We start from the raw sequence: 288,358 nt of genomic DNA, 5'->3' as shown, positions 1-288,358 counted from the left end.
ATTCATTTTTCTATAATTCTGGAAAGGAACATCATGTTTTATTTCAAGTCAGTAACCTCGTTCAGCTTCTGGAATGCCACTGTCTTCGAGGGGAAGACCAGGAGCACTGGTCAGATGAGAAATGTCCTAAGCTTTGTTTGTTTAACAATGCCTCTTGCTCTGGAAGTTTTCATGTTTTTAAATTGTACTGATTGTCACTGTAGCCCCACACACAACTATACTTTGCAATTAAGCACTGCTATTTGGCTTCTGCCTCAGACATTTGGGATCCTATGATTCCCACTGGACAAGAGGGTCCATTATATTCAGTCCCACTGAAAAACCATTTGTACACATCTGCTCTGAGTTTTTGTTGCTTTTTTTTAAAATATGAACTGGCAAAATATTTTCATTCTTTTAAGGTTATCCCTTGATATATTATGAGATCTACTTCTAATTGTAGGTCTAGAGGCAAAGGTGGTGTTAAGGATAGATCAGGAGGAGAAAGAGCAACTAAGTCCTGTGAGGTAATTGCTGGCTTTCCAAGCAAAGGAAAGATAAGTCTCAGAATGGGGAGAAGGCACTGCTTCTGAAAGCAAAGGACCCTCAGTTTTAGGGGTTCAAGTTTCTTAGATTCATTTGAGTACTCTCAAATGTCCCCATTTCTAGTCCAGTTCCAAGGGTCCCATTCCTTACCAGCCAGCACCCTAACTTTTATGTAAGAAACCTCATGAAGCAGTGAATGTTATTTACATTGCAATCCGACAGCTCACAGGAACAAATTTTGGGTCTGATTCTCAAATGCATCTGTCCTGAGGTTAGAGGCTACAGTAGCTAGAGATTCTTCCTGAGCCATCAGTAAAGATCTGTGGCTGAGAGTTTACAATACTGAGCATTTTATGTTTTCTCTGTAACTCCCAGGTGAAATCAGAAGCAGCCAACAAACCTAGAATCTTTTCAATAATCACTTCTTCTCAGCAGATAATTGGTCTACTGAAGTCTTTCTTATGAGACAATTTATCCCAGGCCACTGTAAGCCATAGATACTGAGTATTTCATTTTCCTCTGTCATTTGAAGTTATTTCATGATCAAGCACAACCTGGCCAATAAAAAATCCCAGATTCCACCTTTGAGGACTTGTGTTGTAGATCGCTATCCGTACTGGGTATTGTTATATTTGGACGAATCAGAAAACAAAAATCGTTTTAAATTTGTCAAAAGGAAAATTATTTAGAAAAGAAAGTTGGCCATAAGGTGTTTGAGGGGCTGGAAGAGCAGAAAAAAGGGGTTATTAAAAGTCAGGATGCTACTATTGCTTCTAAACCATAATCTTCACAGCAAAAGAAACAATCATCAAAATGACAAGAAACCCCTCTATATGAACATATTTGCCAATGATACATCTGATAAGGAATTAACCTCCAGAATAAATGGGGAACTCATGCAATTTAACAAAAGGAAGATAAACAATCCAATTTAAAAAAAAAAAAATGGGCAAAGGACTTAAATAGACACTACTCCAAAGTGGATGTACAGAAAGCCAAGAGACATTTAAAAAATGCTCAGTCACTAATCATCTGAGAGATACAAATTAAAACGACAATGAGATGTCACCTCACACCTGTCGAATGGATGTCATCAACAAATCAACAAATGTTGGTGAGGTTGTGGAGACAAGGGAACCTTAGTATACTGCTGGTGGGAGTGCAGACTGGAAAACAGTATGGGGAGTTTCCTCAAGAAATTAAAAATAGAACTCCAATTTGACCCAGTCATCCCACTTCTAAGAATATATCCTAAGAAACTTGAAACACTTATCAGAAATAAAATATGGTTGGGGGGGTAGGGAAGGCCAGGGGGGAGGTCAATGGGGAAAAAAAGGAGACATATATACTACTATTTGTAATACTTTAAACAATAAAATAATTTTTTTTTAAAGAATATATGCACCCCTATGTTCATAGCAGCACAATTTACAATAGTTAAGACTTGGAAACAGCCTAACTGCCCATCAGCAGATGACTGAATCAAAGAACTATGGTACATTTACACAATGAAATATCACGCAGCTGTAAAAAAGAAAGAACTCTTACCATTTGTAATGGCATGGATGCACCTGGAGAGAATCATGCTGAGCTAAGCCAGTCAGAGAAAGATAAATACCACATGATCTCACTCATATATGGAACCTAATGAACCAAATAAACTGATGATCAAAAATAGACTCAGAGTCATAGAAGCATGAACAGACTGTTGAACCTCAGAGGGAAGGCAGGGGAGGGTGGATGGGAAGAGAGCAACCAATAAACTTACATGCATATATGCAAAACCCGTGGACACATACAATGGGGTGGTGAGGGCCTGGGGATGGGGGAAGGGGAGGATGGGAGCCAGCTGGAAAAAGTTAATGAGGGAAAAAGAAGGACCTATGTAATACTTTCAACAATAAATATCTTAAAAATTGCAATATCCAACGCTAAATAAATCCTGGTCAAAGGCACTGTTTCTTCCGCTCCCATTCTATATGTCAAGCTTGTTCTAAAATTCCTCTACTTCAATCACAAACATGTATTAAGTGCTATTGTCTACCTGGCACAGGCTTAGATGCTTAAACTACATCACTAAACAAAACTGAGAAAGCTTCCTGAACTCTGCCCGTGTGGAAGTCATATACTAACAGAGAGACAACAAAATGCATAATAAAGAAATTACATGGTATATTAGCAGGTTACAAGTATTGGAGAAGGGAGAAAATATAAAGGAAGGAAGGAGAGGAGGAGTATTAAATTTTAAAGTTTATAACTTTAACTAGGGTGGGTCAAAGAAGTTTTAAAAGAAAGTTTAAAATATTTTAATCCAATGAAAACTAATCAAACTTTTGAAGATGCAGTTAAAGCAGTGCTTAGAGAAAAAGTTGATAACATTGGACATATGCACTAAGAAAAAAAGATATCAAATCAGTAACCTAATTTTCCACTTTAGGAAACTAGAAAATTTTAATTCTAAAGCAACATTAGAAAAGAAGCAATAAAAATATAAACAGAAACCAGTGAAATTCAAAACAGGAAAATGACAGAGAAAAATCAATAAAACCAAAAACATGTTCTTTAGGGGGAAAAAATCAATAAAAATTATAAACCTGTGGACAGAATAACCAAGAAAAAAAAAAGAGAGAGAAGACACATATTGCCAATATCAGAAATTAAAGAGGGATCATCATTACTGAGTCCATGGACATTAAAGGGATAATATACACTTGAAATATATACAATTACATTTGTCAATTATTCCTCAATAAAGGTTTGTTATTTTGGAAGCCACAAGATTTTAATTTTTTCTTTCTTTTAACTGCTACACTAACTAGATGTATGATAGTCCTGCATAATAAAACTATTTATACTCTGAATACAAAATAAATGTAAAATAAGTGGAAAAATTAGTTATCCAGGGATTCATTTTGCCTTCCCACCTTCAGCTTCTGTTTCATTTCTCTGCCTTTTGAAAACCCTTTTCTTCCTTGCTTTCCAATCAACTTTTGGCTCTGATTTTACCCACTGTACTTCTATCGGTTGTTCCTTAGCTGGTGTAACAAAACATCTGCAGAGGGTTCATATGGAAGAATCATCTTTGGTTCTTTCTCCCTCAGTTTCTACGCCTCTGTAACTTGCTGTTTCTCTCTGTATTTTGCAGCTGTGATGGGTCTTGTGCTCACCGATGGCTGTTTGGTACTGCTAGTGAGGATTTTCAAATAAAGCTGGTTCTCCAAAACTTCCCTGGAAAATCTTTATGAGATTTAAGACAAAATGAAATCCTATTTCTACAAGAGTAGCATCTTCTCCTATGATCTGAAAGCTCTGAAATGATATCTTATTATCCAAAACAGTGAAGTAAACACGTGGCTCGAGAATGATTGGCTTTGGGGCTGACAGTGCGGTGAGTGGACTGCAGATCTGACTTCAGAGATCTTTTATGGTGGTAATTCATCAAAGGCAGGGTCAAAAGACAAAGGGGCTGAGAACCTTTCAGTTTCCAGTCATCAGACCATCAGTGAGGGTCTGAATGTTTTGAACTAGAAACTTAACAGATGGTCTAGGAGGTGAATGTGAAAGCCAGGTATGGAGATCTGGTTTCTTCTGAGCTTCAAAACAGAAACATTTAACGTAGTTTCACATTTCACAGACCTCATTAATCACAAACAACTTATCTTTACAGTCCATTTTAGTGTCTGCTTTAGGCTGAGGTATCCACATTCTTAGGTCTTGCATTAAACGTCTTGTTCTGAAATGTATTCCCTGGGGGAGGGGGGGGGGAGGAAGGGAGATGAGAATCCATTCCTTCTTTTTGCACTTGCCCTTGCAAATGGGACCTGGGATGAGGTCTCTGTCTTCTTCCCCAAGTCCAGCAGCTTAGCTGTGGCCTGCCATCTTCTTTGTTCCTTTCCAGCTTCTTCCTTTGAACCCCCAAGGCTCCAGTCGTTTTCTCTTGGTGGCCACCATCTTGCCTCACTGTCTTTGCTGTTAATTCATTTTATTAAAGGATGGTAAAGGAATGCTATGAATAACCCTAGGCCCACAAATTTGATAACTTAGCTGAGGTGGGCCAATTCCCTGAAGACACAAATGACCACAATTACCTTCTGGCTGATCTTTGAGGAAAATATGAAGACTCTGAAGAAATACAGAGCCCTAACCAGTTTGGCTCAGTGGACAGAGTGTTGGCCTTCGGACTGAAGGGTCCCAGGTTCGATTCCCAGTCTAGGGCATGTACCTTGGTTTCGGGAACATCCCCAGCAGGGGGTGTGCAGGAGGCGGCTGATCGATGTTTCTCTCTCATCGATGTTTCTAACTCTCTATTTCTCTCCCTTTCTCGTTGTAAAAAATCATAAAATATATTTTAAAAAGAAAAGAAATATAGAACAAAGCTGATGAAAGTAGTTTGACTTTTCTTTTGTTAAAAAAAAAAAAGGAGTTGAAAATCCTTGGTGTGTGCTTGATAACATTGCAGACATCTAGCCTGCTCTTCAGCAAAGCCAAAACCCAATTATTAGACTGAATAACTGGCCATGTGCTGCCTCCCTCCTCTTCGCATGCCCCACCTCTCACCCCTGACCTCCATATCCTGGTTCTTCTCTCTCCCCCTCTGCTGCCACCCACAGTCCTGGCACAGAGAGCACCATCCAGATGGACTGTCTTCCCCATACCACACACCCAGGTTATCTGGATGCCATACAATGAACAGAATTTTTCATTTTCTTTCCAAGAGGTGGCCTGTGATACAGACAGAGTCTGTATTGTCTGGCTCAGCTCTGGAAATTATCAAATTATCTATAAAGAAGAATGAAACAGACATGAGGGTGAGGAAATCCAATGGGTTTGAAGAAATCACCCTGAAGCTGACCTTGGCAGTCAGTTTTTACTGAGATAAAAAGCATGTACAAAAATCTATGTCTTTATACGGAACCACCTTCTGTTTAGAAACCCAACTTCTGAGGGGGTGAGGTCAGGGAACAGCTGGGGAGTTATTTCTCCTTTGTAGTACGCGAAGAACTTTTATCCCAGAAACGGGTAGGAGGATAATCTTCCTCTTTAAAAGCCATTAAACATATCCGTGGAAAAAGCAGAAACTTGGACTGAATGAGACAATGCAATAGAATTTCCTATGTTTTGACCTGTTAAAAAACTGATTCAGAACATAGGCAATAATAGATCACTTCATTTCCATTTGACTTTTTGAAAGACTCCACTACTATATTTGGGAACCGGAAATGAGCTTTAGAAAAAAATTAGAAATTACCAAGAAATCAATCACAAATGGAAAACAAATAATTCTAAGAAATTTAAGCAAGTATGAACATCAGAATAATTCAATTCCTTCATATTTGTCAAATTTCACAATACAATGAACAAAATTGTTTATCCTTATTCTCCCTTCAAAAATTAACCCACAAGCCTACAGACAACAAACCCACAAAATACTAAAAACAATTCTTGGTATGAAACTTATAAGGATTTTTATTTTCCTGGAGCTGGCAGCAGATTGCATTAGATAGCCATTTCTAATCTCCAGGAGGGTTGTAATTTTATGCTGTAGGTGGCCCTTTACAGGTACAATAAGTACGTACAAAGATCAAATGTGGCTTTTCTGTTGTAGCCAGTCTCCATTCTTTGTGTAATTTAAATTTTCAAACATGTTTGTAAAACACAAAGAAGAGGATGACAAATTTCACAGTGGATTAGTGATCTTGCAAATACTAGTTTAAAGACTCTGTGTTGTATCTGTCTAGTAGGGTGATTTATTTTGGAAATATTATCTCAACCTTTTAATATATATAAGGAGTTCCTGCCAAGGGCTTAGCCATGCCAGCCATTTTCTTTGTGTGTGTTGAAAGCAACTGGTACTCCTGATAGCAACTGGAATTCCTGTTCCAGCACCAGATCTGCCTCTTGCTTCAACAGTGCTTGGACAGAACAGACCCAGGGATGCCCCTTTTTCCAGCCTCCGGCCACTCTCCTGTGTCTTATCCAGTCATGGGGCAGTTGATCAGTAGGGACAGGTGCTTGTGGATCCTAGGCTGTGGCTATAGCAGGTTGCCCTAATATCTCCAGTTCTGGGAGCCCATTCTGGTCCATCAGCTTCCTGTTCGTGGTAGAGGACAGTTGCTTCACCTACGGGCCATTTTAGCTATTTTATTCCAGGAGCCTTTCATAGGGACCCTGATTGACGTACATTCCTTCAACCTTCACCATCATTTTTTAAGCATCTAACTTTCTGTCGCAAACCACTTTTCACATCAAGTTTCCAACGTGTTCCTCATCCTTCCATCTGGCTCTTGGCTGACTCGCCAGCTGAGAGTGATAGTGTGTTTAACTGGATCCCAGCCCCAATGCCCCTCCCTCTGCCCCCAGTTTATTAGATTCCCTGGTCTTTAATCAACTTCAGGCAGAGACAGAAAATCACAATCAGTCGTTTTAGTGCTAGTCTCTCCAACTGCTCTGATTATATTACTGCAATAAAATGATAAACTAGCATTTCAGTAATTATAAATTAATTTTAATTTTGAAATACTATGCCAAAACCTGTATTTCATTTTAAAAGTATTCGGTATTCTGAGTATATTTAAGACTGAAATGGAACTAAAAATATATTTTAAATTAAAAAAAAATAAGTAAAAATGTAAATGAATGCATATATAAATATTAATCACATACTAATTCTGATTTAACTATTGGAGGATTAAATGAATACAAAAAGTACTATTATAAAATAGTAAGATGAGCACTAATATAAGAAAGACAATACATATTGAGAATTTTTAAATAAAACATCACTTCAGATATATTGTTAAATACAGCCTTAGAAGACAAAGCATTCATGAATGAACATGTAGTTATTTTGTACCAAATACTTTTAGCTTCAGTTAAAAATTATAAACTGTACTTATACATAGAATGTTGAGGTGATAATGTTATATCAATTCAAACATTTTCCTCTAACTCATTCAGCTTCAAATAACCCTTTCTCTTGACTTACTTTTATTTATTTTTTTACACTGTACTAGGATAGAATGAACCACCTCAGTAGCTTCTGAGGCCAATACATTTCTGTCACCACAATTACTTTAGTTATTTTATTATTTTTATTTTTTAAAGATATTTTATTGATCTGAGAGGGGGGGGGGGGAGGGAGAAGGAGAGAAACATCGACATGAGAGCTAAACATCTATCAGCTGCCTCCTGCTGACCCCCCCACCGGGGGTGAAGCCTGAAAGCCTGGCATGTGCCCCTGATCAGGAATCAACCGGCAACCCTTTGGTACACAAGACAATGCCCAACCAAGCCACACCAACCACGGCTTGACTTACAATTTTAAAGAAATCTTTTGAAGACTTTTACTTGGGAGTGGGGAAAGAGATTCGAGACTGAAATCTTTACAATGAGAGTGAGATCTTGTTTAAAGAAAACATTTCTGATTTGTCCTCTGCCTTAGTTTCCTTGGGTAGAGATGGAGATTCCGATTTACGACTACCAGTATCGATTTGGATACTGTCATATTTCCTCTGTTTAAAAATTCTTCTCACTAAAATAAAATTTGTTTTTTCAACAGAAGCTGTCCAGCACCCTAACGTGGCTACTTAAACTCATACAGGCTGGGATATGTCAAAAACTACAAACTGCATATCATTTAAAAAAAAATTAACAATATATGTTATTGAACCAAATAGGCATACTATGATTTCAATATGCATTCAATATAAAAAGTTATTAAGATTCCTTTTTTAAAATCAAAGTGTTGGGAATCCATACTTATACTCACAGTACATCTCAGCTCTCACTTGCCACGTGTTTGCCTTTGCATACACACTTAATAATAACCCCATCATTTAACGGAATCAAAACATGTAAATTACTGAGTGCCCTGGTCAGCCCTGCCTCTGTCTCTTGGTTCCACAATGTCTGGACGGAACAGACTCTGTCTCTTGCTTCCACAATGTTTGGACGGAACAGACTCTTCTCCACCTTCAGAACCACCTCCAAGACCGGCCAACACACCGGTTTCTTTTCTACCTTAACTCCTTAACTCTTAACTTCATTTTATTTATTGCCAAACCACCAAGAGCTCCCAAATTCATCAGAATTATCCCCCTGGGGTGGAGGCTGTGGTCAACCGCCTGCCCCCACCCACCCCCTCCTGCCTCTGCGGGCGCCCACACCTACCTCTCTCTGGGTGATGTGGCTCTGGAGGGTGTGGGCCGCTTCTTCCTGGAGATGGGGGAGAAGAGGCTTGAGGGCTGAGTGTCTTTTTAAGTTGCAAACCCACCTTGGTGGCCGCCCTCTCCCCCAGGACGCGCTGAGGCCCCCCAGGATGAGCGGGCAGCACTCAGGGCGCCAGGGAGGCCGCCCTGGCCTTGGGGAGGAGCCTGACCCGGGCCCTTGTGGACCCGCAAGCCTGGTTCTGACACCGCAGACCCTCAGCTCTGACTTCCTGCAGAGCCACTTCCGGTGAGGAGGTGAAACTCATCAGGAAGATGGGCCACACCTGGCCCCCCCTCCGCAGGCCTCAGCCCCCAGGCTGGGCGGGGCCAGAAGCTCCTGGAAAGGCTCCCCTTTAGCAGGACTAGGAGCCTGTGGAGCCCGGAGGCCTTTGAGGGGCCCCTCTGCATCCCCAGTGTCTGCTTTTTGCCTGAGCCTCTCCCGGAAACCACTCTCATTCCTTTAACCACCTGCAGTCCTCTCCCAGGCACTGGACCAAATAGAAACAACAAAGCTTTTTGCAGAAAAAGAAGTAAATTACAAAGATTGCAGATTTTTTTTAAAATAGCAACATATGCCCACAAAAATGCAGCTTTTCACAAACATGTCACATAGGACTTTATTCCCCCCACCCATTCCCCATCCACTTTTTTTTTTCCAGCTCTGTCACCCTTTATCTCTCTCAGAGTGCACATTCATTTTTTTTAATATATATTATTGATTTTTTTTTACAGAGAGGAAGAGAGAGGGATAGAGAGTTAGAAACATCGATGAGAGTCATCAATCAGCTGCCTCTTGCACACCCCCTACTAGGGATGTGCCTGCAACCAAGGTGCATGCCCTTGACAGGAATTGAACCTGGGACCCTTCAGTCTGCAGGCTGAGGCTCTATCCACTGAGCCAAACCAGGTTTGGCCACATTCACTTTTTTTTTTTTTAATATCTTTTATTGATTTTTTACAGAGAGGAGGAAAGAGGGATAGAGAGCTAGAAATGTCGATGAGAGAGAAACATCGACCAGCTGCCTCTTGCACACCCCCTACTGGGGATGTGCCTGCAACCAAGGTACATGCCCTTGAAGAGAATCGAACCTGGGACCTTTCCGTCCACAGGCCAACGCTCTATCCACTGAGCCAAACCGGTTTTGGCCACATTCACTTCTTATTACAAAAGTAAAATCCTTTTAAGAAAGGCTCTTACCAGTACATGATCTACCTGGTTTGGCTCAGTAGATAGAGCATATGCCCAGGGACTGAAGGGTCCCGGGTTCGATTCCAGTCAAGGGCATGTACCCTGTTTGCAGGTTCCCTGCCCCTCATCAGAGTGGGTGCAAGAAGCAACCAATCAATGTGTGTCTCTCACACTGAGGTTTCTCTGTGTCTCTCCCTCTCTCTTCCACTCTTTCTAAAACTCAATGGGAAACATAACCTCGGGTGAGGATTAACAAACAAAGGCCCTTACACGATGGTTTCTCATCATTCCAAGCACTTTTGTGCTCACACAGGTTTCTTTGTTTGCTTTTTCTCTGTCCCCGGGGAGGAGGTGCCTTGGCTTCTCACCAGCTTCTATTTCTTTCCCTTCCTGCCTCCTGGGAACCTCATTCATTAGTTCTCCGGGCCCTTCCCAGTTTTCCTTCATCTTCTCCGGGCCCTTCCCAGTTTTCCTTCATCTCTAAGTTCTTTCTATTTCAAAAAAAAAAAAATGTGAGTTCTCCTTATGTTTTAAAAATTGCGCCTGACTCTGTTGTTTCCTGTCCATTTCCTTTTTCTCTTACAGAAGCAGGACAGTCTGGGGTCCTGAGTACCGTAGGCAGCCTGCTGCCCATCTCCCTGGGTTTGCAGCCAGGCCTTACCACCCATTAGTGGTGGGAACTCCAGCAAGTCACTTAATTTCCGAGGATAAAATGCTGATGATCATGGTGTTGTTATTAGCCTATTGTGAGTACTTGATTTCCAGAAACATTAACCATATTTCCCTTTCTTTTCTTCTGTGTGGCCTCTTTTCCTTACCAAGTGCAAAGGTCTGAAATTTAAAGTCACAAGAGAGACATGCAAAAATGCAACTTTATTTTTTGCAAGTGAATTTAACTTGTTCATGAGCCGAATTTCTACCCCATACTAGATAACACTGAAATTAGCCCTTGCGGGAAAAGAAGGAGAAGCTGGTTTTAAAAGCTGCCTTTGATGCATTAAAGCTCAATTTTAGGCTCCTCCACTCATGTGTCTAATTACATCTAAGGGAACAGAAGGAAGCTTAAGGCAGCTCTATTGATAGTCTTCTGGGTGAAGAAGAGTGTGCAGCAGGTTTAGCCTTACAACAGAGACAGAAATCTTTTTCTTTTTCTTTTTTTAATATTTTATTGTTTTTTTTACAGAGAGGAAGGGAGAGGGATAGAAAGCTAGAAACATTGATGAGAGAGAAAAATCAATCAGCTGCCTCCTGCACACCCCCCACAGGGGATGTGCCCGCAACCAAGGTACATGCCCTTGACCAGAATCAAACCTGGGACCCTTGAGTCTGCAGGCCAACACTCCATCCACTGAGCCAAACCGGTTCTGGCAAGAGACAGAAATCTTTATCCCACAGCTCAATTTCAATTTCATTCACAAAGGCAATGAGGTGTTGCTTTTGTGATGAGATGTTGAGATGTGTATTTTTAAAATATATATATATATTTTTATTGATTTCAGAGAGGAAGGAAGAGGGAGAGATAGAAACATCAGTGATGAGAGAATCATTGATTGGCTGCCTCCTGCACATGCGCCACTGGGGATAGAGCCCACAACCCAGGCATGTGCCCTGACCAGGAATCGAACCCTGACCTCCTGGTTCATAGGTCAACGTGCAACCACTGAGCCATGCCGGCTGGGTGAGATTTTTTTTTTTACCACAGCATTATATCTAAGAAAATAATTTCCTTATGCCACTGCTGTGTGTATCTGTCTAAAGGATGAAGGAGAATTGTGAACCGTATTTCACTTATGCTGAATTTTTTGGCTCAGTGACTATTCTGTAATATTCTCTGTTACATGTTATTTTAACACTCATCTAGGAAAAAAAATGTTTACTAAAACCCAAAACTTAGAATTGTAAGATAAATATACATTAGGGCATCGCTGTAGCTGCTAAATTGATCTAGCAGCAGAAATATAATCTTGGAGAGTTCATATTTAACTACTCCGTCTTCCCTTATAATGGAGTGAAGAAGGATTAAAGATTTCATTTAATTGAGACACACGCTCCTTTTTCTGATATATGCAGTCTTGTCTCTCTTGGAATCTTGGAGCAAAGCCTGCAACAGCCAGAATTGTAAATCAGAGAAACCATCCTGATTAGATGAGACTTTTACAAAATCCACCAAGTCTAAATTATTGGGTCGGCAGCTAAGTAATTGCGGGTTTCACACATATATGGCTTCAGTTGAATTTTTAGGTTTGCAGACGTAGTACAAATGTAAAACACATTTTGTTATTTGATAGTTGGCTATTCAGCTGTTAATCAGTAAAAAAAGTTTTTTGATCTGTTTTGTAGTTTTCGTTTGGCGTTCGTTGAAAAATGGAAAATCAAAAGGAACATTTTCGTCATATTTTGCTTTTTTATTTCCTCAAAGGGAAAAACGCATTGCAAGCTCATAAAAAGTTATGTGCTGTTTATGGTGACGAAGCCTTAAAAGAACGGCAGTGTCAAAATTGGTTTGCCAAATTTTGTTCTGGTGATTTTTCACTCAAAGATGAAAAACGCTCTGGTCGTCCAGTTGAAGTTGATGACGCCCTAATCAAAGCAATAATCAATTCGGACTGTCACAGTACAACACGTGAGATTGCAGAGAAGCTTCATGTATCACATACATGCATTGAAAATCACTTAAAACAACTTGGCTATGTTCAAAATCTCGATACATGGGTTCCTCACGAACTGAAAGAATCACAGTTAACGCAACGCATTAGCAGCTGTGATTTGCTAAAGAAACGTAATGAAAATGATCCATTTTTAAAATAACTGATAACTGGCGATGAAAAATGGGTTGTTTACAACAATATCAAGCGGAAAAGATCGTGGAGCAGGCCAGGTGAACCAACTCAAACAACATCAAAAGCTGATATTCATCAAAAGAAGGTTTTGTTATCAGTTTGGTGGGATTACAAAGGAATTTTCTACTTTGAACTCTTACCACCCAACCGAACGATCAATTCTGATGTCTACATTGAACAACTAACGAAATTAAACAATGCAGTTGAAGAAAAGCGGCCCAAATTGACAAATCGAAAAGGTGTTGTATTCCATCATGACAATGCAAGGCCACACACATCTTTGGTCACTCGGCAAAAATTAATGGAGCTTGTTTGGGATGTTTTGCCACATCCACCATATAGTCCTGACCTTGCACCATCTGATTACTTTTTGTTTCGATCTTTACAAAACTCCTTGAATGGTAAAAATTTCAATAATGATGATGATGTCAAATCGTACCTGATTCAGTTTTTTGCTAATAAAAACCAGAAGTTTTTTGAACGTGGGATTATGATGCTGCCTGAAAGATGGCAAAAGGTCATTGATAAAAATGGGCAATACATTACAGAATAAAGTTATTTAGTTCCATGAAAAAATTATCTTTGATTTTCTTTAAAAAATCCGCAATTACTTAGTTGCCGACCCAATAGATGGGAGTTCTAGCATAAAGAGCGGGCAGTAACTAAGCAGGTTGTAGGGTGGAAGATGATTTATGCTCTAAGGGAAAATGTGTTTTGGGGGTTTCTTCCCTCCTAAAGTCAATCAAAACTTTGCTCTCTCCCTTTTCACTTCTTCCTATCACTTTCTATAGAAAGCGGCATTCACAATACCTATTACATAATTAATTATCTGCATGGCCAACTTCCCTGAACAAAATGACGGTAGCAGGTGCTCGGCCAGAGCGCAGCTTGTGCAAGAGTGAAGGCATCTGGTCCCCTGGGCCACGGTGACAGAGCGCGGATGCAGGACGGGTGCATGCCGTGACACGGAGGCAGAATGATGGCCAGCCACTAACCCACAGATGACAGACACCATCATTTTAGAGTTGAGTTGTGATTATTGCATTTTCCTGTAGGCATTATAAAATAAATAAACTTGAAGCAACCCTGCATAAGTTTGAAGTAATCAAATAAATTGGACAGACATATGGGAAACAAGTGAACAATTCATGTGCTAAAAAAAACCAAACCCATAAATTGCTTCTTTTATGATTGGAGAAAATATGTGCACGGCATTAAATATTTCTGCTTATTTCTTTGATGAATATTCTAATGAACTGGATTTAGCCATATCTTAAAATGACACAAATCCTACAACCATACGTTAAGCAAGCCCATTTATTTATTTATAGAAATGCTAAACTACTTTCCATTACAAATAGAGATTAGTAAGCCTCTCCCGGCAGGCATGACTAACACATGATGAAAAGCATAGCCTACATTTTTTTTTATAAGTACTACATACATCCCAAAAATACAAAAATCTTAAGTATATAGCTCAAATAATTTTTAACAGAAGGAAACACCCCCATCCAACTACCACACAGATCAAGATATGAAATACTACCCGCATCCCAGTAACTACCACTTCGATCACCATCGATTAGTTTCCACTGGTTTTGAACTTTAAATAAGTAGAGGCAATCGATGTACTCTTATTTGTCTGACCTCTTTCATTCAATAGTTTGTGAGATTTAACCATGATATCACAGAAGTTTTCCTTGGAAATATATGCAAATGTACTTACCTATCCCATTGATGGGCGTTTGAGTTGCTTGGGGCTATTACATTCAATGCTTCTCTGAAACTCTGTTTTAATTTCTTACCTCTTTTAAATTAATAAAGTATTGCTTTCTTTGTTTAATTGTTATTCACTTTGTAATGATATATGTTGATATTGTTTGCGTTTATCTTCATTATCACAAAAGGCATCTGTTGCTTATTAGAGTCTATCTTAAATTTGTACTTTCCACTTTTCATAACTCCATTTTCCTCATTCCCAAAATGATGTAGTTTTTATATATATATAAATATATATATATTCTACATTTATTTGAAAGCACCTAAACCATTTTAATTGTTTTAAAATGTCAATATTGGTATAGATTTACTCTTGCAGTTATTTGTTCCCTTTTTTTTCATCCCTTCCTGCATTGCCATGATTCCAGCTGGGATCATTTTCCTTCTGATGAAGGACTTTCTTTGATATTTCTTTTAGTATGTGTCTGTTGATGACACATTCCCTCAAGGTTATTTGTTGTGGTTTATTTTACCATCATTTTTAAAAAATGTACTTATAGTCAGCAATCATTTTTTAGGACTTTTAAATTAATATATCTGCTGTTGTCAAACTTTAATAATTTCGGCTGAGAAGACTTCTTTAAGTCTTCTATTCCTTTGATAGTGTGTCCTTGTTTTCTTGGGATTAGATGCTATTAAGAATTTCTTTTTTCTTAAAGCAGCTGTATTCTGATGTGCCTATGTGTGCTTTTCTTTGATTTTTCTTCCATCTGGGATTTGTAAATTTTACTCTGCCTTGATATTTGTAAGCAGGTTTAGAATATTCTTAACCATTATCTCTTTAACTTTGGTCATTTCTCATTCTTTTTTCTTTTATGGGGCTCTGATATGTTAGATCTTTTTACCACATCTCATTTGTCCTTAATTTTTCCAGGATGCTTCAATATGAATATTTTCTAAAAACTATTCTCTAGTTCACTAATCAGTTCTCCTGCTGTGTTTAATCAGTTATTAAATCCCTACATTTTAAATTTCAGTTATTATCAAGTACTAAAATTTTTTGTTTTTCATATTTTCCAACTCTCTACCTATAGTTTCAAGATTTCTCCCATCTTTATGAATGTATTCATTACCATTATTTTAAAGACTAGAGACTCTCTGGTAATTCAAATACCTGGATCATTTAAGTGTCCATTTCTACCATCCTTTATCTCTTAGCTTCCATTCACTTGGTCCTGTTTTATGACATGCCTATTAATTTTGTTTTTTTTTTTTAATATATTTTATTGATTTTGTACAGAGAAGAAGGGAGAGAGATAGAGAGTTAGAAACATCGATGAGAGAGAGTCATCGATCAGCTGCCTCCTGCACACTCCCTACTGGGGATGTGCCTGCAACCAAGGCACATGCCCCCGACCGGAATCGAACCCGGGACCCTTCAGTCCCCAAGCCGACGCTCTATCCATTGAGCCAAACCGGTCTCGGCAATTTTGGATGGTGACATTTTATATAAAAATAATAAATGGAATCATCTGTTACTTATAGTTTCCTTAGGGGCGGGGGGGGGGGACATTTACACATGAAATAATTTCAAACAAGTGCTAAAATGCAGTACAAATTAATACTGTAAATAAATGCAAACACAAAAGCACTGAGTAATAATATCTTTAGTGATTACAAGTGTGATCTCATGTGGCCCTCAGAGCAAGGTACATTTTCAACACTATTATTGATGAGGAAATTCACTGACAGAGTCTACAAGTAGGGAGACCTGGGCTCAAACACAGGTCTTCTCAAACATTCACCCTATCTCCCAATATGTAATGATACTTACCAATGATGAGCATTAGCTGTGATAGGAGGCATAATGCAAAGAATAAAATGAAAGTGGGCAGTGTCCTCATGGAGCTAATGAAGCATAAGGGAGGAAGAAAATAAATCAAAGTATCATAATCCACAGTGACAAAAATCTATGATGGGAACAGTATGGGCCATGTGAAAAATCAGATCTGAAAGATGGGTAGATGGTCAGGAAAGGTTTTTGAGAGAAAGAAACCTCTAAGATGGATGAAATAAAACCTGCTTGAGGAGCTTAAAGATCTTCACAGCTGGGAAACAGAACTTGGGGGCCTGGTGACCATGGAAGAGGCTGGACATTTCTAAGTGTGTATGTTACCCTATGCTACAGACTTGAAAGAATACTACCAATTATTATGTATTTAAAAGATTTATAGGAATGCTAAGTTTATTAAATTATATCAAAGAATGATAGTGTTTAAAGCAGATTTACTTAATTTCTAATTATTATTGATAATAAATATTGAGAATCGGAACCATAAGTGAAATTGAAGCATGTAACACATTTCTAGAACACTGTCCTGATCAGTAAACAGGGAGTTAACCAAGCAAGTATCAGAGCTCAAATTCCAGGAAGCAAAAGTGAAGATGGAAAAATGAACAGATGAGTACACTTGGACCACACAGGAAGGCAGATGTGGAAACAAGGATGGCTCTCAGACTCTCTGCCTCTTTATAGTGAATCAGCACAATCCCCCAAAACGCGTGGGTAAATCCCCTTGAGGGACTGCTTAGGATTCAATGAGGAATCTGGCCTCTTTCAGTCAAGGGCTTGCCCTTGGCATGTAGGTCCCACCTCTAAGCCACAAAATGTACAAAAGCTTTTTTTTTTTTTTTTTTTGGGGGGGGGGGGTGTCATTTTCAGCCATGTCCCCAGCCCAAAGAACTCTTATGAGAAAAGTGTGTTCGTGAGAACAGAAATGGTCCCTTCACTGGTCAGCTATGTGAATGCATAATGCTGGACTAGGTGGGCTACTTTAACCTGAATCTCATCAAGGTTGAAAACTTGGAGGGAGCAAGCAGTGCCTTATGGAAGGAAGTTACTCCATTGTGAAGGCAGAGAAAAAGAGAGCATCAGCCAGGCCCATGTTATAAATTCTGTCCATTTGCTGTACATTATAGTCTATTGCCCCTCTCCATCACTGAGTAGTGCTCACTGTGATGCTCCAGGTACCTTCCAGGAACTCTGCACCCAGCCTTTTCTATTGTCATCCTCCCAGCTTCCCAGCATGGATGTAAATGTCACTATCCATTTCATTTAATTCCCTGACTTTAAATGTTACTTCTGCAATTTACTACAAACTAATGTATTTCTTTAAAATATCCTATCTAATAAAAGAGTAATATGCAAATTAACCATCACTCCACTCCACAAGCCACGCTCACCAGTCACATCCACCAGTCAATCCAAGTGAGAATGCAAATAAACCCAACCAAGATGGCTATAGCCACAGAGAGCAGGAGGGAGGCATTTCCAGCAAAGGAGGAAGCCAAGCTTTTCGCCTGCCCTTGCTGGCCTAAGCCTTCACTCAAGGCTACAAAGTTTCAATTATAGAAGGTAAGCAAATCCAAACAGAAATGGCTTCTGCCATGGAGCGAGCAGAAGGCTTGGCTCCACTCCAGGCTACAAAGTTTCAATTGTAGAAAGTAAATATATCCCAGATACCAGGGCCTCCACTTGGGTCACGGAGGGGCTGTGGCAGGCCTGCAAACCACCACAGGCCCCTTGCTCTGGCTGCCCCATGTCCCAAGAGAACCCCACCCTGATCCAGGACACCCTCAGAGCAAACCAGCTGGCCCCCACCCATGCACCAGGCCTCTATCCTATCTAATAAAAGAGTAATATGCAGATTGACCATCACTCCAACACACAATATGGCTGCCCCCATGTGTTCAAAGATCCTGCCCCTTTTTGGACACAAGATGGCCAGCAGGAGAAGGCAATTAGGCCAGGCCTGCAAGGGAGGGTAGTTGTGGGTGATCAGGCAAGTAGGGGAGGGCAGTTGGGAGGCACCAGGCCTGCAAGGAAGGGCAGTTGAGAGGGACCAGGCCTGCAAGGGAGGGCAGTTGAAGGCAATCAACCCTGCAGGGGAGGGTAGTTAGGGGTGACCAGGCTGGCAGGGGAGCAGTTAGACATTAATCAGGTTGGCATGGAAGTGGTTAGGGGGTGATCAGGCTGGCAGGCAGAAGTGGTTAGGGGCAATCAGGAAGGCAGGCAGGCGAGCAGTTGGGAGCCAGCAGTCCTGGACTGTGAGATGGATGTCTGACTGCTCGTTTAGGCCCCATCATGGTGGGATCGGACCTAATCTGGCAGTTGGACATCCCTCGAGGAGTCCCAGATTGGAGAGGGTGGCAGGCTGGGCTGAGGGACAACCTCCCCTCCCCCATGCCTGAATTTCATGCACTGGGCCTCTAGTATCCATATATTTGATTTTTTACAGAGAAAAAGGGAGGGAGATAGAGTTAGAAACATCAATGAGAGAGAAACATCAATCAGCTGCCTCTTGCACACCCCCCAATGGGTATATGTCCTTGACTGGAATCAAACCTAGGGCCCTTTAGTCCACAGACCGATGCTCTATCCACTGAGACAAAATGGTTAGGGCCAAAGTAATGTATTTCTTAGGTTTAGAGAGTATAAAATATTTGAAGAAATAAAATTTTGGATCTATAATTTCAGATTTTAATAAAGCGAGATAATAAATATTTTCCAAAAATTTGATTCAGCTTCACTCTCTGACAATAAATCTCTCTCATAAAAGAAACCAGGGGAGTTGTAAAAGGGATAGTAACTGCCCTAGGCAATGCAACCGCCAAGATAGTAAAGGTTTGGACCACTATTTAATTCCCTCTATTGGCTTTCATCTTGAGGAGGTTGTAGCTGAGCAAATCACCATTCAAAGCACTTAATTCCAAAATGGGTGAGTTGACTTCTCTATAACAGCCAGTTGACTGACTGAATTGTTCCATTTTCAAACTTTGTTACCGACAACAAAACAAAAAGGCAACCGACTGAATGGGAGATGATATTTGCAAAGAACAGCTTTGTCAAGGGATTAATATCCAAAATATATAAAGAACTCAAAAAACTCAATGGCAAACAAACAAATAATCTAATTAAAAAGTGGGCAGAGGACTTGAATAGACACTTCTCCCAAGAAGAAATACAACCAACCAACAGATATATGAAAAGGTGTTCAACCTCACCAGCTAGTAGGGAAATGCAAATAAAAAAGTACAATGAGCCTTGGCCGGTTGCTCAGTGGTTATAGCATCAGCCTGTGGATCAGAGGGTTGTGGGTTCGATCCTGTCCCTGGTTGGGGCAAGTGCAGAAGACAACTAATTGATGTGTCTCTCTTACATCAAGGTCTCTCTCTCTCTCTCTCTCTCTCTCTCTCTCTCTCTCTCTCTCTCTCTCTCTCTCTTCCCCCTTCTCCTCCCTCCCACTCTGAAACTCAATGGAAAAAATATACTCAGGTGAGGATTTGCCAAAACCACTAACAGTGAGATGCCACCTCACACCTGTTAAATTGACTATTATAAAAAAGACAAGTAATAAAAAGGTTGGAGAGATTGTAGAGAAAAGGAAACCCTTATTCACTGCTGGTGGGAATGTAAACTGATACAGCCACTATGGAAACAGCCCGGCCGTTCCTAAAAAAATTAAGAATAGAGTTGCGATATGACCCAGTAAACTTTAAAACACCTATTTGCAAAAATACTATAGGTACCCCTATGTTTATTGCAGCATTATTCACCTTGGCCAAGATGTAAAGAAGATGTGGTACATATATACAAAGGAATACTACTCAGTTATAACAAAAAACCAATATTGCTATTTATTAAAACATGGATGGACCTTGAGAATATTGTGCTAAGCGAAATAAGTCAGAAAAAAGCTAAGAACTATATGATTTCATTTATATGTGGGATATAAAACTGAAACTCATGGACACAGACAACAGTATGGTGGTTGCCAAAGGATGTAGGAAGTGGGGGAGCAAAGAGGATCAAACATATGGCGATGGAAGAAGGTTTGATATTGGGCAGTGGGCACACAATGCAATATACAGATCATGTATCATAGAAACGTACACTTGAAACCCATATGATCCTATTGACCAGTGTGGAGGTACTGAATGCACATCCATGGCAGATTACTACCCCCCAACTTAGGCTGTGCACTGACAGGTAACTGCTTTAGATATTCCAAGAGCATGAACATGACTAGTTCCTTAGGTCTCTCTCATCAGATTACTGAAGTGTAGATCAGCAGGAAGTTAGACAGATTAACTCAGAACCTTGGCTTTCTTTGCATCGCCCTCTAGGAGCAGGGCCTCAGAGAATCAGCCCCAAAATGCAGATACTCTGACTGCTGCTTTAGCTGTAAGTAATAAACAGGCCTTCATTCCTGACCCAGAAATCTCATGTCTTCTGGCAGCATCCATGAAACTGTGTCAGGCAAACTTGTTAGCTTGTAAGTAGGGTAAATGTCTCAGGCCCTTCTTGACAACTCCTTCCACTAGAAATTTTCATTGTTTAATATGCTCATTTTGCTTTCTTTGCATGACCTTTGTCCATACAGCTAAAAATCCATCTTCCAAAAAGAAAAAAAATGTTTGGCATATCTCTGCTTGCTTTAATTCTTGTTTTGCCCATAAATGTAAAAGCAGCTTTCTGTATTTATTTACCAAGAAAAAAAATATCCATTTTGTTACTGATATAAAAAAAAATTGTCATGCTGCTAACAATTTTATATTTTTGAGGTCTAGTAAAAGCTGTTGATGTCATTACTTCCCCTTGCTAAAGTTACCAAGGTTCCTGTTCACACAAGGCATTGGCAGGCATTCTGATTAGAAGAGGGTCTGGTGACACATGGCATGCTCCAAGCAGTTTGGAATGTTCCAGAATGTCGTTCCGCCTCCCCTTTGTTCCGGTGAACACCGTTTTGCTAGAGTGCAGGTGTGTCCCTGAGGTGCTAGTCCTTGAAGGGGCCCAGCAATGTGCCAGAGGCCAGCAGAAGCACTTTTCCAAATTTCCCAGAGGAAAAATTGAGTGGAATGGTAAGACGTTTGTAGAGCCAGATGAAAGCAATGCATTAATGCATGGATTTGTACCCTTCCTTGTTCTCTGTTCTCTTAGACACCCACAAATTTGTCTTTTGCAACAAACAACCCACTGGAGCAGAAGAGTCAAAAGAGAATAAATACATGTTTTTAGAGGATCAAATGAGTTTTCCACTGGCTGACATTGATGATATCCTTGTTCTCCACGGCTCTTCAAACTCAGCTCTTCAACACTGATTCTCTCAGAATCTCCCAAAGTGAAGCCTTTCTCTGTGGTCTTAATAAGAATGGAAAGATTCAAGCTGCTACCTGAGAGAGCGGAAGAGGGATGGTGCCTTCTCTATACCACTGGCAAGTGAGGCAAAAAGCATGGTGATTTGTGTTGTTCCTAATTATTGGTTTATAACAGAGAAACCATGTCACTCTGCTTCATTGAATTTTTTTTAATATATATTTTTATTGATTTCAGAGAGGAAGGGAGAGGGAGAGAAAGAAACTTCAATGATGAGAGAGAATCATTAATCGGCTGCCTCTCTCACATCCCCTACTGGGGATTGAGCTGGCAACCAGGGCTTGTGCCCTGACTGGGAATTGAACCATGACCTCTTGGTTCATAGGTCAATGCTCACCCACTGAACCATGCTGATCAGGCTGAAAGATTTTTTAATAAGTTCATCTATTTGTTCATTTCCAGCAATGGTGATCCTATTTTCCTAAAAGAAATTAGATCAAAGCAACCAGAAAACCTAGAATTCGAGAGATTCTAGAAAATGGTTTTTTGTTTCATTTCAAGTAAGAATTATGCATCTGTAATATTCAGAAAAGTCTCAGAGAAAAACAGCTAGTTTAATTTGCCACAGATTAGATTTCTTCGATGGTATAAGAAATCTTGTTTCTATAAATATCTTTTGATGCTTCAAGGTACCACAAAATGAAAAAGAACTTCATAAGACACAATTAATAAAGACAATCTATAGTGCTATCTCTCTGAATGTACTCCTTTTATATGAAGTCAAGAGTACTGTATATGCAGTACATAGACACATACTGATCTTACACACAAGAACCCTTCACAAGCTTTATGTGGTTTGGACCAGGCTGCCAGCAAGCCTACTCAGTGCTGGGAGACAGCCATATTATATGTTACTCAAGGATGCTACCTAGCAAATGACTGTAAAATTGTGTTAAGATGTCTACGCAAAATGCTCCCACTGGCCTCTGGCACAGACCTCGTTCCCCGCAAGGACAATCAGCCCAGGGACTTGCACTCTAGCAAAGGTTTAGTCCGCTGCATCAAAGGAGAAGCAAAAAAAAGACATTCTGAAACATGCCAGACTTCTTGGAACATGCTGTGGATTAACAGACCCTAAGACCCTCTTTTATGTTAGGTCATTCTCATCCTGTTTGCTAATGCCTTTTGTGAACAGAAACCTCCTATCAAATCAAAGTGAGATCCAGGATGATCCTTTCGGATCCTTTCCAATCTCATGATTTGCATAGGTGTGCTCTTTGAGAGCGGACTGGAACAGGGTGTTTCTGGGAGGTGGGGGGGATGGAAAGGGATGGCAATGAGGTCTTCTCAGATCTCTTTAAGGTCCAGAGACATGGACAACTGCTCATGGTTGGTTTTGTTCTTTATAAGCACCCCTTAGTACCAGTTATTTGAGTTTTTCATTTATTTACTTATATAGCTAATACATATTTACTGTAGAATGACTAGAACATAGAGAAAAGTAAAAATATCTGGCAACATGCCCAAATATTTGATTATCTTACCTGCATAGACAGTCACTGTTATGTGTTGATATAGTAAGAGTATTTTGCCCTGGAAGCTGTTGTTCATTGGTTAGTGTGTCAGCCGTTGAACAAAGGGTTAGATTCCTGGTCATGGGCATGTACCTGATTGTAGGTTTAATCCCCAGCCCTGGTCAGGGAGGTGGGGGGGGGGGGGGGCGCGAGGGTGGTGCAGGAGGCATCCAATCAATGTGTCTCTCTCATATTGATGTTTCTCTCTCTATTTCTGCACCCCGTTTCCCTCTCTTCCTCCCTCTCTAAAAATCAATGGAAAAATATCCTCAGGTAAGGATTAACAACTACAAAGAGTCCGTTTGGGGGCGCTATAACAGAATATTGTAGACTGGGTGGCATATAAACAACAGAGATTTATTTCCCACAGTTCTGGGAGCGGACATTTGAGATCAGGATGGCCACAGAGTTGGGCTCCACTGAGGGCCCTCAGTGAGAGAACCAGGTTCCTCCCGTTGGTTAAGTGGATAAACATCCCCCTGTGGTTTTTACAAGTTCCAAGATTTCCTTTGTCCAGAGATTTGGTAAAAACAAGCAAACAAACAGAAGCCCACCTGACATGGGTGACTGGAATTTAAGAATCTGCTTTCTGCCTCAACCAAATTCCATCCTGTTAGCTATGGACAGACAGGCACGGTATGTACCAAGTGATGTATCTGCCACTGTGTCCCACAGCAAGTGTGGTTCAGAGCAGATGGTGGTGCCAGACACAAGAGATGAGCAGGTTAAACCAAGCTGTCCTGGCTTTTGAGTTACAACCAACCCAGTAAAGCTTATCTTCCCATTCTTGCTCTAGGCCAGGTATAAAGGCCTGATTCTGAATTATCTGCTTTGTGAGCACCATTCTTGTTCCCCTTTTGACACACCCTCATTTCTACTCCTTGATCCTTCAGGAGACTTTTTTTTTTTCCCTTCAGTTTGAATAACTTAACCAGGATTTTCTCTCTAGCACACTAAGGCAGGAAATCAATTTCAGTTAGGATAAGCTGAACTACAGTCAGCGCCACCCTACACAGCTAGTCTGGCTCTGCATTTTCCATCAAAGCACCTCCGACAATGGATTTGCCTGTTTAAGATCTGCTTCCTAGCCAGGCAGCCCAGCTTTCAGGATCATTGACCTCTGACCAAAGACAGGCACCCTTTCCCCCTCTGCTTCTGTCTCTTCGGTGTCCGCTGCAGTCCCCAGAATAACTTCCCTGGTCAAGGTGACTTTTCTGGACTCATCCTTTCAAATCAGTAGCAGCAAAGGCAATACCTTGCCCTGCCCCATCTCACTAGAAGCGCTTCCTTGGAGCAATTCCCGTTTCATTGGCAAAGTTACTACACCAGGAACGCAACAGACACTGCCAGGACGTCGGGGGCCGGGACTGAGCCATCTGTCACTCAGGTGCCAGAGTCACTGCAGGGGCAGCATGCTGTCCTCTCCTTCTAGCATTTGGAACCCGATGGGCACACTCTATGTGTGGGTAGCATTCTACTAAAAATGCATTCCAACCTAAAAATTCTACCTGTAGAACACGGTCTTGACTTCAGAAAATGTGGGATCTGTTTTTGTTGATGTTTCTAATAATGCACGCATCACCAATATGTATATCTACTACAACACTTGGTCTTATTGGGGCAGGCTTGTACATCCCTACTCTAAAACCAAGCATCAAAGCTGGTGGATACTCGGAGAGTAAACACAGAACTCCAAAATGCAGACCATTTACATGAATACTGAACCAGACTCAGATATCAGCTCTGTCGCTTGTTAGTTCGTGAACGTTGGGCACGTTTCAGATTTTGTTCCCACCTCTATAAAATGGGCATAATAACCATAGCTAACAAGTCCGACTGAGTCTCAAACACTATGCTAAGTGTTGCACACCCATCATGTCATCTAGTGCTCACAGCAAGCCTGCGCACTGGACAGCTAAGGTGCCCATTTGACAAAGAAGGATGTGAGACTCAAAGAGGTCAAGGGTCCACAGACAGTTTCTGTGAAGATTAAATGAGGGGAAGTGCTTCGCACAATGTTTAGCAACAGCAAGGGCTGTTTTTGTTGTCATCATTATTGATCCCTTTGTCAAAAACAGTTCAATACCCTCGTCCGATCGTATACTCCTTTCTTGGAACACACCCTGGGGTCTTATCATCTCTTTCCTTTCTCGCCCACACCCATCACTCTACACGTGTCCTTTGTGAAATTTCCCTTAAGTCGCTGGAAGATGATCAATGTCTATGAAACAGGAAATATAATTTGGATTCTTCAGCTTCACAATCTTAAAATAAAAAAGCAGCTTCTCTCTTAACAGAACATGCTTCAACAGCTGATGGGTTTTATATTTCTTGATTTATGATCACCAGCCTTCACTTAGGCAAAGTTGGCAGTCCCCTTGCGTCTCATTATTTATTTTTCTGATTATCCGAATTGTACAGAAATCAAACATTACAGAAGTAACTAACTGCTGAGGGGGGCATCCTCCCCACCGAAACTCTGCCTTCCACAGATGACCACTACTAGCAGGAGACAGCATGTCATCTTTCTCCATCTTCTCCAGATACGCTAGGATTGCTGTTATTTATTTGTGTGCAAACACATAGGCATCGATGCACTTCATTCTTTTTATTTTCCTTGTACTTTGTTCTTTTTCATGACTGTTTAGTATTCCATTGTGGAAATATGTCTAATAATGCATGCAATTCTCATGAATTACCTCTTAAGAAGTGAAGCTTCTTTGAAGCCCACACACAAACACACGCACACTCAATCACAGATGAAATATCCCTCATAAGCCTGTTACTGCTGCTAGGAAACTCTGTCATTATTTCTTTGTTGTTGAAATGCCTTATTTATGGACAAGTTCTGTGCAAATGGAGGAGGCCTGAGGCAATAACGCAGTAACTGACTAATTCTTAGAGCTGGGCCTGGATAAACCGGGTAAACAAGAACAGGAAAGGAAAATGCAGCGGGCAGAGGAGAAAGCTTTGTCACTAGAGGGGTTGTTTGAGTGGTTCCTTCCACCCACACTAAGTTTTTCTCCCACATCATCATCTCTAAAACACCAGTGGGCACTTTCTGCACTCATCTTTGTGCACCACTCAGAAGTAGATGTACCCCCATGCTGCTTTGAGGATATTTTTTTTCAATGTCACAGTGAGCAGGTGATCTTGGTGGATATGTGCTGTCTTTTATGAATGAAAAAATGTAACCTCTACACCTAAAACACAGTCTCAGTGTCCATAGTTCTGAAAGAAGCTATAGAAGGTGTAAAAGAGCACTGTTTTCTCTGGAAATGAACAACTTTGCTTACCCCAAAAACTTTGAAAACATTTATTCGTAGAGACAGCATTATTCAAGGTAGCCAAGACATGGAAACAACCTAAGTGCCCTTCAACTGATGATTGGATAAAGATGTGGTACATTTCTATAATGGAATACTACTCAGCCATAAAAAATTAAATATTGCCACTTGTGACAACATGCATGAACCTTGAAAGATTTCACTCATCTGTGGGATATAAAACAAAAAGCAACAAAGGAACAAAAACAAAATAAAACCATACTCATAGACACAGACAATAATATGGTGGTTACCAGAGAGGAAGGGGAGTGGGAAGAGGATGAAGAGGGTGGAGGGAGTCAAATATATGGTTACAGAAGGAGACTAGACTTTGGATGGTGAGCACATAAGGGAATATACAGATGATATATCATAAAATTATATATCTGAAACTCATATATTGTTATTAACCAATGTTACCCCAATAAATTTAATTTTATATATAAATAATCAAAGCCAGCTCTATATTCTACACGCCTTGTCTCGGTAAGATGGGTTAATGATGGAAATGTCTCTTGCAGAAGGTAAAGGTCAGACCAAAGTCAGAGTGCTCCAAATTTCCAGACTTAAGAATCACATAAGATGCTTTTAAAACCAGATGTCTCGATCCCCAGGATTGAATTAGAGCCCAGGAATCTGCATTTAACGGGTCGCTCTGGAGATAATGATGTAGAGAAGTTGTGGACCATACCTTGAGAATCATTAAAGGGTCTGTGCTCAAGAGAATAGAATACTACTACCCTTCATTAAAAATTTAGTGTTAATTTCTGATTCTGGCCATGATGAGTAACTAAAATGAAACTTACCCTCCCCGTGTAAACACCAGAAAAAAAAAATGACCAAATATGTTAAACAACTTCTTTTCCATATAATGGACAGTGCAGAACAGACAATGCAGGACCATATTACCTGAGAAAAAAGAAACAAGCAAGGTGAGCTCTAAGATCATTGCCATAGCTTTTGGCCTGGAGGCATTTTCTCGATTACAGTGCAAGGAGGGGCACCCCACACAAAATAACTGTCTCAATGCTAACAGAAGAAGAGACTGCAATGAGTGAGTCTGCAGAGCTGGATACCAGACAGAAAGGCATCATCAGCCATCATGCTCCCCAAACCAGCTGAGTACTGTATTCCCTTTGAGACTGTTGTGTGTGCCCTTGATGGAATCGAACTGGGGACCCTTTAGTCTACAGGCCAACGTTCTATCCACTGAGCCAAATCAGCCAGGTCAGTGGTTGGCAAACTCATTAGTCAACAGAGCCAAATATCAACAGTACAACAACTGAAATTTCTTTTGAGAGCCAATTTTTTTAAACTTAAACTTCTTTTAACACCACTTCTTCAAAATAGACTTGGTATTTTGTGGAAGAGCCACATGTGGCTCACGAGCCGCAGTTTGCCAACCACAGAGCTAGGGCATAGCCCCTGATTTTAATAGTAGCATATGCGCTGAAGCCGGTTTGGCTCAGTGGCAGAGCGTCAGTCTGTGGACTGAAAGGTCCCAGGTTCGATTCCAGTCAAGGGCATGTACCTTGGTTGCGGGCACATCCCTGGTGGGGGGTGTGCAAGAGGCAGCTGGTCGATGTTTCTCTCTCATCGACGTTTCTAGCTCTCTATCTCTCTCCCTTTCTCTCTGTAAAATATCAATAAAATATATATTTTTAAAAATAGTAGCATATGCATAGCTGAGACCCAAAATATGCATCATGCTGCAACAGATGAGTACCTAAGTGAATGTCTGAGGATGTAAAGTATTAACCCTAAATTGTGTCCAACAAGGGCTTCATTATAAGCACTGTGCAGTACTTGGGATGCTTTTAGCTCCCAGTTTTGCAACACACCATTCATGACATTGTATCTTGGTTTCAGTGGCTCCTAGAAACCAAGAGATTTGTTCTCCTAAACTCAAACTGTAAGATGTTAGAAGTTGCAAAGAAACTTCTATGTTTAAAATTAGTCCTATTATGCTCCCAATCTCAAATTGTGTGAGATAATCATTTAGATTAATTTTTGTTCCCTGTTTCAATGTACCCAATGAGAGTTTCTTTATGATGACAATAACAAAACAAAAACAAAAAATACACACACACACACACAAAAAAAATAGAAAACTTTCACATCTTATAGGTATTCATATATCTCAGTTTTTTCAGAGTCAGTGAAAAGATTGTAGAGGAAATGGAGGATGTGTGCTACAATTTCAAAAGGGTAAAATGACAAAAATAACTAGTGATATCCATTACTCTATCAGACTAAAGGGTCCCCGGTTCAATCCGGTCAAGGACACAAGCCCGGGTTGCAGGCTCAGTCCCCAGTAGGGGGCATGCAGGAGGCAGCCAATCAATGATTCCCTCCATCATTGACTGAAAAGATAGCAAAGATTTTTAAAAAACAAAAAATGTAGCTAGTTTAGTAGCACAGTGGTTAGTAAATATTAATATTTAAGTATGTGCTTACTGACACTTTTTATTCAGCTTGTTCATAAACATAGTTGACCGTGGTGTGTCTTTTACTGAGCAAAATGCAAGCTAGCCAAGGTCATGGTGGGGTTATCTTGGTGGGCAATAAAGCATTCGCTTGTGATCTGCATGAGCTGGCGTGCTTTCCACCTTGGCAAAATTAAAATGCGACAGCTTTTCCAGACTCTGTCTAAGATCAGGTTTCCAAGGTGAGAAAGCCGTTGTAAACTAGGACTTCCCAGCAGGGTCTAGCGGTTTATCCACAACGTGATGCAGGAGGCATAGGTAGGACTGGCAACCTGTCCACCTGGGAAGGACTGGAACAGGACACCTGCCCACCTCGCGGGGGGCAGGGGCACTCTTCCATACGGTCTTGGCAACCTCCAGTGACAACCGGGCACAGAATGACCTCCGAGCCCGTTTGGAAGCGGCTGCATTGCCCTCTGGCTGAGGGTAGCCACAGGGAGGCTAAAATGAAGGTCAAAGGGAAACTTAATCTTGCGAACTTGGCTTAGGACAGGGCTCCAACTTAGGTCTTGGATGCAGGAACGCTGAGAATAAAACAGAAATATAGCATAGGCCTGGGGATTCAGGCAGTGGGGAGGGAGACGGGCAGTCATCTGAAGGTGGGGAAATTATAAAGGCGGGCCAAGGCCGAGCTCAGGGTCAGCCTTGCTCTGGGGCAGCGTTTATTCTGCACCAAACTAAATTTTGATTTTATTTAGTAAGTAATAAAGGGAATTACGGTATAAATTTAAAAAGCATATAGAGTTTAAATTCTGGGTCTGTTGGCTATTCACTGAAACTCTGTCTCCTCTTTTCCCTGGACACCCAGTTTGGTTGCATTTCCCAGCTTTATCTTAAAGTTATATTACGCATGACTGAGTTCTAGCTAACAGAATGACAACAGAAGTGATGGTGAGGTGATTTTAACAGAACAAAGATACTTACCAGTTTCTCAGAGGGCAACTAGGTATTTGCTGCATGGCCACGTGGTCTATTTTAGGGCATGCGCTATGTACATATTTGAAAAATAAAGATAAAACCACTTTCACAGGTCTCCTGAATTCTGTTTTTATTTAAGCACAGAATATGTGCTGCTAAGAGATCAACCAAAGGACTTGTATGCATGCATATAAGCCTAACAATGGACACAGAAATAGGGGGGTGAGGGCATGAGTGTGTGTGTGTGTGTGGGGGGGGGGGGTTGGAGGAGATGGGGGGATGACACATATATAATACCTTAATCAATAAAAAAATTTTTTAAAAGAATATGTGCTGCTAGACCTCCCACCATTAATTATGAGAAGAGAATTTTTTTAAAAATCTGTGAATCACTGACAGTCAGAAGAAAACAAAAGGGACTTTTTAAAAATCCATTTCTAACTATCCAAATTTATGAGTCAATAAATAAAGAGACATTAAAAAATAAGTTTACCTTAATTATGAAATAGCATCTGCTCCATCTCACAAAAAGGTGTTAATGTCAAGATACATTTGATAAACGTTTCTATATACAGAGATGGTACATCAGAGTAGAAGGTAAAAGAATAAATCTAAATTATTGGCACCAACAACTATTTTCATTGAAAATTCTCCTATATCATGTTCTTATCCCCATCAGGAAATTCCCAGTGATATTTTCTGGCTCCTGGACAGGTTGTGGCGATATCTTGTTAGCATTCCTTGTGAAATAAGCTCTCCTCAGTTCCAACACATAAATATCTCCCTCTCCAGCTTGTTCCTCTTGTATCGCGTTGGTTTTCCCTGAGATCTAGAGCAAACATCTCACAGCTCTTCCACAGGAGAGTACTGCAGCCTTCCAGACTGGCTATGGGCACCCAGGGGCACCACGGGCATCTTGAGGGCGAAGGGGAAGTTGTCCTAAGCAAGCTTTGAAGGTCACTCTCAGCTGCTTTATCTTCTTAAATAAACAGCAGAAAAGGTAAAGTATAACTTTTAAAACGGACTTTATTTTTTAGAGCAGTTTAAAGTTTATTGTAAAACGAATAGGAAGGCACAGATATTTCCCATGTTTCCTCTGTGACCCCCACACAGACTCAGCCTCCCTTATTTTCAGCACTAAAGGCCCAGTGCACGAATTCGTGCTCCAGTGGGGGCCTGCCAGATTGGGTCAAAATTGGGTCTCTGACATCCCTTGAAGGGTCCTGGATTGTGAGAGGGCACAGGCCAGGCCGAAGGACCCCACCAGTGCACTACTGGGGCCAGGAAGGGATGCGGGAGATTGGCCAGCCGGGGAGGGACCATGAGAGGGCTCCAGGGTGTGTCCGACCTGTCTCACTCAGTCCCAATTGGCTGGACCCCAGCAGCAAGCTAACCTACCAGTCAGAGCATCTCGCCCCTAGTGGTCAGTGCATGCAATAGCAATTGGTCGACTGGTCGACTATCTGCCACATGGTGGTCAGTGTAGCTAAGCAGCCTTATCTTATCATTAGCATATTGCGCTTTGATTGGTTGAATGGCCGACCAAATGACTGGACACAGCATATTAGGCTTTTATTATACAGGATTTCCCCATCAGAGTAGTGCATTTGTTACAGCTGATGAGCCTACCTTGATGCATCATAATACCCAAAATCCGCAGTTTACATTAGGGTTCCCTCTTAGTGTTGTACATTCTAGGGTTTGGACAAATGTGTAATGATATGCATCTATCATTATATCATATACTAGTGACCTGGTGCACAAATTCATGCACATTAAAAGGGGATTAATTAGAGGAAGTAATTTATTATTGTTATTTTCCCCTTTCTCTATAATAGAAGTGTCAGAGATGAAAGAAAATTAGTAACAAGTATATGAAAACCTTCCTCCTGTCAGAGTCTGGGGTTAACCATGGGACCCAGAGTCAAATCCCCGCCCACCCGGATGCACCTCAAAATCATGTAAGACCCAGACACAGCCGCCCTCCCCTCCATTGGGCTAGATCTAGACCTGGCCACTCCCACCCTTGTCAAGCCCTGCCAGGCAGGAGGCATAGCCCAGGTCCCCTGGCCTGGCCCCAGGACAGGGGGCATGGCCTGAGGTCCCCCAGCCCAGAGCGGGGCAGGGAGCATGCATTGAGGTCCTCCGTTAAGCCCTGCCAGGTGCAGGCCACAGCCTGAGATCCCCTGTCAAGCATTGCTGGATGGGGGCACAGCCTGACTTCCCCCAGCCCAGGACTGGGGACACACCTCGAGGTTCTCCATCAAGCCCGGTGGGTGGGGGGGCACAGCCTGAGGTGCCCTGTCAAGCCCTGCTGGTGGGGGGTGTGGTCTGAGTGCCGGGATGGGGTCTCAGCCTGAAGTCCCTTGTCAAGCCCCACCTGGTGGGGGGCACGGCCTGAGGTCCCCCGGCCTAGCGCTGGGGTGGAGGGAGCAGCCTGAGGTCCCCTAGCCCAGCACCAGGACAGGAAGCTCACCTTGAGATGCCCTGTCAAACCTGCGGGAGAGGTGGGGGGGGGCCTGGCCTGAGATCACCTGTCAAGCCTCAAGGGGACGGGGGAGGGCATAGCCTCAGGTCCCTGCTGATTGCTCATAAGGTTCCTTATGGGAACTTGGCCTTGGCAGTGGGTGCAGCCATCTTTGTGCCAGCATGATGGTCAATTTGCATATTCCCTCTTTATTAGATAGGGTATAGCATTTTCACTGCCCCAAAATCCTCCATGCCTCCGGTTCATTTCTCCCTCCCCTCAATCCTTGGCAACCACCTGATCTTTTTCCCATCTCCTGGTCTGCCAACCATACTACAAAAAAAAAGTTGATGAAGAGTACCTTTAAAGTCTTGTTTGATTTTAGCTTCTGTTAAAATCAGACTGATCAACCAAATTTACCAGTTGCATTTTTTTCCACTGACAGTGTTTTTCCATATTATTGCCTCCTAATTTATTTTCCATCGTCAAAAAGCACTTAAAGTACTAATGACCCACTCCACAACAAGTTCATAGATGAAAGCCCTTGGTTGGCTACTAATGGGCCAGGTTTATAACCTGATTTTTATTTATTTTTTTTATTTAAACACTATCTCCAAATTCAAGAGCTTCAGAAAGACTCCTTTTTATTAGAATACTTTGGAAAGTCTGGAGTGAGGGATGCTATTTTTGTGAGAGAAGCAGGGTGAGGGTAGAAGAGGTTTAAGACAAGCTTTTCCATTGATGGGACTGATCTATTATGAAATTGAAACATAAGACAAATTGCCCTCTTTTCCACTTGTGCTATTAATGTCATTTTTTTTCCACTTAGAGTGTCTTAGGATTCTTGGGAAAACTTCTCAGGTAGGAACTGTGCCGAGCACACAGAGAAAGCAGCGAGGTGATGAGAACACGGAGTAACAGTCCGTATAAACCAAGCCTGGAGGAAGGAACACTATTTTTACACCTTTCAATCAGGCTATATTATTTTCTATTTTCAACACAATCCCGTTTAACCATTTTGTGGCGCTCCCTCAAGTAGACAAGGTTGCATCCTCTCACTATAGTCACAGCATAAGTAGAAATGGAGGGTGAGTAGGTCCAGAAGACGGAGTTTGGAGTCACGAGCACTGGATTTTGCAGTCCATCTCTGCCAAGTTCCAGCTAAAGACCTTAGACAGTTTCATACCCTCTTCGAGCCTTTGTTTTCTCATCTGTTAAATGGGCATGGGAATGCCCCCTTCGTTTGGCTGTCATGAGTCTGGCATGAGATATAACCTTCCTCACACAGTCAGGTACATACTAAGCCTCATTAGAAAGCAATTGTTGCTCTGCAATTTGTATTTTTTAAAAATATATTTTATTGATTTTTTTTTACAGAGAGGAAGGGAAAGGGATAGAGAGTTAGAAATATTGATCAGCTGCTTCCTACATATCCTCCACTGGGGATGTGCCCACAACCAAGGTACATGCCCTTGACCGGAATCGAACCTGGGACCCCTCGGTCCACGGGCCAATCCTCTATCCACTGAGCCAAACCAGTCAGGGCTGCAATTTGCATTTTTTAAATCACTCTGACAATCAATAAAATTTATTGCTATGACTCATAAAATCCATTCACTCGGCTTAAGCCAATTTATTCTCGCTTAAATCTGTGCCATCCTAGACTGAATACTCACCATGATATCTACTTAATTATGTAAATTAGCAAAAGTTACTTAATTCATAAGGCTAGTCAGGTCCACTTCTTAGTGGAATTTTCTGAAATAAATAGCTATTTTGGATTAGATGACGGCTCTGAAGAAGATATCCTTTAGATATCACATTTCTCTAGTAATGGGACACCAAAACCATTAAATTCTGTTACTTAAGCTACCCTCTGTTCACTGAGACATTTATTCCCAAAGGGAGGAATGAACCCAAAGGGATATGATGGGAGCAGGTTCCAGACTAAAGTATGGTTCTGTGGATAATTAACCTCTCTCATCCTTCATTCATTTTATCAGGTTTTTGTTCGTTTGTTTTTAGCACCTGCTACTTATCAAAGGGGTAGTTCTAGGAGCTGGGAATAGACCAGAAATGAAACAAAGTCATTTCCTTAAACACATTGGGAACAGGCTATCAACAAATAAGAACATAAACATATATATAGGTCATATTCTAAGACGTACCATTGTCAAAGCATGCAAGGCGGACTGCCAGCTTGGGAATGGGGTGGGGGAGTCAGAGAAAGACTTTCTGAAAAGATGATAATTGAACAGAGATCAGAAGCAGCGTAACATTCAGGTATCGAGGGATAGAATGTCTGGGTAGTATCCTCAGACTAAGCAGAGACATTATATTTGGTGGCTTAATGACCGTGACTCAGCTTTAACTGAAAATCATCCAGGAGTAAACGAATATTCTAAATGTCTAGAATTCATGACCTCAAAAAGTATTTCCAACGTTACCATTCAGTGACAGAACCAAAGCACCTAGAAAGGAATCTTAGGATGTGTATAATTTTCCAGAACTTCGTGGTAAAACCAGTGCACTGGAGAGAGAAAAGAATCAGCTGTTTCATTATGGAGTGAAGAAAGGTGATTCCAAACTGGGAAACAGGAGAATCCTTTACTATGGTGTGTGGATAGATGATAAACTAAGTGGGAACAAGACATGTGGTGCCGTGCTGAGATGGCATTGATCCACTAGAGAAAAATCTTTTGGCCAAACAAAAGGCAAGAATCATAGAACTTCAAAACTTTAGGCAAGAGCCACACTCATTCAAAAAAAAAAAAAAAAAAAAAAAAAAAGTGGAGCTAACACATATTCAATAAAAAAAAGTGACAACTACACAAACATCAGCATCTTCTAAAAAGAAAATACTGTAGTACAAAAATGCCCTTTCAAAATGCCCAAAAGCATGATTTATTCATTTCCTATGTATTGGTCACACAGATGATAGACATTCAATTCTCAATGCTGTAAGACACTATGTGACATGAAACATTACGTTTAAGGTACAGTAGAAGGAACTATTTAGCCTTAATCACGAGGCAGTTCTGTGATGGTGAGACTTGTTTGAATCAGAAAAACCCTGGCTAAATATTCTCTGCCATTATTTGGCTTTAGACATCCTGTCAGTTGGGTCGCTGGAGGCCGTGGCTGGCCTGAAAACCACCTCAGGCCCCTTGCTCAGGCCACCCCAAACCCCAAGGGAACCGCCACCCTGCTCCAGAACACCCTTCAGAGCAAACCAGCTGGCCTCCACTCATGCACCAGGCCTCTATCCTATCTAATAAAAGACGGGTATGCAGATTGAACATCATTCCAACACACAAGATGGCTGCCCCAATGTGGTCAAAGATCCTGCCCCCATATGGACACAAGATGGCCGCCACAAGATGGTCAGCAGGGGAGGGCAGTGTAGAGGGACCAGGCCTGCAAGGGAGGGCAGTTGAGGGCAATCAAGTCTACAGGAGAGGACAGTTAGGGGTGACCAGGCCGGCAAAGGAGGGAAGTTGGGGGCAAACAGGCAGGCAGGAGAGCAGTTAGGCATCAATCAGGCTGGCAGGGAAGTGGTTAGGGGGTGATCAGACTGGCAGGGGGTGATCGGGCCTAAATGGGCAGTTGGACATCCTGCGAGGGGTCCCAGATTGGAGAGGGTGCAGGTTGGGCTGAGGGACCTCCCTCCTCATGCACGAATTTTGTGCTCCAGGCCTCTAGTTTATACATAACAAGTCACATGTTACATTTTGAAATTAGAACCCACAATGAGCCAGGCCCTGTGCTAGGTGATGAACAAAGAATTAAAAAAAACAAAATCCTTATTTTAGGTTGATTATGCTGCTTAAACAGTTTAATAGATTCTAGCTTATTAGAACATTTTAAATCCAAGTTTAGAAAACCTAATTTTAAAAGACTAGGCCATAGCCATATTACAGGCAAGAATACAACAAGGATATCAAATTGAAGATTCTGAAGGGAAAAATCAATAGAGTAAGGACCCTAGCTAACACTTGGTAAAAATGTCAGACTATTACCAATTTCAGACTATCAAATTTCACAGCCATATTCAACGATGAAGAAAAGTGATCACTATGGTAATCTTTGATCAAATGAAATCCCCTACTGACCTAAACACTGTATTTGAAATTATAGGGCCCTAAAAATTGTCCTAGCAAAGCCCTGAATTAGATGGGGAAATGGCATAAGCATGGGGCATAGCACATTTAATCAGCTATTGACAACTCGAAGGACTTGAAAGAACTAAATAAATTAGTATTCTTAAAATACTACCATTTCCCATCAAACTTAGAGAATCTGAGCTTCTGAAACCAACAGGATGGGACATGTTTGAGTGATCAATTACATAACACCTCAGATCATTAAAATTAAGATATCATTGCACCTGAGAATTAATTTACCATTAAGACATGTCTGGCCAATCTATATCCAAATGACTTTTCTAAATTCATCGAAGAGCTTGGTATTGTAAAACTCTTTAAATGAAATCTAGTGTGGGTAAGTCCTACTGGATCAGCATAATTAAATGTGCAACTTGAGAAAACATACTTCTAAAACTAGCATTGTTTTTTTTTTTTTTCCGGCAAAGGAGAAAAAGAGGATTTTAAAAATATAAACACTTACTCATACCACATTAAGTTTTAATGTATTCAATCCATTAACTTGAATGATATTTTTTAATTTCAAAAAATGCTCACCCACAGGAGAAGATTTGACTTTGGGTGGTGGTCCTATATACAGATTTTGTAAATTAGTAATCCACACATGTTACCTCTATAAGTTAATGTTGACTAATGTCACCCCAATAAAATTGAAAATAATTTTAAAAAATGCTCACCCATATTTAAAGAGACTTAAAAACCCAGGAGGATTAGGATCTTGCTAGATTAGTGGGGCTGAGGGTTTTATCTAGACCAGTGGCCGGCAAACTCATTAGTCAACAGAGCCAAATATCAACAGTACAAGGATTGAAATTTCTTTTGAGAGCCAAATTTTTAAACTTAAAACTTCTAATGCCACTTCTTCAAAACAGACTCGCCCAGGCCAGGGTATTTTGTGGAAGAGCCACACTCAAGGGGCCAAAGAGCCGCATGTGTCTCGCGAGCCGCAGTTTGCCTACCACAGATCTAGAGCATCTCATTTAACCCTCACAATAACCCTAAAAGACTTAACCATCTGAGTCCTGTCAGATGGATTATTCAGCAAAAATATGCTTGACTTCAATAGGGTGATGACTAACGAGGGTGACAGGGCGTGTGAGACTGCAGATGGCTTCTTGTATCCAGCGGAGGAGCACACCCTAGCTCATGATGTGGCTCTGATTTTTACAGTTCACCACGTGGCATGTGGCAGCAGTGAATCACTTTGCTGGCTTCCTCGGGAAATATATCATTTAAGGCACTAATGTTCAAAACATTACATTTGGACCAGAGAAAATCCATTACTGTGAACAACAGAATGGAAGCTCGCTAGAGGCAGGAATTAAATGTCTAGGCCAGTATCTGGTACATATAGAACAGGTACACAATAAACTGTTTAGTAAGTGGATAAATGGCAACGTGAAGTCAAATGTATTGTCTGAATTTTACGTCTTATATTCTACGGACACATGTTTGGGCCAAGCATCCCTCCTTTTCATTAGATCCTCAGAAGGGTCTAGGGCAGTGTTTTTCAACCTTTTTTGGGCAAAGGCACACTTGTTTCATGAAAAAAATCACGAGGCACACCACCATTAGAAAATGTTAAAAAAATTTAACTCTGTGCCTATATTGACTATATATAAAGTAATTCTTCTTGAATAGGAATCAAATAAACACAAAGAAAGTATTTTATAATTACTTTATTATGAAATATTAAGTAAACAAAATAGTGAAAAATTATAAAATTCTTGTCTTGTCTGCACCTACGGCACACCAGGCAACATCTCACGGCACACTAGTGTGCCGCGGAACAGCGGTTGAAAAACGCTGGTCTAGGGGATGGGTGAGGGTGCAGGGCTGGAGGAAATGATGGATTCAGAGACTGGGCAGCAGGTGGGACCTCAAAACACTCATATCTTTTATATTGTCAGTATGTTTACACCTCACCATGCACCAGCCCTGAAAGCCCAGCTTCTAATCAAGAAACTGGAGTGTCTCTCTTTTAAAGGAATTGTAGTAATTGTATTAAAACAGAGGGGAGCTTGATGCAATTTTAGCCAGCTATCATAGAGGGCCCTCCAGCTCTGCTAATATAGGAAGCCCCGCCCTCCTGGGCTTTTCTATCAAGCTCAGGCCACAAGGAGCCCCTCAGCAGCAATCCATCTGTTGTGAATTTCCAGGAGAGTAGATTTAATGTGTAGCAACCACACTTTCTAGACTATTGCTTCATAGACAATTGCATTATTATTGTAATTGAAAGTATGTACTCTTTCTAAGTCAGTGTTTCCCAAAGTGTGGTACCCGTACCTCCAGGAGTTCGGGAAGAGTTTGGTGGGGGTACACGTTGCACCGGAGTTTGGTGGGGATATGCACTGCACCGTGCTTAGCTGCGCCTAATTCTACGTTCTCATGAGTACGAGGGGTACTCAGCGTTACGAAAATTATAGAAGGGGTACACACATGTCAAAAGTTTGGAAAACACTGTTCTAAGCAATGAAGGAATTTATGCCTCGAGTCCATAGATATAAAAAGTCTCACATTGACAGAAAATTGAAGTCAAATGCAATTATATATTTAAAAACGGATTTGTGGTGAGCATAAATTCTAAACCCAAAATCTGAGTCACAAAGCATATAAAAATAACAACTTTGATTTGTGAGTTTATTATGCTAAGAAGCCATAGGAAACTCTAAAAAATGAAACCACATACCTTGCATCCTCAGTCTTTATTTATGTGTGATATGGTTGGCAGGTTGAGAGGAGAAATTAATGGTTGGTATATATCTTCAAATTATCTCCGTGTGCCTGAATTTGGTAAAAAATATTCTATAAAAGCTAAGAAAAGAGGAAATAACAGGAAGTCAGGAAACCGAGACTTCCCTAAGTTTGAACTGAAAAAAGCCAGAGCAGCCCATCCAGTGCGGTTCTGGGGTTCAAGCTGGTTGACAGGTTTCAACCTAGGAACCAAGAGGTCACAGTTCGATTCCCAATCAGGGTGCATGCCCAGATTGCGGGCTTGATCCATAGTGTTGGGGTGTGCAAGAGGTAGCCAATCAATGATTCTCTCTCTTCATTAATATTTCTCTCTATATATCCTTCTCCTTTCCTCTCTGAAGTCAATAAAAATATTTTTAGAAAAGAAAAAAGCCAGAGCAATGGACGGAACAGGACAGAGGTCTGGGACGTGGGGATAGTGTCACCAGATGAGCAAGAATTTCTCTGCATGCTCTGGCTCCAAGTTCAGTTCCTCCCTCGTGACTTGGCCTGATCCCCACTGTCTCCTGGTTGATTCCCATCCCTCCTTCTTCACCTTCCCCAACTCTGTTCTTGAGGAAATCCTTCCAGCCTAGGGAAGCCTCTATACACAGTGCAAGCTTGTTACATGCTGTTTGACTAAACAAATTTGATACCATTTTAATCCTATTATCCCAGCCTGGGCTAATTTATTACAAAGCTTGTATTATTCCCACAGTGTGAGAGGAGTGTCATCCGTGAACTTGGAGCTGTGTGAAAGGAAACCAGGTAACACTATCATGTCTCTGTGAGTGCCTCATTATCTCAGGAGACGAACGTTTTCTGATTATTCTCTGCCTTTCTCCAGCTTGAATCTGGGTTTCACATTGATGGATTCTTTTATAGTTGACCTTCAAGCTGGTTGACAGGTTTCAACAGCGATGTTGAACAGTGAAAAATAAATCGCTCTTCCTACCCACACTGTGCTGTAGGTGGGTCCTGCCCCTCACTTTCATAGCTCTATCACGTATTATCATCTCCTAATATAAATAAAGAACTAAAAGTCGATTAATATTATGTTGCCCTATGAATTATATTAGAAAAAAAAAGGTAGCTTAGTCAACGTTGTTGGAAAAACAGAGCAAAACACAAAAAATAATAGCTTTTCTAAAATAATAAGGATTAAAACAGATGCTTCTGACTCTATATTTTCTATTTATGGACCCAGATGGATATGGACCAATGCTGATCAATAGAGGCTTTCCTATGGCAATAGCTTTTGTCATTTTTAAGAAAGCATGGATATAAAAATCTAGTTGTCTCACTTAAAAAATAATATCCAGGTTCTACCAATTTCATATGTCCTGGATATATGCTAAACAGCATGTATATCTAAATACCATGTATAAATTTTACACATATGACTTTAAGGTATTTATTATTTTAGAAAATTTACAGAAGTGTGAGTGCTTAAAACAATTTTAAACTATATGAAAGCTACCAAATTGTCACTTAAATATCTGAACTGAAGGACCTGGTCTCTGAGAATAGGAAGAAGCTTAGAGTAATTCCATTGCACATTGCGTTGTGTGAATAGTCATGAATGTAAGTCCTTCCCTATCATCAGAGTATCCTGTTGATAAAGGTATTTGCATATGAGATAAAATACTCCAAACTACATTTATATATCTATGAAAATGGGCAATTACATCACATTAAAATAATGAATTAAAATGTTCAACAAAAACATATGCCTCTGTGTATTTTGCTACAAGGAAGCAGAGAGCTAAGGAAAGTACTTGATTTGAAAATTCATCCAAATTAGTCTATATATAAAAAAAGGAGTATGAGAGTCTTGAATGTCATAAAAGAAATTTAAAATTAACTAGAGCTATTTAAAATGTTAACTAGCCGAAACCGGTTTGGCTCAGTGGATAGAGCATTGGCCTGCGGACTGAGGGGTCCCAGGTTTGATTCCGGTCAAGGGCATGTACATTGGTTGTGGGCAGGTCCAAGGAGGCAGCTGGACGATGTATCTCTCTCATCAATGTTTCTGGCTAGAATTCTATCCCTCTCCCTTCCTCTCTGTAAAAAATCAATAAAATATATATTTTTTAAAAATGTTAACTAGGTTCTGTAAAAAAAAAAAAAAAAAAAGTCAATCCATTGTATCTTTTGACTAGGCAATGCCAGAGAATATACACATGAAAGCACTTTGAAAAATGTGTATCTGTGTCTAAACAGAACTTTTCTGATTGTAAAAATGTTTAGATCTTGAAGCAGGTCAACAAGATGAAAACAGTGAAATTTCCCTCCATATATGCCCTTTAGACCCGAATGAGGAGCTGCCTAGATCCCTTCCTGAGCAGAGGATATTGTTCTGCACAACTCTGAGGTTCCTTTTCATTTTGCCATTGTATGGCATTTTCTAATGCTACAAGATTAACATCGGCATTCTGCAAGCTTTCTTGACTTTTGGCTTTTATTTCTATTTTCTTTAGCAAGGCGGAATTCAATCTAGGTAGCAAATGATAACATTAGGGCTTTAGTACTTCGAGATTTTTCTCCCATTTCTTTGCTGTCCATTGTATGATATGCAGCGATGCCTTGCAGACGGAAGCTGTGGGCCTTACCTGGCATTCCTGGAACAAATGAATCTTGCAGGCTGTCTTGGTTATTCCCTTGGCTATTGCCCACATCTCAAATCATGCTTCGTCGGAGCATAACATCACAGTGGACACATGACCCTTTTAAATTCAGTCTGACTGTGATGGACAGCCATGTAACCCAAATGTTCATGGGTCCCCTGATCGCGACATGGTGAAGCCCAACCATGGTGCCCTCCACGGGGACGTGGTCTGAGGATGTGGTCTCACTAGATCAACCAGCACAAGGCAATTTTCACACATTAACCATCATTGCAATTTGGCTGAGGAAAACTTAGATAATAATGACCTATGTGACTGTATGTTTGGCCTATTCTCTTAGACCACAACGATCATATATTTATTGCCCACATTAGAACCCTGGGAGAGGAAAACGGAAGATAGGAGTGTCATTGGTAATAACCCTGGGACCACAGAAATATAGATAGGAAGTATCCCTCCAAAAAAGCTGGGAGTATGGCTGCCTTATTTTGAACCCAAGTCCCGGTGTAATACCAGACAAGAAAGGCTACTCCTAATGGAGGCACGATGTTAGAGAAGTTTATCATTCCTAGTTATTTATTAAAAAGGAAAAGTGCTAAGCAGGAAGATAGACAGAGAAAAAGTGCACCCACCATTGTTCTTAAGTTCTTTGACATCTTCTCTATTTTTGAGAAAATACTATAACATACAGTATTCTTAAATTTTAATAATTCATTCCTTTTCTACAGTCAAGGCATTTACTTTCACTTTAAGGGTTTTGATTTGGGCATGTCAAACTCCAGCATCTTGCCTACCAAACCACCTCAAACATAGTAGCAAAAACAGCAGCAGTCATTTCTTATGCCTCCCAGTTCTGGGAGGTGAGTGGGCATAGCTTAGCAGTCTTACTCTGTGGCACTTCCCTGAAGTTGCAGCTATGCTGTCAGCCATAGTGTCATCTCAGAGGCTCCCCTTCTCACATGAGTGGAGGTCATTGCTGGCTGTCAGCGAGGCTTGTCAGCCGGAACCACCTCTGCAAGGCCTCTGCGTGTGGCCAGGGCTTCCTCGGGGTATGAGGTCTGGGTTTGAAGAGAAAAAGCATCCCAAGAAGAAAAGCCAGGAGGAAGCTGTCTCTCCTTTTACGGCCTAACGGTGGAGGTCACACAGGGTCACATCTCCACTAGATGATGACAGGCGCGCAGATTCACCCAGGTTCCAGGGGGAGGGACACAGACCACCTCTATTTCCTGATGGGGGGTGACTAGGTCACATTGTAAGGAGAACTGAGAGATGTTTTCATGGCCGAAGGATAGCCAAGAGAGGCAAGGGGGAAAAAAATGTTTGAAAAGGCAAACATTTCTGAAATAGACTGAATAAGTTGCCTATTTTTCTTGAATCAAATTTGTAACTTGTAACTTTCTCATTCTTTCCAAATGAATTATTTGAGATAAAATTAAGTATTAATTTAAGCATTATAGATTTTTTAAAAAATATTCGCAATGCAACATTAGCTCAAATTGGTATCCAGTGAATGATATATAGGGGATTTTTTATGATATAGATTTCTTGACTTACATTTTATTTGCAATATAATGTGCTTATATGTGTGTGTATACCTAGAACAGGGTGCAGCAATGAAATGTCCTCTCAGGATTAGGAATGGAGGCTGCATTTATTGTTGAAAAGAAGGTTTATGTTAGAAATAAAAGCTGAAACTATGTTAAATATAAAAGCATGTTACTCAAAACATCACCTCAAATCAGTAGAAAATTAATTTGGCTGTGTTACAGTATTGGGGTAAAAACTGGTTTTAAAAAATCTGGTTACAGATTGTTAGTTTAATTCTAGAAAACACCTTTTCCCCCAGTGCAAAATTGTTGTTCTGTGACTATATGGAAAAATATTAGAAGGGAGAGTCTTTTTGTCTCTTCTCAATAGAGAACCTCATTCTGTGTTTTGAAAATTGCCCGTCATATGAATTTTTGTTTCCTACTGAATGTAGAAATTAAGAAGGCAACAGCATTGCCAGATATAACAAGTAACCGCACTATAGGGTGCCCAGCTGAATTTAAATTTCACATAAACTGTGACTAAATTTTTAGTATATCCCCTATAACTACATCCCCCAAATTTTGCAATTATCAAAACTCCTGTATTTTTATTCTGCAAGTCTAGAAGAAGCAAGGTACCTTATTTCCCAACCTCCTATGTAGCTAGAATGTGACACAGAATGGCCTTGTGACCTAAGATTGACCAATTAGATGAACTGGCCCAGACCTTGAATCAGAAAAATCAGGAACGGTGGAGAATCAATTTAGTTAGTGGTGGTAGCAGCAGCAGCAACATCAAGTTTCCATGGCAACACTGATTGTGTCTCAGTGGTGCCCAGCAGTGAAAGCTCTGGCATCCTACGTCCAGTAGGAATGTCTCCACTGGACTGATTCTGGGTGTGGTTTTACTGCTCAGCCTCTCTCCTTCCTGCCCCATTCCAAAGAATTCTTTAAAATTCTTGAAGATACTTTGGACTGCACAGCATTCTTTCAAGAGATTTCTTTTCTGTTGAAACCATTCATAATCACTTTTTTCAATATATATAAAAGCCAATTTAAGATCAGAAGAGAATAATTTGGGGAGGGAGAAAAAAAGAATATAAGCATTCAGATAAAATAAACATTCAAGCATCTTCTTAGGACAGCAGGATCTTTACTCCTAAGACAGAGGTGGGGGGCCGTTTTCTGCCAAGGGCCATTTGGATATTTATAACATAATTTGAGAGCCGTACAAAATTATCAGCTTAAAAATCAGCCTGCTATATTTGGTCAAACGCTTAATTAACTCACCCTTAATGCCTTGGCAGAGCCAGACCAAATGATTTCGTGGGCCTTGTATGGACCTCGGGTGGCCGTTCCCCACCCCTGCTCCAAGAGCAGAACATGGACTCTGATCCCCCTGGGGGGTCACAGTCCAGCTCTAGTACTTAACTACCTAAGCGACTGTGAGCAAGTTATTTAAGTTTTCTGTTGATCAGAAAAGTTTGGGTCCACATCTGTACAGTGAGCAGAAGAATGGAGTCTACCTCACAGAACTGTGTTGAATTTCCAATGAGTGAATATGTAGAACAGAGGCTGGCACATAGAAAGCAGTGTCTACATGTTTAAAAAACAATCACCATTCACAACTCTGAGTTGTAGAATTGAGGCAAAAACAGTCAGTTGTGATTACCAGGCTGATTCTCTCCTCCAGGTGCCAGGGAGGGACTTCAGGAAACTGCCACGTGTCCTAAACCAGTCTGTGACTGATGCATGTTAGAATAAGCGAAAGATTCTAAATAATAGTACTCAGACTTCTATCATTGCATTATCAAGCAAGAGACCTCAGAGGGGCCCTATTTGAAAGTGAAATAAGTGAGATTAGGGAGGAAGTGTGAAAACCTACATATTGTAAAACATCATCCCCGCAGCTTGTTATGGTCTTATAGAGTTACTTTATTAATGGAGCACGCAGAACAGGTATATGTGGTATGATCAGACAGCTAAAATACCATTAGCAGATTACAAAGGGGGTTTGATTGATTTATTGGCATTACAGGTGTTGGTGTGACAGCATAGAGAGTCTGGAATTTTCAGTACAATCAGTGATAAGAAGCAAGAGAGGGAATTTTGTCATCTCTTGATGAAAAGAGAGGGAATGGTGAAGTTGAAGCCAAGGGCAGGACAGGAGCATGGATCCAGTGTCAGGAGGCTGAGTGGGAATCAGGTAGAAGGGCCAGAGGGAGGAGGATGAGATCTACCAAAGGGGAGAGGGAAGAATCTTACAAACATGTTTAATACATGTCTTGATCCCTGCTGTTGTGCCAATACCTATTACTGTGACTAGCATATACAGTGAGTGCTTTAAAGATATTTGTTTAACCAGATACACCATGATCCATTCATGGAAATGTGTGTGTGTCCACTGGGAGTGAAAGTATCACTGGAATTGGACTCAAAATGTCTGGCACTGGAGTTTCAAGACATGAGTTTTGGAGCGAGGCAGATCTCAGTTTGTGACGGATTAATCCATCCTCCTTTGTAACTTTTAAAATAGGGATAAAAAAAAATATAACATGTAAGCATTAGGATTATTTGCATAAAGAATTTATCATGACACCTAGCACTTAGCAAATGCTAAAAAAATATTATGACTTTTAAAAATGTATAATAGACGCTTGCCCATCTGGTGAAATAACTTCATAATCAACAGGTATTTATTGCGTTCTACCCCCCCCCCCCCCCCCGGCTCATCTCGAGGTTAGGGTCCCTGAGGAGGTCAGTCTCCCAGCTGCTTCACTGTCTAGCAAGCCCACAGATCTTCCAGTCTGGAAATGTTTAAATATTCCTAGGACTACTGTCTTATTTCTCGTCCACATAATTCATTGAGAGTCTTTAGTTAGGAAAAAAAAAGGGGGGGGGGGCGGAATACTTCTAACAACATCTCATTGATGGGGACTTGCAGATTTAATAGATTTCAATAATTTTAATATAATTTTAATATAATGCATGAGTTCATCTCGTCTCAGTTAAGGGCTATAATTTTGTTTCTATTCCTGATAAGTCAGACGTTCAATACATCGAGTCATAGCATATTAAGACAGTACCTCTGATATGCTAGGTTTTGGGTTTGTGAAGAGTGCTATTTAGGTAGTTTGCTAGCGTCTGGGTGATTTTGCACTTTCATTGCTAAGTTGTTTTGTGCGTCAAAAGCAAGAAACCAGTGTGTTTTCTGAATTTAATATTACAGCGTCAAAGTGATTTTTTTTTTCTTTTCAATTGTTTGGAATTACTCTGTTACTCTTTATGAAACTTTGTAGTAAATGATTAAGTTACTGGATATGTGAAAAAACAGAATGAATTCCCCAGGACTAAAATGGTATTGCATTGTATAAAGCACAATTTTCTGAGACAGTTGGAACTGAAAAGTCTTAAATAAGTAAAGGGTGACACAGTGTGGTTATAGAAGCTAATTTCATACAAAGTTTGATCCAAAGATTTTTTTTATATTTAAAATAGGATTAGTTTTCAGCTATTAAAATATTTTCTCTATATTAACATAAAATTTTTCTTAAATGTTCCCCTAAAATAGACACATGTGGTAATTAATATTATTCATAATAGGCTAAAAGTCACACTACTGATAAGTAGCTGAGCAGTTTAAAATTTACTTTTATCTGATTTCGGTTCCCATGCTTTACACAATCTATAATCTAAGCTTAGGTCTCCATAACTAAAAGGCACCTCTTCCTCAATAACTAATGATCCTGGCTTCACATGTCTTCACATGTCAATAGGATCAATTACATTGCACATATATTTTTTTTTTGAGAGATCCCATTAATGTCTCAAACAAAACTTCTCAGTGTTAATGTTTTTCACGGCACTATTGTCAAATAAAAGACATAGATGTCAAGATCCTCATTTTCCAAACAAGAAAAATGAAACTCAAAATACTTCTGTGCTAATGTTTATATGGCACTTAGGCGACAGAAAGAGGAGCAGACCTCAGCTCTGGCTTCAGGTCAGGACCTCCGGGTGATTAGGAGAACTTGTGGGGTTAGAGGTCAGGAGAGCAGGGCTGTGAGCTAAGCTCTGTCATGTGATTAATGTTGCATAATGCCAAGCAAGTCACTTAAATCCATGAGCTTTTGTTCCTTTTTTTATGAATGAAAAATCATATCCACCTTACTTATCTTCGGAGACTGTTGCATCAAGCAAAATGAAATAAAGTACTTAAGAGAGCTTTTTATAGACTGTGAAATCTCTAAATGTTACTTCGTTTTTATTTTCTTATTACCAGCACAATATAAAAATGCTTTGGTAATAGAGTAAAACTTAGTGATTTTTTCTAAATCCAATAAACACTGTAATTGTCACCTAAGCTAATGTGTCTACTTTAATTATACATTCAAAATTAGGATTGTTATGCCAATCTGAAAACTGTATAACCATCCAATACTTATTGCTATCTTCTCATTTAGAGATGTAATATTTTGGCCTAGAGAAGACTCTGCATTATGCAAAATACATGAATTTTAAATTCATTAAAACAGAATCTATAGTTATAGGAGGTGCTCTAAACGTAATTTTATAGTAATTCTAATATTGGATAAACCTTCAAAAAATCCAAATGCAATACGCAAACAAGATAGCTCACTTCTCACAGGACCTACCAATATGATAAGTCTAGCTTGCCTTTTAAAACTGGGTAGAAGTCTATCTCCTTGAAAAGCAGGTGACAACATTAATTTCACAAAAGCTTCTTAAAAGTATTGCCAGGAGTATATTTCCTCTACGTTTTTCATACTCTCTCCAAATTCCATAGCACACAGTATTTGGCTTTATTCTTATCATTAGTTAATAATCAAAAAATGGGTTCAAGAAAGTTCTGAATATAAAACGATTTACCTGCAACTTTTTTTATGACACCATTGCCACAAAACTCTCATAATTGCTTTATACTAAAAAGGCTTCCCACAAAAAATTATGAGAAACTCTGGGAGTTTAAATCCCTGTCACTAAATTTTGTTTCAGCATTTGAACCCATATGGGTGTGGCCAACACTGCGAATGTGTGGTGAGGGTCCAGAAGACAATCTGATTTGATGAATTTGGGGCCCAATCGTATCTTGGTACAATAGGCAGCAGAGTTTACACAGAGTTAAGTTTGGATTCCGTTCAGCAAAGAATCACGGAAGCACTGGTCCCTGTAACTCAGAAGTGGGGGGACAGATAAACAAATAAATCACTGGGCAGTGGAGGTGGGGAGAGAGATAAACGAATCATTGGGCAGTGGGACAGTGCTATCAGGGAGATGTGCACAGGGAACAAAGATGCAGGGAAGAACCACGGAGGAGAAAAGGTTTATGTTTGCCTTATGATGAAGGGAAGGATGACGGAGTGAGGGCAGGTAGCACCCAGAATAGCTGGAATTTAAAGAAGTTCCAGGCTCAGGGACAACCTGGTGAAAGCTGTTTGAGAAAGTGTTAGAAACTGGGTGACGATTTGTTCAGTAGGTCATTCACTTCTAAGTTTTCATTAACCTGTGAACATTCCTCATTAATTTGTTTTATTTCTTGGAATTGTTTTGCAGCAAAGAGCAAAATGGACAACAGAATGGTTGAGTGCCTTTTTAGAAAGGATGTTACATTATTGCAATCTAATTGTACAATATTATATGTGTGTGTGTGTAAGTGCAAGCTATGTCCTGAAGCCACCTCATTGGAGAAATAAACTATACAAGGTTTCCCCCAAAAAGCGTTACATACTTTAACAGCTGATAGCTCAACTTTGAAAATGAAATGCATTTTAATAAACACTGCCTTTGTAATTATTCAAAGTGTGTGTATACTTTTGGGGGTACATTCTCTATTTGCTTTCTTTTGGGGGGACATCCCCTATTTGCCTTCTTTTTTTGGGAACAACCTCTTTTTGCTTAAAAAACAAACACTGAAGACAAGTGGATGTAGAACAATTTTTTGAAGAATGCTCCCATCTAGTGGTCAAACTAAGAAATTTACTTACATGTATACATTAATATATCTTAAAAATTTTGAGTTAATGTTTTATATGCTGAATATTTTCCTATTCACTAACAGTTAATAATTTATTATTTTCCTTAAGTTATATGGGATACAACAATTAAATCTGTCAAAAAAAAAAAAAAGCAACAGGCCCAATCAGTGTGGTTCAGTGGTTGAGCATCAACCTATGAACCAGGAGGTCACAGTTTGATTCCCGGGCAGGGCACATATTCAGGTTTTCCCAGGTAGGGAAAGTGCAGGAGGCAGCCAATCAAAGACTATCTGTCATCGTTGATGTTTCTATCTCTTTCTCTCCCTCTCCCTTCCTCTCTGAGAGCTCTGAGAGAAGGCGAATAGAGTAAGCATCATGGTTGGTGCAGATTACTGCCTGGAGAAAGTGTCAGGACGCAGTGGGAGGCAAGGGCTTCTCCTAACCCTTTGGGTTCCAGATCCTTCGCTGCCCTGAACTGCATGGAAGCCAGGGGCAGCCAGCACCCTCCAGGCCAGCGGCGGTGGGGCACAGTCCTAGCATAGTCTTCAGTGTGGAGGGGCTCACCCCCAGAAAATCACCCTGGGCAGCTGCTGCAAATTGGCAACAGTCACTCTCATTTGGACCTGCTGCCTGGTGGTGTTGGCGTCCTGGGCTCTGCCAGCAACCGGCACACTCCGGTGTCTCTTAGAAGAAAATACTGCCTGCCCTCCCAGGCATTCCTGGCCAGACAGCCCAGTAACCTGGAACTCTGCCCTCCCTTAGTGGGAATGTTGCCCTGAGGGTATTTCTGGCCTCATCCTTTGAAGAGCCTGGGGGGCCCTGGGGCATAATTCCAGGTCCTGGAGACCTCTAACCTCCAGCTCCTGCATCCACACTTCTCACTCCCTAAGCCCCTAAAGTCACCCTGAGGCAGCAGCTCGCCAAGAGGACTTGCAGCCTAAGGCACTTGTTGGCAAACCATGGCTCCTGAGCCACATGTGGCTCTTCGGCTCCTTGTGTATGGCTCTTCCACAAAATACCCCATGTGGGCACACACATACAGCGCAATTGAAACTTCATGGCCCATGTGCAGAAGTCAGTTTTCAGCTCTCAAAAGAAATGTCAATCGTACTGTTGATATTTGGCTCTGTTGACTAATGAGTTTGCCCACCACTGGCCTAAGGGATCTCTCCCTTTTCCAAACACCTGGCCCCCAGGTGCCTCTTATTAGATGACGCCCCACCCACCAGCCTGCCTCCAGCTCCGCCTTCTGGGCCAATGTGCACGTTTGCGTTGTTTAGAGCTCAGAGGAGGGCGGAGGCCTGTGTCCCCGAATCCTGTACCACTGATTGCACTCCTGGGCCAGTGACCCTGGAACAAAGCTACCCATGCAAGCTCAATATGCAGGTCCTCAGCCGGCTTTGGTCAGCCAGGGCCTCCCAGACCTGTGGGGCTGGAGACCCACCCCAGCCCAGCTGCCTGCACGTTCTCCAAGTGGGAGGCACCCCATGCTTCCCTTCCTCCCTTCCCAGTCCCTGAAATCACACTCAGGAGTACCTACCTACCTGTCAACTGGCCACAGTCACACTGTCGTGCGGTGTCCTGGCTTCTCCGGGCACCACATTTCTCACGGTGACACCAGAAGACACCACCGTCACCCTTTGCACCCCTCCCCAGCTCGTGGCCCCCAAGAACTCTCCAGTGCCCAACCGCGTCCGGGTTCCGGATGCCCTGCCACCCTGGGCCCTCGGGGGCATGCAGAACTCACCCCTGCCTGCGCCCTGGGCCCGCCCCGGCCTCCCGCATCCTGCGGAGTCTCCAGTCCAAAGGCAGCCCAGCCGGAAAAACACCTGCGGCGGCAGCTACAACCTGGCCGACCCTCAGTTCCCAGGCGGCCGTGTTCCTGCCGGTCCTTGGCCTCTCCTGCAGCCAGGGCTCCTGGTGTCTGTCTTCCTTAGGCGCTACCTGTTGGCCCGCCCGGCCTTATCCAGAGGGCGTTTGCGCATGTGTACTGTTTAGGGCCTGGAAGCAGGTAAATAGGTGCCTTGTATCTCATTTCCTGCTCGCGTGCCCTGACTGCCCCGACCTAAGCTGGGTTCTGTCCGTGGCCTTGACGTGAGCGGCTGGCACATGCGCAGTTCCCAAGTGCAGGTCCCCTTGCACCAGCTGCACTGGGCGGGCGGGGCCCTCCAGGCCTGTGAGGCTGGGGTCTGCCCCCAACCTCCTGCATCGTCTGCCCTGCGGAGGGAGGTTCATTCCCCGAGCCCGCTCAGAGGCAGAAGCTGCAAATGAAGGACCGTCAGAAGCATTCGGACTTGCTGCCGTGGGTTCTGAGGGTCTCTCTCTAGAATCCTCCCCTCCAGCCTGCCTGGTCCTGCCCTCTCGCATCCATGAGCTCTGCTTCAGGGGAACACGCGCCTCTGTGCAGGTGAGGGTTTGGGATGAGGCAAGTGCCTCGTGTTCCCAAGACCCTGCTTCTGTGACCTGGCCTCTGGGGACTGGTGTCCTGTCCCAGGTTCCTGGTCACCCTGCACTAGGCTTTCCTGCCCTTGTGTGGTTCCCACTTCTTCACCAGGCCCGTGGGAGCCAGGCCCCTCCGGGCGGTGGAGCTGGGCCAGGCCCCAAAGACCTGCCTGGAGTCCAGTGTGGAGGGCCTACCCTGCAAATCAGGAGGCAGCAGCAGCAGCAGCAGCAAGTTGCTACAACAGGCCCCATCTGAACTTACTGCCTTACGGCCTCCAGAACCCTCCACGACCCCAGGCTCCTCCTTGTCTCCAGTTGCATTTGCCACTGTCCCAGCAAGCGAGGCTTTGAGTCCTGGGAAACCTGGCTTCAGATGCTGTGTACATACAGCCGCAGACATTGGCAGATGCCTGCTTTCCCCCAGGAGCCCATGATAGCGACAAAAGAAGAAAACCACTGGGTTTATGCATTTGCTGTGTCCTCGTGCTTAAAATTATACCATGATAACAAGTTAAGGCTAGAATCCTCTTTTTTTTTTTTTTTTTTTTTTTTTTTCTGCTCAAAGCATGTCATGAATTTAATACATTCTTTCAAACTCTTCTAATGAACTCACAAAGAATCATCTCCCTCTCTGCTCAGGGCACGCTGGTCTCTTCCCCGTTCCTGGAACACGCTTGGTGCTCCACCTCTGAGTGTTCGCGTTTGCGGTTCCTCCTCCTGCCAGGTGTGCAGTTCCCTGGAGCATCTGCAGGCCCTGCCCCTCCTGCCTCTTCACATCTTCACTCTGAGGTCAGCCTCTCATAATGAACTTCCCCAGGACCTCATTTAAAATGATACACCCCAACACTTCCCAGCTCCTCCAGTCCCATCTTTAATTTCCTCCTCAGCGCTTACCACTAACCGTCTAGAAACTTACTTGTCTTATCGTTGGTCCCCTCCACTAGAATGCCAGGTCCCTGAAGAGAGGCGCCTGGGTCGGGTTTGTCTGCTGCTGTAGCCCCAGATCTTGCCACGTGCCTCATGAACAGCTATAAGCACTCCTTTGTCCTGAGCATAAATCAACCCGTGAAAGAATTGAGCTGTCAAGTGTTCCCTCCTTCCTTATTTTTGTTTTTAGTCTTTCCTCGTGGGTGGAAATGTGAATGAAAGGTGAGGGAAAAACCAAACAAATGAATAGCCAGCTGAAAGAAAGAGAAGTCAGAGGAAGAAGGAGGAGGAAGGCCTTATTCTTGCAATACAGGCTGTCCCTAGGACCAGTCTTGCATATTCAGCCCTTGCCATGCACCTGGATTTCCCTCTGGTGCTTCCTGTAGGACACACAGTCCAGGATAATATCAGCAAAGTAAAAGGTTTAACTAGAAGCGGTTACATTTTTTTCTACTTGCTGAATAAATATATACCATTTGCTCAGCAATGTATTCGCAAGAAAAATAGCTGTGATTTAAAATGATAGGTTTCACATTTGAATTTAGGATGAACAACTTTTCGGTTTGAAAGCCATGAACTGAGATCTTTCATAGCCACACTGCAGTATCTCGTTAAAAGTAATAACACTCAGTTACCTCATTCTAACTTGCAAACAAATGTATTTATTTCGTAAATGTATAAATGCAGATATAAATAAAAAATAGTGTTGTCTTGTGGCATGAATCCAGTCAGTGAATAACATTCTCACACAATGCAAAGTCTTATGTATTGAGATTGACATGTTAAATATTCTAAAGAGAAACCACATTATAAAAATAGGACACATAACATAGTTGGCGAGGAATGTCTGAAAATATAGTCTATGTCCCTACATTTGCATCAGGAAATTCATACTGATAGAAAATGTAGCCGAATATAGTTTTACATAATCAATATCATCTGTTAACCTAACAAACTTATAACGGTATTATTCTTATTCAACTTTATATAAATAACTGCTTGAGTATCAATCGGCCTCTTATAATTAGTACTAATGTTTGTGCTGTGCTATTGATCCAGTTGTCATGGAATTTCAAACTGCCTCAGCGTCAGAAATTGCTGGCCCTTTCCAGTACACACACTATGTTGGGGGTTTGCTGAGGAACTCCTTGTTGAAGAATTTTCTTGCCTCAACGTTACTGAGGGAAACAGAGCAACGAGATGGATTCTGTCTTCTGTATTCAATGCTTTCAAGGATGGCACTCTTGATCACCTGCAAATAGAGGCAAAAGAGGTATCATTAGTGCTGCTCTGAACTCATTTAAACATGATTGCTCAAAACACAAACCCAATTAATCTTCTTACTATAGTAAATAAAAGAAAGATGCAAATTGACCACACCTTTACAACGCCCACCAGCCAACCAGGAGTATGCAAATTAACCCCACAAAGATGGCGGGTTAATTTGCATACATGGGAATTCAGTGGCCAGGGGCAGGGCACTTGCATTATCACCACGGTGATTATGCAGGTGTTTTGTACCACCCCAGCCGCTCCAGGTTTCTGGGCAGTGTGAGAAGGCAGAAAGGTGGCTCCAGGCTGGGTAAGAAAGGCCCATTCTGCACGAATCTTCATGCATCGGGCGTCTAGTATGTATATATTTAAATTCAACATCTCACCGTTACACTTTTGTTAAGCTCATATTCAAACATTCTTCCCTCCCGTACCAGACAAAAATCTATCCTGGGAATGTTCCAGATTTTGTGCTGATAAAATTGGGAATAAAATAGTCATAACATAGTAAATTTATTTTCTTTTTTTTAAAATATATTTTTATTGATTTTGTACAGGGAGGAAGGGAGAGAGATAGAGAGTTAGAAACATCGATGAGAGAGAGTCATCGATCAGCTGCCTCTTGCACACCCCCTACTGGGGATATGCCTGCAACTGAGGTACATGCCCTTGACCGGAATCGAACCCGGGACCCTTCAGTCCCCAAGCCAAAGCTCTATCCATTGAGCCAAACTGGTCTCGGTGGTAAATTTATTTTCATTCTGTCCTCCATTGGGAAGGCAATAAGAGGGAAGAAACAGCAATTACTAAGTCTAGAATTTACAGTTAGTGGACAAATGGAAATGAAGAGCCACAGGGAAGTAACAGACTCCCCCAAGTCTAACGAAGAGAAAAGGCATTGCTGGTGAATTTCCCTGCTTCCTCAACTAAATAGATTCAGTTATAAAACATGGATGTCCTTTATCTAGAAAACACTGGGCTTCGAGTTTTTATTGAGGATGGCTATGTTTTATTCAGAATATTCTCTACATATACTCAAATGAATGGTGATTGCAACCTCTAAGAACTGCTATTACACTTATCACATGCTTCTCTGGTATGAGGTTAACCTGGTTAGGAACGTCTGGAAAATTTGGGATTTGGCTGAAGAAGTTGCTGTAGAGTAGGGGTGTCGAACTCAATCAGAGAAGGGGCCAAAATCTAAAATCCAGCCTAAATCGCGGGCCGAATGGTTTACTGAACAGTCATAAACTGACAATGTCATAAACTGACAGCGGAGTGCAGTGATGACAGCGCGGTGCGGGCCACATTGCAAGGCCTGGCGGGCTGGATTTGGCCCGCGGGCCTTGTGTTTGACACATGTGCTGTAGAGCAATGGGAACGGGCTTCGGGAGAGAGGTGTGGATTGCAGTCTTGGCTCTGCTGCCTTTTTAGAACCCTGACACCATCAGGAAGGCCCATTCCCCAGGATGGGACTACAGGATTTCATCTTAATGAGCCCTAAGAGAGAAGTCTCAGGACACAGAGACAAGTCACAGGGATAGCCAGCCTACACTCCCCTTTCATCTCTACCCCAGGATCTCTAAGCAACATTAACGTATTATCCACACGTTCTTAAGCCCTCTGCCCTGGGGAGGAGTATGTGGCAAGTCTGTGCAGTGTAGGAAGCCATGGCCCCCTCCCACCCAGAGCTGGTGTGGCCCACTTGTCCTTGGAGAGGTGTGCATAGAGGGGTTTCTCCATTCCCACAGCCGATCTCTCTGGGAAAGCCAGGTTCAATGCCTGGAGAAGAGAGAGGTGTGGCCTGGATGTAGCTGAGTATATTTTTACATAATCAAGATCATTGGTTAACCTGACAAACTTATAAGGGTATTATTTTCATGCAGCTTAATAATAAGGGTATTATTCTCATGAAAGTAATATTCTGCAACTTCATGTCGGGCCCGATGGGCAGGCTCCCCTGTTCTCTAATAGCAACTTGAAACAATAAGCAGTTGTGTTGTGGAAAGGAGCCTATCACAGGAATATGCACCTTTATTTGCTTTGTGATTTTTAAGTTTATATAGGGAGGGTGGACAAAAGCAGGTGTGCAGTTGTGAGTGTGTGAAAGTTTATTCTTGTTTTATTTATTAATTATTGTATTGTTTCCATATGAACAGCTGTAAAGCTACTGCCCTCCCTGTCTGGATAATTGTCTTCTGGGAAAACTGGGCTCAACTGTTATGGAGTCTTTTAAAGAAGATATTTGCTGACCCCATTTACGCAAGAGTAAGGGAAACACAGTTTGTTCTATTGCAACAGAAGAGGCTTCCGGCCTATGAGGGAGACCTGAGCATCGGCCTACAGGAGCAACACATTTTGGCTACGTGAGATCAAGGGGAACTAGCGGAAATTCTTGAGTCTGTTTCCTCTTCTTTAAAACGAGAATAGTCATACGAATCTTGGCTTTTGTAGGGATTGATGATCATTTGTAAAAAGTACTTTGCACAGTGCCTGGAACATAGGCAACATTCCATAACTAGTGTCTATTTGTTATTATTTTCAAGCTGAACTATAGATGTGAAGCTATAATATTTACTAGAAGCAAAATCACCAGGTATAGCCAATAGTAGGCTTATTATTTGGTAAAAGTCGGCAAATCAATTCCGAGATCAAATGTGTCCTACCACATCTTCTGTTAACACCTTTTTAAAAAATTGATTTCAGAGAGAGAGAGAAAAGGAGAAAGAGGTAGAGAGAGGTAGAGAGAAACATCCATTTGTTGTTTCACTTACGTATGAATTCATTGGTTGATTCTCTTTTTCTAAAATATATTTTTATTAATTTCAGAGGGGAAAGGAAAGGGAGAGGTAGAAACATTAATGAGAGAGTCATTGATCAGCTGCCACCTATACGCCCCCTAATGGGGTGGAGCCCACAACCTCGGCATGTGCCTTGACTGGGAATCAAACCAGGACCACCTGGTTCATAAGTCGATGCTCCATCACTGAGCCACACGGGCTGGGCTGGGCCACTGATTGATCCTTATATGTGCTCTCACTGGGGACCCCAAGGATTGAACTCACAACCTTGGCATATTGGGACGACATTCTAATCAAAAGAGTTACCTAGCCCTTGCTACAACTTCTTTTAATAATCTCCCTGCCTGTGCTTCTGGTCAAGATGGCAGAGTAGGTAAACATTGTACATGCCTTCTCCCAGGACCACATCAGAATTACAACGAATTTATGGAACAATCAACCTGGAGAACCATCTGAAGACTAGCTGAAGAGAACTCCTAGAACTAAGGACATAAAGAAGAAGCCACATAGACACCGAAAATACTATTTATACTGCAATTTAAAAATTTTTTTAAAAGGAAAAAAATATCTCCCTTCCTTTCTGGAGATCAAATCACCAAGTTTTCTCCTTCAACACAGCAGCACAAGACGCATCAACCCTTATTACAGAGAAGTACCAAGTAAAATAAAAATCAGCTATTTCCTTTCCAAACACCTGAAAAGTTTTAACCTATAAAAGACCAAAGGGGAGATTTATCCTGATAAAAACTGTTGATTCCTTTAGAATGAATTCATGAGCACAAAAAGTTAGCAGTATCAATATCAATAGTCAGTGTATTTTCCATAATTGGACCTTGGCAGGGGTTTCTAGGAAAAAGGACATTTTTTATAAATTATAATTACCGTATTTTTCGGACCATAAGACGCACCAAACCATAAGACGCACCAGTTTTTAGAGAAGGGAAATGAAGAAAAAAAGATTCTGAAACAAATAGTGTCCTAAAATATTTTATGTGCATTAAAACCCAACATCACAGTCATAAACACATGTAACCAACCCTGTAAAGTAAACAGCAGCATTTAGAACCATTTTAGAGCCGGGCAAGCACACAGAGACCACACAGAGCCGGGCAAGTAAAAAAACTTTTTTTTTACAGTATATGTGTAGGCTATATTTGGACCATAAGACGCAGGGACTTTTTCCCCCCACTTCTGGCGGGAAAAAAGTGCGTCTTATGGTCCGAAAAATACGGTAATATTTACGCAATTCTAAAAGACCCAAATCATACGCAATGAGAATGTGCAAGTTGAACCACTAGGTGGCACATTAATACTATGAAACCATTAACCAGATTTTTTTTCAGATTACTGCAAAAAACACCAATATGCTATGATTTATAATTCTGTGTGATATAAACCAAAGAGGCTAAACCCAGTACTATATCAGATGCTAAATTGAAAACTTCTAGCATGATACATGGTACAACTTGACGCCCCCCAAAAAGCAATATGTCATTTTTGAATCGTGTTGGGAGCCATCAGAGTTGAGACAAGCAACTCTGTCTTAAGGAAATAGAATTAAGTTCCTTCTAGCAGAAGTTATGCGGTGCCCTGAGGGTTTGGCCAGAAGCTATTAACCTGCCGCTTAGCATCTCTGCAACTTCCCCTTCCTGATCCTCCCGCATAGCTAGCCCAGCCTTGGAATGTTACACCTTGGAATGTTACACCACCCTGGCAGTTAGCCAATCCTGTGTTGCCAGATACCTTACCACCTTGTCACTCAGTGCCTAAACCAATTATACACTGCCAAAGACCCCTCTGCATAGGCAACCCTGCCCCCCTTTGTTTCTGCTGTATATATACAGCCATTTCAAAAAATAAAGTTCGAGGCTTGATCAGAACCTTGTCTTGCCTCCGTTCTTCCGCGTTCCTTGTTTGTTTCATTCTCTTAGGTGGTTCCTGCGTGCCCCCGTTGTTGCCCCGCGGGTCGGGGCAGAATCGTCCTGATTTTTCATAATTAGAAGTAGTGTTTATATCTAATTTCCTCTTTCATTCACCCCTGAAATCCATTGAGATTCCAAATCCTCTCTGCCAGGTACCCTAGCATTTACCCTCACATCCCCATTGCCCGCCTCTATATATGACACGTATCATTTCTCACTTGTGTCATTCACTAGCCTCCTGGCTGTTGTTCCAGAACATTTAAATCTTTGGCAGTAAGGGCAGAGAACCAGAAAAGAAAACATGTAAAAAGAACAAGTTTTAGTTCCAAAAGGAACAGATGTAGAACAGCAAGTTTGGAAATAATCCACAAGCAAATGTTAAATTCCAACAGAAATTAAAAGTGAGCTCAAAGAGGAAGTTACAGTATTTAATTGGAGAAAGAAATAAAAATTACAAAGATAGAAAAATACAAGAAAGCATACTGGTCTAAATTACTGAGAATTTTCTGGTTAATCTCTGCCTTCCCAAGGAATGAATACCGGTGTTGGGGAAGCAGCGACCTTTTAGTCTTATCATTTTTGACGCCCACATTTAGAATGTGGAAGGGAAACAATAAATATTTGTAAAATTAATGAGTTCACAGAAGGTTATCATTAAATGTTGAATTAAGCAGGATAAGGATTAACTCATGGGGACAGTGAGTCTTGGGTTGAATCGAAGGACAGATAAGATTTTATCAGTTGAGTGGAAAGATTGGGCATTCTCCATAGAAGGATAACTTATAAAAAGGCTGAAGATGGAAGGTCATGGCATATCTAGGAAACATCTGGAATAGCTGAAGCACTCAAAACTTGTGTTTTTGTTGTTTTGTATTGTGTGCTGTGACATCCCTCTTTCCTAAAACAGTGCCTGTCACAGTAGGTACTCAATAAATGTGTTGAATTAATGAAGAAATATGATGGAAAGAGATTACAGGAAACATTAAAGGTAGATAGATGAATTTGGGCCTAATATGTTAGGCCATGATACTTAAAAGCTTCTAAATTATTTTTGAAAAGATGAAAACTTTAACTTGTACCTAGGCACTCAATATGATGAAGAATACCAAATTAAGAAGTACCCATATGTCTGGGTATGAGCTTTTCCTCATTTTAATTAGCATCTAATGTTTAACACCTTATAGAATTGTTTGAAAACAAAACTTAAAAGCTCATCATTATCATCATTGACATATGCTGAATAAACTAACACACAATGGGCTCATAGAGTGTACCTATCAAATTGATACATTGAATGAGGGGGACTGCATAGCAGTACATTTTCTTGTGATGGCTGAATCAACGAAGTCCTACAGATCCCAGAGGTCATATTTCCTCCAGATGAAAGTTGGTGCATGAGCAGAGCCAGTGGCCGCACTCCCTGGACAGACACACACTCTGTACAGATTCTCCATGGTCAGGAGCTCTGCCTCCAGGCTGTATCCTGGCCCTTGCTATCCCCTCCGCCTAACACATTAAATTCTTCACCAGTTTCAATTACATTTAAAAAATCATTCACAAAAATGTTACTGCGAATTTTAGGTGCCAGGCATTGTGCTCAGTATCTCTGGAAGATACAAGGTAAAGAAGGCAAGTCATTGTTTTCCATCTATAGTTTAAGAGCAGAAGGCACTATGAACAGTGATAACAATTACTGTCATTATCCCATTAGCTGATTCTGTTTATTGAATGTCCTTAGATGCCCTTAAATGATATTGTTTTAGTTAATCCTCACCCTAATCTGTAAGGCAGGTAGCGTGGTTTCCCCGGGAAGGTGGAATTTGGAAAGATTAACCTACATGCCCAAGATCACGCAGCCCAAGAGGCAGCCAGCAAACATCTGAACACTCAGTTTGGTCTGACTCCAGAGTTTCCGAATTTCCCTCATACCACACGTCTCTTAGTCTAAGTCACCAAATTTCAGGTTGCGTGAAATACTACTGGGGTGAAAGCACTTGGGCAACAGTCAGGAGAAAGGAATCTGGGAAGGTTGAGTAAGCCAGAAACCTGACGCCAAGGACGGACCCAGGCTGCTGTCACAGAGTGAGCACTGGCAGAGCAGAGGCTTTCCGAAGAGTAACTGGAATTCAGGAATCCAGCTTCCCCATCGTGGGCCAGCCAGGATCTCTGGGGAAAATGCAGCCACTGAAGCGTACAGCTGTCAGAGACGGGGTAGCCTCTCCAGAGTGAAAATTTATGCCCGCATGTGAATTGAAGATGAGAATGTGCCTTGGCCTCAAACTTGAAAAGTGTCTTCCTAAGGAGCTGGCAGTCAAGTCTTTTCATGAGAAGAGTTTATATGCAGTGTCCAATTTCAAGCAGCTCTGACAGTCCACAGTCAGCACATGTAACCTGCTCTTATCAAATGGTGTGGGAATGCATTATTTGGCTAATGTGAGCCTGATGGAGTCTCCAGCAACCTACCGAGGCAGTTTCGTTGTTCTTTATCATCACTTATCAAGAAGCTTTGGTTTTGATAAAATATGTTTTCTCGGTAAAAAGTGGGTACAAGGAAGAGTTATCAAGGGAGGGATAAAATGTCAGTGAAAACTGGAAGTCTTAGCTGGGTGTGAGGTGCACTCAGGTACATGTACACACAGACACACAATCAGGAATTACTTGAACACAAGTTTCAGTGGTCATATAATTTAAGAGGAAGCCTATATCCATTCATTCAAACAACATCTATTTACTGCCCCAGTTGCTATTGCTTAGGAAGACCTGTCTATATTCTCTTTTTTTTTTTAAAATATTTTTTTTATTGATTTCAGAGAGGAAGGGAGAGAAGGAGAGAGACAGAAACATCAATGATGAGAGAATCATTGATCGCTGTCTCCTTTATGTTGCAGGATTAAGCCTGCAACCCAGGCATGTGCCCTGACTGGGAATCAAACCATGATCTCCTGGCCATGGGCATGGCTCAGTGGTTGAGCATTGACCTATGAACCAGGAGGTTGATTCTGGTCAAGGACACATGCCTGGGTTGTGAGCTCAATCCCCAGTAGGGGGTGTGCAAGAGGCAGCTGATCAATGATTCTCTCTCATTATTGATGTTGATCTATCTCTCTCAACCTCTCCCTTTCTCTTTGAAGTCAATAAAAAATATTTTTTTAAAAAACACACACACACACACACACACACAAAAAGAAAAAACCATGACCTCCTTGTTCTTAGATCAAAGCTCAACCACTGAGCCAAGATGGCTGGGCCAGTTTATATTCTTAATTCTGGGCTTGGCAAAGATCTTGAGGTATATCCATCGTGGTACAGAATTCAGACACACATAGGTAAGGTTCCCATTTAATGAATGAGCAGCTTCTGTTTGTCAGGCACTGTTCACACATCACTTGGTTAAAGAGTTGCCACTGCCGTTATGATAGATGCTGCTACACACCTGATTTAGAGATGAGTCAACTGTGGCCCAAAAAGTTTAAGTACCTTATTCAAAGTCACCCAAGTAGCCTGTCTGAGATATAAACGTGATATAAAGCTGGTGACCTTGCGTCTACATGCTATGTGGGGACAGCTCTTGGAAACAATGAAATAGTATAAAATGTAGGCTCTGCCCATGTGGAGGCATTGGTTTTCTTACTTGTGAATTTTATAGGTTCTTCTGGAGATTAATAATTCATGAAAAACAAAATGGTAAAATTTGGGTGGTATCCTTCATAAGCCTTGTTTTTATTTTTAATTAATTAAAAAGAAGTACTGCTATGGTCATATGATATGAAATATTTGACATTGTCAGTAATTGGAGGAGATACTTACATCGATGTTGTTCAGGGTATTAAAGTACATCAGATCATGCAGCCTCTTGAATGCTTGATTTGGATATTGAAAGTTGAAAGTTGAAAATGGTGATTCAGGGTCATCAAAAATATCAAAATCAGCTATTTCTTTCTCTTCCTTAGTTTCTCTTGGAACACCTAAATATGAAAAAAAAAAAAAGAAAAAAGAAAAAAAAAAGTCTCAAGTGGGATATTTGGAAAACTACAAGATATCTTTAAAACCCAGGAATAAAACATACAAAGAGTCATAAGCGTAACATGGGGAGCCCCCATTGAGGTCATATAATCTGTATATACATCATAGTGTTCCCATCATATTGCCTGAGTGAGGACTTCTGTGTTTTGATGGGCAACTTCCAATTGCCAGGGTTTGCACCTCTGTACCCAAGGGCCTTCAACCCCCCTGCAACGGTGGAAGTCTGATCAGCTCAGCAGCACAAGGCCGGGAACACGATAAATCACTCCTCGCAGGCAGCAGGCAGCCAAACACTCCAAGGACTCAGGCTTTAAACACCCGAGTTCCCTTGCCTCATACTGTGTAAGGGGAAAGATGATTCTGCAGCATAAGTTTATCCCATTTCCTAGCATTTTCCAGCAGGATAAATTCTCTTCCTCTCAGCTGACTCACACATCTTTTGCTGTCAGTTCCTTATCAAAGTTCCCTAGTTCACCCAAATGAACTATATGCACTTGAACCCTTTGCTCAGAATCAGCTTTTGGGGGAACCCAAAACCAAACATTATCTAATTTTCTTCATGCCCTAATCAGCCTTGAGAATTAACAGCGATAGAAAATTCTCTAGGTTTCAAGTTCAAGAACTAAGTGTGAGTCATAAAAACACCCATCCATATCCATCCTTGCTCTGTCTTCCTCTGCCATCTAGAAAAAAGATCACTTTCTTCTCCATAGTTCCCTGTTAAGTCCCCCATGACTATTTTTGTGTGTCTTTCCTTTTACATCTACATATTCTGCTCCTAAAACAGTCTGATGTTTAGGCCTTCAGGATCCTGCCTGTCAACCTCCAGCTCTCCTTTGGTTGATCAATATTTTCCAGATACTAAAGGGCTTATGGGCTCCTCTGGATGTGGTACAAGAGGATGACTTGCTTTGAACTTGATTCTTTTTCTATGAAATATAACCTGGCAACATGAAATTACCAGCCATGTTGTGCTGCTCAATTACATTCATCTTGTGGTCAGCTCAAATTCCCAGAACCTCTGCATGGTTTGTTCTGAAATAAGGGCTCCCTTAAATGGTGATATTCAAAGTATTTAACAAACCCTATGATAAGGGCCCCAAACAATCAGAGCAAACATAACCAGAGTAAAGCCCCAGAGTTTTTGGCTGAGCTGATTGAGCCAGTTATTAACCCTTCACTTCTTGGATTGTGAAGAACCTAGGGGATCATGGAGTGAGAAAGATGGGGAGCACTTGAGGGTCCCAGGATGGCAGTTATTCATCAAGGGAAGGGAAGCATTCAACGTTGTAATGGCCGGTACAGCAAGAGCCAGAGTGAACCAGCTTAATATAAGGCTTGCTCCTTTACCAGGTCTTCCCTTTGCAGAATACAGCCTATTCCCCACGTACCTGGAGCCTTGTACTTCCTGAAGTTGATGTTGGCCAGGACAAAGTGGATGACAGTTGGGCAATCCTTGTCCATATCAGAGTTCTTGGGTTTAAAGACATAGCACTCCTTCAGCCCTTCTCGATCAAACACGTTAGGGTCGATCTTGGGAAAGGGGAGCTTGTTCATTTTAGCCCACTTTTCTGCAAGCAGAAGTTCCTATGGAAGAGAGGGAAAGAGGCATTTGGGAATTTCCGGTCTTCATTTGTTCAGTTGGTCTGGCCATCATTCAATATTCACTAGGTGTGTACCATGTACTAGCACTGTGCTTCTCGCTAAGACAGACCATGACCCTCCTCTCAGGAAGCTCAATCTCAAAAACCTTAAAAGTCTTCTGTGAACAAACTCAGTCCTATTATGTTAATTCTTGGTTCAAGGCTAGCTCCATAGGAGGCATTGGAAATTTTATTAATGAACTGAACTGAATGAAATTATATAGATGTAATTGCTACAAGAGAAAAAAAATAGTATGGATTCTGGGCATTTTTAAGCCCTGTGAATGTTTGTTTTTTTAAAATATATTTTTATTGATTTTTCACAGAGAGGAAGGGAGAGGGATAGAGAGCTAGAAACATCTATGAGAGAGAAACATCGACCAGCTGCCTCCTGCACAGCCCCCACTGGGGATGTGCCCACAACCAATGTACATGCCCTTGACCAGAATTGAACCTGGGACCCTTCAGTCCGTAGTCTGACACTCTATCCACTGAGCCAAACCAGTTTCGGCCCTGTGAATGTTTTTTTTTTTAACTCTCAGGAGTCAATGAACCTGTTACTGAATTTTTAGCTATATCAATACACAAAACTACTAATAATTAATATATGTTATGTATGCAAAAAATATTTTACCTATGTCATTTCCACACCACAAATGATCATAACTTTTGCATATACAAAAATATTTGAGTTACTCTGCTTGATTTTTTTGATAGTTGTTTGTATTTTTTTTTGCGGGGGGGGGGGGGTGTTTTGTTTATGACATGTTATCAGTACATGTGCAGTGGCCAAGCGTGGACGGTACGAAGGTACCAGGAGCCGGGAGGGTTGTGCAATTGTTTTCACATGTTAGGCTCCCTTCCTGGGGAGAGGATTGGACCTCCCCACCAGAATGAGAAGACACCTGGGTCAGAGCCACAGCAGCTGATCTGCAGCTGCAGACACAGAATGTGACCAAGAAATACGTATTAGTTGTCGGCCACCGAGTTTTCAGTTTCTTTCTGCAACGAAGCTGACTAAGGCTGTGAGTAAGCACACACGTGATATTACATTTAAACGGGAGGATATAAATCAACCCAGAGACATGCGGCGAACAAGGTTATTTCTATTTATATCAGCTTACGGGGGAGTGGGACAAGTCAGAAACGGGCGCTGGGGCCAGATTATCTGAGTTAAAGTCTGAGTTATGGGACCTTGGACACATTTCTGAATGTTTCCACACTCAGTACCATCAAATATAACATAAGGATGGTTATAATAATACACAATCTCATAAGATTGCTATTAGAATTATTTGAGGGCTGAAGTATGCAGCGACACTCCGCTAATGGTACAATGGAGAGCATAAGTGACAACAAGCAAACAAACACGGACCAGGCTATCCACTCTCCCAGAAATCGTGGGCTCCCAAACCCTCGGCAGGTATATCTCACCTGTTCCTATCTCTCTGCATCTCATGTTATAGCCTATAAAATAGAGTTAATGCTATTATCTTTCTCAGGATTGCTGTGAGGACTAAATAAGCTAATGTGTTTTCAAAACCCCAGTGCTTTCTATTTTTTAAAAAAGTACTTTGTTGTTTTTTTTAAAAAAATATATGTTTATTGGTTTCAGAGAGGAAGGGAGACAAAGCGAGAGATAGAAACATCAATGATGAAAAAGAATCATTGATCAGCTGCCTCCTGCATGCCCCCTACTGGGGATGGAGCCTGCAACCTGCGCATGTGCCCTTGACCAGAATCGAACCTGGGACGCCCTCTCCACTGAGCCAAATCACCTGAGGCAGAAAAGAAATACTTTAAAATAGCACCTTAAACTTAGAGAAAAAATATCCTTTTCATTCGATTTTCACTGTTCTTGATGGTTGTGGAAAGTCATGAATTTGAAAACTCTCCCTCAAAACCACTTAAAAAGAAATAAACATATGGGAGAACAAAAGATTTAATATTAAGTCTTATATTCAAGCATTAAAGTCCATTAAAGCATTTGTTTCATAAACTACTAAACTAAATACAGAGTGAGCAAAAGTAGGTTTCCAGTTGTTTATACAGAAAAATAATACAATCATTAAACAATAACACAAGAATAAACTGTGTTTCACATATTCACAACTGGAAACCTACTTCTGCCCACCCCTATTTGATTGTAGTTCACTGAAAATCCCATGCATATTAGCACGTTCTTGCTTGAAATTTGAGAAAACTTTTATCACTGACTCCTTTTCCCCATTCAGTTGAATTACTCAGCTGGTTGCTTCTTATCTAGCACTGGTATTCCTTCAAGACGTGTCAACATCAAAAGAAAAGCAAAAGTTCACAGTGTGAATCAATTGCGTGAGACTAAAGAGCAAAAAGAGCGGTCCAGTGTTTACAAACATGACTCAAGGGGATGACCAAGGATGTGTGGAGAAAGAGGAAAAAGGAATTGAATGAGGTAAAAGACCAGGCTATTTTTAGACAGAGATTTTATGCTGGAATTCGGAAGTGATGGAAACTTTCCCTTTCCTTATATGATCCTGATGTGGAAACGATTAAAACCAGTGACCTCAAAGATTACAGGATGGAAAAACCGTCTCCTCTAAGACGTCTCATTTCTCTGTTTGTAAAGACAGAAACATGACACAGACTATGAGTAGAGCAGAAGAGTTTGAAAAGAGTGTTTGAAAAGAAAGCATTGAGCGAAGACATTGTGGCTCCACACATCAGAGCAATATGCCAGACTGTTCTAGGAAAGCTATCCATCTTGGTTGTTACTCGACACCTCAGGTGCTTCAGGTTTCCAGAGATTAATTCATGGTAAATTTACCCAGTACTAACTAAAATGATTTTCTGTGGAGAGAACAATTTGATAGTATCCTTCAAAGCAATACTCTGTAAAATGTTTGTGCTCATTTTTGAGAATAAAACATCTTGAAAGACAGAAGACAATCTAAATAACAGAAATATAGTTAAACTATAGTATGAATGGTACATTTTTATTTTATCTATTTATAAATAAGAAATATATTTATATCTATCTATAATGATAAATTAGCGTTTCTTTATAAGAAATGAGTATTTTCTCTATACAAACCTAGGATATGCACTTTCTAAGATGTTTCTCATTGTTTTAAAGCAATTTTTAGATTATGGAAAGTTATGAAGTGTACATATGTAAATACATTTACAGAATCTTTAAAAATTATTGAAGCAACTAACGTAAGATACAAGAGATAGAAACTATAATTTAGAAGTCATTATTCTAAGGTGGTTTTTTTTTTTTGCCATTCTCATTTCTAATAAAAGCATGTTGGTATTAGGATCCAAGAGCTTTGTAAAGCAACATGCATGAAAATAATTTTCTATGTCTAATCGTGTGTTGAATTTACATAACATTTTGCAGTTCTTGTTAGTTCTTCTTCACTAAGAGGTTACAGGCAGGGGAAGGGTGGGTGGTTAGGAAGAAATCAACCTAAGAACTTTTATGCATATATGCATACCCATAGGGTGGTGAAGGCCTAGGGTGGGGAGGGGGGGAGGGAAGTTAGAACACTTAGAAGAGGTCAATGGGGGGGGGGGGGAAGGGGACATATGTAATACTTTCAACAATAATGATTAAAAATAAATAAAGCACATATATAAAATGAATGTTGAATATTTGTATTCATCACAAGATATATGTTTCTCAAGGACCAATATAGGTTTAGTGGGCTGAGTGACAGTCTTCTAAAAAATAAGTAAAATTAGCCCTAGCCAACTTGGCTCAGTAGATAAGAGCTTCAGCCTTTGGACTGAAGGGTCCCAGGTTCGATTCCAGCCAGATGCTTGATCCTCATCTCTCATTATTGATGTATCTCTCTCTCTCTCTCCTCCCTTCCTCTCTGAAATAAATATATTTTTTTAAAAATGAAATTAGAAAAAAAAAATTGCCTTAACCTTATTTGGAAAAGGGATTTTTGTAAGTGTAATTCAGTTAAGGGTCTGAAGATGAGATCATCATGGATTATCTGGGCGGGCCATAAATCCAATGACAAATGTCCTTCTACCACGTAAAAGTGTTGATAAGAAGAAGAGAAGGAAGAGACTGAGATTGGAATTGTTCGGCCACCAGCCAGGGAGAGCCTGGCGCTACTAGAAGCTGGGAAAGGTCAGGCGGAATTATCCTGTACAACCTTGGGAGGGAGTGTGGCCCTGAGGACTCCTTGATTCCATTTCTGGCCTCCAGAACTGTGAGAGAGTGCATTTCTGTTGTTTGAAGCCACCATGATGGAGGTGAGTTGTTATGGTGACCCCAGAAAATCAATACCAGAGGTAAATCTGGAAAAGCTACAATTATTAACATGGGGTTCTCTTTATCAGCCACAGTGGGTTGATGCCCACAAAGCTAAGTCTGGTTTGGCCATGATGGTGTGAATCAATCTAAAAATCCTAAGTAGATCATATGTGGAGGTGCTAAGACAATGATCAGGCCCTAATGTCAATAAATAAATCAAGTTAATATGGAAAAACACTGATTCTTTCCCCATTATTTGTGGGTTTAAATGGAATTTTTACCCTGGGTGAAATATCGGGAGATAAAGTTCATTTAGATACATTACTTCTTTCATTTTGTAAAGACTAGTTCAAATTTCCTTCCTCCTCTCTTCACCTTCCCCTTCTCTCACTGCCTCTTTCTTTTCTCCCTCCTTCTTTCCTTTTATTTTTAAGAGAATGAACTCATTGTTCTGGATTCTGGTCACTAAGCATTTAAAAGAGCACTGGAAAACTGAGCTAGATAAAAGGCAATATAATGTACGATAACATAATTTACAGCACAATAACTCTAATCTATTACTCTCCATAACATTTAGTAAGGTGAAAGGGAAAAACATCTAGTTGTAAGCTCTGAATTCTTCTATCTTCTTTACTTGTTTCTCAAAAGATCCAAAGGTGTTTTTTCCTAATTTTACAATCTGATTATTTTGTAAATGAAGACCCTGGCTTACATTCCTGGTCAACATTAAAGAATAATCCTATTAGAATAATTCCTGAATGGACCCTAATGGTAAGCTAAATTTGCATGGCATATACCTAAGTTATTAAATGTTCGACAACAAAAAAATGACAAAATGAAACATAGAGCTGCTCTTAAAAAATCAAATAATAAGAGTATTACTGAGATTCACAAGGCTCTTTATATCTGATCTATTTATTAGGGTGTGTCTATTAATCTAAAAATAAATGGTATCACAGACATTGATGTGATCAACTTTCAAGGCTAGTTATAATACAGATATAATAAATAAAATGGTTGCCTTTATCAAAAGTCCAGATATCATCATTCTCTATCTCCCTGACAAGATCTGAAAATTATACTTATGAATTGCTAATAATAGTAGCTGTGAAATAAAGTTAATGGTTCTAATATTTTGCCTAGCATTTATGGTTCGCTTTTTAAAAATGTATGTTTATTGATTTCAGAGAGGAAGGGAGAGGGAGAAACATCAATGATGACAGAGTGATTAGATGCCTCCTTGTATGCTTCCCACTGGGTATCAAGCCTGCAACCTGGGCATGTACCCTGACTGGGAATTGAACTATGACCTCCTGGTTCATAGGCTGATGTTCACTCAACCACTAAGCCACACTAGCCGAGCTATGGTTTGCTTTTTTTTTCTTTTTTTTAATTACAAATGACATTCATATTTCAGTCTCAAAAATATAAAATTATTCATGATTTAGTCACCTTAATAAAATCATACTGCATATATCCAGTTATTACATTGGCATTTCTCCTCTCCTTCCAAAAGACTTTATGTATATTTCTCATCAATTTCTAAACCTTATTAATCATATCTAAAAAGTAAAGCAGTGTTAAATAAATTTTTGCATATTCACAATAGAAGCATTATGCTGTGTTTATAATGTTTAAAATTTTTTTTACTGGTATAGGGAAAAAATTCCTGATATAATTTTAAGTAGAAAGAAGAAGTGCGCAAAGCTATGTGATCCTGGTGCTCACACACATGCATAAGAGGGACTAAAAGAAAATACCAAAATGTAAGCAGCTGTTGTTTACAAATAGCAGAAGCACTTGAGATACATTCTAAATTTCCAAAATTTTTACAATGAGCACATATCCTTCCGAATTAGAAATAATAAATCAAAGTACAGTTACAAACTAACAAACTACAGTGGTTCTTTTTAGATATACAAAACGATATTCTAAAACTTGTTTCCAATTTTCCCAACACCATTTATTGAATAGACTATCTTTACCTTATTGTATGTTCTTGCCTCCTTTGTCAAATATTAATTGACCATAAAGACGAGGGTATAATTCTGGGCTCTCTATTGTATTGTGAACATAGATTATGTATTATGGAATTGTATACCTGAAACCTGTTTAATTTTATTAGCCAATGCTACCCAATATATTCAATAAAATAATAAAATAAAAATAGAACTTCCTGATGAAACCGGTTTGGCTCAGTGGATAGAGCGTCGGCCTGCGGACTGAAGGGTCCCAGGTTCGATTCTGATCAAGGGCATGTACCTTGGTTGCGGGCACATCCCCAGTGGGGGGTGTGCAGGAGGCAGCTGATCGATGACTCTCTCTCATGACTCTCTCTCATCGATGTTTCTAACTCTCTCTCTCCCTTCCTCTCTGTACAAAATCAATAAAAAATATTAAATAAATAAATAAATAAATAAAACTTCCAACAGCAGCTCTTAGAAGTGGCAGATCTCTGATTTACATATAAAATGATGGCACAGACATTTTTATACTCCCGAAGGTGATATGACTAAAAGTTATTTACCACTGAAACCACTTTGGCTTAGTGGATAGAGCGTCAGCCTTCAGACTGACGGGTCCCGGGTTCGATTCCAGTCGGGGGCATGTACTTTGGTTTCGGGCACATCACCAGTGGGGAGTGTGCAGGAGGCAGCTAATCAATGTCTCTCTCTAATTGATGTTTCTAATTCTCTATCCCTCTACTTTCCTCTCTATAAAAAAAAATCAATAAAATATATTTAAAACCAAACCTAACAAAACAAACAAAAAATTATTTACCCCAGAACTAGCTTCTAAGCTGTCACCTCAGAATCATCTACTGAAATTCACCTCCCCACTGCTGCTCAAGACAGCCTGCTCTTGGTTTTCACAGTCACCCACTTTGGCACTGTGCCTCACTGGCCTGTGCTTGGATTACAGAGAAGCCTCCTTAATCTTAATCTTTTGTCCTCCACTCTCCACTCTCAGATTAATCATCCTAAAATTCCAATCTCATGAAGTCATTTTCCTGCTAGAAACCTTTCACCGAGTCTCTCTTTTCTATCATCTAATTTTAAATTCTCCCCTAACACCCTTCCAATGGGAGCTTTATATCTATCACTTCTAATTAGATCATGCCCAGGTGTCTCCGATGTGCTTATTGCCATCTTTGTACCACCTCTGTGATGTTTCCAACCTGTCCCATTTATTTCCCTGCTCATCTACTCAGATGCACACCAATGTATCCTTATACAAATCTCCTATCAAAGGACGTCATGCATATTTCTCATCCATTTCTAATCCTTATTAATTAAATCTAAAAAATAAACCACTGTTAAATACTTACATAAACCCAAATTACTATTTTACAGTAAGTTTCTTGGTTTCCTTCAAAATGTCTGTTAGGTATAAATTTCTCCCAACACCCCCAAAGCTAAAATGTTATGGAGATCAAGAACCGTGTTTTAGCCGAAACCGGTTTGGGCTCAGTGGATAGAGCGTTGATCTGTGGACTGAAAGGTCCCGGGTTCGATTTCCGTCAAGGGCATGTATATTGGTTGAGGGCACATCATCGGTGGGGGGTGTGCAGGAGGCAGCTAGTCGATGATTCTCTCTCATCGATGTTTCTAGCTCTCTATCCCTCTCCCTTCCTCTTTGTAAAAAAATCAATAAAATATATATATATTTTTTAAAAAAAGTTCTTGTAAGCAGAAGAGGGTTTGAGTACTCTTAATGTAGACAATAGGCTAATGAGATAAGAAATTGGAATAAAAAAATCAAGATATTTACAAGGCATGCAAAGAATGTGGTAGATAATAGAATGCTACATAAATTGTTCTTACCTTGAAAGGAGGACTAGAGTCACTTGGCCTTGCAGAAAAGTCAAAGGAGATGATGAGATCGACTCCCCTCTGAGGCCTCAGGATCAAGGGGTAAGGCAGGTTAAATGTGAGGCCACTGTCCACTATATGAATCTTTTTACTTTTGACATCCAGAGGCTCATATATTTGCTCAAATTCATCAGGATCTTTTAAGAAGAAAAAAGGAAGAATGAATTAAACAATCATTTATCATTACTTAGGATATAAAAATAATTTATTATATAAAGACTAGTAGCCCTGCGCATGAATCCACGTGCCAATAGCTCTTTGCGGGGCTTGGCCACTCTGCACACTCGGCCCAGAGGCCCATCCACAGCCGGGCATGGAATACTTGCCTCATTGCTGCAGTGACGAAGCAAGCATTCCACCTGGCCACTCATGCTGCCCACTCTCAACGGCCGCCCCCCTGGGACTGGGCGATTTGGGCAGGGCTGAGAGGACTGGGCACCGTCATCTTGTGGCTATGGGTGTTGCCATCTTTGTGATGGAGTGATGGTTAGTTTGCATATTATCCTTTTATTAGATGGGATATAAAATAGAATCCCATATGGCAAGGCTTTGAAGACAAACAGAGCTGAGCATGACTCCAACTTCAGCAACTGATAAATTAATGATTGTCTTTAGCTCTTAGTTTCTTAATCTGTAACATCCAGGTAAAATAATCTGTCCAATTAAGTTGCTGAGGGATTAAGTAAGATAATGCATGGAAAGTACATTTATCAGGCCTTGGCTTTAATTCTAAGCTGTGCAGCATGAGATATTAATAAGATATTAGCATTACATGGGTCTTTACTGGTTTAAATACATTACCTCATACATTATCTTATTTAAATCTTATTATAGATGTGTGAGGTAGAGGAAATCTATAAATAGAAGATAGAATAAATTAATCTCTCAAGTGATACAACTGGGGAGTGGCAGAGTCTGAATGGGTATCACACTGCACCTCTCCAGGTGATTGGAGTTCAAGAGAACAATCCTCTTTTAAATCCAAGATTACATTTGAGAGAAAAATTGTTACTAGTATGTGGACCAATTCCCAACTCTGGCATGTAACTAAACACCATGTTTCCAACCTCTAGATAAATTGACAGAAAGGCATGTTTCAAAGCATATAGTTTTGCAAAATATCACCAGATAGTCTATACACAAAGTAAGAATTCCATGATCAAGTAGGTTTGAGAAATATAAGATTCCATGGCTGAAAGTAATGGGCAATTATATTGTGCATTCCCTGTTCTCCTTACTGTGCCTTGGACTTAGAGCACTTTTTAAAAAATGAAGATGCTACTTAACCCTCATATAGGTACCGCTAGTTTTTTCTATTCTGTAAGTGAACTTGGAGTAAAACGTGGAGATGGTTGCATTCTCACTAACCTGCAGTTCCGTCAGGATCAGGTTGTTGGGTTTTAGTTTTACTATCCTCTCATTGTTTACTGAGGCTAATGCTAAGTTACTGCTCAAGATTGTCCAGCCAATATATAGCCCAGCCGGATTCCAATATAGGCCAGTCTGCTTTTAAAGTGTTATACCCGAGGCCCTTTTAGGTAGAACTTCTCAGGCTCATTAGAGTATCCCATTGCACTGTGAAGAAGGGGATGAAGTTGCTGGTTTTTTCAAAATTTATTTGAACTTGATCCCCATTTATATATATAACATCTGCTAAAATGTCATGGAGAGTTTAAAAATGCCACTATGGGAGCATATCCTCCCATAATTCAAAACATACATGGTTTCCCAACCTGTAAATGAGTTCATCTGTGTCTTGGATAGGTATGGAAACGGAAACACGCTATGTTTTATAATTATGACTATTTCCTTAAAGTGGGTCAGCCGTGAACATTTCCGAAGGTCATTTTATAAATATATCACACAGATTCCATTTAGGATGCGCAAATATTTGGAAGTTTGTGTTTTGAACTCTGGCCTGAATGATCTCGTGTCTCAATTTCTTATTCCAGATGGTGTGTGTCACAGTCAACAGGGTAAACACAAAATTAAACAGAGAAGTCATGTAACTAATGGACAGCTCCTCCAAAATTAGCTTCCATCCATATACAACTGTTCTGAAGTAAACAAATGAGGGGGGTTTATCGTCTTGTTATTTTTCTTGTTTTCAAAAGATTGTCTGCAAGGTGTAGAAATTGGGACAGAAAGAAGGCACTAATTTTTCTCATTATAGGTTGAAAGATGGTTTTAATTATTCTAAGATGCTCATATTTTAATCGGTTCAAAAAATATCATAAGGTAAATGAAAATGGAAGATTTTCCCAACATAATATATAGATTAGATAAAAATCTTAATTCTCTTTTTGCATAATGAGGAGGGTAAAAAAAAAAAAGTATGGTATTTTATGCCGAAACCGGTTTGGCTCAGTGAATAGAGCGTCGGCTTGCGGACTGAAAGGTCCCAGGTTCAATTCCGGTCAAGGGCATGTACATTGGTTGTGTGCACATCCCCGGTGGGGAGTGTGCAGGAGGCAGCTGGTCGATGATTCTCTCTCATCGATGTTTCTGGCTCTCTATCCCTCTCCCTTTCTCTCTGTAAAAAATCAATAAAATAAAATAAAAAAGGATGGTATTTTAACTGTATAATACATAGGAGTTTTAATAAAACTTTTATGAACCGAGATAATTATAGTTTATGTTAAATTCTTCAACTTTTCATCCCATACACATGGTAATCTTAAAATATGGAAGTAACTGGAGAGAGATAAACAGGGAACATCTTAGTAAGGGCATTGCCTGAAAAATCACTTTTGAATTCAACAAATTCAGTCTAAAATGCAGTCATTTTTAGCAATATTAGACTATAAATAAATTTGAATAAACTTGACACTGACTGATCTGGATTTCCGATTAAAATCAATTTGTTATGTACATTATTTTTCAAATAGATAAATACAAAGTGAGTGAAATAGAATTCTAACAGGAGACATTCTAAGGAATTAAATGTAAAGTTCTTTCCCAAGATCATGAATTTAAAACAACTTTAGATGAAAACAATTCAAAATATCTCAACAAACTTGAAATTCACACTTAACTGAGAATGCTATATTTCATCTAGCAACCCTCGGTTTGTATTGAAGGTATATATAACCAGATATAACCTATTGTCTTAGACTTTGATGCCATAAACATAACACAAGGGATAGTAAGTTCCACTCTCTTGTTTAAATCACACTTTTGAATCTACAGTAAAGAAAAAATTGTAAAACTCCCAGGAAGTTGTTACAATGTGGAGTGCAGAAGTGCAGAAGGCAAGCGTGCTGTGCAAACCACAGAGGAGCCACGCTGGGTGACGCGATCTGAGCAATAACGTAAAACAGATGTAATAAAGCACACACAGAGGAAACGTCCATTTTTACATCAGCAAGACAATGACTAATAAAACTCAGGGCCAAGGGGAAGGCAGTGGAGCAGAAGGGAAAGGCTCTGAGGTATGTCAAGAGGCCTGTCTCCACTCTAGCTCTGCTGAGTCATTTTAGGCAAAGATGAGCTCTAACTTCTGTAATCTTCCTTTACTGTGGAGTAAAAATTACCCAAGAACCTTTTTAGCGAGTCTAAATACCCTACAAAGCTAAATTTGTTTGAAAGCCCTCATCATTCATCCTTAAAGCCTACGTTTCTAAAGAAGACACATTTAACTGATATTATAATGGAAATGAATATAATCAAGTGTCACAACTTAAAAAAATAATGTCATGGACTGTAAGGTCAGGTTTTTTTTTTTTGGGGGGGGGGGTGAGAGGTTGGATGAATTTATCACAAATCAACTTTCATTCTATTGTACAGGAAAACGTTTGGATTGAAGGTATATAACCAGACATAACCTATTATCTGCGACTTTGATGCCATAAACAACACGAGGTGCAGTAAGTTCTACTCCCTTTGTTTAAATAACAGAGGTAACTTTTCTTTTTGTAATTTCCATCGTGGTCAAGCAACACCACAGGACCAGCACTACCAAAACAACAAAACCCAAAGCCTTGTTCTAATTCCATTGTATAGGTATGATGCTTAAACAAAGTTTTTGGAAAAAATTCCATTGATATTTTTATAGCATCCAGTCAATGTCCTTAGAAATGATGGAGAAATGACATCTGGGCTGTTAAAGGAAAAATGATGGTGTGATGAAGTAGAAAAATGTAAGATGACAGGATCATTACAAGAAAGATTATTAGTATTGATTAGTCACCAAGGTAAATTTAACTTTTAATCTAAAACACGGATGCACAGAAAAAAAAAAAAAAATTATTCTTGGGATTTGGCCAAGAGTGAGTGGGTTCTTGCCAGCTGGCCTTAAGGAAGTTAACTAATGTTTCTGAGAAAGAGGGCCAGATACAATAGCCAGACAGGCACTGCAGACTGGCAAACTTCACTCCACGCCACCCACGGCATCTCCTGTCTGACTGTCCGGCCTGGAGAGTCAGGCTCAGGACCACGGTTACCAGACTCCCTTACAGCTCCAGTCTGAATCTGCTGAGACTGGTCGCTGGCCAAGGAGAAACACCCACGTGAGATTTGAGGAAGTGAGGCAGAGGTTATATTTCTGCTATTTCTATTGCCAGGCACAGTTGTGGGGGCGTTTGTTTTAACTTTTCATTCCAAACACATGGTAAGCCTAAAACTTGGAAATATCCAGAGCAAGATAAACAGGGTCTCTCTTAGTAAGGGCATTGCTTGAAAAGGCACTTTTCAATTCACTAAGTTCAGTCTAAAATGCAATTGTGTGGTTTTTTTTTTTTTTTTGGAACAACGTAAGCATTCTTATTAAATGTATTGGGATGACATTGATTAATAAAATTATAGAGATTTCAAGTGTACAGTTCTATGAGACATCATCTGCATAGTGCATTGTTTACCACAAAAGTCAAATCTTCTCCCATCATTTTTAGCAATGTTGGTCTGTAAACAATACATTTGAATAATACATTGACCAAACAGCGGTTATTCTGACGTGTTTTTGAAATCATTTTTGGAAGCTTCGTCTGGACCTTGTTCTTCCAAGTCTTTATAAACATCTAACTTTGTAAACATCTAATTTCCTGCTTTAAACCCCTTTCAGTTAAACAAGGGAGTGGGCTTCCTGTTTTCTGTGAGTGAAACTTGACCAGTAGAGAGAGGATCTAGGTCCGTCTCAATATTGCAATGAAAATGTTTTATGCTGACATGACTATGCTACTTCCTGTCCAATGTATTTTTCTGAAAATAAAAACACAACAACAGTTATTTGAAGCCCTATACATACTAAAATGCATGCTTTTGTAACTGAGTCTAATCGGGTTAGTAATAAGGAAGCAAGATCTCCTGGATTAGCTTCCCCGGGTTACGTTTTCTGTGCTTACCGGTGACAGCTGCATCCAATTCATCTTCCTCCCAGGACTCCTGTGTGTCAAAGTCTCTGAAAGGAGACAGTGGGTAGGATGTATTGAGATTCAAGCCCAACATGAAGTTGTGCACCTTCCCAGCACGTCCCTCTCTGGTATTGAATAGTGTTGAGTCACTCATCAAGGCCATTATCATACGCTGGACCCAACTTGCTTGATAATCGTTTTGATATTCCTCTTCAGCATCTTCAGCTTCAGTACCTTAAAAAAAAAAAAAAAGAAAAGAAAGCATCATTATACAGATTCCAAAATTCATTTTTTAAAAATCTTCGACGGACAATTGAATGTCAGAATTAACAGCTCTATGGCTTTTGATTGAATGATTATGTGCATAAATTAATACACTAAATATTTCAGTTAACTATTTTTGTCCTTAAATTGATCTTACTTTACCCTTTACCTATAGTTAGTCTAAGATTGCATTGTTGACAGTGTCACGTGGTCTAATCTTAGATTTCCAGGCAAACTTTGCTTCTTTCTCCCCTTCCCCATCCTTTTCTTTTCTTTTTTCTTTCTTTTTTTTTTTTTTTTGCCTTATTTACACAAACACAAATAAACACACAATACACACACACAGGGAAAATCCACAGTACCTTATCATCTTTATTTCCTAAGTTTCCTTCTCTCTCCTGTTTAATAAACTTCCAGAAATCATGTAAACTGAACACAGACAACGGAAGGATTCAACACATATTTCTCGCTCAATAAACACCCTTATAAACTGTCATTTCATCGCTACGTATAGAGTTTGGCTTTTAAAAATCTGTAATTTAAACACTAAAATGGTTTAAAATTCATCAATCTTCCCAAAGAAGCGGCTTTTAATCTTCCTTAAAACCTATGCACACATCACTACTACTGGAAAGCTCTGCTGTGTAGTTACTTAGAGCGTTGGCTCCATAGTCAAACTGCCTGGATTCCAACCCCTTCACCCCTGTTTCCTAGTTAGTTAACCCCTCTCAGCCAACTCAACAGAAAACTCTGTAGGGTTGTTGTGAGGATTAGCTGAGTTAGTGCATTCATGTAAATTCCTTAGGAAAGTGTCTGGCTTGTATTCAATTTTTAATAAACACTATTTACTAGTAGAAACAGTGGTAGTAGCAGCAGAAGCAACAGAATAACTATCAATGTCAATATTATTTATTCACTACCCAAATCTGAGAACACTGCATGGTACAGTGTGATGCCAGCCTGCCTAAATCCCTTCTGCTCAGATTTCTGGAACTCTGTATATAAACATACATAAAACCCTCTCTCTCTCTCTCTCTCTCTCTCTCTCTCTCTCTCTCTCTCTGTGTGTGTGTGTGTGTGTGTGTGTTTTGAGAGAAAAGAGAATCTATGCTCAAACTTCATAATTTCCAATAAATGTTAACTAAACACACATGAACCGCAATACACACTGGTTTTTATTTTCACAAAGACTAGCTTAACTGAACCAGGTAAATGAAGTGATCCTTCAGGAACCAATCCAGATGGCTACACATTCACTAAAAAACAAACATATTCTTTTCTACTCCTGCATTTTTCTAATGCCAAGTATAACAAATAAAATATTTTGCTAGAACAAATCAGGCTTCAGAATGAGTGATTTGTATCCCTAGGTACACAGGATATGAATAAGATATTCAATCATTTCCCAAAGATCTGGAACTGCTTCATCAGCAGCAGCAGCATCATCAGCACCATCATCGCTATTATATTTATGAGATATACTCCACTTCTATAACTCTCCTTTCCTTGTGATATATGTGGGAATGGTATAATTTGTGACACAAACCCAGCAGTCAACAGAGAAATGATATCCATTGCTTACAAGCTATTTCTATTTGCTGCCTTTTACAACGTTAAGCCCTATTTATACGTTTTCTAATTTGATGATTTCAACATTTCTATAAGAGCAAGTAAAAGTGATGCCAGCATAGGTTTGAAGAAACTAATGTGGAAAAATGCCTAAAGACCTTAATCAAAATCGTATGGATAAAAATGAAGGAAGTTCAAGAGAATGAAAGGATAGCCACACTAGGAGAATATATTTTCAAAAGATACATCGATAAAAGACTGTTATCCAAAATATACTTAAGACAAACATCCCATTATAAAAATGGACAAAAGACCTCTGTAGAAGAATATACAGTTGGCAACTAAGCATATGAGAAGATGCTCCTCATCATATGTCATCAGCGAAATGCAAACTAAAACAACAATGAGATAACACTACCTACTTATTGGAAGTGCCCAAAATCCAAAATACTATCAGTACCAAATGCTGTAACGATGTTGAGCAATAGAAACATTCATTCATTGCTGGTGGGAATGCAAAATGGTACAGTCACTAAAGATAGTAGTATGAAAGTTTCTTACAAAACTAAATTATACTTCTATCTTATGATCTAGCAATTATGCTTCTTGGTTTTTACCCAAAGGAGTTGAAAACTTACATCCACACAAAAATTTGAATGTGGATATTTATAGCATCTTTATTCGTAACTGCCCAAACTTGGAAGTTACCAAAATATTCTTCAGTAGATGAGTGAGTAAACTGCAGTACATCCAGACAGTGAACTATTATTCAGCACTCAAAAGAAATGAGCCATCAAACCATGAGAAGACATGAAGGAAACTTAACTGCATGCTACTAAGTGAGAGAAGCCAATATGGAAAAGCTACATAGCATATGATCCCATATATATAGCATTCTGGGAAAGACAAAACTCTGAGGACAGTGAAAAAAATCAGTGGTTGCCAGGAGTTGGGAATGGGGACAGAGGGATGAATAAACAGAGCATAGAGGACTTTCAGGGAGGTGAAACTACTTGGTATTATGATATAATGGTGGATACATTTATTTTATATTTGTGAAAGTGTATAGAATATATAGAATATCCAGAGTGAAGCCTAAAGTTTGGACTTTGGGTAGAGATGATGTATCAGTGTAGGTTCATCATTTATAATACTGTACCACTCTGGTATAGAATGTTGATAGTGGGAGAGGCAGTAGGGGAAGGAGGGAGATGCAGGGGATATATGGGCACTCTGTTCTTTTTACTCAATTCTGCTATCACTTAAAACTACTCTAAAAATAAAGTCTATTTAGAATGAAATAAATGAATATTAAGATATAATACAAAATCATCAAAAACATCCTGAATAAATATCATTCTCCAATCTAGGCTGATACTAAACCATATTCAGTTGGTTCTTAAACTTCTCAGCCTTAAGATAAGCATCCAGTACTTCAGAGACGATCAAATGTACTGATCGATGTTTTACTTAATAAGTGACAAATCATTATTAGATCTACTTGATAGTCCCTAAATCATGACATGATTAATTCTAGACATGCTAGGCATATACTCACTCTCCCCAGTGTACTGGCTAGCTCCCTTCATTAAAAGGAAATTAAAAATTAAAAAAAAAAAAGACGTGAACAACCAAAATAATTTAAATGACCAATATGAAGGAGCAGAATTTAGACTCAGTTCTTTCCAGAGCAGGGTTCTTTCAAGTGGGGTTCTTGCCTAAGGAGCTGAGCTGCCATAAATACTTAGGCAAATTATTGGCTACATAGGTCAGGAGGACAGTAGGCAAGCAGGGTCTGAAGCCCAGATTGTACGCCACTGGCCATCTTGTGCCTGGTCAAGAGCTTTGTCTGCCCAAGGAAGGTCCGTTCCCTTTTTACATTTTCACAAGAAGCTGCACACTAAGCAAGCTACGGGCCTGGGTAGCTGCATTGCCCAGAGAAGGCACCTCTGATGTGCACAGACTCATCTTGTGAGAAAGTAACAGCCCATTTATGAAAGAGAACTTTAATTTTAGTATTAACTCAGCAAGGATAGAACGTGCTCTTTTGTTATCTATAGCATGGCAGGTGGAATTCCTTATGTTTTGGACAAGAAAGCACTTAATGCCTTTTAAAATGCATATTCAGTCCTAACCTGTTTGGCTCAGAGGATAGAGCGTCAGCCTGCGGACTCAAGGGTCCCAGGTTCGATTCCGGAAAAGGGCATGTACCTTGGTTGCAGGCACATATCCAGTAGGATGTGCAGGAGGCAGCTGATCAATGTTTTTCTCTCATCAATGTTTCTAACTCTCTATCCCTCTCTTTCTCTCTCTGAAAATAAAATATATTAAAAATAAAATAAAATCTGTATTCAGACTCTAATAGGACATGTTCACCCAGCTGTTATCAAAGCTTTTCAATTTTTGTTTTGATGTTTGTTATGTTTTGTTTTTGTACAAATAGTTGTATCAAACACTTTGTCAAAACATAAAAACACTCCATTTTCACACATTTGCAACAAATATGCTGGTCCTTGCCTTCTCCCTGCCCTCACTCCATCACTGACTTTCCTGATCCACATCAAGCTAAAAGCTGTCTTGTTGAAATGTAGACCACAAAGTAATAGATGTAACAAAGAGTTCTCCATAGTTCTACCCAACTTGCCCCCTTCCTACGACATGAAATGTTAGCAATGGGATAAAGGCACAGGATGAAGTGAGAATATAATTTTTCACATGTTATTTAATAATATATTTTTCAAAGACAAAATTTAGATTAAAACAAAACAAAACAAAACAAACAGCTAAAGGTGCTCCCCAACCACTATTTCCATGCTGAAAGCCCAGTTCAATAATCAGATCCAAAACAGAACTTAGTATTTCTAACACCTCAGTTTGTTCTCCATTTGTTCAACTGATAATATTTTTGAGGTATTAAAAAAGCAAGAAGGGATGTTTCTGTGTTGCATATTTTATTGCACATACAGCATCAATTCTCTCTCTGAACTGAAAGCTGTGAGGCTACCACTCAGTGCCTTCAGCAGAGACTGCCGTGAGCACCTGGAGTGACAGGTCAGAGGCAACATCCTTTCCCAATGGACTTCTGCCAGAGAAGGTCCCAGCACTCTTACCTTTGGGTCCTTGTGATTCATCATCACTATCCGAGCTATCATTGCTCACAATGTGCTTTGCTGTAATATTTTCTGTGGAAAGAAAGAAAAACAATTACAGAATTTCAGGTGCCAAGACTCACAATTAAATTTACTATATGGGGGCCTGGCTAGTGTGGGTCAGTGGTTGAGCCTTGACCTATGTACCAGGAGATTACAGTTCAATTCCCAGTCAGGGCACATGCCCAGGTTGCAGGCTAGATCTCCAGCAGGCTCCAGGAGGCAGCCGATCGATAATTCTCTCTCATCATTGATGTTTCTATCTCTCTCTCCCTCTCCCTTCCTCTCTGAAATCATTTAAAATTTATAAATTTACCATATGGAAGTAACTTCAGCAAACCCACAGAGTGAGACCTGCTAGATTACTAGTACAAATTTAAATCAATAATTGGCATGAATTTAGATCAATTTTTCATTGGAAAACAAAATTTCCCAGGAGAGGAAAAGTTAATTTAAAATTTATTCATTCATGACTTAAAGGGAAGAATTTTTGTTTATCTTAATTCTGACAGAAAGAATAGCTTGATTAAAGGAAGCATATCATTATATAAAAGTTGTTCTTCCCCCCAATCAAATATGTTTAAGTAATGTTTGTAAAGAAGGTAAATGCAGAGTGAACCCTATAGAGGGGGCTCCAGAGCTGTTTCATCAAAATAAATGAAAGTGCCTAATATAAGGTATCTTTCACTTTCAATAACACTGAACATTTTCTGTTGAAATGTGCCTTTTGTACTGAGAATTTGCCCTTCCTCAGAACACAGTAAGAGAGTAGTTTTAAAAACTAAAATAGAAACTACAAATCCTTAAAACAATGACACAAGTAAAAGCTATACCAATAACTAGTCTTTTTTCAAATAAAAAGTACCTAAATTATAGGTACACAGACCATTGTTTTTAATCATCATTCATAGAAAAATCAAAACTTCTTTGGACACATATAAAAACCACTTTCTATATAGTAACTTATTTTTTTTCTTCCATTAGTCAATCAACTTTTTTTTTTTAAAAGAAACTGGCTCCAAATTCATAATTTTTTAGTAATAAAATCATTTGGGGGCTTTACACTCAGAGAAATATAGATATAACACATTATTCTGCATATGTTTACTATAAATGAATATCATGTATTTAAATGATCAAGATTATATACTGAAGGGATAATAAATGCTTGAAGCAATAGATTGACTTTTGAATTTTTAGATTTCTTTCATTTTACTGGTATATTATACATATGAAATTCATTAAAGGAAAATATTCACTGGCTAACATAATTATTCATTTCATGACTATTATAGAAAAGTACTAGTAATTTTGTTTTAGAGAAGAGGAGGGATATAAGAAATGGTCCATTCCAGTGTTATATGCATTAGGTGTCTTTTAGGCAGGACAACATTTTCTTTCCTTTAAACATTTTTGGGGTCATATTCAATACAATCATTTAAGAAGATGGTTCACCAAAATATTGCCTTCTTCCTAAGGAAATTTTTATGATATAAATAATTACATATTCTAAATGTATCTATTTCATTTTAACTTATCTGATTGTGGTCCAATTCACCTTTAAGTCTTCTTTTAGAAGAAAGAGGGGACGTGGGGAGGGAGAAAAAACAAACACCCCTTTAAGAGGTAAACTTTGGTTGGCCTGCAGATAAAAGAACCACCAGGAGTCTACCGATTCCCCTGTCACCTCTCTGGTCTCATTTCTGGAAACCCTTCTGTAATCTGAGGTAACGGGCATCCTGCTGGCCAGGGTTCTCAAGTTCACCATATTCCCCCTAAGTCTGACACACAGAACAAGCAAATAAACTGCCAGACCGCTGGCCTCAAAGGGGACGCCTCACACCAAAGAATAGTCTCAGAATGATTGAGTGTAAACAGTCTCCTTTTCCTTGGCCTCCAGCCATTGGTGCAACCACCTTCAGATGTGTTATTTCAGTCCTATTCTCTTCCGGCCTTTTGCGGGGAAGAATAACAAGCCTTCGGTTTATCTGGATTATTCAACAGATAAAGTAGACAGAGAAGCAAGTCCCATAATCTGTGGTACTTTCATTCTCTTCTCTTCCCCCACCCCCTGAAATCTTCACATAATTCAGAGAAGAGTTAGTCATTTCCACAAAATTAGAGTTGATAATAAGTGGGATATAAGGATCATTTGCATAAATGAAGTCAGGATATTTCTGCAGTATACACTCTGCCTTGTTACCCTTTGAGAATGTGGCTCTGCAGTTAAGTAATGGACATATAATTCCTAGGAAAAATTTGGGCTGACTCAACCAAATTACCGGTAACTTTAGAAATTACAATTTTTATGCTGATTTAATTTTCTCTATGTATACATGTTAATGCAATTTATCAATATTGCCTTCTTCCTAAGGAAATTTTTATGATATAAATAATTACATATTCTAAATGTATCTATTTCATTTTAACTTATCTGAGCATAGTTATCATTTAAGCACATTTTGGCAATACCTAATTCTTCCTCCATTGTGGAACCTTTATTGTGTGAGCTGGAAACTCCCAAGACTCTGTTGAACAATATAGAAAAGGCACTGCCCCAGACACCTAAAATAAAGCAAAAACAGAGACTATCTTAGAATGCACTGAAGTTTAAAACTGTCAGACAAACCAGTGGTAGATTTTGATCACTTACCCATTAAGAAATGCAAGGGGTTTTCTTCATATTTCTTTACAACTTTCCCCATAAAAAATTTGCTTCCAAATAAGTCAGGAGTCATGAAAGTACCATATTTTGCCATGCCGATCTCATATGGAGTAAACTCAACCCAATCTGAAAGCATTAAAAAAATTCAATCCATTCATAGAAAATATTACAGAAATGTGCACAGTTACAGATCACTTCAACAGTGATTATTCTCATTCATTTATTTAAAATATTTTTTTTTAAATTAAGCAAGTGCTTATTATGTATATGGCATTGTCTAGAAGTTGGATGGGGATGGAACTAATCCTATATAAGAAAAGGCTATATGAAAATCAACCAAATGTGGAATGACTGGTTGCTATTACATGCACTGACCACCAGGGGGCAGATGCTCAATGAAGGAGCTGCTCCCTGATGGACAGTGCGCTCCCACAGGGGGAGTGTCGCTCAGCCAGAAGGCCTGAGCGGGCTCATGGGCTCAAGGCTGGTGAGCACAGTGGCAGAAGCCTCTCTCGCCTCCGCAGCAGTCAGACATCCCCTGAGGGCTCCAGGACTGTGAGAGGGCCCAGGCTGGGCTGAGGGAGTCTTTCCCCTCCCCAACTCATCCCCCCCACACACACTCCCAGTGCATGGGTTTCATGCACTGGGCCTCTAGTCCTCTAGTGAATGAAAAAGATGAGAACACAAAAGGGTCCCTTCTAATTTGCACAAGTCGAGTAATCGTTTGCATTTAAAAACTCAGACATCTTTTATAAGTCCATATGAATTCTAAAGACTGGAAAACTGAAAACTGCTAACTCGGATTTGAAATCCATGAAGGAGATAGAAGAAATTAAACTCTTCTGGTAATGCAAGCAGATTATGAAAATGGATGAAAGTGTTTCTAACATTTGCTTTTCTTCATCCTTTAATTTTGCTTATTAACCATTATACTAACTGACCCAATTACAATGCCAAGTTTTCTTTTTTCTTCTTTTTTTTTCTTTTTTTTAAAATATATATTTTTATTGATCTCAGAGAGGAATAGAGAAAGAGAAGGAGAGAGAAGCATTAGTGATAAGAGAGAATCATTGATTCTCTGCATGCTGTCTCCTGCATGCCCCCTACTGGGAATGGAGCCCGAAACCCAGGCATGTGCCCTTGACCGGAATCGAACCTGGGACCTTTCAGTCCACAGGCCAATGTTCTATCCACTGAGCCAAACCAGTTAGGGCTCAATGGCAAGTTTTATGCTGAATGTTTCAAGAAACACAAGGTGAGGGTCAACAGGGTATACTTTCTAAGGGCCAAGGCTCTGGAGCCAGAGCCCTGGATTCAAATCCCATTCTGCTGCTTACTAACTGTGCAACCTTGTGCAGATTATTTGTGTTCTCCGTGTTTCAGTTCCCTAATCTGTAAAATGTGAATAAAAGCAGCAGAAAGTTTGCAGAATTACTGTGAGGATCTAATGAGTTAAGAAATGCGAAGAGCCCAGAAGGCATAGCGCATTTTAATCACGAAATAGATGGTAGCCAAATTCTGTATGTCTATGGCTATAATATGAGTAATCACTTTCTGAATCCTAATGTATAAAAAAGAGTTCCAGGTTTCTGACTTCCACTTCTTGCACTTGCCACTCTCTCAGTCTTCCCCCTCTTGAGAAATAGTACTGCCTTTCATATAGTCACTCTTCGTACTTTAAAATTATCTTTAATTGTTCTCTTTCCCTTATATCTCACATACAAAATATCAAGTTCTGTAGTCTCTATCATCGGATATGGTTAGGAACTGGCCACTTATCCATTTGTCCACCACAACCATTCTGTCCAACCCCCATATTCTCTCCCCTGGGTCTCCACAACAGCCTCCTAAAATGTCTCTTCTCTCTTCCCTTACTACTTTGTTGATACCCTGTAGCCAGAAAGAATGCTTTACAATGTAAGTCATAGCACACCGGTGCCAGCTGAAAGCTTTCCAGTGACCTCCCTTTACACTGAAAATAAACACATGGCTAGCAAGGCTTCATGATGGTCCGGCTCATGCTCCCTGTCTGACCACACGCCCTAACCAATCACCTGTCACGTTTGGTCTTGCTTCTACACGTCCATCACACAAGCCTTTTTAATGTTCCCCATAGAGACCAAGTTCATTCCCACCTCGGTGCCTTCATGCTTGCTATTCCCTTCTGCAATTATAAGGCTGCTTCTTAGTAACCTTTAGTTCAAGGTCTTTGTTACCATCCTCCTTTAAGTCCCACCACCATCCACCCCTGAATTACCAATAACCCTCTGCCCTCCTTATTTTTCTTCAATTTTTTTTCCTTTCTGACATTATAACATGTCTATATATGCTTACTCAACAATCCCAAATTCAAACAACTCCAAAATGCACACTTTTTTTTGCTAAAGGTTACTAAAGGTTACTAAAACCTGGCCTGAGTTCATTCTATTTAAAAAAAAAAAAAAAAAAAAAAAGCCTTAAAATGATGTGAGGCAGAATTTTTATTTATCCAACTCAATTTAAATATTGATACATTCTCCTGGAGAAATCACTTTATTTAATTATAAGACCCTAATGAGAATAATATGCAATATACACTTTAAGTATTTTTTAAACTTTAAAATCTAAAATATTCTGAATTCCAAAATATCCATCCCCAAAGTATTGGAAACAGAATTGTGAATGATGTATATTTATTCTACTTTTGTGAATGAGATAATGAAATCACAGTTGTGATGACAACAGACTTATAGTTCAAGCAAGGCTAAGGGCACGTATACCCTTTACCAGACCGTGATATATTTCAGTGATTTACAAGGAGTCAGCGAAACATGACCAGCGATTAATCAGGGGCTGCTAGGAAAATTGCTGTATCACCCTATCTCTGAATTTCACATCCCTATCTTGGGTGCTGACGCATAATAATTTCTCTAGCGATCTGTTCTATGTTAATGCTGTGGCTTGTGCCCATGATAATTATAGACATTCTCAAGAGGGAAGATTTTTTTTAAAAATATATTTTATTGATTTTGTACAGAGAGGAAGGGAGAGAGATAGAGAGTTAGAAACATCGATGAGAGAGAGTCGTCGATCAGCTGCCTCTTGCACAACCCCTACTGGGGATATGCCCAGAACCAAGGTACATGCCCTTGACCGGAATCGAACCCGGGACGCTTCAGTCCCCAAGCCGATGCCATTGAGCCATTTGCTGTCTAAACCTTTCTTAAGAAGTTGTCATGGGGGCATTTGACTATTAATAATTCCTTTGCTGTAAACCCATACATTTCAAACGTGAACCTGTCTGAGGCACCTCCTTCCACTTGTTTCCAGTTTCCTGGAGCGCTGGGGTAAGCCGTCAGCACATCTCAGCACATCCCACTATCGTTGCCTGGAAAAGAATTCATCACTTCCCCTCCCTGTCTAGCTCACTACGGTATCACAGCCTGGGAGGGGGGGCAGGTGGGTGGAATTCTTTTAACTGAAAGCACTCACATCTAATCATCAGCACACCTCATCTGTCACCCTCAGGCTTTCATTTTATCTTCTCCCCTCTCTCCTTATCAGTATCTCCCTAGCTTTAGAACCTCATTACAAAAACACAGGGATAGCATGGCTCCTACTTTCTACCTTTGCCAATCAACCCACGTGAATCACCAAAATACGTTTTTCAAAAACACTGCATAAAGAGTTATATTGCTCTTCATCATAACTGAATAAAAACATGTCTGCCTGGAATCCAGATTTTTCTACTGTTTCGCACTAATGGTTTCCCCAAATGTACCACCTACGCTTCACCAGCTCATACCACGGCTAGTGTTTTTTTTTTTTTTTTTTTTTTCTCTCTTTTTTTTTTCTCTCATACTTTCGGCTTCCCTTCTGAGCTCCTGCTGTTTTACTCAAAGATGACTTTTCACCTCCTTATGATAAATCCTTCCATGAGGTCATTTCTATGACTATACTCAATATCTTCGATAACTTACACTTACGTCAGCTCTACAACTTTAACGGATAATAATATTCTATGTGTATAGCTCATTAATTTTCTTATGGGGTTGTAACTTTCTGAGGAAGAGTACCACAGTTCTACTCTTTAGTGTCTGTGAAAGAACTTAATCTGATGTCGATCCATAAGTTGTGCTTAGTAAATGCAATTTACTGACCAATAGATATTTGAAAATGAAAGTTGTAAATCCCATAGGCAGTGTAGTGAAGTGGAGGAGTCAAAAATGTTTAATAGTTTAAACAACTAATGTTTATTTGTTTAAGATCTTCAAAAAAGGAGAAAATGTTTAAAACTATTCTAAGAGGGAAGAAAAACATCATCTGATATTGTTGAAGTGAAGTTGGTAACACTTCTGTAAGCTAATGAGCTTCTTTGATTTTTAAAAATATGTTGCAAATATTTCCCCTTTTCCCCTTTGAATATCCATTTTTCATCTAAGAGAATTTCAAAGGCATACATGACTCCACCTTTTTTTTTTTTTCCTCAATAACTCAACTGCTTAAACCTTCATGACGTGCATCTTTGAATGTCTTATCTGGGTTCAAGATCCAAGTAAATAATGTTTGATGGCTTTTGTCCAACTCTGTTGGAAGAAACAGCTTGAGCCCCCTTATCACAGAAGCTTAACAATGAAGGTTAATGGTGTATCTCTTATCTCAGTAACAACATGGAAGCTAGGCAGATGGCCCAAATCACACATATCTAGGTTGTAAGACTACTAATGAAACATAAAACAGGCCTTTTCTTACTCTGGGTAAAAAATCCCAAATATTCACTTGCTGAAATATAATTAAATATTTAATTATTTTAGTCAGACTTTCGATTGAGAATGGCTGTTGATTAAAAGTTCAGAATAAAAAGCATGTGAAATCATATCAATCATAATAAGTGATAACCTAATATATTTTTACTAGAGGCTCAGTGTACAAACTTTGTGCATGGGTAGGGTCCCTAGAGGCTGCCATAAACTACTTGAAATTCTTGCCTGAGAATAATCAGTTGAGGACAAAAAAAGTGAGAATTTATAAAACTGCAAAAGGATTGTGGATATAAATTTGTTAAATACATGCCATTCACAGTGATTTTTTGAAAGCTCGTTATGAGTGACTGATGTCACTAAGATACTTTTCCTAAAAATACAAGAAACCTCAGCAGCCACAGCCAGAAATGCTATCACACTGCAGAGCAGAATGAGCAGAGGCCCCCAGAACTATGTCACAGATTTTTAGAGCACAGGACAAGAGGTGAAGCTACCGAAGAAACAGGTGTTTACACATCTGAGACTTAAGGAAGTGAGGCATTTTGTTCAGCAGCTGCCAAAAGTTTAGATTCATACATTGCAGGTGCTGAGTTATAAAAATTAATAGACATGTATCATATAACCTAATTTAATAACAATTTCAGCAGCAAGCAAGAGAATATGCATTGCCTGAAAGCACTAGGCATACTATCTTGTTGAACAGCTTTTAAAATGAGTAATTTAAAATTGAATGATTGATTATATTTATGATTTACTTTTTATCATTTATTTTTTAGTTCACTAATATCAATGAAGATATATTAGTAACTAGTTTTCTGGAATATTCTGTACAACCAGAAAATCACCTAGCTTTCGATTTTCAAATGTTTTTATGTTACAGAAGATATATTAAAATAAGCAATTGAAATGGCTTCCTCTAAAGAAAGTCATTGGAAGCCATAGTTCAAAGGTTCCAGGAAATGTTCTGAAAGAGTAAGCGACATACCTGCAAACATCAGTTCTGAAACATCGGGCTTGACATGCAGACAGGTGAAAAGAGGTAAAGGACACTGGGCCGTATTGACTTTCTCCTTCAAACTACTCAAGGTCATGTTCATTCTCTGTCCACAGAAGAAAAAAAGAAATGGTTTAAATATACAAACAGAAACAGGTAGAAAACAATTTAAAATAGTACTTCCAGGCTAGTGTAGTGCAGTGGTTGAATGTTGACCTATGAACCTGGAGGTCATGGTTTGATCCTCAGTCATGGCATGTGCCTGGGGTTATGGGGTCCATCCTGAATAGGGAGTGTGCAGGAGGCAGCCGATCAATGATTCTTTCTCATCATTGATGTTTCTCTCTCTTTCCCTCTCCCTTCTGCTCTGAAATAAATAAAAACGTATTTTAAAAAATAGTATTCCCAATCAAGACACTTAAATTTTTTATAATAGAAATAATTCTTATTACTCATAGAAATCTCTGGGCCATGAATAAACAAACAAACAAAAGGTAATCTCTACGAAAGTAATTCCCTTCATTCTAAAAACAATCAAATCTCAAGGGACTATGCCTACTTTTGAAGTGGAGAAAGATTTAGCAGCTGTGGAGCCCAGAAACAAATTAGCCCCAGATTCCCTGGCACGGATTCTGTCTCCTCTGCTTTATCTTCTAATGAAATATCACACTGTGGTCATCTGTTAAATCAGTTTGTTCCGCATAATTCATTCTGTTTTCTGACTCTGTCCAGACAACCTCCATTTTTCCTCTACCGCTAAAATATTTCTTGCATTCTTCTCCTCGGCTAAAAAGCTTGCCATTTTGAGGCAGGGCCAGTTAAGAGTTAAAAGGTATACTTTTCTTTCCAAAGAAAAATAATACAAAATACTCCCCTACATCAAAACCGATATACAAAGTGAATCAGTGAGCTCTAGTTTGAAATGTAGAGGAGTTATATCTGGCAGGAACTATGTGCTCTCGGTACACAGTGTTGATATAAGGTAAGTTGGATCTAGTGACTTTTACAAATTATGTCATATTTTAGTTTTACTTAAAACATTATGATAAACATAGTCTGTTGCACTCGAAGGACTGTAGACTGAGCTACGGCTTACGTTGTGAATCAGTGTCTCTCCTATTAACATCCCAAAGATATCGGCGAAGGTGACGGGCTGCCCAGACCTTTTCTTCTTCCACAAAGACTCAACATATCTTTTAACTTTTTGTGGTGTGAGGAGTAAAAGGGGGTTGTGGCTAACGTTTTTCATTAGCTCTTCATTAATCTCTTCCGGCCCTTTCTCCGGGAAATCTGGGTGAGAATATAAGGTTGACATGTACCTGTGAAGAAAACAAAAGATAATTCATAAAGCGGAAGGGCATTACATGATCTCCAAAGAAAGCAGCCATTCTCCGGCATACGAAAAACAAAGGGCGGTAGAGTGGGTTAACTTAATTAGCTGTATTTGATCACATTGACCCATTTAAGGGAAGAATGAATAAATCAGAAAGAAGCTGGTCTTTGATGGAAGCCAAGTAGAGGTCTTAGGAAACACTGGATTTCCCATGCATAGTCCAGAGGGGAGGATTCCCTACTGGCCTACTGGCCACTGTCTGGTCTTTAGGAATGGGCATCCCCAGCAGACTACCAGAGACTGATGACACAACACACTGGAGTCATGAAAATTAATTGACTTTGTCTGGATATAATAAATACTACTAGTCAACCAATTTGGTGATTTGACTTTCAATGATGCTGTACGATTACTGTGAATGTCTAAGGCTGACAAATGTGGTTTTTAATCATCCACTGGCCAACTAGGCAGAATCCCAAGACTCGCCAGTGGTAGGTCCCAGAATTTCTGAGGATACAAATCTGATGATTTGCTTTCTTGTGAAGATTCTTGGCCACCAGCCAGAGGAACTCCTGAAATATTCATCAGTTTAATGGGTTGGGCCTCACTCTCTATAGATACAGAGCTGATCTCATTTCTCTCCATATCCAACAGCCTCTTACGATGCTACATATGAATAGCTGTACTGAGTTGAGGAAGAGAACACAGGATTACTGTCCTGATTCTCTTAATTCACTCATGTTGGTTCTCCTGGTTGGCTAATAAATATTTAATGAATAACAAGTATCACCCAAAAACAATTTCAGAAATAATTATCCTAAAGGCAGTAGCAGCGATAAGGGGAGCTTTTGTTCTACATAAAATTCTCTTTTGTGATCGCAGAAAACTTATTGGGAGGTCCAGGTCTTCTCCAGACACTTCCGTATTACTTCATTCTCCTGCCAAGTCATGGTCCTGGATCAGCCAATATAAACTTACACAACACAGAACGTAATTTGTTTTATTAAATCTTTCCGAATTCCTTCCTTTGAACTTTTTACCTCTTCACCCGTAATTTTCAAGAGAGAATGGTTACCATGAGTCATCTGGACCACCTCTTCCACCTCTTCTTCCGTCCAAGGAAGTGTCTTTTCTCTCCAGGGTTAACAGCTTTTGTGCTTTCTATCTCATCCTGTCCTGTCTTCACCTGAATCTTTTTCTATTCATGATCCATCTATCTATCTTTTTAAATATATTTTTATTGACTTCAGAGAGGAAGGAAGAGGGAGAGAGATAGAAACATCAATGATAAGAGAGGGTCATTGATTAGCTGCCTCCTGCATGTCCCCTACTGAGGATCGGGCCCACAATCCGGGAATGTGCCCTTGACCAGAATCAAACCCAGGACCCTTCGGTTTACAGGCTAAAGAGTAATAAAAACTTCAAAAGGCAACTATAGTTGGAAATTAGGTGGTCTCTGCATGAAAATCGATTAGTAAGGATTTAAGGAGTGAATAGCTTTTCAGGAAATAGAATAAATAAGACAAGGCTAACAATGAGGAAATTAGACATTGATAGAGTAGAAGTTTATATATTCATATACAACTACTAGAGGCCCGACCTTGAAGCCACCCCAGCTTCACCCGGAAGGTCATCCGGAAGGTCGTTCAGCTGTCTGGTCTAATTAGCATATCATGCTTTTATTATCATAGATGTGGCCTGTAATGTTTAAATGATCGACCTGTAGTTTTTGAAGTTCTCTTCATGACATTTTGTAGGACTTGTTTTCAGAACTCTGACAGGAGAATATAAGAGGTTACCCCAAATCTACAACCAAAGCAATTGCTGAAGCTCCAATTAAGCCCACACTTTTATAGTCTCAAATCAGCACTCAAGGCCTAGTCTTTCCTTATAAAAGGAGTTTAAGAAAGTAAGCTTCTTGCAATGTTTTAGTCAGTGATGGATCTCAGGGATCTAACAGATAGTGAACACGGAGAATGAATCCCCCAAGAGGAGTAACAAAATGCCTGAATAGGTGAATCAATCTAAGGGTCCAAGTTTTCCCATCACACACTCATTAAACAGGCAGGTGCCTGCTCTTTCCTTCAAGGAAAAGAATGATGGCCTCCATCCTTCTTTCAAAAAAGAGAAATTATTTTAAGGGAACATACCAAGAAAGTGGCAACCACTTTGGGTCTAGGTTTTTGCTTTTAAGCTAAAGAATCTGGTTCAAAATGTTTAAGAAACTATAGATTCTTCAAATGTGAACCTCTATGTAGACTAAACAGCTGTCAGGAGAAGGCTATGGTTTAGTTGAAAGATTCCTGGAATAGGGAATCAAAGCCTGGATTTATATTCTGGCTCTGTGAGTAATCCTGGACAAATCCTTTGGTTTCTGAGTCAAATCTTCTTCTTCTTCTTTTTATTTATTTATTTTTTTAAAATATATTTTATTGATTTTTTACAGAGAGAAAGGGAGAGGAACAGAGAGTCAGAAACATTGATGAGAGAGAAATATTGATCTGCCTCCTGCACACCTCCTACTGGGGATGTGCCCGCAACCAAGGTACATGCCCTTGACCAGAGTTGAACCTGGGAACCTTCAGTCCACAGGCCAAAGCTCTATCCACTGAGCCAAACCAGTCAGGGCTGAGTCAAATTTTCTTGAAAAAAAAATGATAGAAAGCTAATATCCATGTCACAGACTGAGAAGGCACTGACATTTTAAAATGCTAGACATATATAACACAGTATTATGACAGATAGGCTTTCCTATGGGTGAGTGACTAAACAGCCTTATAAGTCAAAGTCAGACATTTGTAATAAAGTGACACCTTTATTTGAGACGTCTAAGCAAGGACTAATGTTTGATGTTCAATGTGCTTATGTGAGGTAGGCAAACCAAAATGTGTATACTCTCTTCTTTGAAAATGTTCCTATATTTAGAAAAGGTAAATCTACAGTGTACAAATGTTGTATATATACATAAATGTGTCTTCATTCTCTATCCAAGTTTAACTGAGCTCAAATATATTTAAAGGATTGATTTCATAATTAAATACAAATCAGTGAAATTTTTTTAATTTCTGCAGTCTAAAGTTGTTTTCCTTCTTCTGTATATAAAGGTTTCATTCTATTTGCCCTAAAGAAGAATATGAATACCTAGTGAATCATGTAGACTTAGACATAATCACTGAAAGATTGCAATTCAGCAAGTTATAGAAAAATTGAATGAATTATGGGTGGAGTATGTTATGCCACTTCTGTGCTATTTATATTAATTACTACAATTAATACATTTTAAAATTTTGTTTCACTACATTTTATGCTACACACAGGCTTAAAGGGAATGGATTTATGACAAGAGTCCATCATGAGGCATGAACTTAAAAACATATTTAAGGCATATATTATTGCATCAAGCTAGAACATTTTAATAATTCAAAGTTAATGTCTACTTATCTAAAACTCACTTTTCTCTCTAATGTTTCAGGTAGATAAATGCTAAACATTTAGGATGATAAAACGAAGATTTAAAATGTATACTAACCACGTGGAGCCAGAAAGACCAGCAATGTAGGTAGCGCAATCTAAAATTCCAGATTCATACAGTGCCTTCATCACCCCGGAGAATCCCACCATGGCTCGGAAACCGCCCCCTGAGCCCAGGATGGCCACCACAGGCACCTGGAATGACAAAACACAGGTCATTTGCCAAGTACTTTACAAAATTTATTTTGGTTTAATTTCCATTTTTATGTTATATGTTCCATGTTTGGCAATAAAGAATTAAGATCACTTACACCATGACAATGCCTAATGTTTAAAAATAAAATAATATTTCATATAAGAGAATCAAGAATTAATGTATATTAGAAAGCAGGTATTATCAGAATGACCAACCAGTTCATTTGATAACGATGACAATCCTCGGCCCTTGGCAGTTTTTGGTTTGCTTTTGAGTGCAGGTTTTTCATTTGACCCCCTCATAAATCCCATATGGTGAGCAAAAAAGGATTTGCTCCTTTTACAGATAGAAATTCTGAAAGGATATTACTTGTCTATTATCTACTAGCTGGTAATCTGTAATGAGGTACCTGGCCTTCCTGGCTGGGAATTCTTATTGCTCCTTTATGCTGACTCATTTCAAAATATATGCTATTATTCAAGCCCAAAAAACAGAATTTAATCAATTTAACAAGACCTACAAAATGTATTGCTTTATTCTTGAATTCATTCAATAAGTCTGAGTAAGTGGTCTCTATGTTTTATGGGAGGAATAGGAGAATGTAGTTTATTTGAGATAGAAATATAAAATTATGACAATAAGAATAGGGATAGATGATACTCATAACCTCTTACTCTCACACAGGAACTGTTCTTCGCGCTTTACAGAAATTGACTCATTTATCTTTAAAAAAAAACCCCTATGATGTTTCCATATTATAGATGAGGAATCTAAGGCACTTGGAACTAAGACCCTGAATACTTGTTCAGGGTCAGCAACCAATTAAGTAGCAGAGTCAGGAGTCAAACCCCAGGCTCCTGCATCCAGGCGTTTGCCAGTGTGCATAGCACACAGGCTAGGAATGTGTGAGGTCTAGAAGGTATGGTCAGTTGCAATCAGAGGAATTAGAGTGGAGGAGAAGCTTCACAGACAAAGGGGAAACCTGAGCTTAACTTTTTAAATATATATATTTTATTGATTTTTTACAGAGAGGAAGAGAGAGGGATAGAGAACTAGAAACGTGAGAGAGAAACATAGATCAGCCACCTCCCATACACCTCCTACTGGGAATGTGCCCGAAAGCAAGGTACATGCGCTTGACAGAAATCGAACCTGGGACCTTTCAGTCCACAGGCCGACGCTCTAACCACTGAGAAAACCAGTTAGGATCTGAGCTTAACTTTTAATGCAATTACTCAACAGGGAGGGAGGTGGACAGGGAAGGAGAATGTTCTGGAAAGAAAAGCAACATGAACCAATGGAGGAGGGTTTTCGCCATAAAAATGGAGAAGCACAGGCTGCCGGTAACATGACTAAAGCACAGGAGTGTTTGAAGAGGAAGAGAATGTCATTTCTAGTTTGTGGTCCCAAACCACTACTGCTTAAGATAGCAGGTTATTTTTCTCTGCCCTAAGGCTCCAGTGCTCAAAGTGTGCACAGCTTTCAGGGGGGCCCGCAAAGTCAAACTGTCTTTATATATAAACACTAAGGTGTTATTTGCCTTTTTTCATTCTCATCATTCTCTCATGAGTGTGTGATGGAGCTTTCCAGAGACCACAGGGTGTGCTATGATGTGAATTCAAGAGCCCGGCAGTCTTCTGTTAAGTCAAACAATGCAGATACTTGTAAAAATTGCTCTTCTTGCCTTATTTTTGCTTTGGAGAATATTGTTATTTTCACAAAGTATGTTATTTATAGTAGCATGAAATTGACTTATTTAAAACGCATATTTTAATAAATGTTCTCAGTTGTAGTTTTTAATGCAGTAGATATTCATAGATTTAACCCATATAAACCCAATCTCTTAGAAGTGGTTGATTTTTTAAGTGTATCAAGAATATCTGAGACCAAAAAGTTTAACAACCACTGCCCTAGGGCATCAGGGACATGGTGAGTGCAGTCCAACATCTGGGGAAATCGGAGCCTGCTGAGGACAAGGCAGAGGGGAGACAGGAAGGAAATTGGAAAGAGGGAGCAGACTGGATGGAAATACCTACTGGACAGGCAGAGGCTGATGCAAAGGTAGGCTCACATTGCTGGGGAGAAAAGTGCATTTTCTTTGACACTGTTTTCCAATAATAACAATTATCAAGGAAAAATTATAGATGAAAGACAGCCATTAATGGAGCAAAAGATATCAGATCACGAAGCAACCCAAAGCTTTCAAAGAGACGAACACACAAGTTCCATGGTTGAAAGAGCAGAACTCGAACCGAGAGAGGATGCTGTGGCTCGAGTATCTAATTTGAGTGATATCAAAACAGTCATATTGCTATTAGATTTTATTGTCTACATTAGTAACAAAAATCTAATTTTCAAAAGAAACATACAAATCACTAAGTGCCTGTGCATAGATAAGCTCAAGTACTTTTAACAGTTCTATTTTATCTCTAATAATCCCATTTTTTAAAATCTTCTTCTGGATGTGAATGGAATATAATGATCCCTTCTCCCCTCTACCCAGAAAGCGAAGCTTATAAACAGGTACATAGAATCAAAGGTACATTCACAAAAAGAGCCTTTAATATTTGGCGACCAGATTCAGTGTTAGGGACAAAAGAGGAAGGGGTGTAGTTAGGCTGTTGGGGTTTCTAGCTTTGCTCATAGCAGATGTTGCTGTCAGTACCCGGAGAAGGTACCAGGACACAAAAACCAGAATCAAAGGGAAATACTGCTGCTCTTAACCTCAGAAATGCAGAACACTCAGCACCAGTACGATGTGTTCCAAGCGCTTAGACCCTGACCATTGGGTGTGTATTCGCCAATGTGACAAATACAAGTATTTATAGAATCATTGTTTTAGAAGTAGAAGGACTAAAAAGATGACAAAACTCTTATTATGCAGAAGGAACTTGTAGAGGTGAGGTCTCATTGGAGAAAGGACAATGAATGGGCAGGATACCGAGTACCAACATCCTAATGTAGGCTCCTACTGAAAACAGTGGCCTCCAATGGGAAGACCCTCACCATCAAATTAGATGTGAATTATAGACCTAGTAACATTCTAAATTCTGTAACTCATACAGAATATAAAACTATGAAATTATAAATTTTATTATCTATATTTAAAAAAAAAAAGGGGGGGGGGGGAAATTAGCCTTACCAGGTATCTAGAAAATACTGTGTGTGGGACCCTTGCATGCTCTTTTACTCAATTTATTAAATTTAACCCTCACAGCCCTCAAAAGGAGACCTTATTATTTCCCCATTTTTCAGATGAGGAGGTCTTCAGTGCAGACAGCTAATAAGTGGCAGCCCCAGGATGCGAAGTGACACCATAATTCATGTTTTCATTTTCTCATTGCTCAGAAAAAAAAAAAAAAAATGAGTATTCTTTATTTACTAAAGAATAACGAGCAGTCTTTGTTTCGCTAAATTATGTTTCAGGTTCATCTATCACTTCTGGTGATCAGTACAACTTTATGCAATAAAACACAGCTATATTTATTTATTTATTTATTTTAATATATTTTATTGATTTTGTACAGAGAGGAAGGGAGAGAGATATAGTTAGAAACATTGATGAGAGAGAGTCATCAATCAGCTGCCTCTTGCACACCCCCTACTGGGGATATGCCCGCAACCAAGGTACATGCCCTTGACTGGAATCGAACCTGGGACCTTTCAGTCCCCAAGCCGACACTCTATCCATTGAGCCAAACCGGTTTTGGCAACACAGCTATATTTAAATGTTCCAATAATCATGGTCATTCTGATATAACTTTCAAAAAAAAAGGTAACTGGGAAGTTATAAGCTGCAGCTGTTAGTCTTGGCTCTGTATCTAAAAGAATCAACCAAGTAAAATGTTGTTGAGAGTTTTTAGGTTATATTTAGACCTAATAGCACAAGTATTTGTGCATAAATATTGCTCATACTTCTCTCACGTGACTACAAGAAATAAATGTTCATTTACTAAAAACCTTCTGGATTTGACTAAATTATTTTTATGCATGAGCTGACAGATATTATTAATTTCTGTCATTGCAAAAGAAAATTCTAAAGCGCTCAAAGAATTTTTTTTTAATTTCATAAATTTTTAAGGTCTGACAGTTATAGAAAGACTTTTGCCTCCTTGGCTCCTGTATTAGGATTCTCCAGAGAAAAAGAACTTGAAGAGAAAAAAAGAGAAAAGAGAGAGAGAGAGAGAGAGAGAGAGAGAGAGAGAGAGAGAGAGAGAGAGAGAGAGAGGAGGAGGAACTGGTTCATGTGATTATGCAGATTGACAAGTTCAAAGCTGCAGTATGGGCTAGTGGGTCCAGACCAGGATTATCAACAATGGAGAGATCAACCAAATCCATATAAGCCTAACCAGTGGTCATGGACAAGGGTGTGCGGCATGCGTGGGGAGGGGTTTGGGATGGGAATAGGGGGATTAGGACAATTATGTGATACTATAACCAATAAAGAAATTTAAAAAATAAAATAAAATAAACACGAATTAAAAAAACAAAAAACAAACAAACAATGGAGTTCTAGTTCAAACGCCAGCAGGCAGAGACACTGGTGTCAATAAAGTCCAAAGGCAGGCTCTAGGAATTCCCTCTTATTTGGGAGTTGGCCATTTTGTTCTATTTAGGCCTTCAGCTAGTTGGATTCACACCCACATTATAGACAGCAATCTGCTTACAGAAACATGACTTATGGCTGAGTAATATCCCACAAGTAGATGCACCACATCTATCTTGATCCATTTATCTATCAGTGGACACCTAGGCTGCTCCCATATCTTGGCCATTGTAAATAATGCTTCAACGAGTGTGCATTTTTTTCCAATTACGGTTTTCATTTTCTTCAGGAAAATGCCCATAGTCAAATTTCTTGGTTGTATGTGAGTTCTGTTTTGAATTTGGTGTGTGTGTGTGGGGGGGGGGGGGGGGACCACCATAGTACTATTTTCCATAGGTGGCTAAACCAGTTTATACTTCCACAGCAGCATGCTCCTCTAGACCGTCAGCAGTACAGAACAGAGAGCAAGGATCTTGGCAGGGAGCGAGGGCAGTGGGAGCTGAAGGCACCCTTGGCCAGGGAGTAACATAAAAATGGGGAAATGTTACTTGTGTTATGGGAATGGGTGTTGCTGAGTGTATCTAAAACGACTCTTTCTGCCAAGAGAAAAAAGTCTGGACTAAAACCAAACAACAAATGTCTTAATTTTAGGAATTGCTTCCAAAAACATGAATTATATATTTTTAAAGAATATCCCAGAATAAAGTATCAATATAATTACCTCATTTTTCTCACTGTAAAAAAAAAAAAAAAAAAAAAAACCACAAAAAAAACCCCCACAAAAAACACACAAAACACACAAAAAAAACAATTGTATGGATATTAGGCCAAATTTTATTTTCCCACGAAGACTCCTTTCCACAAAACAAGGAGTGCCGAGGGGTGCAAGAGCAACTTTTGAGAAGGACAACCTAAGAACAGGCCAACTCACATACATTTCTAACTAAACAGGTCAAACTGGACTCTTTACACCCAAACCTTCTCCTCCACCTGTATCTCCTCCTAAATCCTGATTCTAGGGTTCCTCAGTTTTGAGCCCCTGATACCTGTCTTTCTAACTAATTCATCCCATGCATGCAATGCCGTGCCGCTGCCTAAATGTGTACCCTGATAGGTGCTGGGAATATAAAGGCAAATGACAGACCCTGTCCTGGTCCTCATGCGATTTACATTCTAATGGAGAGAACAATCAGGAAATTAATAATGTGTACAAGTGATTTTTAAATAAATCAGGCTTGATCCTCAGTCTCTCTCTCTCTCTCTCTCTCTCTCTCTCTCAGTTAAGGAAGCAAATTCCACTAAAGCGGCTGCTCCAACTGCGGAGGAGCCACCCTGTCTCACTGCTTCACTAATAAACTCGCTCTCACTTTAAGGGACCCCAAAAGGAGAATTGCTGCCGAAGGGTTTGCTATAGGGAAAAAAAAAAAAAAAAAAAAATACTTCCCAGAAAGGCAGGAACTTCTGAGTAATATGCAGAGAAGGAAGTGTTCTCAAGGACTAAGTAACCTGAGACCATAATCAACCACAAGTGCCACCAGGGATCTGTATGGTGACAGCAAGACTGGATGGAAGAGAAGTCCAGTCCTTTTTTTAAAAAAATAGAAACTTCAGTGGAGGTTTCACTTCTCCTCCCAGCTTCCTTTTAGCAAAAATTCTCCATGAGTAACATTTTATCTCTGAGTCTGCTCCCATCACAGCCCTTCCAGCCCCAGCAGATTCCGTTCCCACCCCACCCCCACCCCCACCTGCAAACACATTCCAAGACCAGGGGTGGGACCCAGTGCCCATCTGGCTCCCTTACTCAGAATCCATGTCTCATTTCCAATGGTATTCACAAGATAATTTACAATTTAATTTACAATAATCTTGAATCCATCTGTGCGTGCATATATGGGAACATCTGTGTATATATATTTGCTTATGATTTTTATACAAATATTATTTTCTAAAAATCTATGTATATAAAAAGCTAGAGACCAAAACACTATAATGACCAGAATGCCTGGTCACTATGATGCCCACTGCAGCCAGTGAACCAGCCTGATCAGGGGGTAGGGCCAGCCAGCCAACCTTCTGTGGCCCTTCCCCCTAGCCGGCCCTGCCCCCAATGGGTCTCCACCACCCCAATTGGCCTGTAGCCCCTCCCCTGGCCGGCCCCACCCCTGATTGCCCCCCTACACCAATAGGGTATGGGGCCGGCCTGCCAACCTCCTGCAGCCCCTCCTCCCACCTGGCCCCACCCCAATCAGGGGCAGGTTTGGCCAGCAAACTGCCCCTGGCCCCTCTCTCCAGCCAGCTCTGCCCCTGATCAGCCCCCCACCCCATTTGGGGGTGGGGCTGGCTAGCCCCCCACCCACAGCCCCTCTCCACTGCTGGCTCTGCCCGCAATCAGCACCCCCAAACCCAATCGGGGGCAGGGCCTGCTGGCCAATGGCCTGTGGCCCCTCCCCACAGCTGGCCCAGCCCTGATCCAGGTCCCAATTGGGGCAGCCCTGCAGCCAACCTCATGCCAACTCCTCTCCCTGACAGGCCCGGCCCCAATCCATCTCCACTTGGGCAGGCAGGCCAGACTCCATCCATGCATGAATTTGTGCACTAGGTGTCTAGTAAATTAATAATCTTGAATCTCTCTCTGTGTGTACATGTATGGGAATATATGTATATATATTTACTTATGCTTTTTATGCAAATATTATATTTCTAAAGATAAATTATATTCATTTAAAATATTCAATTAACAGAAAGTTCAAAGAAATAAACAAAAAAATAGCTTATATACTACTAAGAAGGAATTTCATCATACCATTTGATGAAATTACAGGAATTTGTTTTTTATTTTTTATGGAGGTATAATTAATATATAACATTAGATTAGTTTCGGTTGTACAACATGATTCACTATTTGTATATATTGTGAACTGATCACCACAATAAGTCTAGTTAACATCCATCTCAAGGTAGTTAAAAACATTTTTCTTGTGATAAGGATTTTTAAGATCTAATCTCTGAGCAACTTTCAAATATGCAACAGAATACTATTAAATATAGTAGCATTTTTAATAGATTTCAGATAGAAAGATAAAACAATGAGTGAATGGATGTTTGGATAAATGAATGATAGATGGATGGATGGATGGATGGATGGATATAAAGATGAAGGGGTAGTAAATGAATAAATAGCCAAAAACTGGATTATTACTTTACTGGAATTTAAGGAAAGAAAAATAAGATAAAGTACAATTAAAGGATTGTATTTTCAGTATTTGTTCACAAAATATTGTAATTTTAAGATCTCTATAATTAGTATTATGAAAAACATTAAAATGTATAGACCATTATTTTGGATGTTATCTTTTAACTTTCTATGAAACACTAAGAATTTAGAACATTTCCTTTCATGTTCCCTATTCACATCTATCTATTTTTTTAATTGTATTATCATTAATAAGATTTGTAACATCTTCTTGTTCAGTAATGAAATTCCACAGTTGTTTAATGGTAATCTACATTAAAATTAATTCCATGATCTTTTTATACTTGAGACTAAACTTTCCCTACTAATGAAATGATCATCTTGTTCGCGTATAAGTATGCATATGCCTCTTTTAAAAGCAATATCTGATAAATATTTCCAAATATGGGCAGCATTTGTGATGACCTTCCTTAATGAGTTTCCATTTATGAAACACTTACCTTACCTTATCTCAAAAAGCTGCACACATTTTCCAAAATTTTTTCATATTTGGGAAAAATTGGAAAATACAAACAAAATTATTATTAAATTGCAGTAACATTTGAAAAATTCACAACTCACATCACGTGTAGAACACAAGCTTTCACTATTCTCCAGGCCCAGGAGTTTCTTCATGTTTTCCTTTACGTTTTCTTTCCGCTGGTATCTGAAAGCTTTCTCCTGATCACACAAAGCCATGCTAAATCGGAGGTCCGGGGATGAACTGTATGTAAAACAGAGAGTCATGAGCGTAGGTCCCCAGCCTTCTTACACATCATCCGGTCCCTCAGAGGTTCCCAGTAGCTACACTCAGAGAGGCTCACTGCTTCCCTCAAGCCATTTTCTATGAGGGGACCTGAAGCAGAGTATAAAATGATGACTATCTCCAAGCATGTTTCAAGGCAGGTTTTCAGAAAACAATAAGTATAAGATGTTTTATGAAAAGATAAACAAGCAACCAAACAGCTCCTGACCAACTGCATATTAGTGAGAATAATAACACTTTAGGGAAGCGCTTCTGAAAAGAAACCTGTGCAAGTAATGCTGCTATGAACATGAGAGTGGGTATATTCTTGCTGAGTGGAGTGGGGCAAAAGAGGTAGGGGAGGGGGACATCTGCAATACTGTCAAAAAAAGAAAAAAGAGGAAATAATAAAAAAGAAACTTCTAGATCAATCTGCCGCAGTAAGAAACCTTAAATTAAATTATATACCTTTCTAAAAAAAATATTGTGTCTTTACCATTAATAAAGGTAAGCTCTTCCCTTAAGAGAGTTAAATTTAAGGCTCATTTCTGTTAATTCAGTATATTTCTTCCTTGTAAACATAGAATAAGAGAAAAAATTGTAAGGACTCTGGGCTGCGTATTCAATAGTGACATTTGATCACTGCAAATATTTTAACTACAACTTCCCACAGAACAAATATAGGTAACTCATAAAAGAGTAAGTATGAGTAGTAATGATGACTAGAAGAATAAATATTCAATTACATTAGCAAAATTATAAAGTACAGTTATTATTCAATTAATAATTCAAAAATATTTAAAATATCTACTATTGGAAAAGGTAAAGTAATATTGTTATTCTCATGCATACATTTTGAAAATATAAATTTGCAAAAACACTTTTGAAAAGCAATGAGGCAATGAGCACCAAAAATAATTAAAATGTGTATTTCCTTTGACCTAGTAATTCTGTTTCTGGATATCAACCTTAAGGGAAGAAACTGAAAGGATCATTTAACTGTATTATCATATAATAAGGTTATTAAATTATACTATATCAAAACATTGAATTATACAAATTTTATTATTATGAAGATTATGTAGCAAGGTGGGGAAAATAAGATAGTAAATTTGCATTTAAAAAAATCAAGTCTTGGAGTAAACTCTTTTTTATTATTATTATTTATTATAATATGTGAAGTTGGGTATATTCTAATTACTTAAAGAAATAAAAATCTTACCTGCACAGTTGTCTCTGAATTCCCTCAATTTTTTTTCCCTTTTCACTCATCAGAAGTAACTACTATTTTAAATTTGCTCTTTATTTCAATGAATTTCTTTATATTTTGACAATATATATTTATGTCCCTAAGAGTCATTTTTCAGGTTTAATTTTTTTATATAAATGCTGCCAACTGTATGTCTACTGCAAATTATTTTTTTCATTGAACATTTTGTTTTTGAGATTTATCTCTGTTTATGTAGCTAGAACTAATTCAAATGTTTTTACAATTGTGGAATATTTTCAATATATAAATATTACATATCATGATTTGCTTATCCATGAACATTAATGTTGCTTTCAATTTATTTTTAACTATTACAAACAGTACCACTATGAACATGTAGTGTATATGTGGAAAAGTTTCCTATAACATATGATCTTTAGGAAAAAAAATACACCATCTTATGAAACCATAATAGATATAAAGTACTCCTTTCTTATTTTACAAATGAGTAAAAAAAGTGATTAGAAAATTTTCAACCATTAACATAATTAGCAGGTAATAGATTTAAATTCAGGACTTCTCATTCTTGGACTTATGCTTTTTGTAATGTAACAATGATAATCATCATCTTACACTTACAACCTTTTCTAACAACAAGAAGCATAATTTTTTTTTAAAAAAAATATATGAACAATGCAATGAACATAGATGTTTAGAAGGTATTAGAATAAAATATCGGGAAGAAAAAATTTTAAATTCTGAATAATTTTATAAATATGTTACTTTAGTTCCTTTATTTCTTTCTCTTAGGTATTATATTTAATTAGTTTGCTTTCTTTTAAAATTTTATTTTATATTTAATGGAAAATATCCTGTAGGAAATTGAATTTTTCTTTAAAGAAAACATTTCCATTTAAAAGCAAGATATAAGTTAACATATAAAAATAGGGTTTGATTAAAGTTTACTATGAATATATAATAAATTGCTTCTGGACACATATGTACATTACTTGTGATTTTTTTTCTGCTCTTTATAACTGGATTTTATAATGGTCCTAAATAAAACAGGGAGGACCATTTTCCAGGAAAAGAAACAGCATTACTTACATAGTCAAATAAAAATATTTCTAATCTCATGCCAAAATAAATCACTTTTAAGCAAGAGTCAATGTAATGCAAAATGATGCAACACAGGAACTTGAAATGTCCTTTGACACTTTCTCGCATAAACTGAGGGACTGTGGTAATTTATGCCAATGATTTACAAAGTCAATTTATTCCAGAGATTAAAATAAGAGAAAGAAATGTCTAAACTGAAAGCCAGGGCATCATTATCATACATTTGGCGAATCACTCATTTATGTGATGTTTGTATAAATAAAATTTGTACTAGTAACTTTGGTAAAACCCACTTCAACAGGAAAGTACAAAGAGGCGCGGAGGGAGGTGAGGTCTGAATCCTGCATTGGATCAGAAATCAGCTCATTCCCAAGACAGGCCTGACTCCCCTAAGAGTCACCCTTTGAAAATAAGTACATGACTTTCCAACTTTCATTTTTTAGAACCCACTTTGAAAGAGCAACATCCTTTCATGGAACTTGACCATTTTTAGTCCTGCCGATTACTATGACAAATTGGTCTCAATTTTCAGTTTTTTCTCTTTCTAGTTTCCCTGTGCACTTAGAAAACTGGCTTACGGAACTGTATTCACTTCTACTGGAATAGAAAAATAACTTTCTAAAAAGCCCTCATTTTTTACATCTATTACTTAATCAGCAAATGATGGAAAAATTAATCAAAGAATGTTAGATTTATTTTTAATGTTGTAACTATCAAAAAGGAGCTAAAGAAAAGCAAAGTACATTTAATGTATTTTGATAGTCAAAAAGCTGTTATAATTATTTCATATATTAAAAGTATAATTTTATTATGTTTTTAATCATTATTATTGAAAGTATTACATAAGCCCTTTTTTTCCTCCAATGGCCCCTTCTAGCCCATCCCTACCTCCAGACCCAGGCCTAAAAAGTATACTTTTAAACAAAATAAAACAATGGAGCTCTCACAATATCTTCAACTCAACAAAATTAATGTGCTTACCAAACTTCAAGGGACATTTCCAGAATCATTTCAGTGACCTGTAAGAGATTTATTAGGTTAGGTCATTAATAGATGTGTGTTACATATAATGCAAACGAAGGCAAAATAATTGTTCAGTGGCAGATTATTTTTAACCTAAACAAAAACCCCAAGAATAAGTGTCATAGCTCCATGAGGACCTTAAATGACAGGTGTATTTCAATATTTTTTTGCTGTTTTTTACAGTATAAATCTACTTGAAGTCATTTTAGCAAATGTAAGAATTGCCTTTGTATGGCTTTCTTCTTCACTCACAAAAATGAAGTAGTTCAGTTCTACAACCATTATTTCACAGAACATAAAACTTGTCTGAGCTCTAAAACATATAAAGATGTTCTATCTATTATTCAGGATAATTATTTTATAATATAAATATTATTCGGGCCTCAAAACCAGAGGCTGAAATGGCTGGAAGGTTAAAGAAAGCCTGGGTGTGCATTTGGGACATGTGTGGACTATAGCAAACAAGACAGAACACCTGCTCAGGGACCTAGGAACCAACCAACTGTGGTCAGGTCAAGAAACATCTCCAAATCAATGTGGGGCTCAGGTTTTTATTTTGCCAACACTGTGTAAGCCAAGACTATGAACTTATTGTATAAAAAGACCTTATCAACACTCTGCTTGCCATTAGTTATGAATAATGTCACCAGAAGAACTAAATGATAATGTACTTGAAAGGTTGTTACCCAACTGTGAGATGGTGCTATTTTTTAAACATTGATTTCTATAAGAATACAGTTAGAGTTAACCTATTCAATACCTTCAATAGAACAGAACTAGAATATGCCTCTTCAAACATGAAGGGGATATTTTCAGAACATAATACATTATAGATATTTGGTTTTGTTTTCCTTGTGGTAGTTTCAGGGGATGGAAAAAAACAAACCAGAAGAAGTCTCTCAAAAGGTTATAATAAGTTCATGCATAATTCTCAGTACTAAATTTTATGAGTACAAAAAAGGTATTAAAATCATCTGTACAAAAATTTGCCTCTCCCAGTAAACTGTAAGTTCTCTCTTATATAGGTCTCTATTTCTAGTTCATTGCACGGTATTTGGCATATAACACGTAATCAATAAATATTTGTTGAATTACTGTGCGTGTGTATGTGGGAGGAAGAATGCCAGGCAACCTTTTCTTACCAAGAACGTCTCATTATTTCTCGAGATAAAATCATGGACGGGCCAACCCAGATAATTTTTGTTATGTGAAGAACGCTATGAACCTTCATTCATCAAAGCAGCGTTTAAATATTACTTTGAAGTTAATAAATCATCAAGAATCCCAATAAAATGGTTTTTATTTTTTAACGTACTCAGATGAATCATAGTTCAGTTATAAATTAAAAATGTGAATGACTTCTAAACAATTAATGTAATCGCTGTCTGTTCTACTAAGGAAAGCACTGCTTAGATCACAACCCAACACATTATGTCTATTCTCCATTTCAAAATTTCAAATGGAATCTTTGCCAAAGAGGGATTGAAAAAAAATTACAGCCCTAGCCCGTTTGGCTCAGTGGATAGAGCATCAACCTGTGGACTGAAGGGTCCTAGGTCCAATTCAGGTCAAGGGCACTTGCCTGTGTTGCGAGCTTAATCCCCATTTGGGAGCTTGCATGCGGTAGCCAATCAATGATTTTCATCATTGATGTTTCTCTCTCTCTCTCTCTCTCTCCTCTCCCTCTCCCTTCCTCTCTGAAATCAATAAAAATATTTTTTAAAAAAAAAGAATTACAAAAAATGAGATTACTTTAGATCTTTAGTAAGAAAAACAAGACATGGGTAAAAGCATAGTCTGTTGCAATAAGTAAATAGGTAAATAAATAAATAGATAAGTAAATAAATACAGGAAAGCTGCTATTAAAATGATAGTCGATTTACTGTTTTTATCTTGAGAGGTCAAAGCACCATGGGAGAATAGAAATTTTTAAAAAACCAACAATATTACAACTCAATATGGAGTTTTCTATTAAATGGGAACATCCAATGCTGGAATAGGCTTCCTATTTTAAGATGTTACCTCCTAACAGAAAGTGTTTGGAGAAAAACTGGCCCCACACAGTTTATTTAAAGTATTCAATAGCTGAATATATCTAATGCCTATTTGTTCTCACAACTTAATAAGTAAAAAGAAAAACCAACTGTGCTCTGTTTCTGATCATTATTATGTCTTCTCCATGGGACTGTCCCTTCCACGTCCATCCTCAGCGTTTCTTGGCTAAGGCGTTCACAGTCTTATACGGACTGATAAGACTCTTTCAACGAAGGCAGAAGGAGAGAAGAGAAGACACCGGACTTCCCTGCCATTTGGAGGAGAACAGGATGGGTTGCCATGGTTCTGGTCCTTACTTCCGCCCGCTGCCCAAGTGGATCGCCCACCATCAGGAGGAAATAGTAAACTCCCCCACTTGGTACACTATGTTCAGACATGCTGGGAAGCTGACATTCACCATCTCTCCACACCTTTTACTTGCAACATGTGACTCAGATAAAATAGCCACAAAAATATGCACTTCCTGCGGCATTACGCAATGATTGTAAATGTCTTCCCACACACTGCATGAAGCATCTCCCCATGCCAATCAACCAGGTTGCTCATCTTCATCGAGGCACTTAGAAGGAAAGGTGACCAAATTTCGCCATCACATTTAGATAAGAACAAATGAGAAGAATTCCACCTTTTCTAGGAACTATAAATGCAAGAGCGGGCTGTACTCATTGAACATTCTTTGGGGAAACAACATTCTCTTCTTTGAATTCCATAATGAAAACAATTGTAGATGCTTGCAGTGGGAGGTGTTCCATTGTGGGGGTGGGGAACTAGAGCAGAAAAACTACTAAAAAAAAATAAAATAAAATAAAAAGCCATTTCAGACTTAATTAATTTTGAAACTATATAACCCACTAATGCTTTTGCAAATTTTTCCGGGATCATTTTGAAACAATAAAGCTAAGGTACCATGCATAAAGCCTGGCATGAAGGAGGTCCTTTAAAATTATTATTACAAAAAGATGCAAATGGTCAAATAATTTTAAACCAGATGTGGCTCTAACAAGGAGGTGCACACAGAAATTACCGCTCTGCCAATACCAGCTAGGTCACAGCTAAATAAATTTTACATGTTTAAAATTGAGTAAGATACTTCTAAAATAATTTTTTAAATACATATGATTTTCTATAACACTAACATTTGTTCTTTTATTAAGATATAATTTACATATAATATTATATTAGCTTCAGCTGTATAACAGAAATGATTCGTTATTTGTATATATTGCAAAATGATCATCATAGTTAGTCCAGTTAACATGTGCTTTCCTCATAAAATAAAAATAGTATTTACTACCAGGAATCATCTCATCTAACTCCCAGGAATTCAGGATAAGTGTGCCTCTCCCATCCCCAAATATCCCAGATCATTTTCAAAGACTTAAAAGATTAAAAATACATTTTTCCCTTCTAGCCACGTCCCACTCTATCACAGAGTTTTCCTCCTTATATTTATAGCTTCCTTTCCTCAATTTAGGGTCCTTTTTCCTTCCCAGTGGACACTGGAGATTCTGAAAGAGCTTGTTATCATTAGCTCCCATATAAAAACAACAATTTCCTGAAGCACTACTATGTAACCAAAATACTCTTTCTTCAAATGGGAATCTCTCAGATGCTCTAGTTTTTCTCTCTTTTAAACTTCATTCACTTTCGTTACAACTATTAATATCTGAGCACTTCCCAGGTTTTCTGTATTTCCCCTAAGTGTAATCATTGATCCATTCACCCAAAAATGATTCAAGTGACTGATGTGGGTCAGGCTGGGTATGCAATCGTGTTCTACTCCCTGAAGGAATTTAGGTACAGCCATGGACCCCAAGGGTACAAGGACATTGTAAAATGCCCCCAAATTTAAAATGTATAAATTGCCCAAATGTCAAAAAAAAAAAAAAAGACTCACTTAAGCTCCTATTGCTAGTATGCCAAAATAAAAATGCAGTCTCTCTTAAAGCCAGGAGTTATCGGACCCACATTTGAACTCTGCTCTGTATCAATCTGATGGTATCTCGTCTTAGCCAAAGATTTCCCAAATTTCTCACAAAATGATAACGTTCTCCTGTTTTTTCTTCAAGTTCTGCTTTGTCTCATTCTCTTAGGTGAGTTGCAGTCTTTGTCTTCACACATCAATACATAGTTTTCCAATACAATCATCCTGATTCTATCTTTATATTCTATACTCACCACCAAAATTACCATTTTTTAAAGTTTTGCCACTATCTCTTCTGTGGAAATATCTTGTTCATTTTCAAGTTGCAATCATTAGTAAGTAATGATAATAATAAAAAAAAAAAATCAGCCCAAATCCTATATAATAAAAGTCTAATATGCAAATTGATCCCTCAAGCGGTTGTTGGACTGGGAGTTCAACTGCTCACTATGATGTGCGCTGACCACCAAGGGGTGGCAGTGGAGGTGCTGCTGATCCGATGGGCCATGAGGGGAGTGGGACAGTGACAAGATGGTGGAGCAGGTGAGCGGGCAGCACCAGGTCAAGGTGGGTGTGAGCTGGGGCCCGATCGCCCTGTTAATCACCCTATAGACAGCAACCAGTGGTGGCAGTGGGAGATGGGGCCACCACCCAGCTCCCAGACACTGAGGGAGCTGGGCAGGAGGCCCAGCCCCAATTGATCATCCCGCAGGCAGGATGGTGGAGCAGGTGAAGGGGTGGCACCAGGCCAAGGTGGGGTGCCAGGCAGAGCTGTGGGGCTGCGAGGCTGGGGGCCTGAGTTGGGGCCCAATCTCCACAGGCCACCCCGAGGGACCCCAACTATTATGAATTCGTGCACATCCGGGACTCTAGTTAGATAAAATAGAAGCCCATGAGACATGACCAGTTTTAAACAGAACACTAACTTCTCAATAAAGGTAGCAAATTGAAACACCATCTAATGTAAATTTAGAGGCTACATTCTTCAAAGTATTGGCCAAAACAAACTGATTTTTCATCTAGAGAATGAAGAAGTTTAATTTTTCTCTGTCTTCCAAAAGTGTCCGTGCATTAACTCACTTAACCATGACAATCCTAAAAGATAGGCTATATATATATATATATATATATATATATATATATATATATATGTATATATATCCCTGTTTTACAGATGAAGATGCATAGGAAAAACAAACTTGTCCAACATCACACAGTGAAGAAGTAGCAGAATCATGATTCCAATCCAGGCATGTCTGTCTGATGCTGAACCTGGGGTCGAAGACAGTGGGTCCCACCAGTGTCTCTTAAAGGACAACTCTGATGTTTGTTCTTCAGTCTTGTGACTCCAACAAACACAACCTCACCCAGATTTTATACATGCTAGCTGGAAAACAAACCCTGAGGATCTAGCCCTAAATTTGGTTTTCCCCTAAAAACAAACAAACAAACAAACAAACAAAACAAAAAAACCTAAAGCTGAGGTGAGTGATAAGTCATAGTGTCAGGAAGAGCTGGACCCTTTGCAAGTTCCTGCTTCCTAGTGTCAGCTGACTCACACTGCCACTAAGCAACCCTTCCATTCAGCGCTCAGTGACACATTAAAGCTAGAGTAAGCTACACTTATTTTCCTCAAGTCACCCTCTACTCCTCAGACTCACCACTTTCCTCAGAAGGCTGCTAACGCTGAATCAACTTTTCGTTTTAGGTACCAAACGTTATCTGTATCGTTTTATCTGCTGACTTTTTGCTTACTAACACTTCTGAGGAAGAAGTCAAATCCTATTTGCCCTAAATTCCCTATTACCTGTCAAAAAATTTCCATGACTCATTGCTTTCAGTAAGATAACATCCAAATTCCAATTTGAGCTCTGTGATCATCTGATCCCCAATGTACCTGTTCTCCCTTCACGTATGAATGCTCTCACGTCTAGACACCGTTTCCCGAACACGCCTGTCCTGTCTGGCCCCATGACTGTGAGCAAAGGCTCAGGCTGCTCTCTCCATTGGAATGGCCTTCCAGCCCTATAGTGGTCCAATCACATCCTTCTTCTAAGGACAAGATGAAGCCATTGATGCCCACTGTAACCCACAATTGTCTGCTACATCCTCGTCCTCTTGGCCTCTCTATCCTCATCACTTGCAGTCTCCTCTGCTTTTAAGTAAATCAAAGAATGGATGCCTCATGATAGTGTTTATTATATTATCAATTTACACATAAATGTCTACTTATTTCCAAACAAATTATTAGTTTCTTGAAAGTAGAATTTTTTTTATAGTTTTCTTAATATTTAGCAATGTTTTAGGTGCCCAAATTCTAATATTAAAAAAAATAATCCATCCTCAGTTCAGTCATTTGAAATTATATATTAAAGATTTTCATTACTGCATTATTTCTATATCTGTAAAATGGGAGGAATTGAAGACTTTGGGATAAAATGTTCAAATAAAAAATAAAGTATTCTTTCTAGATCACAGAATTTTATAAATTAGAAAAGATCTTAGAAATAAATAAAGGGATACCTTTACTATAGAGCTGAAGAAATTAAAAATCGGCTAGAAAGAATGACAACTCAAGCATCCTAGAGGGAGATTAGTGACAAAGACAAAGTGAGAGTCTGGGTCTCCATGTTCCCGGTTTCGACCCTAAGGGGACAGAGCAGGCCCTTGGGAGTCTAGCATTCTCCTATTTTTTCTCCAGCTGGCTCCTGGCTGCCGAAATCACTCTATGTTGACTCAGTATTAACTTTTAGATGACAAAATTTTGAAGGAATTTTATATAATAATGTCTTGGCTCGAAGAATTTGTTCTCCCTTTGCCAAATCCAAGCGCTTTCCACTAGACCAGTTACCATAACCAAGAACTGTTTTAAAATCTCTTCTCCCACACAATTCTTTCACAGCCTTTCCTCTCTTGCAGCCTCTATGAACATGGTAGAAGGAAGACTGTCCTCTTCTGAAAGACAGGGATTCAGAAATGAGGAGAGGCTGAATGGCTGGCAGAGGGCAGGACACATGATCTGAGGAAGGCCAAGGCCCTCCAACTGGCCATCAGGCATTTAACTCCCCTCCCCCCAACTACCATCACAGGTTCCCAGCTCAAGAACTGTCATCCAGATAAAAACTTCAAAGGACTTTGGAGTATAGAATAATAATAATAATAATAAAAAAAAGTTAGCCAGCTGTTTTCTCAGGCACTCTAAGGAAAATAATTACGTGAGCTACTTTAAATTCTGGAATGTAGAAGGCCTTGGGATTACACATATAACTGTAGGAAATGACAGGGGAAGAGGAAATGCATGTTTTCCTACAGTATCTTTTCTTATAATCAGTCTTTGTGTCATAGACTAAAGGGCGGAAATAACATTATTCTTTGGAAAGGCCAATTCATGCTTACAAAGCCCTCAAAAACTTTATTGAGGACTGATCCCAGCAACATGTCATAGGTAAGGTCTGCGGATGTTAGACTTCCACCTCTAAACTCTTTACCCTATTACTCTGATCTCCAACATGTAGCTGCCAAACCCTGTAACTTGCCATGCCCCAACTTGCTTTCTACTTTTCAGATTCTATGCTTTTGCAATCTCCTCTGCTTAGAATGGCCACGACAGCGTCTCTGCCTGCTGAAATTCTACCTTATTCTCAAAGTATAACAAAAGCAACAATAAAAACAACATTTACATAGTGATTTCATGTACCAGGAACTATTGTAAACACTATATGTATGTTTGCACACATCTATGGGTGTATAATATTCATATGTATATTTCTATAACCAATTATTATTATTATATAGTTACTATAAAATAAAATGTATAGTTAATAAATATATAACATGAAATATATATTTCATATAATAAATTACATTAAATTATATTTAGACATGTAAACATATAAATGTAATACAGATTATTTGATATATACTAGATTATGGTATATCTGGCCATTCAGTATGTGTGTGTGTGTGTGTGTGTGTGTGTGTGTCTGTAACACACACACATATATACAGATATAGATGGATATAGATTATAGATATAGATATAGATATAGATATAGATATAGATATAGATATATTAGAGGCCCAGTGCATGAATTTGTGCATGGGTGGGGTCAGGCCAGCCTGGCCAGGGGGAGGGGACATGGGTGGTTGCCCAGTCTGCCTGTTGGTCGAACTTCTGGTCGAGGGGGAAATTTGCATATTAGCCTTTTATTATATGCATTCAGAGATCATAATTATGTGGCCACTCAGCATATATTATATATATAAATCATAACTCTTCTATGAAATATTAACTCTACTTTACAGATGAGTAAATTGAAGCACAGATGAGCTAAGTGATTTTCCCAGGATAAAACAGTTGGTAAGAAACAGAGCTGGAATTTAAACACCAAAGTGTTTGGCTTCAAAACCCAAGGTATTAACCACTATATTCATGCTCAACATGTTCAAAATCATCTGGTGTTACAGCACCATCCCTGTACTCTTCTTCTCACAGCACCATCTGCCTTTATTTAGTCTTGCAACTGTAGTCTGTCCATAAGTCATTGATACTAACCTCACTGTATAGTGATTTCTTTTCATCACATGCATGTATCTCCCTCATCTACTTCCCATTCCAACCCTCACCTCAAATCTTAGTCAGAGAAATCAAGCAAGAAATAAATAAAAGGCATCCAAATTTGGAATGAAGTAAAATTGTCACCTTTTGAAGATGATAATTCTTTGTATAGAAAACCCTAAAAACTCCACCAAAAATCTACTAGAAACAATAAATGCATGCAGTAATATAAAATTGATATACAAAAATCTATTGTATTCCTATATACTAACAATAAAATTTCAGAAAAAGAAATGAAGAATAAAATTCCTAGGAATAAGCTTAATGATTGATGTGAAGGACCTATACACTGAAAGTTACAAAACATTATTAAAAAAGATTTAAAAAGACACAAAGAAATGGAAAGACATTCTGTGTTCATGGACTGGAAGAATCAACATAACTGAGATGGCTATTTTACCCAAAGCAATATACAGATTAAATGCAATCCCCATCAAAGTCCCAATGACACTTTTTAAAGCAATAGAACAAAAATCATCAGATTTGTATGGAACCACGAAAGACCCTGAGTAGCCAAAACAATCCTGTGTGTATGGGGGGGTGGAGGGGGAGGGCAGGGAAAATGAAGCCAGAGATATCACACTCCCTGACTTCAAATTATGCTACAAAGCAACAACAATCAAAATAGCATGGTATTGGCAGAAAAAAAGACACATAGACCAATGGAACAGAATTGAGAGATAAAGCCACATGTATATGGGCAAATAATTTTTTACAAAGGAGCCAAACACAAGCAATGGATGAAAGAAAACCTCTTCAATAAACAGTGCTGAAAAAATTGGAAAGCCACATGCAAAAGAATGAAACTAGACTACTGTTTGTCCCCATATTAAAAAATTAATCCAAAACGGATCAAAGACCTAAATATAAGTCACAAAACAATAAATTAAATAGAAAACAAAGGTACTAAACTTGTAAACTTTGGTCTTAGACAAGATTTTATGAATTTGACCCCAAAGTCAAGGGAAGTAAACACATAAATAAATGAATGAGAATAAATCAAACTGAAAAGTGTCTGCACAGCAAAAGAAATGACCAACAGAATTAAAAACAGGCAACCAAAAGAATGGAAGAAGATATATGCAAACAACAGCTCTAACAAGGGGTTAATATCCAAAATATATAAATAACTCATACAACTCAACACCAAACAATCCAATTAAAAAATGGGTAGAGGACCTGAACAGCCACTTCTCCCAAGAAGACATACAAATGGCCAATGGATACATGAATAGGGGCTCAACTTCCCTAGCTATTAGGGAAATGCAAATCAAAAGTATAATGAGATACGAAGTCACACTTGCTAGAGTGGCTATTATCAATAAGATAAGTAACAAGAAGTGTTGGAGAAGTGGAGGAAAAGGAACACTCATGCATTGCTGGTAGGAATGCAAACAGCCACTATGGAAAACAGTAAGGAGATTCTTCAAAAAATTAAGAATAGAGTTACCATTCAACCCAGTAATCTTTTTTTCTGAGTATCTATCCAAAAATTTTGAAAATATTTATTCGCTCAGATATTTGTATCCCTTTGTTTATTACAGCAATTTCATGGTGGCCAAGACTTAGAAACAACCAAAGTGTCCTTCAATAGATGACTAGATGAAGAAGATATGGTATGTATAAACAATGGAATACTACTCAGCCATAGGAAAAGATGAAATATTGCTATTTGTGACAACATGGATGAATCTTTAAATTATCCTGCTAAGCGAAATGTTAGGAAAAGTCAAGAACTCAAATATGGGATATAAAACTGAAAGCAACAAATGAACAACAACAAAAACTAAACTAACAAAAACTCATAGACACAGAAAATAGTATGGTGATTATCAGGGGAAATTTAAGGGGTCAAATATATGATGACGGAAGAATATTTGACTGTGGGTGGTAGTGACACAATCAATATACAGATGATATATCATAGAATTGTAATCTTAAAACCTACATAATTTTATTAACAAATAAATTTAATTTTAAAAAGCAAATAAATAAGTAAATAAAAAAACAAACAAGAATGCAGCAAACCTAGAAACATAAAGGAAACAATAACCTCATGAGCATTCAGATAATTTCTTTATCCTTAGGCTCTAATTATTTGAGGATTATTTAAGACAGAAATACTCCTCTACACAGGCTTACTTTATTACTAAACATGTAATTTTTGAATAGTTTGAATGTCCCAACATTTTTCTTTGTGTTCACTCAGTCATTCTCTCTCTGGGTGCCAGTCCTCTCAGAGTCTTCCTTTATCCTCCCAAATGTTTTGTGTTAGATGTGCCAATTAGGGAGTCCACAGCCATTGCTTAATCTCAGTGTCATTATTTGAAGCAGCAAAAGAGCTGAATGCCTTTTGTAGATAATGTCTCAACCAAAGTTCATATATATCAGAATAATAGAAGATTATGACAGAAAGCAAAAGGCAAACAAAATTTTCTATTTAAAAGAATAAAACACTTTAATAAAGAAATAACTAAATACATCCCAGCCAGCATGGCTCAGCAGTTGAGCCATGAACCAGGGGTCATAGTTCGATTCCTAGTCAGGGCACATGCCTGGGTTATGAGCTCAGTCTCCAGTAGGGGGTGTGCAGGAGGTGACCTATCAATGACCCTCATCATTGATGTTTCTATCCCTGTCTCCTTCCTACTTCCTCTTTGAAATCAATAAAGATATTTTTAAAAAGAGAAATAACTAAACATATACTATATAAATCTTCAAGTATCAAACCCAACTTTCAAGAGTAAATGGATTTTATCTGATAAAAAGTTGAAAAATTAATTCTGCTGCATTACTTACTTGGTTGAAAATAAAAGGAACCTCTTTCTTCTCTCCTACTTTCATAGAAGATATGGGAAATGTTGCTGTCCCCAGAGTTTCATCCATAACATAATTAGCATCCATCAATGTGATCTATAGAGAATACAAAAAATAGAGCACACATTTAAGTTTCCCCTGGATCTCTGATTATAGCTAAAATCTCAATCGCATTTAAAAAATTCAAGTTCTCAAATGATGCGTGACAGACATGTAAGATCTTCAATATTCAACTGGTAAAAATATATTTTTTTCTTTCTAAATACTATATTTTCAAATAAAATAGTAATTTTTTTTTTTCATTTTCCTAATTGACCTGCTCATTATTGTATGTTGAAAAGTGGAAAAATATTTCCTCACAGGACAAATCCTATTTTGGAATATGAGAAAGAAATTACTATAGAAAATCAATGTAACCTTTAGGGGAAAATTTATTTTACTTACCATACTTTAAAGGCAATTTAAAATACCTTTATTCTGTTACATTTGGATCCTCCTCTTTATAACAGAAAATGTTTTCTCCAAAGCCAACGGGGAGGATAAAAGGAATCTTCTCATTCCTACCTACTACTGCGTTTCCCTTTGGATGCCCATAACTTGGCGTACACTGCCTAGAAGCAGGTCTGCTGTGCTGCCCAGCTGAACTGCACTGTATCCGATTGAGGAGAACGAAGGCGGGAAGGGGACAAACTCAAATGAACGCAAATGAACCCTGACCATCTAACAGTCCCCAAAGGATTCACTTACCTCCAAAACATTTTCCTGATTAGGATCCAAAATAAATTCAAAGGTCTCATTCCACACTGGGTTTATGTCGTTGTTGAAGTGCCGTGTTCTCTTCCTGCTGTCAGGGGTTGAGGAGATGAAAAGCTCCACATAGGGATCCGGAGTGTCAACTGCAGATATTAAGCACAAGCGAGAAGGATTAAGCACAATTGTGATTCATAGTTCTTAATTAGTTTTTATTAATATGTCAATTTATTTTCAATGAATCTGCAGGAAGTATTCTAAATGTCTAAAACAAGATAATACCGTGTTTCCCTGAAAATAAGATATCCTCCGAAAATAAGACCTAGCGCTTGGAAAGATAAGACATCCCTTGAAAATAAGACCTAGCGCAACTTTGGGAGAAAAAATTAATATAAGACACTGTCTAATTTTTGGGGAAACAGGGTACATAATAGAAGAGCATTGCAGGTTATATACTTTTTATATGTTATGCCTCTGCCCTCCATAATATTATAGTTCCATAAGAGGGATTCAACTTTAGATAATTTATTCAGAATTCCTCCATCCACTTAGAGAGCATGTTCACTGTAGTCAACATCTCAGTCCAACTACTAGATTTAAGTTTTCTCTGTATATGCACTCATCAAGGCAAATGAGCCTGAACATTAAAAGACTGATCATTCTCTCTTTCCTGATTTCAATGAATCCTTCATTATCTTACAGCATTACACACACTATATTTTATGGATGAAATTATAACCTGTCTTTTTCTATAAGACCATCAACAACTTGAGGGCAAGGACCAAGTCTTGCTCATGTTTATATATTCAGAACCTCATAACTATCACAATATTTGTGTCCTAACTTAAGGACTCAACTTTTCTCTTTAACAGATCCTTTCTCAAGTGTCCATTATAATTCATAACCACAAAAACTCTAATAATTGAATATGACTGCTGACATCTCTGTGAAGCACTTTACACACATTAGTCTCATTCAAACCTCGCTAATGATGATAAGGTAAGTTCTTTGTTTTAGTGCTGAGGTAATAGGAGCTGAGAGCTGATAGGCAATCTATTCAATATCACACAGCTAGTGAGTATCCGAACAAGACCTGACAGTGAAAATCATTCTCTTCATGACACCATTCTCCTACATGTTAAAGATGGGATCACAGGTTATGGATTGCTATGGAAAGAGAAACTGGACTCGTCGTTTTAGAGAAGAAGAGAATGGATAAGGTGAGGGAAGCAGAAAAAGTGGTACAGAGATTCACACAAGAAAATCCAAAAATTGAAAACCAAGGAAAAGCAAAAATAAGAATTCTGATTCATGATTGGTTTTCAAAGAACACTTTTAAAAAAAAGTACACATTGCCCTAGCTGGTTTGGCATCAGCCTGCAGACTGAAGGGTCCCGAGTTCGATTTCAGTCAAGGGCACATCCCTAGTAGGGGGCAAGCAGGAAGCAGGCGGTGAATAATGTTTTTCTCATCATTGATGTTTCCACCATGCCACCAGTGCTCAGGTTGCAAATCAGAAATAAAATTACATGTTTAGAATAGCAAGTGGTAGAAGGTTATGAAGAAAAAATATTTTCTACTTTTGATTAGAAGTAAATATGTGCTTTTAAAGAGAATATTCAATTGGCACTTTACAATAAATGTACAAAATGTAGTTCTACATCATTCTATGGGCCTGGTTCTTTCTTATAGGGCTAATGATGATAATCTATTTCCCTGAAATATTAGAAAAAAACGAAACCAAGCAAAAAACAAAAAGTGTGTGGGAGGAGAAAACATGAAGATGGTAAACATTTATTCATTTATTCATTCAACAAATATTTAAATGCCTACTGTATTTGAATGGCACTGCTCATTAAGAAGCGGTTTGATTGGGTGCCAAACACGAAACTGCAGATCAGAATTATGGGAGTGACTCACATGCTAATAGCCTAATTTTAGAGGCAAAAGTAAATGGGAGACAAGTAGGTACAGTAAGCCAGTGACTAGTAACTCAGTCACCCAGATTATTAAGCACAAATAAACTTCAACCGTAGGTGGAGGAACTGCCTTTTGAGGCGTGGTCTTCATTTGAATCTTGGAAGAGGTGAAGGGAGAGGTTTTCTGGGGCCAAATAAGAAAGAGAAAGCAGAAAGTGAAGTTCCTTGAGAGGAACCGGAAAGGAAAAGAATGCACATGCTGAAGTGGCGTAAGTCACGCATGATATAAGCATCTTCTCGGCTATTCTGGCCTCCCAGTGAGTCATATGCTCTAAAAGCCAACACTATGATTCTATGTCATAACATGAATGAGCCTATTTATTTATTTATTTATTTATTATCATTATTTATTTTTTAGAGAGAGTGAGAGGGGAAGTAAAGAGAGAGAGAGAGAAATATTGATTGGTTGCCTCCTGCACATGCCTCAACTAAGGGCCCGGGAGGAGCCTGCAACTGAGGTTCATGCCCTTGACCAGAATCAAATCCGGGAAACTTCAGTTCATGGGCTGACATTCTATTCACTGAGCCAAACCAGTCAGGACAATGGGACATTAACAAAAATAATTTAATCTGATGAACAATATTAACTGTTGAATATAATAGAATCAGAGGTATGGAAGGGGAGTGAACTGACGATTCTTGGGGAAAAGGGGAAAGGGGGATGTGGGAAGAGACTGAACATAAACTGTGCACCTATGGATGAGGACAATGGGGAGTGGGGAAAGGGCAGAGGGTGGGGAGGGAACCTGGTGGAGGAGAGCAATTGTGGGAGGGGGAAAAAAAAAAGGAACATTTGTAATAATATGAACAATAAAAATTTATTAAATAAATAAATAAATAAGAATAAAAAAAATAATTAAAAAAAATTGAAATCCTCAAAGTTGTCACTTTGGACTCTTATTTTTACTTTTAAATAAAGTCAATATTCTAAAAGTTTTCCTCATGAGTGGTAGTATTTCTAGTTCCTCCTCTTGCTTCATTAGCAAGAGACTTCAAAGTGAAGACATCAGAGGGTGCTGGGCAATGAGTGAAACACCACTGGCAGCTGCACACTTGGATCTGCAGCCTGCAAGTGCTCGTCTGTGCTCTCAGAGACAGCGGGAGCAGCGGCAGGCACTGCAGGATGCAAGGAAGTTCCAGAAGCTAGTTTAAAACTGGTCTGCCATAGTCCCATGGCTCACTTCCTTTGGATAATCTGTAATCTTCATTGGCATGGTGACCTGTGACGGCTTTTAAAAGGGAAAGCAGTCCATTTTGACAGCAAAACTTAGCTCAGTGCTTTAGAGAAGTTCCGAGATAAGCATTAAGGGAAAGAAAAGTCAAATGTAGATAAAGAGATGGCTTTTTTTTTCTTCTCTGGTGTATTTACTTCATGGCTTTGTGAATTTATGTCTTTGGATGATTGGGGGTTGAGTCATGGATTCAGATTTACCTCGATTAGTTCCAGCCAAACCGGTGGTAAAGCAAATATGCAATCTGTAGACAAAGACTTTTATCTGAATCTTGCGAAACAAAAATGTTGGGGGTGTGGGATACAGGTCTTTGTGGAGCCCACATGATTCCACTATAAGTATCGGCACAGCTTCCGATTTCCAGGGTTATAAAACGTTTCCTACACCTCACTAATTCTAGGAACACTCTAATTAATAGCAGGTCCATCTCTCAGCATTGCCCAAAAAATATATATCATATGATTAAAAGCTGATGGCAACTTCTAAACTCCAAGTTCTGCTTTCTCGTATCCACTTCGCTCAGTAGCAACTTAAACCCTTTGCTTCAAATAAAGATGACCCATAACCTGTTATGATTATTGTGTTAAACAGCAAAAAAATCCCTAGAGAAGAAATCTCCCCCGAATTCAAGCTATCACATTCTGTCAACTATGATACTCCAGTGGCAAGCTTAAAGCAGTGTTTCTCAGATGCAACTCACTACAATATCTTCACAGAATCACCTGCATGGGCTTGCAAATGTATTATTTAACAAGTTTGCCAGGTAATTTTCGTGCACACAAGTTTTAATAAAAAAGAATTTTAAAGTATCTTATTAGAATCAACAAAAGAATGATGGCATAATAACACCCACAGAAAAGTACAAACAAGTTAGCATTGAAAAGTCAGCAGCCTTCCTGGCCTTCTGTCCTGGAGTTATTCTGCTCATAGGCGATATTAAGAAAGCCCAGTCATTCACACTTCTTTTTCTCTCCAGCCATTAAATACATTTTCAAGTGGCCACATGAACACAAATCCAAGAATAAAGTTCATGCGGGTGTGTTAGTTGGAAATCTGTTCAAGTTGATGGGCTGATAGTCAAGCTTTCTGCTTCACTTACCATCAGAGTAGGAATGAGTACCGGTAGTAGTGAGACCAAAAATGAAAGAGCCATTTGTTGAAAGAAATGTCTCTGAATACTATTCTCCAATGTACTCACTCCTTAGAAATATTTATGATTTCATGATCATAGTAATTGCATGGAAAATGTAAAGCTCCTAAAGTTAAAAAAGGTTTAAAAACTTAAGGTTTTTATGATTGCCAACCTTTTCACTCTCCCTGTACTAGGCTGGCTCACTAAGATGCTGGCAAACACCCTAAGAAGATGGTCAGCCCCACTGTAAATGTGTACATTTCAACAACTGATTAGTTCTTTTTTATTTTTAAAAAATATTTTATTGATTTTTGGTTTGTTTGTTTGTTTTTATAGAGAGGAAGGGAGAGAGAGAGTTAGAAACATCAATGAGAGAGAAACATAGATCAGCTGCCACCTGCACATACTGGGGATGTGCCTGCAACCAAGGTACATGCCCTTGAAAGGAATTGAACCTGGGACCCTTTAGTCTGCAGGCCAAAGCTCTATCCACTGAGCCAAACCAGGTGGGGCTAGTTCTTTTATAATGTCAAGTTTTTATTAAGAGAAGATAAAGTTAGAAGATTGTAACTGTACAGCTTGCTGAATTTTCATAAAGTGAACTCACCTATGATATCACCACCCAGACCAAGATATGGATCATTACCATTGCTCTAGAAGGTTCTCTCTAGCTACCCCCACCCCCACCCCAAGGGTGAATACTCCCCTGCCATCTATTGCCATAAAATATTTTTATCTGTTTTTTTTTGTTTTGTTTTTTAATATTTACATAAGTAGAATCAGTATATATCCCTAGGTCCAGCTTCTTTTGCTCACTATTAAGCCTGTGAGATTCATCCATATTGACACATATAATAATATATTCACTACTGTTGATATAAACTCTTCCATTATATGAGTGTTCCATAAAATGTTTATCCAGTCCAGCCCTACCACTATGGCTCAGTTGGTTGAGAATTGACTCATGAGCCAGGAGGTCATGGTTCAATTTCTGGTCAGGGCATATGCCCAGGTTGTGGGCTTAATCCCCAGGAGGTGGCATGCAGGAGGCAGCTGGTCAATGATTCTCTCTCACTGTTGATGTTTCTACCTCTCTCCCCCTTTCCCTTCCTCTCTAAAATCATTAAAAATATATTCAGAAAAAAAAAGAATTTGGCTTGTGCACATGATGAAGGCACTGACTCCCAGGTTTCTCTATGCTTTCCTTTAGGGATCTTGCCCAACAATTCTTAACTGATTTGGTCCTGAAACCCAGCTTTTTTTGTCCCCAAGTCGTTTGAGATTCCCAAAGCTCTGGTGTTTTCTCTGCCTCTTCAGTGCCTGGCTACTACTTCCCACATCCCTATCACCCCAAGCCTACCTAGACTCAGCAGTGGTCGGAGGGGAAATGGCTTGCAGAACACTACTTCGGTGACTGACTTCTCTCCTTGAGATCTTGATCCCTGAAATCCCAGTTCACTCAGCAACTCTCAATCCTTCAGACACTTTTAAATTAATTTAATCTGTGTTTTCTAAATTGCTCTTCGGGGAAATGAATGCTCTGCTCTCAGTTACTTTAGTTTGATGACCATTCAATGAGGTTTTTTCCCCTCAGTTTTCACTTTATTTGGCATCTATGCAACATCTTTGGCCATTCTCTCCTTTTGTGCTCAAGATATCATTATTTTGTGAATCCCTGTTTCTCTAGATGTTTCCTCATTTATCTTTTGTCTTTTATCATTGTAATGCCCTCCCTCCTTCAATTTACACTATGTTCTGGACTTTCTCTTCTTATCTCTTTAGGTCTCTATTAGAAAAAGGGGGTGAGCCGAAACCGGTTTGGCTCAATGGATAGAGCATCAGCTTGGGGACTGAAAGGTCCCGGGTTCAATTACGGTCCAGGGCATGTACCTTGGTTGCGGGCATATCCCCCGTAGGGGGTGTGCAAGAGGCAGTTGATCGATGACTCTCTCTCATTGATGTTTCTAACTCTCTATCTCTCTCCCTTCTGTACAAAATCAATAAAATATATTTTTTTAAAAAGAAAAGAAAGAAAAAGGGAGTGAGCCCTTTAAAAGGTGTAATGTTCATGTAGTCAAAAGCAATATAAAAAGGAATTATCACATTTATTTAGATAGTCTTGATAAACTCGATATACATCCCCTCTCCCCCTCCGCCAAGTAGCAATTTAAACCCTTTGCTTAAAATAAGGTCCCATGGCAGCGACAATCCTGTAGCCAAATTAATCTCATATCCTTCAAAAGCTATCATCTTAAGGTTTAAATGATAGCCAACATGCACTCCTTCATTTCCTCTAGGCTGCAAAAAAGGAGGTGGCACAAACGCAAGAAATACCAGATTCCTAATTACAGGTCCATATTCAATCTCATGCTGATGAATGCATTTTAAAGAGGCTCCATGTTTTATCACCATTCTGCATCTTTAAAGAAAATCCAGAATTGGCTCTGGCTTGTGTATAAAATATTGTTTCTCTCAGCCACATCTGTGAACCCCACCTCTACTCGGAGATCTTCAATCTGCTCTTGAAAGCCTTAAAAATACCTCATATACCTAGGAAGTACCTTGAAAATACCTCACACAAATGTATTTTCCCCATCTTCCTTTCCCTAAATGTATGACAAAGGTAAACCAAAGCAAAAAACCAACCCAAAACACCAAAAGTAAAACACTGTACTTTTCTCCAATTTCCCTATTTTATTGAATGGCACTATAGCTAGAAACATGAGAGTTACCCTCTTTTCCCATGGCTCCTATGTTCAATCTGTCCCCATTGTACCTATTTTATTTCTAATGGGCATCTGGCTCCTCAATTCCTCTTCAGTGATCACTGGCTCATTTCAACCAAGCACCACTCCTCATCTGGACCATTCATATAATCTCATAGCTGCTGGTTTTCTCACAATGGAGCCATTCCCAATATGCCACCACAATTGTCTTTGTGAAACACGCTTTTGACCTTCACTGCCTCTGAAGGCAGGCTTCACGATGCTGAGAAAGGGCTCCTTTCTAGAAGGGCTCCCACCACCAGACCCCAGGTCACTTGCAGTCTGTGATCCTCTTGACCATGCACTTGGTCAAGAGACTTTCCAAGTCAACACATAGGCCAAGCAGCATCTCCAAAATTCACCCATTTCAAACATTCCACACAGTCATCTTGACGGTAGAAGCCTTTGTTCTGCTGAAGAGAACATCGCTTCTCTTTTACTTGAGCGTATCTATATTTCTGCTGTTTTAGCTGATAACTACACATTATTCACATGTTGTCCTTGCCCTCAGAATATCCAAGATAAGGATCCACAGACTGTACGCTTAAAGGATGAGTGGCATGAAATGTTCTCTCTCTGTTTTTCTCATCCCTAGTCAACTAGTTGTTCTGTTTTCCTATCAGGTAAAACCGCCCTTTGTAAATGATATTCCCTAGAGGCCTCATCTATTTCCATCTGTATAAAATAAAAATAACTCCACTGAAAGCCTCAAATTGCTGAAGCTGAGACTCAGAGGCACTTAGCAAGTCGAGTAAGGTCATTAACCTAGTCTTTTTTAAGCCAAATTCCTGCCCCTTCAAGGAAAGGTCTGGTTTCTGCCATCATGGAGTGTACAGTATAATAGAGGCAGAGATAAGTAAGAGTTTTATACCAACACTAAAAACTCTTACTTATCCCTGCCTCTATTATACTGTACACTCCAGACCTTTCCTATTCACTACTCTAAGAGTCTAGCACAAAGTCTGAAACATTAGAGAAACATAGTATTATTGCAATCATAAATGACGGGCTAGCCCTGAGCAATACTGTAAAAGAGGTGACCTTTATCGTAGGCACAACAGTCACCTCTCTCTAACTTCTTTTTATTCTTGTGCAATATGTCCCCACTTTCCTGGTGCTTTGTCCCACCCCATTTATTTGTCTTCTAATATATATCTATGCCAGTCATTTCTTCTGAGTGCATTTGTATTTAAGCTTTATTTCCAAATAATAAATGCTAAATGCATTTTGCCTCCCTTAATGACTCTAAGGAATAAATAGGGTAGAGTGCTGAGGTGCTTTATAAATGGCAGACCCTGCTCCCTACAGAACTGTTCCATGCTTCTATGTCTCTGGATCAAAGTTCATCAGTTTATTTTGTTCATTTGATTCCACATATGAGTGAGATCATGTGACACTTGTCTTTCTCTGACTGGCTTATTTCACTTAGCATAATAGTCTCCAGGCCCATCCACGCTGTTGCAAATGGAAAGATTTATTTCTTTTTACAGCTGTGTAAGATCCAGAGACACAGAGGCATGGAACAGATGTTGAACCTCAAGGGAGGCTGGGTGGATGGGAAGAGAACAACCAAAGAACTTGTACGCATATATGGGGGACCCAAGGACATAGACCAGTGGTTGGCAAACTCATTAGTCAAGAGAGACAAATATCAACAGTACAACGATTGAAATTTCTTTTGAGAGCCAAATTTTTTAAACTTAAACTTCTTCTATGCCACTTCTTTAAAATAGACTTGCCCAGGCCACGGTATTTTGTGGAAGAGGGCCAAAGAGCCGCATGTGGGCCAAAGAGCCGCATGTGGCTCAAGGGCTGCAGTTTGCTGACCACGACATAGACAATAAGATGGTGAAGGCCTGGGGTGAGGGGTGGCTATGGGCTAGAGAGGTCATTGAAGGATAGGGAAAAGCAATATATGTAATACTTTCAACAAGAAAGATTAAAAACAAACAAACACTTAGAACTGTTATGGCTCCAGATGTGGATGGGCAGTCCCTGCAAATTGCTGGACATACAGCAGCTGGAAGGCTTGGTGAAGAATTAATTCCCTGAGGTTTAGTAAAACACAACTTTGGCAGTAATTCTGTATATACTGGAAAGAGAAGAGCAATGCCTTTACAACAGCTACAGCATTGTCTAGGAACTCAAATAATCAAAGAATATCTTTCTCATTTGAAGTACAAAGCAGTTTTATCAACACTATTTTGAAATTGTTCTATCAAGCAGAGTCTCCAATTTGAACTCTTTTTTTGTTGTTGTTTTCCTCTTTCTCACAGCCTCAAATCTAGATTAGTGCTATCTCAGGTCATATTTTTCCTTTGGTAAAGGGAAATGAAACTACCAGAATGTACCACCAGCCAAATGGATGTTAGGGAAAAAGACCAATGTCATCTATTCTCAATTGACTTAATGCATTGTGTGCTAACAATTGACTTAGTACATTAATGAGGCGGGCTTCCTACCACCTGGCATACAATAAAAGTGACTTACACTATGTTGTAAAAAAATGCTGATATTGATTAAAAAAAAAAAAAACACAGAGAAAGATACATTCAAAACAACGCAAAGAAAGAAAAATATAGATCTAAAACAGAACTGAATTTTTTGTTTTTGCCTGTCCTGTCCTTTTATTCAAATTCCAATGATACCTTTTTGGAAGAAAATAAAATATCTTTCATATCAGTATCTACGCCTGGATAGTTTTAAATGTTTATAATCTAGGGATGATTGTTGGAATCTGGTTAGGTTGGAGAAAAAGTAATTCTCCAGAAGTGCTTGTTTAATATTATAAAACATGTTTATTTATATTATTAATTTTACCTATATGGATTTAACTATATATGTGGATTACACTCTATGCCAAAATAACTTCATTTTCATTAAAACCTTGAGTTCTCAACCTTGGTACTACCATCATTTTGGGCTGAGTAATTTTTGATTCTGAGGCCCTGTCTTTGGCTTCTATCCATTAGATGCCAGTAGGGTCCCCCAATTATGACAACTAAAAATATCTTCAGATTTCTGAGTGTGCCCTAGAAGTTAAAATCAACCCACAGGTTAGAACCACTGCACCAAAGCAAGGTGCCATCCTTGCTACCCGACTTTTACCCACCAGCATAAACCATTATAAAATAGCAAAGTTCCCTAAGTAAAAGTGTATTAGACATACTAAGTCAATCCCATTTTTACAGTCTTTCCTTATGATTTTTTTCCCCAAGTTGAAATGTCCCACACATGCTTCCACATACGAAAACTCTAAGTTATAAAACTCTCAATATCCATTCAAGCTGCAAAGTCTTCTTAGAAGCTTATTGCCCAACAATTTAAATATCAGTGATACTGTATAATTTAAGTGCACAATTTCTGAGTATATACTCTCTTCAGTTGGTTTCCCCCAAATTTATTTTCACCCCGCTAGGCCATCAGTAGCTCACAGGCGGAACTACTGCACAATTAGACATGAGGGCGAGACACATGTCAGTTGTAGTCCTCAGACATAACAGCTGTGTGATTTTGGATTTTTTACTTGATGTCTGTAAATAAATTTCTACATCTGTAAAACGTAAGAATAGCACATGTCTCACTTGTTACTGAAGTAAATAAATGAAGTATAATATAAAGTCCTAAGAACTCTGCTAAGCATTTTTGTTTACTTATTTAACAGATATATTGCATACACGAGGTGCAAGTACTTTTCTATGCACTCCATTACCTCATCCTCCTAAAGCAAAACCTATGAGGGAGTTGACAATTTTTACCCCCACTTAACAGTGGAGGAGATTAAGACCTAACTTGCCCAAATTCATGTGGATAATAAACAGTGAAAAAGAGTTTCAGAGTTCTTGCTCTAATCATTAGACACACTTCCCTTTGGTATGAAATAGGCACTCAATAAAGTTACTTGCCATAAGTACTATGTTTGTTTCTGTTGCAATTCTTTAAGGCACAGAGTGAATATTAAGTGCTTAGCAGATGCTCAGGATTTATTGATGAGATATTAATAACAGAGCTTTGCTGCAATAAGCACTGGGTTATATTTCTGTGACACTTTTTTCCAAAGTGCAAATTTCAAAATCATTATTTCATTTTGCATCTGGAGATTTGTATTATCCCTGTAAACAACTTCAAATCATTTTGTCTAGAATTTTATCTAAAATATTTTATAAAAAATATATTAAGTGAAGAGTGCTTCTAAGGACTTGGTAAGATTTACAACAACCCTCAGACTCAAGCTCAGTGGAAAAATTAATTATTTCAATCTCAATACCACACAATATTTTTCTTTTACAATTTTTATTTCTAATAAAATGTTAAAATGTTAAAGTATACTAAAATAACAGTGTTTTCACATAAATGCTTAAACTTTTAGAGCAGCAGAGATGTTCCCTTTGACATAAAAACTTTAAGAGTACCCCTTTCTTAAAAAATTTAACCTATTTTTTAAAAATATATTTTATTGATTTTTTACAGAGAGGAAGGGAGAGAGATAGAGAGTTAGAAACATCGATGAGAGAGTCATTGATCAGCTGCCTCTTGCACACCCCCTAACGGGGATATGCCCACAACCAAGGTACATGCCCTTGACCAGAATCGAACCTGGGACCCTTCAGTCCCCAAGCTGACGCTCTATCCATTGAGCCAAACCGGTTTCGGCTATTTTTAAATTTAATACCATTAGATATTAATCTCACCTTTTTCAATATAGAAATAGTATATGATTTTTGGCAAAGTGAATTTATTTAGCATATGAAAAGTGGCTGCATATCATTCAATTTTAAATCAAGGCTTTCCTTCACTTGATAGAACATTAACATGTGAAAGTATATATGTGAAAAATATAAAAAGTATTTTAAGATGAAGTATAAGATATATATGTAATTATTTAAATGAGTAGGATCCATCACTGATTGGTCTTGGGGGGTGGGGGGAAGACTCGTGTCCCTATTAGTATGATGATTTCCTCTTTGTTTTGACAGGAGCCTGCTTTTATTATCTCACCAAAGCATTGCTGCCAAATACACAACTGGAATATAACTCTGTTTATTTATTGAATAAATGTGGTGAAAATCCACCCAGTGATTAATTGATATTATCAAAACATCATAGGATAGTATTATTCACTGTATTCACCAGACCAAAAGAATACAAATACACACATGCCAAGCAAATCACAAAATCTAATAAAATTTCAATAGACAAGAAAAGGACTAACTGTACTCATAAAACTGTTTTATAGCTTAATAAACTGCATAACATTCTAAATCAGTGAGGAATAGCTGTGCCTTCCTAAAACATTTTATTTCCCTTCTACATAGAAAATAAATACAAGATATAAGATGAGAGAGAGATGTGTATTCTGGAACACTTTACTCATTTTAAAATTATCTTTTACAAAAAGCCCGGTGGAAAATTATTTCGTTATACTTAGAATTTTAAAAATCTGGGGTGGATACTCAAAATATTCCAAAAATGTTAGTAAATCAAAACTCATGTTCCATCATAACCTGAGGGTTAATGCTAGGGAAATACCTGATTCAGAAAAGGTAAACTTAAGGGTGGCAGGTGGCTCGAGGCCAAGAGCAGTGCCATTTATTAAACAACATTTGACAAACCATAATTAATCCAAAAGAGATTACTTAGATTAATTCAAAAGTGTCACAAAGTTTCTATACATTGAAACCCAGGAAGATTCTAGAAAGCTATGGATAGAAATAACCAAAGGTATTTATTAACCACAAGAAATGGAGTACAAAATAATTTTTTTAATTTTCACTCTAGTAAGGCAAAAAAAAAAAAAAAAAAAGGAAGCAATATCCAAGAAAAAATATATAATTCCATATATTTTTATTTATTCAAAATTCTCTGAGATCTTACTATTACGCCAGACACAGGCTAAGGGTCCATTTTCTAAAAAGTGAGTAAGATCATACTCTGTTAACTATATTGTTTTGTTTTGATTAAAGAAAGCATATTCTGATCTGGCTGGGAGTTGTATGCGCAGGGACCTGGGAACTAAGGGGACTTGGGAGTTAACCTTGAAATGCAGTCCATTCTCATCCAAGAATTGCCTGTCATCCTAGAAAGATTCATAACCTTGCTGCCAAAAGAAACAATGGAGTCCCCAGAGGTGCCACCCTGCCCAGGATTGCCTGTAATCTGTAACCATTCTATCCATTTTTATTTCTCTTACCTACTTCCCCATGCCTGTAATATCCATTTTCATTGCTTTTGCATACCCAACTTCCCCATGTGATCTTTATCCTTCTGCCCCATATAAGCAGCTGGCTTATGTGCGTGCAGAGCATATTTTCATGGATGGCCTGCTGGTCCCAGAATACTGTAGGCATTCTTGGAACAAACGCTCATATGTGATTGAAAATAAATAAATAAATAAATAGTAAGACACAGGTTCAAGTCTTTCATGTGTATGTTTAGACTCCCATCTGGCAGATGCCAAACAGCAGTCTGGACAGCTGTCAAGGCAGGCCAGGAAGTGAACTGTGCCAAAGAGTATCAGACTAACAATGGAAGTATCATCCCGCCATTTGTTTCTCTCAAGCTGAGAAAAAAGGGTCTATTAATTAGGTCAACATGGAAATTCATGATGGATATTTATTTTCTGGAATGTGAAAAACTAAAAATTATCCTTGTGCACAGAACACCCATAAAGAATATTCTTTGGCTCATATTAAGGTTATATTTAAGAAATAAATGTCTTATATTGATATCTGAAATATTTTAACAATAAGAGGTAATATTTATTGAGTGCTTATTATGCACCAGACATGTAAATGATTCAAATATGTCAACTCATCGAATTCTCACAACATCTCTTAGATGAGAGAAAGACAAGAGAGAAAACGCCCAAGGACACAGAACTAGGGAGGAGTATTTGGCTCTGGAAAACATTTTTCATACACTCTGCTTCTTCCCTGGAGATTCTGATCACTGTGGAATTCAAGGATGGCTATTGGAGGGGATAACATTTTCAAACGAATTTCTACATTGCTCGTGCTGCTGCTGAAGATTCTCAAATGATTAAGTAGATGATATTTCTTTGCCTACATATCCAACACCCTGCCTCTTGTCCAATACTGACAAATGGAAAGGTTGAATTCTAAGCTTCTTTCCAGAGAATTATTAACAATTTGTGTTGATAGTTATTTCTTTTCAAGAGGTTAATTCCTCTGAGTGGTCCCAGAGGTGAAGCAATTAAGGCTACTGCATTGGGGAGGCAAGAATGGAGGAAAGAGGGCTGCCTTCCTAAAACACATGTGGGTTTGGATTTTCTTAAGGTGTTAGAGTGTTGGGAAACCATGCTCCCTGTGCATGTACATGGACTGGTAACTACAGGATGGCCTTGAAGGCTGGACTGGATGCACTGTTACCTTGAACATAGTGGTAGGGTCTCTCTGGTGTGGTGTATGATCACTGGGAAGACTACTCTGAGAGGCATTTCAGTGGAATCCAGAACCCATGAGAACATTTACCGGAAGGTCTGATGTCAATTATGGTAGCCACCAAGCCTTACAACAGGCCCTCCTCCTAATTTACAGGCAACTCTAAGTACCTAGAATACCTGTGGGACCTTGGAGAGGGGAGATCACCCAAACCTTCCCATCTACTTTAGTGAACAGGGACTCAGAGTCCAAATTAATGAGATTTAGCAAAACCGAGTGAGTGCGATTTCATGGACCCGAGTATTGTGGCAGCTGCCCATTTCACCGCACTGGGATGTGTTAACTCAGAGTCATTGCTCCACAGGACTGCAGAGACAGAAAAGGCAACAAAAGAAATTGAATACATGCCAATATATAGTGCTTGATCGCTAGCTTGAATATGTAGCAAAAATCAATTTGCAAAGGCACTTTCATGTTTATTTCAAGTCACCTTACAGATGCCCCATAGTCATTCCTGGCCTCACCGGTCCCCTGCCAGTGCTGTTGTGCATTCATCCTAGACCACGTGTCACTGAGAAACAAGTCAAGCCCCGGTGTCTTTCTTCTAGGCTCAATACCACAAGATGGTACAAACCCAAGGTTCTTCAAGAATCTGAACAACGTTTTTAAATCTCCCGTTCCACTTGAATCACCCGGTTTTGGTGCTTACACACTCTGAAAATAGGTGCAAGGTGACAACTTAAACTTCCGTTTTGGAGAACTGCCCTGTTTTCAATAATAAGCATTTACGTAAACTCTATAGCAGTGTTTCCCAACCTTCTCTCATGATGAGAATCACCTGGTGGAGTTGTTAAAACACAGATTCCTGAATCCCAACTAAGAAGTGCTAAACTAGAATTTTTGGGAACATATAGGTAAAATTGCATACCTAACTAGTGCTCTGTATATAAAATCTGTCTTAGAGCACTAAGTTAGGTATGCAATTTTACCTATATGTTCCCAAAAATTCTAGTTTAGCACTTCTTAGTTGGGATTCAGGAATCTGTGTTTTAACAACTCCACCAGGTGATTCTCATCATGAGAGAAGTTTGGGAAACACTGCTAGAGGCAGTCAACACACGGTACAGCACAGGTGTGTCACATCTCAACCAAAGATCTTTGCAGAGGAGAGGAAAATAGTATTTCCCAGTGCTGAAGCTGAGCGAAAAAAAGCACCTAGAGTTACCCTGCCTGGGTCTAAGTTATGTCTCAAATATCACCAAATCACAAATGAGGAAGAGAGAGAATTAATTTATTCTAAAATATGTATGTAGGACATCTTTGTTGCAGGAGGAAAATAACGCATTTATATACAGTCCATACATTTGATCATTTAACTTGAAATATACCTTGAAATGATGACCTTTGAGGCAATGAAAATATATTCCCTACTTTTTTCATTGCTTGCGATCTGCTATAATCATGATTACAGCATAGAAGAATTTAAAATTAATTAATGCATTTGTGTTCATTGCTATTATTCTTCTCAAAGATAATGTATAAAGTCAGATCATTGATCCTCTATGAGTTTTTAAAATAAAAAGTATTAAGTCAATAAGTATTACATCATTTTATGGTTTCCTTTGATAAAGTGAATTCAGCAAAAAACAAAAACCTTAGACTCTTTGTTCCATTTTAAAATATTTAAAGTCTTCTCTGCTCATAAGGCATCTGGACTCAGGCTAAACAAACACAGCATAGAAGAAATTGCCTAGATCCTATCTCCCAAAATGCGACCCATGCACCAGCAGTGTCTGCATCACTTGTATGTTAGAATCTACTCCCCAGACCCACTGAGTCAGAATCTGCCTTCTGAACAAGATCCCCCGGTGATACACATAGACCTTAATGAGAGCCACTGTTTGGGGCGATTAGGTCAGCCTCAGACCTGCAAATGACCCAGCCGTTTAAAAATTAGGAACTTGATACAGAACTTGCTATGAGTTTATCTGAAATAAACATCATTTATGCACATATACAGATATGAAAAACAGAAGCTGAAGGTTCATTCTCAAGAATATCTTAAAACAGTCCTTAAGACATTAAGCAGTAGGATCTCATAAAAAATGGTTTAAATACAATGAGTTCACAGTTCTCCCATGTGTATTTATTTTTTTTATCATTTAAATGCTGGCATTAAGCTCTACCGTCTCCTGAATACCTAAGGAAAGTAGACCCATCTGCAATCCTTACAACTATCCTTAGAAGCCTAGAAGCCCTAATGTTTATGATGTAAATTTTGTAAAGAGAAAGAGGTTAGTGTGCAATGAGACCAGATAAGAATCCTCAGCACATATGCACAATTAGGCTATGAAACGTACCTATCAAGGTATGCATTTTATCATTTCAAAAACACTATGGGCCCGGCCAGTGTGGCTCAGTGGCTGAGCATCTAACTATGAACCAAGAAGTCATAGTTCCATTCCTAGTCAGGGCATACGCCAGGGTTGCAGGCTGGATTGCTGGCAGGAGGTGTGTAGGATGCAGCCAATCAATGATTCTCTTTCATCATTGATGTTTCTACCTCTCTCCTCCTCTTCCTTCCTCTCTGATATCAATAAAAATATACTTTAAAAGAACAAACAAACACCACTATGGTATTCATTTCCTGGTTTCATCTTAGGGAATGAAACATGACTCTCCCCAGTTCTGAATTCTGAGACTACCCTCCATTATCAAAGTGATGTATATTTTCCCCAACACCATTTAAAAGGAGCAGAAACTCAATGAGGAAGTCAGCACAGTGAGCCAGCTGTCTCATTTGGTTATAAAATGAGGTCTGAGACCGTGGACGAGTGTTTCATGTCATGTGCTCACAAAGAAAACTTTATCAACTTCAGTGTTACTGTGACCGAGGCCACTCTGCAAACATATATCTTCTGGTAGAAGAGGAAAGGAACAGTAGAGAATACAGTTTTCTATGCATCCACCCAGCACTCAGCATGATGCTGGCGTGCTGTTTGTTGGTTCATGTTACATCTACTACAACTTCCCATAGCTTCTGGAGTGAGAGTTATGGCAATACAGCCAAACTAACGCAAACTACCTACTTTAAAAATAAGACTACGGTGAGTCAGGTGCAAACTGGGACTTCAAACTACCTTTTCATAAGACGTAGACATTGGAGGGAAGGGTTGGCACTGGGCATTGGGTATAAATGATAGGTTCAAGCATACTGTGAGGAGCAGCTATGTCTGCTCTTAGATGGCTCAGAGGCCTCAGGTCAAAACAAGTGAATGAGTGAGATGTTAGGAAAATGTCCAAATGTGGCTCCTGGGATCCTGCTGATGTTAGTCTGATGTTTTAGCAATGCAGTATGGTATTTCTAAATGAAGCTAGTTAGGATAGGATTTATTAAGGCACAAAATATAAAATAGATATAACCATACTGTTATCTAAAACAAAACAAAGCAGGTAAAGGTATTTTATCGGGAAAGAATGGATTGATTGGTGTGGCGCCCTTGAGAAAGCCCCACAGGCAAAGCTGTAAAGCCCTAAGGTCACTCTTCCTTACTGACACGTGAAACTAAAGGGAAATTTGCCTTTTTAAATAAATGTAGCAGAAACTGGTTTGGCTCAGTGGATAGCGCATCGGTCTGCAGACTGAAAGGTCCCAGGTTCGATTCCGGTCAAGGGCATGTACCTTGGTTGCGGGCACATCCCCAGTAGGGGGTATGCAAGAGGCAGCTGATGGATGTTTCTCCCTCATCGATGTTTCTAACTCTCTATCCCTCTCTCTTCCTCTCTGTGAAAAAATCAATAAAATATTTTTTAAAAATAAATAAATGTAGACATTATCAACAACACAAGAGAGTGTACAGTTCTGTTATCTTAGTATTTGCAGATCTTAGGCATTTTGTATAGTTCTATCCTTGTCTGTCTTTGAAGAACTTTTATACACAAACATCCCCAGTTCAGCTTATTTGGTAATTTGTATAGATTAACCTCCCCCAGCAATATCATCATAACTCCTCCTAAAAATGTGACAGCGAAGGCCCCCGCCTTTTCTCACTATCGTGTCCTCTTCTCAGAAATGAAGTGTTTGCACTGTAAACTGTCCTTTCACTTTTTTCTTCTGACCTTGTCATTTAATTCATTTCTCTAAGACCCTCCCTAGTTCTTTAATCTTATCTCTTCCTGACTTCCCGCAAACTCACTAAGGTGACCTAAAGGGCTGGCAATAATTCCTTCCCCTTATCAAAAAGTAAATAAAATTATCTCAGAGCACAAACAAAATGAATTCTATCAATGCTGAATCAAAAGTTCAACTGACCGGAATCGAACCCGGGACCCTTCAGTCCACAGGCCAACACTCTATCCACTGAGCCACACCAGCCACAATAGCACTATCCTTTCTCCAGTAGTGATTAATCTCTAGTGGCTGCTCCTTCCAGGGGTCCTTCACCTTAAAAAGGAAGACTCTAGAGGTCAAGGGTCTCACCTGTGTTGTGTACACTGGGTGGATCCAAGATGCCTGCAGCCTATGGAGAAGTAGTTAAGAAAGCAGATCCAGCCTGGCCAGTGTGGCTCAGTGGTTGAGCATCCAAACTCATCACCACCAGTTCACCTCTTTCCTTCTCTCACTTTTACCAACTTCCCAGATACCCTTCCTCATTCACTCAAGTGTTGAGCACAGAGCTCACATTCTGCTTTTCTTAGTATTCGACTTCTACTGGCCCATTTTCATTGTGATTTTAACAAGCTCAAATCCCTCCTAGCCTTCAACGTAAAAAGTACGTTCTACCTTCATCTGCGATACATTTATCAGGCTATGCACAGAACAAACCTTTTTTAAGATGAAGATACAATCATGTGATTCATGACTCAAATGCCAGCAAGTCTCCTCACTGAGTATCTGATGAAATCTCAGTCTTCATCATATTAGTACATGTCCTCCATGACCTGCCTGCCTATTTTCTGACAACACGACGTGTTCTCTTTCCTTACAAGCACGTTGCTCCTCTCCCGCCCTTGAACTTGCTGAGGTCCCCAGGACTTCATCCTGTTCTCATAACCCACTTGCTAGTCCTTCAAGCACCAGGTTAAATGACATCTCGGCAGGGACAGAGCACCCCCCCCCCCCCCCAGCCTTCCCCAACCTGGCAAATTGAATTCTCCCTCCTTTCTCCAAAACCTGTTCTGCGAGGTAATTGCCTTTCCCATGTTGTACCGAATTCATCATCATTATATTTACCCATCTTTTTTTGCATTCACATCTCAGAGACCCCCAGACATTTCAGTGGCCCAATTAGCCTGGAAAACAGCTTTTCAGAATATGGAAGATACTGCCAATAAGCCAATTCAACATTATTCTCAGGATCTCGCTCACATTTTTTTCCAACTGTCCTACTCCAATTTCTGAAACGATTTCCACGCATATTAAACACATTCAAAGGCACGGAACTAGAGAAACTGCATTTTTTGTTGTTGTTGTTATCCTATATCCTTAATACCTCGCAGAGGCTGCTTGTTCAAAGTCAACTTAGCACTCTTTCCAAATAGAGTTAAACAGAAATTTCTTTAAATTCCAAAGATCTGTTTGTCATCAGCCAGTCATTCTGTCTGACTCCAAGTCCTCTGAACTTAAAGTGAAGGTAAAATGATATTCCAACAGCTACAGGGCATCAGAGGAGAAGATAATATATTTAAAGAGACAGCCCTGGCTTATCAAGGAACTCAAGCAACTCCGCAACAGAAAAGTACATGAAGGCACTTACGCAGGTCTCCGAAGGCGCCCTTGGTCACTTTGGTGGCACGTAACACCACTACCGTGAACTTGTGGGAGTACTGGTGCTCCACCTGGAAAGAAAACGAGAGTAAGTTAAAAATAAACTTCCAATAGAGAATCCAAGTGAACTGGTCTCGTTGTTTCCTTGAGACTAATTTGAAAATATTCCAGTTGAGAGGAAGTCTTGCGCATACCAGGAACATTCTTTGATCCGCGGGCTGTTCCTTTTTGGATTCTCTCCTCTCTCCCATCACAGAATCAGTGAAGCGCTGGGATCATGTTTTTCAAGTGTCGCTATCGCTGGACTACCTAGGACTTCTCTGCTGTCAGGTTTACCAAGCGCTCCGGGGGAAAAATGTAAATCAGGACTGCAGCCTTCTAGGAGCACAATCAGGCTTTGTACTGGATGACTAAGAAGCCCTGCCTTAAAAAAGCAAGGTGTTTGCATTATTTAGGTTTGTTTGTTTTCATCGTTACTGATGAATGAAGGTCCTGTTGGGCAAGACATTTTCAAAACCCTTTGGACCGAAGGCAATAGCAGGTAACTGCTTCTATGAAATTTAATGCATTTGTCACAAACCACTCGCAGCGATGTGAAGAGTTTCTATTGCCTAATAGTTTGCATGCACATCATAAATGTTAGTAGGTAGGAGACTTCATTAAATACCTAACAAGAAGTCAGTTATTAAATAACTCCGTCGAACAAAACAGAATGGGGAAACAGGGGCTCACATAGTGCTCTGAGCAACAAAAGAGATTCTGAGTCTTTATTTAAAGCTCAAGCGTTTTTGTTTAATCTAAAAAGTGGCCCACATTTATAAGCTACTCCTACCATTCTTTAACAGAATTGCTTAACTGGTTAAAAGTCCATAATGATTAAAAAGAAGCTAAAATACTAATAAAACTGAGAAGTAAATTAACAATAGTCTAAAAGCAAACAGGCATAAAATATTATAAAAACAAGTTATAAGACCAGCATTATTAGAATCAGAAGTTATACAGCCTTCAATACTTTCTGAAGATATCACTCTATCAATATAATAGTTAATATCCAGATTATTAATATAACCAAAAGGCAGAGAATTACCTCTGTGTAGCCAAAGTTTTATGTTACATAGTGCTTAGAGGAAAATTTATAGTATTAAATAAAATATATCACATATGTCATATATAGGGTATCCCTAAAAATATATGCACATTTTGAGTAATTATTAATTCCAATGGGTTAAACCTGAAAAGAAAAAAAAACATTGATCGAGCTATCAGCTTTAAGTAGTGTGTGTATATATATATATATATATATATATATATATGAAAAAATATCTAAATTAATCATCTAAGTGCCTACTTTTTTAGGAAACTAGAAAAATTATGTCCAAAGTAAGCAGAAGAAAAATAGTAAAAATTAGAGCTAAATAAATAAAATTGAAAACAGAAATAAATAAAGAGAAACAATGAAACCAGAAGTTGGTTTTTGAAAAGATGAATGAAATTCATAAGTGTTTAGCCAGGTAAATAAGAAAAAAATATACAGAGAATAAAAATTACAAATATAAAATCAATGAGGGAAGATAACTACAGAGCCTATGGGCATTAACAGAAATAATAAAGAAATACTATGAACAACTCTAAACCCACAATTTGATAACCTAGAATAAATGAACAAATTTCTTAAAAGATATAATCTGCCCAAAGTCACACAAGTAGCAAGACAACTGGAATATGCCTATGTCTATAAAGAAATTAAATCAATACTTAACCTTCCAAAACAGAAAGCACCAAGCCAAGATGGATTCACTGATAATTCTACCAAACAGGTAAGGAAGAAATGACACCAATATTATTCAATCTCTTCCAAAAGATAGAAGCAGTTCCTAACTCATTCTATGAAGCCACATTGCCCTGATAATGAAATCAGACAGAGGCATTTTCAGAAAAGGAAACTATAGACCAATATCTCCCATAAACATATATGTATAAATTCTCAGCAAATTATTACCAAATAAAATTCAACAATATATAAAGAAATAATAACCACAACCAAGTGGGATTTATCTTGGTGGGCAAGGGCTGGTTATGCATTAAAAAAATCAATTTAATGTAATTTATCACACCAACAGGCTAAAGAAGAAAAATCACACTATCATGTTAATTGATGCAGAAACGTTATTTGGTAAATAACGTTTATCACCTATTTATGATAAAAACTCCCAGCAATTTAGAAATAGATGGGAACTTCCTCAACTTGATAAAAAAAAAAAAAAAAAAAAAAAAAAAAAAAATCCAAAACCAATATACTTAATGGTGTGAAAGAAAAAAGCCACATGCTAACATGGCAAGCTCAGGGAAGGCCTGTGTGGCAGTCTTGCAAACCCAGAGACCTAAGATAACCACAAAAGATGGTTTGAAAATTAAATATCTAACAGGTTATAGTAGGTAGTCATGTCCCAGATATTCTCCCAGACAAAGATTAACTTTGATCTTTTTACTGAGCCCATTTGCCTTTTTGCCTCTAAGATAACACATCTGTGAGATGTCTGGGTAACTTGTAACTTCCCTTTTTCCAGAGCCCCTGGGGAACAACCAAATGTGGTGGGCGCCAGGACAGATGCCTCAAATTCCTTCTTTATCATGTTAATTGTTCCTGCACTCACCTGAGTACACCTCCATCTTTTTACTTTTTATCCAATCCCAGGACTTTCCCACCGCTTTGCTTTCTCCCGCCTCCTTACTCCATCACCAATGAATTTCATGTAACCCACCTATGTCCCTCCTTTGATTTCGGTGTAAATAGAGAAATGTAACCCGCCATTCTTCGGAGCATTATCTCAATCGGTTGAGGTTCTGCTTCCCGGCATATGTCGACAGTTTTGGCTCAAATAAACTCATAAAAAAAATTCTTTACAGATTTCAATGGTTTTTTTTTTGTTAACAATGGCATAAAACTAAAAGCTTTCCTATAAAGGATAAGAATAAGACAAGGATATTTGCTTTTCCCACTCCTTACTTAGACTAGGTGTCTAAGTAAATGCAGTAAGACAAGAAAAAGAAATAAAATATATACAAATTGTGAAGGAAGAAATAAAACTGTCTATGTCACAGATGGCTTGATTGTCTATGTAGAAAACACAATAGAATTAATTTTTAAAAAAAATACATTTTATTGATTTTTTACAGAGAGGAAGGGAAAGGGATAGAAAGTCAGAAACATCAATGAGAAACATCGATCAGCCGCCTCTTGCACACCCCCTACCGGGGATATGCCCGCAACCAAAGTACATGCCCTTGACCGGAATCGAACCCAGGACCCTTGAGTCTGCAAGCCGACACTCTATCCACTGAGCCAACCCGGTTTCAGCAAATAAAATTAATTTTTAAAACTTCTGGAATTAAGTAATTATAGCAAGGTTGTAGAATATACGGTTAATATGCAAATGTAAATCTTTTTCCTATATACCAAAAATGAACAAGTGGAATTTGAAATTTAAAACATAGTAACATTGTCCTAACCAGTTTGAGTCAGTGAATAGAGCATCGATCCTTGACTGCAGGGTCCCAGGTTCAATTCCAGTCAAGGCTTGATCAGATGATTACTAATAACATATACTGAGAAAGATATTGTTATTATAAGGATTCATTGAGTATAAGCCCTATGTTAAACATTCTAGTAGATGTAAATTTTCATTTAATTTTCCCCAAAACTCTATAAAATAGGTATTATTACTTACATTTAAGGATGAGTTGTGCTCGCTAAAGTGAGACTCTGAGTGTCTAATTTCCCAGTATCTCATAAACATTAAAAATTAAACTTGATTTATAATCCAATCTTGCTGTTCCCAATGTTTTACTTTTTCTATATTCCTTTACTTGCACAGAGAATAATAATACCAATACCAATACCAATACATTTAATAATAATAAAAAAAAACTGTTTCCATTTATTAAAGTGGTATAGAAAGTTACAATCTATTCTGTCTATTGTATCTGTAGTGGATCTGAACTCTATTAATTGGGTTATTTTATCTATCATTCAACTCTGCATTTAAATTTGCCTTTATTGGCCGAAACCGGTTTGGCTTAGTGGATAGAGCGTCGTCTGCGGACTGAAAGGTGCCAGGTTCGATTCCAGTCGGCATGTACATTGGTTGCAGGCACATCCCCGGTGGGGGGTGTGCAGGAGGCAGCTGGTCGATGTATCTCTCTCATGGATGTTTCTGGCTCTCTCTATTCCTCTCCCTTCCTCTCTGCGAAAAATCAATAAAAATAAAAAATAAAAAACCTTTCTGTTTAAAAAAAAATTATTTAAAAAAAAAATTTTTGCCTTTATTTCCATCAGCCTCGATTCTGTCTTCTTAACATTGTAAAATGAAATACTATAAGGAGCAAACCAACCATCTTTTTGGTTTTTACAAGTTCATTTTGAAAACACCATGTATCTTAAGAAAATTATTTTCAAAACAGAAGTATCAAAATCATACCAATCTCTAGGAGCTGTAAAGAGAATATCTATAAAGTTAGTACAAATTCTTAGAAAAAAAGTGCTCAGTTTCAATCAATGACCATCCAAATACTTTTTTGACAATCCTTGCCATGTTCCTGGGGGCCAATATTACATAACATTTCAAAGTAGGATGAGCAGGGCTAGCTTCTGACCTGCATAGAAGACTTTTCATTACGTCTCAGGGATAGCGCCAGAGGAGATGGTATTATTGAATCCACAACAGTGTTCCCGGGGAAACTAATGACTCAGCACAATGCTAGTTGATAGATGGCCAAAAGAGATGCCATATTTCAATTGAGATGTCAAATATAAGCTCAATATACTGGCTTAGTCACCAAGATTAAGTCTTGCCTTCAGGTCTTAGATTACCTTACATTAAGGGTCTTTCTTCATCTATAATCTTTTCCATAGACCGCAACTCTATTTCTTTTCAATAGTACAATAACCCAGTCATCATGAAAACAGCTACTATATTAAATTCATTCTGGAGAATTATATTGACATCTGTAACTAAAATGATTAGACATTGGAAAAAAGAATCGGTCAATGTATACAAAATCAATTTGATGGTTGTCTTAATCTGTTAAAAGTCCCACTGTTAAAAAAAAAAAAGAACCAAAAAGAACAATCACAAAACAAATCTGATGGAGGAGAAGGTAGATTCTGCATGAAAATATATTTTTTCCTCCAATTAAAACTAAAGACTGCTTCTATGATAAAGACTACAGAGTCTCAGTACTGAACCAGACATTGTGATCTCCACAACAGCAACAGGCAATTCAAACAGGTCTCAGAAAGGTTTTTCAAAAAGTGGCTGCATTGATAGCATCCAAGAGTATCTTTTTAAAATAGATACTTTGCCCTAACTAGTTTGGCTCAGTGGATTGAGCATCGGCCTGTGGACTGAAGGGTCCCAGGTTCAATTCCAGTCAAGGGCATGTACCTTGGTTGTTGGCATATCCCCAGAGGGGGGTGTGCAGGAGGCAGCTGATTTATGTTTCTAACTCTCTAACCATCTCCCTTCCTATCTGTAAAAACAAAAAACAAAACAAAAAACAATAAAATATATTTTAAAAAATAAAATGGGATACTTATTTCGGTTTCACTTCCTGGTGTGGAGTTTCATTCTAATACATTTAAGAGGTACAGGAAGTGTGTTACTATTCTCCCACATTTTATAAGAGGAATCACTTTATATATTTGTAATCTACAGTGCTATCTAAACTTGCCATGTTCCTAGGGGCCAATATTATAGATTAGCTATTTACACAAATAATCCTAATGTCCAAAACACCTGATTTAACAATAGAATATGTTAGTTCTAGCAGACACAATTGAAAGAAAATCAAATGTAGCCACTATGGAAAACAGTGTGGAGTTTCCTCAAAAAATTAAGTATGGAACTGCCATTTGGCCCAGAGAGCGCACTTCTAGGAATATATCCTAAGAATCCTGAAACACCACTCAGAAAGAAAAGTGCTCAGTTTTAATCAATGACAATCCAAATACTTTTTTGATAATCCTTGCCATGTTTCTGTGTGCCAATACCACATAAAATTCCAAGCTAGGATGATCAGGCCTACCTTCTGACCCAAATAGAAGACTTTTCATTATGTTTCAGGGATAGTGCCAGAGATGATATTATTGAATCCACAACAGTGTTCATGGCAGCATTATTTACAAATAGCTAAGATCTGGAAACAGCCCAAGTGACCGGCAGTAAATGAATGGATAAAAACAAACAAACAACAACTGTGGTACATTTACACAACGGAATACTAGGCAGCTGTAAAAAAAGAAGGATCGCTTAACTTTTGAGACAGCATGGAGGGACCTGGAGGGTATTACGCTAAGCGAAATAAGCCAGTCAGAGAAAGACAAGTATCACATGATCTTACTTGTATGTGGAATCGAATGAAGAAAATAAACTGACGAACAAAATAGATCCAGAGCACTGAACAGACTGACAAATCTCAGAGAGAAAGGGGGAGCAGAAGCCTCACCAAATGCAACCATGCTCATGCCTTGATAGTGGACTTTCCAGCCTGCAGAACTATGAGAAATAAATTTATGTTGGTTTTAAGCTATCCATTCTGTGGCCTTTTGTTATAGCAACTCTAATGAATTTAAGACATGATGTATATATGTATGTCTGTTTGTATGTATCTCCTATTAATTCTGTTTCTCTGGAGAACTCTGACTGAAACAGTAACACAAAACTAAAACTCTGGGAGGGCCTTAATCACCACAATACATAGCAGCGATCCAGGAGAACACAGAAACCAGAAAGGTGAGCCCTATCTTGCCAAGGGGGCGTTTGCTGAGAAGAGGAATCTTAGAAACTGAGCAGCCTTTAAGGATCATGAGCCTTCTAAAGATAAGGACTCTAAGAAACCACCCCCTTCTTTCAAGTTGAAAACTCCATGGACTGTACCATAGGAATAACTATAATCAGCCCTTCCATGTCTGGCAGCCCAGTTTAGTGTCATCGAGGGAGCCCAGAAAACAGCTAACCTACAACTGGGGTTACATCTGTCCCAGACTTCCAGCTTCCCTGGGAGCCTGAGAGAAGCAAATAAAATGATCTCTGAAGGATTATTTCTACAGATAATTTTTTATGATCATGTTTAGTAAAGTCAAAGATAAATTAGGAGCATGAGGAGGTAGGACTCCGAGAGAACAAACCAGCGCAATTAATTAATGGGCACAAAAACAGACGCACCCAAGAAACAGCCACACTGGAGTTCAAGGAAATGGAAGTCGAGCTTAACTATGACCATATGGAACTGAAAACTATTTTTTTTTTTAAATGGCTGAGAAAAATTTTTAAAGAACCAAATAGAAATTCAAGAACTGAAAGGTAAACTTGGGTGACTTTCTAGGGCTTTTTGACCTATGATCTGTGGTGGAAAAGCAGAAACTTGGATGTTACTTTAAATAACTTTGGCCAAGCTGGCATAGCTTAGTGGTTGAGCATTGAGTTATGAACCAGAAGGTCATGGTTCAACTCCCAGTCAGGGTACATGCAGGTTCAATCCGCAGCGTGGGGATTTCTAAAGAATGCTTTTGTACACATTTTTTTTTTTTTTAAATAAAAGCCTGTGATACAGACACAGCAGGTACTATTCAGACCCTGTTTTCCTGCATGCAGCAGCTAAAACCCAGAGTTCAAGTGCTCATGAGCACGTAACTGAAGCTGAAACTGCCATTGGAACACTAGTTCTTTGATTACTGACTCAGCGTTTCCCCCCACCTCTGTTACCGTAATAATCTAGAATAATATCTTCATAATTTTTTTGGTAAACTTTCCCATCATCCCACAATGGCATTTTTTCAAAGGCCCCTGTATGGAAGCAGGCGGTCATGCTGGTGTATCCGAATGTCTGTCTGTCTGATGTGAAGACGGCCTTTGTTTCTGTGGACGAGGGGCAGTGCCCCTGGACTGCTCAGAGGCGGTGGGAAGAGGCGTGGCTTTGTTTTCTTTTCACTCCAGGAAAGTGACTCATGTTTTTAGAGTAAAAAGATGGAAATTTTTATAAATATTTTATTCTTTGCAATGATCTATCCTTGTAATGTGGAGGTCTCCCTGGCCCCAAAGGACTTCAGTAAGTCCTGGAGACACAAATAGTCTGCAAGTTGGGAAGCACTGAACTTTGCCATATAGCTATCACTCTATTTTCTACCACATTCTTTTTTTAGAAGTATATATATATATTGGTTTCAGAGAGAAAGAGAGAAGGAGAGAGAGAGAGAAACATTGATGAGAGAGACACATCCATTGGCTGCCTCCTGCAGGCCCCTTACTAGGATCAAGCTCACAATCTAGGCATGTGCCCTGAACTGGGAATCAAACCCAGGACCTCCTGGCTCATAGGCTAATGCTCAACTACTGAGCCACTACAACTGGGCTTCTACCACATTCTTGAAAGCCGGTATCACTGGGAGCAAAAGAACTTGCTGGCTGAATCTGCTGCTTCAGTCAACAGGATTCTCCAACATGTCACTGCATCACAGGCAGGACCAGGAGTCAATCCTGTGTGCCTCGAGGCAACCGAAACTGTGTTGGCCCGTCTGGCCCTGTTCATGACTAACTATCTGGCTTAGCTTTCCCACTTTCCCTTTTTACTAGAACTGATCTGTGCCGAGTGTGCTCGTGTATATGTTTTGAAAAGTATCATTCTGTGAAAACTGCAACAGGGAATGTTGTCACACACAAAAATTGGCATAGCACACAGTTTTTTCCTACATACACAGCAAGAACAAGAAGAATGGAGAAACCTGAAAGGCTCTTAGGATCTTTTCATTTAAAAGGGTGACAAATTGAAATACTGATTGAGTGTCCAATGTTGGGGAAGGTAAAGAAAATGTGATAGGCATGTGGTTTTCACATACTTCTCTGGAGGTTGGGGCTGAGAAAAATAAATCTGCATACAGAAAACTTAATCACTACGAAAAAAAACAACTGAAAAGAATATAACGTTATTGTTGAAATTCATCTATAGAAAAACCGTAACTATAAAAGGAAAGTAGGATATTGTTTTCAAAAAACAACAGCATTTTAAACCCTCATTATATGCTTTTCACAAGGATAAGACTTTAAAAAGAAGGAAAAGTATACATTGAAAGTAAAAGGATGCATATAGTAATCACAGAAACTAGAAGGGATTATATTAACAAAATAGAAAGTAAAATTGAAAACAAAGTCATTGTTAGAGATTTTTAAAAAAGGGCTGTTCATAACGATAAAATATCAATTAAACAGAAATATATACAATTCAGAAGTTAGATGCACTAATAAAATCTCTTCAAAATTCATAAAACAAAATCAAATATGAACTATATTTTTGTATTTGAAACATAGATCAAAATAGACAATATGCTGGTCCATAATCATTACAAACAAAAATTATGCAGAAGAAGTACAACTGGCATTACTTATAGATAACAGGAATGTGTAAGCTGAAAACCCAAAAGAATCAACAACTAGAATTATAAAGAAATTCAATAAATTGACTGTATCTACAAAAAAGTCCATTGTACTTCTATATAAATACAATAACTAATCAGAAAATTAAATTTATAATTATCTTTAGAGTGACACTAAAACATCAACTATCAAGAAGTACATCTAAAACAAAGAAACAAAAGATTTCTCACTGAAAACTATAATACATTACTGAGACAATTAAAGATAATCTAAGTAACATTTGTTTTGGATTAGATTCATGGGTTGTTAATAAATTGGAAGATGCAATATTGTTATCATTTTCATCCCTTCCCTAACTGATCTATAGACTTAAAACAGTACCAATAAAAATCTCAGCAGTTGTGTGTGTGTGTTTGTATGTATTGATAATTGATAAATTGATTCCAAAATTTATATGAAAATACAGAGTACTGAAAATAGCCAATACAATCTCCAAGAAGAAAAAATTGGAGAATTTACATAGATGCATTTCAAACTAGAGAAAAAAACAGATTGGTACTGGGCAAACACAGATTGAATGACTAACAGAACAAAATAGAAATCAAGTCACATATATGGCTGTCTGATTTTCAGCAAAGGCACCATAGTCATTCAGTGAGGACTTGACAGTTATCAGTAGACTACATAAATAGTTTATAGTATATACAAATAATAAAATACTACTAGATGGCAATATAAAGATCCTGCTACTGCAAAAACATGAATGAGACACACAGATATAATATTGAATACAAACATCTATATGAAGATCAAGAACAGCAAAACTTATCCTATATAATAAAAGCCTAATATGCTAAGTGTCTGGACGGATGTTCAACCAATCAAAGTGTAATATGCTAATGATATGCTAAGGACATTCAACGGCTCGCTATGACATGCACTGAACACCAGGGGGCAGACAGTTGACTGGTCAACCAGTAGCTTCCCCATGCCATGGGGAAGACACTATGACCAAAATTTATATGAAAAAACAGAGTACTGAATACTGAAAACAGAGTACTGAATAATCTAAATAACTAACGGGATTAGTTTTGTGTTGTTGTTGTTGTTTTTTTCAAAGCTTGTGTGTCTTTTTAAAAAATATATATATTTTATTGATTTTTTTACAGAGAGGAGGAGAGAGGGATAGAGAGTTAGAAACATCGATGAGAGAGAAACATCGATCAGCTGCCTCCTGCACACTCCCCACTGGGGATGTGCCCACAACCAAGGTACATGCCCTTGACCGGAATCAAACCCAGGACCATTCAGTCTGCAGGCTGACGCTCTCTCCACTGAGCCAAACCGGTTTTAGCTAATAGGGTTAGCTTTGTCATGATTTGTAGCCTACTTTACAATCAACACCAGCAATATTCAGTAGGTTAGCTTGCTGCTGGGGTCCAGCAGATCAGGACTGAACAAGATGGGCCAGACATGACTTGGAGTCCTCCTGTAGTTCCTCCCTGGCAGGCCAACCTTCTGCGTCTCTCCCTGGCCCCAATCAACCTGGCCTGCACCCTCTTGCAATCCAGGACCCCTTGCGGGGGATGTCAGAGAGCCAGTTTCGGCCTGATCTCACAGGGCGAGAGCTGCTCAGCCAGAAGCCAGACTCACTGCTGGCGAGCACAGCAGAAGTGGTGGGAGCATCTCCTGGCAGTGCTAAGAGAGCGGGCCTAGCCATCAGTCAGAAATTTACCGAGAGCTTCGGGATCCTGAGAGACATCGCCTGAGTGCACAGCTTTTGTGCATCAGGCCTCTAGTCTATAATAATAGAAATCAAATATTGGTTACCTTTGTGGAGTTTGACTGGAAGAGACATGAGCAACTCTTTGGGGGTACTTATAATGTTGTGTATCTTTACCTGGATGATGGTTGCATGTGTGGTATGTTATATTTCAATATTAAAAAGTCAAATAGGAGAATCCAAGATGGCTGCTCGGGTAGGCAACTAGCCGCAGCCGCACACAACAATTTCAATAAAATACAACTAAAATATAAAATAGACAATACCCAGAACTACAGGAAAGTCGACTGACTGGAAATCCTACAATAAGAAGCAAGGAGAAAACCAGAAGGAAGCGCGGAGGAGCTGTAAAAGCCTAAGGTACGGAGACACGCGGCGCGCGGAGAGGACGGAGCCAGAGAGGAGGGAGGCCGAGTGCCTGGCTGGCGTTCCCAAGCGGAAAGCAGATAAAAGCTCCGATTGTGCTGGGCCCAGCTCCAACTGCTCTGAACCCCAATTCTAGGCCAGACCCTGGGGACCCAGGCTCACCCATAGGGAGCTGGGCTGTAAGGCGGAACCCCAGGGAACGGCGAGAGGAGGTCCCGGAGGCGTGCACAGTGCGCACAGAGAAGGGCCGGCCGGCTGTGCCATGGGATTGCCCTGACGGGAAGGAGACAGGGGCTCCAGACTGCTCTGAACGCCACCTCCAACTCCACTTCCAACTGAACTGAACCCCAATACCGGACTCATTGGGGGAGAGCATGGACAGTTTGGCAGCAGGCGAAAATCGAGGGCACCTTTCTCTCAGAGGCACTTGCAACAAGTACTGAAGGACCCTGAGTCTCAGGAGTCGCATAGGGCGGGGCTGACGGAAGCCAAGGTTGTAGGCTCCACCCTGAAACCCCGCCCCATCAGGAAAGCTGCCTGCGAAAATGCCTAAACCAAATAGATCACAAACGAAAGAAATGGAGGACAAAAAGCGACTGGATATAGAGTTCAAAACCACACTTATAAGGTTTTTCAAGAGTCTCCTAGAAAAGGCCGATAAAATAAATGAGACCTATGAGGATATGAAAAGAGATCAACAAGAAATGATAAGGGATCAACAAGAAATAAAGAATACATTGTCTGAAATAATAAATATTATACAGAGTCCTAAAAACAGAATAGAAGATCGCAAGAATCAAGTCAAAGATTTGGAACATAAAGAGCCAGAAGACACTCCTCTGCAGAAGCTAGAAGGCAAGAGAATCCAGAAAATTGAAGATGATGTAAGAAACCTCTGGGACAACTTCAAACGATCCAACATCAGAATTATGGGGGTCCCAGAAGATGAAAGAGAGCAAGATATCGAAAACATACTGAAAGAAATAGTGACAGAAAACTTCCCCCACCTGGTGAAAGAATTGGACTTACAAGTCCAGGAAGCACACAGAACTCCAAATAAAAGGAATCCAAAGAGGACCACACCAAGACAAATCATAATTAAGATTCCAAGAGCAAAAGACAAAGAGAGAATATTAAAAGCAGCAAGAGCTAAGCAGGTGGTTACCTATAAAGGAACACCTATACGATTGTCAGCTGATTTCTCAACAGAAACCATGCATGCCAGAAGGGAATGGCAAGAAATATTCAAGGTGATGAATAGTAAGAACCTACGGCCAAAGATAATCTATCCAGCAAAGCTATCACTCAGATTCGAAGATCAGATAAAGAGCTTCACTAATAAAAAAAAGCTAAAGGAGTTCATCACCACCAAACCAGAATTATATGAATTGCTGAAGGGGGTTCTTTCAGAAGAGAAAGTAAATAAAGATAAAAATTATGAACAACAAATACGTAACTATCAACAAGTGAATCTAAAAACCAAGGAAACTAAAAAAAAATCTGATGAACAATATTAACTGTTGAATATAATCGAATCAGAGGTATGGAAGGGGAGTGAACTGATGATTCTTGCGGAAAAGGGGAGAGGGAGATGTGGAAAGAGACTGAACATAAATTGTGCACCTATGGATGAGGACAATGGGGGGTGGGGAAAGGAACATTTGTAATAATATGAACAATAAAAATTTATTTTAAAAAATAATAATAAAAAAATTAAAAAAATTAAAAAAATTAAAATTAAAAAGTCAAATAGAAAGAGAAGCTTTCAAAGAAAACTGAGAAGGAATCAACAGCAAGAAAACAAGAAACTGAAACAGAACCAGAGAAAATTGAGAAGACTTTCAAGAAGAGGTGAATAAGCAGCAGGGGTAGGGGTTAAAGGGGGGAACTAATGAATTTATTTAATTCACCAAAGATGCCCTTAATGAGACCTTTTTAAAAAATATATATATTTTATTGATTTTTTACAGAGAGGAAGGGAGAGAGATAGAGAGCTAGAAACGTCGATGAGAGAGAAACATCGACCAGCTGCCTCTTGCACACCCCCTACTGGGGATGTGCCCGCAACGTACATGCCCTTGACCAGAATCGAACCTGGGACCTTTCAGTCCGCAGACCGACGCTCTACCACTGAGCCAAACCGGTTTCGGCAATGAGACCTTTTTGTAAAGTGGAAGAGCTGAGATCAGTTTTCAGTCATTCAAGTTGTGAATGAAGAGGAAGAAGGAGCTGCAAAAAATCCTAACAAATCAATCCTTGCTATCTGAGCAAGGACAGAGAAAGGATGGTAGCCAGAGAGGGATGTGGGGTTAAAGAACGGTGTTTCCTTTTAAGTAAAAATGAGACTGTGGATCCTTAATATCCATAACATTTATTTCTAGTCTCTATAAACCTAACTGGATCCCTAGTCTTAAATTCAGCAAAGAAATTTCTCCTCTTTTACTTAATTTTTATCGTAAGAAAAAAAGGTATACTTCCAATGAAGTTTGGAAAATTATATCCTAAAATTTGAATCACTCAACTTTTTTACTAAAAATAAACCATCCATAGAAAAGTTTGCTTAAATATTTCTAAGGGAAAGGTTACAGAATCAATTACCCTGGAAATGCCTATCAAACTTGCAACTCAATGGTTATTTAATCTTGCCCTAGCTGGTTTGTTTCAATGGATAGAGCATCGGCCTGCAGACTGAAGGATCCTGGGTTTGATTCCCATAAAGAGCACATGCTCAGGTTGTGGGCTCAATCTCCAATAGGGGGCATGCAAGAGTCAGCGAATCACTGATTTTCTCTCATCACTGATGTTTCTATCTCTCTCCCCCTCTCCCTTCCACTCTGAAATCAATAAAAAATATATTTAAAAAAAATAGTTTCTTTTATCTTCTCCCCACCAATTCATGTGATGGATATAACATATGTACGCTGATAATTGCTAGGTGATCACTACATTTTTTCCTGTTCCTTGGAAGTTCAATACTGTTGCAGATGTTTTGGTATTTTTTCCCTCTGAGTACCTCTTTTTAGGGAAACTTGCAGTGATGAAAAGAAGAACTGGGTTCATTTTATCATGATCTGTAGCCTATCTATACCACATTAAACTCATAGTTTCATTTAAAAAAAACAAAACAAAAACAAAAACAAAAAAAAACAAACCCAGGGTTTGCCATAGAGTTTTACTTTACAATCAACACCAGCAATAGTCAGGCACAGAAGTATACAGTCTTCCTCCCATAAAAAGTATATATAAACAGCAAATGACTTACTATAATGTGCTGATAAGGATCTATAAATGACATTCTGGTTTCAACTACAGGAAAGCTCTTCACACTTCAAAGGCCTTCACTGGCACTCTAGCTTCGTTACAACCTACAAAATAAACAGTCATTGTTAAGCTTCCTCTTGGATGTAGTTCCAAGACTCGAATGATGATGGGTATGAACCGTAAGACGGAAAAGGATACCCAAGGGGACCAGCTAGACTGAGTCCCCTAATTGTGTATCAGAGATGGTTTACACATAGAACTTAGGGAAAGGACAAACATTATTTTGATAGTACTGTTTCATTTCCATATTTATTTGTTCAAATTTATTCTGTGAGTAATTAGTAAGAAACTCCAGGACTCTTTTGAATTTTCCAAGTGTTTTATGAGAAATTCATGGAAATTACGGAAAATGCAAATTATTTCTTGTACTGTTTATTTAAAAAAAGCCACATGCCATTGTTTGCTGTCTCAGTTGGGGCAGTATTATGCAAATTCATGATAAGAAAGGAATGTTTTTTTCCCCTTAGCTATTTGTTAAGAATTTTAAAAATATATTCATGCTTAATTTCAACTGTAGTGCTGACATTTTAAAGGTGAGATTTGTTCATTCTAAGGAACCAGTTTAATTTGGGAGCAGTTAAGTAAGAGACACTGTAATGAAAAAAACGCGCGATACTTTTTTTTCCTACAATTATTACCGTCCCCCATTATGAACATCCCCTATCAGAGTGGTACATTTGTCACAACTGAAGAACCTACATGGCCAAATAGTCATGTAAAGAGTATAGTTTACTTTAGGATTCACTTGATGCTGTACATTCTATGGGCTTTGAAAAACGTATAATGGCATGCACCCATTATTAGTGTCGTAAAAGTATTTGCACTGCCCTAAACACCCTCTGTCCTCTTCCTATTCATCCTTCCCTGCCCCCACCCCCAATCTCTGGCAACCACTCACCTTTCTACTGTGTCCTTAGTTTCCTCTTTTCCAAAATGTTATACAATTGGAATTATGCAGTATATAGGTAGCTGTGGAGGGCGGCTACAGTGTTTGGACAGGTTCAAGCCTTGGGCTGATGAGAGGGCACAGTCCTCTTATGGCCACGTGCAAGTCCCAGCTTGGTGGCCCTCCCAGCACAATTATAACCAGTTGTAAGCTTGAATCTGTGGTCCGAACATATGGCCCCACGTGCCTGAGTGATGTGGGCTTGATACAGTTTAGGTGCATGTAATTGATTAGGATTGAAACCCATGAGAATGTTGTAAACATCTTGACCACGCCCTTACTTTGCCTCCTGGCATCTGGCTATAAAATAAAGGCAGGGCTTGTAGTCCACCGCGCTGTCTCTCCATCCGGAAGCAGTGTTCCACCCAGACCCACCTTTTATTCTCTTGACTGTCTTTTCTCAATCATTCACCGCCCCCTCTCAGGGTCACTGAACCTGGCTGAGCTGGCATGGCACATACTTAGTAATATGCATTTTAAGTTTTCTCCATGTCTTGTTATGACTTATTTTTAACTTATTCCATTTCTACATGTACACAGTGTATTTATCCGTTCACCTACTGAAGGACATCTTGGTTGCTTCAAAATTTTGGTGATTGTGAATAAAGCTGCTACAAACAAAATCTTGCCACTTGTGAATAGCTGCTAGAAACATTTGTGTGCAAGATGTTGTGTGGAGATAGTTTTCAACTACTTTGGTAAATATGAATGAGTATGATTACTGGACTGTATGGTAACAGTATGTTTAGTTTTATTAAAAAACTGCCAAATTGTCTTCCAAAGTGGCTGTACTGTGTTGAATTCCCATCAGCAATGAATGAGAGTCCTTGTTGCTCCACATTCTCACCAGCATTGGATAGTGTCAATGCTCTGGGTTTTGGACATTTTAAAAGGTGTATAGTAGTATGACATTGTTATTTTAATTTCCACTCCCTGATGACGTATGATGCACCTTTGTACATGCTTATTTGCAGCCTGTAATATTTTCTTTGTTGGGGTGTCAAAATCTTTGTTCACTGAAACAACATAATTTAATGAAAACACCACTGGATATGGGAGCAGAAAGACTGTGATTCAAACTCCAGTTTCACATTCTATAAGACCCAGGCTACTCTGCCATAAATGTGAGAATCACTATCTTAAACGTTGTAGTAAGGGCATTCACAAGTGGCAAGAGTTCATTACTGTGCAAGGCACCTGTCCAACCATAGATACTAAATGCATTTAAGCTCCCAATTTCTGATCAAGATTACAGGCATTGACCTCTAATAACTACACACTTACTTTGAAAGATGTACTGTCTGTTGTAATTCCTGTTGTGACTAGAATCTTGGAAAATGTTTGATGGATTGGTCATTCAACAAATACTCATAATCTCTTTTGCGTTCTGCAATGTGCTCAAGAGCAAATGGCTAACCAGATAGATGTCTATCATGAAATTTTGTGGCTCTATAAATTTGTTACTGCTACGATTGGTAGGAAACTCAAGCAGTAAACAATGGTGACAATGGAAGTTATTCTCAAAAAAATTTCCATCTTAAAAGCAGTGCAATGACAGTAGCATAGCAGAAGAGCATCTGATAGGACCCCCAGACTTTCAATTCAAAAACAGTGGCTGTACACAAGAGATCCACTTAATTTCGGTTAGGCACTGGGGATGCAATAGTGCATAAGGCATGGCTTCTGCCTTCAATAGCATAATAAGGTAATCTGGGCATGGCATCAAATGCAGCCTGGAATGGAACTCCTTGCTCACATGTTGCTAAAAGCAATGCCATTTCCTATGATTAATGTTTAGAGTTGGAAAGGAATCTTGGAACTGATTCCTTTCCAAATTCCTTTCCAATATTTTGTTTGTAGCAGCTTTATTCACAATCACCAAAATTTTTACTCCTCTGTGAAAATAGTTTCGATGATTTCCTATTCTTTTACTACAAAATCAGAAATCCTCAACATGGCCTACAACTGTGGTTTTCTTATTTATTTACTACAAACCAAAGCAGAAAAAAACTTTTACATCACAATATAATACACAAATATAATACATGTATTTTATATATATATATATATATATATATATATATATATATATTACATATATTATATATATATATATATATGTGTGTGTGTGTGTGTGTGTGTGTGTGTGTATACATTTTGGAATGTATTCTCTCTCTCTCTCTCTCTCTCTCTCTCTCTCTCTCTCTCTCTCTCTCAAAAATATAGAAATTTTCTTATTTACTAAGAACAATGTACCCTGCTCTTTTGGATCTATTTCATTTATTACATCTAGTAGCAGCCCTCTAAATTGATTTAAAAGACTTCAAGATTGGATTTTTGTCTTCTTCCCCTTATCCCCAACTCTCCTCTTTTCTTTCAGTGTGACAGCCATACTGTTTTCTCTCTTTTATTCAAATGTGACATACTCTCTTCCACTATCCATGGAAACTACTTCCATCTATCCCTTTACTCAACAAATATTTAAGATATAACTACCATTCTGTCAAGCATTCCAGGGTCTGGAGAGGCAAACATAAATGAATGAGATGCATTTCCTATTCCTTTGGAACTTACATTTCTAGAGGGCAGTCAGAAAACAATGAATCCAAAAAGTGTCTGGAACTATCAGAAATAAAGATGTACGAAATGGTGGGAACAAAAAAAAAGAAGAAGAAGGAGGAGGAGGAGGAGGAGGAGGAGGAGGAGGAGAAGAAGAAAAGCAGATCTCGAGAGTAACCTGAGATCTGAAACAGAGCTGGCCACAGAGGGTGGAGAGGGAGTGGGTTTAGAGCATAGTGTTCCAGACAGCCCTTTTGAGGAATTGGGAGAAGAGGAGTGGCTGGTGAATGGTCAGCAAAAGCAAATATAGCTTCCGATGACGTTGGAAACAGAGGTGGGGCAGATCATGTAGAGCCTTGCAGGCAACTATTGTTCACCCAAATAAAGCTTAAATGCCACCTGCACAGAGACGCCTTCCATGACCTGCAGGGTAGGCGTGGTCTGCCTGTTACTGGTTCCATTTGCCCTTTGCAATTCTTCAAGACTTTCATTCCACTTATACTTTGTCTGCCTTTCCTAACGAACTAAAGATGCATAAAGCTAGGACCATATTTATCTTGGTCCCTACAATTTTCCCCAGTGTCTGCTGCAGTGCCTAAATTATGGTAGCTTCAGGATAGATATTTGTTGTATGGATAGATAGATGGATAAATGTTAGTCAATGAACAGGCTTATGTAGGAAGGAAATTCATATAATAATACTGGCATTCTATTTTGATATCTGTCTTATCCACACCTAACTATTCTTAATATCAAAGAATGTTAAATAGTGATCTCTAATTAAAGACATAAGCAGAACAAGTGAAATTCCAGAAGGGATGAGACAAGTAATCAAAATATTTAGAGAAAATGTGTTGCTAGTGCCCAAAATTTGCTGGCAGCGACTTTGTCCTCCCATTTCCAACAGCTTCATCATGACCACTGGGTTCACGTCCTCACTATTAACCATAATATAACCATTGTATCTTGCAGCAAGACCTGGATGGATGCTCCCCTAATATTAAAGCCCAAAGCAGAAAATATCATTAAGACAGCTTACTGTCCAAGTCTACTAGGTTAGAAACTACATGATACATATTAAACAAACATGATTTATGACACTGAATCTTAAACTCTCTTTTGTTCTTTAAATGCACCCAAAGTTAGGACTTTTCCTACCTTGCTGAAACCTCAGTCAGCCTCAGAACTTTTCTGTTAACAATTATGTTGTGTATACACACACACACACACACACAAACACACACACACACACACGTATAGGTATAGATATATAGATATACAAAAATGAATTCAGATATTAAAATACTGGGCCTAGGCATTCATCCAAAATTAAGTTTGATTTAGAATTGAAGTTTTTTTTTGTTTTGCTTTTTTTCTTCCCCAAGCTAGAGCCTATAGGGAAGGGAGTCTTTGATTTCTCCATTCCTCCTCACCCACCTCCCAAGCTTGATAACTCTGGTTTTTAACTCCTCATGGTTGGAGAATGTTGAAGGGAAAGTAAAGTTGCTACTTCACTGTACTATTTATAGGCTAGCTTTGTGACCTCTGGGACTGGTGCATGTTAAGGCTGATTCTTTCTCTCATGGATGTTTTGTGTATTTTTCTGAGATCTCTTCCCCGGTATTATTTGACATGCACCAATACATCTTGATTGTAGCTGGGGTCCCATGCTTTCCTCTACAACCCCAAAGCATCCTGTAGTCCACTTCCACAGGTCTGAACAGTAGTTACAAAATAGTCATGGGGATGTAAACTACAGCATAGGGGATATAGTCAATAATATGGTAATAACTATGTCTGGTGCCATGTGAGCACTACATTTATCAGGGGGGGATCACTTCATATCCAATATAATAAAAGGCTAATATGCAAAAGACCAAACGATGCAACAACTGGGACAACTGAACAACCGGTTGCTATGACATGCGCTGACCACCAGGGGTGTGTGTGTGGAACATGGCAGGTGTTGGCTGCACTGGGATGGTGGAGCAGGTGAGTGGGGGTTCCAGACCAAAGCAGAGCACCAGTTGGTGTCATTGGGGTGAGCCTCTGGTGGTTACTGAAAATTCTTTGCTCCCGTTTGCCATGGTGCTGCCCAGGACTAGCACCGGCCCTGCTCACACCCACTACCGGTGCCTGGTGCCAGTCCTGATCACTCAGTGCTATCAGCAGGTTCAAGCAGTGGCTTCTGGCCCTGATGGCCCTGAGGGCTTCTGCACCTCCCCCTACTCCTGAGGGACAATCAAGGCAGCAGCTGCCACTCACACCCACTGCTGGCACCGGCCCCAATCGCTCCATGCCATTAGCAGATGCGAGCGGGGCCTGTGCCATGTGTGAGGGGGCGGCAGCAGGGTCAGGGCTGCCAATAAACAGGGGCCCTGGTGCATGGCAGGAGGGGCCAAGACCCACCCCTGTACCCACTGTGGCCTCGCAGCCCACAATTCCTTTCAAGGTGCACAAATTTGTGCACTGGGCTCCTAGTATTATGTAAATATTGAACCAGTATGCTGTACACCTGAAACTAATACAAAATAATATTGACTATCAACTGTAATTGACAAATTAAAAAAATAATACAGAGAATTTTCATTCTGCACTCATGTCTGAAAGAAATAACAAAGCAGTCATATCGGCTAACGTTCACTTTCTTCAGGATAATCACTGGTCCTGATTGTCGGACAATAATGGCCTTTTCAATTAATTACAAATATGCACCCATTCATCCTTTTCCCCCTCCTAACCTGTTCATAATAGCAGCAGATATTTTAGGTTTCCATGGAATTAAGGCATTTCTGTCAAGCTAGCCACATTAAACCAAGAAAATGCTTTTTCCCCACAATGAGCTCAGTCCTGGAAACCTTATTATGACAAGGTTGCCAAATCACCCTCATAAATGCTCATAAAACAGTAGTTTAGCGTTTTTTTGTTTTTTTATAACTAAGCTGAATAACTATTCTTGGTGAGTGTACAGACTTTTAAGTCTGAAGCAAGAGCTTTATGGTTCCTTTTTTTTTTTTTTTTTTTTTTTTTTTTGCTGCTCTGTAATTAGAAACTTCCTGAACACTAATGAGAGGGAAATTTAGATATATTTTTCAACAAACACTTGTCCATGCAATGCAACTGTTGGCTCTCAATGAATGCTTAACAATGTGTGGTCTGTCCAAAACCCCGTTAGTCATGTTGTGTCAGGGCAAGATGGGGAAAGTGAACCAGAGCCAGAAACACAGACTGGAGGGTTTCATCAACTCCCCTTCCCCGCAGAGAGTGACAGGACAACAGGAAGAGAGGGGCTATTATTAGGTTGTGGTATCTGGAGGAAAGGGTCCATTTCTCATTCCTTCCCTTTCATTGTGTAACAGACCAGAGGAGGTAATGAGAGGTTCAGCAGGCTCCCCTCCTGGAGCCAGACTGAGTGAAGTCCAAGCCTATCTCCTCCTGTATGGGCCTGTGTGATCCTGATCCTCCGCTTCCTTATCTGTAAAATGGGGAGATGACCCCTCAGAGAGACAGTGGGAGGATGAAATGAGAAAATGTATGTCAATCATCAAGCCTACTAGCAGGTCATAAATATACTAAAGTATCATCCTATATAATAAAAGGCAAATATGCAAATAGACTGAACGGCAGAATGACCGGTCACTATGATGGGTACTGACCACAAGGGGGCAGACGCTCAACACAGGAGCTGCCCCCTGGTTGTCAGTGTGCTCCCACAGGGGGAGCGCCACTCAGACAGAAGCCAGGCTCATGGCTAGTGATTGTAGCTACAGTGGTGGGAGCCTCTCCCATCTCCACATCCACGGCAGAACTAAGGATGTCTGACCGATGGCTTCCTGCAGGGAGCAGGCCTAAGCTATCAGTCGGACATCCCCCGAGGGCTCCCAGACTGTGAGAGGGCACAGGCTGGGCTGAGGGTCCCCACTGGTGCATGAATCTGTGCACTGGGCCTCTAGTTTAATATTATTGTTGTTTATGAAACTGATGCTTTCCCCAAACTGCCTCAACTTCCTGAGAATTATTTGGCTCTTTGGAGATTTCTATCAAAATCAAGTAGACAAATTTGTTGAGTATCTTTTATAATGACTGTACTTTTTCCTATTTGACTATGTCTTTTCATAGAAATTTAAAAATACTGTTGTTTCTGCTCTATTAAAAATTTTAATAATAAAGAATATTAGACCTCTGACTTGTCTGCTTCCAAATTCAAAGCTTTATCTACAGAGAGATGTTTAGGGGAGTGCACTGTTATATCCATCATCATCTTTTTTTATGCCGATATATAGCTATATGGTATCGCTAAATTTGTAAACTCTTAAATTTGCTGGTATTATTTTTAGAAACCTAAGCTAAGCAAAGAGTTTGATATTACTAACAAGCACAGAAAAGTTAAGAAACAAAAGGAATTAAAGTAAGTAAATGAGCTGCTTGATTTGAAAAATGTCTCTCAAGTTACACTCTCAGTTTTAGTACAGAAAGCCTGTTAAGAGAGCTCTCCTGTCCTCAAGGCACTCTAAAAGTGAAGGAACCCATTAATTAGGTCTGTTTCATAAGCCAGGGACCCAGCAGCATGGAACCTGTCTCCTCTGTCCCACAGATGCCTGGTCCCTGTGGCTGATGTCCACGCTATTCTTGGTGAATTGACTTTTTATGTTCCATAATTATTTCTTAGCCTCAAATTTGTATTATTGAAAGTTCATAATTTCAACAGACAAATCTATATATATATATATAGATTATCTACCAGAGTTTGGGAGAGGGGAAACATTTATGAGGTTTAAAATGGTAAAGGCCCGACAGGAAAGGTAAGTAACTAAGCTGATATTTGAAGCCATGAATGGGCTTAGCTGTACAGAAAGGGAAAATGGGAAGATTTCCTCCAAGAAAGGCCAGAAGCAGGAAGCGGCAGCCTAACCAGAGCGGCTCCATCCCACTGCACTCTCTTACTAGTGCTGCTCCCATCCCCCCACATACACACCTTCTCTATAGGATAGTCTCTGCCTGTCCATCAGGGTTCCCTGTAATACACTCACTCTTAGAAGTAAACCGTCTTTTAACCTGTCTACTGGGTTAAGACCCCTGTATTTCTCCTTGATGTCTACAACCACAGTGTTATAGACTATCTTACCATTATGTGGAGTGCATGTCACCAACATGAAGGGAGTTCTCTCTCTCTCTCCCTCCCTCCCTGTATTCCTATTGGGCCCTGATGTGTCATGCAATGACTATTGATTGAAGGATGAATGAACAAACTTGGGAATTTGTGTGGTGTTTTGGAGAAAATGGCCAGACCATAGATGAGGTCTTGTGTTGAGAAATCATCAAGGAGAAGTAGAGCCTATTTATAGAATCTGGAATGATAAACTGGATGATATCTTAGCAATTACTACATTATTTTAAGAGTTCTGACCAGCCAGCATGGCTCAGTGGTTGAGTTGTCCACCTATGAACCAGGAGGCCAGGATTTGATTCCTGGTCAGGGCACATGCCTGGGTTGTGGGTTTGATCCCCAGTGTGGAGTGTGCAGGAGGCAGCCAATCAAGATTCTCTCTCATTATTGATATTACTATCTCTCTCTCCCTCTCTGAAATCAATAAAAATATACTTAATATGTTTAAAAGTGTATATATATATATATATATATATATATATATATATCAGTTCATACTTATTCAACATTTCCAAGGTGCCAGGTACTGTACTAAGGGATTCATATACACCATCTCATTTGGTCAATTGACAACTCAGACTGAGGCAGACAGCACCCTTAGCCACACTCTAAAGAGAACACTGTCTCCCAGGAAGACTAAGAAACTTTCCCAGGTCATCTGTGTCAGTAGGTGCTGAGCCAGCCCTGGAATCCTGACACTCTGCCTCGTACCAAATTGGTTCTTTCTATATCATTCCTCCACTCTACCCTCAAGAACAAGAGGGATTTTGAGACATTCTACAATATGCAATAATGTTAAGAGTCTTAGCAGAGAGCCAGCACAATGGGAATGATGCTTTGTATTAGTTTGCTGAGGCTGTCAAAATAAAATTTTACAGACTAGGTAGTTTCAGCAACAGAAACTTTCTGCCTCACAGCTTCAGGGGCTGGAAATCTAAGACCAAAGTATCTGCAGATCTGGTTTCCTCTGAGGCCTCTTCATTGGCTTACACATGGCCACCTTCTCCCTGTATCCTCACTTGGTCTTTCCTCTGTGCCCACACATCACACTGTCTGCTGTGTATCCAAATTTCCTCTTCTTAGGAGGGCACCAGTGGGCTTGGTTAGGGCCCATCCTAAGGTCCTAACTCTATCACTTCTTTTAAGGCTCTACCTCCAAATGCAGTCACTGGTTGTGGGGGTTGGGGTAGGTTACAGCTTCAACTCACAAATTGGGGGAGGGGGGGCGGGGGAAGCAGAGGATGGGAGGATGGGGGCACAATTCAGTCTATTACACACTGGTAATATAAACAGAGCATTTAAACTAAGAAGCATACAATCGTTAACTGAGAAAAGTCCTGTTTGGGGAGGGAGGGACACAGCCAGCCAAAGAGGCCCAGGTGTGATAGCATATGCTTCTAAATCAGGACTGTGGAGTTAAACCTAATCAGGTGAACCTGTTTTGTAGGCGAGGACACTGGCCAGCCCGGCTCACAGCTGCATTATGACATTATGAACAAACCAAGAATATCTCTTGGCCAGAAGCCAGTTTCCTAATTTTCTTTCCTTGATTTCTTGTTATTCTCTCTGATTTGTTGTTATTTTCCATTGTTTCACCTCTTTTTTTTTTTTTTTTTTTTTTTTTAATATATTTTATTGATTTTTTTTACAGAGAGGAAGGGAAAGAGAGAGATGGGAGAGAAACCTGGACCAGCTGCCTCTTGCACACCCCCTACCGGGGATATGCCCGCAACCAATATACATGCCCTTGACCCGAATCGAACCCGGGACTTTCAGTCCATAGACTGACGCTCTACTGCTGAGCCAAACCGGTTTTGGCCATTGTTTCACCTCTTACTGGCCACAAACAAGCAGCCATATAGACTATAGTGCAGGTCACACAATTTTGGAACTAGAAGAAAACATTTATAATCGCCACCTAGACAGAATTTCAATGTGCAAGTGTGTACCTGAGGCCTAAAGATGTAAACAAATGGATCCAAGCCCACCCAGTTAGGGAAACCGTTTTCTTTAATTTTTTTTTAAATTACACTTTACTTTCATGATTATTCCATGTTAGTTTCAGATGTACAGCATACTGGTTAGACAATCATGTACCTTAAAGAGTGTGGAATCTAAAGAACAAAATAAACAAAATAGAAACAGACTCAGAGAAACAGAACAGACTGATGGTTGACAGAGGGAAGGTGGGGTTGAGGGGCTAAATACAAAAGGCTAAGGGATTAAGTATACCTTGCTAGTTATGGAATAATCGCAGAAATGTAAATTATAGCATAGGGAGTATAGTCAATAACATGGTGTTAACTATGTACGGGGCCAGGTGGGTACTGGGACTATCAGGGGAACAGCTGAACGCATCTCTTCACTCCCAGCCAGCTACTCTTTGTAAGCCACCAGCAACCCACCCACTTCCGGAATGCTTGAGCTAAAAAGGAAACATAGCCAAAATGAAACAGAACATATAGGTAAATTTTAATTTGACCAGAATTTTAAGTTTCAAGTTATCGTTTGCTGATAAGCTCAAAATATGAATTAGAAGGAAGTGAATAACTGAATTTATCTCTATGATTCGTCCAATAAAGCTTCAAAAGAGTCATTTTCATCGTTTATACTTCTCTAGGTTTGAATCATAGTTATCCGATGTTTACTTACAAACACTAAGTGGATTGTTTCCAAAATTCCTCTTCCCACCCAAACATTATGGAGTAATATCCCATCGACAAGTGTAAACTATATTTGTTTATTTTTAGAAAATGAGTAACATTTCACCTTCTACCTAAAAGAAACTGATAATGGTGATGTACTGGGTATTAACACTTTTTCAATATATCTAACAATATGGCACAAAAGGCTAAGAAAAGGGGTGTATTTTGAGAAGCACATTATTTCTACAGCCTCTCTCTCTCTCTCTCTCTCTCTCTCTCTCTCTCTCTCTCTCTCTCTCTCTCTCCTCTCCTCTCCTCTCCTCTCCTCTCCAGACTAGACAGTTCAAAATATTCTCCCCTGGGGCGCATTTGTGTTTTGTTGAGGCTTCCACTCCCTCCTTAATTGCTGCCTTTATTGAATGACGTACTGAAGATTGCCACAGCAGCAAAAGCCATATACTTTTCCTAAAGTAAACATTCCCGGGAAAACCCCCAGGAAAATGGTCATGCTGGCTTTAATGTTTCATGAGCGTGAGGCTGATCTTGTAGTTAAAGTAGGAAATGTTGACTATGATCTTGAAGCAGAAAAAATGGACAGGAAACATGGCAGGAATGGTAGAAGATCAGCAAAGCCATATACCTGCCCACCTCAGGTGTTAACTGTGAAGTTCAACTAGACCAGCATTCTGCAGTACTGGAGGGGGGAGCCTGTAATAGGAGTCAAGTTCACCATTCCTTTGTCAGGTGATAAGAAGGTTTGAAGTATGCTTCCAGATACTGTGAATGGCAGTTCACCTTTGAAATGCACAGGAAACCCAGTCTTTTGCAGGATTAAGAGCTCCTGCAAAATAGAAAGTATTTCTTTCCTCTCCTTCCTTCCTTCCTTCCTTCCTTCCTTCCTTCCTTCCTTCCTTCCTTCCTTTTTTCCCTTCCTTCCTTCCCTCCCTCCTTCCCTCCCTCCTTCCCTCCTTTCTTCCTCCCCCCTCTCTTTCTCTCTCCCTCCCTTCCTTCCTTCCTTCCTTCCTTCCTTCCTTCCTTCCTTCCTTCCTTCCTTCCTTCCTTTCCTTTCCTTCCTTCCTTCCTTCCTTCCTTCCTTCCCTTTCCTTCCTTCCTTCCTTCCTTCCTTCCTTCCTTCCTTCCTTCCTTCCTTCCTTCTTTCCTTTCCTTCCTTCCTTCCTTCCTTCCTTCCTTCCTTCCTTCCTTCCTTTCCTTTCCTTTCCTTTAAATGACTTTCTTCTTCCCCTCAAGTCTCTTACTCCAACCCACTTTTAGCTGATGACCTCATCTCTCTTCTCTGAGAAAACAGAAGGTACCAGAGGGAAGTTTCTCATCTTCCCACTACCAGCTCTGCAAACTCCTCCACATCTACACAATGTAGGCAGTTCCTCCTCCTGTTGCAGACCTGGCCCCACACGTTGTCTCTCTGACTGAAAAATCCCTCTCTCCTCCTCAAGTATTCACTCTGATGTCCATGCCTTTTCTGCCCCCTGAATCATCAAATGTTACTAATCTGGTTAGTAAACCTGTTAGTCTCCCTCTACTCCATATTCCTTTGCCCTCCGTGTCTCCATTTTTATGCTGCTTCACTGACAGATACCTGGGAAGAGCCACTTGCTTAAACTGTCTCCAATATCCTCCAGCCCTCACTTCCCATCCACTTACCATCTCATTTCCACTTCCTTCTCATCCTATTCTGTCCACTGAAGCTGTTCTTAATCCAGATCTCTAGTCACCTCCAAGTTTTCAAATGTAGCCGTCACTTTTCTACCCTCTGCTTCTCTGGAACCACTTTCCATCCTTTTCTTCCAGTCCCTACCTTTCCATCTGATTTCTTGGTCACTTCTTTGCAGGTTTATTTGCAAATGCTGTCCTCTGCCTGGAGTCCCCACCCTGAGCCACACCTTCACCTCCCATGGCTTCTCATCCCTCATATCTTGGCTTAACTTTTACCTCTCAGCAAAACCTTCCCATCCTTCACGTTCCCAGTTATTGTCTATAATTGAAGTCCATGTGCTTCCTTTTTTATCTGTTTATTGTTTGCTTAATTACTGTCTCTCTCTTCCAAGAGGGAATTAATCGCTGTACTTGCTTGATTCACCCAGGCATGCCCTAAATGTAACACAATGCCTAAGCATGTGGTTAGTATTAATTAAAGCTTACTGAATTGGTGAAGGAATAAATGCACAAAGCCCAGTGATCAACAATTCCTGGTTGATATTAGTATCTACATTTTTTTTCACCCAAAAGGTAAAATTCTTAAGTGAAAAAGAGAAAAGGCTACCTAAATTTCTTCTTTTTAAAGTATTAAAAAGATGCATTTCTCTTATTATTATACACTATACATATAAATAAAATGGTATTTAGAAATTATTTTCCTCAAAGAATATTCTAATTTTTATGAAAGTTCTTTTTATTGTGACAATAATTCATAAGGTATTAGCCAACCAAGTTAATTTACCAATCTAAAATATAATTTAATAGTAAGAAATTCAGCAAATTCTAAATGAGTCTCAAAAAATTAAGTGCCAACTAGCAGACTGGAAGTGAACATCTTACTATCTTATAATTAAATCTGTCATTAACCAAGAAATCTCTTTAATCTAGAATTTTTGCTATGAGAAATCTTCCTAAAATACATGCTAGTAACATCTTCTCCTAAGAATCAAGGCTATAATAACATTTTAAATAATTATCTGCACATAAGTGACCATTGCATATTAAAAGTAGTGACTTAGAAATCTGTGCCACAAACTATGGAAATGCCTTAGGTGTTATGTCTTTGAGTTATAAATTCATGACCTTAATCAATTTTAAATTCCTCTGCCTATTCTTCATGACAGCTGAATAGGAATGAAGTTGATACCTGTTTGAGGTTTGTGGCTATTATGAAATCTTAATCATAGATGCTGGCAGGAGTCCATATAGAATGTCCTCATAACTGCATGCATCTTTAGGCACTTTCCCCCAGCTTGCTTTTCAATAAATTCTTATACAATTTCTCTAAATTATTTTTCTCAATACTTTCATAATATTTTATGAAATACTGCATGTAAAAACCAACAAGATAGGTTACTCTTTTTTTAATAAATTAAAAAATGAGGACCTGAAGAAAACCTCAAGACACCATTTATCTGCCCTCAGACTATCCCCTTCTACAATTACAGACCCAAGAATTCAGCAGAAATACCTCCTTCCATAAGGGGCTTAACATCCCAGCTCATTGCCGATAGACTGAACTCAACTTGCTTATCTTGTTAAAGCTGTGGATAGTGAAGTATGGGGCAAAGAGGAAGTGTGTCAATTTACTGACTGAAACTCAGAAGCCATTTGCTGACCTAATGTTTCTAGTGGCTCAGTTGCATCTAGCACTCAAACTTGATCTTCTATGTATTATTTATTGTGAAGTTATACATATGTATAGTAAACAATTTTACAACTAATGTAAGTTTTAAATCTGAAAAGGAATGTCTAGTTTACCATAAGCTACTGAATTGTTCAGAAAGGTAAAATAATTTTTTTCTCTAACTGATTAATCCAAGGTCAGAGCAATCACTTTTATACAAATGCTTTGTACCAACTTTCAGGGTTAATAAAAAGAGCCAAAAAAAAAAAAAAGTAATAGTTTCTACAGGTTATACTTAAATATTCTAAAAATATGATCTACTCCAAACTGGAAATAAAGCCTCTAGTAAAATAAATTAATACTTCATATATAACTCATAATATGTCTGTTTTGTATTTTTAGATAAAATGTTACATACTTTATCTTTTGAAAATATATTTTTATTGATTTCAAAGAGGAAGGGAGATGGATTGAGAGCAATATCAATGACGACAGAGAATCATCAATTAGCTGCCTTCTGCACACTCTCTATAGGGGATTGAGCCCATGACCTGGGCATGTGCCCTGATGCATAATAGAACCATGACCTCCTGATTCATAAGTTGATGCTCAACCATTGAGCCACACTGGATACTTTATCTTCTTAAAGTGGCATATAGCTATATAAAATGCTAAATAGTTCTAAAATACAAAACTGTGCAGACCATACACTACTTTCTCAATCATTCTTAAATGTTTGTGTAACTTCCTCTATTAGGTCAATCAGTAATCCAGTTAAAAGAGATGCATAGTGAGTTAATATGGAAACCTGTACTATCTGGATCTTCTAATAATTTTTCTGATGTTAACACAAATAGGAAGAAGTCGGTGGCTTTAAAAATAACACCCATCAAAATTGAAAATGCAAACCAATTAATCACTTAATTAATTGAAGTATACAAAATGCATCAAAATGGAAATCATGATGATTGGACATTAAATAAGCCATTTGATGTTTCCAATTTTCTCTTTTCAGATCTGTAAAATGTGACTACCTTCTCTGATAACTTACTGAGTTATTTTGGGAATGAAGTTCTCAAGCATTCTCTTCATAAGCCATATATGCTGTACAAATGAAAACTATTGACCCTGTGATTTTTTTTTTCAAACTACATAATCAAAGAGCATATTGTAAATTAGGTAATATCACAATGAAAAACTAAGCACATATAAGCTGAGTATTATAAAAATATGAGTTTTCTATACTATTGAATACTGAAATTACACATATTACAAACAAATTATATATTTGTGTCCTAATTCAAAACATACTGTTACCTAAAATACCCAAATTTCCCTGCAGACTCCAAAACAAGCAAATGAGGAGAAAGCTTAAGGAAAGGGGAGAAGCTGATTTATTTACAACTGCATGTGCTAAGAACATATCAGCCCATCATCTTTAAACCAGAGGATCTCTTACAGGTATTTGTTGAGTTTCTCTAGTCATTTGAATTCATTAAATAAGTGACTGGATAATAACGTGGCCTTATAAATCTACTTCTGGTGAACAGTGAAGTATTTAAGCTTACTTCATATGTGTATAAAGGAGAGATAAACTGTATTTTTAAAGAATATTTCAAGGGTGGACTAAGAATCAGAGAGAATCAAAAATCAGAATCACATAGCAAGAGCAGCAAATATTTGGTACATCTCTTTTTTCTCAGGCAGGTGATGGTATCAAAAGACCAGAACACGATCTGCTCTACTTACTATCTCCTTTGAAAAGAATACAAGAACCAACTTTTGGTTCACCAAACTGTCACTGCCCAAATTACCAAAGTAGAAGATAAAGAGTTGACTAAAATTTAAACTCATTTTAAGTTGGTTCGTGACAAACATGGATACTATTTTTCTTTTCTTTTTTCTTTCTTTTTTTAATATATTTTATTGATTTTTTACAGAGAGAAGGAGAGAGTGATAGAGAGCTAGAAACGTCGATAAGAGAGAAACATCGACCAGCTGCCTCCTGAACACCCCCCACCGGGGATGTGCCCGCAATCAACGTACATGCCCTTGACCGGAATCGAACCCAAGACCTTTCAGTCCGCAGACCGATGCTCTAACACTGAGACAAACCGGTTTCGGTGGATACTATTTTTCTTATGAAACCTTTACAAGGAATCATCATTAACCTTCAGTCCTTTTCTGCATTAAGCAAGTCTGGACGTTCCCAGAGGTGTGGGACATTCTACAAGGATTTTTGAAACCCTCTTCAATTTCCCTAATTTTGAGAATACAACAGTCTATGAGAATACATATGACATGACTTGCTTTTATTTTTCAGTGCATCTCACCCATTTTTAAACAAAGGGCTTTAGGAAACAATAAGGTCAATCCTTCAAAATTGAGAAAAGCAATGTTTCCAGAATTTCTATTTTATTTCTAGTTCAAAATTTAGCTTTAATTTTGACCTCTAACACTCTTTAATATGGAGGACTCCAAAGGGCCTTTGATTATGTGAGTTATGGCTATTGATATTTACTGAGTTAGGAATTAAAATTGAAAAAAAAATATTTAAAACTCACATTGAAAGAGGCAATTCATAAACATAGACATCTAAGTGGCTCTAATACCATTGTAACTAGCTAATTATTAATAATAGAAAAGGAGCAAAGAGAAGGCCAGACATTATGGGCATATTTCCTACAAAGCATTGGGGGAAAGGGGCTGGACAAAGGGAAGATAGACATGTGCCCAGTAAAGTTGGGATGATTAAGGAATGTGTGTACTCTCAGTCACACCTGGGAACAGAGGTCATTGGCCAGAATGGGTATATCAACTATAAATTCAAGGAAATTTGGGATATATAGTATAATCCCCTGAATGAAGAAGTTCACTATCTTGGTTCCTCTTGGCACATTTGGCTCATAGCTCATGCTTAGCTTCCTGGCATTCTATCATATGGCCCATGGCCATGAGAACCCCCATACACAATGGATTGCAACTAGCCCAATGATATACTGGACCTGCCTCCAACATGGAAAACTCTTGACACTGGCTTTGATTTTAGCTTTACTGAAAACCAGCTATACTTCTTCTACTGGACTAAGGGTAATTGGACTTTGGAAATGCAAAGAGATTTAGCTCTGTGTGAATAAAAATTATTGATTCTCCTGTGCAAGTCTCAGAAAACTATTTTTCTTGGGATATTATAAGAAGTCCATCCGCAGCAGCACCCAGTGTGGAAGAAGACCCCCCTCCCACTTTATCAGATATCAGCTACTTTGAAAATTATTCAACCTTATTTTTGGAAGAAATGCAAATTTAAACAAAATGCCATTTTCATATAACAATTATCTAACTTTTTAACCTATTGTTTATTGTGCTTGAGTAAAACACAAAATTGGATTAGGGAAATTCTACCCTCTTGTTTACTTATAAATGGATGCAATCTTTCTTAAAAATGAAATACCGAAAATAATAATTAGCATTCCATAACATATTGGTAAATATTTTTAGGAATCCTCCAAATAACCAAGTGTTATTATTTCTATGCTACAGTTGAGAAAAGAACGTTTTGCTAAAACAATTATTGGCTTATCTCACAACCTGTAAGTAATAAAACTTTTGTTAGAACCTGGAACATACATACACTTGTAAGAACCTATCCATAGGAAATAACCAAAGAGGTGTACAAACATTTATATAAGGGGTCCCAGCTGAAACATTATTTATAATAGTAGGAATCTGTAATCTACCTAAATCCAACAACTTATAATTGGCCAGTACATTTCCACAGATTAAAATTACATCATAGAACCATACTCTTGCTCATGTATAGACTGGCATTGCTTACACGGTGTATAACATATAGTAGGAACTCAATAATATCTACATTAATAAAAGAGAAAATTATAAATTGACCATCCCTCCGCTATGCTCACCAGCCAATCAGGAGTGAGTATGTAAATTAACCCAACAAAGATGTTGCTTAATTTGCATATAATACATGGAATGAAGACTGAAGATGGCATAGAAGGAAGCCAAGCACTGCAGAAGGGAGCAAAGTGGCTGAGAAGGGAGCAAAGCCCGCTCCCTTCTCTGCTTCACTCCGACTGCAGGAAGCCCTATTCTTGCAGGAATCTTCCTGCAACAGGCCTCTAGTTTAAAATATAAATAAATGCAAAATAATGAATGAGTACAAAAAAAAACTCATGTTTTAAGAGAAAATTCCATGATTGAAGAGGAAGTATGTTATAAAACAGTATGAATTGTGTGTTAATTAATTAAGTGAGGAAGCAATTAGTCTGAGTCAACTTCATTGTCTTGGAGGCATACATAAGCAAATCAAAATCTTAAACCTGTAAATGCCTCAAAGTTACAAAATTGAAACCTAAGGACAACTAATCACAAACAGCCAATTAAGCTTTAAGCTATAGCCACTCAATAATTTCCTTACTTTGCTTGCACTTTTTCTCTATAAAAGTCTCTACCTCTAGATCCTGCAGGTGATGCTTTCCTAACTACTTTGCGTTTTTCACTGCCTCACTTCAACTGACTTTTGCTCAAATAAACTTTTAAAATGTTTAATATGCCTCATTTTACCTTTTAGCAAATATGATCACAATTTTATAATATCTACATGTGAATACATATATATAGGAAAATGCCTAGAAGTATAAACAGATGTACATACAGGAATTCCTGTCTCTCTGCTGATGCATGCTAGTTATTCAATAAATATTTGTTGATTGAATAAATGAAAGAATAATATTTTAAAAATGGTTATTCCTTTAGGGGGTAATAGGTAATTTTTCACTGTACTTCTTTGCAATTTACTATACTGAATGAAATTTAAAGTTACCATAAATTATCTTTGGAATAAATGAGAATATTATAAAGCATAATCATGCTGGGAAATGTAGTAGTAAGGAACTTTAGAATAAAAGAGAAAATCTAGACAACCCACAATCCAATTAAAAAATGACTTATGTCTTGTTTTCCTACTAGGTTTTACTTACTGCATTCAGCAACAAAAGATACCAGATGTTACAGAAAAATGACAAGGTTAATATTGCCCAACTAGTCATTAGTAAGGCTAAGTCTAGAATTTAGGTCACTTGGTTTCCAGTCAAGTGGATTTTCCATTACACCAAACTGCTTAGAGTTCCAGCACACTGACGAATAACTGAACAATGGGAGCATTGCAATCAATAATCACTATTAGGCAGTTCTTTACTTATAAATAAAACGATTTGATAATTATTTGATACTATCAGAAAATTCCAAAGTTCTAAGAAGTACAACATTTTCATGTGACATTAACTGTTTTGCGGGGAGGGGTATGAGCATCCTAAAGCTGCTTCCAAATGTGTGTGTGTTGGAGGACAGTATGCGAGCATTATTCTGGGGAAGGGTCTACAGCTTTCTACTTGTAAAAGGGTCTGTGACTTAAAAAAAAAAAAAAAAAGTTGAGAATAACTAAAGCTATAAAGTCTGCAAGAAGAAGAAGGGAACAAATTGATGGTCAATGAAAGGCCTATGAGAGGAAAAGGAACCACAGCTAATTCTGTCTTCCTCTTTTTTATTCTAGGAACTTATTTTTAATATGCAAATGATATGGTTTCATGACTTTGCTTTCTAAGCAGTGACACCAAGAACGATACTGATAGGTTAAAAACAGGCTAAGTTATCTCTATGTTGTGAACTTCTTCAGGTACTAAGACATCTATTCAATTGTTTTCCTTTTCCTAATTAAACATATGTGCAAAATACTTCAAAAGTGACCACATAGGTTTAATTAGGAAAAGGAAAAAGATTGAATAGATGTCTTAGTTTCTTGTCCCATAAAATGTGCTTCCCCTACAGGAAGTTTGTAAAGCTGCTGTGAACAAATGCAGATAAAACACTTCTCTAGGCATTTCACAATTATTGCTTAATTTAAAATTTAACTCTTTCTCTGCTCAATGAAAGAAGCAAATAACTGTGTTTGTTTTTTTTTTATCCCAGCATCAAACTCGATTGGCAAGGTGTAGGGACTTCTAGAATACACTATTCCCTGCAAATGTCTTGGGCTAGAATTTCACATTTATGCGACAAACGAAACAAACCCCCAAACACAAATTGTCCTTGGAAGGGTTAAACACGCAAATATCATAATTTAGACATCCATCCAAATAGTATGCCCTCTCTCTCTGCCTCAGCTGAATAAATGCTTACATCATCAACCAATAGGAAGAGCATTTTCTTGTTCTAGTTTTTGAGGCGAAAAATCATTACTTTTAAGACTGAAATTATTATAAGCTGTAGGAGACCTAGCTATGTTGTCACTATTATTTCAAATTCAATGCTTTTTTTTTTCTTTCTGCTTCTTCAAAAACAAAATTACTGAAATAGTATTCACACTCGAAACTTAACGTTATCATTATTCGGTCAAATATTTTCCAGGGTCTAGCCGGGAGCTCTGTTCTCCTGGGATGTCCACCAAGTTAGAGAAAGGGCAAATCTGAACACCGGCTGTTTTACAATTAATTTTTCAGTATTGTCTTCTTTTTTTTTTCTATCTGCACGACACTGCAACACATTAAATACCCAGGAATACTTCGCGTAAGTAACCAAAATGACTAGTCTTCATCAAAACTTAAAGGAGCCCCCAAATTCTATAGCTAAAGAGCATCAGGGCTGTCAAATGCACACTGCTCAAGTGTTGGGGAATCTGCGACCATGAGGTGACATCACGTGGAGCCCCATTAAGCGCCACCTCGCTGCCTTTTGAATGTTGGGTTGGCTCTTTTCCCTGCTGCTGAGTGAAGGAACACCTTATCTTTTGACTCCGAGGTGCATCTAGACCCCGGAGATCAAACTGGCACTTGTTAAAAGGCAATTAAGATTCCCTAGTCTGTCTCGTTTCAAAAGGCAGAGAGGACAGGCGGACTTTTTAAAACCGCAGCGGATGCCAGATGTCCCCGTGTCCTTTCCCTCCTTCCAAGTTAAGACACAAACTAGAAAAGCTGAGGAGGGTGGGAGAGGGGAGCGGAGAGGGCGGGAGGTAGAGGAAATATATCGCTTACAGTTCCCAGAGTTACAAGAGCTTCCTCGGGCTCCTTTATGCCTCTAGCTTTCTGTCGGGATCCTTTTTCTGCCCGGGACCACAGTGAAGTTTAAGTCCAATTCCTTGGTGGGAGGGGCTAAGACGTGGGCTGGTTTCTTTTAGTCTTCGTGGATGTTTTAAGGTGGAATGAAAGAGGAAGCGAGGGAAAGGACCGCTCCTGCAGATGCAGGCGTCCTAATGCAAGGGGTGACTTATCAGAACAAGGAGTTTGAAGTTCAGGACACATACTTAAACAACGTGTGCGTCAACCGGTCCTAAATCACATGGATGCTGGCTGGTGTGTGTGTGTGTGTGTGTGTGTGTGTGTGTGTGTGTGTGTGTGTGTGTCTGGAAGCACTCTGTGTCCTTAAGTAGTTACCGCTTCCTCTTTTTTCCAAACAAGTAAGAACTAGATTTGAAAAGATGAATAACCTAGAGCATTTTCAAATTCTTAAAAAGGCCCAGTTGATAACCCAGAATATAAAATGAGTACATTATAAGAACACTTTAACAATCAAATTTGTTCAAATATCTCCTCCCCAAACTTAAAACACCTGCATTGATAGCTGTTTGTAAATGTAAGATTAAAGGCATATCAGCAACCATAATGCACATACATCAAGAGTTAGGGGAGAACAAAATCAGGTTGAACTACCACTTTGCAATGTAAGTTCATATACCTCAAATAGCCATACCTGGTATGACTGTAACAAGGAAGGTGTACTGTTTAAATTTATCCAAATTCCACAAGAATGGTGTAGTGTCTTTAAGGATTAATTTAGTATATTTTGTTTTCAACCCAGTATCTTCTGTTTTTGCCTTTAATAAAATACTGAGTGCATTCTCTTAGCTTTCTTATAACACTTTCAAATAATATAATTTCTGCAGATCCTGTCATTAAATTTTCTGGATTTTCCACTTTCTAGAGCCCAAGATTCAACTCCTTTTTGTCATTTGTTTTCTATCATAAATTCAACCTGATATGTTATAAATCTCTAAAAAAAAAAAAAAAAAAAAAAAAAAAAGGCCTGAAGTATCTAATGGGAATCAAGATCTTTCTCTTTCCAAAAAAGACCCTGAATTTCTGAAGAGCAGATATGTGCTAAAGAGAGGAGCAGAGAGTACACTGTTATTTTCCACCTTTTTCTCCAGGTACATTTGGTGAAAGGAGATGTTTTCAGAGCACATTCATCCTAAAACTGACATAGAAAGACTTCCTTGAGAAGCAGCCTCACGTGCTCCCATCAGTTTGATGATAAAAGGTTGTACCTCTCGGGATTTGAAGAGGTTGTCCAATAGTGTGTCACGTGTTGAAGATAAGAAAAATGTTTGATGAAGTGCTTTTAAAGAAGATTTCAGAGTATGTTACGGAGATAGTTGAAACGCATGGGAAGATGGGCTTACCAAGTCAGGCTGACTTGTCTCCATGCTTGTAGCGAAGAGACGCTTTTGCAAGCACGTCTCTCTCCCGCTCTGTAACTGTGCAGAACCTCTCCCATTTCCCCATTCTGTGGTGCTGTGGCCTCCATGCCCACAACCATTTTGGCTCCCTGCCTATGAGCTCATTGTTCACATAGACCCCTAGATGGATAGCCCAAGTTCAGATTTACTGTCTTTACTTTGTCCAACCTCCCCCATCCAGCCCCCAAAATATTTCCAACACTAGCCTACTGGCTCCAAGAACCTCTGCCTCCGCCTTAGGTAAGACAGACCCTGCTCTTATAGCTTGCCTCCAGAGATAGGATCCATTAGGTCTGAAGATCCCTCTTCCCTGTGTCTGTCCATCAAAGAAGATCAGTTAGGAGGAGGAATACAGGTGGAAATCAACTGAAACTGAGCCACGTAATAACCTCTAATTTAAATCCAATCCTCCTTTTGCATTGTCGCCAATGAGTTGTGGTTTTTTCTTTTGTTTTTTTTTTTAATACCTTTGCTGTTAGTTGACAATTTAAAATTTAAAACTGAAAATAATAAGCTAATTTTGGCACTGGACAAGTCAGCAAAAAGAATAGCCTCAGAAGCGGTCAGATTACTAACAAGGAAGTGCCTACTGGTCAAAACCCTGGCTCAAAAAAGCAGAAAAGGAGAACCTTATGTTTTCATGGCTGATTTTTCTTACTTTATACACAGTTGCTTCTATTTGCTTTTTTATGATCTTGCCTATTCTGTACTCTCTAACTACATGAAAGTGATTTGTTTCTGATAAACTTTGGACATCAATAATGAGATACAACTGATAGTTAAATTCATACATCCAATGAAAAGGCCAGCATGTAATCAGCATTCTATTTGGGTGCTAAGAGAGAGCTGATAGGGAAATCTAATCCAGATTGTGGATGGACATAAACAGAGAAGATTCTCGATGGCCACCAATTAAATAATTTGCTTATAATAATCTGTTCCTCTTATCTAGTGCTATATTTGAGTATTATGGTACACCAAACAAGTGTATTGATGGTAAAATACTAACTTCTTACTATTTATCTGACTGCAAATATCATTAATATGTCATTCTTCTCTTTATGCACTAGCAAAATCAAGTTAGTTAAAACACCTTGAATCAAAGAAAATTGAAGTAATTCTCACCTATGAACTATTTTGGCATTCAGCTAACTGACCCTCATCTGACCCACAGAGACCATTCATTCTCCTTGCACAGCTTTCCCTTAAATTCCACTGAACTAATCCTACTCATCCTGGAAGGCTTAGTTCAATTACTAGCTTGTGTAGAAAATTTCTCTACCCATTCTTTTTTCCAGTATAAATAATCCTTCCACTTTAATAACAATACTTGTTAGAACATTGGTCAATTTTTATTATACTTGACTATATAAGAAAAATATGTTATGCTCCATGATGGCAGGTGACTTAGCCTTCTTCATTTTAGTAAATTCTCACCAATCCTCAAAACTCAACCCCAAATCCGTAACACAGTAGGAGCTCAAACGATGTTTACTGAATTTGTTATCCATGATATTGATTGAAAGATATCTTAAACCTGATCCCCAAATAGCTCTCTCCTCTTGGCCTCTGTTATTTTCATCTTTACTAAAGAAGTTAGTTTTTTGTTTTGTTTTGTTTTTTTACAACCCCCTTCCACACTAATAAAATTCCTGGAAATATGAAGCTATTCAGAGAGAAGTATGAAATGAACTCTAATTAAAATGTATTTACAATGAGTTTAAATATTAGATGCCATGATGAAAGCACAGATCTAGGGACAGAGTATCTACAAACAATAAAACTATATTTTAGCCGAAACCTGTTTGGCTCAGTGGATAGAGCGTCAGCCTGCAGACTGAAAGGTCCCGGGTTCGATTCCAGTCAAGGGCATGTACCTTGGTTGGGGGAACATCCCCAGTAGGGGGCGTGCAAGCAGCAGCTAATCAATGACTCTCTCTCATTGATGTTTCTAACTATCTATCTCTCTCCCTTCCTCTCTGTAAAAAATCAATAAAATATATATATTTTTAAAAGAACTATATTTTAATAACTAGTAGTTATCACTTGTACTTTCAGTGTAAATTTACTATATCTGTATAGTTGTTATAACATTTTGACCTGAAAAGTGGAAGTAATAATTTTCTCTCAATTCTTTTTTAATTAAAAAACGTTATGCAGATTATTACTACTCTAATAAATGTTTTCATCCTCAATTTTTCAATAAGAAGTATTAAGAGAACTATAACAAATAAAGCACTAGTAATACTGCTACTTCTTATGGAGGGCTAAGTACTTTGTATTATCACTACATTTTCAGTGTCATCAACCATTATATTCATGAAATTAGGCATGATCACCTTTATTTAGAATCCTAATATTACCCGAGCACACACTGGCAGTCTTTCAATCAAGTCTGCCTGACTCCAAAGCCCACAATTTCTCAACACAGTATGCCCTTTCTTATAGCAAGTTGTGTTTGATTACCTTTTCAGCTTTGTCCCAAGTCAGCCAAGTTCCTCACTATAACACACGGGAGCCAGTGATAGAAAATAAAAACCCCTAAGCACCCAGGCTAGGAACCTGCAACTGCTCCCTTCCTCATCAGTGATGATCACTGTCTTGCCGTGCCTACCCATCCCAATTCCTTTATTCATCTTGGGGTTTCTATAATTAGATTTCTTATATCTGCATTTCCTTTTTCATTTTATTGCGAAAATATGGTTATACTCTTGCATTGTCATTACTTACATATACTTTCATAAGGGCTTTCCTCCTGCAGTTCTGTTTCCTCTTAAAATCACCCTATGCTTCATTTTCTAATAAATTTGCCTGACATAAAAGTCAGATCATTCCGCTGCTGTACTCACACCATGAAGTTTTCTCTGCTACCTATTAACTTCTACAACTATACCCTAAAAATATTTTTTATTTTGCAGATAAAATAGAAGTGAAAATTAAATCAGAATCCCTTCAGAGTTCATCACAAATTACACATGTATATTGTACACATGGAAAGGTCATACAGTCAACCATTCATGACTCAATACACAGTAGAATATTTTGACTACAGACAAACCATATTCAGAAACATCTGACAGAGCCACGATGTCCTGATTCATCTTACCTACTTGGGGCAATAATTCAGCAAGTTGTTTTCTGCTCTTCAAGCTCCCTCTAAACTTGGTAAAGCAAGTGCCTGCCTAATTTCAGCAATTCTGTCAGAATGGGCACAAGCCCAATTACACAGCTCAGAAACTAACTCGCGGACAGTTTACATGCCTTTAAAAATACTTGTATTCTTGGACTTTAAACTTACTGATGTGCATGAGAGAGACAGAGCACATATTCTTTTTTAGAAAGTAATTCTGAGTGGGAAGATTACTTACTGCTAAGTGAATGTCCAGAGTTCCTCGAGTAACTGAGCTCTGAAGTCAGTAGAGGGTTTTCATAAGAGTTGAGATAATAATTCTTGTAAAATCTTTGGCTAAGCAGCTTCAAAAGTATTTTTGCCTCCCCCCGCACCCCCCCCCCCAATTTGATTTCTTAAATACATTGTCCAGTCCAGCAATTTCTCTTTGGAAATCTACATGTATTCCTTTATTTTATATATATAGTAGAGGCCCAGTGCACAAATTCATGCACAGGTGTGATGGGCAGGCCCCACCCCCCAATTGGGGCCTATGGGGGCCAGCTGGAGGGAGGGGCCGCAGGAGATTGGTCAGTCATGTCATAGCAACTGGATATTTCGGTCATTCAGTCACTTGACTTTTAAATATATACTAGAGGCCTGATGTATGAAATTCATGAGAGGGGCTCGGCCCCCACCACCGTGGTGGCCACCTCTGCCTCAGCCCTTGCTGCTGCAGCTTAGTCCAGAAGGAAATCCAGAAGGACGTCTGGTCTAATTTGCATATTATGATCTTTCTCTGATGGGAAGCACAACAAAGAAAAACAAGTAACTGAATCTTCACCCAAATGGCAAAGATAGTCACATACTAGAATTTAATGTAATTGAATACCAGTTTGCCTCATTTATTTTTTAGGGTGAATTAAAATTTGAGATAATTCAAAATTACATCTCAACTGACATGGCTCAGTGGTTGAGCACTGACCTATGAACCAGGAGGTCATGGTTTGATTTCCTGTTAGGGCACATGCTCAGGTTGCAGGCTTGTTTCCCAATGGCGGGCATGCAGAAGGCAGCCAATTTATGATTCTTTCTCATCATTAATGCTTCTATCTCTCTTACTCCCTTTCCCTTCCTCTCTGAAGTCAATAAAAATATACATTTAAAAAAACTACAACAATATTCCAAAAATTGCTATGAAAAAATAAAAACAAAAACTCAAGTGTTCACCTTAATCAAATTCACTTAAAAATTAGCAAAATGGTCCGGCTGTTTTACTCATATAGACGGGACAATTACGGAAAACATTGCTGACATAATATATTTAAATAGTTCTTAATTAATACCCTATTGAGATAGTCTTACTTTTCTGTGTCTAGCAGACTGGTCCAAGAATTGAATTAAAAAATTAATGTCCTACATATTTGTATGTCAATTCTTGCTCATAATTTGCTACAGTTAATGAAGCACTGTAATATCAGACAATAGTTTGATTTCTCACTAAAATAGGAAGAAAGAAGAGGGTCTGACTATTTTTGCTATCTACAATAGTTCTAGAAAAACAATCTCCTTTTCATTTGGTTTTCTAGATATTTCTATTTTCCTTAAAATAAATGCATGATTTAAATCATATATGGTCATTTGTTTTTGGAATATTTCATCAACCTTTACACAGCATTCTTTGGATATAATATGCTTTTAATAATTAGCATCCAATCACCTAATAAATATGGTTTGTTCATTTGTTCATTGGTTCTGGGGAACATCTGAAAACATAATTAAACTTGGCCAAGGGCTCCATGTAGCCATTCCCCAGAAGTCTTGCCTACTTACCATGTGTCTAGCATGTAGTTAGGCACTGCAGAGAGAGCAAACAAAATAGACAAGGCCCATGTTTTCATGGAACTTATATTCTAGTGGACAGAGGAGACAAGAAACCATATAAACAAGATAATGACCTTAAAACAACAAACAAAAAGGCATATCCAGGAAGGGCCAGTCCAGAGCAACCAGCCATGAGACTGAGTGAGAAAGGAATGTTCCAAACCGAAGAAACAACAAGTACAAGCACAGAAAGTTGTGAAAGATGCCTATCACGAAAGCCATTTTTAGCATCTCAAACAAGAAGTGCTAGGGGGAGGACAGAAAGATAATTGAATCTAAGCTCTAAATTGGGCCACGAAATTAGGAATGGAATTTGGTTACCATACTTGAAGCAGCAAAAGCAAAGGCAGGAAATTTAATGGTCAGCAAGAAGTGCGAAGGCAATGAGAGAAGAAGGAAGTTTAGAAATGTATGTTGGGGGCAAGACTTAAAAAATTCTTGAATAACAGACCAAAGGATTTTGACATTTCCTGTAGTAAATAAGAAACTTTCCAGGTGTCAAAGATGGTAGTGGTGTGTTGCACTGTTTTGTTTTCATTTGATGGGTGTTGGTTATTTTGGGAGGTGGTGTTGAAAACTGATATTCAGGAAGGCAGCAGGATAGACTGGCAATAGTGATACATGGAGGGAGAAAACCAAAGATGACTGTGTTAAGAATATATGATGTGCCTCATAGAGGAGAAGGCTTATCAAGATGGAAAAGGAGGGTTGAAACAATTTGACAAATGTCAATACAGGAATAAACCAGACCCCACCCAGTGGGATGAACTGGGGTGACATGGTCCCAGCCTACATCGTTATCATCCCACTGGAAGGAGAGGAAACCATAGACCCTAAGAGAGTAGGTGATTTAGCCAAGATTGAACATCAGAGTCAGATTTAAATCAAACATTTGACCTTAAATTATGTATCTTTTTCTATAGCCATTTCTCATTGCCCATTCACAGATAAATCAGTTGAGCCCTACAACCATTCCATAGGTTGAATTTTCATTTTGTTCTTTTTCTTTTCTTTTTTTTCTGTGCATAATAGTTTGAAGTAGTCCCATCTGTTTATTTTGGGAAAATCCTTCTTGTTATGCTAGTGGGAGGAATGCTAGCGTACTCTTCTCCATATCAAGACTAAGCTGACAAGCCTATTTTACAGAGAGATGAAAATGACATTTGCCTGTTACCAAGGCTCTCTTCCACAAAATACAATAATATAACTAAGAAAAAAAGTGAAAAGGAGTCATTACTCATCAAAATTTTATCCTCACCTATCACTGCTCTTCACCTTCTTATTTGTAAAACTAAAAACTTAATTTCTGTCAAATGAAATATTTTCAGATATCCACTGGAACTCTATTTTCTAAATATCTTCAACCCCAATTAATATATATGCAGCTATTTTATTTTATTTTATTTTATTTATTTTTCATTTTATTTTATTTTATATTATTTTTTATTTTATTTTATTTTATTTTATTTTATTTTATTTTATTTTATTTTATTTTATTTTATTTTATTTGCATGTCCCTAAGAAAAATACCACAAATTAGGGAAGTCAAAATAGGTTTCTATTTCTGTTCCTATTCTGAGGTTACTTTCAATAATAGCCTTATGTGAAAGCATGATGACTCATTAGAATTGTGTTGCTTCTTCTAGGGGTATATTTACAAACTTAGTAGCCATCAAGCAAAGGAATATTCTGGGAAACACTTGCCCTCCTCCAATGAATAAGAAACTAATACAGCTTTCTCAGTAAAAGAGATTAAGCCTCCTTCTAGTCTATCCTAAAGGGCACAGCTGTAGAATTATGTTGTATTTTCATCTTAAATGCCCTTATTCACAGGTAAAGGTAGCGCTGATTTTTATCCTATCTCCACAACAGGTGGAGTTGAGGATTACAAAATTCATTCTCTGCGCCATTGTGGATGTGACAAGATGTGATAGCTTTGTGAACAATCTAGAAAAATATGTGCAAAGAAATGTTAACTGTCATTTCAAAGGAAGTAGAGGGGTTACTATTTATTGTGAGATTGTATCCTTACTATTTATTGTAAGACTTTTACTAAATACTTAAATTGTGGGGTTAAAATGGCATTTGAAGGTTTTATTTGAGTTACTGTTTATTGGAGGGGAGAGGGAAGTTATTTCCTGATTTATGATATCTAAAAGTCTGGGAACTATGGTTTAGAGCCCTAGCTCTCTTAAAACCTTCCAGCAGCACAAATGTCTGCATTCTCACAGTGACTGTTGTCACCAAGAAGAAAGTCTTCACCAGGCAGCATAACTCTCTGATGAATCGTTACCCTAAACTTCCCCTTGCACTTTCTCCAGTTACCACAATCTACCAAATAGCATTTTCTTCCACCCGGACTTAGATAAGTTTTCCATGAGGCACATTCAGATATACACATACATGTTTCCCACTGCCACTCATTTCCCTTCCAACCCTGGCAAACACGGTCATGATCACCTCAGTACACAAATTGTTTGTCACTTTCCTTCAATGGCTCCTACTTCCTGTGGATGCTACCTTTTCTCTTTGATGGGTCAAAATATGCTGATTCAAGTAAGTTTCATCTGTTTCTTTTTACTCCAAAGCTAAATGGACTTCCTTCAAGTCTGATAATGTCTCATACACTTGACTGTCTAGCTATCTTTCTTTCCCATACCTCTTCCAACACCTCTGCCTTGCTATCACCTACATAACCTTCAATTTTCAACTTAAAGATGACTTTTTTCTTAAAAAATGTTGCCATTTCTTCCTCTATTCAAAGTCAAGCTTTTCTCCTTTTCCTTCCATTTCACTTGCAATTCTCCATATTTAAAAACTTGTAAACATTTATGCAATTCTCACATTCCTTTTAGTTCTAGACTGTAGGTTCTGGGAGGGTGGAGGTATCTCTTTTGTGTTCTGCAGTTTAACTAATGACTAACATAATACCTAAATATGTTTATAATTTTTATTTGATAAGTATTTTCAAATGAATGAATTCCTTCTGCATAGCCTTTTAAGCCCATTTCTCTTGTTGCTTTTTAAAATTATTAAACTGTGGCTATTGGTTTCAACAATTTCTCTTCATTAACTCAAAATACACCGTGACTAATCAGTATCCCAACTGGAATACTGAATACTTTTGGAAGTGGAACTTCCAAAGCTCTACTACTCTGTATTTAAAATATGATATTTTGTGTCTTCTGATCATGTTTTTCCTTGTGTTACCAAATCATACTTCCCAAATTCTGATTGAACTTCTTTTTAAGATAAGGTACAATGAATGCTGGGGCATAATTAACGAACTGCTATGCTGCTATGTCCCATACTGAGGTTCTAGAATGAATGTTTAAGGTTGCAACATATCTCAACTAGATGATAGATGCCAGCAGGATTTCTTAGCCATTTCTGAAGGTATACTACAGTGAGTTGATTGTTTTAAGGGAACAGAAGAAGACTTTTACTAAATAATAATTGTGGAGGACACCACAATATAAAGTTAGTGCCAAACCAAGCAATTAAAAAAATAAACAGCCCTGACCAGTGTGTTTCAATGGTTAGAGTGCCAGCCTGGGGCTTGAAGGGCCCATATCTGGGTTGCAGGTTCATTCCCACCCTGGTCAGGGTGCATGCAGGAGGCAAACAATGGATCGTTCTCTTTCACATCTATGTTCCTCTCTTTCTCTTTCTCTTTCTTCTCTTCCCCTCTGACACAAGGAAGTACTCATATATGATTTTTTACTAAATAAATGAATGAGAGAATGAGTAAAAGATGGCTTTGCAAATTCAGGCAGGATAAATATCCTTATAATAAAGAGGTAATATGCAAATTGACCCTCACAAGATGGCTGCCTACAACTAGGCTGGCAGGGGGGTTAGTGAAGGATGACCAAATGATTGAAAAAGCAGGCTGTGTGGGATGACCAGGCCAGCATGGGGGGGGGAAGCAGTTGGGGGTGACAGGCCAGCAAGGGGGCAGTTGGGGACTACCAAGCCAGCAGGGAGAGGCCAGTAAGGGATGATCAGGGGGAGGGAGCAGTTAGGAGCAACCAGGTCAGCAGGGAGGGGACAGTTGTGGGTGACCTGGCAGGCAGGCAGGTGAGCAATTAGGAGGCAGTGTCCAGGATTGCCGGCAGTTGGACATCCCCCAAAAGGTCCCAGATTGAAGAGGGTGCAGGCTGAGCGGAGGGGACCTCCCTCCATGCACAAATTTCATGCATTGGGCCTCTAGTATAAATTAATAATAGTTAAAAGGTACAAGTGTGTCTAATACATGTCAGGTGTTTACTAGCATTATGTGTGTTTATTCTCACGGCAAGTCAGTGTGGTGGAGAGTGAAATCATCTGTTCTTTAGAGATGAATAAAGAGCAGCTCAGAATCAATAAAGAGCAGCAGCAAGGTGCTTCTCCTATGACGGGCAAGGCTGAGAAACAATGTTGGATTCTTCTCGCTACTGCGCATGTCCTATCCAGTTTGCCCAGGATCACAGCAGTGGTGGTGTCCAACTCCCAGATATATGTGCACGAAGGACAACTTCCTGCCAGGAAGCAGACAGTTCCTGATTGCTGTGAACTTTTTTTGATTAATTAGGCAATGGAGACGTTTTTGGGTGATAAGATTACATGTAATATGCTGTAATGGAAATGAACTTGGAGATAATTATTCTCTCTACACTGGCTACTGTCCAGGATGCATTACACAGAGACAAGTTAGGAGCTTATCACAGTCTTCAAGTTGTGGAGTTATGGCAGATTAGACTTGTGGCCCTAGAACTATGAAAGAAAAATAATTTAGGAGCTATTGAATGGGAAAATAAATGACAGGACTTAAAGTCTCATTAGAAAAATAATTAATTAATTAAAATGTAATAAATAAATAAATAAGATAAATAAACTCTCATTAAATGCATTTTTGGGTTTGCCAGGCTTGGAAGTGTTTGGGACATGGCTTTGGTAAGCACTGTTTGTTTGTTTGTTTGTTTTTTGTTAATCCTCATCCAAGGATATTTTCCCGCTGATTTTTAGGGAGAGGCAGAAGATGAAAACTAGCTAAAACTCAGAATCCGAGAGGGATGAGTAAAGGCTCTTACTTGAGATTGAGCCAGCAAACTATTAACTTAGGGCTAATTATATATTTTTTTTATTTGGTTCCAGAATCGAAAGCGGACCTGAACACTGCACAAAGGGGGCAAGTAGATCTAGGTGGAAAAGCTGGAGAAGGGCAGTGAAAAGGAGACAGGCAGGGCATTAGCCTCTTAGGTGCACACTATGACTTCCTTATGTTTTCTGAGGCTCACTTGCTCTATTTCTCTATTTGCACATTTATGCACATGTATAGTACTGTACTCCTTTTCTAACCAGTCTACTCATACCTTGATCTTCCTCATGGCATAAGAATTTAATTTTATTTATAGTATGTGATAATTCAAGACAGCATATTGTGGTTAGAAATTTAAAAACATTTCTTATAATTTAGAAGCACTGAAAATTTATTAATTTTATACTTGCTTCTTTATAGCATCACAATCTTTCATATAAGCTTCCAAACCCTCAGTTGATTAAATATTAGGGGCTTAAGTATATAGCTGACTTGCTTCAGCTTTAATCTCTTCAGTAAGTTATTTTATGCAAGAAGTATGCTATCTGCCCAGAATTTAGCTAAACTTATTTTCTATTATAGATTAATTTTCTATGTTGATTCATACCTAAGTCTCCTCTTTTCTGCTTCATTGTCTTCCTGCAGAATTTTGACCTCATTCTTCCTTGATCAGCAATACATTATTTATTTTGGGATCTTTTTAAAAATTCTTGTGGTTCAAAGATTTTAGTATAAGACTATTTTTTTCACTATAAGACAATCCCTCAATAAAAGCTGCATTAATCTTCACAATGCTAACCTTTCACCCTATATTTATTTTCTTAACAAAATAAAAATTTACTTGTGCATATCCATAGCCCTCCGAATTTCTCTTTTGGTAAAGATTTACTTATACACTTAATAAGTCTTATTCGGATCTTTATTAAGACTAATTACTAAGGAGAAATTAAAAAGTAAAGAATGACTCAACACTTCCCTTCTAAAAGCTTGTCACCTAAATGATGTATAAAAATACATACACACAAGAAACAAGAGCAAGAATAACAACAAAAATAATAAACATTCTTATGGAGATTATCATTTTCAAGGGACATTCTTTTCTTTGATCCTACTGTGATCCTATCAGGTGGATGTTATGATCATTTCCATTATATATATGAGAAAAAACAAACAAAAGAAAGTTGAAATGACTTGACTAAATTCCTTTAGCCATAACTGCAGTTTAAAATCGGTCTTCCAACTCCAAAGCCCACTGCTAGTCACATTGCCTCTCACCAATGAAAACATAGTACATTATTCTCTGCTCCAAGTTTCCCACATTGCCTAGCTTTGGGATTTGAGGCACAGAGGAAGCATTCTAATTAATTATAACACGTACTGATACTTTTATTCTCCAGTGCTATAAGAAAAGAAAAAGTATAGTTCACAGAAAAGTTGGGTCTCAAACTTTGCACAAGGAGTGAGAGCGGGATCTGTAACTAGAAGGAGGAGAGGACATTCCTGAGGGGGGGGGGATAAGAAAAGTAAAGCTCCGGTTTTAATAAGAGGCATGTCTTATATAAGACAGAGGGAAAACTTCCTTACCTGAAATAAAAGGCTCATGATGAACTGTAGAGAAAATGCTCTGAATCCGTAGTCTGAGGACAGATACTAGTGTTGAATGTTCCTGAATGCTAGGCTGAGGAACTTGATTTTACAGTTAATGGTGAGCCCCTGGAGGGTTTTGTGCTCAGAAGATCAAATCACTGCTTTAGTCAGGTGTTTAATGAGCCTACAAGCATAGACATCAGCTAAGAAGCCGCTACAGAACTCCAGGCATAAGGTAATGACCACCTGGACTACAGGAGGGCAAGGAGGGTGAGGAAGAAGGGACAAAAGTGAAATAACTTGAAGTAGAAGAGACATACAATTTGGCAGCTAGTCAGAAATAAAGTGTGAAAAAAAATCGTCAAAATGCTAATATTCATTTCTAATTTTTTAAAAGAATTTTTAAAAATATATTTTATTGATTTTTTACAGAGAGGAAGAGAGAGAGATAGAGAGCTAGAAACAGCGATGAGAGAGAATCATTGATCAGCCACCTCTTGCACACCCCCTACTGGGGATGTGCCTGCAACCAAGGTACATGCCCTTGATCGGAATCGAACCCGAGACCCTTCAGTCCGCAGACCAAGGCTCTATCCACTGAGCCAAACCAGTTTCGGCTCATTTCTAACTTTGTTATGCTTGGCAACAAACATGGTTAGCTGTTTTCCTTGAAGTGACATGCTCACTGTCATTCATTTTTGAGAAAATAAATACCAAAAAGGAAAGTCTCAATAACCATCATTAGTCTGCTGTGCTTTTTCTTAAGACATCGTCATATTGCAGAGTGTATCAGATTTCATCACAGAATATTAAAAATATGTGCACTTAAGAGTTGAAATTTAATAAAAATTACTAGATTTCACTACTTCATAGAGGGCATACTTAAGTGACAATGACTTTTTTAAAACAGAAAGTGCATGGTGGTAAAGGATTTAATAACTATAATATTAGAATCAGTACTAATAGTGGAGCACAATGGCTCCTAGTAATGCTTAACTAAATAGGCAAATAATACCTTGGTCTTGCTATGAAAATGTTTTGCCTGGGCAACCTCCTGATAGGATTTGGGGACCTCTGGGTGTCCATGTATCACCGTCTGATCCCTTTTGTCCCAGAGCATTCTGATAATAGCTCAAGCTTATGTGCCCGGTCCCATTCTAAGCTCAGAGTGGGGGGACAGGGGGAGAGAGGAGCCACGTACTAAACCTGACAAGCTCAGGGAAGGTCAGCAAGACAGGCTTCATAAACTCACTGACTGAAAGTAACCATGTAAGATGGTCTGACATAAACATTCCTAACTAAAGCTAGTCGTGGTGGGTAGTCACGTCCTAGGTCTATAGCTTCCTTGTCAAAGATCAGTATTTATATTCATTGGACTCTTATCTTTCTACCTTTGGAATGATAACATGCCTTTGGAATGTCAGGGAGATCTCCTTTTCCAGAGCCTTTGGGACACAATTCCCCAACACAGCATAAGACCTCAGAGCCCTCATTTGTCATCTTGTTGCCCACATACCATCTATGTGCTATAAATGTTTATTGTCCTCTACTCATTAATGCAGAAGAAATGGGTGTCTGTCAGAGGTTCCCCTGATAACCTTCTCCTGCCCCCTTAATCTACTACCAATGGATTCGATGCCATTGTTTGGAACTAAATCTCAATCCCAGGAATTGTCAATGTGGCGCAAATAAAGTTATAAAAATTCTCTTACAGGTTTGGAAATTTCTTGTGTCAACATTATATAATGTTGTGAAAATACTTTCCAACAGAGTACATTGAGTAAAGGCTAGTAGTAACTTGAAATCTAAAATAAATACATTTAAATGATACGCTCTGGTAAACTCTAATAGAGTCAACATTGTGGGGGTACTGTGAACAGAATGAAATTTCCCCAATTCTTAACACAAATTCCTCCAATTGGCAAAGGGATTAAACGTAGGGTTTATAGAAAATTATGTCTACCTGGTGGCTCAGCCATTTTAACAAGATCCATTTCCTGTCTATAAGATGTTTATGTAAGCTGAGAATGAAATTCTAATACCAGCTTCCATATTTTCTTTAAGTGTTGGATAATGCAAGCCACTAACTTTTAGGGGTTTTAGAGAATTAAAGGAAGAATTTCAAAGTGCATAAAATGATCTCAGATCTGTGTCCATTAAAAGAAAATCCAGAGCTGAATTTTAAGCCCAGAGTTATTCAGAAAGCTATTGGGTTAGAACAGTGGTCGGCAAACCGCTCTGTTGACTAATGAGTTTGCCAACCACTGATCTAGACTCTCGATTCCAATGATTACAGGCTGTTGTTCCTTGTGATTAAGCCCCTATCCCAGTGGTCGGCAAACCTCGGCTCAAGAGCTACAGTTTGCCAACCACTGGGTTAGCAATTCCCCTATGGAAGTGTTTAATAAGTGAGCCTTTGATACTTTTGGGCGATGAAAATACAAAAGACGTTAGATTTATGGAGACATCTGTGTGTACCAATCACTCTAATCTATATGCTCTAGCCTAGGGGTGTCGAACTCAATCAGAGAAGGGGCCAAAATCTAAAATCCAGCCTAAATCGCGGGCCGAATGGTTTACTGAACAGTCATAAACTGACAATGTCATAAACTGACAGCGGAGTGCAGTGATGACAGTGCGGTGCGGGCCACATTGCAAGGCCTGGCCGGCCGGATTTGGCCCGCGGGCCTTGTGTTTGACACATGTGCTCTATCCTTTAAACAAACAAACAAATGACCAAAACCAAAAAACAAACAAACAAAAAACCCCAGCAAATAAAAAACTAGTTTATCTAGAGCTAGCACTGTATTGTTTTATCTATTTTGTTTTCTAAGAGTAGTTTCTGTTTTGTAAAATTGGTCTATAAAATTGGCTTAAATAATTTAGGATTATCCAGAGTTGGCAATACAGTGTAATTCTAAGATAGCGCATTTATGGCTAGAACAGGTTAAATGTTAAGGACAGTTTTGGTGTCATAGAATCTAAGAGTAAAGGGTAAAAACATTCAAGGGGACAGGCCAATGTGGCTAAGTGGTTGAGCATTGACCCATGAACCAAGAGGTCACCGGTTCAGTTCCAGCCAGGGCACGTGCCTGGGTTTTGAGCTTGATTCCCAGAATGGGACATGCAGAAGGCAGCCAATCAATGATGTTTCTCTCTCATCTATGCTTTTATCTCTCTATCCCTCTCCCTTCCTTTCTCTCTGAAAGACAATTTCTAAAAATATGTTAAAATGTGCAAGGGGTCTCAAACCAATTTTTAAATTTCCCTGCAGTTACTAACTTTCATTGTGATCTGAATGAAGGAACATAATGCATCATTGGTCATTATGATGACAGATGGGAAAAGGCCCATCAGAGTAAATGCTAGGGTGATGACATACATTCTCTCACAAGTCAGCAGGGGGTGTCACAGCTCCAGCCTTCTTATCAGTTAATAAGCTCCTATATTTGCAGAAGTCTTTAAATGAACAAAGCATTAACATGAAATTCATCCATGACATCTGTGGCTCTTCTTACTTCATTTCCTTTTCATTCATTTAACGTTTTGTTTTTATGTTAAGAACTAACTTTCCAGATATCTGTAGAAAATTAATATATTGCCACATAAATAAATTAGGTTCCTGTACCCAAATTCAACCTGTGTGTGTGTGTGTGTGTGTGTGTGTGTGTGTGTATACCTATGCATAGTCTCTCCCACACCAACAAGCAATTCTCAAACACCAGAAATTAGGTTGTAAATTCTGACACTATCTACCCAGAGACTGAATTAGATCCCACTGGTAAAGGACTCAGTCCCACAGGACTGCCTTCCACTTCAGATGCCTGTGCTTCTGACCAGCTGGTTACAAAGTGAAAGTTCCCATGACCCCTTCCTTGGATTCAATTAATTTGCAAGAGTGGCTCACAGAACTCAGGAAAACCTATTTACTCACTCACTAGATTACTGATTTATTAGAAAGGATATTAAAGCATACTGATTATCAGCCAGAGGAAGGGATCCAAATATTGCATAAAAGATGTTCCCTTTACTTGTATTACTCAGGAAATTCCAAGAGTTTGGAAGTTTATTATTATATATATATAATTTGAATATACATACATGTGCGTATGTGTATATATATTATAAATCACAATGTTACAATAAATTTATTTAAAATTCTTAGCTTATATTATACAATCACATCCTTATTTGTCACTGTCACAAAAAGCAACTCATTTTAAGATATGATTGAATCAACTTTCTCATGCTTTTCAAAATTAACAAAAAAAAAAATCAGCTCAGGAAAAAGACATTTTGATGGAATAAGGAGCATTGCAGAATGTAGTGATATAAGAACTTTAAGTAGGCATATTACTACAAATAGGCAAGGTTTTCCTCTATACAATTCCAATCAAGTAGTAAGATGTACTCTATAGTTGCATCTTGTATGCTTCGTGGAGAGCTGGGAAATCTCCCACAACCAGGGTGAAATGTAGCGTGAGAAGCATAAGGTTATAGAAGGTTTTTCCATTTTAGTTGTTAAAATATCAACTTAGGAGGAGGCAAATACAAGAGAAAACAACTTGCAATTTTTTTTAACCCAAAATAATTAGCAGAGAAAAAAACACTGTTTGAGGAGGAATAGTGAGGGGAAAGCTTGCACTCCCCCCATTCTTTTTGTACCATTGCACCCCAGGAAGCGGGGCTTCTGCACTCAGGTTGTTCTCACCTACTACCAACTCCTGCAGATGATTGCAACTCAACCGAATGGTGCAACAAATGTGTTTAAGAGAAGGTAGAAAGTGAGCTAATTGCATCATGCAATTTTGCATTGGTAGATACTCATAGTTCTGGCCCATCCAGGACTTACTTTGAATATAGAAACAATTTTCATCAGCTTGGTTATTTTAGTCCTCAAGTGGGCCAGCCAATCTGGATCCAGGTACAGGGTTATCACAGAGGCTCATCTTGAGACACCCAAGATGAGCCTCTGTGATAAGCAAATTATTTTGACCTAAAGGTAACCAAGACCCTGGGGGCTCAAGGGAAACTTCTGTCAACCCTTAACTACCTAGAAGAATTTGAATTAGGGGCCTTGCTCATAATAAGAGATTATCAGAGATAACCATGTGACCAGCCTTCGGGCAGGGCAAACTAGTCATTACTGAGCATCTGCTCTTCTTTCCAGGCAACAGTGACCCAAGGTGCCTGACCTCATGGTTATCTCAGAATGTTGTATGTACTTCATCTCCCCTTGCTGTCTTGGAGCCTCTGGTGTCTGTGGGGTCTCTGACCCTCATAAATGTACAGTTGCCATGGATATGTCTGTAATTAAATTTGATTATTTTATCTTGTTAATGTGCCTCACATTGATTTAAATATTAGACCAGATGAAAGAATTTAAGAGGGTGGAGGAAAACTTCTTCCTCCACCCCCAAGGGTACAGATTAGGAGAATTCATAAACTTTTGAATGAAGGTTGATGTTTCCAAAGGAAAATAATCTATAAGTATGGAATAAAGTTTTCTTTTTTTTTTTTTAACCCAACTTTGCATCTAATAATTCACCTCTAAACACACAGGCAAGTTAAGTGATTTATATTTTCTATCTATTCAACATAGATAACCAAGACCTGAAAGACCATGAAAGTATCAATATTAGATGCTTGTGAAGGTTTTGGTGAAGAGTTGATTCACTATACGTTGTCGAAGAAGGTTCACATAGTGAGCAGTTTGTGTTCCCATTGCTGGAACATAGTTATTTCAAACCATTTATACTGTCACGTGGCTTCACTGAGGATACTGGTCAAAACCAGACAACAACTGGGTATTAAGGGGAGTGGGTAAGAGGCCGTAGTGTGAATAACCTTGACTGCCCTTCAGAATATGACTGCGTAATAACTGTGTTCTGCCTCGAAACAGCATAGTTCATTAGGTTTCTGAATACCCTATTCAGTCATTTCAAAGCTTGTTCATGGTTAAAGAATAACAACGTGATTATTTCCCTGTCTCCAGGGGAATTGCCAAACTGCAATATCCTGTTATGGGGGCCCAGGCCTCTGGCACGCATACTGCATAGTAAAACCTTGCTCACTCAGAAGACGTAATTGTGGTGTGTGAGGCTGCATTGCTCCAACGGGATCTTTGGTGTGCTTTAATCAAATGATAGGCTATTTTAATAAAGTGTGGCTCGTTAGTATGGTGTTCAGAGCCAGTCACCCCAAGATGTGCTTGGGGTATGTGGGTTGTTTGAATTCAGGGCAACTTTAACCGTGGCTCAGGAGAAACTTCTGTCCCTTCCCTGAATACCTGAAAGAACTTGAATGAGGGGCCTTGCCTATGATGGGACATCAGGGGCCACCTGTTTTGACCTGTCTGTATGGCAAGATAAATTTTTCTTAACTAAACATCTGCTCTTCTTATTCTGCAATGACCTCTTGAAACCCCCAATATGCCAGCAGAGTAAGCATTCTTGAGAAGACACATTTGTCTCCAGTGTCCTTTAAGAAAGGACATCTAAATATTAAGATTCCAGTCAACACCTGGGGCTCAGACTTGTTTGGAAAAGTCAAGGCAGAGGTGGCTGCCTTCAGCCAACTCCCCCTAGACCCTAAGACCATCAGAAAACAGATATTTATATTATGATTCATTAACAGTAGTAAAATTACAGTTATAAAGTAGCAACGAAAATAATGTTATGGTTGGTGGTCACCACACCATGAGGAACTGTCTTAAAGGGTCGCTGCATTAGGAAGGTTGAGAACCACTACCCTAGAGGTTCCAACCTTTCGGGGTTTCCACCTTATAAACTTTCCAACCAAGTCCTGTGCTTCCCCACGAGAATGCACTTTACTCATCCCTAGCTCAGGATGTCTTTTATACCCATGACCCCTCTCTGCCTCTGAGCCTATTATGCATGTGGGGTTCCTGGCTCATGTATCATATGTGGGGTTAGCATGTATGTATTAAATTTGGTTACTTTCTCTTGCCAATCTGTCCCATGTCTATTTGAATATACGACCAGCCCAAAGAACTTCAAAGGTAAATGAAAGTTTCTCCTCCCCTATATTGTTTTCCAGTACGTGTTATAGTGCACTAAGGTATCAATGAGTTCTGATATTCATAGTTCAGGAGAATCAAGAGTAGAAATATGAAAATGGCCAAAACAGGGCACATGTCTTTAACAGTATGATTTTGCTCATTGAAAAAAAGTTGTTCCTGCTCACCCAGTGTATGTTAGACACTCAGAAGTATTCTCTCTAAGGGTGAGACGTCAATACAGAGGAATAGAAATGTCACTGTCAAAACCTCCTTCAGTGAGGGCAGCGCAGGCCATGTGAAGAGGGGCTGAAACCTCACAAGAGAGACATTCCCCATCACTAGTGATCAGAGTGTCTACTCTCCACATTTCTGAATTGGGGGATATTCCTGAAGACCTTTAGACAATTCTCTCTGGTAGGTCAGTAGCAATGGTCTCAGCTACTTGTTATATGACAGCTCTTTCACATGGAAAAAGAGGAGCAATACAAATTGCCACTGGTAGCTCTAAACCTCCTACTACAGAAGAGAAGAAGCCTGCCTCTTCGAACCCTAAGTTAAAAAGAAAAGTGATAACTGATTGGAAAGAAAACACCTTTCCAACAAAGAAGGCAATTTCACAGGCAGTGAACGAAGGATCTAGTAGGGTTGATGTTTGATAATTATTCTTAATTTTACCTTAGGTAAAATATAAAAGAAACAATAGTGAAATATTTTTGTTTGATACCTTTTTCTTAGAGTATTTAATATTTTGTTATCTTAAAAAGTAAAAGCAAATAAATTCCCTTTGAGGTCAATAAAGAGAAAGTTGTCCCTCCTGACTTTTGTCAAATAGTCCATTAGAAAGCAGATTTAGAATACATCACAAGTTAAATGATCCTTTGATCTAGTAGGCCAACTAAAGAATCAAAAGAAAATATATCATTAGTATCTTTTGGTATTTTTCAATCAAGATCATGTAGGAACTTTACTTAGGCATTTCTTGTGTGTGTTTCCTATATTCCTCTGTCATAACTTCCTCTTCACCCAAGTTTTTATTATACTAGCAGCACAAGAAAAGGAAGAAAAAAATTGATTGACTTTGTGAATGCAAGCTCCTTGGTCATTGGTCATTGATGCATTTTAATTAACTTTGACTTTGAGATTTAATTTTTTTCTTTTGTTGCATAATTTTTCTCATTTATTTATATTTCTTTGTTTTGTTCAACAGTGGGGTCATTAGATTCCTCCAGGAAGGCAACCAAAGAGCAAGAAGTAATTTTAATGCTTTATAGTGTATTAATTTTTATATTAAAATATAACATTTTTTACCCCAAAATATTCTTTGGTTATCTCAAATGCAATTATGTAATATATATTTAAATATTTGTGATTTTTGTAGCAATTATCTAATATATATTTAAATATTTGTAATTTTTGTAGCATTTAATAAAATCACCTTGTACATAAAAATAACATTTCAAAATAATTAAGTAAAATTAATTTGGTAATCTTCAAGGAATATTTAGGAAACTACTTCAAGAATTAAATAGTTTTCCAAATTGCTAAAAGATTAAAGTCAATACAATAGTACTTTTAGGAGTTTGTACTTTGCTGTAAGATTCTAATCTTACCTTGAAAATAATAGTGTCTACTTTTTGCCAGAGTTAAGAATGAAAGGAGTTTGTAATACAGAGGAAGAAAAGACATAACTGTGTACCTAGATATCGCCTATTAAAATACCATCAGTCAAACAAACATAAATTAAAAGTTATTGAGTAGGTAAAACTTTGTTTGGCGCAAGCAAGAAAAACATAAGAGATATATATTTTTTAAAGTATGTTTCTAACTGAACACAGTAAATGTGATAACACTTTCAGACTGGTCAGCTTGAAGTTACTGATTTGAGTCCAGTAATGTGCAATCCAAAGCCAATGTGAGGAAATGAACAGGATTAAGGGAACCATGGTATCTCTACCCATTTCCTTCCTATAATTGTTCTCAAAGCAATGATTTGGTAACAATGGAAGCAATTGCAGTGAATCAGCCTTTGATTCGTGACAAAGATTTGCAGGTATGTTGATCCAAATCTAGTGTAATGATATATATTGCTATCCTTTGAATAGCACGCAATATTACATAATAATGAAATCACAATTGTCCTCCAATTTAAAAAATAATCTTCATCAATCACATATAATATATAGAATAGCTATATATATATATATATTTATATATATATATATGAATTATGCTAAAGTATTATAAACTCATTAGGCAACAACATCCTTGTTAGCATTGTAATACATCAAATAAAAATATTCGTGACTTTTTACAAAGAGAAAAGCTGATACAAATGAAGTGTTATCTTTATTTTGCTATCTTTTACACAGACTATTTTGTAAGTATGAAAGAAGCCAGTCACAAAAGATAACATATGATATGATTTCATTTATAAGAAATATCCCGCTGAAACCGGTTTGGCTCAATGGATAGAGCGTCGGCTTGGGGACTGAGGGGACCCGGGTTCGATTCCGGTCAAGGGCATGTACCTTGGTTGCGGGCATATCCCCAGTAGGGGGTGTGCAAGAGGCAGCTGATCGATGACTCTCTCTCATCGATGTTTCTAACTCTCTATCTCTCTCCCGTCCTCTCTGTACAAAATCAATAAAATATATTTAAAAAAAAAAAAAAAAAAAAAAAAGAAATATCCCAAAACAGGCAAATCTATAGAGACAAAATTAGACTAGTGGTTCCAGAGGTTAGGGGAGGAGGAAAATGAAATAAATACTACTAATGAGTATGGAGTTTCTTTTTGGGATGTTCAAATGGTCTAAATTTAGATTATAGTAGTATACAACTCTGGGAAAGTATTAAACACCACCAATGTGTACACTTTAAAGGGGTAAATTTTATGATCTATGAGTCAGAGGTAAAAGAAATTGTTACAAAAATAAATATAATGCATTAATCAGTGCAAATCTAATAATATGAGCACAATATAGGGGTAGTGTACACTGGGGAACAGAGAAGGCTTGGTGGGAGAGATGATGTTATAAATCTCTGGCTTGTGTCTTTCAACCAACCTTACCTGTCAACATGCCGGGAGTCAGTTCCAGCAGGCTTGGGCTGCCCAAATACATAAATATTAGATAATAAAAACTGTGTTTAGTTCTGGCTGGAAAACATGTTCCAGGACTCTCAAGCATATAAATCCCAGAGAGAGTAAGCTTCAGGCAAATTCAATCTCCGTAGCTAGATCACTAATGGAGATCATTACTGCAGTTTCAGCTACACCTGAGTTTATCCATTGACGTATTTTTTTCTCTTTAAAAATTCGTAAGTACAAGAATTGCCAGGAAACAAAGAACCCCTCAAACATTTAATTCTCACAGGATGTTGAATGAGTAGATATTGGAACCCACTTCACTTATCTGTTTGTTTCTGGCGTAACCAAAACAATCCAGGTCGACAAATGTTTGCTCACATACTATAAACCAAAACAATGTTAAGCTGCACACTAAAGACAGGAAGTGCCTCTTGGAAACTGTGGTAAAACTTGCAATTTGGTACCATATTCCAACTTTCCCAGAAAGAAAAAAGTCTCTTTTTCTTATCAATGCATATACTCTGAAATTATAGCAAATTTTTTCAGATTCTGTTTCTTCTCTCTGTATAAAACCAAAGGAAATGTTTGGTCCCAGAGTTCAGATATACCATTAACCTAGGGCACAATTTTTATGGTACAATGGGTTACTTATTAGCACTGTTTTGTCAATCTCATACAGCGAGTAAATGCTAACATAGAGACCATAATGCAAAACACATCAGGATACTAAAGTAGAATTCTTATTTGTAACCTAGGAAACTAAAAGCTACCAATCATCTCTCCCCATGAACCACTAGATCAAAGAGAAAGTGACAAGAATGAATTGTAACAAAAACCTGCATCACAAATTGTACATAAATCTTATGACTTTAACATTGTGCCAGGAGAATTGTCAAGCATGTCACGCAAGGCAACTGCGACCACAAAAAAACAGTAGTCAATGAACAAGGAAGAAATGCATCTTAGCACTCGGTGACCAATCCCTGAATGATACTGGGCGATCTGTTGTAATATAAGTGTACTGAATCAGAGCTGAGGGTAGCCTAATAATGATAGATTAGTATCAATAGTAAAGTCAGAAAGCAATTGCACAAAGGAGGTCTCCGTGCATTTCCACTGACTCACTAGGGAAAACTATATCTTGACCTTCAGCTTGGATGCCATGCATTCTCTGTTCTGCATTGATCTCCTACTGAGTAAGAAGAGAAAAACGTAAGACCTTGAAGGATTTGAGGTGGTGAAGGGCAAGAGAAGGCCTTTACAATAGTGCAGAAGGCCTGCCTGGTAGGATATCATCTAAAGAAAAATTAAGTATCTAATATTGTAAATGCTAATTTCCCATTAGTATTTGCTTTGTGCCATTAAAAAATTTTTATTGAGGTGTATTTTGCAGCAGTGAATTAGATAGGCCTTAGAGCACAGGACCATCAGTTTTGACAAGTGGATAAATTCATATAACTTACATCCTATCATAGCCCTAGAAATTCCCTCTTTCTTGTCTATCTCTTCCTGCCCGCTTTGTTCTGATTTCCATAACCATCATAGAGTAATTTTTCTTATTTTATTATATATATATATATATATACTAGAGGCCCAGTGCAAGAAATTCGAGCACGGGGGTAAGGGGGTGGGGGTTCCCCTCAGCCTAGCCTGCACCCTCTCCAATCTGGGACCTATTTAGGCCCCCAATCCCACCAGACATCCCTCTCACAATCCAGAACTGCTGGCTCCCAACTGCTCGCCTGCCTGCCTTCCTGATTGTCCCTAACCACTAATGCCTGCCAGCCTGATCACCCCCTAACCACTCCCATGCCAGCCTGATTGATGTCTAACTACTCACCTGCCAGCCTGTTTGCCCCCAACTTCCCTCCTCTGCCAGCCTGGTCACCCTTAACTACCCTCCCCTGAAGAGTTGATCACCTTCAACTGCCCTCCCTTGCAGACCTGGTCCCTCTCAACTGCCCTCCCTTGCAGGCCTGGTGCCTCCCAACTGCCCTCCCCTGCTGGCCATCTTGTGTCTACATAGGGGCAGGATCTTTGACCACATGAGACCAGCCATATTGTATGTTGGAATAATGGTCAATCTGCATAATACTTTTTTATTAGATAAAATAGAGGCCTGGTGCATGGGTGGGGGCCAGCTGCTTTGCCCTGAAGGGTGTCCCGGATCAGGGTGGGGGTTCCCTTGGGGCATGGGTCGGCCTGGGCGAGGGGCCTATGGTGGTTTGCAGGCCAGCCACGCCCCCCAGCGAAGGCCCTGGTGTCTGGGGTTTATTTACCTTCTACAATTAAAACTTTGTAGCCTGGAGCGGAGCCAAGCCTCCTGCTTGCTCTGTGGTGGCAGCCATTTCTGCTTGGATTTGTTTACCTTCTATAATGGAAATTTTGTAGCTTTGAATGGAGGCTTAGGCTGGCAAGGGCAAGCAGAAAGCTTGACTTCCTCTGTTGCCTGGGAAACGCGTCTCTCCTGCTCTTTGAACTGTAACCATCTTGGTTAGGTTTATTCGCATATTCACTCTGATTGGCTTGTGGGCACGGCTTGTGGGCGTGGCTTGTGGAGTGGAGTGATGGTTAATTTGCATTTACTCTTCTATTAGGTAGGGTGTATATCTTTTTTAAAATATATTTTATTGTTTTTTTATAGAGAGAAAGGTTAAGGAATAGAGTTAGAAACATCGATGAGAGAGAAACATTAATCAGCTGCCTCCTGCACACCACCTACTGGGGATGTGCCCACAACCAAGGTACATGCCCTTGATCAGAATTGAATCTAGGACCCTTCAGTCCACAGGCCGACGCTCTATCCACTGAACCAAACCAGTCAGGTCCATATGTATTTCTTTATGTCAGGATTTAGTCACTCTATATAATGTTGCTGCATGCATCTATCATTTATTCCTTTTTATAGCTGTGTGCTGTTTCATTGTATATTTTTTATTCATCCTCCTATTAATGGAAATCTAGACTATTTCCAGGTTTGGTCTATTATAAATCAAGTTGCTATGAATGTCCTTGTATACATTTTTTAGACATATATTTCTGTTTCTCTTGAATAGGAACCTCAAAATGGACTTGCTGGATCATAAGGTAAATGTATATTTAAATATTTCAAAACCTACCAAACAATTTTCTAAAACACATATACCAAGAAAAATCCCCAAAATTCTATTACATAGGACAAACTACTCAAAACAGCTGGATGTGTAGCTTTACCCTGATAAGTAAACATTCTCCTGATACACAGAAGAACAAGATATTTAGTACTAGTTAGTGTAGTTGATGTTCTCTTTGTTCATTCATGTATTGTTAGCTTTGTTCCCCATTCCAAAAGGTACAATTGTACTTTTGCCAATATTTTAGAAGCTATTTTTTAAGTTAACTAACTCTTAGAGGTATATCTTACAACTATTTCCTAACCAATTGTATACCATGCAAACAACAATCAAAACAAAGTACATAGAGTTGTATTAATGTTACACCAGATAAACTTTTAAGCAAAAATATTTACATAAAGTTATCCATATTCTAGGCTATAAAAGGGGCCTCAAAATTTTTTAAATACTAAAATAAATCCTCTGGCCTTATATTAAGATATTGATATAGTAATAACTATTTTGTAATCTCCATGTATTTGGAACTTAACTTCTAAGTAAATCATGAGTCAATGAAGAAAATATGATGCCAATTTCCCTCAAAATAGTAGTTTATGCACTTTCTATGTAGCCTTGGGCAACTCATAACTTTATCTGAATCTCTGTGTCCTTATTTGAAAAAAGGGACATTTTTACTAAATGACCGTGGAGGTTCCTTTCTAATTCCCAAACACAGGACTTCCCTGCACCTGCTCTCTGCACTGAAGGCTCCCTTAACCTGTTTTCTAGCAGGTGCTGTGGTTCTTAAATCCCTGGGAATGCAGAGGGCTTACCCACAGGGCATGAAAAGACAGGACAAGATGCAGTCTCTCACATAATCATTGTAGCTGCAACCAGCCTGAAGCAAACAGCAAGAAATACCTAGCAATCGACTCTGACTGCCTCTCCCGGTCCGGAGCTGCATTTGTTAGCATGGACGCCTCCTCATGTAAAGGGATTGTTGTTGCATAGCTTCTGTCCTCTTTTTGGTGACGTGTTTTAAGTTCATAAGGCGTACAGAGGAAAGTAAATGTAATGTATTCTAAAAGAAGTTTTCAAGAAAGCATGGCCCTAGCTGGTTTGGCTCAACGGATAGTGCGTCAGCCTACGGACTGAAGGGTCTCCGGATTGATTCCGGTCAAGGGCACATGCCTGGGTTGTGGGCTCAGTCCCTGTAGAGGGCATGTGGGCCACCAATCAATGATTCTCTCTCATCATTGATGTTTCTGTCTTCCTCTCCCTTCTTCTCTGAAATCAATAAAAAAAAATTTTTTTTAAAGAAAGTATGTATTGTGGACTTAAGATGAGCATATACACATACATTGAATCAGAGATCATTATAACTGGCAATGGTGGATCATCTAGTCCCATCTCTCATATGTCAAGTGAGGTCTTCAGTTCCCTCTAGACGACTTGCAATTTAAGAAGACTTCTCCCAGAAATTCTGCCTGGGGCTGAGTTTCAGATACCAATAAAGCAGGGAGAGATTACATGGAAGACTAAAAGCTCTTCTCTTTAGCCCAGTCAACATGGGTCTAAAGAGAATTTTAAAAGTGCCCAGGACATTGTGAAAGCCAAATTTATTCCCAACACACAAACATTTCATTGCTTAGGTTTTCCAAAGATAAAATATCTCCTTTTTTCCAAAGATGCTGACTAACGTTCCTGATTTCTCATAGAGATTTTAATTTCAAATTTCCGTGTATTTCCATTGTAATTTTCAGCTTAGTTTCTACATGTACTGAATAATATATTGAAGAGTTTTCAAATAGGAGACATATTGCAGATGGCAGGTGTTTCTACTCCCTGTATCACTAAATCATGCTTATAGTAGTTGTGTCTTTGGCTCATTCTTGAACATGGCTTGGCTGCTGGCTAGATGGCTATGAATATTTCAGTAAAGAAGCTCACGATTCACTTGGATGTTTATTTTTACAAATTCACATAATAAAAACTGATAGAACATAAGGAGACTGAAAATTATTTATTCTATCCTGATCCTTTTTTTGTACAAGAGTATAACTCATATCTTGAATATGTTCAGGTATAGTGGCTAACTGTGACAGGATGAAGAATTCTTTAAATGGCTGAGTACTATAGTTCTCTCCACATGAGAGTGAGTCAGACAGTAGGTAGGAAGTCCACCTATGTGGGTAAGAAAATATTATTAAAATAAATGGTAAGAGAAAACCAGAATAATTGAAAGGTATGCATTAGGAAGACAATTGATTATGGGAGAAAGGGATGTCATTCCAATATGTGACCAAGCTGGCTATTCACAGGATGACATGTAACTTGGAGGTTCATCAAGGGAGAAGAACACACTATTTCTTTCATCAGGTTCAGATGAAAGACACCAGTCCAGACAGAACTGGAGAGACCAAAGGAGGTTCTTAGCCACAAAGTGATTTCAAGACTTGGGAAACTGTTAGAATTAGAAAATACAATGAAACCAGCTCTCTTGAGGGCTCTCTTGGACATACAGGAGCACTGTGGGCTTAAACTTTGAAAGACAGGCCTGGGATGGGTCCATACATTCAGAATAAAAAGAATGAGGTAGCCTAGATTGACTATTCAAATAAGAAAAGAAGAGGACAAAAACAATGGGGCTTTGAGAAAAACACCAACATTTAATGAGCAGGGGGAAAAAAGGAATGATTAACAAGTTGTAAAGAATAAATAAAGAATAACTAGGAACATCAGAAGAAATAATTTGCAACACTTAAAATTTGTCTCGAATGCAATGTCAAGCCCTCCAACTTAAATACTTAAATAAGAAATATAAAAAATTATGCAGGTTTGAATAAATCATAGGAGATTCTTAGACAGAATGTCTTCAGCCCTGAGGGTAAGTTTACTAAAGAGGGTCATTCAAAAGCCTTTGGCCATAGGTAGCATGATATCTAGTGATTTCCTGATGGCTGTTGGAGGGACTTCTGTTGTTACCCAGTAGCAATCTATTGCAGCATGAGCTCACCCTTGGCTCACAGTCTAATCTTATAAATAGAATGGAGAATAGCCTTACAAATCACTCATAGCTGGTCAATTTTCTCAGTCCCCTTCTCTCTACCAGGTTTTTCTTTCCTTCCCTTTTTTTAAGTCTCTCCTTTGGAAGCTTGAGATCAACATGAGAACGAGATGACTGTAAGCAGCTGCTGATGTGCTGAGGAGACAGCACCCTGAAGTCCTCAGTCCTGTTTGAGTGTGCTGTTTTGCCTGCAATTCTTTATCTTTATTCCTGGATGGGAGTGACCCAAACACATTAGCTTGGTTTTACTATTCTAAGGCTGAATAGTCAAGAAGAAGAGATAGTATCAATAGATGTTTTCAGTAATATCAATTGTTGCTGAGAGCACATGGAAGATTGAGATAAATTCCCCAGATTTAATAATAAAGGTTCTCAGTTAAATTACTGAATATAGTCTCCACAGAAAGATATGTAAAAGGCAGACTATACTGTGGAAGAGTAAATAAAAGTTGAGGAAATATAAAAGACTAGGAAATGTTGCCATTTAAATAAATTTGACTGAAGAAAAACCAAATATAGGCTAGTGGCCAGAGGAGAAGGTAGGGTCAAAGAGTGTTTGTTGTTGTTTCGTAATGATTGGGAAAACTGCGGGGGACGGGGTGGAGAAAAGGAAATACTCCTTTTAAAAAAAGAGATGAGTGGATGGAAAAGGATGCTAAAGGGAGATGAACAGTAAGAACACAACTTTGGGAAAACCTCAAAATGTCTTCTGGTCAGTCCCCTCTTCTTCCAGGAAAAAGAAACCAAATTCTTAATATAATAATAATAATAATAATAATAATAATAATAACTTCAAAGCTACTTTGTTCGCTAGTGAACTGGCTTTAATTTCTTACCAAATAAATTTTCCTAAATTTCCCTTTGATATTATTTGTATAATGAGTAGGTCAATTAGAAGGAGATTCAGATTTTAATTAGTAGAAACCCCCAAAATATCCTATTTGGAAGAAATTATTTTACAATCCTAAATTTCTGTAACCACTTTTCTTATATCTGATTCATTCCTCTCATGAAAACGTTCTGTTTAAAAAATAGGTGGTAATTCACATAAAACATGCTCAAAGTCACTAATTATCCAAGAGATGCAAATCAAAACGACAATGTGGTACCATCTCACACCTGTCAGAATGGCTATCAACAACAAATCAACAAATGACAAGCATTGGTGAGGATGCGGAGAAAAAGGAACCCTAGTGCACTGCTGGTGGGGATGCAGACGGATGCAGCCAATGTGGAGAACAGTATGGAGTTTCCTCAAAAAACTAAAAATGGAACTCCCATTTGACCCAGAAATCCCACTCCTAGGAATATATCCTAAGAAACTAGAAACACCAATCAGAAAGGATATATGCACCCCTATGTTCACAGCAGCACAATTTACAATAGCTAAGATTTGGAAACAGCCTAGGTGCCCATCAGCAGATGACTGGATCAGAAAACTATGGCACATCTACACAATGGAATACTATGCTGCCATAAAAAGAAGGAATTCTTGCCATTTGCAGCAACCTAGATGAAACTGGAGAGCATTATGCTAAGTGAAATAAGCCAGTCAATGAAAGAAAAATACCACATGATCTCACTCATTTGTGGATAATAAAGAACATTATAAACTGATGAACAAAAAAGACTGATACAGAAGCATCAAAGCATCAAATAGACTGTAAAATTACAGCAGGAAGGTTAGGGAGAGGTGGGGAGATAAGAGATCAACCAAAGGACTTGTATACATGCATATAAGCATAACCAATGGACTCAAAACACTGGGAGGTGAGGGCCTATATGGAAGTGGGGTGGGGAGTCAATGGTAAGATATGTATACATATAATACCTTAATAAAAAAAGGAAGAAAAAAATAAAAATAAAATAAAAATAGATGGTGATTCAAAATCAGATATATTAGCTTAAAGGAAAAACAGTGATTCATGTGTGTGTGTGTGTGTGTGTGTGTGTGTGTGTGTGTGTGTGTGTGTTGTAAGTCCCAGAGATATAACAGGATGTTAAATGGTAAATAAAACAGAGTTTGTCTTTAAAAAGCACCTTGTAGTTAGTGGAACCACTATTATTTCCAAGAATAGAAATGTTTAAATATTGAGTTAATTGCCAATTATTCACACAGTTTAAAATAGACCTAAGTGAAGAATCCAGAAGGGTAAGTTAATCATGCATTTAAGATCTATCTGTTTAGGAGATATAGTAAAATTTATATTTATATCTGTAGAGTCTGATGTTGAAAGCATTTAAATATTTCCCCAAAAAATGAACCCACAATTTAAATATCTACCATTTAGATTTATTCTGGTGCTGTTGCTAAAAGCCAGCATATCCAGAGCTACAGCTTCCTTATTTCAGGAAAGAAATTATCTTGCTAGTTTATACTCATCCCTAAGGTAAACTATTGCTAAAAGTCTATCTAAAAAGGGATTTGGTGTATTATGTAAAAACTAAATGCCCCTGGGGGAGGGAGGGAGACCCTCAAACCAGATCTGAGCCCTCTCCCAGGCTGGGACCCCTTGGGGGATGTCCGCTTGCTGGCTTAGGCCTAATCCCTCTTGCAGTCGGGGGTTCTCACAGTCTGTGACCCCTCGCTTCACTGCAGTGGATAGAAAAAGATATAGCAAAGGGTTCTAGAATTATAAGTTCCCATGAAGTCATGGAGTAAACAGATGGTGAGACTATAACTAACTAAGAGGATGTGGTCAGAGAGTGGAGAGACTGAGTGGAAGATTTCAGATACAGTACAGCAGATCTAGATGGTGACAAGTCCCAGAGTTTGGTCATTTGGAATAGAAACGAGATGTATTAACAAGGGAGACAAGAAAGTGAAAGAGTATATGAACGGGTGAAGTCCTTTCAAGCAAGCAGTGAAAACATAAGCTGAAGCTCTCTGATCAACCTCATTCTATTCCAGCTCAAGCATGAGAATAAACAGAGAAATCAGACATCATCCTCTAACACAGTAGGAGGCAGCCTCAAGAAGAAATTTCAAAATCAGAACACCTGCACTCACACCCTTGAAAAAACATTTGCTGATAGACTTTCCATGTCCTTAGCACTTTTAACTCAGGCCAACCACAGCCTTTCCTTGGCAATGAGATAAGTTTGCACCTGTAGTCAAGGGGTGCTATGGAGAAAAAAACTCTCCATGAACCTCTGCCGCCATGTTTTCACCATGTCAACCGAGACTCAATCTATCAACACCTCCAGTGGCAGCGTGCCAGCCTGTGAGAGCACCAGTCGATGCCTTTGCACTTTTTCCTGTTATGAAACAGACTTTCTTTCCCGGCAATGTTTTACTGTAACCTGCAGTTACAAGTTAGCAGTGGTTCCAAAGCTTCTTTGTATGTGTGTGTGTGTGGAATATCATTAATATTAATGGGATGATTTCCATCCAAATAGAAAAGTTAGAATCAAATGTAGAAAGATACATGGAGGGGAAGCCGATTTTACAAAATTATATTCCAGACACAGCCTAAGGACACAGCCCTTCTACCACTATTTTCAAACGACGGAAAAGATAACTTTTACTTGTCGTTCCTCTTTCTAAAACCGCAGCACTACACTCACTTTTCCTTAGGGCTCCCTCCGGGCTACATATCACTTCAGCCTTGGAATTTCAAAATTGTCCTGAGTCCAAAGATTATCATCTTCTAGAACAGTTACAAGAATTATCTCACTTCCCCATATTTGAAATTCAGGTTTTGTGACCTGCTGATCATCACGAGCAGGTCTCATAAATACCATTCTTTATTCTTATATGGTGACCATCTTCTCCTAACATTACTCAAGATCTACTTAAATTCTATCTCCTTCATGAACCTTTCCCTGGCCATGTAGCAAGCTGCAGAGAATTTTCCCTCTCATGACACGAAATGCACAGTTCAATGTATATTTGTTGGATGCCTAATAAGATGCAGTGCTGATAATCCATTGTTGAATAAGATGCTTTATACAAATAGAGGGCAAAATGCATAGTATAAAGATAAGTATTTACAGTATTACAGTTAACACTTTTTTTTTCTTTTTTTTTTTTTTTTTGCAGAAGGTTCAAGGTGAAGTAAAGGATATGAACACTTATTAAACCTCCCTTCTATCAATCAGGACTTTAATCATCATAGTATCAAGGTTTTGTTAGTAGTGGAAAAAGAGCACCCAGGTGTTAGTGATGAGTTAGTCTGGCCCTGAGTTCAGTAACCCTGGTACTTGAGTTTGGCTTGAAAGAATTCAGAGCCAAGGAACTCAAACTAAGGGAAGATTTATTTAGAAAGTTAGAGGTGATAGAAGGACCCTTCCAGTGTAGAAGGAAGAAGGAGAGTAATAACCTCTAAGAGGTCATTAGTCAATGCAGGTGGCCCTGACGTCAGCCACGGTGTTGCTCCATCTGATTTTGCTGCTTCTCTGGGCCTGGAGTTGAAACATAGCTGAGGCCTAGATGTCATCTCCAGGGATTAATGCTTAAGAGACTTGTGATGCAAGGACTTGTAGTTTTGCCCATTCATAAGCACCCGGGGCTCTCCACCCTAAGCACCAGGTGACCCTCTGCACCTGGCCTATCGTTCCTCCTCTGCTCACACCTACCTAACTACTACTGCAGTTTTACATGTGACAAAACTGGCCAGAAGAGGTTACATGTAAGTCATTCCTATAAAGTTCATGTAATAAAGCAGAACTCAGAAATCATCTGTCTGATCCTAAAGCCAGGCTTCTACTGATTTTCTGGGGCTGCCTCTGTAGAGCAGAAAGGATAAATCTGATTACATTAGCAAATATTTATTGAGTGGTAATTATAACCTGGGGCACTATGCAATGAGTACTTTACATAGGTATTTACCCTATTTTAAAGATAAAGAAACCAACGGAGTGATGGAGAGATTAAATAAATTGCCCAGGATCCTGTAGCAAATAAATGACGCAGTCAGTATTTTCTTTGACCCCCAGAACGCAAGACCTTAACCATTTTATTGCTAGAAGGCACTGGGCATTAAAAACTGGAGATGAGATTAGAAGGCTGGATTGTAATCACAGAGAGTGTAAGTGGTGCTACCAGATTGGAATCTAGCCATCATCACAAACTAGAGTTGTGCATTTGAACACGCACAACTTTGTGAGCTTCAATTTCTTGGTTTTTCAAGAGAAAAAATGACATCCATCCTGGCTTTTTGTGGGGCAGTGTGAGGCTGAAATGAGGATGATTTATTAGGTGTTTTTAATAGTGGGACACAAAGGGAAAATTCTATTTTAGACTAGGATGTTGGTCAGGCCCTTCTGAAAAGTTGACTCTTACCCAGTCTATTACTCAGAATCACTTTACTTTTAAGTTTTGAGGGAATTACTTAGTTTTAATAAATGGCATCTCATAAATTTAATAAAAGATTAAAAAGCTTTATTTTTAATATGGGCTATTTAAAAATTCAATGGTACATAATGTGAACAGTTGTCCACCTGGGGCAGTTAATTTCTAGTGTCACTATCTTGAGATTAACTCTTTTATGTGAAGTTTTCCATTGATTTAGAAGAAATTTGAAAAATCTGAATAGCACTTTATACCACACTCGATGTTTCAAAGTACGTGAGGGTCTTGGGTTAATTAAAAGGAACATATTTAAAAGCCCAAAAATAGGACATAATAGCTTGGGAAGCAGTGAGGTTTAGGTAAAAGACAGAGGTGGGCCTAAGGGGTTCTTCTCCACCAGGAGACCTTCCCCAAGGCATGTCCTGCCTTTTTCCTCGGAATCTCATGCAGGGGGGTGTTTTGCCCAGAGCGACTTTCCATTCATGGAGGCCGGACAATGCCAGGAGAAGAGCACTATTGCACATTGGGTCCCCTACACACTCGAACCTGTTACTACCATGTTCATTGCTGAACTTAGAACACGGTGGTGCACATGATACCAACTTGTACCCAGACATCCTGGGTTGACAACTCAAAAGTTCCAGGTTTCAAGACCATTCTTAGAGTGATCTGCACTCCAGCCCTTGCTTAATGTATATGGTGCTTTGAGGTGTGAATAGTAATTGTGGATCAGGGCCTGCCTATGGAGGCTAACACTGAGATTAAGTTAATGTGCTTGCAGAAAGTCACCCAGTTTAGGTTTTAGATCCATCCCATTTAGAAATTACTAGACATTTCTGACCAGAGTGGCCAGGTCTGTTTGCACTGCTAGACTGTGAATCCTAGAACAGTAGAAGACTATTTGAATTAAAAGGCTTTGTTTTCAGATAGAACCATAGAAATTCTATACTTAAAGCTGTAACAGGGAAGACATCAAATAAAATAGAAATCTCACTTATTCACTTAGCCAATTGATTTCTCAGCTGACATCTTTTCACTTAAACTTTTTGACTTATCATACAGTTTTATAAGATACTACAAGAAAAAAGTCAAATCCTTGAAGATAGGGACTATTTTTACAACAAGAGGGATACTGATCAAATTGTCAAGTTCAAACAGAATAAAATCACGTAAGAGTTCTGCAAAAATAGTCTAGGAATAAATATTGGTCATATTTAAAGAGAGCGCAATGGATCATATAGTCCATTACATTTTAAAAATTTGGAGTAATGAAATTTGTTTATGCAGAATTATCTATCCATTTTGATACTTGGTCCAGCAAGAGCAACCCTAAAAGAGCATCGGATGGAAGACAGAGTTTGGTATCAGGGTTATAAGAACTTTCAGATTTGATAAGATGCTCAAGATTAGAGCAAGAACAGATTTATGTACATGTTGCATATTTAATTCCAATTGTTCCTAGTGTTTTTGTGGTCCTAATGGAATTAATCATCTTACCACAAGATACCAAAGACCAGATCAATGATTTATTCCTAATGGAGAGGGGTGCACATTGTACCCTTCCTTGCAGGTGATTTTAGACATGATCTCAGATCTAGGGATCACACAAAGAAATATTGAGACCATCTGTGGGGTGCTTCTTACACAAAATGAAGAGTTGCATCTAGTATTGAGTAGGCAGATGTCTAAACATCCTATTAATAACAATATAAAACAATGGATGCATAATACTGATGGTTTTTTTTTTCCCACCTGAAAAGATAGAGGGTATACTCCAAAAAACCTTAAGGCTCACACTAAAAGATAAATCTACTACTTACATTGAAGACATCACTTTGCATTACCCCAGATCTCCCCCTGTTCAACAGCAGAATCTATTTCCCATGACAGGCGGGATAGTGCCTTAGCTGAGAGCAAGGGATTTGCCATCAGATAACCCTCCATTCAAATCCAACTCAGCAGCTTGCCATGAGCCTGCTGTACAAGTCATTTCATCAGCATCGCTCAGCTTCTCCTTCAGTGAAATGCAAACCTGAGAGTTGTGGGAAAAATAAATTAACTTAATAAATTAAAAATAAATAAATCAGTGAGTCTAGAGAAGTGCCTGGCTTATGGCAAATACTCATTAAATCATGGTCCAAATAGCTATTAAAAGTAATAATAAGAATTCTAGTGAAACTAAAGTTACAGCAAAATGGACCTAAAGAATATTGTCTTCAGGTTGTGATAAAGTACAGAGAATCCTAATTATAGAAAATACGTTCTTCCAAGTGACTGGATCATTTTACCTACCTGAAATAGTTGGCCTCTCTAGCTGCATTTTTCCCCCAGTACTATATAAACATTGACCCATTCTTACCCCTTAATCTCCTTTTTAGTACCATCATCAAGCCATAAAATTTACAATACAATTAAGGTGACATTTTCTTTTGGCTTAATTATCTTCTTGCTAACACCTTATTTCACTTTGATTGAATGTGGACAATTCAAGCCCAGCACATTTGCAAATCATCCCTACAGGAGGCCAAGCCTTCATTTTCATCTTCACTGTCACTGACTTAAATATTAGAGGGAGACATCCCCCCCCCCCCCCCCCCCACTTTGCTTTAGTTCCTGCAAGATCCAAAACAGTTCCATTTCACTGTGTCTTTGGTGGAACATCACTAAATAACAAGTGTCTAATTTACTAACAGATCATTAGATTATTTGACAGAGGCTGGCTAAACTCTTTTTAACTACCTCTAGGCTTTTTATTCTTATTTTTCTTGATCCCTAGCAAGTTACAGGTGGCCACAGGACTCTGTGTCCGGTAGTGAAATGGAGGCAGACATGTTAAATGCCACTCTTCCCTCATCACTGAGCAGAATGGCAATTCCAGGGAGACTTTAGACACTGGAGATGAAGAAAGCAGAGCACAATAGACCTGGGGCAGGAATGGCTGTGGAGCAGAACCCCTGCTCCTGCCACGAATGACCTCAACATGAGCCAAAAATAAACTGCTTAGTAAGTCTATGAGATTCCAGGGTTTGTCTTTAAAAAAGACCTCAATTGTTATGAGATCACAAAATATTACCGCAACCATGTGGCCTCTAAATATTTGGTAAAGCACTGCCTGTGGTAAGGTCTAAGGCAGATTGTAGCTATAGGGGAGGAGGTTGGATGATAGGGGGTTAGAAGTGTTTATTGGTCCTTAATGGCCATGTGAATGTATCCTATTCTAAAAGGAAAAATGAACTCGGACCAGAAGTGGCTGTTTGGTGAGTCGGACATGAAGAGGCATAGAGTACCATTATATGGCATCTCCAAGTTTGGAAAACTGGTTGTTTTTAGAACCCACGCAGTGGAACGTTTTTGGACTAAAAAGGTACAGTAAGAGTCGGCTTTGTTTAAAAACAAAAACAAAAACAAAACATGGAAACAAATCTAAGGGTTTGGCCTTTCCTGAAAGCTCGATCGCCTTTTGATTGCTGCCATTAGATTGAAAGAGAAGTATAGGGCCAGGAAGCAAAGAAGTAAGTTTGACAATTCTGTTTAGGAACGTTAATGACACTTGGTACAGACTGGAAACAAATGCATGAGAAGCCTACATTTTTAAAGGACTTACATGACCAAGAACCATGACCCCAGACTATAAATTCTTGTTCAACGTTATGAAGTCTTCAGGTATCCAGACTTATCCCACCACGAAATGACTACAAATGCTGTCGGGCAGGTGTAATTTCTAACCCCCCTTTCAGAGGTGGCCAGGGGGAGATGGACAAGGAGTAACTTCCAAGAGGGCAAAGTCAGCTCCAAGTGAGTAAAATCAGCTTCTCATCAAGGAAGGTGACAGATATCCGAAACTTTTTAGTCTACAGGCGACTAGAACATAAAGATCCACAAATAGAACAGATGGAAAGGAATTAATATTACCCCAAAATACTGTATTTCGAGTTGGAGGTAGTGTCTTCTAAAATTTTGAAACAACTTTCTCAAAGTATACTTTATGTTTGGTAAAATGCACCTGTTAAAGTATACAATTCAGTGAATTTTGACAGTCAGAAACCACAGCCACAATTATGTGTTCATAGTAAGATATCATGCTGGCCCTAACCGGTTTGGCTCAGTGATAGAGCATCGGCCTGCGGACTGAAAGGTCCCAGGTTCAATTCTGGTCAGGGGTATGTACCTTGGTTGTTTCTTGTATTTGTCCTGATCAGGGATCCAACATTCAACATTCACATATTGGAATGATGCTCTAACCAACTGAACTACCTGGCCAGGACCCCCAAAAAATATTTTTCTTTTTTTTTTTTTTTTTTTTCTTTGATGCAAAAGCTTTTTATTGTTTCCATTTGGTCTAATGCATGAGAGAGGGCTTCAGGGTGGTTAAAAGAAAGGCTAATGGTTTCAGGGAAAGGCTCAGGCAAAAAGCTAGACACCAGAGAAATGCAGAAGGGCCTCTCAAAGGCCTCTGGGCTCCAAAGGCTCCTTGTTATGCTTGAGGTGATCCTTTCAAATAGATACTCGCCCAGCCCAGCCTGAGGGCTGCCCAGCCTAGCCTCAGGGCTGCCCAGCCCAGTTTGGGGACCACCCAGCCTAGCCTGGGAGCTGGCCAGTCTGTAGTAGTCAGTCAGCTGGTTGCCCATCTTCTTGATGAGTTTCACCTGCTCATCCAGGAAGTAAGAGATGAGGGTCTTTATGGGCAGAACCTAGGGCATGCAGCTTAAAAGGGATTGGTTCAGGTTCTTCTCTAAGAACAGGGCAGCTTTTATGGTGTCCTGAGTTTTGTCCCGAGTTTTGCCCCACTCTTCTTGGGAAGGGTTCTGTACATAATGGAGAACAATGCAACCACCTCGCTGGTTTTGCATCTTAAAAAGAAGCTCAGTGACCTTGAACTTCTTTTCTCCAACACTCGGAAGAAGTGGCCCATACCCTGGAGTGCCACACCATCACGGTTGAAATAGAAGCCCAGAGAGAGGTTACTTGCACCATTGCCTTACTGACACCTTATTTATATCCTTCATCTAAATGAAAACGTACAAGGTGCAATGTATATGCATGTGTGCATTCACGCTTCTTTTTCACAAAGGAACAATCAAAACAACTGCAGTGCTTTGTATCAGAACGAAATCTCAGGTTAGCCGATGAAACCTCCGGGGTAGACTCTTCCCCCTTTCCCTTCATGTGCCCTGGGAATCTGACTCATGAGCCTATCAGAGACCCCCTCTCACTTCCTGATGGTTTAGCTGATGGGAGACACCAGCAGGAAATATGAAGGACAGTCGAGTTGGGAGGTTTTATTTGCCAAGCCACCAGCTGGGTTAGCTAACTGGACAGAGACTTTAAAAGAAAACAAAATCAGAAGTTTGTAATACGAAAATTAGAAAATGAGATTTGAGAATGGACATCTAAGATAAGCACAGAGTATGAGGATTTTATATGCCAAGGACATATTCACCAGAAGAATGGTTCTTACCAGGATGTCAATGAGACTCTTTTAACAAGGATAGAAACCATGAAAAGGGTCAACAACATAGATTTCCAACTAATGAAGGCCAATCTGGTTAGTCATTGCCAAGTGCCCAATTTGCCAATAGCAGAAGCCAATGTCAAGGCCTCTATATAGCACCATTTACCAGATTGATCAACTGGTGACATGACAGATTGCTTATGTTGAACCCCCACTTTGCATCATGGAGAATTAGACACATATTCCTGGTGTATTGCCTTCCCTTCCTGCAGCATGTCTGTCAGTATCAACATTTGTGGATTTATAGAATGTCATCCATAATCTTATCCATTGTCATGGGGGGACATTACCTCAAACCGGGAAACACATCTTAATCACAAAGAAAATACACACTAAGCTTTAGTTTAGGAATACATGAGCCTTACCTCATGTACCATCACTTAGAAATAATCTCAGAGAGTTTGTCAGTCATAATAACCAGAGATTTCAGTGCACTGGTTGCCTTAGTCAGTTTTGCCACTGATTCAGATATAATAGCCTCTAAATAGTCTTTAGAATAAAGTTGAGTTTATTGAACAAGAATTTAACTATTTTCCTAATACATGAGTTAATATAATTATACAAGTAACAGAAAATAACCCAAACCTCAAAAATGTAGAAGGCAAAAATAGGACTAAATCTTGAAGTCCCATTACTTAACTGATGTACAAATACCAATAAGGTCAACATGGAAAAGTATTGGAAATCTGGAAATAAGTCAGTCTACACCTACTAATGCATACCCAAGTTTCTGCAATGTAAATAAACATAGGTAGAATTTATTGAGCAGTTATTACATGCCATCTTATTGTTCTAAGCATTTTATTTGTCTTAACTCGTTTAATTCTTACCAAGAAAGAAGACACTATATATCACCATCCCTGCTCTACCATTGGAGAAACTAAAACATAAAAGGATTAGATAATTTAAGGTATGACTCAAATACTCAGATAGTCTGACCCCAGAGTCTATGTTCTTAACCATTGTACTATGCTGCTTTTTTCACCTGAATAAGTAGATGCTTTGTTTAATCACCTCCAAGGTATCTTTTAGCTCTAATACTCTGTCTCTATGTTTCATTCCCTACACAGAAGGCTAATAATTTCCCTTTAACATTAAGAATGTACAAGTGCCCATCTATTGATGAATGAATAAAAAAAGTCCTGGTACATTTTCACAATGGAATACTATGCAGCTGTAAAAAAGAAAGAACTCTTAGCATTTGCAGCAGCATAGATGGACCTGGAGAGTATTATACTAAGCAAAATAAGGCAGTCAGAGAAGGATATGTATCACATGATCTCAGTCATATGTGGAATCTATTATAATGAACAAAATAAACTGATAAATAAATCCAGAGACATAGAAGAATGGAACATACTCACAAATTTCGGAGGGAAGGTAGGCGTAGTAGGACATGGGAGGGGAATGATTAACTGGAGAACTTATATGCATATATGCATAACCTCTGAACACAGTGGTAAAGGCCTGGGAGGGGTGGGTATGAGATGGAGGGGGTCAATGGTGGTGGTGGTGGGGGGGGAAAGAAACCCCACAAACAAATGGGATTCTGTAATACTTTCAACAATAAAGATCAATTTTTAAAAAAAGAATGCCCTAATTTCTCAAATGACTGATACAAAAAAAAAAAAAAAAAAAACAAAAAACTGTGCCAATGAGTCCACTAGGCCTGTCACTCTTCCCCTGCCTCTATTACAGTCAGTAATTCATCATACTACTTGAAATCACTACTACTTTATTGTGCATCTCTTTGGTCATGGACTATTTTCATCTTCTCTGGAGCTTTCTTCTGAAAATGCCCTTAAGCACGAATTCCAATTCAGCATAAAAACTATCTAGCATTCCAGAGCTGGACCTGATGTGATACCAAATTTCCACTGGAACCTAAAGGTCCACTAATTCCATGATGTCACACCGATACACAGCCTGTCACATATAGTGCTCAAGTGCACTTCTTTAGGAACATCCAGTTTTTCCTTTATTTTTATCTACCTGAACCATCCTTCCATTATGTCCTTCTCCAAACCTTCCTACAGCAATGGTGAAACTCTCACTCAGATGAACACATTCTCCTGCCCTCTCAATCTCAGTTTAGTAGCTACTTTTTTTGAGATCATTTTAAAAATATATTTTTATTGATTTCAAAGAGGAAGGGAGAGGAAAAAAAAGAATGCCCTAATTTCTCAAATGACTGATACATGGAAACATCAATGATGAGAGAGAATCATAGGCCGCTGCCTCCTGCAGACCCCACACTGGAGATTGAGCCCACAATCCGGGCATGTACCCTGACTGGGAATTGAACCATGACCTGGTTTATGGGTCAACGCTCAACCACTGAGCTATGCCAGCTGGGTGAGGAGATAATTTTTGACCCAAAGCAATATATATTGTAAAAAGCAATAGGATAATTTCTGGCGAAGTGACACTCACAAATGATGTTAAGGTTCAAGTGGGGTGGACCATTTTACAATTAATGTAATTTCTCTTTAGGCACTCAATTAAAACTAACTAGCTCATAGATTAAAAATAACTCAAATTCTCCTCTTTCTTTAATAGAACCAGCCTTTACACAAATGGCCCAGCTGAAATAGCACTTTGGAACTAGGTGCTTCCTGGAAAATACAAATGAGCAGCCAGATATTTAGTCTGATCATACTTGAGATAAAGGACGAGTATTTTAAATATAAACAGATGGATCGGTTAACAAAAAGTTTATGGACAACAGTTATAACAGATTTGAGACTGATTAGTGCACATTCTTCAGGTTTCTTAGATGTGTGGCCAATGCTGGTATCCACGTCTTCCAGCTCCAGTGGAAGAATGAGGGCAGCATATTCTATAACATCCAAAGTCTTGCTCAAAATAAAAGTTAAAGGAATAATGGTTTTTTCCCTGAGGCCTTGGTATTTTCTTGTACAGTCATATTTTTCCAACAAACTCAAAAAAGAGTCCAGAGGCTTTGTCAGAAATAAATGATAAAGGCCCGACATGTATGGCTCAGTGGTTGAGCATCAACTTATGAACCAGAAGGTGATGGTTCGATTCCTGGTCCAGGCACAAACATCATTGATGTTTCTTTTTCTCTCTCTACCTTCCTCTCTGAAATCAATAAAAATATACTTTTTAAAAAAGAAATAAATGAAAGAGATGTATTCAAGAGTCTTGGAGTTTGCAAACTGGGACACAGCTAGGCAAAAACCCAAAAGTACTCCAAAGAAGAAAGAAAAATTGTAAGTTCCTATAGGAAAAAGTGCATTCCAGAGAATAATAAGTTCTGTATTCACAACCTAAGATTGGTTCAGGATGGTTATGAGTCAGATGCCAGGCAATCAGGATGATGGATGCCCAGTGGTCCAGCAGATGGGTCCTAGGAGATCTGGTCAGTCCTGGTAGTTTGGATAATGGATGTCAGGTGGATGTATGCGTGTGCCCTTCAGGGGATAATTAGAAGGTTACCTAGAGGTTCAGATGTATATTTAGGCATTGATACAGGACTGAAAAGTTTTCCAAAGTTTCTGTTCCCATGCTAGTTAGAACAAAAGTGATGTTTTTCTTCATGCTTCAACCTTCATAATGTGAATAACTAGGAATTTGGTTAAAATGGCTTCATTTTATGTATTCCCTGGCTTCACTCTTTACTCATATTAAAACATTTTCCTTGACCTAAAAATTCATTTTATTTCCTCCTAAGTTTAAAGGAAACTAAAGTATTTTCTTGGGATCCTAAGCACTGTGGCTACTGTGCTTAATGACAAGTTGATCTCAGGAATCTGCTCCTGTATATCATTCTGTATTTCATTGTCAAAGAATGCTTCTAAAGATTTCCCTTCCAAGTTCTAGTTTAAATCAAAGCTTTTAAAACCTCTGTGATCATCTGCCTTGAATTCACTAAGGCTTCACTATGTCTTGTTTGTCCAGCATTCAACCTGACTCCCAAATGCACCTTCAACTTCTGTCAGGCCAGTGCCTCCATTTCAGTGCTGTGCATTGAAGTAACAGAGGGAGGTACTGTGCTATTTTGTTTTGTTTTAAATTCTGGTTTCAAAACCAGCCAAATTGGAATCTCTGGGTATGGGGCCCAGAGAGCAGTAAAGCAACATGTTATAAAGTTCCTTGGGTGTTCCCAATTTGCATAAAATTTTGAGAACCAGTGCTCTAAGTGACAATGACAACAAAATCTTTCTCTTATAATGTGCTATGAAGCACAAGATATATATGGTACTATAACTTACAGTAAAGTTATCTTGTAATAACTTGTTTACTCAAGAATCTCTTTAATAGATGGAAAACTCCAAGCATCATTTCTCAGTCATGTTAGTTTGACCCATCATCTCGTGCAATGATAACATCAAGTAGACATGTTTTTATTGAATGAGTAAGGGTGACTAAATTGGCACACGATTCTTAAACATTTACTTTCCTTCTTCCTTTTTAATTCCTCATTGTATTACTACAAGGTTCTCAATCCTGTGTGCACATTAAAATCACCCGAGAGCTTTTTAAAACTATGCTGGGCCCCACCCCAGGCCAATTAAATCAGAATTTCTCAGGGTGTGCCCTCACCGGTTTGGCTTAGTGGATAGATCATCGGCCTGTGGACTGAAGGGTCCCATGTTCGATTCTGATCAAGGGCACGTGCCTGGGTTGCAGGCTTGATCCCCAATTTGGGGCATGCAGGGGGCAGCCTATCAATGATTCTCTCTCATCACTGATGTGTCTATCTCTCTCTCCCTCTCCCTTCCTCTCTGAAATCAATCTACATCTATAATAATAAAAGCACAATATGCTAATTAGACTGGATGTCTTTCCAGACTAAGCCAGGGCTGTGAGGGAAGCCCAGGTCTTGGATGCCAGAGGGAAGCTGATTCTGGCAGCCAGGGGAAGGAAAGCTTATTCTTGAATGCATTTCATGCAAGAGTTAAAAAAAAAAAAAAAAGAATTTCTGAGGGTGTGGCACAGGTAGTGTTTAAAAGATCCTTAGGCAATTTGAATGCATGGCCAGGGTTGAGAAAAATTGACTAAGTTTTACTTACTTTTTAAGGCCCTCTTTAAGATCATACTTTTTCAGGAAACTATTTTTTATACTCTCCCATCTGTATCTTTCAACTTCTTAAACTCTGTTTGTTCTTAAGAGAGAAGCACTTACGTTTAGTCTTAATTCTTTTCTTGTAGCATCCATGTGTATATTTTCTGTTTCAAGCTAGCACTTGAGGATAGGATTCATGCTTTGTATAGCTTTGCTTTCCTGGGAGAGATGTGAATAGTGCTGAATCTAAATTCTATTACTTAGCGACTGAAGGATATGGATTTTAAAATGAAATGCCATGTTTCTTGGCCTAGGTTTGCCACATACTATTCAGTAGATCTTGGGCAGTCAATACATTGCTTGACATTTTCAATGCTGTAATAACCAATTAATTTTCTCAACTACTTCTCAGTTTTAAAAGCTTTGATTTAAACTAGAACTCGATTTTGACACCACACTGATGGCCAGCTCCCTGAAAGGCAATATTCAATGTATCAAATGAGGATCAACAGGTTGATTTCAGTTTGTAAAAAAGCAAGGAGATTCAAAATTCAAGCTACATCACTGTCCTCTGTACTTCTATCCCTTCCTTCCTATTTTCCCAGGGGGGAAGTAAAGGTAGTGCAAGAATTTGGGAGGCACCTATTGGCACTCACCTTGGGCATGTGAACACCTGATTATTTTCATGACCACGTCAGAAAATACCATAATGCTGATTAAGAGTACTGATTTTTTTATTAGTCACCATCACTGTGTTGCTGAGTATGAATCTGGTAACTTAGCAGTTAATGCAAACACATTTATTAATGACTGTTAACCATTTTACTGCAGTATTTTATATACATAATTCAGCTCTATATTTTGCAAGACATGTTTTGAAATTTCCCTTTCTATTTTTAAATTTAGAAAGAAATATATTAAAAATAGCTGATTTCTCAGCAAGGAAAAACACATGCCTCGTATGTGTTGGAGAGGCAAAATACGCAGAGAAAAGAATATGGAGATTTGTCTGTCTGTGATTGACACATGAACTGTGTGGAACAAACTCAAAAAGAGTCCAAAGGCTTTGGCTAGAAATGAATGATAAAGATTTACTGAAGGGTCTTAGAGGTTGCAAATGTTGAACACAGCTAGGCAAAAATGTAAAAGTGTGCTGAAGAAGAAAAAAAAGTTTAAAGTTCTTGTAGTAGTAAACGTGGATTCTGGAGAACAATCGGTCCTGCATTCTTAGCCCTTCGTCCAGGATGGTTACTAGTCAGATGACAGGCAGTCTGGATAATGTATGTCAGGGGAATGTCCAGTCCCACAGCTGGATAATTCCAGGGTTAACTGGGGCCTAGCATATATCCAGATGGATATCCAGGCATTGACACAGGACTGAAAAAGTTTTAAAAGTTTAAGTTTCCAGGCTAGTCAGAATAAGAACAGACTTTCCTCATGTCCCAATCTTCATAATGTTAATTTATTTCAGTGACTGCATTATATATATTTCCTATTTCACTCTTTCCTCAACAGTATTCAACACGTAAGGAGAAAAAGTCACACATTTATAATTGCATAATGCAGGTGTAAAATCTGAATTAATTTACAATAAAAAATGTTATTTACCTGAAACTTTTGCTAAATATAGTCACCATTTTGGTATAAAGAAATTATATTTTTCAAAAGATTTTTAGATGTTTCTTTTTACAGAAAGAATATCTGTTTTTCATCATACATGTTGTTCTTAACATTAGTTTAATCATGATAAGTACAAATCCTTGGAAGTAATTGTTGAACGTCTGCCTGGAGGGGCGGGGGGGGGGGGTGGTGGTGGTGGAAATCTGCTAAGTATTAAACACTCAAACCCACACAGACACACAAACATGCACAAATACACCGGAAACAGGAATTTGGGTTTATATTCTGATGTCCAAGTGGAGAAATGAATGTGCAATAAAACGTCCTATTTGGCACTAATAATGCAGATGTGTTTAATGGACTACCAATTCAAATGCCTTGTATTAAGTTAAATATTTATAATACAGTGTTTTGCAAACCCACAGTTTTTATAACAAAACAAACCCAAAAAACACAGAAGTTTCTACTGAGTTGCAGGTTTTATGGAGAAGACTAACAATGGATGGTTTTGTTCATGATTAAAACAACTTAGCAATCCTTTTTATTGGTATTATACCCATGAGTTAGGTGGCAAAAGTAGTCAAAAGAGAACATGAAAAGCCAATTTGCTCTCATTCTCCTCTACCTACCAGATAATATATCAGAGAAAAGATTCAACATGTGTGTTACATTTTTTCTTTCTTTTTTTAAAAAATTATTTACCATCTAATTTGTTTCATCTGATTGCTGACTCTGTTTTCATTTTCATTGTATTTATTTTTTTGCTGTTGTTAATCATCACTTGAGGATATTTTTTCCCATTTCTATTTTTATTGTTTACAGAGAGGAAAGGAGAGGGAGGGAGAGAGAGATAGAAACATCAATGATGAGAGAGAATCATTGATTGGCTGCTTCCTGCATGCCCTCTACTGGAGATTGAGCTTGCAACCCAGATATGTGCCCTTGACAGAATCGAACCTGTGACTCTGACGCTCTATCCACTGAGCTAACCCAGCTCAGGCTCCACTGAGTTTTATAGAGAGTAAAAAGGAGAGGGGGGAGGCAGAGAGAAAAACATTGGTGTGAGAGAGTCACATCAATTGGTTGGCTGCTGCACATGCCCCCAAATAGGCTGAGGATCAAGCTTGCAACAGAGGTACATGCCCTAGACCAGAATCGAAAATGCAACCCTTCAGTTTGCAGGCCAACACTCTGTCCACTAAGCATGGATGCCTTACATTTTTAAAAGCATTTTAATATACATTGTTTTTTATTTTTCTATGGGGATCTGTGAGACTTGCATTTTTTTACCCCATTGTCTAGAGATAAGGTAAATGAGACTCAAAAAGCTTTAATCACTTCCCAAATTTCTGCAATCTTTACACTTAAGAACGGTCAATTTTACATCTATTTTATGTACACAACTGCTTTACCAGAGACACCTAGAGAAAGGTAACATTTTTTAATTTCTCTGTCATAAAAAACAAAATACCAGTTGCTTTCAGATCAAAGCCTGGGCCCTGTATTTCATTGTCAACACCTCTCCCTTCTGAAAAAACCCGTGATGAGCAAAGACCTTCACCAAGACTCTTAAACACTCCTGAGATGTTCAGAAAACACTGGCTGCCTTAGCGCTCTCGAGAACTGGTTCATTGCTGTAGTGGCTCCTCAAGTGAAGCTTAAAGGTGACTCCGCCAGCTTAATGCCAACCAGTCCCTTCAGACTCCAGCTGGCATGAAGTTGGCAGTGTTTCTACACAAAGTGTTTTTTAATAAGTGCTGGTTCCTAACATCAGGGTGGTTGTAAAGGCTAATAAACTTCCTACAAGGGAAGTAGAAGTGGAAAGTATTATTTGTCATACATTTTATCGCTGTTCTTGGTTAGCCTGAAGCACATATTCCCTGAGTGTTTAGTAGTTAATGAATATGAATAGCAGCAAGCCAGCAATTTTCAAAACCATAAATAATTATTCCTCTGACAGCTCCTACTCATGAAAAAAAAATATAACTGAAAAAGAATCAACATAGCAAAAAAATTACCGATAGAGTTTTAAAAACTTACAAACTTGTACCATCCTAGGAGACTATAAATCTATTCAATTAGCTCACAGATGGAGCTTTAAATATAAATGTAAGTTTTAAGCAATTGTTTCTTTTCCATCTACAATATTTCTTTTCTTTTTACAATATTTATTTCTTACATAATTCCTTGAAAGAAAGACTAAAATTAATATCCACTAAGAGGTAGTCCCCCATTGATGACCAGTAAATTTTGTCTGGATTGATATTTCTATAATCATTCTTTACTACATTTTTGAATTGAAAATATTCCATGAAGAACACAAGTTCATGTATCAAACTGAACAACAGAGAAGTCAATAAAAAAAAAAAAAAGCTAATTATTCCTCCCTTCTGGTCTCCCTATCAATAAATGTAGTCATTGATTTAATGTTCTACATTAGGGATTTACATATCAAAGTATCAAAAAGTACTAAAATAGCATGTTAACTTGGGATTTTATTGATGTCCTAATAGCTCTAGAGAAAGGACAACAATCAGCTAACTATACATAATCTGAGATAATAGAAATGATAATCCTTGTAGAATTTTTTTAACATGCTGATTATTGTAAGACATTTGGTGTGGTATGTGTACTAGATTTTTATATTAGTTATTATAGATCCATAAAACAGACTTTTTGATTATGTTTATCATAGAAACAGAGTTATAAAAGGTTGTAATATTTTGATAGATATCTCTCAAATTTAATTACTATTAAATAGTAATTGTTAATTTAATTATTAATATAATAGTCCTAAAGGCTATTATTCTATTCTAAAGTTGTAGAATAATTTTAATTTACATAAAAGTTGCCAAGATAATACATAGAATTTCCATATATACCACATCCAACTTCCCCTATTGTTAAGATCTTATATTACCACTAGAGGCCCAGTGCACAACATTTGTGCATGGTTGGGGTGGAGGTGTGTGTCCCTCAGCCCAGCCTGCACCCTCTCCAATCTGGGACCTCTCAAGGGATGTCCAATTGCCCGTTTTCTGGGATCGGGCCTAAACAGGCAGTCAGACATCCCTCTCACAATCCTGGACTGCTGCCTCCCAACCACTTGCCTGCATGCCTGCTTGATTGCCTTTAACCACTTCAGCTTGTCAGCCTGATCACCCCTTAACCACTCTTGATCAATGCCTACCTGCTCCCCTGCTGGTCCAATAGCCCCTAACTGTTCTCTGCTGCCAGCCTGGTTGCTCCTAACTGTCCTCCTCTACAGGCCTGGTTGCCCCCAACTGCCCTCCCCTGAAGGCCCTATCATCCCTTACTGCCCTCCCTTTGCCAGCCTAGTTGCCCTGAACTCCTCTCCCCTGCAGGCCTGGTCCCCCCCAACTGCCCTCCCCTGATGGCCTGGTTGCTCCCAAACTGCCCTTCCTTACAGGCCTGTTTCTCACCTGCTGGCCTGATCACCCACAACTGGCCTCCCCTCCCAGCTACCTTGTGTCCACATGGGGGCAGCCATCTTGTGTGTTGGAATGATGGTCAATTTGCATATTACTATTTTATTAGATAGGATAGTATATTTGTCACAAGAACCAACACTGATATACTACTACTACTAACTAAACTTTATTCAAATTTCAATAATTTTTTTTCTAATGTCCTTTTTGTTTGTTTTAGGTTTTCATCCAGGGTCCCATATTACATTTAGTCATTATATTTCCTTTGTTTCCTCCAGTATGTGACAACATGTCTTGCCTTGTTTTTTATGACTTTGACAGTTTTGAGAAGAAACTGTCAGATATTTTGTAGAATGTCCCTCATTCTGGAGGGACCACGTTTTTCTCATTGTTAGACTGGGGCTATGGGTATTAGAAAGTGCCCTTCTAATCACATTATAGCAAGAGCACATACTATCAATATTAACGTCAGTGAGGATGCTAGCCTTGATATTAACCTTAACATAGTGTTTACCAATGTTTTCCACTATAAATTGATTTTCCCCCTTCACAAACTTTTTTCTTTAGAAGCCAGTCAGTAAGTGTAGCCCATACTCAAGGACAAAGATTGGTAAGAGGGGAAAGATTTATTATCTTTTTGAAAAATTTATCTAGATATGTGTTTATTTGCTACCTGTTATCAAAGAGAGATGCATTGATTCTGGAAGATGTAGGAATGGAAGAAAGCAGAGAAGAAGTAGAAATAGGGGAAGAAAAAAAGAGATACTGATCATATTTCACAGCTTTGTATTGTAAATTTTAGCATGAAGGTGCATTTATTAGAGTATTTTAAAAAGGGATTGGGGAGTTATTTGGGGATGGAGATAAGGAAAAGTGAGCATTAACTGATATATATAAAAAAAAAACCTTGAAGTTACTATATGACTAAAAGTTTTTATTGGTCACTGTTATTAGTTCAGAAGCCAATTACATTTTGAAAGAAGCAATAATATAAATAGCATTTTATTGTGTTTATTATTTAATAATTTACTTAGTAATATATTTCCTCATTTGTATTTTTTAGATTCTATTTCATTTATTTCTGCTTTGATCTTTATTGTTTCATTTCTTCGGATCGCTTTTGATTTTATTTGTTGTTCTTTGGCTAGTTCCTTTAAATGTAAAGTTGAATTGCTATTTTGAGAATTTACTTGATTCCTATAATGCTATAAATTTTCCTCTTCGGATTACTTTTGCTCTGTACCATAGATTTGAATTGTTACATTCTCTTTTGATTTCTTAAAGGTCTCTTTTGATTTCTTTCTTCATTTCTTTGTTTACCCATTCATTATTTAGAAACATGTTATTTAGCCTCCAGGTCTTTGTGTGTTTTTCAGTTCTCTTCTAGTGATTGATTTCTAGCTTTATACCACTGTGGTCAGATAAGATATCTGATATGATTTCAATCTTCTTAAATTAACTGAGACTTGTTTTGTGGCCTAACATATGGTCTAGCCTAGAAAATGTTCCACATGCACTTGAAAAGAAAGTACATTTTACTGCTTTGGGGTAATATGCTATGAAGATATCAATTAAGTCATCTGATTTAGGTGTCATTTAAGGCCACTATAATTACTATTTAATCTTGCAATTATCAATAACATTATAATGTAACTGCTAATTTATTTACTATTATAATAGTCATAAAGGCTATTTTCAGGAATATTAGAAAATTTTAAAATTATATAAATATTTATATATGATAAGGAAAGCATTTCATAAGCCTTGATTCTAACAAAAAAAAAAATCTGGTTTCAATGAAGCCTTGGCCAACTTTTAAGTTAGTGGATGTGTAAAATTGAACTATATCACATCTCATTTATTTTGTCAACAGCTCTCCCATGAAAACTTTAGGAAAATTACAAGCTATCCATTGATAAGGAATTGTTGAGCTGGGCATGGCTGACTAATGACAGCTGTGCAATGATTTACTTAGCTAGCTTTGGGCTGCTCTTCTACTCCCAGGTAACCGGCACACCTAAACATTCCATTAGAAGCTCCTTTTGCATTGTCATAACAAGCTTCTCTGAATTGACATTAAACCAAATGATGTAAAAATATGAGTCTTTGTCATCCAAGGATGTGTCATTGATACTTGCTAGATTTGGCTACTCCATGTTATCCACCCTCTTTTTTTTTTCTTTTAACCTGACAGGGATGGCCCTTTGGCACATACCATAGGCAAATCAATTAAATTTCATTTGGCAAATATTGTCTCTTCTCTTTGCCAATTACTTTGTAAGCTATAACAATAATCACACTCAAGTGGTTGCCTTTGAAGCATGGATAGTCAGAGAAGAAGATAAATAAGTACAAGGGCAATTTCAAAACCTTTGGGTGAGCCCAGCCAGTGCTGCTCAGTGGTTCAGCATTGACCTATGAACCAGGAGGCCATGGTTCGATTCCCAGTCAGGGCTATCAGGTGGAGAGGGATTTTTTTATTTTCGATGAGAAATTGACTTGAGTATACCTAAATGTTTATGGGAAGGAACTGGGAGAAGGATGCTGAAGAGGTTACCTTCCTATGAAGGAAAGAGAGACTGGGATCTAAATTACAAGAGGAGGAAATAAATGTCAGGAATGTCTATTGGGATGTGGAGGAAAATGTATAGTTCTAAGAAATTTCATAAATATAACACTAAGAATTTAAGGTGGCTCCTATCTAATGACCACTCTTACATCCAGCTGGCAGTATTCAGGGTAGCAGGACATTTCCTAGACGTGGTCCAGAAGTAAGCACTGTGACAGCTATTACAATTGTTCATATAAAAGCCTACAACACTAATAAGATTGATCAATTTGAATGTAGCTAGCAACTGGATAGATATCCAGTGACGACCTTATCACAGGAAATAGTTTAAGCACATTCATTTAGAACTCAATACAAAGATAAACAGATTGCTATTTTCACTTTTTTTTTTTTTTTTTGCATTGTACCATGTATTCCCAATTAGATTCTAATCCCCTCAGAAGTGGGATTTCTATTTTGCCAATTCTTTATATAGGACTCTGTAAATAATGGATAATTAGTGTCAAATAATGAGTGACAATGGTAATGATAGTTTTAGAATAAAAATACGACAGATTTCATAAGCTATCTTTATCTTGCATGAAGGAATGGAGAAGAAATGCCCATTACTGACCCTCACATTTTTTTTTTTAACAATTCTGGGGCTTCCACATAAAGGCTAGTATTTTATAAATTAATTTTATATGTGCAATAAGTAGTCATATATCTGTGGCTTAATAAGATTCACAGGCTAGACAAAACTGGGCAATGTCAGAACTGGAAAGATTCTGCAAATGATAGGTCACCTAGGTGTAACACATACCTCTGAATCATCTAAGGGTCCCATCTGAATCATCATTGACCGAAAGTCAAATATGACCATGTAGAAACAAGTCCTTAAATACCTAATGGAAGTAAAAGGTGGATAAAGCATAAAAATAATATTTCTCCCTATTAAAACTGATTATACTTCATAAAATGTCTTTGGGTAATTAATTGACGCAGTCGCTATCATATTCTGAATTTAATTTTAGCCTAACAATTGGAGATGAAGCTTATTGTTTTGCTCTACTGACGGGTATGTTACTTCTAATTCTATAGCTAGCAGGAAGCGTAACATTGTCATTCATTCACCTATTCAATCATGCATTGTTGATTCAGGAAACATTTATTGAACATCAATTTTGCACCAGAAACCAAGATTTCAGACTAATATATACATGACCTTTGGCTACAAGCACTTCACAATCCAGTCTAGCATCTCATAGTCCAGTTTGTGAATGATTTTAACTGGAGAGTGGCCATTTAATTAATATCTATATAAAAGGTTAATCTGAGTTTGTATAATTAATACAATTCTCCAGATTTTCTGGGGTTTTAAATGTTTATGTAAAAGGCATCTAAAAAAAGCAAATGTAAAATGTTGATTTTTAAAAAGATGTTACAATGGTTGTATAATAAATCAAAAGACATTTACTTTTTTTCCCTAAAAAAACACATAAGCCAATGAGAATTGTGCATATGAATTATTTTAGATCTAAGGCTAATCTCTTATATATAATATACCTAATGAACAGCTAAGATACACAAAGAAAGCATAAATGAATGGTCTTGCCAGACCCAGAAATAAAATAGTCTTAATGCTCTATTCCTGAAAGAGTTTTCTAAAAAAAATTTAACATTGTCCTAACTGGTTTTGCTTAGTGGATAGAGCATTGGCCAGAGGTTCCAAGTTTGATTCTGATCAAGAACATGTACCTTGATTACAGCTTGATCCCCAATAGTGGGAGTGCAGGAGGCATCAGATCAATGTTTCTCTCTCATCAATGTTTCTTTCTTTTTTTTCTTCTTTTTTTCCTAGAAAATGATTTAAAAAAATATATATTTTATTGATGTTTTACAGAAAGGAAGGGAGAGAGACAGAGAGCTAGAAATGACCAGCTGCCTCCTGCACACCCTCTATCGCAACCAACATACATGCCCCTGACCGGAATCGAACCCGGGACCTTTCAGTCGGCAGACCGACGCTCTACCACTGAGCCAAACCGGTTTCGGCTCATCAATGTTTCTAATTTTCCCTCTCCTTTCCTCTATGTAAAAATCAATAAAATATATTTTAAAAGTAAATTTTTAAAAATTTAACATAAAGAAGGATATTTTGCTTGGCCTGCATTGCTCAGTGGTTGAGCATCAACCTGTGAACCAGGAAGTCAAGATTGATTCCCAGTCAGGGTACATGCCTGGATTGTGGACTCAGTCCTAGGTGTGGGACATGAAGAAGGCAGCTGATTAATGATTTTCTCTCACCATTGATGTTTCTATCTCTCTCCCCCTCTCCCTTCCTCTCTGAAATAAACAAAAATATTTTCTAAAAAAAGAAGGACAAATTACAGCGGGAAGCTTAGAGAGAGGTGGAGGAGATAAGAGATCAACTGAAGGACTTGTATGCATGCATATAGGTATAACCAATGGATGCAAAACACTGAGGGGTGAGGGCATGTATAGAAATGGGGTGGGGGTGCGGCAATGGTAAGATATGTACACATATAATACCTTAAAAAAATGGAGGGGGAAAAAAGAAGGGCATTTCAATGGATTAGTTCATCTAAACCAAATACATTTATTTCGATATCTTGTATTCTACATGAATTAATTAACCTGAGTATTTTTTGTACTTCTGAAATTCAAATAGCCTTTTATATTTTCTATAGTTACTGGTAACCACAGCCAATTAGCTATGAATTCACAATCCACTAGCCAGGGTAATGATGTTCCTTCTATTTGTGTTCTTATTTATTTATCTAAAAGTGCAATTACCTATACCCATTTTAGTTTATAATTCTAATTCATTAGTTTAAGCAATGTCCCTGACCATAAAATATATGAAAGGCAGTATGCTAATCCCATTTAAAGAGTAAGAGATGCTTTATTTTTTAACAAGTTTAATAATTTAACAGAGAAAATAAGACATGCAATCAGTTTGTCACAAAGCCCAAATAGAGTTGTGAGAAGTCATGCAAGAGATTTAATGTATGAAATGAGTTGAGAGGAGGGGAGATTTTTTATTGAGAATGAAGCCAAGAGCAGAGAAGGCTTTGAATATGCCAACCCTTGAGCTGATATCAACAGAGGTAGATGAGAGGATGTACCAAGCTGAGGAAAGAACATGTTGGGGAAAGATTAAGCATTCCAGTTGTCAAGAACATAAGATACAAGATTTGGAAGACAGATTGGGCCAAAGATTTGATTATTTGAATACTACGTAATAGAATTTTGAGCCTAAGCAATAGAAAACAAATAGTAGTTGAAAAAGAAAGAAGGTTCTTTCAAATTGAATCAAAGAAAATAAGTAGGGTTTAATGCCAATAACACGGCTTATTTGTCCATTTTGTAAATTGGCTTTTTGGCATTAAAGATACACTACTTCTCCTATTGGCCAATTATCGATCCACCATCGATCCTCCTGTTTTCATCCTACACAGCAGTAGATAGCAGCCGTACAGGGACTGTCACTAACCACCCAAGAGATGCTGCTGAAGGTGTGGCTGGGAGGGGCTACTAAAAGGCTCCTTTTCTTGCCAGAAATACATTAATTATTCTAAATCACTGCCACAAGTACATGACAGGACTCATCTCAATGACTCAGCATGTGAGTCAGCAACTCAGTTCATTATCAATGTTGTACATTGCAAATAATTGAATATTTCCATCAATAGAGGACATGCCACACAGTGACACATGCATACAATAGGCCATTATTCAGACATTGAAATGAATGAGTTAGAGCTATACAAATTGACGAGGATTTCCTCAAGGTGAGATAGGTAAAAAAAAAAAAAAAAAAAAAAAAAAAAAAGTACCAGTAACTATTTTATTGTCTGCTCCTTCGTTAATATAGAAATGTGGTAAGTCTCTTATAATCTTGTGCATATGCCTATTTCTCCTTATACCTCTGCACATTTTTGCTTTATATATTTTGAAGTATGTTGCTTTCAAACTGGAATAATTCTACCTCAACAAGCAGAACTTTATATGAACTATTCCTCTTTATCTGTGCTAAATTTTAGTCTTAAATTCCACTTAATTTAATAATATTACTATAATAATCTTTTGTGTTTTTTTTTAATAGGATAATTTTATCCTTTTACTCCCAATATTTCTGTATCTTTATATTTTAAGTGTTTGTATTATAAACAGTATTAGCTAACTTTTGTGTATTTATCCTATCTGACATTCTCTGTCTTCAATTGGTGTTTGTGATTTATTTATAATTACTGACATTATGTATGTTAAATCTACTCCTTTTTATTTGTTTTATAATTGCTCTGTCCCTGTTATATATTCCTTTCTCATTTATTGTCTTTGTTTGCTTCTCTCTGAATAATTTATTTCTATTTATGTCAATTAAATGCTGGTAGAAATAAGTTTTTATTTTATTATTATTTTTTTTTAATAAATCTTTATTGCTCATATTATTACAATTGTTTCTCCTCCTCTCCCCGCCCATAGCTCCCTTCCACCCGGTTCCTGCCCCACCTTCTTCTCTTACCTAACCCCCCCCCCCCCATTTTCCTCATCCATAAATGTACGATTTTAATCCAGTCTCTTCCTGCACCCCCAACCCCTTTCCCCCTGACAATTATCAATCCACTCCCTTTCTTTGCCCCTAATTCTATTATATTCACCAGTTTATTCTGTTCCTCAGATTTTTAATTCACTTGTTTTTTAGATTCATTTGTTGATATATATGTATTTGTTGATCATAATTTTTATCTTTTTTTCTTCTTCCTCTTCTTAAAGTATACCTTTCAGCATTTCATATAATACTGGTTTGGTGGTGATGAACTCCTTTAGCTTTTTCTTATCTGTGAAGCTCTTTATCTGCCCTTCAATTCTGAATGATAACTTTGCTGGGTAATCTTGGCTGTAGGTTCTCACTACTCATCACTTTGAATATTTCTTGCCACTCCCTTCTTACCTGCATAGTTTCTGTTGAGAAATCAGCTGATAGTCATATGGGTGCTCCCTTATAGGTAACCAACTGCTTTGCTCTTGCTGCTTGTAAGATTCTCTCTTTGTCTTTTGCCCTTGGCATTTTAATTATGATGTGTCTTGGTGTGGTCCTCTTTGGATTCCTTTTGTTTGGGGTTCTGTGCACTTCTTGTCCTTGTAAGTCTATTTCTTTCACCAGGTGGGGGAATTTTCTGACATTATTTCTTCCAATAGGTTTTCAATATCTTGCACTCTCTCTTCTTCTGGCACCCCTATAATTCTGATGTTGGTACATTTGAAGTTGTCCCAGAGGCTCCTTACACTATCTTCAACTTTCTGGATCCCCTTTTCTTCTTGCTTCTCCAGAAGAGTGTCCTTTGCCTCTTTGTGTTCTAAGTCTTTGACTTGATTCTTGTGTTCCTTCAGTCTGCTGTTGGGTCTCTGTATAATATTTTTTATTTCTGTCAGTATATGTTTAATTTCTAGTTGGTCCTTTTTCATATCTTCGAGGGTCTCATTAAATTTATCTGCCCTTTCTAGGAAATTCTTAAAAAAAAAACCTTTTAACTGTGGTTTTGAACTCTATATCCAGTCTTTTGTTTTCCTCCATCTCTTTTGTTTGAGATCTATTTCCTCAGCATTTTCGCTGCTTCCCAGAGTTGGTAGGATGGCTTTGTGTGTTTGGTGTCCTATATGGCCAGTGGGTCAGCCTCCCCAGTTACCTGATTTAGACATTCTTGGTGATCCTCTTTGTGGACTGCGTGTACAGCCTTGATGTAGTTAAGTCTTGATTGTTGTTGGTATAACTGGGAGGAATTGACCTCCAGGCCAATTGGATATGAGTATCAGCTGTGTCTACTCTGAGATACCTTTTGTATTGGAAACAGTCTTATAGGATCAGACTTGCAAAATTGCAAAAGCCTCTGTGCTCAGCTTGGATGGGGCGAAGTCTCAGGGCTGAGCTGACAGTCTTGGCTTCCAGTCAGTCCTATCCGTGTGAGCGCCTCAGAACCTCTGCCTTCCGTGGCTCCCCTGAGTTTCCTCCTGACAGTCCAGATTCCTCCTGCAAGAGCATGGGTGCCCTAGGGACTTGCCTGGAATTGGGTTGGGTCTCTGTAGTCTGGAGCTTCTGACTCCTTCCATTATGGAGAGGCCACGGCAACTTCCGTGTTCAGACCTCTCCACACGCGGTCAGACCTCTCCACACGCAGTCAGACCTCTCTGCGCGCGACAATAGACCCTGCCTGCTGAGGCTCCCAGCTCCCCCGAGTCTCCCAGTCTCTGAGTCTGCAGGTGCCTTTCTCTACAGTTCAGACTCCACCTGTGTGAGCCTGGGTCCACAGGGTTTCAGCCGGGATTGGGGTTCAGTGCAGTCGGAAAGGGTTCAGTGCAATTGGTGGCTTCCTTTCCCCTCCTGCCAGCCAGGCACTCGGCTGCCCTTCCTCTCAGCCTGCGAGCTTCTCCCTACCTTAGCGCTTTGCAGCTCTACTGATCCATGAGCCTTTCTCCTTCTTTCTATTCAATAGTTGTAGATTTCCCACTCCGCCAGCTTTACTGTGGTTTTGGATGATGTCCGTTCTGCCTTTTAGTTGTTGTTTTGAAATTGTTGTGTGAGGCAGCAGCTTAGGTGCGTACCTAGGATGCCATCTTGGTTTCTCAATTAGAAATAAATTTTTATAGTAAGAAATCCCTGGTTAGTAATTTTCATGCCATGATACCCATGTAAACTCTCTCTTATGGCACCAGCTTCAGGAATGCTGTGTATTCAGAAGAACAGCTGTATGTTTATTTTCAGAAAATCATTTGTCTTTTTAGAATAAATTTTGAAAAATTATTCAATTTCTTTCCTCACTATGGGCTCTTTGATTATAGTTTCAGTGGTAAACCCAGAATTACCCTTGCATCATTAAAGTTTAATATAAACCTGATTCCTTACTTTTATTTACTTTCCTCCTAACTTACATTGTTACCTTATATTTTAACTCAAATATTATATATCCCCAAATATATTGTTGTTGTTGTTTTATGCAGTCATTTTCCATTTAGGTTTACCCCAGATTTATCCTCTTCTTCATTTTCATTCTTCAGAACTGGGATCATTCTCCTCCTTACAAGAAATCTTTGTCCACCCCATTGTCAAGAAAGCATTCTGTTTTTATAAAGAGCTTTTTAATTTTAATCCTCACCTTTAGGTCTATGATGTGTAAGATTTTGTACAGTATCTATCTAGTTGTTCTAGCATCATTTATTAAATTATATTGGCACCTTTGAAAAAAAAAAGTCAAGTGATGATATATGTGTCAATTTCTGGGTTCTCTGTTCTGGTTCATTGATCTATTGTTATATGTATAAACCAAGACCAAATACTTTATAATAAGTCTGAAAATATGGCAGATATTTGTTTTCAACTTTATTCTTCTTCAAGCTTGTTTTGCCTACTCTTGGTCTTTAGTATTCTCATATAAGTTATAAATCAGCTTGTCAACTTCCATTATATCTATAAAGATTTGATCTTTCTGAGATACTGGCCAAATCTAGTCTCCATCTTCTTATCCTCTCAGTCACCTCTTCTGGAATTAGTAGATACCTCTAAGAAAAAAGAAGCCCCTAATGCTGGATTTATCTATCTGTTTTCTTCTTCTCTCAGATGTTGGCCCTATACATCTTTAATGACTTGTTAGCTTTCTCATGTCATTAAGCAGATCGTCTTAAAATATTTTGACTATGCATTCTTTCTTCGCATGGGAGTATTAGTTCAGTTTCCTAGTCCACCATTGTTGAAAATAGAAATCTCAATAGGATTTTTATTTTACTTCTTCCATTCAGTAGGCCCAGGGTCAAAGAAGGGATAGCTAGCAGAGGTAAGAGATAAGAAAAGTCCTGCTTGACTGACATGAGTATTATCTGCTAACTTCTGTCTGATGCCAGAGTTAAAAATGGTGTATTTTCCTCCTGAGTACTCTAGTGGGGTTTATCATATTGCACTTCCTTTTGATTCAGGCAACACTCTATCATAACACATGACCCCCTTCTGCATCCAAAGGTTCATTTCAGGATTTTTCTGTTGAGTTTGTCTCTCTGGCTCTTTATAAGAAGCCTCCTTTAGTGGATCTCTTTCACAACAATTCCAGGATAAAATTTCTACTTTAGATTCTACATCTGATCCTTAAAAACAAACAAACAAACAAACAAACAAAAAACTTTGACCTACTCTGAAGGGGATCCAGTTCTCAAACATTCCTCAGCTCTTCTTGCATGAAGGGTTTTAGCCAGCTTCTGTCCTATGAACTTCCTCTTCTATGAATTAATATAAAAACTTTCTATGTCCCTTTAACCCAAGAGATCCACACAAAGTTCTGCAAGTGATCTTCACAAATCCTCTCTCATTGTGCTTATAGTGAAGGGAAAGGACTTGGCATGGATGGACCACATAACACAATAGTTTGCTTCAGACAAACCCTCAATTTCCATCAACTCCAAGCCCCTTCATTTTTCACCATTTTACTTCTGAAAGAGGGTGGGGAGCTAAGGTCAGGAAACTACTTGACACCATCTTCTTTGAAGTTCTATAAAAAGGGATCGACTCATTTTGGAATTTGGATTTAGTTGGCCCCTTTTGCTTGAAGTCTTTGCCTAAATGGAGACATTTAGTCTCAACAGTGCTTTTAAAAGGCACCAGTTGGTTTGGCTCAGTGGGTAGAATGTCAGCCCATCAACTTCAGAGTCCTGGGTTCAATTCCGATTAAGTGCATGTATTGCAATTGTAGGCTTGATGCAGATGCAACCAATCAATGTGTCTGCCACATCGATGTTTTTCTCTCTGACTCTCACCCTCCCTTCTGCTCTCTCTAAAAATCAATGCAAAATTCTTGGGTGAGGATTAACAACAACAACAAAAGGCATCAAGTATGAAGATACTAACATTTAAAGATTATTCTATGCTAGCTTCTATTCTAGTTACTTTATAAACTTTTCTGATTTACCAATCACAATCACACTAATGGTTGATTTAAATTCATACTAAATTAACATGTATTTTAAAATATATATATTTTATTGATTTTTTACAGAGAGGAAGGGAGAGGAATAGAGAGTTAGAAACATCGATGGGAGAGAGAAATCAGCTGTCTCCTGCACACTCTCTACTGGGTATGTGCCTGCAACCAAGATACATACTCTTGACTGGAATCAAACCTGGGACCCTTGAGTCCGCAGGCCAACGCTCTATCCACTGAGCCAAACCAGTTAGGGCTTAACATGTACTTTTACCTTAATATTGGATAAAGGAATAATAAATAAATAAATAAATATAGAAGGAATGTAAACTTAAGAAACATAGTAAACTAAGATAATGTATGCGTTATATATTTTACTTAGAAATATCACAAATTTTGAAACTCCTTCAAACTTTTCCTTAAGTAGTAAACTTTGTGTCTGCAATGTAGTCTATTGCATGATGGGTAAATTATACCAAATATTTGTCATTATGTTTATTTCCCTGTGTTTATGCAATCACAGTACCCTCTTCTTATAATTTTTCTCATCTTCATTCCCATTAACTCACTGGTTTGATTCATCATTATCATATTTTCCATTAACAAAACAACTTCTGGTTGATCTTCCATCTCTAACGTTAGCCTCTTTCAATTGTCCCTGAACATTGCTCCAAAACTAATCTCCACAGCACAGTTTTAATATCATTCTTTTATCCAAAAGAAAGTACCAAGATATCCTCTTAGTTATGTCTCCTAGGTGAAGTAATTAAGCACAAATCCACTAAATCTTGACTAGCCATTTGCAAAAGTGAATAATACCACAGCTAGATAGGTAAGAAACATCATACAAATCAAATTTATTCTTTTCTTAATTTTAGCTCAAATTTTGGGTCTAAGCCCCAATTTCATTCCACCCTAATGTAGTTTTGTTTCATTTATCTTAAATAATCTCAGGTCTATACAGTATTTTCTTTGGGCTCTAGTCTAGTTCTTTCCTGGTTTTGCAAGAACAGGAATGAATACATTGAACATAAACTGGCTGCCTAGAATTCCATAAGAATTCCTTCAGACAGAAGTGCAAGAGAAAGATTTGAAGAAAAGGAACTCAGCTCAGTTCTTTTTACATTTCTTTACTACCCTCACCAAAACCTCTAGACCTAATAGAAACTATGTTTCTTTAAGCTCACCCTGGAAGTTAAGAGCATTAATGAACATTTATTATCTACCAAAACTAATTCATAATTCTCATTGTATTTAGAATAGACTATGCTCAAGCCAGCATAATTTGTGATTAACAGAAATATCAGCAGAGGGCAAATGAAATTTCAGACTTTATAAATATCTATAAAAAGATTTGATTGTTTTATTCATTTATTGATTCATTCACTCATTCACTCAAAAATATCTTAGGCTGAAACACAAGTTTTACGTTTCAATTTCAGATTTGTCTTTCCAACAGGTACAAATCACAGGGCCTACTAGAAATAAAAGGTACGCTGGATAAGTATCTGGAAAAGAAAAATTTCTTCAGACAGTAAAGAATCAATTTGCCTACTTAATTCACTAATTTATCCATTTATTTAATGTATTTGAGTACTTATTTTTAAGTACATTTTTATTGATTTCAGAGAGGGAGAGAGAGAGATAGAAGCATCAATGATGAGAAAAATCATTAACTACCTCCTGCACACCCCCCATTGGGGACTGAGCTGCAACCCTGGCTTGTGCCCTGACCAGGAATCGAACTGTGACCTCCTGGTTCAGAGGTTTACAGTCAACTACTGAAACACACTGTTCATGTTCAGGCTTGAGTGCTTACTTTTAATGTCATAATGCATTTGGCTTAGGAATTGAATAGTGAAAAAGGTTATCATGAAGATAATAATCCAGTGATAGCTTGTAAACCAGGTAACAAGGAGAAAAGAGAAAAGAGATAAGAAATAAAAAAGCAGGAAATTACAAAAGACACAGATTTCAGAAAGATGTGACATTTGAGTTGAACTTTAAAAGAGGAACAGAGTTGGATTTGTAGCAATTTGGGGGAAAGGGCATTGGGTAATGTCATGCAGATATATTACAGATGTATCATACATCAATGAAGAAACTGGAAATTTACATTTTTACTCCAGTAAGGTTTTCATTACGGAATTTTTATTTATTTACTTTAGAGGAAAGTTAGGAAAGAAAACTCCCTCAAATGTCTGGCCAATGATCCAACAAGATAATGTGAAACACAGTGGAAGCACAGAGGAAGAATCCTGAGGACGGGGATGCACTAAAGATAAAATGTACTATTTAAATTATAATTTGAGACATCTTTGACTATTGCAATGCTATCCTAAGGGCTTAAATGAATCCTAACTAAATTCAATGTATTCAATACACATTCAATAAATAAGTTTCCTTTTGTCAGCACAGCTTTGCAGAAAAGCCAATTCTTTGCATTTGTACAAACTTAAAAAGGCCATAAGAGTCTTATCTGCCCATGAGAAAACAAGGACCCAGGGAAGTTAAGTAAACAAAATTACACAGAACTTGGTGGAAGGGGCAAGTAAGCAAGATAGAACTCAGTGCTGCATCTACTACATGAGACTGAATAAACCAAAATATTGCATGAGGGCAAGTCCATTAAAACCATTTTCTTTCTACAATCACTGTTAAGCTAAGCTTTAAATTTTCCCTCCACTATTTATAATGTAAGAACAGCTAGAGTGTGTCAGTAGCAATAAATCTTTGAATGAGATTAAAAAGACACAATTTTATTAATCAAATAATTTTTTTTAAAACTATCTCCAAAGATTTGGAATTTTCCACTTCCCAAGTTCTCACCATGTTCAAATACGAATGGAAAAACACAAATTATGTTATAAACCTCTTCCAAGTGATAATGTATTCTCCTTCAGAATGTATAAAATTGGACTTCTTTAATTTGAAGTTAATTTTTATTAGTTATAATTCAACAAAGATTTATTAAAGACTCAATATGTATAAAGATAATGATAGGGATAAAACAGTGAAACAAATATAAAACAGACCTATATCTTATTCTTATGAGAAAAAGTCTTATAAATAATGTGTCTCGTTGTCATTTTACGAACAATTTCTTTCAATCCTAAAGCTATGTTGCCTTTCAATGTTTCAGTAGTTTTTATTGAAATTAGAGGGACAGATCCTCTAACCACAAACAGATTTGTTCTATATCCTTGCCCTCAAGATAATGACTTTTTAAGTTTTGGCAATATGATGGATTTCAATGGTAGAACATTGGATTTACAATTTGCATATACCCTATAGTGAAGAAGAGATTCCCATATTTTTAAGGGCTATTTGCATTTCTTCTGTGAAATGCCTGTTTGTCCATGTTGATGAAGTTGTTGATCTTTTTCTTTTTGATGTTTAGGAATTCTTTATCTATTACAGATCTCAGCCCTTTGTGATCAGTTATATTCTTGTGGATGACACAAAAGCCTAGAAGGCTTGGTTGGCTTTGCATGTGTTTCTTAGTGCACCCACTCCCCATATATAGTAGTCTAATTGTTCTTACCATTGCATGCTCAAATCAAGCAGCCCTTGTCCCAATTTCCTGTCCTGAATTTCCCACCTACCATTGAAGGATATTCATCCTGTCCTAGAAGTCCTAATAATCTTTCAAATATTCTATTACATTAATATAACTCCAGCACTTACAGGAGTGGCTGACACAAAGTGGTTGTTTAATAGCTTAGATGAATAAATGAATGAATGACACTGAGTACCCAGAATCTGCATTTCCCAGTAATGGGGCTACTTTATCGTTCTTCCATGCAACACACATATGCTTAGAATTGGCTTGCAATAAGTGATTCAGAGAATATAAAAATAAGTTTTAAAATAGATTTAAGGCCTCGTGGAGGAAACAACATATTAGAAATTACTATCAGAGCGATAAGAATGACAGTATGAGATAATCATTTGTTTTCTTATCTCCTATTTCTTCCTGCTAAGGATCCAAATGGAATTTTTAGGAGGAAAAAAATCTACCTAGAATAAAAGTGTAAAATTTTAAATTGAATTAAAAAAATCAAGTAAATATGAATTAAATTAGTGTGTCAGAATAAAAAATCCAAATATGCAGGTCATATGTTCATGCATAGTTGCTATTTCAGATTTTATCTTAAAGTTCCTGGCAAAAAAAGGAAGAGATAGACTATAAATTTCACCTCTTTTGTTAGCAAAATGGAGAAAATATTACAGTGTTTTAATCTTTTCTTAGAACTTAGCTTTAAATGAATTTCTCAAATGTCACTTTATGTTGAAAGTAAGAAATAATGTCCTAACAATGTCCTCCACAAAGTCCTTCAGAATGCAGCAAAGAGCTGTACAGAGTACTTTCTTGTGTAGACAACAGGCACGTACCAAGGGTTTTGGGAGAATCCCGGAGAAGTTTCCCCACTCTGCTAACTTCTAACCAGGGGATAGGAAGGTAGGAGGGATCCCAAAAAGATAAATGGGTCCAAGTTGAAAAAGAAAAAAGGATAAATCAAGTACCAAAACCAATTCTATGGGTTGAAGGTAGAGAATAGCACTATATCTGATAGTCAGAAAACAAAACATATGTATAATATATGTATAGGTAAGGGGAAGGATCAGGGTTGTGTGAAGCAGCAACTTGTTGCTTCTGGGTTTCTTTCTGTGCCTATATCAGTCCTAAAGTTATAGGCACCAGGAAATTCTCATCTTACCTAATAAAAAAGAAACATGCAAATTAACCATCACTCCACTACACCCACCAGCCAATCAAAAATGACATGAAAAATAACCCCCTACCCCCCATCTCTCAGGGCCTCTGTGCAGCATGGGAAGGCGGGGCCGGAGCAGAAAGAGGCGGCTCTGGGGCTGAGCCAGAGTGGAAAGGTGCTGCCAGCAGTCAGGGAAAGAAAGGCCCATTCTAGCACAAATCTTCATGCATTGGCCTTTTAGTATATTATGATATTAAATACACAAAATATTCTGCAAATTAAGGTATAATCTTTATTTTGCCAAAAAAAAAGGATAAATTAATAGTTACTTATTTAGAATTACTACTGTAAAGCCCTAGCCAGTTTGGCTCAGTCGCTAGAGTGTTGGCCTTCGGACTAAAGGGTCCCAGATTCAATTCCAGTCAAGAGCACATGCTCAGGTTGTGAGCTCGATCCCCAGTAGGGGGAATGTAGGAGGCAGCTGATTAATGGATGTTTCTATCTCTCTCTTCCTCTCCCTTCCTCTCTGAAATCAATAAAAATATATATATTTAAAAAATATTACTGTGAAGAATTCAACTGAATAAAGTAAAAAAAGAATAAGGTACTTGTCCGAAGTGATCACCTTGTTGACCTGATGGAATCAAGGTTCAAAACCAGGGTTTATCACGTTAGGCAAGTTCAGCACACTTATCTAAAGATTCATAACTGAACTACTTTGGACTAGAGTCTGCCTACTAACAGAAGAATTATCCAGAGTCTTGCCTTCATAGGCCTGAAGTTCTAGTGTCTCCTTGCTAACCATGCCTCCTTATCACAGTGTTGTGAACCTGAGAGACTGCCACCGGATGAATTAAAACCTTACTTCTTGCTTTCTGATTTTCCTAGCATATCAAATTGCCAGGCAGCAGGCTTGCTAAACACAGCATCCCTCAGAGTTCCCTCACGTTATTCATCCGCTATTCGTTAGGATCTGGGGTTTAAAACTGAATTGCTGTCTTCCTGAAAAGTCATGTCCTAATATTATTGGACACCTTGCCTAAAAATTAAAATTTTAATTAGTGCCTCCTTTCCCTATAGTTAACATATGCCAAAAAAAAAAAATCTCACTCTAAACTTCATACACAATGAAAACTACTATTTAAAAAATTAGTTCTCTTACTATCATCTAAGACAGTTCAAGGAAGATTATAGTTTCTTAGGCAATGAAAAGTCTAAGAAGTTAAAACCCAAGTTAGTGAGCATTTGATAAATATTATGTAGTGAAGCTAATTGAGAAACTAAATATTCTATAGTTATTCAACATTTTTTTAATGAAAAATTAAGGCACAGTAAGAAAAATATCCTTCTCAGCTTTACTATTCAACATTATGATGTTACATCCTTCAACAATGACATATTAGCATTTCAGTATATGTAATATATTTTATTTTATTCCCCTTTCCAGCCTCTTTCTCTCTGTTTCATCATTTCAAATGAATTGTATTTTTATGTAAAATTTCCTCTTGAGATTATCTTCCCGTGAGATAATCACATTGGAAGATTCCAGGTGGTTTATTGCACTGAATTCCATGAAGAAGACAAATTTGGCGTCACAGAAAATTTGGTGTCTACCAGTTGAGCCAGATAAATCTTAAAGATATTTCTAATATTTCTCTGAATCTGACTTATTCTAATCAGTTCTTTATCTTCAATTTTATTTTAAAGTAGATATGAAACTTACAGGAAGTTTATCAAAAAGTTTCAACTATTCTAAATTTTCATATAAAACTGTAAGATTCTTGGGGATGATAGCAACTGATCTTTCCTGATTGTTGAAATCTTTAATTCTCGGTTGCCCATTACCATCAATTTTTTAAAAGTTACTATATTGACTTAACAGAGATAAGAATATACACTTTAAAATATACTGCTTAAAGTTGTCAGGTGACTTCTCTCAAACCTTCAAGAAGCCTCTGAAAAATCAAAGCCATCTATGATTGCTAGACTCTAGTCTTTTAACCTAGCATGTCCCAAAAAGTGGCAAGTTTAGTCAAGGGTTCCCCTCTCTCCTATTTCTTATAATCTACATACTACGTTCTGTAACTGCCTAATGTCAAAATGTCCAGTACACAACCCCTATCCCCAGCTGACTTTCTTCCTTATACTTTATCTAAAAAGAGGATGTGGCTTCTATTTATCGCAGGAACAGCCAACCTTCATGGAAAACAAGCATTCATATTTTTCATTACTTAGAACCCAAAAGAAACGTTGCTACCATTTCAGGTTAAAGAAAGACTTCCAGACATCCATACCTTTTTTTTAAATTGATTTTTTACAGAGGGGAAGGGAGAAGGATTGAGAGTTAGAAACATCGATGAGAGAGAAATATCGATCAGCTGCCTTCTGCACACTCCCCACTGGGGATGTGCCCGCAACCAAGGTACATGTCCCTGACTGGAATCGAATCTGGGACCCTTCAGTCGGCAGGCCGATGCTCTATCCACTGAGCCAAACCAGTTAGGGCACACATCCATACCTTTGTTTGTACTTTGCTCTCTGAAAATGAATGATATATGAGGATTTGTAAAAATATATATATATATACTTAAATACTTATTTAATCAGCCTATTTCTAAAGTCCTAGTACATCATCTGCACTGGTGAAAATAATAGAATGTAAATTGCCCAATGACTAACTAAAACACACACACACACACTCTCTTATACTTTTATACTAAAATAATACCCAAATAAACAAAAATGTAAATAAGGAGCCATATTTGTTGCATTTATAATTTTTTTTAATGGTGATGCTTTATTCCTTGATCCCAAACTAATAAATGGCTATACACACACACACACACACACACACACACACACACACACATATACAAACATATACAAACATATATATATATATACCTGAGGCCCAGTGCATAAATTCGTGCATGGGTAGGATCTCTAGCAGCTGCCGGCCAAGGCCTCCCTTCCCTTGGCTGCCAGCCACCACTGGTGGCCAGGGCAGGACCGGCCAAGGAGGGGCTGCAGGCAGTTGGCTGGTCAGCTCCACCCCCTGGTCAAACTCCCAGTCAAGAGGACAATTTTCATATTAGGCTTTTATTATATAGGATGGCAAGATTAACAAACTCATATAATAAGACCACCTTATATTCATGTGGCATTTCATATTACGTTCTCTCATTATTATAATAAACCTCATGAAAAAAGTCTTGTAATCTCATGTATTATCTGTGTTTTTATAAATGAGGAAGCTAAAACTCAGACAAATTAATAGATTTGTTTAAAGCCACAAAGCTAGAATGTCAGGAGTGGATACATCCTTGGTCTTCTGCCAAGACTCTGGTACTACTCATTCCATAAGATTGCCTCGTGTTCCCTACATAGGGCAAGTTCTCACCATCTTAGAATCTGCTGATTGTACAGAATTTGAACAAGTTACCAATAATGAATTTTTAAAAGATTGGGAGAGAGAGATGCCATATAGAATAATAAAGAAAATGAGCTTCGGAGTCTATCAGCACTTAATTCATAGCCTAACTTGGACACATTCAATTGTTCTGTACCACATAAATGTTATGGGATTGTTGGGAGTAATGGAAATAAAGCACCAGGCTCATCACAATAAATGGCAGTTATAAAAAGAGCGCAATGCTCTAGCACATGTGGAAACATTTGGCTCATCATCAGAAATACCCGTAGAACTTTGGAAAAACAGGTTTCTGGGCTCTGATCCAAACCTGTAGAGTCTGTACCACCATAAAGTTTGGGGATCCACTTTTTTTATAAAGACTCCTCAGATGATACTGATAATCAGCCAGATTTGGAAATACTCAATTCACTCATAGACTATAAGCATTTCTCTCTCTCTCTCCCGCGCGCTCTCTCTCTCTCTCTCTCTCTCTCTCTCTCTCTCTCTCTCTCTTTTTTACTTTAAAATAATGGTGGAATATAAGGAACATGTATTAAATGGCTTCTGTGAGACAGAAACTAGGCCAAGCCCTTGGAAGAAATTTATCACAGCAACACAATGAGAGAGAAATTACTTTCCCCAAGTTGAAGGAAACTGACACTTAAGAATTTATAAATTATAAAGCCAGAATTGGAACTTAAGCCTGTGTAAATATTTTCACTCCACATATTATTTTTCTACATATTCGTATTTGCTGCAACTATGATATATGTTGTCATTGAAGCTGCTCTCAAAGTTAATGTGATTATGGCAATGACGTACTTGGGAACCATAAAATTGTTGACTCTGATTAATGCCACACGAAGTGAATAGAGTGGAAATATACAGCATTGTGTAAATCATTGGATTTTCACTTTAAGGACTGTAGTTGTTTACTTATTATTCAAAACTGGGCTTCTGAATATAGATCATTTGATTGAAGTGAATCATTTTTTCTAATGATAATGTAAATGTAGTTTTCAAGTAGAAGATTCTACAATGAAACCTTTTTCAATAAAAACAGAGAACGCTCATCCACAGAATTATAAAAATGTACAGTTATAAATTCACATGTGATGCATGTTGCAGAGAACCTACCATTTTTGTAGAAAGTTTATCTGATACAATGATACATTTGTAATGTTAAGTTTCAATGTGATCACTTAATGTCTACATGGATAAAATTCATACTCCTTTATCACCCTTTCAATTATTCACTCAATCACTAAATGGAGCATACATGTAAGAATATAGTGGCGAATAAAGCCACAAGGTCCTCCTTATGAAACTTATAGTCTAGTTAGAGAGATGGTTCTTACTCAAATAACCACACAAATAAGTGCAAAAATGTAACTGCTGTAGCACCATGAAGAAAAGGTATACAGTGCCATTAGGAGTGTAATGATTAATTACTTGGGCCACAGAACACATAAAAGTTAGGGTCACTGAGCCATAAAATGCCCAAATATCTGACTACACATAATTTCTGGGTATGTCTATAAATGTGTTTCTTGAATTGGTGTATTGGCATCATCCAACCCATCAAGAGCCTGAGAAGAATCAAAAGGTGGAGGAAGATTGGACTCCCAGTCCAAGATCGGACATTGATCTTCTCCTGTCCTCAGTGCTACTAGTTCTCAGGCCACTGACAGCTTTCCTGGGTTTCCAGCAAATCAAGAGACTTCTCAGCTTCCATAATAACATGAACTAATACCTTACAATGAATCTCGCTGTATATATTCTATTGGTTCTGTTTCTCTGGAGAACCCTAATACCAAGGATTATAATTAGAAGGCTTTCATGATAAACTGACACCAAATGCAATCTGAAGGATAAACAAAATTAATTAGGTTAAAAGGGGTTCCTAGAAATAATATGCCAGGCAAAGAGAAGAGTCTATATAAATATTCAATCCTAAGAATCAAACAAAGGAGTTGTATGCATGCCTATAAGCCTAACCAACGGACACTGACACCAAAGGGGTGAGGGTATGAGTGGGGGTGGGGGGAACAATGGATGCATAAGAACACATATGTAATAATTCTTAATCAATAAAGAAAAAAAAGAGAAAGTATGAGTAATAGAGAGGAAGCTGATATGGGAAGTAGGTGACACCTTATAGACTATGTGAAGAATTTTACTAGAGGTCAAATAAAAATGAAGATTCATGTTTACCAACTGTGGAAAAGTATCAGAATAATGTATGCTTCTAAGGGTGAGAGGTAAAAACTGACTGGGAAGGGGCATGAAGGAACTTTTCAAGTTGATGGTAACATTCTATATCTTACCATGGTCTGCATTACACCAGTGTATCAATTTGTCAAACTTCAATTAAGGTACACGTAAGATATTTGTACTTCACTATGCACTATAATTTTGCCTCAAAAGGGAAAACAAAATCTCTGAATGAGTGCTGAATTCTAGTTAATATGCATGCTAAAGTTAACATTCTCAAAGTCTGTTCCTGCCAATTGCTGAGGGAAGGGACTGGACAATAGACAGATGCCCAGTAAGGTCTGGATGAGGTGAGAAGGTAACTTACCTGTCTCTCAGTAACACCTGGGAATGGAGACAATGACCAGAATAGAAATTACTACTGCATAGGTGGGAAATTTTAATATTTAAACTCATGAATAAGGGGAGTTTTCTCTCTTGCTGTTTTCCTGTGCTTTTGGCTCTCCTGTTGCAGGGGGCATGCTCCCTGCATTTGCCCACATTTCCTAGGGCCATGTGGGACCCACACAATAGACTGATGGACTGAATCTAGCCTGATGCTCCATCAGACTGCTCCACCATAGAATGGAAACTCTGTACACTGGCTTTGCTTTTAGCTCTACTGAAGGCCCAGCTGCATCTTTTTCAGGACTGAATTAAGGAACATGGGATTTACAACAAGAAGAATGTAACTCCAAGAAAATAAAGCCGTTTCCACATCTATTCCTCCCAAGGGGGCCTCCATAAATGCTCATTCTAGCAGTGGCCAAAGACCCCACTTCCACTAGCAACGGAGAAATCACATCTCTACAAATCCTCTAATAACAGAACCAGATATACAGTTTTACAGAGAAATTACATCAATTACTCAATTAATTTTGATAACATTTTACTTATCCCAGACCCTACAAGAGAGAAAAGAGACCAGGGACTTCCCTTATAGAAACTGGGACTGCCAGCCTTGCTTTCCTAGCCTCCTTTGCAGCTAGAGTCAGACCCAAAAACCTACCACAGAACAGATGGACACAGTGTGACTGGAAGTCAGCCAGCGACTCAAGGGCCAGAAACCTTTCAAAGAAAAGTTTTTGACAACAGGCAGCAAAATTGCAGCCATTTCTCATTTCCAGAGACAATAATGGCATCCAATTCTGTGGTGAGATTGGGTGGTCATGCATTTCTTGTGTTGGGCCATTCAAGATTATGTCTGATGCTGTCTTCTCCATACCATCCTGGAGAGTGTAGCCTCGTAGTCTCGTTCTCAGCATCCTGAGAGATTCCCAGAGACTCCCAAATGCTTTCGTGAATCCATTTTCTACTACTGTGAGAATAAGTTTCCATTTCTTCCACACTACTATGCAATACAAAATAAAGCATTGGTAACAAAAGCTGACAGAGATGTCTTTTAAAAGTATAGGTCCATCTCACATATGTTATCAAATGCTCACGTAAAATTCATTTAATAGCAGCAGCTTATAAAAACAAATGATTCACCTTGACTCAGAGGGGTTTTCCCCAAGAAGGTCTTCACTAGTAGGAAATTTACTCTATAATTAACATAATTAAAAGGTCAAAGGAAATAAGCCATTTAGTCATCATTATAGATGCTGAAAAGGCATGTGATAAAATTAAACATCCATTACTAATCCAAAATAATTTTCGTAAAACTGAAAGGATAGTTTCTTTAATATAATAAAATACACTTCATTAAAACTCAAATTGTATCATAGCTAATAATTATCATATATTTTTTAAGAACTGGAGAAAGTAATTATAGAAAAAAAGAAGAAGAGTCATAGCAACTGAAGACTAAGAGAGAAAATGTCACTTATTTCAGATGGTATGATTTTATATCTATAAATTCAAGATCATCAATTGACATTCCGTTGTAAATAAAAATAAGCGGCCTAGATACAAGTGAAATACACAAATATCAACAGCAGCAGCTTTTCAAAAACGGACTTTCCTTACAACCACTTGGAAAGTGCAGTGAAGAAAAGATTTGATTTAGAATAGCAACAGAAACAAAAATATATAGGAGAAAACTAAAATGTATAAGAATTATGTGATGAAAACTATAGCCAAAGACATTAAATAAAGTTGAATAAACAGCAATGCATGCCGAAACCGGTTTGGCTCAGTGATAGAGCGTCAGTCTGCGGACTGAAAGGTCCCAGGTTCGATTCCGGTCAAGGGCATGTACATTGGTTGCGGGCACATCCCCGGTAGGGAGTGTGCAAGAGGCAGCTGGTCGATGTTTCTCTCTCATCGACGTTTCTAGCTCTCTATCCCTCTCTCCTCCTCTCTGTAAAAAATCAATAAAATATATTTAAAAACAAACAAACAAACAAAAAAAAACCCAGCAATGCATACTTTTTTTGGGAAAAGATGGATCAGTGTTGTTCAGTTGTAAAGTTATTTTATAAATACAATACAATCTCATTAAAAATACAAATAGTTTTTTTGAGAGAACAATAAAACCTATTATAAAATTTATGTAGAAAAATAAAGATAGGGAAAACAGGTAAATAATAAATAATGAAGTACTAGTCCTATCAGATATTTAAATATTATATAATTACAGTTATTAAAGGAGTACAACATTAGCAAATGAAAAGAACAATATAATAGAGTCATTCAAAAAAGACCCAAAGAGACAGAAGAATGTATATAGTATATATGCAACAGTGAAAAATGGCAAGCTAGGCAATATATGGATAGTTTGGTTATCTGTGTTGGCAACTGTTTGACTATTTGATAAAGAAAAAAGGACCATATTCCTACCTAATTCATTACGGGATGCTAAATTCCAAATATATAAAATTTTTAATGCAAATAAAATGAAAAAGTAGCAGTTTCATATGAACCCATGAGAAGATTTTAGTGGGGAGGCCATTCTTTCTATTCAAACCATATAAAAATTTGACAAATATGAATGCATGAAAATGAAACATTTCTAACACCCAGCAAAGGTGTTAGCCACAACCATACCACATGGTTGAATTTCCTGAACCCTTTCCATGGGAGACTAGCTGGAAGTCTTAGAAGCCACCCTTAGAGCAGTTGCATGCATTCATCACATAGTTTCATGAATGCAGGGCGATGTTGAACACTAGGACATTAGAGCATGTGTGAAGAGTGCCTCATCTAGGGCTTGCATAGAGAAAGAGCAAAATAGATTTCATTTTTGATGAATAGTAATAACATATAAATACATATCAATATAAATCACCTAAGAGTGATTCTAGGTGTTTCATGTCCATCATCATATTTTTCTCCCCACTTTCAGGAAAGACAGCTAAAGGACAGAGAAACGAAGTAATTTTTCCAAGGCCAGGGAAGAAATGAGCAGAACCTAAATCCAGAGCCCATATTCTTAACCACATAGAATCCTACTGCTGCTGTGTAGCGTTTTTCATATGGCTAGAAAAACAAACATGAAAATAATTAAATCTCAGGGTTGTAATTCACTAGCTGTGTGGCCTTGGTCCTCTGATCAAATCGGTCCTTCAGTGTTTGATTGATTCAAAACCAAGCTCAGAATTTTGAGTCAGATATAAGCTTTGTATCTCCTGTTCACAGAAAACACCTAGTAAGTATTTTGTGAAAACATATAGAGCAATCAAAAAGGACATATACTGCATAGAATGAAACATATAAAATAGATACGATTTGCCTCAATGTATTAAGATTACTTAAAGTTAAATTTTGGAAACAAACAATAAATGGTCTAGTAAATATTACAAGCATTCATTAAGTCACTTTGCCATTTTTACTTTTTTTTTTCTAAATCAATTTTTACATTTAAAATTTGGAAAGGAAGTTGGGAGCAAGGCTCTCTTAAATAGAATTTTTTTTTCCATTTGCTTCTAACGTAAATTACATGAATTGCTTATAAATAAAAACAGCTGATTTACAGAAAAAGGTTTTGCTTAAATAAATGCCAAATGAAGAATGTAAGACCTAAATGGAATGTAAGACCTAAATGGAATTTGTGGTTTTGAAACCACACAAAGGAGATGGGTTCTATATTGCTGAATGCCATATCAGACATGTGATCATTTCTGCAGGCAATAAAATTTTTTCCAATCACCAGCAGTCCAAGGATTGATCTAAGAATAGGTCAAAGAATAATAATTTAAAAGATAAAAATGGAAGAGTGGAAATGTCTCAATGACATGACACAACTATGAGCAGATTGCATCCCAAGTCATATATTTCAGGAAGCCTACACATACTGGATTTAGATGTCTTCTGATAATTCAAAGGTATCTATTTATTTTATTTATCATCATTGCCAACTGGTGAGTAGATGAAGATACTGAGAAATAAATATAAGACTTGTCCAAGTTGAAAGGTCAATCTCTCATATTAAACGTTTCTTTTATTAAACTATGTTGGAAATAACAATTGGATTTTTTTATATAAGAAGACTGAAATATTTTAGAGCACATAAAGTTAGGTTATGATAAGAAGCATATGATAAGAAGACATAAGGAAGAAATATAAATAGATCAACCAATGAACTTGTATACATATATGCATAATCCGTGGACACATGGACACAGACAAATGGGGTGGTGAGGGGAGGGAAGGGGGGAAAGAAGGGGAGGGAGGAGTAGGCTGGAAGAGGTCAATGGGGGGTGGAAGGGGATCTATGTAATACTTTCAACAATGAAAGATTTTTAAAATAAAAAATATAAATATACTGAAAACAGAGGCTTGTGTCTATGAAGAGAATTAGGCATTCTTTGTATGTAACAGGACACAATGTACTGTCCCAAAGTGGTGATATTTCATTTCTAAATAAAACTTTTAAGATTCTTTTTTATTGATTTCTGAGAGGAAAAGATAGGAGAAATAGAAACATCAATGATGAGAGAGAATCATTGATTGGCTGCCTCTTGCATTTCGACACTTGGGATCGAGCCCACAACCTGGGCACATACCCTGACCAGGAATCGAACCATGACCTCCTGATTCATAGGTCAACACTCAACCACTGAGCCATGCAGCTGGGCAAGAATATATTTTTATTAAAATACTTTTTCCTTATAAAGTAATATGCATTCATTTAGAAAATATAGGCATATAGATGAGCACAAAGCTGAAAAACTCAAGGTTCTTTTTCACAACCTTTCCTCTCTCTCTCTTTTTAAATATGTACTTATTGATTTCAGAAAGGAGAGGAAAGGAGAGAGATAGAAACATCCAAGGAGAGAGAGAGAGAGAATCATTGATCAGATGCCTCCTGCATAGCCCACACTGAGGATTGAGCCCACAACTCGGGCATGTGCCCTGGCCGTGAATTGAATCATGACCTGGTTCATAGGTCAAAGCTCAACCACTGACCCACACTAGCCAGGCCACAGCCTTTTCTTATATCACTGGTATGTTGACTTGTACAATATGACCACAGCAGCGCCAGGCATCACCAATGCAATTGGCAAAAAAAAAAAGAGTTTAAACACATAGATACCTTTTGTTTGAAAATTCTAATTTTAGGAAATGACTACAAAATGAAGTGATGGTCATCTAATTTTCCAAGTTGATTTCACAGAAGATAGGTTTGCCCATTTATTCAATTGATATTGATTGAGCTCTAGTAGAACATATTTAGGCACTTTGACTATAATAGTGAAAAAGACAAAATCCCATATCTTCAAGGAATATTTGGTGGGGGAAGATGGATAGTAAGCAAAATAGCAAGTAAAATATGAAGCACGTGAGACACTCAAAGTGCTAATCTATAACAATAAAAGGATAATATGCTAATTAGACCAGATATCTTCCTGACAGATATCTTCCTTCCCAGAGGAAGCCAGCCCAGGTACTAGGTGCCTGCCAGTGGCCTGGGGAAAGCCAGTCTGGGTTCCTGGTGTCTGCCAGAGGCAGGAGAGATGTCCCAGGTACAGGTGCTGGAGGAAAGCCGGTGCTGGCAGCTGGGGGGCGGGTAGGAAGGCCTATTCTTGCATAAATTTTCGTGAATCAGGCTTCTAGTCCAGTGGTTGGCAAACTGCGGGCCATGAACCTCATGCGGCTTTTTGGCCTCTTGAGTGTTTAGCAAAGGCCAGCTTAGGATAAGGTGACCAGACGTCCCGCTTTTGGTGGGAAAGTCTCTATTTTTAACAATTTGTCCAGCATCCCGCGGTGTTTTAAGATTCTTTCCAAAAAATCAGGACTTTTTTAAAACGCCGCGGGACGCGGAACAAATTGTTAAAAATTGGGATGGTCCCACCAAAAGCGGGATGTCTGGTCACCCTAGCTTAGGAGTACCCTAATTGAGTTAATAACAATGTACCTACCTTATAGTTTAAATTTAAAAATTTTGGCTCTCAAAAAAAATTTCAATCGTTGTACTGTTGATATTTGGCTCTGTTGACTAATGAGTTTGCCAACCACAGCTCTAGTCAATTATATAAACTTGAGTGGATAATGAGCCTGTTAACTCCTATGAAGAATATTAAAGGATAATATAGTTTTGTTGAAACTAAGTTTGGTTTTCAGTCTGATCATTTGAAACGATCTAGGGACAGCTGAAAGAGTGGTTGTGAAATTCAGAGAAGAGTGGGTGAACCAGTAAGATTCAGTCTAGATTACAGGGTAGAGATATAGCTTCAGAGATGAGACCCCCCCCCCCCCCAAACTCTTCTTGAAGTAAATGGAAAATACGCGAACTTCTAAGACAAGGGAGTGGTTTAAAAAAAAAAAAAAGTGAGGAAAAGGCCTTATGTGAGTGCTATTTCTTAACATGAAAGGAATGAGGCAAAGTGCAGATATCTTCAAGGGAATCACTGTCCCTAGGGCAGAGGGAGAACTTGATTAAGAAATGAGTATCTGCCCAAAACCGGTTTGGCTCAGTGGATAGAGCGTCGGCCTGGGGACTGAAGGGTCCCGGGTTTGATTCAGGTCAGGGGCAAGTACCTTGGTTGCGGGCACATCCCCAGTGAGGGGTGTGCGGGAGGCAGCTGATCGATGTTTCTCTCATTGATGTTTCTAACTCTCTGTCCCTCTATCTTCCTCTCTGTAAAAAAAATTAATAAAATATATTTTTTAAAAATAAAAGTGTCTGACTTTAAAAAAAGAAAAAAAGAAATGAATATCTGATATTATTCTGCCTATAGCATTTAACCTTAAAGAATTGTACCAATGATTATGATTATTAGACAAACAAATATGCATTGCCTTCAGCAAAACAGACCTGTGGCACATGGGGGCGAGTTGTTTTCTTACATTACCCAATGCAGGGAGACATCTGTGAGGGGATTGATTAACATGTGAACAAGTAAAAAAGAAAGGAGCTAAACTCAAAAGTCCTTGTTTACAGGCTGAGATTCTTTTTACAGTTAGTAAATGTTCTGTTTTTGTTTTTTGTGGTTTTTGTTGTTGTTATTGTTGTTGTTGTTGTTGTTTTAGCATTTTAAGGTCACAGCAAAACTCAGCAGAAAGTACAGAGCGCCCATGTACCCCTGACCTCCCTCCCCCATGTCCTCCACTCTCATCATTACCCCAATAGTACACTTGTTTTAACTGTTGAACCTACATGAACATATTGTCATCCACAGTCCATAGTTCATTATTAATTTGGAACAAACTGTTAAGTGTTAGATCATTTGAGGAAAAAAAAGAATAGCCTGGCCAGGTGCTCAGTTGGTTGGAGTGTCATTCTATATACCAAAAGGTTGTGGATTTGACTCCTGGACAGGGCATTTGATCCCTGGTTGGGGCACGTGTGGGAGGCAATTGATAATGTTTCCCTCTCACATTGGTGTTTCTCTCTCTCTCCCTCTCTGCCTTCCTTTCTCTCTCTAAGACCAATAAAAACATATATTTTCTTCATGTAGATCGGAGTTTCTGATGTTTTTTCCTTCTCTCAGAATACCTTCTTTTAATATTTCTTGCAAAGGAGATCTAGATGCCACAAATCCCCTTAATTTTTGTTTGTCTGAGATAATTGTTTTCCTTCACTTTTGAAGGATAATTTCCCAGGGACAGAATTCTGGGTTGATGATATTTTCTGTTAGTTTCAACATTTTAAGTTTTTTATTCTTTTCTCTTCTTGCTTGCATGGTTTCTGAGGAAAAGCAAGATATAATTCTTATCTTTGTTCCTCTACAGTAAGATATTTTATCTTTATCTCTTATTTTCTGCAGTCTGAATATGTCTTTGTGTTTTATTGACACTTCTCTATTTTGTGTTCTTGGAACTTTGTAGGTCTGTGGTTTGGTGTCTGAAATTAATTTAGGGAATTCTCAGTCGATATTTCCTCAAATATTGCATCCATTTCTTCCTTCTCATAGTTCCATTACATATATGTTACATTTTTGCAGTTCTGGATATTGTTCTGTTTTTTTTAGCATTTTTTTCCTCTCTTTGCTTTTCAATGTTTGGAGTTTTTATTGACATTCCTAATACTCAGAAATTCTTTACTCAGCCATGTCTACTCCACTAACTTGCCCATGAAAAGAATTCTTAATTTCTGATATAGTGTTTTTGATATCAAGTATCTCTTTGATTCTTGCTTCGAATTTCCATCTCTCTGCTTAAATTATCCACCTGTTCTTGTGTGTTGCCTATTGTTTCCATTAGCACCCTAGCATATTAATCATGGTTGTTTTAAATTTATCATCTGATATTTCCAATATCTTTGCCATATCCTAGTCTGGTTCAGATGTTTGTTCTGTGTCTTTGAATCGTGTTTTCTTAGTATATTTATTGATTTATTTTTATTTTTTGTTTACCAGTTAGCATGCTTTGCAAATTTTTGTTGAAAGCTGGGCGTTGGTTTACTGGGTAAAAGGAACTCTGGCAAATAGGTCCTTGGAAAGGTGAGGGTTGGGGTGATTTCTATCTTCCTATAATTAGGGCTCAGCCTTTTAGTGACTCTATGCTTCTGACTGAATGTCACAAGTGGTTCTCAGTCCCCCACTCCCATGCCTTATGTGGAAGAGATCGCCAGACAGGCATTTGAGTCTTTCCCTTCTCACATGTGGAAGGCTAAAGGGCACTGAAGTTGGGTATTTCCTTCCTCCCAGGTCAATCTCTGATACAAATCCCAATAGTTTAGGCAGGCCTTATTCAATAGAACAAAATATTCTGGCATATTTCAAAATGGTTCCTTTCCCCCTTCCCCTGCCAAGTATCTAAAAGGATTATTTTTCCTCCTTCTATTCACTGTGACAACCTGGAAGAGCTTCAGGAAGTAAAACTCACAAAAGTGGAGTTTTTAACTCTCAGACTTATCCACAATGAGCATCCAACAATTCATCAATTACACTTCCAGGTACTGGTTTCCAAAGAGGTGGCTGCTTGAGGATTTCTGCTCTCCTAAATTGTGCTTCTCTTGTATGGCCTATCTCTCCAATTTTTAAAAAAATTGATTTTAAAGAGAAAGATAGGGAGAGGGAGAGGGAGTGGAAAAGGGAGAGAGGAAGAAGGAGGGGGAGAAGGAGGAAGGGAGAAAGAAGGAGAGGGAGAAGGAGAGAGGGAGGGAGAAAGAAGGAGAGGGAGAAGGAGAGAGGGAGGGAGGGAGGGAGGAAGGGAGAGAGGGAGGAAGAGAGAAAGAGACAGAGAGAGAGAGAGAGAGAGAGAGAGAGAGAGAGAGAGAGAGAGAGAGAGAGAGAGAGAGAGAGATTGATCTGCTATTCCACTTATTCATGAATTCACTGGTTGATTTTTTATATGCCATGACCTAGGATAGAACCACAGAGTATTGGGTTCAACCTGACCAGAGCCATCTCTCCAATCTGGGTAGTGTTTTATTCTGTCACCTCACTTCTATAAAGGACTAAGAAGAGTGTTGAATTTTCAGTTTATTTGGATTTTTGAAAACTAGTCCCTAAATGCAGCGTTGTACTTTGAACCATTGTCACACCTCATCTTGGAAAAAATGGGCAGAGAAGACAAAAAAAAACCCACCTTTTAAACTCTTCCTCTTATTTGTATATCCTGTGAAGGGCTGGTGGCCAAAAAGGTGGAAACTGCACGCAGAGAAATAGATGCGTTAAAGCAGACGTTTTGCACATTTGGCATCCCTGCGGGTTCTGGACCCTTGAAAGGAGAGGAAAGAGCGGGGAATGCATCTCCTGCTCCAATGGACTCTTTCCTGGCTAACTGCTTTAGGAGCCAGATTGTGGAAAGGGGTTTACCTCCTTCCTCTCCAAGAAGCCAGGAGCAGATAGATGGTGGTGCTGAGAACAGTATGTCCAGTGGTAAACACAATTAAGCTATATAAAGAGAAGTTACAGATAGGTACGCTCACTAGAGCTATTATATTTCATTCAGCTACTTAACATTTAAAAAAAAAAAGTTAAAGGCACGTATTGCTGCCCATACAGTAGGTCAAATACACGGCACGTAGAAAGCGTGCCAGCCTTTTCCTGGCTTTGAGTGTCAGGGTCTGTCCAGATTGCAACTTCCCAGGCTTTCCAAAGACCTGGGGACCCAGACAAGGCGGCGGTGACGCCGAGGGGGGAGGGAGGGGATTCCCTATTTGGGCTCCGGAACCCCGGGCGCTCCCGCCAGCAGACGAACCAGCACGGAGTCCCGCCACCTTAGTCTGGGAGTCAGAAAGGCGCAAACCCGAGCCCAGGGGCAGAGGAATTGGAGGGGGCGGAAATGGGGGGAAAGGGAAAAGCTAGGAGTGGGGTGTGGGGGTGTGAATCGGATTTGCACCCACCTTGCGGAAGCCGAGAAAGAGCAGCTTCCCTATTTCCTGACTTTGTCATTTGCTGGTCTAACGCGGGTCTTACGCAATTTTGGAGATGGGAGGGGGGGAGGGAAGGGGGCGAGTAAGAAAGGCGGAAAGAACCAGTCATGGCGTCACGTGGGCTAGTTTTTTACGCATAAAAGGAAGGTTCCTTCCGTTAGCCGCCAGTTGACTAAGGACTCTGGAGAGAGCGCTTACAGAGTACGCCCAGGAATTCGGCCAGCGCTCCTCCAGCTCCCTCCAGCGCTCCTCCAGCTCCATCCAGCGCTCCTCCGGCTGCATCCTGCGCTCCTCCATCCTCATCCACAGCCTGAGCGCACACGCCACAGAGATGCTCGCCCGCGCCCTGCTGCTCTGCGCAGCCCTGGCTCTCTGCGCTGCAGGTGGGTACCCGGCGCCCAGCGCCCCGCCAGTCTCCACTCGGACTTGGCCTGGCCCCTCGCTCTGAGCTCTCTCGGAATAGGGAGTCTGTAGACCAAAGAACCGGGTAGATATATCCCAGCTTTGCCACCAGCTCTGATCATCAAGGACCAGTTGGGTCTGTTTTCTCATCTGCAAAATGGGCACAGGGATACTAATTGGCAGGTTGTCATTTTGATGAGACTGGATGAAGTCAGGACACGGGAAATGCTAGTGTGTGTGGTACCCACTGTTACTGAGTGGGAGTAATTGTTTTCTTTAAATACCCCAGTTAGTGCCTTCCTTCTCAGGAAAGCCCGCGTTTTTGTTTGTTTGCTTTTGCTTTTCAGATAGGCAAAGTGTTTTAAATTACTTTGCTATTTACTTTGCGATTTTCCCTAGATCTACCCTTCCTAATTTTTTAGAGAGCTATTTATTTGAGCTTCTTAATGCTGATTTAAGCATCTAAACGTTACTTCGCAACCTGATTTCCATTATTTATTTTTTAGAATAGGAAGTAGGTCTTACTGCTTTATAACCATTCCGGGAGGCAGATTTTTAAAAAACTTTATTTTCCCATGACTATTTGTATATTTCTAGAATTGATTATTGTGAAGTTGACCCATAGGAAGTAAAACAAGTAAATGTTTAAGTCAAGATTAAGATGCTAAAGAACAATTTATTTACCGTCCTTACTTTTATTATAGCAAACCCCTGCTGTTCCAACCCCTGCCAAAACCAAGGTGTATGTATGAGTGTTGGATTTGACCAGTATACATGTGACTGTACGCGGACAGGATTCTACGGGGAAAACTGTTCAACACGTAAGTTTGCCTTTGGGTGCCCTCATTTGGAAGGGATATATATATATATATATATATATATATATATATATATATATATTTGTCATTTTACAGATTTGCATATTCTAATGTGCCCCATTAATTTCGCCATCCCTTTTTTTTCTCTCATTGCAGCTGAATTTATGACAAGAATAAAATTACTCCTGAAACCCACTCCAAACACAGTGCACTACATACTTACCCACTACAAGGGAGTCTGGGACATTGTCAATAGTATCCCCTTCCTGAGAAATGCAATTATGAAGTATGTGTTGACATGTAAGTACATTCTCTTTCTAAGGTTTTCAGTTTTCTCAAAGGGAAAAAAAAATGTTATAATACCCCTGACTACTAAAGCTAATCCAAAAACATACTTCCAACCTTACCAAAATGATTTTAAATATACTTTTTTAGTGTGCCTTCTAACTTAATGGCAAAAAAATATAGACATTTCAGTCCTATCCAGTTTATGAAGTCTTGTCTCACAGTCAGAATTTTGCTTACAAATCTTTCCCAAGCTTCTTGGATGGTTACTTGAAAAATCAAGATGGTAGACTATTTGGTCTTGTGTAAAGTATATATACTTTCTTAAAGATTCATTTTAAGGAATCATTCTTTTAAGTTCAGTTAGAATCTAAAGTGTACATGTTTTAAAAGAGAACTATTGTTGAAATTAAATTCAATCTCTGGTGCTATTTTGCACATTTTATGATTTAAAAAAATGAATATTGATTTGCCTTGCATATGGGAACAAATTAAACAAATTTTTTTTTCTCTTGAAAATTTCAGCCAGATCAGATTTGATTGACAGCCCACCAACTTATAATGCAGACTATGGCTATAAAAGCTGGGAAGCCTTTTCGAATATCTCCTATTACACCAGAGCTCTTCCTCCTGTGGCTGATGACTGCCCAACGCCCATGGGTGTGAAAGGTCAGTGAGAGGAGACAGTTAGATATGTATCGAAATGGGAGGGTGTGTGGAGGGAGAGGCAGGGTGAATTGCTACTTAGACCCTAGATTTCACTTAGATTATCACTTATTTACTAATAAAAGTATAATTCTTCCTTTCTTATGGATATCTATAGAGATATCCATAAGATATGGATATCTATGGATATCTATGGAGATTTTTCGAAACTGAGTCCATGTAGACTATTTCTTAATGTTTTTTAATTCTTTTATTAAAACCGGGCTCATACTAGTTAAACAGCAGATAAAATTATTAAATAAGAAGCTGTTTCCCAGTGTCTTCGAACTGTCTTTATATTATGATCCTGGACACAATTGTATTTCTCCTGTAAGGAAGGAAGGCTCTGATAAATTGACAGTATATTATCTGCTTTCTTGAATATATGAATGAATTCTTGGTTTTCTCATTTTTCAGGGAAGAAAGAGCTTCCTGATTCAGAAGTGATCCTGGATAAATTTATGATAAGAAGAGAGTTCATTCCTGATCCCCAGGGCACAAATTTGATGTTTGCATTCTTTGCCCAGCACTTCACCCATCAGTTTTTCAAGACAGATCACAAGCGAGGACCAGCTTTCACTAAAGGACTGGGCCATGGGGTAAGATAGAACTACATCAGAAATATAGCTAATCATAGTGAGGTGCCAACATTGAAGACCATGTGTTTACTTGCCACACCAAGAAATTCACCCTCTTTTTGAAAAGTGTCCTATCTATAAAATTTTTAGTGGAGTTTCGTTTTAACTCACTGGTTAAGTAAACACACACACACACACACACACACACACACACAGATATCATTTATAATTTGGCTCATATTTTTAGTTCAAAATATCAGCATGGCCAAAGTTATGTTGTAAAAAACATGTTTGTACCCTGATTATGCTGCTTTAAATAGTATAAGGTGAAAATTTTTGCAGCATTATATTTTGGATTCCAATTCATTTATTTTAAGAATTTTATATCAATAATACATTTGCTGATGCTTTTTAAAACGAAATATCCATATAATTATAGCAAAGCATATGATATATTAATAGGCTGCATAGGAGATACTAATGTCTTTAAACACAAGAGACATATATAAGTTTGTAGCTTCAGTAGATAAACATACTAACTTAGTATTTTGTGGCTATGAAAAAAGTGTTCTATTGAAAATTTTTCACTGAAGCCAGCTAAATCATCAAAATGTTTAGTAATACATTATGTCATAGATGCTTTATATAAGAACAACTTCAGTAGCAGCAAACTAAATTTTTTTCTATAACTTTCCAGGTGGATTTAAATCATGTGTATGGTGAAACTTTGGACAGACAACATAAACTGCGCCTTTTCAAGGATGGAAAACTGAAATATCAGGTTTGTTCCATTTGAATATTAAGAATTAGCTACGACTTGCCCCTCTGCCTATGCTTTTAAAATCCCTGGTTGAAATGCATTCCTTAACTTTTAAGTTAATGTTTCCCTATTTCCACTGTTTTTCAGGTCATTGATGGAGAGGTCTATCCTCCCACAGTCAAAGATACTCAGGCCGAGATGCTCTACCCGCCTCATGTCCCCGAACACCTGCGGTTTGCTGTGGGCCAGGAGGTGTTTGGTCTGGTGCCTGGTCTGATGATGTATGCCACCATTTGGCTGCGCGAACACAACAGGGTGTGTGATGTGCTTAAGCAGGAGCACCCAGAGTGGGATGATGAGCGGCTGTTCCAGACAAGCAGGCTAATACTGATAGGTAAGGAAGATAAGGAAATAATTTCGATAAAACCATCTTCCCCGGAGAAAACTAGTTGGTTGCCTTTTCTACGTTTTAAGTCACTCTGGGGGAATGTAGTGGATATAAAACTACATGCTCCCTATTAACTTAATCCCTGAGCATGACTGTAATCTAGAACTGCCTTTTGCCTTCATGATAAAAAATGAAAAAGTAGAAGGGAAGGAATAGCACGTCCACAAAATGGCATTTTGGTTTGCTTTATGAGCAGAAGGAATTTATCTTCTAAATGTTTTATTTTGTGCAAACAGGAGAAACTATCAAGATTGTGATTGAAGACTATGTACAGCACCTGAGTGGCTATCACTTCAAACTGAAGTTTGACCCAGAGCTGCTTTTCAACCAACAATTCCAGTACCAAAACCGCATCGCTGCTGAGTTCAACACTCTCTACCACTGGCACCCCCTTCTGCCTGACAACTTTCAAATTGATGACCAGGAGTACAGCTATCAACAGTTTATCTACAACAATTCTCTATTAATGGAACATGGGCTTACCCAGTTCGTTGAATCATTCACCAAGCAAAATGCTGGCAGGGTAAGCATTACTCTTGAAAAGCAAAATAAAACAAGAGGACTAGTCCTAACTAGAAATGATTTCTATTCAACTTACTAAAAAGGCAATTCGCTTGCTAATAAAATTCTCTTCTTGAATTAAGAAGCCTCACTTTTTAAAAAAAAAAAAAAAAGTCAAAGCTTTTAGTCTACAGTTATCAAATGGCAGTATGTAATCATACCTTAGCGATAGGCATTTTTTTAAAAAACTTTCTATAACCTCGGAGACGACAGAAATGATTATTTCAAACTTGAACAGTTTAGGTCTCAGATGGAAGCATAGGTCTTATTTACTTGGTAGAGGGCTTTTAAAGTAGAAATTGTAAATATGCCTAAAGACATAGTGTTTTATAATATAATTCCTTTTCCCCAGGTTGCTGGCGGTCGGAATCTTCCCGCTGCAGTACGGAAAGTAGCCAAGGCCTCAATCGAGCACAGCAGACACATGAAATACCAGCCTCTGAACGAGTACCGCAAGCGCTTTCGGATGAAGCCCTACGAATCCTTTGAAGAACTCACAGGTGAGAACGAGTGTCTAAACTTCTTAAACGACTCAGAGGGCCTAATGCGAACAACAGAGAAGTTGGAAGCAGACTGAGGAAAGGGATAAAACTCTTTTGTTGCATTTTGTAAAAAATGTATATCTTTGTCCCCCTCCCAGGAGAGAAGGAAATGGCGGCGGAGCTGGAAGAGCTCTACGGTGACATTGATGCCATGGAGCTGTATCCTGCCCTTCTGGTAGAAGTGCCCCGCCCGGACAGCATCTTTGGTGAGACCATGGTAGAACTTGGAGCCCCCTTCTCCTTGAAAGGACTGATGGGCAATCCTATATGCTCTCCTCACTACTGGAAGCCTAGCACTTTTGGCGGTGAAGTGGGCTTTAAAATCATCAACACTGCCTCCATTCAGTCTCTCATCTGCAATAACGTGAAAGGCTGCCCCTCGACGTCGTTCAGTGTTGGGGACCCACAGCCCACCAAGATGGTCACCGTGAATGTGAACCCCTCGCACTCTGGACTGGAGGATATCAATCCTACTGTGCTACTGAAAGGACGTTCAGCCGAACTGTAGGAGTCTGTTGGTCATATTTATTTATTTATATGAATGATTTCTTTTAATTATTTAATATTTATATTAAGCTCCTTAGGTGACTTAACTTCTGTTAAGGAGGAAAGGGGTGACCCTTGTGAAGATTTTTGTGTCAATGATTTAGAGATGTCTTTTCTCCTAGTTAAAGGGACAAACAGATGTCATGTGACATCCTTTTACTTGAATTTCAGTTTAGACTGTTACAGTAAGAGCCACAGCATGGATGTTTAAATATTCAACTGCTGTTACAAGATGGCAAAATGCTGCACATTTCTGTCTCTACTCTGATTCTTACAGTGTATTTTCCATGATACATTGGAAGCAACTACCTGCACACTGGTCCTTTGATTTTCTTCTAGCCACTTTGCTAAGAGAAGCTCTTCTGATCAGTTTACTTCTATTTTGTTTCTCTGGTTTCAAGACCTCAGTTTGTCTTTCTTTGGACTCAATCTATATTATCTTATTTGAACTTTTGCAAAGTTTCAGGAAAACCTCAGCTCAGGACTACTATAGAGCTCCTCTTAAGAAGAATAAAAGTTCTTGTCAAGAAGAGCTTTATATTCCTACTCTAAGGAATGTCCTTTTCCTTTAAAAACACAAGCACACTATTCCTGAATAGTTCCCAGGAAGATAATGCTTCTTCTTATCCACATCTCATTGTCAGCTGACATTTTCTGGTACTGTACATTACTTAATTTATTGAGGATTATTATTTATGTTTTGTTAGAAAATTATTGTTATAAACTGGGTTGAAGCCTCTCTATATCTTCTTTGGGATTACCTCTTTGAATTTTGAAAACTACAAGAGAAATTATTGGATTAAGATGTGAATTAATTTTCAGGAACCCAAGACTGGTACATTGAGTTATAAGGTTGGAATTTATGTCATTAAGATTCACCTATAGACCAGTACAAGAAACATTGTGTCTCATCAGCCTGGAAGTGCCATAAAACTGACCTTTTATACATTTTTTAAGGACCTGTGGATGATACATTAATTCATTCAATCATAACTTATTGAAGAGACATTAGTCAAAGTACTGTAGATTTTAATATTTTTAATCAAGCACTGATTATGGGTAACATTAGTAATTATGTAAATAAGAGCATGTCTCATGGGTAGAGGGAGATGATGAAATCTCACTAAAGAGAAATAACTCAGGGAATTTTTCTTTAAGATTTTATGTGTAAATGGTTAGAAAAAGAAAGAGTCAATATTAGAAGGGCTTGCATAAAAATTCAACTTCCCTAATTTAAAAACTGAATTGTTATTAACATCAACCTGTTATCTGAACCCAGGAATTTGGAATGTATGTGTGTGAATGTTTTGGTGCCTCAGACTGTATTTAAATTTATGTCAAGTACAAGTGTTGAAATAAGTCTGTTTATTTTTATACAAAAGAATTGAAAAATCTCTTCTAAAATAAATTAAGACTGTTTCTATATATCTTTGTCATATGGCGTATGATTTCTCTAAAGGGTTATACTTAAACCATTGTTTTGTATTTTTCTACCTATTCCAAACTAGACTAGCCTTTAATGAAGTGGATCTGCCCTCAGTCATACATACAGAGGCTTCATAGGATCACTATTCATAATCTTATTAACTGCCACACCATATGGAAAACATGTGCTTCATGCTACAGAATATGGCAACAAACTTGTTTTCATTGCCTAATCTAGAAGGAAAAAAAAAAAGTACATAAAAACAAAGAATTAGAAAAGAATTACTAACAAAGTATAGAATTAAAAAGGAAGTTTAAAGAGGAAGATATTATACTTAATTGGGCAAGTCATGGACACCTGGCTCTTTGGCTTTTGTTGTACCCTCCCTACTCTTGACATCTTGATAATTTCAATATCCAAATGGACCACATATTACCATTCTGCCTGCCTCTTCCCAGGCCTTTTCCATTCCTGTGACGCATATTTCCCAAGGTCATACATATCTTGATCTCATCACCATTAATTACTATCCAAATCTTGATTTCAAGTATCTCCTTTTTTACCAACACCTACAGCTCACCCATTTTAGTACTCACACTCTAACTTCTAACTCTCCAATTTCACTAGGCCTACTGAACCATCACCCTCATCACTTCAGTATTTTTCACCACATTAACTTCACATTTCCTAATTTATGCACCTAGCTCAGATTCCTTTGCCAATCATCATGACTCCCTCCTTCCATTGTTCTTAACTGGCACAGCTTAATTAATTTTGTCCATCCTCCTAATCTGTTGGACTGCTCAGTAGCATTTAACACAAATGTCTGTAGCTTCTTTCCTGAAAGAAGCTATATGATTTGATCCTCTCCTGGTCATTCTCTATTTTCACAGAGTGCTACTACTCAGATAGTTTTAAAACTCTTCATCCTCAATTATATCTATAAATTCAAGTATTTTGTTCCCCCTCTCCTTTAACTGTACTCTTCCAGATAAATTTTATCCAAGCTGATAAACTGAAACACTAATTAATCACTCCCAAATGTATGTCTCTAGAACCAACCTCTAATTGTCCATTGAAACTTTTCTACTCAACTACATAAATAATGGCTTATTTTACATCTCTTCCCTCTCAGCACCATATACCCAAAGTATTAATAACTTGAAGTTAAGGATATCACCATTCCCTGGTTATCAAGCAAAACTCCCGCTTTTCTTTATGCCCGTAGCCACTCTAGCAGCAGTCTTATGGATTATATCCCACAGATAAGTCCTAAATCTGTCACTTTTCTCCAACTTCCACTACTGCCAACCTAGTCAATGCATTAATTTTTAATTGGTTTTTCCCTCTTCTATTACTGCTGTCCCCCAAACCATTCTACTTATGAGAGTGGTCATTTTCATTTTCAAACATAAATCCTATGCCCCTCCCTTGTTTGAAATCCGGTGGCTTCCTATTACACAATGGATAAATCTAAACACCTTATCCTATCTTATGAGGGTCCCACTAATCTGTCCCTGCCGATCTATCTGATCTCATCCACTATAATTTCCCACCTTTGTGCACTGTGCTACAGCCATGTTTCTTCAGGTTTGCTTAAATAAATAATAATAGGCTTCATGAAAGAAGCAAAATATGTGTTGATTCTTGAATAAAGAGTAAATCCTTAAAAAAACAAAACAAAAAAACACAGAACTATTCACTCTGAAAATTAATTTGGTAGTTTCTTCTAAAACTAAAAATTTACTCTCTCTCTCTCTCTCTCTCTCTCTCTCTCTCTCTCTCTCTCCCTATATATATATATATATATATATATATATATATATATATATCTCCTAGTGATGCTATAACAAATTATCACAAGCATACTGGCTTAAAAATTATCATCTACATTTCTGGATGTCACAAGTAAGAAATAGATCTTATGAGTGAAACTCAAGGTATCAGTAGGGCTGTGTTTCTTCTGGGCACTCTCAGCACTCTCAGGGAGAATCTGACTCAACATTCCAGCTTCCCAAGGCCACCTTCATCCTTTGCCTCACAGTCCCTTTCTCTGTCATCAAAGCCAGTAGGGTACAAGTTAATGAAAAACAAAAGACTTAAGTAGGAATATACACAGGATGATATATTAATGTCTAATAAATACATGAAAATATGTTCAACATCATTAGCCATCAGAGAAATGCAGATTGAAAACAGTGAGACACTACTACACACTTATTAGAACAATTAAAATGTAAAAGATTAACTATAATGGTTAATGCTATCTGTCAACTTGACTAAGCTCTGATGTACAATTGTCTGGACAAACACCAGTCTAGATGTAACTGTGAAGAAGTTTTTAGGTGTGATTAACATTGAACTCAGCCCTGGCCAGTTTTTCTCAGTAGATAGAGTGTCGACCTGCAGACTGAAGGGTACCAAGTCCGATTCCAGTCTGGGACACATGCTTGGGTTGTGGGCTCAATCCCCAATAGGGGGTGTGCAGAGGGCAGCCAATTGATGATTCTCTCTCATCATTGATGTTTCTATCTCTCTCTCCCTCTCCTTCTCTGAAATCAATAAAAATATATTTTTAAAAAACACATTGAAATCAATAGACTTTGAGTAAGGCATATACCTATTCATCTATAATGTGGTGAGCCTCATCCAATAAAGCTGAAGGCATTAAGAACAAAGTCTGAGGTTCCCTGGAAGAGAAGAACTTCTCAAGGTAACAGCATTAAAACTCTGCCTGAGGGAGAATCCAAGATGGCTGCTCGGGTAGGCAACTAGCCGCAGCCTCACACAACAATTTTAATAAAATACAACTAAAATATAAAATGGACATTACCCAGAACTACAGGAAAGTCGACTGACTGGAAATCCTACAACAAGAAGCAAGGAGAAAACCAGAAGGAAGCACGGAGGAGCTGTAAAAGCCTAAGGTACGGAGACACGCGGCGCGCGGAGAGGACGGAGCCGGAGAGGAGGGAGGCCAAGTGCCTGGCAGGCGTTCCCAAGCGGGAAGGAGATAAAACTCCGACTGTGCTGGGCCCCAGTTCTGACTGCTCTGAACCCCAGTTCTGGGCCAGACCCCGGGGACTCAGGCTCAGCCATAGGGAGCTGGGCTGTAAGTCGGAACCCCCGGGTAGCAGAGAAAGGAGGTCCCGGAGGCGCGCACACTGCCCCCAGAGAAGGGACGGTCGGCTGTGCCGCGGGATTGCCCTGACGGGAAGGAGACTGGGGCTCCAGACTGCTGTGAACGCCACCTCCAACTCCACTTCCAACTGAACTGAACCCCAATACCGGGCTCATTGTGGGAGAGCATAGACTGTTTGGCAGCAGGCGAAAATCGAGGGCACCTTTCTCTCAGAGGCGCCGGCAGCGAGCACTGAAGGACCCGCATAGGGCGGGGCTGACGGAAGCCAAAGCTGCAGGCTCCACCCTGAAACCCCGTCCCATCTGTAACTGCGAAATGCGACAACAAAATAGATCACAAACGAAAGAAATGGAGGACAAAAAGCGTCTGGATATAGAGTTCAAATCTACGCTTATAAGGTTTTTCAAGAATTTCCTAGAAAAGATGGATAAGGCCTATGAGGATATGAAAAGAGATCAACTAGAATTAATAAGGAGTCAACAAGAAATGATAAAGGATCAACAAGAAATAAAGAATACATTGTCTGAAATAAAAAATATTCTACAGAGTCCAAAAAACAGAAGAGAAGATCGCAAGAATCAAGTCAAAGATTTGGAACATAAAGAGCCAGAAGACACTCCTCCACAGAAGCTAGAAGGCAAGAGAATCCAGAAAATTGAAGATAATGTAAGAAACCTCTGGGACAACTTCAAGCGAACCAACATTAGAATTATGGGGGTTCCAGAAGATGAGGGAGAGCAAGATATCGAAAACATACTGAAAGAAATAGTGATAGAAAACTTCCCCCACCTGGTGAAAGAATTTGACTTACAAGTCCAGGAAGCGCACAGAACTCCAAACAAAAGGAATCCAAAGAGGACCACACCGAGACACATCATTATTAAAATTCCAAGAGCAAAAGATAAAGAGAGAATATTAAAAGAAGCAAGAGCAAAGAAGGTAGTAACTTATAAAGGAGCACCTATACGATTGTCAGCTGACTTCTCAACAGAAACCATGCAGGCCAGAAGGGAATGGCAAGAAATATTCAAGGTGATGAATAGCAAGAACCTACAGCCAAAAATAAGCTACCCAGCAAAGCTATCACTCAGAATCGAAGGCCAGATAAAGAGCTTCACTAATAAAAAAAAGCTAAAGGAGTTCATCACCACCAAACCAGAATTATATGAATTGCTGAAGGGGGTTCTTTCAGAAGAGAAAGTAAACAAAGATAAAAATTATGAACAACAAATACGTAATTATCAACAAGTGAATCTAAAAACCAAGGAAATTAAAAAAATCTGATGAACAATATTAACTGTTGAATATAATAGAATCAGAGGTATGGAAGGGGAGTGAACTGACGATTCTTGGGGAAAAGGGGAGAGGGGGGCGTGGGAAGAGACTGAACATAAACTGTGCACCTATGGATGAGGACAATGGGGAGAGGGGAAAGGGCAGAGGGTGGGGTGGGAACCTGGTGGAGGAGAGCAATGGTGGGGGGGGTGGGAAGGAACATTTGTAATAATATGAAAAATAAAAACTTATTAAAAAAAACAAAAAACAAACAAAAAAAAAAAAACTCTGCCTGAGATTGCAGCCTGCTGCCCTGAAGAATCTGGAGTTGAGACTGCAACATCAACTCCTATCTGAACTTCCAGCATGCAAATTTCAATCTTTATCGCAGAATATAATATGTAAGGAAAGAGAACTCCTAGTCACTATTTGGATAGAGGGTTTACCATGCTAGAACTGTAATAAAGATTAGGAATATACCTGGGTCATCCTATTCAAATGGCAATGTTTTTGGTCTATCAAAACCAATTCCTCAATATAGATTTAAATACACATCACTTATGTGAAAATAATCAATGATTACAACAATAAATAATGAAGTGAGAATGGAAAATCAAAGCAAATCATTGAACCCCTAAAGTTTCCTCACTTTCCTCATTCCATAGATAGAGATATAGATGAGATAGAGATACCTTTGACGTTATCTATACTTTAACAACTTAATATCACTTAGGAACTTCTGAGCTGCTTTTTTCCTAGTTTTCAACAAAACTGAGATTTAAATAAAGATTGAAAAAAAGTCACAGTTGTTTCCCATCTCCATCTCCAATTTCATTGTACTATTAAGGGCTCAAATGTTTGCAGAGCTTAGCCACAGTCTAGCTATGAAGTAGAGGGAAATAGTTTAAGATAAATAGTACAGACCAGGCAGCATGGCTCAGTGGTAGAGTGTCAACCTATGAACCAGGAGGTCAGAGTTGATTTCTGTCAGGGCACATGACCAGGTAGCAAGCTCAATCCCTAGTGTGTGGGATGCAAGAAGCAGCTGACCAATCATTCTCTCTCATCATTGATGTTTCTATCTCTCTCTCCCTTTCCCTTCCTCTCTGGAATCAATACAAATTATTTTTTAAAATGGACTTATAAAACAAAAAAAAATGTGTTTTTAAATAGTTCTGTTTCTTAATTTAGATTTAAAAAAACATTATTTTCTAGGACTTTCTTTAAACATAGTGTTTAAGTGGTCAGACTGCTCTCACAATAATAATTTACTTAAATGCCTTAAATTAAGTAGAATTTATTTCAACTTTCTATGTAAATTTGCTCAGGAAAAAAAAAAAATGGCCAAACTACCTACAAGCTGAACATGGAAAGTATTTCAGCGAACAGGTCATTATTTGATTAAAATAAAGGACATAGGAACAGTATCCTCAGTTTACTTCCCAGTTTCTTTCCTAGATGACTCCTCAGTGAAACCAATGGAAGAAGCTCAGTATTTGGGCTGGTCTTGTGCCTCATCCTATGTGCTTCATTGCACCTCTGTATCTTCGTGCACCCAGGCCCTGTCCAGAGAGCATTCGCTTGCCCTTTCTTGTACCTGGTTGATCCTAATAGGTGATCATAGCGTGACTTTCTCTGGCTATTACTCAACATCTGTTCCCGATGACAACATTCACAAATACAGGGTGGGGTGTATTTTACCTGCTCTTGAAGGAGTGTTCTCTACTTACATAGTATTCCGAAAGAAGCAAGGAAAAAAGACCAGCGGGTTAACATTCTTTTGCCTTAAGCCAAAAATAGTTGGGAGATGATGCAAAAAGACAAGAATGTTTCTTTCATCCACACCCTGAAAACGACCATTTAAAGTGTAAATTTTCTGTAACATTGTCATGCTATATTTTACTCAGACTTGATTTACCACTATCATATAATACCTCATATTTCTTACCTTTAAAACATAAATTAGGCCCTAGCTGGTTTGTTTCAGTGGATAGAGTTCCAGCCTATATACTGAAGAATGCCGGGTTCAATTCTGATCAAGGGCATATGCCCAGATTTCGGGCTCTATCCCCAGTGGGGGGCACAAGGAGGCAGCCAATCAATGATTTGCTCTCATCACTGATGTTTCTATCTCTCTCTCTCCCTTCCTCTCTGAAATCAATAAAATATATGATAAATTGGGAACAGGATTGACATAAAATGTAAGGTAGCTATATATATATATATATATATATATATATATATATATATATATATTGATTTCAAAGAAGAGAGAGGAGAGACAAATAGAAGCATCAATGATGAGCGAGAATCATTGACTAGCTGCCTACTGCATGCCTCCACATCCCACTGGGGATCAAGACTGTAACCAGGGTATGTGCCCTGACCAGGAAGTGAACCGTGACCTCCTGGATCCTAGGTCAACTCTCAACTGCTGAGCCACATGTGGCTGGACAAGATAGCTATTTTTATTGCTCTATTCCAATCTATAAATAAAGGCAAATAACTTTTTTATTTTTTATTGTTCCAATCACAATAAATAGTGTTAATAGTAATAATACTGCACTAAGAAAATAAATCAGAGAAAGTGGAAGTAATATGAGACTCTAATATTAGCTTTCTATGTCACTGGGAACTAGGAATTTCTCTGAGTTTTATTTTCTTCAGTGATACTATGAGAAGGCTACATACTTCCTCTTCTTATATAAGACTCCTAAATTAATATCAATATATCCTGTGGTTACTCAATACAGTTCTTTGTTTCTCAATTGGTTTAGTACTAGTGGATACAAGGGACTGAAGATAAGAAGCTTTACAGCTCAGGAAAGGTCTGCCCTGTCAGACTCTGATGAAAAATGTTATCTAGAGTGTTCTTTAAAAAAAAAATTTATATATATATATAAAATGATTCTCTCTCATCATTTCTATGCCTCACTACCTCTCTCTTCCTCTCTGAAATCAATAAATATATTGGCTAGCTGCCTACTGCCTGATTATATATATATATAGATTATATATATAATCAATATACATATAGATTATATATAATCTATATCTATATCTATATCTATATCTATCTATCTATCTATCTATCTATCTATCTATATGTGTGTGTGTGTGTGTGTGTGTGTGTATTGATTTCAGAGAGGAAGAGAGAGGTAGTGAGGGATAGAAATGATGAGAGAGAATCATGGCCAGCTGCTTCCTGCACACCTCACACCAGGGATCAGCCTGCAACCTGGGCATGTGTCCTGACCTGGAATCTAACTGTGACCTCCTGGTTCATAGGTCAACCACTGAGCCACACCAGCTAGACTAGAGTGTTTTTTAAACTTGGCAGTTGTGATAGACGGGGTCATGCCCCGCTCTAAAGTTATCTAAGTTTTTGTTTTTGTTTTTGTTTTAAAAATATATTTTATTGATTTTACATAGAGAGGAATTGAGAGGGATAGAGAGTTAGAAACGTCAATGAGAGAGAAACATCGACCAGCTGCCTCTTGCACACCCCCTACTGGGGATGTGCCCGCAACCAATGTACATGCCCTTGACCGGAATCGAACCCAGGACCTTTCAGTCCACAGGCCGACGCTCTATCCACTGAGCCAAACCGGTTTCGGCAAGTTATCTAAGTTTTAATGCCCAGAATTTGCCATATATTATATAACAAGGAGCAATAAAAGCTGCAGATAGAATTGAGGCTGCAATTCATTTGACCTTAAAATAAAGAAATTATCCTGGATTACCCAATGCAATCATAAGAATCCTTAAGTGTGAAAGAGGAAGGCAGAAAAGCCAATGTAAGGGTGACATAATGTAAAAAAGACCAATTACCAACTGGCTTCGAAAATGAAATATGGTGAGCTTCTAGGGGCTTGAAAGGGCAAGAAACTTATCCTCCCCTAGAGCCTCCAGAAAGTAACTCAAGGCTTGATTTTAGACAAACATGACCTATTTAGGACTTCTGAACTACGGACCTGTAAGATAATACATTTGTATTGTTAAAACCACCATGCTTGAGGTAATTTGTTATAGCAGCAATAAGACACTAATTCAGAAATTAACAAGGACAAGAGAAGAATAAATTGGGAGTAATGGGACCCATCTCTTATGATGGAAACTATTTATAATTTGCTCAGTATATATTATATACAACAAATCATATGTGCATTTTGAACTCAGTCTCCTTCTGCTACATGTTAAAGTTATGGTCCCTGCTTCTGAATCCCACAGAGATTAGAAGAGTGTGTGTTTCTTGCTTTAATGCCCTTATTACTTATTTGTTTTAAGTCTTGTCTTACATATTTGCTTTAAGTACAATCTTTAAGTTCCTCTAGTCATCATTCTTCCCCCAAAAGGCTTGAATCTCTAATCTCTAAGGGACTCCATGAGGCTTGCAACCAGGGTGCTAAGGGCAGCAGCAGTTGATCCAGAGCAAACCCCCTGAATCTTTCCCAAAGGGCCCGTTTTCTCTGACTTCTTAGTGAGCCAAAGCAGACCAGCCTGGGCTCATTTCCCCAGCCCTTCCTTGTTTCATTGTCCTCAGCTTTAATAAACACCTTCTAAAATTCACCTGGCCTGTCAGCATGGCTCAGTTGTTGAGCTTTGACCTATGAACCAGGAGGTCAAGATTGGATTCCCAATCTGGGCACATGCCCAGGTTGCAGGCTCAGTCCCCAGTGGGGATTGTGTGTAGGAGGCAGTTGATCAATGATTCTCTCTCATCACAGATGTTTCTATCTTTCTCTCCATCTCCCTTCCTCTCTGAAATCAATAAAAAAGTATTTTTTAAAAATTAAAAATAAAATTCACCTGGGCTCATGTTGTGAAACACTTTCTAAGAAAAGTCAAGAATCCACCTACTGCTGGCCAGCCTGCCTTACGCAGACCTGCTCGGGCCAGGGAGGAAAAAAACACAACACAGTTCTTAAAATCTTCACCTATTGTGGGCACTGATCACACACATAGGACCAACCATGGAGAACCAGAATATAAATTTGTTTTTGTAATGTTAGCGGGGTACTTTTTTTTTTTTTGGCGGGGGGGGGGGGAGTGGGGGCAAGAATTGGGTGAATAAAAGGCGTGGAAATGTTTATAAAGGAACATAAAGAAAAGGAGTCTTCGCTTCCTTTGAATGAATCTCATTAACCTTGCCAGGGTTTTCTTGGCCTCCAAGCAATCTTTGCCAAACCAGGAAGTGGGTCAGCCTAACCTGGAGCAGACCAGGCAATCAGATGATATGTAAACAATTGCAAGACTTCTGTAAATCGGTGGAAATTTTACAAAATTTCCTAGACTTAAAAGATGGCTTGTCATTATTTCAGAGGCTTTCCTCACGTTTTCATCTTCTTTTACCCTGAATTCTCTGATACACTAAGATCTGCACACAAGTTAAGAGGTTGAAATATTAAACAACAGTCAGTTTAGTAAGAAAGTGTAAATTTTCGACACTACATAAGATGTGTCGAATTAAATGGAGGAGAAATATGATTGTATTAAATACAATATAATGATCCTTTGTTAAAAAATATTTCTCCTACATTGATATTAAGAGTTGCCATTTATAAATAGCCAGTATTAGTTACAGTTGAGTATGATGAGATATTTCTTTGAATAAAGTAGCTAATCCTAAATGTGTCCATATCTTTATTTAGACACAGAGGATTTTGATACATGTCTCAGTCTTTCATTTCCCCACAATTCTTATCCAACTTTTAAAAGATTATGGGGATTGTATAAGTAACCCAGTTCAATGGTCTATGATTTTCAGTTCTACTGCATTTCATCCAACATTCACCCCTTTCCAAGGCAATCTTTAGTGTCACTTAGCACTGCACTAGCTCAAAAAATTTAACCCATAATCTTTCCATTGACTTCTGTACCAATAATTCTCTCCCACGTTAACTCACACATTGTTACATTCCTACCTCATATAGGCCTAATCCCTTATTCCTCAATTTTATTTCAGTCAATAGATCCTCTTTCAAGTTTTCTTTCTTTCCTGACATAAATTCTCACCATCCAGATTCCTAATATTTTGGCATATTAGAACATTACAATATTATCTTCACTTGAACAGAAATTTTGCTTTTTTATGTAGTCAGAACTATGAATTCTTTATTGTTTGTGATTTTAAGTCTTGCCCCAAACTCCCTCACTCTAAAGTCTACATTCTATTCTACTACTTGTATAGTGTTGCATTTCACATTTAGACCTTCAGTGAATTAGGAGTTCACCTTTCTAAAAATAGACCAGAAGTGAAAACTCCTTGGGCCAATAGCTAAGAGACAGCAGATAAGGCAGGGGCGTGAGTTAGGCAGGTTAGGAAAGACATATTATCATTTATTCCCCCAATCTCTGTAGACCTCACTTAGCAAAATCCCTACCTTATTGATATGTTCAGATGATAAATTCTGACATTCTTCAAAAAAAAAGACAATACTGTGAAAACAAACCAATTATAAAATTTAAAAAGTTGTGGAAAGTAAACATGATTTTAACAGTAAAGAATTCAGTATGTGTGGAAAGCTAAACTCAAGATAATCTTCTGCAAAGTTGAATAAAAGATATGCGGGAAGTGGAACAGAAAAGGTAAAAGAATTAGAGAAATCCAGGAAAGCTAACTTCTAATAAAAAGGAAGTTTAGAAAAAGAAAACAACAAAAATACAGGGGAATTTTGCTTAAGTTATCAGGAAGATGTTCTATAATGAAAAAGGGTTAATGAGTACTGCCTAAAAATGAAAACAGATAGAAACCATAGTGTTATGAAACTTTGGAACATTGGTGATGAAGAAGTGAAAGAAAAATTTCCAGAAGTTACAATTAAGAGAGAGAAAATTAGATAGTATTGGACTTCTCAGGAACAGCACTGGACATCAGGAATCAGCAGAAATATATCTTTTACATTTTGAGGAAAGAATTTCAAAATGCAGTTCTATAGATAGCCAATTCAGTCAAATGTGTGGCTAACATAAGACTTTCAGATGTCCAAGAGCTAAAAAATGAAAGTGAAATAAAATGACCTTTTAAGTACTTATTCACAGGAAGCCATTAGAGAATTGCTGCAGTTAGAATAAGGTCAGACCGGCCAATACAGTACAGTGGCTGAGCATCAACCTATAAACCAGGAGCCAGGAGTTCACAGTTCAATTCCTAATCAGGGCACATGCCCAGGTTGCACGCTCAATCCCCAGTGTGAGGCATGCAGCAAGGCAGCCGATCAATGATTCTCTCTCATTATTGACGTTTCTAATGCCCTCTCTCTTTCTTTCTCCCCATTCCTCTCTGAAATAAATAAATAAATAAATAAATAAATAAATAAGAAAATAATGGGTCTTTTAAAATAAGGTATCCAATACAGTAGTGATAAAATCCCGTTCCACCTTGATGGTGAAGCTTAAAGCACCAGGGTGAGACACTCAGCAGGTTTGGGGGTTGAGTCTCCAGAAAATAATATGGAATTGAGAGATTATTTGGCATGTTTGAAATTTTAGGGAATGATATTGATAGCAATTTAATGGACAGAATGGAATTTTTGCAAAAATGAAGCATAGATCTTTTTTTGAGCAAATGAACAAGCTAAGTAAGTTTGGCTGAAGGAAAAACTAAATTTGAGCAAAGAGGAGCGCTAACTAGGCTCTCAGCACACAATTGGTTCTGGGTCTTTTATAGAGTCACAGTAATGTAAACACTGCTGACTGAACCAAAATTGTAATGAAGTTAGACTGGGATGATGGGAGAGAACAGAGAATAAAAAAGAAAAAAAAATTATATTAATTTCCATTACAGGAAATTAATATAATATGTGTAAAATTAATAAATCAAGAAATAGTATAGCATGATATCTAGGAATATGAAAATTAATTCTAAAAGAAAAAAAACTAAATGCTAAAAGGGTTTGTTCAGGGGAACAGTAGTGGTTGGAATAATTTTTCTCATGATAAGATTTCAGTAAAATCATATTTAATTTTAAAATAAGTAAAAAAAAAAAAAAGTTACTTCACAGTTTCCCACTAATAAGATGGTGAAACCTGAATAATCACTTTCGGACTTCATGGACCACCAGTGGTCTGTAGACAACCGTTTGCTGACCACTGATCCACAGGTAACTCAGAGAAAAGAACAGGGACAGTTTTGGAGGGATAGAGATGATTTCGTTTTTAGAGCCTGTTGAATTGTTAGACTGACACCAAAATCTAAATCCACAGACCTTCAGCCTCATGTGTCCGATGGTCAGCTGGTCATTTTCCATTACCTCAAGTCAGTCTTGCTAAAAGTAACTTCATGATTATTATCCCCACCTCTACATCACCCTCTCTGGTTCTCTCTCTCTCTTTCTCTCTCTCAATTGGTAATAGTATTAGTATCAGTAACCATTTAGTCTAACCTAGAAATATGAAGTCATCCTTGATTATTCCTTGAACTCATCCCTGAGAGACATTTCTAAGTTCTGCCTTATTACTACCTAAAATTTTTAATATTCACCTTTATCCATTTCTACTTGTCTAATTTTACCTTTTAGCTTTCAAAGCTTGAATTACAGTAATTTGTTTACGTTTTTATCTTCCTGAATTTTATCCTTCACTTAATCACCAAATGATTTTAACTATGTTTACCATTCTACCAAGTCAGTGGTTCTTACAGTTGTGTTTGTGTGTGTGTATGTTTCTGACCTATTTTAGAAAAGAAAAATACTTAGTGATATTAATTTATATATATAAAAGCCTAAGCAACCAAACGACCAAATGACTAGTCAACTGATTGCTATGACGCACACTGACTACCAGGGGAAAGATGCTCAATGTAGGAGCTGCCTCTTGGTGGTCCGTGTGCTCCCACAGCTAACCTCCAGCAGACAGCCAACCTCCCCTCAGCCAGCCGACCAACTTCCCAAGGTCCCTCCCCCAGCTGGCCCACCCTCCCCCCATATTGGCCACAATCACCGGCCAGGCCAAGGGACCCCACCCTTGCACAAATTTGTGCACCGTGCCTGTAGTATAAGAATAAAAAGACTCAAGAAACTCAGAATAACTCAGCAATAATTACAAATCAATTAATATCATAATGTCACAGCAAATGGCACAATTATGTTTGCTCATCCAATCAAAGAATAATTATTGGAGTACTCACTACTATGTGCCAGAGGGTGCAGGGAGCTCTACAGTGGCCAAAGCAATAGAGTCCTTGCTTTCAGAGACATACAATTAACCAATAAATAAATAGGTAGTGGTAAGACTTCAATTATGTGGTGACATCTGAATGGAGACTTGAAAGAAGTGAGAGAGCCATGTGGGTGTCTGAGAGAAAGGTGTGTCAGAAAGAGGAAAGAGAATGTGCAAGCATTCTGAAGTGGGAGTGCTCAGAGTGTTTGAGGAACAGCAAGGAGCCAATTGGTTGGAGTGAAGTGAACAGGAAGGAAATAGGAGATGAGGTCAGAGAGGAAGCCTTATGCTTGGTCATCTAAGGCCTCATAGGCCATGGAGAGGACTGGATTAAACCTAAATGTGATGGAGATTCTTTAGTGGCAGGGGTGTGACAAGCACGGTCTACCCATTGTGGATCTATCTAGTATTTGGATTCTTATCAATTACAGGTATGGGCATCTCTTCTGTTATGGTTCCACTGACATTATAAAGAGTAGGATCTTAATGTTTGTTGATTTTATGGAATAAGGGGGGAAAATAGTAGATGAAGATTTTCAGTCCAAATGCAGTATAGAGGAGATCAATTTTCTTTAGGAACCTTATTGCTGGTAGAGAGATTCTACCCACTTATAAATCTTTTACTTCATATTGAGATAGCTAATATTAACCTGCAAAAAGAATAGTCACTCGCCGAGCTGAAACCGGTTTGGCTCAATGGATAGAGCGTCGGCTTGGGGATTGAAGGGTCCCGGGTTCGATTCCGGTCAAGAGCATGTACCTTGGTTGCGGGCATATCCCCAGTAAGGGGTGTGCAAGAGGCAGCTGATCGATGACTCTCTCTCATCGATGTTTCTAACTCTCTATCTTTCTCCTTTCCTCTCTGTAAAAAATCAATAAAATATATTTAAAAAAAAAAGAAAAGAAAAAAGAATAGTCATTAGCCGAAACCGGTTTGGCTCAGTGGATAGACAGTTGGCCTGCGGACTGATAGGTCCTAGGTTCGATTCCAGTCAAGGCATGTACCTTGGTTGTGGACATAGCCCCAGTGGGGGGTGTGCAAGAGGCAGCTGATCAATGATTCTCTCTCATCGATGTTTCTAACTCTCTATCCCTCTCTCTTCCTCTCTGTAAAAAAATCAATAAAATATATTTTAAAAAAAGAAAAGAAAAAAGAATAGTCACTTCTTTTTTGCACCTCTACTCTGGGTTATATTGCAAAGTATTCCTGAGTTGACTGAAGAGTGCCATCCCCAAATTATATTTTTATCCACTATGAACTAGTTTACCCATGAAGAAAGAAAGATGAGATGTCATTTCCTGACTCTAGACTTCCATCTCCACCACCCACAAGAGAAATCCTGCTCTCTAGTTTCAATAAAAACCAAGATGAAAGCCTCTGGTTGGCCTGGTTGGAATCACATGCTCATCCTTGGCTCAATCATGGCAGATAGGTGAATGAATAAGTCACTCTGACAAGCCAGATACATATCAGGTGCCCACTCCAGCCCTGGGGAGAAGATATATGATAACTTGAGCAGGAAAGGGAAGGGAAGCCAGACTGATAAAAGACTGACAGAATATATAATCATTCTACAGCCTTATCTCCTTCCAAGAATTATGTTCCAAAGTAGAGCAGAGTGGTGGTTCAGAGAATGAGCTTTGAGTTTAGCAGATCTAGGTTTACAACATAAATTTGCAATTTACTAATTATAAGACCTTGAGTATTTTTTTGTAACCTCGCTAACAAATTAGTTTCTTAATTTGTTAAATAAGGTAAATAATAGAACCAAAGGAAATTACTAGTATACAAAAGAACAACACATAGCAGGTGTGAGATTTTAGGGGGTCAATAAATATCACTCCTCTTTTCCTTTCAAGTTTGTTACATTTAAAGAGATATTCAGACATCAGAAAATAGAAATGTCCTTAAAACATGTCAAATCATGTATTTCTGTTTAAAACCCTTTTGAGATTTCCCATCTCACACAGAGTAAAAGCCATACTGAGAGAGTTGCTATTAATGTGCAAAAAGAACAATCACTCCTTCTTTGCATATCTGATGATTATAGATCTACAAGACTCTGAAATCATCTTCCCATCACCTCTTTGTCCTCAAGGTGCTCACTTTACATAACCATACTGACCTCATTATTCTTCAATAAACTTTCAGGAAATCTCCCACTTCAGATCCTTTGCCCTTACTTTTCCCACTGCTGAGTGCACTCTAGGCACGGGTATACACGTGGCTTGCTTCCCACTTATGGAAGGAAATAGATATAGCCCAATGGTCGGCATACTCATTAGTCAACAGAGCAGCAAACCAAAGCTTGCAAGCCGCAGTTTGCCAGCCACTGATATAGTCTCTTTCCTCATTGGTCTAATTGTCTAGTAGGGATATGGATATTAATTGCACAAACAAACAAGCATTACATGAATACAAACTGTGGTCAGTGTTATGATAGAAAATACTTGTACTCCTACACCAAGAGAGAATATGGGCAGTATTACTGAATTCAAAATGGTGGACAAAGGAGGAAGGGTCCTACAAGAAAAGGTTATTAAGCTGAAAGTGGCATGCAAAAAACATAATCAGAAAGTACAGGCCTTGTTCCAGACCATTATCCAGTGTAGTAGAAATGGAATAATGAAGAAAATTACCTGAGGGCTAAGCAGACAAGTGGACAAGGTCTGGAATGTTCAGTCACACCCAGTCACTGGCAGGGGGCGTTGGTTTCCCTAGTTTTCATGCCTTTGAACTACACCACCAGCTTTCCTGTGTCTTCAGCTTCCAAATAGCAGGCCATGGGGTTCCTTGATAGTTGCATGAGCCAATACCTAGTAATAGATACATAATTGCATGAGCCAAAGCCTAATAATAGATGATATATCCTATTGATTTTGTTTCTGTTTCTCTGAAGAATCCTGACAAATACAACTGCTAATTAGATTACACACCTTATTTAGTTTTCACTAGTTTTTATATGCACTCATTTGTTTGTCTATGTGTGTAGACTTCTGTGCAATTTATACATATACAGTTTCATATAGTCTCCCATCACAATCAACATACAGAACTACTCATACAACTCAATAACAACAACAGCAACAACAAAAAAATCTAATTAAAACTGGGCAGAGGATGAAAAAGTTAAAAGGGGGATCAAATACATGGAGACAGAAAGAGACTAGATTTTGGGTAGTAAGAACAAATAGAGTTTACAGATGTATTTTAAAGTTGTACACCTGAAATTTATATAATGTTATTAACCAATGTCACCCCAATAAATCTAATAACAATTTTTAAGTGGGCATAGGATCAGAATACATATTTTTCCAAAGGAGACATACAGATGGCTAATGTACATATATACATACAGGTGCATGAAAAGGTGCTTAGCATCACTAATCACTAGAAAAATGCAAATCAAAACCACAATGAGTTATCTCCTCACAACTGTTAGAATGACAATTATCAAGAAACAAAACAAAAAAAAATAACAAATGTTGGAGATAACATGGAGAAAATGGAAAACTTATACACTGTTGATAGAATTGTAAATTGGTACAACCACTATAGTAAACAGTATGGAGGCTCCTCAAAAACTTAAAAATAGAATTGCCATATAATCCAGCAATTTCACTTCTATGAATTTATATCCAAAAGAAAAGAAGACACTAACTCAAAAATGTATCTGCACCCTCATGTTCATTGCAGCATTATTTACAAAGCCAAGACATGGCAACAATCTAAGTGTTCAACAATGGATGAATGAATAAAGAAAATGTGAAATCACACACACACACACACACACACACACACACACACACACACACAATGGGATATTATTCAGCCATAAAAAGGAAATCCTGCCATTTGAAACAACATGGTTGGAAAGGGCACTATGCTAAGTGAAATAAGTGATACAGAAAAAAATACCATATGATCTCACTGACTATTATATGTGGAATCTAAAACAAACACCAAATATAAAGAATTGATTGGTGGTTGCCAGGGACAGGGGGTGAAGGATAGGTGAAATGTACAAAGTAAATCAAAAGGTACAAACTTCCAGTTATAAAATAAATAAGTCCTAAGAATGTAATGTACAGCATAGTGACTATAGTTAACAATACTGTATTGCATATTTGAAAGTTGCTAAGAATTTTCATCACAAGAAAAAAAAATTTAACCATGTGTGTTTTAAAAAAAAGAAAATATAACAAAGTGTTCCATCAGCAACTCCCCATGCTCCTCTTTTATAGTCTCACTTTCCTACCGCATTCCTGTCCTCTCATCTAGTCTCCATCTTTATTATTCTGCCATTTCGAGAATGTTATGTAAATGGATCATATAGTGTATAATTTTTTTTCTTTTGTGTGTGTGTGTGTGTGTGTAAACTTTTGAGACTGGATTTTTTTCAATAAGCATAATGCCCTTAGATCCATTTAAGACATTGTAAGGAGCAATAGTTCATTCCTTTTAATAGCTGAGCAGTGTACCATTGCATGGATATACCCATGTTTGCTCAGCCATTCACCCATTGAAAGACATTTCAGTTGTTTCCTCTCAGATTTATTTTTTAAGTAAATAATTTGAAAACTTTGGGTCTTTCACTTTTATAAATAACTTTCAATTCACCTCAAGAATTGAGTGACCAACTCATTGATGAACAAGATGAATGCAGTCAGCAGTAGGAACAGGTGGGTCATGCAAGCTGCTGCCATGTGTAATGAGCATCACATGGGACGTCACTCTGAATAAACATGACTTTACAAGAGTGACTTTTAGAATTATGTAAGCACTGATTCATTGATAGCTTAATTCAAAATTGTCAAGCCTCAGGAGGCTGTGTGGGGAGGGGACCAGACATGGTGGGCATGAGGCAAAGAGGGCTGATGCAACTGAAATGTTGCATAGGAGAAAGGAAGAGGGGTGACGGGGGAATGGTGTGCAAAGGAGAAGAGCATCACCTTTCCTGTGGTTCTGAAACCGGAAAGATGACAACATGGGAGTCATTTACACTTCCTGTTTCCCTCCAGACACCAGTGGTTGGACTGTCACTGCACTCAGCACCACGCCCCTTTGAGCCTAAGCTTTATGCCCATTAGTAGTCATTTTGTTACTGATTTTACAAATCCATGTAGGGGCAGGAGAGGCCATGTTTTGTGTTCCCACAGATTCAGAAGAATGTGTTCTCTTTTAAGTCAACTAGGTTCCTATACATTTGAAGCTAGCTCATTTTGAGTAAGTAATTTACCTTCTCCAGATTGCTACACCTGCAAAACAGAATAATCATATCTTTCTGAAGGCAATTTAGCAGGTCAAAAAAATTCCTATAATTGCCACTTTTACTATTTCATTAAAATAATGTTTTATAAAAATATTTTATTGAGGAAGAACTTTTGTGACCCTCTAGGTGAACAAAAATATATTTTAGAATCAATACCTGCTCTCTGTGGATTCACAATTTAACTGGAAAAAATAAAGGTTGAATGTATAAAGCATGAAATATATACACAAAACCTTAATCCAGCAATTAAAAATTTTCCTGAAATTCTCTTCAATAAATTTTCCTCCATTCTACCTTAGTGGTCCACTTCCACGATCATCACCTTGATAAGCTGTCAGACTATTGAATCCAACACTCTGCTCTGTGGCCATATCCTTCCTCCTTCAAATGGCTGTGTGAATGCCCTCAATGGGACCACACCTATCCAGTCTTCAGTGTCTCTACCACAACCCTTTTCCTTAGCTCCCTTCTGACTTTTGTTCTCTCCTTTTCCAGAATAAACAAATGGTCAGAATTTAAATGAACAAGCCACACAGGAGAGGAAGCTGGTACGCTACAAATTCACAATTTCTAAATTTAAATGTGCCTTCAATAGTGCTGGTAATCTTACCCAGCCAGCATGGCTCAGTGGTTGAGCGTTGACTTATGAATCAGTCCGTCACAATTCAATTCCAGGTCAGGACACATGCCCAGGTTTCAGGCTCCATCCCCAGTGTGGGGCATGCAGGAGGCAGATCAATCAATGATTCTCATTCACCATTGATGTTTCCATTTCTCTCCCTCTCCCTTCCTCTCTGAAATATTTTTTAAAAATATATTTTATTGATATTGTACAGAGAGGAAGAGAGAGGGATAGAGTTAGAAACATCAATGAGAGAGAAACATCGATCAGCTGCCTCTGGGGACATGCCCGCAAGCAAGGTATATGCCCTTGACTGGAATCGAACCTGGGACCCTTCAGTCCGCAGGCTGATGCTCTATTCACTGAGCCAAACCGGGTTTGGCTGAAATAAATTAAAAAAAATTTTTTTTTTAAGTCCTAGTAATTCCATGTGTTTCTCTGACCAACTTGCTCTCTCCTTTCCAAGAAGGTTTCTTCATACCTTCTTCTCTCTTCAAACTTCTGGCCTAGACCCATTCTTCCCCTTGCTCCCTGAAAATGGCCTACCTTTACCATAACAGAGAGAGCACAGGCTAGCAGAGGTGAACTCAACAAGTTCCTCCTGCTGATCTTAGCAGATGTCCCTGCACCTGGATCCACTGTAGCCTCCTTCACTCCTATTGTACTCCTCATCCTATTCAAGATCTGGCTTCAACCCTCATCCATTGTCTCTTCCTTCTCTGCCTCTTTACTTATTCCCATAACTTAACTCTTCCCGTCAGCACTTTAACATGCACATCCATCTCAGAACAAAACTCCCTTATTCTCCTGTCTTGCATTTCTCTTACCCTCTTCTTCCTCCTTTCCCCATTACAAAATACAAAGCTGTAGCTGTCCATAATGCCATTCTCCCTAGCTATCCCTTTTCTAGCAAAAAACCATGCCCTCAATGTCAGAAGTAGGCATGCCCCAGGCCTGATCAATTGAGGTCATTCTCTGACTGCAGCAATTGGTGAAGGGTCCTGTGGCCTGTGTAATAAAAGTAAACAGAAAGCACACTGGGTATCTCTAAGGGAGACGAATTAATCCGGGGAACTCTTTCCATAAGCATGGGAAGGTTTAAAAAGCAAAAAGGAGATTAATATTACATCTGCAGACAAGAAAAAGGTTCAGGGTTAAGGACACAGAAGTTCACGGAGATGACCCCTGCAGATCTGGTACCCCAAGCTGTTGGGAAACTCTCCACAACTGGGGTGTGGGCTTCTGAGGAGCAGATTTGACGGGCAAGTCACAGAAAGCCTGGGAGGTACAGCCTAGTTAAGTCGTGTGCAACAGAACAACTGTCAATCCATCTGCCAATCCATCTGTCCTGGGAGTCCCTGGCTCCTCTTAGGAACACGATGAGTTCAGGAAGAAGCCAGAACCCGGAGCCCCTTTCCCCTGCTGCTGGAGTGAGGAGGTAGGGACTGAAAAAAAAGGAACAGAAATTCCTCTCTTCCCTCCTTTTGCCCCCGATTTATCCACCCACTGATAGAACTTAATAAGAAACTAGCTGATAAAGGAATCTGAGAACCCAAATCAGCCAAGTCCCAGCCCCAACATCACAAAGCAGAATATAAAAACGCATATAAACGTATTTTTAAG

The 288,358-nt window shown here is 38.5% G+C and overlaps 2 protein-coding genes and 2 pseudogenes across 5 annotated transcripts; 1 reads left to right on the top strand and 3 right to left on the bottom strand.

The window, feature by feature from the left end:
* Nucleotides 1-3,432: 3,432 nt before the first annotated feature.
* LOC311613055 (ribosome biogenesis protein BRX1 homolog) lies at nt 3,433-4,476 on the bottom strand (annotated as a pseudogene). Its single transcript has one exon. The product of its transcript is annotated as a ribosome biogenesis protein BRX1 homolog (transcript).
* Nucleotides 4,477-53,469: 48,993 nt separating this feature from the next.
* PLA2G4A (phospholipase A2 group IVA) lies at nt 53,470-177,381 on the bottom strand. Of its 2 annotated transcripts, XM_084865519.1 has the most exons (18): nt 177,262-177,381; nt 155,494-155,596; nt 140,644-140,725; nt 120,377-120,525; nt 119,612-119,725; nt 108,174-108,211; nt 104,701-104,842; nt 96,203-96,339; nt 92,437-92,659; nt 91,332-91,446; nt 85,593-85,730; nt 85,412-85,504; nt 82,901-82,972; nt 77,949-78,191; nt 72,562-72,746; nt 64,234-64,429; nt 62,627-62,784; nt 53,470-54,076 (listed from the first exon to the last, which is right to left on the bottom strand). In XM_084865519.1, exons 2-18 carry the CDS (start codon nt 155,524-155,526, stop codon nt 53,945-53,947), a joined length of 2,250 nt encoding a protein of 749 aa, XP_084721645.1. In that variant the 5' UTR covers nt 155,527-155,596; nt 177,262-177,381; the 3' UTR covers nt 53,470-53,944. The 2 variants fall into 2 exon arrangements, with proteins under 2 accessions (XP_084721645.1, XP_084721646.1); XM_084865520.1 differs by lacking the exon at nt 155,494-155,596 and having other exon boundaries at nt 177,262-177,374.
* A 39,022-nt stretch (nt 177,382-216,403) lies between these two features.
* Nucleotides 216,404-260,490, bottom strand: LOC311613054 (ferritin light chain-like; annotated as a pseudogene). The gene is made up of 3 exons: nt 260,392-260,490; nt 220,132-220,327; nt 216,404-216,937 (listed from the first exon to the last, which is right to left on the bottom strand). The product of its transcript is annotated as a ferritin light chain-like (transcript).
* Nucleotides 260,366-266,355, top strand: PTGS2 (prostaglandin-endoperoxide synthase 2). The gene is made up of 10 exons (XM_084865487.1): nt 260,366-260,576; nt 261,300-261,416; nt 261,570-261,713; nt 262,224-262,367; nt 262,821-263,002; nt 263,679-263,762; nt 263,889-264,135; nt 264,426-264,712; nt 265,103-265,250; nt 265,391-266,355. The coding sequence occupies exons 1-10, from the start codon at nt 260,525-260,527 to the stop codon at nt 265,798-265,800; spliced, it is 1,815 nt and encodes a 604-aa protein (XP_084721613.1). The 5' UTR covers nt 260,366-260,524; the 3' UTR covers nt 265,801-266,355.
* The last annotated feature ends 22,003 nt before the right edge of the window (nt 266,356-288,358 follow it).

This window comes from Pipistrellus hanaki (genome assembly GCF_964339955.1).
Source record: "Pipistrellus hanaki genome assembly, chromosome: 18".
Classification (NCBI taxonomy): domain Eukaryota; kingdom Metazoa; phylum Chordata; class Mammalia; order Chiroptera; family Vespertilionidae; genus Pipistrellus; species Pipistrellus hanaki.
This window is presented reverse-complemented; position numbering and strand designations above follow the sequence as displayed.

What these genes read in the sequence shown, in the direction of transcription:
- PLA2G4A (XM_084865519.1), bottom strand. Translation starts at nt 155,526, where the DNA reads ATGTCATTTATAGATCCTTATCAGCACATTATA. An exon ending in ATCCTTATCAGCACATTATA is followed by an intron (nt 140,726 to 155,493) that starts GTAAGTCATTTG and finishes TTTTCTTTCCAG; the next exon opens with GTGGAGCACCAGTACTCCCA. An exon ending in GCTTGTGTTCTACACGTGAT is followed by an intron (nt 96,340 to 104,700) that starts GTGAGTTGTGAA and finishes TTGTCATTCCAG; the next exon opens with GTGCCTGTGGTGGCCATCCT.
- PTGS2 (XM_084865487.1), top strand. Translation starts at nt 260,525, where the DNA reads ATGCTCGCCCGCGCCCTGCTGCTCTGCGCAGCCCTGGCTCTCTGCGCT. An exon ending in TATGAAGTATGTGTTGACAT is followed by an intron (nt 261,714 to 262,223) that starts GTAAGTACATTC and finishes TGAAAATTTCAG; the next exon opens with CCAGATCAGATTTGATTGAC. An exon ending in ATGGAAAACTGAAATATCAG is followed by an intron (nt 263,763 to 263,888) that starts GTTTGTTCCATT and finishes ACTGTTTTTCAG; the next exon opens with GTCATTGATGGAGAGGTCTA.